Source organism: Brachypodium distachyon, chromosome 5 (assembly GCF_000005505.3).
Source record: "Brachypodium distachyon strain Bd21 chromosome 5, Brachypodium_distachyon_v3.0, whole genome shotgun sequence".
NCBI lineage: Eukaryota > Viridiplantae > Streptophyta > Magnoliopsida > Poales > Poaceae > Brachypodium > Brachypodium distachyon.
The window spans coordinates 26,894,503-27,157,891 of record NC_016135.3 but is presented as its reverse complement, the minus strand read 5'-3'; the positions used below and the strand labels follow the sequence as shown (position 1 = coordinate 27,157,891).

Genomic DNA, 263,389 nt, shown 5'->3' with positions numbered 1-263,389 from the left:
GGTTCTGCACAATGAGGCGTCCTGGCTGGTAGTGGTAAGCACGATGTTTGTCTGCTCTTTTCTTCAGTTGTTTTTAAGTTCTTCGTACCAAAATTTGTGTAGAAAGCAGTAGATTTTTGTTTGCAATCGGTGATTTTTTCCGGGTAGTTTGTATGTTCAGGCTGCAATGTCATTGTAGTTTTGGTAATCCGTTGCGGATTAATGCCTTCAACGATACTTATCTACTTGTTTTGGATAGCATCATATGTCGATGAAACTGAACTCAAAGAACCATGTTCTAGATGCCATGCAGAATTTACGGTAAACTTAACTGAATCATTGTCTAACTGATATTCTGTTCCATCATCTTTTAGTACACCATGCAGAATTTACGGTAAACTTAACTGAATCATTGTTTAATTGATATTCTGTTCCATCATCTTTTAGTACACTTTCTGTTAAATTCAAACTCCATAGTCAAAATATATTGTTTTGAATCATGCAATATTTACTCGGTTTATCAATATCTATAGTTTTATGATAATACTGCATCAAAGAAACCATTTCGGCCATAAACCAAGGCTGAAGCTAATCCTGAAATTTCTGTGGATGCAAGTCTCACTCTAGCTTGTCGTTAAAGAGTTGCAGAAGATTAATTCCTTCAAATCACCACGCGATAAGCTTCTATGTATTATCAGCTGTTTCCAAATCATCAATAACTTGTTGCTGAATGTGTCAATGTCAAATGATCGATCGCCATGTGAGGCTTACGAGTTCCTTCCTGTTCTCATTTATTTACTATCAAGGCGAACTTCTCTTTTTAATTGTTTATTAGCTGTTCTCGTGGGGATTAATTACCCATTTTTATTTCTTAGCTCTTTCATGTTCTAGATGGTTCCATATTTTGTTATCATGTAATCTCAAGATTTTTTATGAGGCTCTATCTGAAAGTGATGCATACTCTGGCTTATGAGATGATGATGGACCAGAAAGAAAGCATACCGGTAAGCAAATACTCGAGTACTCCCTCATGGTATGTCAGTCTACATTGTCTTCTACTTGCATTTGGTATTTTTTATTCCAGAAAGTAGTTGGTCTGAATATTGTTGTTTGCTACAATTCCATGTCTCGAGTCTGCTCTCTGAGGACAATTACTTATGATGCAACATCTATCTAGCTATGAATCTGTACGTCTTACTACAATGTAACTGTTTTCCTTGAAGAGAAAAAAGAAACCTCTAATTGAGTCATGAGCTTTATTGAACGTGACTGATAGAAGAATCGGAGGTTTGTTCAGCTGGCCAGAGCAGCAAAACATAATTCCCTGTTCAATGCATTGCTCAGTCTTTTCCTCTGTACTTCAAGCCTCTAAATACTTTTCCATTTAATCAGATTTATCCTATCCTTGGTTACATAAGCAGCTTCCTTATTTTGGAAGAACTGAATCCGCTTGTGTTAGCATAGTGGGATCTTACATGGTTCGATCTAGGGGAGCTGGTAGTGTTTACTCACTGCTTGATGCTCATTTCAGTTGTCCTTGTGTGATGTCTCAATCAAATTAGTAGTCTGAAACAGCAATGCGTATGAGGTATACGTGTGCATTAGCCTCCTAATCATTTATTTTATTTGTTCATTGCGTAAAGCAGAGTTTTGTTTTATGTAGTCATACAACTGCAGCTTTGTTGTATTTTTGTATGAATCAGCCTTGCTTATCGGGTATTGTTTTTCATGAGGAAAGGTTTCAAGTTTTCTCTTGTATTTCATTTTTCTGTAGCGAAGCCTGTAGTATTGGCGAAAGGAGACAGGGCGAGTCAAGATAAAGGGAGAAAGGAGGATGTTATTATGAAGTAGAATGATAATGACACGAATTGACGCGGGAGAAAGAGAGGGAATAGAGTGCTATTGTGAACCAAACTGTAGGGATGTCGTGAGTCTTCCTGTTACTGTAACATGGCTTCTCAATGTATGTTATTTTTCTCCATCGATATGGTACCTACCCGTGTCATTCACAAGAACTGCCGTTAAGTTGATTGTTTTGGTAGCACTGCAAATTAAGCATGTATTTTGCTTCATATTTAAGCGAAGTTTGGCTATATTGAATTAACTTATGTACCTTGAATAGGAGAGTAGCTCCAAATTTCATTTGTACCTCTTTTGAAAGATTGTACTGTTTTGATATTTGATCATGGTATGGATTATGGAAGCCATCTTTACCATATAAAAGAAACAATATATAGAGTGAAAATATTTTTCTGTGGTGTAACTAGAAGTCCTTTCTGCAAGACTTATTTTTGGGATCATTTTGAGTTTCAAAAGTTACAACCCGCAAAACAACTTTTCATGCTTAGATATGTTTTTTTTCGTGTGTTGTTTTTCATGTGTTCATACTAACATATTGTTTTTTACTCGTATTTTTTTTTAGCAACAACTCATACAACCAAACGAGAAATTGTGCTGACCCACTCACTTCCACTAAGGCAACCAAACGCGAAACCGGATTCGCCCCACCCAGACAACCAAGTTGAATGGGGCGGCCAGCACCAAAGGGGAACGAGTTGAGGGCTGTGAGGGGGAGAGAGAGAGCGTGAGGTAAGATTGGGAGAGTGGGTGAGATAGGGAGACGATTGATCAAATGGTAGGTGGGGTGAGTTGTCTTTTTATTTTCAAGGACGAGATGAGTGGTCTGCATTTTCATTTCATGTGCTTATTGTCCAAGTAAATGTGTCGATAGTCATGCAGGGTTATGCATTGAGTAACAAATTCATTTTTGATCTACTTTTGGTACAAGACAACAAATGTAAATGCAACATCCCTGAAAATGTACCATGTTTGATCTACTTTTGGTACAAGACAACAAATGTAAATGCAACATCCCTGAAAATGTACCGGCATTACTAGAACGCATCAGAAAAAAAATTACATGTGTTTACTTAATGTTATTATCACATGGCTCAAGATCACTTCATTTCATCTGATTTTACGCTAATTATAGATTTTTGCTTGTTATTATGTTTGCTCGGGGTGAGTTGTACACAGTGAAGAATCGCACATGAGTTTGACAATCCGTAGCAACGCACGGAGATCTTACTAGTAAAATAAAATTGAATAGCACGTGTTCAATTAAATGCAAAAATAAAGATGAACTATGCAAAAATAAAGTTGAGTTCATCAGGAGTACACATGCCTTCATGGAGCAGTTGCCTGAAATTTCTCTGTGCATGATAGAGTACATCAGGAGTACACATGTCTCCATGGAACAGTTGCCATGATTAGATTTTTAGACTCTAGGCCATGAGTGAGAGGCCACCACCCACACAGCACTTGATGCACTCGGACAACACTTGAGACGAGATGTTTCCTAATACATTATTTCATTGGTTTACTCCTAGCTTAGTAGCGACTAGAGAGCACTGTCAAAATGATGAGACCACACACTACACAAAAATGACTTGATTTTCCACTAACGACCAATCGACTAATCGAGGACGCGTGCATGCGTGAGCCATTAACCTCCACTAGGTTAGTTAGTACCACGATCGATTCGGTTTTACTTTCTGATCACAACACTAGAGACCCCAGCCCCATATAATTTACTACTGCTGCTATTAGTCTTGCCTGTTCAGATGACATTAACTAATGAATTACCTCCACTAGAAGTACCAGTAGTGGTGTCATCTCACCTCCTCCACCGTTGAAATTGGGCAGCCCTGGATTAAAAACAAAAGGTCTTGTGGTAGAAACAAATTTGCTTATTGCAGAAGCAAAAGATGAAGAAAAAAACAATATTTAATTCCACCGTATTTTCGTCCACTGAGGAAGGTCGTGGATGGGTAAATACGGGCGGCGGAGACCCAGGGCGCGATGCTGACAGAGCACCGGCACAGTGGAGCCAACCGCTTGATTTTATCGTCTTGGTCCATATTTTTGGAAAGTGTATTTACCTAGTTAATTAAAAAGATAATGTATAACGAAAACTCATTTTAGAGCTCAGGCTTCTTTGAGCTCGAAATTGTATTATTATTTTACAAAATTTCGTATTTGCAAGTTCCAACTCCAAAGCGCTGCACTTGTCGCAATGTCGTAGTCCCTACTCCACAGCAGTTAAAGTAGAATTGCATATTGCAAGTGGGGGAACAGAATCACATACTCCATGCATCTTCTTTCTATCAGCAGGAGACAAAAGATATATTTATATTCCAAGGTAGCGTAGCATTTAGTCAATGCATCAAGGAATGGTAGCGAAATAATTGTGGTACACCTTTCAGACGAATCAAATCATATATACTGTCTCTTCAAACTCCAGAGTCACATGTAAGAACAACAATTGGGAATAGAAAGGGGCCTTTAACTTGATTCCTTGGCGGTGCGGGGCCTAACTAAAATTCTGCTGGAAGAAATGGTAAATCAATTATTTGCAATATTCCCAATTTCTTTTAATTTCCTCCCTGCTCTAGAAAGTAGAACTTTTACAACTCTAAAACTATTTGATACGGCGAATGAGGGCAAGGACGGGCTACCGCAACCGAGCAATGGATGCTAATTCAACATGAAGAAATCCATTTTAAATCAAATATGCCAATGGTAGCGGTTTAGCCATAGTTTTATGTCATGGATGTATGATGTTTGTTCTTTATTTTTCACACTTATCTGTTTCATACTAAAGCACTCGACGACTTCAACAGCATGCATCTTAGGATGCAAAGTCCAAAGAGATGTTCTCCATATTTTCACCATGTTACTAGTAAGTAACTAAAAAATCTCAATGAAATACTCGTCTTTGCCGGTTTTAATTAAGGCGTCTTAATTACATGAGTAATCATACTTCTTCCCTTCTTAATTGTAAAAAGTCTTATATCTGTCCCGAGTCAAACTTCTTAAACTTCTGACCAAGTTCATTAAAAAAATCTACTAATTTCTACAGCTCTAAATCAGTCTTATTAAATCAACTGTGATATATATTTTTTCACAATACATTTATTTGATATTCTAGACCTTGATAAAAAAAATATATGTTTGTCAAAAAAAATTAAAGTTTGGCGTAGAACAAACCTAAAACTTCATCCATTTAGAAATAGAGACAATACTTTACAAATGTTAGAACTTATCTATATGTGCTGACACGGTAATCAAACTGAAATGGATGACCTTTCCGATCGATCGATGGAGCTAGCTAGCATTAGCAGTCGAGACTGTGCGAGCCACAGAACATGGGCCATCGACCAAACCCAAGCATGCATGCATGCGTCCACGTGCTACTCTTTCTCAGTCTCTCTGCATGTGGCTGACCGCTGACTCGATCCATCTCTTTCGGATGTGACGTCATCACATCGGAGACAAAAGAAATATGTGCATCTGTACACTGTTTCATATAATTCTTCTGTCCCAAATTTGATAAAAATAGATGTATGTATTTTTAAAAGATATTTAGATGCATGTAACGAAGGGAATAGAACGATCACTCGCCCTCTCTCAATTTCCTCTTCTAGATGTGCACGACAATTCCACTACAAGCAAGCCATCTCACTCCACACACGCATGTGGTGTGGTGGACTTGTACCTGCCAAATTAACCAAACAATGCTCGACCGATATCTGTAATTTTAATGGCCGGCCAACCGGGTTAGGGTTAGGATCTTAGATACCCACAAATTAAACATAACAAACCAACTAATCCCTCTGACTTGTTAATTAATTCTAACGTGCCGTACGTACTGCATGCCGATCGACTGACCTTTGCTTCCTTCTCCCCGACTCCAAGCTGGCCGGCCTTCATTTGGCACATGGCATCATACACACTTGCCACATGCTGACATGCATATCTTAACTTTGGGCGTCCGTAGTTGCGACGAAAAGAAGAAGCAGACAGAGTACGTTTAAAGTTTCGCAAGTCCAAGAGAGAACGAGATTAACTAATTATTCCTGCACATGCACAGACTAAGTGTGTGTGAACGTTGACTTTATCAGTGTGGGTGGGCCCAAGAAGTAGTGCAACGTGAGTTGGTGATCTGAGATAACGTAGTAATAACTAAACCAAGTTCATTTTTAATTAATTAAGCTCGATCGATCCCAGTTGCATGCATCGGCTAGCTAGCTATAGGGTCGTTGCCTCGATATCCTTTTCAGAGCCGTTAGCTTTTCCGTGATCCCACGCAACGCAACGCCACCCGATCTTGATCGTTCGAGCCCGTGCTCCGACGTTGACACGGCGTTCGAGATGGGTCGAGACTCGTATATGTTTGACTTTGACTGATCGAGCGGCCACGTCGTTCGTCAACGAACTACGTAGAGGCCCATGCATGCATGTGTACACACTGGCTGGCTAGGCTAGCTAGATTTTTGTTTTCTTTCTAGATTGCTACTCGATCGTCTCTGCGTACTGACATGTGAATAAAATTTCCGTGTAAAGTCGTTGGAGGTCGATCGGGCAATAAACATGCTTCTCATGGACGCAAGGCTTGGTACGTACGTTAAGCAGGCAGCTAGTAAGTTAATATCATTGTGTCCAAAGTACGTACTCCATTCATTTCATTTCATAAGTACAGTAATATTTTTCATTCTCTCTAAAACACTTATACTTACGAAAGCACTAGTACTTGCACAATTAATAATAAGCTGCGTGTATATACATGTGTGTCTGCCGATGGATGGAACCTGCGGCTGGTACGTACACTGCTCCTGTGCACTGGTTTTAGATGGGTAATTAGTTACTGGTAGTTAAGAGTCAACCAGAAAGAGTAGCTTCCATACGTATGTTGGTGGACTTTCTTTCTGTACTACGGCCTGTTTGTTTGGAATTCTGTTTCAGTTTTTGGTGCTTCTAACAATCTCAAAAGCATTTTTTCCGTTTAGAAGAACCAAAAACACGTGCAGAGATGCTTCTCAGCTTCATATGTAAACAGGAAAAGTGTTTTTAAGATTGCTACAAACACCAAAAGCTGAAACAGAAGACCAAACAAACAAGGCATAGGATTAGTACGAGCTATAGTAGTAGGTGTTCTCCGGCTCGACGTACATATATACGTCCTTTTGGAAAGTGTGAATGCTGCTTGCCAACCCTTCCGTGGTCGATGCACCACTTGCACGTGTGTACTTATATTCTTGACTTGTAATCCCCGTCGATCGATCACGCATTACGAACGAACGAACGTGCGCTCGCTAGCTGCTCCAGATCCATCGTCGTTAACTAGGAATAATTAATTTTCCGTTGCTTAGTACTCCCTCCGTGTTATTACTGCTACTAACTGTACAAATTAAGTTCATTACACGCAGTGTTCAGACAGCAGAGACATAGACATCGCTGAATATAGGCTAGCTAGCTATATATAGCTCGCACTTTTTTTTCTCAAACAAATTCAACACCAACAAGCACGAGCTCAAGCTGGTCAGTGGAGTTGAACAGCCGGCCGGCTGCTGCGGGGTCGTGGACTCACAGAGTAATCCTGCAACTTTGCGTGCGAGTTGGAGCCAAGAATATGGAAAAGCCTAGCTAGCTAATTAAAACAGGCCGTACGCGGCGCGGAAAGATGAACCAGAGAATAGCTGCAGGGGCTTTTCTTCCCAGCCAGCCCGGCGTTCAAAATCGTGCAATTACAAATACCTGTTCGTGGATTTGTATATCAGATGATTTTTATTGGACGGATACAAATATCGATTGAGTGCTACTCCTTTCGTTCCTGAAATTATTACTATATATAGGATGTTTTTGTTTTACTTTTCCCACGGAAGAGATCCTTTTAGCTCACAGTATAGTAGTCAAATATTTCAAATAACAGGATCTTATATTAGTCAAATATTTCATTTCGACCCATCCATTACATCTGTCGCCGTACGTGCGCCCCCTTTTGACTCTGACCTCTCACTGTCTATCGATCTAAATCTAATTCAACAAAATTAGTCCAACCCGTCCACTCCACCCTGAGTGACCGACTCATCTAATTCACACATCCTTCCATCCCTCCATTTCTCACTTCTGCCACACCAATCAATTAGCCAAGAAAATCAGCTCCCTCGCCGCCGTCACGGAGAGAAGAAGAAGAAGAAGAAGAAGAAGAAGAAGACACGAGAAAATAAATTTAGAGTGGCGAGAAAGCGACAGGAGTACAGTGGTAAACAAAGGAGCGAATCCAGGCCGCACTGACTGACGGGTGTGACGAGCTGGGATGAGCTGAGAACGCATCCGAGTCAAAACCGATGCAGGCTGGGGGCAGTCCCTTTCCTCCCCCTTCTGACTTTGCCACCCACTTGGGTGCTCATCATCTTCTTCCTCCATCGCTCCCTCCCCTGTCTCCTCGTCCTCTCCTTTTCGCAAGATCTCGCCACCGATTTCATTTCATCTCGGAGCGGAAAAAAATCGAGGAATTTTTCTGAGTTGCGTGCTTCAATCTTGCCGCCGCAATTGCCGAGCACTGCTAGGAGTAGTAGTATAATCTTGAGGAAGGCGTTCTTGAATCTTGAGGATTTTGATTCCTCCGGCTAGCGGTAGCGGGCGGTGGTGCGGGAAGTGTCTTCTTCCCCGTGAGCTCGAGAAATTTCATGCCCTTAGTCAGGGAAGGAGCCGCCTTTCTCACTCCCGCCGCCGCCGCCGCCGCGTCTCGCCGGGGATGGGCGGCTTCTTCCGCCTCCTGCTCGCCGTCTCCGTCCTGCTCCACGTCCTCGTCCATGGCGGCGGCCAGTTGTTGTTGTCCCTGAACCAGACCTGCGACGCCGCCGACCTCGCGGCGCTCCGGGCCTTCTCCAACGGCCTGGACGGCTCCCCCGGCGCCGGGCAGCTAGCCGGCTGGGATGCCCCCGTCTCCGGCTCCGGCTCGTGCTGCGCGTGGACGGGGGTCACCTGCGACGGCCTCGGGCGCGTCATCGGGCTGGATCTCTCCAACCGCAGCCTCCATGGCGTCGTCTCCCCCTCGCTCGCCTCGCTCCGCAGCCTCGCCGAGCTCAACCTCTCCCGCAACGCGCTCCGCGGCGAGCTCCCCACGGCGGCGCTCGCGCTGCTCCCAGCGCTCCGGGTGCTCGACCTCAGCGCCAACTCCCTCTCCGGCGACTTCGTCCCCTCCAGCTCCGGCGGCGCCCCCAACGAGTCCTCCTTCTTCCCGGCAATCGAGGTGCTCAACGTCTCCTACAACGGGTTCACCGGCCGGCACCCTTCGTTCCCGGCCGCGGCGAACCTCACCGTGCTCGACGCCTCCGGCAATGGCTTCTCCGGCGCCATCGACGCCGCCGCCCTCTGCTCCGGCTCCGGCGCGCTCAGGGTCCTGCGGCTCTCGGCGAACGCCTTCTCCGAGCTCAGAATCCCCGCAGGGCTCGGCCGGTGCCAGGCGCTCGCTGAGCTCGCCCTCGACGGCAATGGCCTGGCGGGGGCCATCCCCGCCGACCTCTACACATTGCCGGAACTGAGGAAGATCAGCCTGCAGGAGAACTCCCTCACAGGCAATCTCGACGAAAGACTTGGTAACCTCTCGCAGCTCGTGCAGCTCGACTTGTCATACAACATGTTCTCCGGCGGCATCCCTGATTTGTTTGGGAAGCTGAACAAGCTCGAGTCCCTCAACTTGGCCTCCAATGGATTCAACGGCACGATACCCGGCTCTCTGTCGAGCTGCCAAATGCTGAAGGTGGTCAGCCTGAGGAACAATTCGCTCTCCGGGGTGATCGATATCGACTTCGGTTCGCTGCCAAGGCTGAACACTTTGGATGTTGGGACTAACAAGCTTAGTGGCGCCATACCTCCGGGCCTCGCGCTGTGCGCCGAGCTGAGGGTGCTCAACCTTGCCAGGAACAAGCTTGAGGGAGAGGTGCCGGAGAACTTCAAGGATCTGAAGTCGCTGTCGTACCTGTCGCTGACCGGGAACGGGTTTACGAACCTGTCGTCGGCGTTGCGGGTGTTGCAGAATCTGCCTAAGCTGACCAGCTTGGTGCTCACCAAGAACTTCCATGGGGGTGAGACCATGCCGGTGGATGGCATCAATGGGTTCAAGAGCATGCAGGTGCTTGTCCTGGCGAACTGCGCGCTCTCCGGCATGATTCCGCCTTGGCTGCAGACCTTGGAGAGCCTCAATGTGCTGGATATTTCGTGGAACAAGTTGAATGGGAGGATCCCCCCAAGGTTGGGCAATCTGAACAATCTCTTCTACATTGACCTGTCAAACAATTCATTCAGTGGGGAACTTCCTGAGAGCTTTACACAGATGAGAAGTTTGATTTCGAGTAATGGCTCGAGTGAGCGGGCATCAACGGAAGACCTCCCATTATTTATCAAGAAGAATTCAACCGGCAAAGGTTTGCAGTACAACCAGGTAAGGAGCTTCCCGCCATCGCTGATCCTATCCAACAACTTGCTTGCAGGGCCAGTCTTGCCAGGCTTTGGCCGTCTTGTGAAGCTTCATGTGCTGGACTTGAGCTGCAACAACTTCTCAGGGCACATTCCTGATGAGTTGTCAAACATGTCGAGCTTGGAAGTGTTAAATTTGGCCCACAATGATCTCAATGGGAGCATACCATCATCTCTTACGAAGCTGAATTTCCTCTCCGAGTTTGATGTGTCATACAACAATTTGGTTGGAGATGTCCCAACTGGGGGCCAATTTTCAACATTTGCAACTGAAGATTTTGTGGGAAATTCTGCACTCTGCCTTCTTCGTAATGCCTCCTGCTCTCAGAAGGCTCCAGTTGTGGGAACAGCACAACACAAAAAGAACAGAGCCAGCCTTGTTGCACTTGGAGTAGGAACTGCAGCGGCTGTTATTTTGGTCTTGTGGAGTGCCTATGTGATCTTGTCAAGGATTGTCCGTTCAAGAATGCATGAGCGCAACCCGAAGGCGGTTGCTAATGCTGAAGATTCCTCAGGATCTGCTAACTCAAGCTTGGTGCTGCTTTTCCAGAACAACAAAGATCTCAGTATCGAGGACATCTTGAAGTCCACAAACCACTTTGATCAATCATATATAGTTGGATGTGGCGGTTTTGGCCTTGTCTACAAATCAACGCTACCGGACGGCCGGAGAGTTGCAATCAAGCGGCTTTCGGGTGACTACTCTCAGATTGAGAGGGAGTTCCAAGCCGAGGTGGAGACACTTTCGCGGGCTCAGCACAAGAACCTTGTGTTGCTGCAAGGGTATTGCAAGATCGGCAATGATAGGCTATTGATCTACTCATATATGGAGAATGGCAGTTTGGATTACTGGCTTCATGAGAGGGCCGACGATGGTGCACTGCTGGATTGGCCGAAGAGGCTACGGATAGCACGAGGTTCAGCAAGGGGGCTGGCATACTTGCACCTGTCATGTGAGCCGCACATATTGCACCGAGACATCAAGTCGAGCAATATCCTCCTGGATGAGAACTTTGAAGCTCACCTGGCAGATTTCGGGTTGGCGAGGCTCATCTGCGCATATGAGACGCATGTCACCACAGATGTAGTGGGAACCTTGGGTTACATTCCTCCAGAATACGCGCAGTCGCCTGTAGCAACTTACAAGGGCGATATCTACAGCTTCGGCATCGTCCTGCTGGAGTTGCTCACCGGCCGGAGGCCTGTGGACATGTGCAGGCCGAAAGGAAGCAGGGACGTTGTGTCCTGGGTTCTCCAGATGAAGAAAGAAGACAGGGAGACCGAGGTTTTTCATCCAAATGTACATGACAAGGCAAATGAAGGTGAGCTCATCAGGGTGCTTGAGATGGCATGCCTCTGCGTGACCGCTGCTCCGAAGTCAAGACCGACCTCGCAGCAGCTAGTCGCGTGGCTCGACGACATTGCGGAAAATCGGAGTTTAGCCCAGTGATGAAGCTTCCAGTAGTTTCGGTCTGCTCGAACAGAGGTTCAGCCTGGTAGATTAGTTGTACATAATATTTTTACATAGCGTGAAAGCCGACAGTTCTCTTGCATTTGAAATGGTCCTGAGTAATGGCCTGAGCATCCTCTCTTCTTCATAAAGGTGGTTGCAAGACTACCAGAATGTAAAGAAAAAAGAAGCTTCGTAGGTAACAATTTAGTGATTACATTGCCAGCTATTTGACGGATTTCGGTTACTGGTATGGTATGAAAAAAAATGTGTTGCTAATTTGTTTAGGTAAATCGCTGTGACTTAATTTCTGCTGTTTGATGTTTGCAAGCCAGCCAGAGCTGAAGACTGATTGCTCACTAAATTAATCAAAGGATAAAAACAATCCAATGAGGTTGTTGTCTGCAGGCCCTTATCATTGATTTTCAGGACATGTCTCAGTATTCTGTATGTGACTTCACTTGTGATTAGCAAGCCCAATTTTTTTCATTCCAGAGCTCCACCATTTCCAGCCTCCGTTATCGTTTGAACTGGTGCTACTCTGACGGAAGATCGTTCAGTGATTGTAGCTACTCTGACAAAAGGATAAACGAGGATAAATTAAAGAGCGAAGGTCTATTTTAAACCTTAACTTCACGTAAATTTGCTAAAATGGATGATGGTTAGCTGGAAGTTCAGTTCAATTAGTGATTTCTTCACATACGGATTGCCAAGTGCTTCTGGGGTGTACTTTATATATTTGGAATTACTTCTCTTAATCTCATCGACTGATGGCATATGTGTGTGAATTAATCAATGTGGATCTGACATGATTCAGACTCTAGAAAATCACGGCAAATTCAGTATCAGTAAACGGACAATCTCTTTTAAAATCTAACAAAGATTACACATAATGGTTCAAGGACAAATGATAAACATACAACTAAACTTTGATTGCCTGCATAGAGAGGAGGTGAGATAGGGATGACATCAACCCCAAGATGATTCAGGTAAACCCAGTAGCTTCTCCACATCAGGATGCATACGTGGAAGAACTTCGTACGGATCAACGCATCCGTTCATCAAAACGAGCATCTCATCTTCAACCAGAAGGGACCAAGCAACAGTGAACTCCACACTAGAATCACCAACCACACATCTGTGATGACTTGTATTGCAAGTTTTAGGAGTGATGAAGACAACCCCACATGCAGCAATACCACCAGATGGTGTGTAAGTCTGGATATGAACTCTCAGCAATCCTTTTAGTTCCACTGAAACAACCTGCCTTGATAAATTGAGGTAACCATTATCCATTGGCATCTCCCCGTACTTGGAATCAAACAACACAACTTCTAATTCAGACCCAACAACTTCTTTAGGATCTTGAGATAGCGAGGAACACACGAGTCTAACTCCAAAATCGAAAGGAGATGATTCAGCAAGACGCACACCAAAAAGAGTAGCCTGAATTGATTCCTTCAATTGTTGGTAGGACAACTCAATTGTGCAAATCCTATTATTGACTAAGCTGGAACGCAAATGATGCAAGTATTCACCTTTGAATGTGAAAACATGACTCATCAATGGTCTATCTACAGACCTTTTTGCACCCTTTACCCTTAGCTGGATTTCTATGTCAACAGGTTCATGAGACACAATTGCACGGCACGGTCCAGTCAAATGAAGAAAAGAATCCTGCAAGCATCAAGTCGGACTATATTTAACACTAACTAATTAAAATGATCGATTGAAACAACGAAAAAACATGAATACAAAAAATAAACTAACAGCATGCGGTACCTTGCAAGTGGAAATAGTTCTACTCCCTCCGGCTGGAATTACTTGTCGAAATATTAGATGTATGTAGACGCTTTTTACACATAGATACATCCGTATTTGGGCAAATTTGAGACAAGTAATACCGGTCGGAGGGAGTAACATGTTGTGTTATAATAAGGAAATAGTTCTAACATGTTATGCTTAATTTTGTAACACTATACGGAAAAGATCTGTTATTTTAATTTATTTTTTGGGTGGGAGAAATGGTACAGAAAGATTCAGACTTTTTTAAGAGGTCGCTTATACAAAACCCTATCTAACTGAAGTAAAACATGGCCGTCTGAATAAAGAACACTTAAATGGAGGTTGAAAATTTCCAATGGTCTTACAGCATGATGCACTGCTAGCACGTGCAAGCCTGCCAATTGGCAAGATGGGAAATGATTATTGATCAGACATTTAGTATTGTATAACATTATGATAAATTTTCTGCAGACATGGTTCAAAAGAAAAGAACATGAGCTTTGAACAAGGCAGCTGTGGCGAAGTAAATTCACAAGGCAATGTATCTACTTTGCAGTGGGGATATACTTGCAATGTTGCTCTAATTATGTAATACTTAGCTGCTCAACCTGGTGAGCTATCAACCTGCAATCATTGCACAGTTGCATTTTGTATAGGCTTCTCCTTATTCCTGGATGCCGTTAATCCCAGTTACTTATAGATTGTTAGCATCAAAGCTGTTGGTGTTGCCATAAAGTTTAGTAGTTTACACTGGATGCAATGAATCAACTTACTTAATAACACACATGGCTTTTTATTATGGTTGCGGTTATCTGTGGCCTGTGGGGTTTCCTAGCTAAATTACCTCAATAAGCTAAAGGTATCTACTCCCGTGAATATGTTTTGCTTACATGCAGCTACACTATCTTGTATTTCACAGGTTTTAAGACTTACAATTTGCAAAGATTATTTTTACTTATTTGATTACTTGTATTAAGAAAACACGACATGTTATTTTACTTATGTGTCTTCAGTTTATGATGATTGTGCATTTCTCAGTTTTCACCCTTACAACAGTGGTGAGTGGAATTAATAAAATCCTTTTCGGAACAATTTTGTTGCATGTAGCAAAGGAGAAAGAATCTGCATTCTGCAGCTATGTTCTTGTGGTTCAACTTATCCTGTTCTGCTACACCACCATCACCTTTATTTTTTCCTCCAAATAAATGATTACTCAGGAACTTTCCTAGCTATAGGTATCAATATTTCTTAAGATATAAAAACAATATATGCTATCAGAATGTTGCTAAACTGATGTGAGTCCTAACTCCCATGTCCTCCCAAATATAAGAGGAACTTGTTTTAGTCTTTTCTGCTCCAATGCTCATCTGACCTGAATTTGTTCTTCTAAACCAACTAAAAGTAGTGTATTTTCGTATTCCGTATCAATGACATATTTGGGAACACATCTAAACCAATTCTGTTGTTTCCAACATCGTCTTGGCTATTGGACATAAGAATATCTTGGTATATCAGCTTAGGTAGCGACAATCTATTGAGGAAGGTCGAAGACGACTACTTTGCAGCTCTGCAGAATTCTCCTGCCCTAGCTTGACGTGCGTTGCAACGGAGTCTTAGCAGTGCCAGCATTCTGGCAGTTTTGCAGCCATTTTTTCGATGTACATAGGTACTTGTAGATTTCAAGAAGCATTTGACACTAGGAATCAGATAGGCCTTGCTATAAAATTCCAATCAGTAAGTTGTCTAGTGGTGACCAGTAGGGGTCCTAGCGACCAGTGAGCAGGTTGAATCTGTGTGCTTGCATGTTGTGCATCATGTAAAATTTCCTCCGAATTATTCTCTAGAGCAAGGGAAACATTGATGTCTGATTTCATTATGAATGTTTGCATGACAATATTCTGAATGTGAAAACCAGCACATGTGTCTTGCTATGGGTTGTGGGCTTGTGGACTCAGTAGGTGTGCCATTTTTGAAACACCAATGTATGATTTCATTATGAATGTTTGCATGACAATATTCTGAATAGAAAACCAGCACATGTGTCTCACTATCAATTGTGGACTCAGTAGGGGCCATTTTTGTGGTTATATATGTACACAAATGTTGTACACGGTGTTCCTTAAGAAAGAGAGCTGCAATTGAATACTTTTTAATTGAGCAGCATATAAATTTTTTTAGCAGCAAAATACATTGTTCGGAAGCATCAAAAATACTTGCAGTGAACCAAACGAATTTTGTTAACAAATATTTGTAACTTGTCCGAAGGTAGTATTATATAAAATGATATAAGAAGATAAAATCTGTACCTCTTTATACAGAATCTGGCAGTCCTCCCTTGACCGCAAAAATAGAGGATTGCGGTGCCTATCAACCTCATCCCGTGCCGCGACGACACCGTATACCTTCAGCGGCCACTTGAAGCCTTTCGTTTCCGTGATTCTAACAGAGTAGACTTGGAAAGTTCTCCCGACAACAGCATCTATGGGGATGCATCCAGGTGTGCAGTGCGTAAAAAGCATTGAACTTAGCAATGCTGCAAACAACACCAAATTAAACACGAAAGAAAATTCGTTAGAATGCCTAAAGGACATGGTAATCTACCATACATGTACGTTTCCTTACTCAGATTCTCGAAGCTATGGCCATGGCCATTGCCCCATGTTATTTCCCAGCCCTCGCGGTAGCCAGCAAATGATTCTTCATCAATCTCGGTAACCAAGTGGTCGCCTGGCCCTTCTTCCTCAATCACCACCGCTCCTTCCACTTCCGCTTTACAGTTCCGGTGCCTCTCCAAGAACTCCTTCTCCGCTGTCTGCAGTCTAGCTTTGCGGCTCCTCTCCAAGCAATCCTCCGCTCTTGGCACTCCCACCTTGAATCCCCTGATGAATTCCGGTACTTCTGCCTCTTGCATCTCCCCGCCTTCATCCTCCTCCTTCCCAATCTTCTCCATGCGTAGCCCCGAGAGATCGGACACGAACTCTTGGATCTTGGCCTCCACGAACTGCTTCTGCTCACCCTCATCCATCTCTGGGAGTAACAAGGACGTTTTGAGAGCAACCGCAAACTCCTCGATGTGATCCTTCAGTCTTCTTCTTCCCTGGCCAACAACAGGGATGATAGAGTCCCTCTCCGTCTGCTTCAACCCTATCTCCTTCTCGATGGTCCGGCCAATTTTGCTCTCCAGGGCCTGTTTCAGGCGGAGAGACTTGTACATGATGCTCCCGGTATTCCTCGTCCTGCTCGATCCCCGCTTCGCGCCATCAGAGTCGAGCTTATCCCGCTTGCGCGACCCGGATTCGACACTCCCTCCCTTAGCCTCCCCTTCCATCTCACAGGCAGCCTTCTCCCCTTCGATCTCTCTCGTCTTTCTTCCCCGTCTCCGCCTGCCGCCGCCGATCTGTTCTAGAGAGGAAGGCGGGGTTAGTTTTTTCTACGATACGAGCAAGGCTGCGGCGCGTTCATATGGCTCTGCTGGCTTGTTGGGCCATGGAGGCCCATTTCTAACCGGACCATTTGTTCGTTTTTTGACCACATTCTAACCGGATTGTTCTTTTTTTTCTAGGGCACCGGATTGTTTTGTTGGAAAAGTATATTGCCCGGGTAGTAGCCATTTTGTTCGCCCATTACCATGTCTCGACGGTTAGCGTCACGGCCCAGAAATCCTTGAACTTCTTCTGGTTTCTAGTTGGGCCACCAAGGGAGTACAAAGTTGTTTCATGGGAAGAAAATAACAGTCTGATTAGGCCCATCTCCTCTCAAAAAAAAATAAGGATTAGGCCCATCTGAGCCAGAGGAATATCTATCCATATGCTCATACACTCGCGCTTCTGTATGGTATATAGAAATTTCAGGCCCTTCTTGTGCCAACACGTGTTTGTGCATGGAAACGCCATATACATACGTGCTCACAAGTCATGATCTGACAACGATCCATCCTACGTGGCATGTGCATCAGGCAACGAAAGGTTTTAGATCTGGACGCGGCGGCACATTGGACCCTCATCTTAATATCTCCTGTTGCAAGAAAACTGGCCTCCGTTCTTTTTACTACCACCACCCATCGATCCCTCCACGTAGGTAGGAACCACGACCACCGCAGGCCACAGATCAGAAACAGAGCGATGGAAAGAGGTAGACCAATATGTCAGCCAGCCTTTTCTAATCTCGCAGAGAGAGATTCACAATCTCTTTGCCATTGAGTAAAAAGAGTGCAAAAAAAAAATTGTTTCCTGAGAACGCCAGCATGCACTGTACCAAATGAAAATTACCTGTAAGCAGCTGGCTAATTGAGACCGAGCTACTGGTCAATTGATTTTTTTTGGTTTCTTTTTCACCTCAATTGAGTTTGAGTATGGGGAAGATCAAATGATTCCATGTACCAGTCCAGAAGGCAACACAACAAGGAAGCACACTAGAGCAGCAGCAGGCTGCAGGGGAGGGCGTGGGGGCAGCAGTACTTGGCCTGTGGCATTGCATTGTCATCTCATCTCTCACGCTCTCTTCAGGCTCACCTCTTCTCATCTCCAGTCACAGACCATTATGACCGACCGGGCGGGCCGGGCGGGGCTCGCAAAGGGCAAAAGAAAAGGGAAAAGATCACCGCTGCTGCCACTGACCAATGTGGTGCCCTGCGGAAGGAGTACCACTGGCGGGTGTGTGCGTGGGGGTCCCTCTGGCAGGCTCGCGCACTGCAGAGACTGCGCGCACGATCCCAGTGATCTGAAGAGATCGATCGCTAGCTCCGGCGGTACAGGCGGCTGCAACGAGGGCCCTTGCACGCAGTAATGAAATGATCTGATCCGTCGGGCCTACACGGTGCGGCGCACACTCGGGGTAGTTGCACTTCACTTGCATTTGCATGCACTCACTGGTGCCTCTGTCCCTGCTAGCTGTGCCCCCGAGCGCACCACCCGAGTTAAATCCCAACCCTCTTGGAATCCAAGGCTGCTGCGCCACCCGTGCCACGCTCACTGGGGGAAAGGATCGAGGCCCCCATGGCCCCATGCCGGGTTTTTTTTCTTTTTTTTGTAAAAGCCATGCCGGTTGCCCTGTTGGTTGCACTTGCACACTGCAACGCACCTTTGGACCCTGCCCGAGACCAAACAGTTTCCCGCCAGGCGCCAGGCCAAGCTGAGCCGGCGGCCAGATCTCTGCTCTGCTCCCGCGCGCGTGCATGCATGCATGCACCGCACGTCCAGTCCCGTCCGGCCGATGACCGAACACCGGCAAGCTCGCAAAAGGCGGAACAGAGGCGCCTTCTCGCGTTTTCCCCTTGTTTTTTCTCGCCCCGGACGACGACGGGCCCCATGCATGGGTCGAAAAGACCACACTCCAACATAACGCCGCGCGCGCACGCAATGATCGGTTAAACAGAGTAGTACGTGTACGCAGAGTAAAGCGGCGATCGAGACGACGACGAAACAGTGGCGGTTCTGGATGGGTTTGCGTACGGGATATGGGATAGCGAGCTCCACCGACCGATCGATCGCTCCCGTTTCTCCCGGGGATGAAGTGAAGAGGGCCTTTCTGACCTCGCGCGTCGTGTTGGCTCCTACCAAGTACTCATGCAGCTAGCAATAAACGAACGATATGATCTGTACGTAGATAGCTTGTATAGATCAACGGATCGGGGGCGGGCCGGGAGAAAGGGAAGGAGATCGATCGATCATGCGGCTTAAATGGCATCAATAAGCTCCAAAAAGGAGAAAGAGCCTTTAACCAATACCACTAGTGTAGGATGATGGCTACGTTACTCTCTCGCAGCACAAAGACACGCCCGGGTTCGGACAGACTGGCAAGAAAAAGGCTGCCCATGCTGTTGTACGCACACGCCGACGACGATTACGTTCACATGCACGCATGCATGGCAAGTTGCCAACTCGACCGACTCGAAACATATACTACCTCCGTGGTCCACATGAAGTGACTTAATTTTATTTAAATATAAATGTAACTATACTTAAAAAGCATCTACACACATACATGTAATAAAAAGCAAGTGAATATGAGACGGAGGGAGTAGCTTTTCTCGATCGTACGTGACGTAACGGTTCGCGATCCACAGAGGATTCAGTTCAGGATTCCAGGGAAACCTCGATTTTTTTTTATAAAAAAAATACTCCTAGGAAGAAGAAAGCTATGGGACCGGCCGGCCGGGAGGGCAGGTTCTGGCCGCTTTGTATGCAAATAGGAGAATCTTGCATGACTCGATCGATCGTCTGCATGCAACGCAAGCACGCAACGCTAGCTATATCCCGACCCGGCCGGCGCGGCGCTTTTGCTGCCACTCCTAGATCGACAGGGCTGATCAGAAGAAGAGGAAGCCATGGGGAATTTGGGAAGCCGATCGATAGGGATGCTTTGAGATGCATTATGGAGGAATGATTCGGAGGAGGCGGCAAAAGCTGGGGAGAGACGGAGCCTCGATGCGGCCGGGGTTGATCCATCGGCCATCGGGGACCTTGCATGTACATCAAAGCTTTTTCTTTCAAGATTTGTGGGTGTTCGCGCGCGCGACTGCGACCTGGGGCCGGGCCGGGCCTCCCGTGCCGCCACTGCCAGTGGCCATCTTTTTCTTTTTTGACATGGAATTTCGATCTTCTCTGTCTCATGATAGTGTAGGTTCTTTTGGTACCGTACGTCCGGATCGCACTTAGCATCCTCCTCTTAATCTCTTCCAATTCTCTTTGAGTCTCCCGTGTAACCAAACCAAGCCTAATTCGCCCCATATTCTAGGTCTTAAGTTTGAACCGTTTTGTACTAAATTATCGCCACTTATTATGGATCCAAGGAGTACATATACATGTAGGATGTAGTATATCGTCCTTGGGTACTCTCAAAACATATGTGCCTTTTTTAGACTCTCAAAGCTTAAATAACTTTTTCAACCGTGTGAGGTCAGTAAAACTGAAGGAAAATGTCGGACAATAACGAGGTGCACTCCTGTCTGTCATGCAAATTGTATATATGCACAAATGTTTGAAAAAACGGATGGAGTATTTATGCATTACAACTTTTACGATGGTTGGCGAATTTAGAAACCGTCCAACCTAGTTGATCCAGCGATGGAGCAATAAAAGTATTGGAAAGTACTTGAAAGTACCAAAATTAGCGATTTATTTTACAACTAAAAAGAATTAAAAAATCGTCCGATTTATTTTGTGCGCGAGCACTCCGTGCCGTTCGCGGTGCACACATCCAACTAGCTCCGGTCCCCTTCCTCTCCCAGTCTCTCACGCCAGTCTCCACCCTCGTCTCCCATGGCCGCTGCCGCTCCGCCCACCCCCAGCCTCCCCCTTCCCGCCGGCGCCCCCCAACTCCGCCCCAACCCCCGGCCCGTCCCGCCACCGCTTGCTTGCCCCACCATCGCCCCCACCCTAGGCCTCCCCCGTCCCGGCGGCGCGCCCTGCCTACGGGCCCAACCCCGGCCTCCCCCGTCCCGCGCCGCGCCCCCGCTCCTCCGTCCACCGCACCCTCCGCTCATCCTTCCGGCGGCGCCCCAAGATTGCAAGCCGCGCGTCCTAGTTCGTCCGCGTCGGCAAGCTGGTGTCCGCCCGCAAGCCAACAGCTCCTCTTCTCCTCCCTCTCCCCGCGCGCCGTCGCCGCCGACCGGGCCAGTTGACCAGATCCGCGCCGTCACAGCAACGGGCGGTCGTGCTCGCCAATCGATTGATGGGACGAAGGGCACACGCACGGACATGGATCATCGCCACGGACGGAGCAACCTGCATCGAACTCTCATAACAAGGCATTGACTTTTAGCAGTGGCGACGAGGACATGGACGCAGAATGCGCGCCGCATTGACAGGGCTATGTAGCACGATCTGTGTTTTGGACTACTGCAATACCTCGGGCCTCTGTCCTTAGTGACATTTACTTCAGCTTTTGTTTTTCAAAAATGTGTAGCGTTATCATAGTAAGATCGGAAGTAATTGCTTCACTTCATGTGCTTGCTTTTATGGGCTATTTTTGAGTGAACTCTAGAGAAACAGATAATAAAGCTTCTTTAGCAATTTGAGTAGTACATGATTCCTCTGCTGTTATATACATCAGTACAAAAATGGAAACGTTCACAGCAAAAGTTGCCATCCATATTACAGGAAGCTTTATCTACCACTGACACAAACTACAGCAAACATCTGTTTAATGAAGCACCTGAAAGGGCATTGCTCCGCTGATGATATCTATAGCCAGGTAACGCAGACATGAAATGCCTACAAGAGAACTCAGAAGAATACACTGGTTTACATGGATAAACGGAAGGAACAAACAGCAAAAATTATTCTGCATATCAGCAGTGCGATGGATGCAGCAAATTTACAAAATTCTTACCACACGCCATGTGCTAAAGACAATTCAGAAATATCTTAAGGGTGTACAAAACTGCATACAACTATTAATAGCAGTAACTGTTACATCACCATCTCCATCGAAATGAGCTCCACACAAATCGAAATGAGCTCCACACAAACTGCACAGATCCGTCCGGGGGAAGGCACGCGACGACGCGGGCGGAGCGCGTGGCGGCGGCGCGAGGGGAGTAGGTGGATGGCGGCGCGAGGGGACCACGCGGAGGCGGCTGCAAGGGCGGAGGCGGCGCGAGGGGAGCCGTAGGCGGTGGCGGCGCGAGGAGAGCAGGGGGGTGGCGCCCGACGGGAGGAGGCGGCGGCGGCGTGAGGTGGGAGGCCGCGCGCGGGCGACGCAGAGAGGGAGAGGGTCGAGCGGGTTGGGTCGGGGAAGGAGACAGGTTGAGATTTTGGAATCGATCACGTAGGTAACCGGTAACCAGATAATCAACGGCTCAAATTAATTCCAGCGGGAGTACTGAGAAGTACCGAAAAGTGCTCGCCAATTACCGTAAAAGAGCTCTTTATGCATATGTACATGAACAGGGTTTCGTCAGATATCAATGAGATCGATCAATTCCTACAAAGCATCCGTCTCTTATGGATTTTTCTTGCACGACTAGAACTTGAGGGACATATATATGTCTGTTCTCACCAACTGAAAAGTCTCGGCAATTCCATCAGCATTGTCACACAAGTGGGTCTTAGATGAAAACGAACGGCAAGGCGCTCCGCGAAACAGCGAAAGTGTCTATTCCTTTTGTGCGAGACAAGGTGATGTTGACAAAAGAATCAAAGAAAATTACACAGGTAAAGTTCGGCTGCTTTATGCACTTTAATTTTTTTACAGAAAAAAAAGAGTTTGGTAACTTGAAATTTCACTGGTTTCAAGCGATGATTTGAATTCACTACCCCCATCGCGAGAGACTAGCTGCTGAGCGTATTTATATTCAGTTCGTGTATCATGAGATACAGATCCACCACGTGTGAAGTGAAAGATCATGGTCTCACTAAACTGTAGGGGACGAGCAACAGTTATATAGAGGCGCTGTACGTGCAGAGACAAGCATGGGCTAAGCTAGCTTGTGCAGTATCTGTTCACCGGAGTAGTACTTATTTAAAGTTTAGTCTTCCGAAAATCACCAATCATTCTGGTAACAAGTAGTACTTATATGGTACAACTAGCTCCTGCATTTGCTGAGGTTATGCTTATGCATGTCCGAAGCGATCGAAACCACTCTACTTGATCGAGTTAATTCCCATACTCCCTCCGGTCCAAAGACGGATGTCTCACCTTGGATCAAATTTAAATACATCTAGACACTAAGTTATGTATAGATACATTTAAATTTTGACAAACTTGAAACTTTTTTGTTGGACAGGAAAGCACTTAATTTCCGTAGCAGTAGCAAAATCAGCACGGGTTTGGGCTATGTGTATCTGGAGAGTGGAGACGGAGGCCCGAGTGGGACGTACTGTGCCCCCCGGCCGCACACGAGCACGTACACACGCTCGCATAGCCGCATGCAGCGCATGCCCCAGCCATCTATAGGGCGGAGATCGATCGAGCTACGGGGTAGATCTTAATTAGCACGCCCCAGCCAGAACCGGAGCCAGGTCCCCGCCTCCACTCCAGCTGGAGACCAGGCCCCAGCACGCGCGTACCAACGCGTAGGGGCAGAGGCAATGCACGTCGTAGTACGTACGTGGTACAGGAGCAACCAGTGACACGACACGACCCTGCCTGCCTGCCCCTGCTCGGCGTCCTCTACAGCTAGCACTCCCCGGCCCGTTCCTAAAAAGCTCGTACGCCCTCCTTTGTGGCTTTGTTGACCCGAAACTGTTTGCCGCGCGCGCGAGCTAGCTGTAGCTCCTAGTCTCTCCTACACGCAAGACCCCAACAGGGCCGGCCTCACGTACGTACGACGCAAAACGTACGCAGGTTGCCGGCCGTGCGCACAAATGCACGGGCGGCATGCACGCACGAACTACTAGTACGGCCGCGCTGCAGCGCGATATGTTACGTCCCGGGCTACCCGGTACGAGTACTGGCACGCTCTGGGCGGCGGGCCCGGCCGCACGGCGGTCGTCGGCAGGCCAGAGCCTGATCGAGCGGCCGAGCGAGCCCCGCAAGCAGCCTTTTGGTGGAAAAGCCAAAGCTGGTGCTGTTCATGCGTTTGCAGCCCCTGCCCTGCCTTTGTGCCAGTGCCAGTGGTGGCCGGCCGGCCGCCTGAGCCTCGATGATCCCCGATCGATGAATCAGTCTCACACCATGCCTGATGGAGCGACCCGATTCATCGATCAATCCATGGAAAGCTGGACCGGCCAGATTGGCCCTTTCAAGTCCTCGTAGTGGTAGTACTACCACCTGCAATGGATCTCGTGCGCATACGCTGCGTATACTCCTGGTTTGCACGAAATAAAAAGGAAAAGAATCGGTGTATACAGCACCCTGGTAGTAAAATCTTTACTATTATTACTTAATTCACGGTTTCGTACGTCCGTCGTGCCTCCCGCTCCACGCGAACCGCACGCACGGTCAAAAAACAGCAAAACCAGCCCCTTCCGACGCACGCACGGAAATAAAACTGCGAACCAGAAAAAAACGGACCCCATTGGCCGCGCCATGTCCCTCCCCTTCCTCCCGATCTGATCCCGCACGACCTGCCTTGCTCCCTCCCGAGTCCCCTCCTCCTGATCTGGATCAGAAGCACATGCCGCCGCCGCCGCAACTCTCCTCCGCACCACCCCCGTGTCCTCCTCTAACGCGCCTTGAGCCGTCCGCGGCCACGCCACAAGCCATCCGCCGCCCTGCAGATCCCCTCGCCGCCGCCACCGACGTATCGGTCATTGCTGCCATGGCCGTACCTTGTCCTCGACCAACAGGCCTGTGCGACGGCGTCAGTGGTTCTGTCCAGACGTGGCGCGTGTCCAACAGCTGTTCTGGGAACTCGGGGCGGGGCGCGTGCATCGGTGGTTTCGGCGACTCGCAATTCGTGGGTAGTTCATCGATCCGCTCGTGTGGTCACCTACATGGATTGCAACCACCCCAATTCGGGGGGTTATCTCCTTCCGCATCTTGAGAAAGTTCAGGTACGAGCTCTACGGCTCCGTCTCATCTCCTATGTGCTCTTATCGCTTTACACTGTTTGTACTTGGGAATTTTTACAGTTTCTTCTCTGTTCTTGATTCTTTCTGTGCTTCTCAACTATAGAACTCATATGTTGTTTCTTGTTCGTTTGTAGAACTCGGGTCACGAAGAAACGAAGCGGACCTGGAGGAGCTATGGCGAGTAATAGGTTAGGTCTCTTCCACTTTTCTTCCCTCCTGCCCGATTGCAACTGTGATAAATCAGTTCCTTTTATGATTGCTTCAAAACACGTATTAGGATAATTTGTTGTCTTTCCCTTGGTCCCTCTTGAGAGCCAGCCAAGTTATTATCTAGCATCTTTCATAACCCATCACAACGATTTCTCTCTCAATCATTTTGTCTGTCCATTGCAGGACGAGAGGAGAAATCAAACCCATGCGGAAAGCTCTCATATAGAGATAATATAATTAATTCAATGGCTAAGTTGTGTTTACCATGCTTTTATCTGCACATCAGTGTGAGTGTGTACAGAAACTGTCGTTTCCTCTTTCTACCGTCAGAATCATTACACAAATATGCTTCTATATTGTGTCTATTTTGAACATCTATGGTAAAGCGACGGAAAGGACACAACATTGTTCTGATTGGGAAATACATATCGGCAATCAATTCAGTATGTACTAGAATATACAAATGAACACCACTCTTACCATAGAATGACATGGACTTAATGATCAAAATTCTACCAATTTGTTACCAAGTGAGCAGCTCCTAATTTTCTTATGTATACTTTGGTCAATTCCATCTAAGTTTCAAACTATCTAGCTGTGTGTGTTAGGATTTATAAACAAAGGAGTGTGTAAATTAATACAAGTTTGCTGCACTTATTCTTTGTATATTCTGCACGAAGTCTTGATCCCTGAAATTATGCCAGCCTTTGTGTGTAGAAACCTTTCCCGATTAACTGTTTTGTCCTTTCAGTTTTTGTAAAAAATGTTTTGTGCTTCTTACACACAGTAAAGACTTGTGTCTCTGCAAAACTACTCTTGAAGCATTTGTCTTTGTCGGTCTAAAAATTGTATACCAAGATTTTGGTGCCACTCATTTAGATTTTCAGGGAGGATTATAATGGTGAGAGTATTGGCAATCTGACATGTATACCTCTAGCCCTCAATCACTTTTTCTCCATTTATTTAGGTATCCAATGGATGTCTTATTAATCCATGTATGTTTATTCATTACTCATAATGTAACACAAAATCCTTTTTCTCCATATACTCAGTAACACGACCTACCTATTTGTTGATGTGCACAACACACCTGGTAAATCACATTCCTTTGAGTTTCAGATAAATAATTTCTTTTTAAAACCTCGTATGTCAATTGTCATTGAGTAATTACCATTCATAGTTTCAGATAAACTTCATGTTGCTTACTCTGAGGATGCCTTGCTTATACTTTTTAGGTGGTAATGTCTTATCCATTGCAATTGGATCCTACTGCATATGTGGTTGAGCATTGAAATTTCAATCTGCATTTTGTCTAGCTTGCAATCTGAATTTTGTCTGGTTTGCAATATTACGGTGAGATCTCCACCACAATTTCAGAAAATTTGGTACGGTTTATTTTTATCTTGCTTCTACCAAAATTTTGGTACTGTCTACACATATCCCATCTTTCATCTATTTTTATCTTACTTGTAGAAAAATTGAAATGGATACGGTGCCAGACTATGAACTGGTTAGGAGGGACAGAATGGCCAGAAACAAGCAAGAAATAGCATAACTTTCTTGATTTACCTGATATAGAAAAGCAAGCTCCAAGCCTTTATCACGACAATCCTCAAGAATAAAACAAGGACAAACACCATGATGACTCTGATTCTAATTATGATTTCGATCCAAATACCCAAGATGAGACAGTCAATGCAAAGGATGAGCCAAGTGGTGCTAAGTGCAAAGCTAAGGTGCTCCATAACAACATCACTGAGACTGAAAAATTGTAATATGCTTGACACTGTTCTAGCCTGAGACATCCTTTGTTTTTGCATCTATTTCGATTGCAAAACAAACTATCAAAGAGTAAAAGAAAACTGTGGTTAAAGTTTAACTTAAGTGTGGGGATCCTACGTAGCGGAACATTAGTCCGTGTGGTGTTATATAGTTTTCATAAGGAAGGTATTATTGTTTTCTGGAATAGCAGAATCTAGAGAGAAAATCTTCGAAAAAAACCTTTTTCAAAATGATGTTTGTTGCTTGTAAAAAAAAAAGAAAGTTTTGATGCTGGTATTCGAATGTATCATTTTATTTTGTTACTCCGTTGTAACGCACGGACAATTCAGATAGTACTCGCAACATGCATGAGGTGCGCGCGCACGTTTTTTTGCGGCCGTACGTGCGTGCGTGATGCGTCGGTGAACAGACACCCCGACGACAGGCTAATTTTTGACACGGAGATTAGCAAAGATGTACTGTACGTACGCACGCATCTCTATCGTTCCATCAGGCCAGTACATTTTTTTCCTTCGCGAGAATGTAATTGTAACATTTTTCTGGTCCTAACATACAATCCTTGGGGACACCTAGCTGGGCAGCAGCACATCCAGGCCTCGCAGTAGGAACAAATCGTGACATGCTGCTGGCTTTGTTTTGGGTATCAGTTATCTAGCTAGCTTAGATAAGGCAGAGACTAGACTAATTAATATCAAAACTTTCTCGAGCCCAGCCGATGGACGTAATAATCGATCTTTCGCCGGGTCTACGCGACAGCAATCGTCCATATGGACGCGCCGGCCGAGTGAAGCTACGGAACAGGCCAACACGTATGCTACTAGCTAGCTAGCTAATGCTGCCAAGCTACCTGGATTCCCCTAGCTAGGTCGTGACGAAGCCATGCCGTTGCCATATGCCAACTACAATTCCGTGCTGATCCGTGTCTTAGGAATGTCTGTCGTCCTACGTAAAATACTTGTAAGCGAGTAAGTACTCTTTTACTTCAGACAACCTGCACTACTAGCTGCCGCTTAGTCTAGGCTAACAATCTACTCTTTCTTTTTTAGAATATGCTACTGTAACAATTTACTGTCTCGCTTAATCTGTCGTCAAGTCACAAGCAGTAAAGTGCGACCAGGAGAGTAATAACGACCTGGTATCTTAATTTGACCGTTTTGGCACCAGCACGCACCCCTGCGTGACAGGAGCAGTACGTAGTACTCTCAATCTGAAAACTAAAGTGTGTTAAAAGTTAGTGGTAACTTACCACTGCCGGACCATTCACTGTGCCTTCGCACTTTCCAGGACAAGTCAAGTACACGAGCTAGCTGCCTTAATTAATTTAGTATAGTACTAAAGCAAGGAAAATATGGGGAAAGTGTCGTGCTCCCGTTGACCAATACGGAGCGTGTGTGTCGTCGTAGTACTCCGACCAGGTAGTCGTGGGGAGTGCTAGTACGTACAAGGACGAACTCCAGTGTACGTACAGTCCTTAAGTAAGCTGCCCACAGCTCATTAATTTGATGCTCCTCTCCTACACATGCACGGTCAAAAAAGCCCTGCCGCTGCATGTGTACGGATGGCACGGCCACCTCTCATCCGGAGACTCATCATCATGGTCCTTCCCCCGTCTCTCTCTCTCATTGGTGACCACTGGAGTTAACTAAGACTGATGTGGATCTAGCTTTACTTTACCCCATCTGAAGCTTGTTTGTGAACCTTGAGCCCCACTTGTCATGAAGCTTTTTAAGGCACCATATGTCTATATGGAGTAGTACGCTTTTACAGAGTTGAAGTTAACAACTGCTAGGTGCTAGCTCAAGGTTTAGTCTCATGACAATCAGGCTAGATTTTTCTCCCGGATGCGGGAGGTTGCAACTAAAAATATCCACGGAAAGCATTTTTCACCATGGCTCTTTGTAACTTTTGTCATGACAATGATGGGCCTACTATCCTAGCTTTTCCACTTAAAACAGGGGATTACTATTGTTGAGAGTCGGCCCAAGTCTTACAATTAACTAGGGTACATACGACAACGACTTGCTTGCTTTTGCTTGGATGCACGACACGAGTAACCTTTTTTTTTTACCAGAGTAGTAGGGGCGAACTAGCATCTACCGGTAGTTTTTGAAGCGGGTGTAAAAAGGTGAAAGACGTGGAGAATATTACTGGGCAACGTCGAGTCACGCAGCGTACTAGTACGAGCTAGTCCAAACGTGTTTTCGATGTCACCTTTTTTATTTTCCTTCTCGTCGTTCATTATCAGTCGACAAAACCAGGAGAGAGGACAGCTATAACAGCGTGCGTGCTGGCGCAGTAGTACTAGCAGTCTACGGCAAGAGAGTGAGTGAGATACTATTTCTTTATCGTTTTCTTCTCTGCCGGAGCGGGCCTTTTGCATGGGTCGCGTCACGGTACGACCGGCATGTCGCGGCCGCAAGCGCGAGCGCACTGGGCGAGTAGACGTGACAAAGATCTCGGGTCCGGATCCGTACGAAAGACCCATACCACTCTTTTCTTTATAAATTTAGTGCGCCATGCTGTCACGTAAACTAAAGTAGCTAGAGATGTAGCCAGTGTTATTACAGAATGTGTGAGTGTTACGGCCCGGATTAAGGGAAGTGTTGGATGTTTGGGATAACGGGACAGAGTTGAGGGGTTTGTGGTTTAATTGTGGCCAATTATAAGTGTGGTTGCGGCAGGTGACGCGAGTTAAGGAGGGATCGGCCGGGCGTCGCAGTCTGGCAGCTAAATTAAGGAATCTCGTCCCAGAAAAAGGGGGGTGACTTAAAGATTGTATACTCGCGCCCATGTTCGGAAGATGCCGTCAGTTTGTCTAGGAGGTAAAGAGAGACCGGGGTTCAAATAATATTGCCATCAAGGAATTTGACGCGATGAGCTAAGCTTATATAAGCCACTTTGCCGCTTTGTGTCTGAGCCGTACATCTCTTCTTGTTATTAGGCGGACCGGAGGCACTCCTGTATAATTTTCTCTCCGATTCGTAAAAAACATCGCACCTTTTGTACAAGTGGACGTCGGAGGAAGTTGGGGAGGCAAATTAAAGGGATTTATCATCGCATCGCATGATACGACGATATGATCCCTACCTCATCTCTCGCTCTCCACCACGGACCAGGCGTCACGTACACGAGGAATCCTCCCTAGCTCTCATCTCGATGGAATCTTATTCCAAACAGTTCTCGGTCTCACTCTCCCAGACGGCGCGATCATGCATGCAGGCTCACCGTAAAAACACTCACCGGCAGCAGTGGCAGCACTGCAGCAGAGGCAGCTGCTCTGCTCTGGTTTGTTTGTTTCCCTGCGAGACGAGAGAAATTTTCAAATTTTTGGGGGTCTCGCAGAATCTGGAGGGCCGGCAAAACTGGACAAACACGTCCGAGCTAGTAATATACGCTTAAGCTTAGCTGTGGTCTGTGACCGAACGAGTGAGTAACACTGATCTGACGGGGGACGTGGGCCCCACGTCGCAGAGGCACTGATGGGTGTGGCCCCACGGCGCAGAGAGACTTACCATTACCCCATGCCGGTGTCAGCTTATCTCTGTTTCTCCATTACGGCCGCGGTTACGGCCGCCCGACAGCGGCTTACATGAGCCCATAAAATACGGCTTTTTCGAAAACCCGCTTTCCAACTTTCCCCTCTCTCTCTCATCACGGCTTCTCTCTCTTCTCCTTCGCTTTATTCAAAACTCGACGCAGCAGCAACGCTCTAGTTCTCTCTCTCGCTGCCACTGTTGGCGAACTCCCCTCACGCTACTGCGCCCCAGCGCACACGCGCACCCTCTTCCTCTCGCTCTCTTTGCTTAAATGCCCCAGACCTAATCATTCCCATCCCCCCTCTCCTCTCTCTCTCTCTCTCCCCTTCCCCCAGAGCCCCAACCCCACCCGGCCGGCCACCATGGCGATCTCCGAGCTCGGGTGAGCGGATGAGGTACGCGGCTAGGCGGGGGTATCCCTTTTGTTGGTGCTTTTTCTTCCGCTGCCTTTTATTTTATTATCCATGGCGTTTGATGCGGGGGGCTGACTGGTTTTGGTGCAGAATGCGGCGGATTTGAGGCGGCCCCGGGTGGCGGATGGGGTTACGACTTGGCGGATTCGTGAGGGTCGATAGGTTTTGCTAGGATTTGGTGCTTCTTGGGGTGGGAGATCGATGAGCTCCTCGTCGGGGGCCAGCGTCGGGCAGCAGCAGCCGCCGCCGCCGCTGCCCGCGCCGCCGCCGGAGGAAGGTGCGTGCTGGCTAGGTTTGTTTTTCCTTCGTTTTGCTTCCTTGCTTGCTGCTGCTGTTCACGCGCGCTGCGGCTGGCTGGCTGGCTTCTTCCTTGTTTTTTTGTTTAAGTTCGTTTGATTTGTTGTTGTTGTTTACTGGGGTTTGGTGGGTGTTGTGTGTTTTGGGCGTGCGCAGAGAAGAAGAACCTCAACTCGGAGCTGTGGCACGCGTGCGCCGGCCCGCTCGTGTGCCTCCCCACCGTCGGCACGCGCGTCGTCTACTTCCCGCAAGGCCACAGCGAGCAGGTGAGCTCCACCTCTCTCTCTGTCTCTTAGGTTTTAACCCCGACACCTGCGTGCAAGGTGTTCGGCTATATTGCTCTGCGTGGGTTTGCTTGTGTTTCTAATGCGTTGTCTGGGCTGCCTGCGTGAAGGTGGCAGCGTCGACGAACAAGGAGGTGGAGGGTCACATCCCCAACTACCCCAACCTGCCGCCGCAGCTGATCTGCCAGCTCCACGATGTCACAATGCATGTACGTGATTTCCTGCACTGCTTCAGCTTTCTCATCAGATGCGGCGATAGGTCATGTCTATTTCGATGCTGAGTTGCGGTGTCATTTTTTTTGCAGGCTGATGTGGAGACTGACGAAGTGTACGCGCAGATGACGCTGCAGCCGCTGAACCCAGTAAGGCAACGGGGGGAATGGTGGAGCTTTTAATGGTTAGATGGTGTGCGATTTTTTATGGAGTTTTGATGGGTTCCGGCTGTGTGTTGATTTTATGCAGCAAGAGCAGAACGATGCCTACCTGCCTGCGGAGATGGGGATTATGAGCAAGCAGCCGACAAATTACTTCTGCAAGACGCTGACGGCGAGCGACACCAGCACGCACGGAGGGTTCTCTGTGCCCCGCCGTGCCGCTGAGCGGGTCTTCCCTCCTCTGGTGTGATGAGTGTGGAGTTCTGTGCATTGTTCCTGTTCTTTTGCATCATGGGTTTTGGGTTTGCTGTTGCCAATAACAGGTGGTATAGTGTGGTTTGTAGGATTTCACACAGCAGCCTCCTGCCCAGGAGCTAATTGCACGGGATATTCATGATGTCGAGTGGAAGTTCAGACACATCTTCCGAGGCAAGTTTCCAATATCACTAGGGCTCTGTCTGGGTTTAGTGATCACAGTGAGCTTTACTGGTCTTAAATAAGGTTTTTAATCATTTGGTGTCCTTGCTCTGGGAAGCAGTTCAGTTTTGTTTTTGGCTTATATCAAATCCTGTGCTTTCAAACATTTCCAAGTGTGCTGTCTGCCTGTACCCGCAGAATTATCACCTGCACAATGCAATTTATTCAGCTTTTTTTACTACTAGTATCTTGTAAGCATTAAGTTGCATAGCAGTGCACTGAAACCTTTTGAATTTTAATACTTGAAGAGGGGCGGTACTGGATTAAATATAAATTGCAATTAACCGACATATTTGGTCAGATGTTTCTCAGACATTCATGGTAGTCGGGTACCATCAGAATTGCAAATGGGTCACTCTCTGTACTGAGGTGTGCAGCTGTGCACTCTTTCTAGTCAGTACAGCTGGACGATTTAGGTTTTTTTCTTATGTCTTGATGGCTAATTGTCCCCACGGAGCATAACCTATTTCTTGTGGATTCGTCAGTGCAGAATATGTGTCATCTTCCTCCTTTTTGTACTAGAGTATACTTCATCATCTATGACCACAAGAAAGATTGCCCTAACACTAATGTTAATAGTCAACCACTAAAGTTTCCTATCAAAATTGTTTATTAACATTTCATATTGCCAAGCTTTGTACTAATATTCTTGTTTCTCACAGGCCAACCTAAACGACACCTGTTAACAACAGGCTGGAGCGTGTTTGTCAGTGCTAAGAGACTTGTTGCTGGAGATTCTGTGCTTTTCATATGGTCAGCTTCACTATTTGTTGATGTTTATTTTACTGCGGCTAACATCTTGAACTTACAGTTCACGCTATGATTGATGTAGGAATGAGAAAAACCAGCTTTGGCTGGGAATCAGGCGTGCCAGCCGGACACAGACTGTGATGCCTTCCTCTGTTCTATCGAGTGACAGCATGCACATAGGGCTCCTTGCAGCTGCCGCTCATGCTGCTTCCACGAATAGTCGCTTCACAATTTTCTACAATCCAAGGTAATTTGGACTGTTTTGTTAATATATGGCAATGCTATATTTCCTCTTTGCGTTCAAATTTTACAAAAGTAATGTTTGTAGGGCATGTCCATCAGAGTTTGTCATACCACTTTCAAAGTACATCAAGGCTGTTTTTCACACCCGGATATCGGTTGGGATGCGATTCAGGATGCTCTTTGAGACCGAGGAATCTAGTGTCCGCAGGTGAAGTAGCAAAATCCCATAATTCAATCTTTGTTTTAGAATAAAATATCTGTTTATAAAAAGATCATCTGTGATGGATCGGGTATGCTTTCTTGGTACTTCTTGCTTGGTTAGCACCATAAAAGCTTGTACATGTTTGCAGGATGTATGGCTGTAGTTGAGGTTGCCGTTCTCTTTTGTGTATTCTTTTATACTTTATGGAGTCACTGTATTCTTTTAGACTTTATGGGTCACTTATGCTAATTATATAGTTGCATTTTCTGAATGAAATTTATGATATATTAAATGCAATGCAGGTACATGGGAACAATTACAGAAGTAAGTGATGCAGATCCAGTGCGTTGGGCTAGTTCCTACTGGAGATCGGTGAAGGTATTTTTTTTTCTCTTACCGATTTTGCTCTGAAAGTCTGTCTTGGTTGATTCCGCCAACTGTCTGATTAGTGTTGTAGCGAGCCACGGTTTATGTTTGCCTTTTTTTCTTCCCTTGATTTGCGCCTTCGCTGATATTTCTGCTGCTCTTTTTATTCTTTTCTTCTTATCATACTATATTCTGTTTTATCACCCCAATAATTGTCCATCCGTTTTATCTAATGATGTTATGGTAGTTATGATTTGTTTTGGTCAAGGACAAAAATAGTTTTTTGCAGATCATTGTTTTTCATTTCATAATAATTGATGTAAAGAGTTCTTCCCTCTATCATTTCTCTGTTTCTCCAGGGTAACTGGAAGCTCAAAAATTTCAAGGTCTCCCTAACCAGTGGCTTTGATGCTATAACTGCAGGTTGGTTGGGATGAATCAACCGCGGGTGAAAGGCCACCGAGGGTTTCTTTATGGGAAATTGAACCATTGACAACCTTCCCCATGTACCCGTCTCTGTTTCCGCTGAGGGTCAAGCATCCCTGGTATTCTGGAGTTGCTGGACTTCATGGTACAATTTAGTCATTGTTCTTACTACTGAGTCTGGCATGTCTTATTTTGATGCTACATCAGTCTGTTTGCTGTGAGTCTGCCATCTAACTACTCCACCTGATAGCAAAGCAAGATAATTTATAGCTGGGAGCATGTTAAGTTCTCTACTGGAACAAAGCATTATAATTGATTAAATCCCACAATTGTTGTATATATCTTGACATATGCACAACTGAAATAATTATTCCCATATGTTGTATTAGCTGTATGGGCTAAGTGAAATCTGGATTAGTACTCTTTTAAGTGCCAAGTTGGAACAATGTTGCCATGCATTTTAGTCTTTTTGTGTATGCTCTTATCACAGCAATGCTGTTATTCACATTGATGTTCATTTATTAATTGTTGTATTGCACTTAAGATGACAGCAATGCTTTGATGTGGCTGAGAGGAGTTGCTGGTGATGGAGGTTATCAGTCTTTGAACTTTCAGTCGCCTGGTATTGGCCCCTGGGGGCAACAGAGGCTCCATCCATCCTTGATGAGTACTGACCATGATCAGTACCAAGCTGTAGTTGCTGCCGCTGCTGCCTCCCAGTCGGGTGGTTATATGAAACAGCAATTCCTAAACCTTCAGCAGCCTATGCAGTCCCCCCAAGAACACTGCAACCTCAACCCGCTGTTGCAGCAACAAATCCTGCAGCAAGCAAGCCAGCAGCAAACAGTTAGTGCTGAGAACCAAAATATTCAGACAATGCTTAACTCAAGTGCTATCCAGCACCAACTGCAACAGATCCAGCAAATGCAGCAGGCTCACATTGATCAAAAACAGAAGATTCAACCAGACCAAACATATCAAGTTCCTACTAGTTCTGCTCTTCCCAGTCCAACATCACTACCAAGTCATCTGCGTGAAAAGTTCGGCTTCTCTGATCCTCATGTGAATTCTCCAACCTTCACCACTTCTAGCAGCAGCGACAACATGCTCGAATCAAGCTTCCTTCAGGGAAGTTCAAAAGCGGTGGACTTGTCTAGATTTAATCAGCCTGCACTTAATGAGCAGCAACAACAACATCAACAGCAACAGCAACAGCAACAACAACAGCAACAACAGGCGTGGAAGCAGAAGTTTATGGGTTCATCATCACTGTCTTTTGGGGGCTCGGTTTTGCTTAACTCACCCACAGGTAAGGATGGTTCTCTGGAAAACAAAATTGGTCCTGATGGGCAGAACCAGTCCCTTTTTAGTCCTCAGGTTGATTCTTCCTCCCTACTGTACAACATGGTGCCTAACATGACATCAAATGTTGTGGATAATAACATGTCGACGATTCCTTCTGGATCAACTTATCTGCAAAATCCGATGTATGGCTGCTTGGACGACTCTTCTGGTATATTTCAAAATACAGGAGAGAATGACCCAACAAGCAGAACTTTTGTGAAGGTAGGTGTGATACATTTCGTCTTTACTAGATCAAGTGCAAGTCCATTCTAATGGAATCATTAAATAATGTGCAGGTTTACAAGTCAGGATCAGTGGGGAGGTCCTTGGACATCACCCGGTTCTCTAATTATGCCGAACTTCGAGAAGAACTGGGTCAGATGTTCGGCATTAGGGGTCAGTTGGATGACCCCGATAGATCAGGCTGGCAGCTTGTATTCGTCGACAGGGAGAATGATGTGCTTCTCCTTGGAGACGACCCTTGGGAGTAAGAAACCATCTCTAGAATTCTGATTTCTTTGAGTTTCCTTTAGTGTTACCTATATTTACATTATAAATCCAGGTTCTATTCTAACCTTTTTATGTATTGTAGATTTTTTTTGAAAGGGATGTATTATAGATTTTGACACCACATAGTTTAGGAGATGATATATCCTTCGGTTGAAAAAAATGGACTTAAAAATTTACTAGATCTGTTTATTACTCCCTCCATCCTGACATATTGGGCATATTTTTATTGGTTATGACAAGGCTTTGAACAAGAAATACTCCATTAGTATATATCAGAAGGTTATTCTTTTACTAGATCTCCTTCTAAGTACACATTATATTTTGCAAAGCTGTGTCAGTTATTGTAACCTTGTTATTTAATCTATCTGTTTTTTCAAATAATAGAGGTGTCTAACATGTACTCCCTCCGTTCCTAAATACTTGTCGCTGTTTTAGTGCAAAACTTGCACTAAAACAGCGACAAGTATTTAGGAACGGAGGGAGTAGCAAGTATGGCATACTGCAATCATAGGTCATCAGCATGCAAAGAGCCAACATAGTTTGTTTAGATACATCTAGGGTAAATGGATAGTGCCAACCTGGTAACCACAGTTCATAACTTACTGATTCACATACTAGGGAAAATGGATACACCTTTTGCATTTACTAGCAAACAAGAATGTGCAGACTGCTCAGTGCCCAATGGATATGCTTTACATGACGTGTTATTTTTAGACTGCTAAGTGTAGGATTCGATTCGCTGTACATACTATTCTGAACCACATCTTCTCAGGTCTTTAAACGTCAAATATTTAGAGTACACTTCTCTTTACTTTTGATATGTTTCTTGATGTAAGATATGATGGTCTAAGTTTATCCGTGTGTCAATTGGTGCAGGTCATTCGTGAATAGTGTATGGTACATCAAAATACTTTCACCTGAGGATGTCCATAAGTTGGGCAAACAAGGAAATGATCCGCGGTACCTTTCCTAAGTGAAAGACCATGGTGCTGCTTCTGGTAACTACATTGATCTGTTATTGTACTTCCGTACATATAAATTGTGAAATTTTATCCTTAGATCTGTTAATGCTTGCTATTTTACTTCTGGTTCAATTCTGCCAACACATCAATGCTTTTTTCAAATTTTAGTTCGTAAGACTGGCATAACCATCTTATCTAACATTCTGGTCTGGAAACCCCCATTCTGTGTGGCAAATAGAACATGGAAACTACAATTAGAATTAATTGTGGAACCCATGATGATCTATCCTGGGGACTCCTTGCCATTGCTCAATGGCGGCTTCCCCATTAGTGTAGACAGTGAGGATAAGAGTTTGCTCAGACTTATAAAACTACCTGATAGAACTATTAGAAAACTGAAGAAGGCATCATGGAGTGTAGTATCTAGATTATTGTTAGGTTTTCCCAAATGTGTTAAGACTGGTTTTGGTTGCTATACAAATCATAAAGCATAATGTCCAGGAATAGTTGGTGGCAGAAACAGTTAACTAAATCTCATCATACAAAATGCTCCGAGGCTAAAATTATGACATCATGTACACATGCTTCCAGAAGGGAACTGCAGAAGTGGATATACTATCAATTTTCTGAGCAATCCACTATCGTCTAGAAAATTCAGGTTGCTGACATCGATGTACATACTATGGCTCTGGATAATAAGATCACATGGATGTTTAGACCCAAGTAAAATTGAGAGAATCTTTTCATGCATTTGACTATTCAATTCTGTACTAACTGTTGGTTCACTCAGCACAACAACTCAGTGGCTCCTATAAGAACATCCGAATTCTTGTCTCACCAACTACAATATTTGAACTAGAGACCATTTCACTTGAATCAATTGTTTGAACTTCATCTCTGTCCACTAACATCTAGACCTGGGCTACATTCGCAGGCTCCTGCGAGGATTCGACAGCACATGGTTTCACTCTTGCTCTTGACGGCACACTTCACCAGGACCCCAATCATCCCATCTTCGTACCTGTCTCTTGCATGTACACCGTACACGTCTCGAGAAAACTCCCCATTACCTACATTCGTTCGGTGCAGGCCACCGATGTCGTGAACTGGTATTTATGTAGGTTCCACTTAGGAATCAGTATCGGTTTAACTCTATCCTAGATGGTTTGTAACTCAGCGTAGCAGTCCGTTCGCACGCAGCGTTCAAATCTTCTGAGACTATGCTTAGTTGGAACTCTTTATCGTAATCTATCTATGTACTATTTGAGACTCCCAGGCACGCTTTCCACGTAAGAACTGCAATAATTCGAATTCAGGACGATTGTTTCGACTCATATTAATTCTTGTCCATTTGCTGGTGGTATCCTGGATTTGACTACTGTTAGGTCTAGTTGAGATCATCAGAAAGCAGATTCAGTGGGAGCTCTTCTTATGCCTTTTCTTCTCTGGATGGTTTCCAACTTGTCAATTATGCTGCCTTCCTCTTGTTGGCTAGTAGTGCCTGCTACGAGGATCGCACGATGATGACGGTGTTGCTGATTTGCAGATGAGGGATCTGCCCGCATTCTACACTTCGCTTTTCCAGGGTGGAATTACGGGTGTGAAGAAATCTGTGCAGGGTAACAAGCAGCTGCCTGGAAAAGATATGTGCAGCAGGAGAACCTGGGAGCTTGAAGAGGAGGGGAACTGCCGTTCCAGGAAAACCGAGCTGCGAGCTGCGTTGGCCGTTCTTCCCGGCGGCGCTCGCCGGATCTGGAATGTCACTGGGTCACACGCGGATGTGGCGGCTGGGCTAAGGCGCAGGGAAAAGGTTGGGACTTTGAAAGAATCAGCCGCAGGTGGCTGCTGGCCGTGCACCAATCCTTCTAGGTTTTCAGGGGCTTGTTGGATTAACGTTGGCAGGGAGATCTTTCGAATTTGAATCCCTGTTCGTTCGGGAACAGCTAGTATGAAAACTGTTCTTTAAGTGCAGCAATCTGGCTATATGGATGCTTAATAAAAGGTTCAAAAATTACACGGAAAAAAGGCGCAACATAGGATATTTGTCCATTATGTACAAAGTTAACCTAAAAAGGGTTTGCGCATTGGAGAAACAAATTCAGCTTACAAATAGTAGTACGGACTAGTACTAAATTACAGTATTCGCCTACAATTCATAGCAGACACAAATGTGTTTGGATTTCATTTTTTGTGACAAGATCGATGGGTTTGATTTTAGAGTCGGAGTAATTTTGGTTTGGCATGTACGTGTGGTTCAACAACATGAGTAAACACGTGCAAGTGCGTGTTAAAGGAGGATCGAGGAAGGACTAGGAGCCACTCGAGAGATCAACACTGGACGCACGCTCAGAGCTGCAGGAAATCGACGAGTAATTGCTGCTGCAGTGCTGCTTGCTGGTAGACGCACCTTCGGAGCTGCGGTCAACAGACGGAATTCCCAACAGACGTAGTAATGGAGCAATTGCTGCTGCATGGTGGTAGACGCATCTGCGTGGCCGTGGAGTAATTCCTCCTTATGCTGTTGCTGGTAGACACACGTTTTGAGGTGCGGCCAACTTGTGAGCACCATCTGCTACGTGTTGTTAAATTTTTCTACTCCTCATCGATTGTTATACAAATCCAGGTCAATTATTTCGGCAAGGAGGGAGTATAATAAAAGATAAAACTCAGAACAATTAAAAATAATAAAACTATATTTATTTTTAGGTAGGAATACATTACTCGAATATTTTGTCTCTCCGCTCAAAGTCACAGGAGTTCACAAGGAGAGAGGGAAAAAAAAGTCTGAAGAGAAAGAAAATCCACCCAAAAAAAAATTTGAAAGGAAAATTCACAAGACGGCGTCCGTTCCGCTGTCCCCTTCTCCGCCTGACCGCCTTCCTCCCCCCCTTACAATTTCTCTCCCTTTTTTACCCCGCAGCCTCCAAACGGAGTCCACAAGCCAAGGGCGCAACGACGCGAGCCCATCATCGGTCTCCCCCTTCCCTCCCTCCCTTCCCCAACCCTAATCTACATACACGTAGATCCATACCCCCGCCGCCGCCGCCGTGCCCTAGCTCCCCGCCGCCCTAGGCGCGATCGGCGGCGTCCTCCTGCTGGGCAGAGAAGGGGCGGCGGAGGAGGGATCCCGCGGCCAGGGCCAACCTCGCGACGGGGGCCGTCATCATGGAGGAGGACGGCGCCTCCGCGGCGGAGGCGGCGGTACCGGCTGCCACGAAGCCGCTCACGCCCGAGGAGGAGGCGCTCCGGCGCAACACCGACTGCGTCTACTTCCTCGCCTCGCCCCTCACCTGCAAGAAGGTATTGCCACCGGCTCAATTGCTCTGTTCCTTGCCCCCCCACCGGGAGCTAGTTTTCTTTGCGCGGGCGGTGGTTCGTATGCGCTTCGAGCTTGTGATTTCTTGTTTTTGTTATGGGAGTTTAGTTTGAGAATCCGGTCGGGCGTAAGGTATCTCGTATCTCAGTTTAAGGTGCCTGAGAAATTTCGAGCCGCAGGATTGGCTCCTCCAGGTGTTCGTCCCCGCATCCATGATTTCTCTAGTCGTTAGTACGGCCTGGCCAAGATTTGACCCTGTTGCTTAAAGAAAATTGTGATGCTAGGGCTATATTGAACTGAAGCAGCTCTTTTTACTGAAAGATTTGTCCCCAGCAATTCATTCCTGTGTTGATTATGCGCCTGTTTGATATTATCCATCCCGTGAAAACAACAATTTTACTGAAAGATTCATTGTTGACATGATTATGTACCTTCTTGATATCGGCGGCATGAAATCAACCATTTTACTGAAAGATTCATTGTTGAGTTGATTATATGCGTTCTCGATATCGGCAGCATGAAAACAGCAATTTCACTGAAAGATATGCCCCCCACAATTCATTGCTGAGTTGATTATTCTCTCTGTGGGGAGGGTGGCAACATGAATTATACGTTCCTCGTTCTTATGGAAGTTTGCTTGGTAATAATATGTTACGACTCACTGGGTCTGCTTTCCTGCTAAAAATTTCATTTGGTCTTGTTTTCTTTGTGGACATATTCTACTCAATGCCATATGTCTAGATTATGTCAAGAACAGCTGTCATAAACTATATTTACATCATTACGTGTAAAGCAGTAAATACCTTCTCTGTAACAATCTGCAGCGACCATGTACGAGTGTTTATCGTTTTTAGGTGTGGTAGTATCTCTTTATAATTTAATCTTGGTGCCACTTCAAGTGTTGTACCTTTTCCAATCTGTAAGGCTATAACTTGGTCATGCCTTGTCGACTAGTTTCTTCCTTCTGATTTAATACCCCCACCATCCAGAACTATAAGGCTCATGTCCTTTCCAATATTTATCTCTTTGCAAGAATTTGTTCATCAAAATGGGGATCATCTGATACCAAATTGATATCACTGGATCCGTATTAAAGAGTACTTTACAATGGTATCGATTTTTTTTTCAGATAATTTTCATAAATTTCAATAGCTGGTCAAAGTAAAACCTTGGAAAACACGTGCACATTATATTTTTGAACAAAGGGAGTGCTCCTGTATATTTGGATTCTCTTCTGCTTTTATTTTGTGCTTGTACAGTCTTGCCATATGATCTTAATATATCATGTACGTTGACCTAGTTTTTTTTCTCTGAATACTTTGGTTTCTTCTCACCAGTTAATAATTATCTATGGGTTGCTTAAGATTATACCTTATGTGTTTCACTCCTACTTTACTACTGTAGTATATATTTCTTAATATAATTGGTAAACACTATCCCATCCATGCTACAGTTTTCATCATAACCATGGTTTCTTATGCACCATTAATATTTGTACATCAGAAACTCATAGTTTGATTATTAAGTTCCAGTCACAATTTTTTTCACTGACCTTTATTCCTTATTTCAGGGAAATGAATGTGATTTTCGTCACAGTGAGATTGCCCGGATGAACCCCAGAGACTGTTGGTACTGGTTAAATGGCAATTGCTTGAATCCAAAGTGTTCATTTCGCCATCCGGTATGCTTCTTTTTCCTTCATTTTATGGCCTATGTACCATAAAGAAGATCTCTGCCAGTGACCAGCACTAATAAATATTACATTTACTGCTATGCTAGTCTTAGAATTGGTTTGTCATTTTATCAGTTGCAGTTGTTATCTGAAGTTTAATTGTGTCTCCTCTACTTTTGCCCAGCCAATTGATGGTATGTTTGGTGCTCCAAGTCCTGGAATACCTGCAGTTTCTTCACACTATGCTGCTTATAACTTGGGCAAGCAGATGGTCCCTTGCTATTACTTTCAGAAAGGGAATTGCGTGAAAGGTGATAAATGCCCCTTTTACCATGGACCACAGTCGACTGGTAATAATCCACCAGAACAGGTGGCGAAGGTTTCTTCATTTCCTTTGGAGCAGCCTCAGACCCAAAAGAACGATTTGTTGGGTATAAAGGAGTCTGCACGGACAAATAATTTAATTCAGCGAGGTGGTCCAATAATTGATGACAGGTCCAAAATGGCCGTTGATAGGCCTACAGCAAATTCTGCCAAGACACCTGCAGATGCAATACCTGCTAAACTTGCTTCCAGCGCATTGAAATCTTTGCCCAAGTCAGAGAAGCTACAAAGCAGTATGCCAGCAGCAAAGAGAAGTTTCAGAACCTCTTCAGGTGAGGATCATCCTGAGTGCTATCACAACAATCTTATCGAAAGTGATCCTGTGCAAGATTGGAATGAAGATTACCGACCACCTGCTGATGATGACTTGCCCCAGAACAGTAGAGAGGCTGATGAATTGCCAGGTGAGTCTTCACCTGGTTTTGATGTTCTTGTGGACAATGATGGAGATGCTGCTGCTTATTTGCATGACGAGGAAGATTTTGGAAGGGATATGTATCCAGTGGAGGATTATGAATATGCTCCGGCTGATTTTGAAATTCCGCCACATCATGAAAGAGAGCTGTTCAATCGAATGGGCGAGCAAGGCCCAGTCGGACAAATTTATGATGGCTATGAAAGGAAGCGCCGTAGAACATCATCTGAGAGGAACATGGACAGACCTTCCCATTCAGAAAGAAGGTCCCGTCACAGAGATATTGGTCATGTTGAGATAGATGGATCAGATTTACGTCACCGTCTCCGCAGAAGAAAAATAAATGGTTCTTCAGGCACTAGCCCGGAACGCAGTGGAGAGCACCGCCGGAGGGATGAACGCTATAGGGAAAGGGCGTACGATGGACACCATACACACAGAGATCGCCATCGGAGCCCTCGAGGAAGCACTTTAAGCTCTCGCCTGCAAGGCAGAATAAAGCTTCCTGGAAGATCACCTGATAGAGTGGTTACTAGCTCTGAGAAAGAGCAAGATAGAAGACCACTCCGGGAAAGGCTGTCTCCAGTTAAGCATATGGATGTTCAGGGTGTGAGGCATCGGGAGGCAGGGCAACATCAAGAGAGGACTCTGCGGAGATCAAGCGAACTTCCCTCCAGTGCTAGGAATGCAGATGGACAGCATTTGAGGAGGAACGTAACAGAATCACTCAACTTTGGCAGGAAGGCCAATGGAAGGGTTGAATCTGAAGCATCTCTTGATTTTGAAGGTCCGAAGCCTCTCAGCATCATCTTGCAGAAGAAAAGACAGGCTACATGTGGCAATGGCTCATCTGCCCACAATGGCAAACAAGATAAATCTGCCAAGGTCTCACATAGGCAACCTGAGTCTATTGTTGAAACTGAGAAGGAAGGCTATGACAACATTGTCAGTTCTGAAGAATACAAGAGTAGATCAGGTGATGAATACAAAGAGGAAAGCCGTATCCCTGCGGAGGGCCATGGCCAATCTTCATCTCATGGTGACAAACCTGAGACAGAAGACATTATTGAAGTGGATCCCGTGGTAAATCAAGAGGCTGATAACTATGAGCAGGGGGAGGGGGAGTCCGACTACGATGCAGCTGAAGGCCAAGAATACAAATCTGAAGATGAGAATGCATATCAAAACGATGAAGACGAGTTTGAAGATGACGATGATTTTGCCCGGAAAGTAGGGGTTGTCTTCTCTTAAGCTCTGGTTCGTTTCTTGGTTATGTTGCTTCAGGCCAAGCGGGAATGCTTGAATTCCTTGGCGATTCCCTTGGATAAATTCTTCTGGCGCTCCATGTTTCTTTTTCAAGTTCATGGTGCCAAAGCCTCTTTTCTGAGGCTGATAAGTGATAACTGCTAAGTATAGGTCAGGCGTGAAGTGAGGTAGATTTTTATAAACGAGAAAGCGATTACGTGTAAAGACAGCTGTTCTTTGTTCAGCTTATTTGATGCATCCTCAAACTTGTATTGTATTAGTTCCCTTACTAACGTCGAGATGATTCATTGATTTTCACGCCTGAGATGGATAATATAGCCCTCCTCTTGGAGGGCACCTTTTCTCCTACAAAGGGGGAACTTATGTTTGGTTCGTTCTCTGTGTGGTTCTTCCAGCATTTTTGTTTGTCTGGCATAGTCCTTTCCATCAGATGCATCATTTCATTGTGAAATCAGAGGTGAGTTTTGTTTCGTAAGTGGATTTGACTTGTCAGTCTAGGAGTAGCTGTTCGTTTCTTCAAAACTAGCTCTGCTGTAGCTTGTGATATCTGAAGATCAAGGTCAACTGTGTGTGATTCTGAACTCCACAAATTTGATACAATTTGCAATGCCAACGATTCTGCTGTACCCAAACTATGAGACAATATCGCTGACAGTAGTACAAAGAAATCAGCTATTTTTACACTGATGATGATGGTGAGCAAATCGGCAGCTTTGGGGATATCACAGCGTAGCAAATTCATGCGCACGAACCACGAGACTGTTAGTATATTACTATCAATCTCAGAAGCTCACATGGTTCTGCCCTGGCAGATTACCTTCTTGATTATGCGCTTGCACGTTTAAGAATGTAGTACTACATGATTTAGATGTGAATCGAGATTCCTTGACTCCCGGTTCCTTAACGGCAAACATTACCTCTCCTTTTTTTGCAAGTAAACCGTTGCATTTTGTCTGTTTACCTCAAACACATTAGACGAGGTGCAAACAATCTTCATGGAATTCAAAAAGTTGGATGAGCAAGTGCATTTGCTACAGGAATTCAGTGAGAAACCCATCTTTCGAAATGGCCCTAATATTCGACTGGCCGACAAGTTTTTCCTTTCAAAAATAAACATCACAAGCCTCTGTATCAATTGGTGCGCGCAGTCTCATGTATTGAGCGAAACATAAATACAGTACTTTCTCTGACCCATATTACTTGTCTCAGATTTAGTATTAAGTCGTACAAAATTAGCGACAAGTAATTCCGGACGAAAAATCAAAGGGCGAGCTCAAAATGAGCTATTGACTTAATCATAAGCGACTCATTTGATTCTACTCTTCTAAAAAATAGAGAGAATAAATCTCACGGGAAACATGAAAATGAATCAAACGTGGGGAAGAAACAAGCCAAGTTTTTTTTTCTCTTCTTAAAAATCGAAAAAAAAATCGAGAGCCATGTGTTTCTCCTCCGGATGACTCTCTCGTCTCGTGGCATATAAAAACAAACGAGGAGGCTTCCAGACTCCCCGATCGAGCTCTTGGACGCAAATCCCAACTCCCCCAATCGTGCGACGACGTCGGCCATGGCTGCCAAGCGAGTGCTCCTGCTCTGCGGAGACTACATGGAGGACTACGAGGTCGTTCCTGGTCCCCCCCTCCCCCATCACTGGCCGCTCCCCCGGTCAATTGATTCCGTTTCTGCTTCAGTTCCTGCTGTTTGTTTGACTGTATTTGGGTGTAGGAACTGTCTTCGATTCTGTGTGATCTGATTCCAGTTGGTTCTTGTTCTTGGGTCAGGCCATGGTCCCGTTCCAGGCGCTGCAGGCGTACGGGGTGGCCGTGGATGCGGCCTGCCCCGGCAAGAAGGCCGGCGACTCCTGCCGCACCGCCGTCCACCAGCCGATTGGCCACCAGGTACTTGGATGGATTCGTTCCCCCATCTTTGCTTCGAAGTTGATACTGTAGTTCTGTTCCAATAATCTGATAGGGTTTGGCTAGGTTGTAGTGAGACGATGAACCGGGTGAATTAGAGTGGTCAGGATTCAGGAATGCCTTGCACAAGTTAAGATTCGCCGCTGTGTTATTAAGATTGAATTGGAAATGCGTGGGAGGGGTGGCTGTTCTCTGATTTTTACTGTACTGCCTACGCTTGTTGTTTGAAAGTTAACACTCAGAGAGCACCTTTTGACTTGGAAGAGTCGTGGCGGCAAAAGCACTTTGTGGAGGTCATTTGTAGGATGATTTGGTTTGAGATAAGCACCCTAATGTCGAGGAATCAAGGATCTGTTAAATTTATCTGAATTTATTAACCTACCTGTGAATGGGTACATAGACATTTCCACTCTGCTCATAAAACGGTGCAACTCTGCATTATTGATTGTGAAAACATTTCCAACATGCTTTAGTATACTAGGGCAGATTCTCTGCATTTTTTAGATAAACACACTGTTATTGCGGGTTCAATGAATGGTAGCAGTTATTATGATTTGATGACTTCCTGCAACATTTTACTTTATCTGGTTGGCTTTTCTGAACATACCAATATGCTTGATTTATGTATAAACAGCAAACCTATCAAATGAGTTTGGTTCAATCTCATTGTTTCTCTTAATTAAGATTTCTGTTTGCTTAAACCACAATTGACCGACAGATATTTTCTGTTTGGGTGAAGTTTAAATGTATATGGTAGACATCGCAGGACAAACTACATAGATCCTTTCACACTTCACCTTCCATCCTCACATCATGAACAGTATTAATTCATCTTGAACAGTGCTACAAACTACAGTGCAATGGGAACTTCGTATCCAGCTACCTGATATTTCTGTTTTCCACATTGTTGTTTTATTAGTCCTTGTTTTTCGCCTGCAGTGTTGCTTCTGTATTAAATAATTGGCTGTACGGGTCGCTGTATTATAATGTCATTCTGCTTCGCATATAGACTTACTCTTGAATATACACTGAATCTTTTTTTTTTCTGAAATGCTCAGATGCAAGTAGTTTGAGTGTATCTTTAGTTAATTTTGCTCTGACAGTCTTGCATTCTTAATTTGTCTTGTGGATACACCATGCAGACATATGCAGAGTCGAGAGGTCATAACTTTTCACTTAATGCTTCATTCGATGAGATCAATGTCGCTGAATATGATGGGCTGGTAATTCCTGGAGGCCGTGCACCAGAATACCTTGCAATGGATGAGAAAGTACTCGACCTAGTCAGGAAGTTCTCCGATGCTAAGAAGCCTATTGCATCAGTTTGCCATGGCCAGTTGATTCTAGCAGCAGCAGGAGTAGTCCAGGGCCGTTCATGCACAGCATATCCTGCAGTTAAACCAGTTCTTATTGCTGCTGGTGCTAACTGGGTGGAAGCTGATACCATGGCAAAGTGCGCCGTTGATGGTAATCTTGTCACTGCAGCGGCTTATGATGGTCATCCTGAATTCATCAGCCTATTTGTGAAAGCACTTGGAGGCTCCGTGGCGGGCTCAAACAAAAGAATATTGTTCCTTTGCGGCGTATGATTTGATGCTCCATTCATATATTGCTTCTCATCCGTCACAAGTGATAACTACTATACTGATCATTTTTGCATCATCACATGCTTAATAGGACTACATGGAGGACTACGAGGTTATGGTTCCATTCCAGTCTCTTCAGGCCCTAGGTTGCCATGTCGACGCAGTTTGCCCTGACAAGGGTGCTGGGGAGAAGTGCCCGACCGCCATCCATGACTTCGAAGGTGACCAGACCTACAGCGAGAAGCCCGGTCATGATTTCCCTCTGAACGCGTCGTTCGACAGCGTTGACGCTTCGAGCTACGACGCCCTCGTGATCCCCGGTGGGCGTGCTCCCGAGTACCTCGCGCTGAACAATAAAGTCCTCGCCCTGGCAAAAGGGTTCATGGAGAGTGGGAAGCCGGTCGCGTCGATCTGCCATGGCCAGCAGATCTTGTCTGCTGCCGGAGTTCTTAAGGTACACCGCGGCCGGGTGATGGGTATCAGATTATTCTTTGATCAAGCCCTATCTGATGATATTCAGAAGTCACTGAAAACATGAACTGATATGTTATATTGCAGGGGAGAAAATGCACGGCGTACCCGGCGGTGAAGCTTAATGTGGTGCTGGCGGGGGCGACGTGGCTGGAGCCGGACCCGATCCACCGCTGCTACACCGACGGCAACCTGGTGACGGGCGCGGCATGGCCAGGCCACCCGGAGTTCGTCTCCCAGCTTATGTCTCTGCTCGGCATCAAGGTCTCCTTCGCATGAGAGCGTTTCATATCATACACAGATACCCGTTTGTAACACTGTCACACACACACACACACGTTTCGAGATTGTTCGTCTGTCTGCCTGTCTTCCCATCTGTAGCTGTACTGTACACTGCACCTTGCCGCCGTCTTGTGCTGCCGTGTTTGCGGCTGAACAATAAAAAGGATTCCCATGATATGCTCCCATCATATAAGCAGGCCCGTATATCATCAATTCAAATTGAGGATGGGCCACAGAGCAGACATCCAACAGCATTGTTAACAGGCCTAAGTATTCAAGGAGGGAACTAACGGCCCATGAAACACACGCCCAGGAAACACATTGTACCTGTAATGTGATGGTTCTTGTGTTTGAATAAAGTTACGCATAATTCTAAAAACCTTATGCATGATCAGGCCGCGCCCAATCTAATCGCCTCTTCCTTTCCCTAATCGCATACAAGAGATCCTTGCTAACGAACCATGATAAAAAAGGATCTTGCAGATGAGCTCGATTTCTTCATTGGCCTGCACGATTAACCTGAAGGAGAGGTTAGCAGCTTTTGTCCGATTCGACCAAACGCCAGCCCTCGCAGATAAAGAAACAGCTGGGCCTCGTCGATCGCCATATCAATTCCTTGCCCAAACGTGTGGGGATAACTCCCAGAATCGCCCAGCGCAACCCATGGCCATCCCCTTGCCAGAGGTTGGGTATTGCACCCCCTTGCAGAGTTCGGACGCTCGTTAACAGTGAAAAAAGAGTAGTTCATAATAAGTTACTAAATATGACAAAATTACTGCAACTCTGCAAGTAATACCATAATAAGTTAATAACCATAAATCATGACAATACGCAGACACGTAATGCGTCTAGCATACATGTTACTACCTCCGTTCCGGTATAAGGGGCTCCAACGCATTATTCGGTTGAAGATCTAACTAATGTAACATGGTTCTTATATCACAAAAATTATACAATTAGAAAATAGAACATTTAAAGTTGCTAATCATATAATTTTTGTGAGACAAAACTAATGTTAGATTAGTTAGATCTTCAACCTAGGGATGCGTGGGGGCCCGATATACCGGAACGGAGGGAGTACAACAGTATAGCAACAGTAATAACCATTACATGAATACTTCTAAATTTCCAATTCCTCAAATAGAAGCAGTGAATGAAAGGTTCGACAAGGCAACACCACAATTAGCATGTATATGCTGACAAAGTGACGCATCATACGCAGCCATGCACTCAAGTTCAAATAGCAGCCAGCAGCTTGAAGCACTCAATATCCACAAACCACAAGGCTTATATTCAGAGTGGTGATAAAATCATTTCCCCGTCTAAACTACTGCTTCTTGTTAGGCCCCAGAATTCATCTAGGTGTAGATCGGAACTATATAGAGATAGCTCTGCTGTGAATATTCTGGTTCGGGATTGAGAGAGAGACGGGGATGGATACCTTCCCCTTGGCTGCTGCTCGAAGATGCCGGCGTGGACGACATGACGGAGAGGGAGTGTGACGGCAACGGGGCGACGGCGCGGACGGAGCTTCCCATCGCTCTCTGCGCAACCCTAGATCGGTGGGGAATGTCGGTGGGGTCGGTGGCAAAGGCAGCGGACCTCGTAGTGCGTGCCCCGGCCCCCCATCTCTTTATATATGCGCAGCGCGACAGGCGCCTGCCAACCATATTGGGTTGGGCGCCCCTGATCAGGGCGAGTCAGATCTAGACCCGATGGGCCGTTGGGCCCACATGGCTGGGAGATCAACTCTAACGCTTCTTCCTTGTCTTGAATGGTTGCTCATGAAGTTTAGATGTTTAATTGCTAGAGATTTGTAGCAGATGTGTTTCAGTAAGATCAGTGGTTAGGAATTTGCAGGTTGGAATATTTTACTTGTTTGCAGTAGACAAAAAACATAGCTTACTGTTCACCATCATAGATGTTTAATTGCTAGAGATTTGTTGCAGATGTGTTTTAGTAAGAATTTACAGGTTGGAACATTTTGGCTTGTTTGCAGTAGACCAAAAACATAGCTTACTGTTCACCATCATAAATCTGATTTTTTGTGAATTTTGGAGGATTTCCATTGTGAACTTAGGAAACAATGTCTTTCTTGAACATTCATAATATGTTTTTTATGGAACACATCCTCTATGTATGAACAACTTAAAAGTCTTGCGATATCATTTATTTCCTCATCGTTCTTCAATATTTTGTTATCCTACATATTCGTTTACCTTATCTCTACGATAATATGTATTCTCTTACCACGCACGGACACTTTGCTATTATTAATTGTTGGTCGTTTGTTTGATTATCAGGTGGCGTTGTATGTGTGGGGAAAGATCAAGAATGCGGGCGATGACTGGATGTATCCAAAGCTACTAAAGTATCCATAATAATTCCATAGCGATGATTGATGAGCAGTGAAACCGACAGAAATACTTTCAGTTAGTTATCTGTTGTAACAAGCCGACTGAAAAGCTGGCGGCAACTAAACGAGGTTACCAAATAAACTAGCCAGTGCGGCGGCTCCACGAGTATGATGATGATTCGATGGTGATGATATCAACCACCACTAGGCAACTGGCACTTGGTTTTGCTTCCCCGAAAAGAAAATTGCTCCCACGGCACCTTCGTTCTCTAAATATCACTGAAAATGTGACACTTTTCTAGCGTGGCCAGTGGCCACCAGGCTGCTTAATTTGCGTTGGGCTTTGGCAACCGCCGGTTCTTATCTACCTAATCCCAATCAACACTGAAAACCTTTATTTACACGGTGACTAACTGACTACTGCATGGAGAAAACTGGGATCCATGTGGATCTCCATATGCTCATCAGCAGCAGCAGCAGCAGTCGAGAACCTAACGGCCGGTTGGACATTCATGATGCCATGAGATGCATAGTGTCCGGAATCCATGTGGATCTCCATATGCTCTCATCAATCAGCCTTCTTTTTCCTCTTCTCTTTTGGCCCCCATCAATCAGAGCATTCTTTTTCTGTCATGAACCTGTCATTGCATTATGAGTTGCATTATTAATGAACTTGTGGTAGCTATCATCTACTACTGTAGCAGTACCTGATTAGTGACAGGAGGCATGCAGGTCGGATGCCGCCCTGTTTATAGGGCTGATCTACTTCAGGCTAAAAAAAATGGAGGGATATCTCTCTGTTTTGTCTGTTGAAAAATAGTATTGCCAAAAGTTTTACTGTGTCCGGATTATAAGGCCCATATTTAATTTGCGCCGAACTTTGGCAAAGTTCACCGTTAGAAAGATTTTTCCAATAAGAATCTAGTGATATATCTTTTCTGACACAATAACTTCGTATTACCAATGTTCTTTTCTTGTCAAAATTCGGCATAAAATTTCGTGTGGGCCTTATAAACCTGAACGGAGATAATACAGTTGATAGCACTAATTTAGAATACAAAGTAAAAAAACTTTATATATACAAGGAAACGTTTTCTCTCTCGTGCTACATATGGTTTTTTATCTGCGAACATGCATCTCCTAAAGGGACCGTGCATTACACTTTGCAAAAGCAAGCAAGAAATGACAATAAAGTTGATCGATGGCGGCTTGTCATGATTTTGCTCTGGATCATCGTCATCGCATCAACAGATTGTGTGCCCTTTAAAGTGAAAGCTTAAACTAAACTAAACAAAGCCCGACAACCTACCCTATTTTTTTTATTTTGTTTGGAAAAGACAACCTACCCTATTGAATGGGATGTAATTCGGTAACCGGTAGTACATTCTTATTCTTATGTTTTCTATGAACATCCGCCAGAAATCAACTACTCAAATTTGCCCAAATATGAATGTACATATGTTTAAAAGACGTCTAGATAAATGTAATATTTTAACAAATAATATGCATTGGAGGGAGTAATTCTTTTGTCGGAACACCTTATAAGTTCCCCTTTGGAATTCAAGGCTACTGCTGTTCTTTTTCTTACCTCCCTTTTCCTTCTGTTTCCATGTTACAATATGTATGTGCGAGCCTCATAAACCGGACATGCATGATGTATGTACAATATCGACTGTCTTAAAGCATCTTCAATGAGCTACTCCAAAACCATCCCAAATGTCTGTTTTGTCCGAAACGAGACATACCGACTGGAAAAACATCTCTCAACGTGCTGCAAGCCTGCAACGACTCCTCGAGAGATCCCACCTGCAGAGATATTTTGCTTGACGATCGAGGAGGACGGGAATCCAATCAATCCAAGGTCATTCATTCATTTTGGGGACACCACATGCATGCTCAGAGCAAACAGACAAAAGCGTTCCAGCTTCCATTGTCTCTTCCACATGCTAGTTGCTAGCTTAGGTAAACGGCATCGATCGGCAGGTTGATCAGGCGACGTGTACATCGGTTAATTAGCTTTGAAATTTTACTCTTGTTATTGCTAAGTGCCTAGCTAAGTGCAAAGGTTGTTTAATTACGGCATGTTGTTCCTGCGATCCACATGATCTCGAGCAACGAGCTGCTGCATCGCGGGGGGGGGGACCATAGATACAAGATGTGTCCCGACGGGTATACGAGCCAACACGTCACTTGGTTACTGGTTGGTAGGTACTCGTAGTTCAGATTAGACTTTGCAGGCCTTTCGTTTCTTCATCTCTCAATCTCCTCGAGCTATAGGTCTTTTGGACCCGCTAGCTAGCCAATATAGACTTTGCATGCCGGGAAAAATCAAAGGCTCATGCAGGAGAATATACTCCCTACGGACCACTACCGGTAGCACTATACATGTTGCTGATGCTTGATTGATTGATCCATGTGTAGGAACGGTGGTCCATGTCCATGTGCGCTTCTCGACTCGATCGGTGCTAAGATATTACCAAATACTTCTTCCGTCTCATAATTTTTGTCTTAAGAGCGAGACAAGAATAACTGAGGCAGTAATAATGAGACGGAATAGTACATACTTGGCAAGATCTGCCTAGCGAGGAGCTATGTTGAAATTAGGCCCGGAGCTTTTCGAGATCCGACGGTATTTAGAGGATGCGTTTCACCCAATTGTAACCGTATGAAGGCATTTTGTTCGGCTCATTTGTATGCGTATGCCATGGTAAGATCTAGATATATTGCACTGCCAGTGCTTCCAAATCCGACATTCTCTTCAATCAAAAGATTCCCAGCTGTCCCTCCCTTGCCGGCGCCTCACATGGAACAAAATGGCTGCTGTCGCCGTATCATGGCGGTCCAGGTAAGTTCCAAGAAACAGGAGATTGTGGGATGTCAAAGTTTTGTCAACCGGAGATTAATTAAGAGCCGATTTCATATCTGGAATGGATCGATCAGTGCGTGTGTGTCAGTGTGTGGCTGGCGGTTAATTTGAGCAGTTCTTGCATTTCCGGGAAAAAATAAAAGAATTTGACAGTGTGCAATGGGAGGCGTGCGTGTGCGAGTCGGAATATAATTTGTTTGACTCCCTCCTTTGGATGATTGCACACTGAATGACACAAATATGTAGTATTTGGTGTAGAAAGACCTTTTTGTTAAGCTGCACAAATTTTCTAGATGTGGCCATTTAGAGTGTCGATTAAGGAGGCCAGATAGCTTCAACCTTATCATCGAGTGCGCTCTTCGTTATCTTTGCACATACCTTTGTTGAGCATACCTTTTGCCGCGTAGACAATACTCCATTCCATATATAGCACCGATACATGCATTGAGCCATCCTGAAAACAACCTAATGGCTTAGTTACCAAAACGCAGATAAATACATCAGGTCTATACAAAACACAATGTGTCGCACTATCCATCTGTTCCTCGCACGGCACGTTGTAATCCAGCAAATCAAACCAAAACCACGTCATATACACCTAATTTGACGAGGAAACGAAAAGGGTCTTTGTCGAGCATACCTTTTGTCGTGTAGAAAACATGCCATTCCATAGCACCAACACGTGCATTGAGCCATCCCGACAATAACCTAATGACTGAGGTACCAAAACACAAATAAATAGATCAGGTCTATAAGAAACACGTTGTGCCACACCGTCCATCTGTTCCTCGCACGGCACATTGTATCCCAGCAAATCAAACCAAAACCACGTCATAGACACCTAACTCAACGAGCACAAGAAAGGGGTATTTGCCAAGCATACCTTTTTGTCATGTAGAAAACACGTCATTCCATAGCACCAACACGTGCATTTGAGCTATATATCCCGCCACCCCAATGCTTGTGGCACGGAAAAAAAAGATCAGGTCTATAAGAAACACGATATGCCGTGCCGCCCTCTGTTCCTCGCATGGCATGTTGTATCCCAGCAAATGAAACCAAAACCACGTCATAGCTGCCTAACACAACGAGCAAAAAAAAAAGGGGGGGTTGAGAGTGCATCTCTTTTTGGCAGTCCATCGGTACAACCCTCTTTGGGACGATTAACGTATCGGTAAAACTCTTACTGATCTTGGTTACCGAAAAGTTTGGTAGGAGAGAACCCGCAGCGTTTTTCGAGAAATGTAACATGATCTCCATTTGCTTAAAATGAGTGTTATGTGTGTATAGGAGGCTAACTTTTAAGAGAATAAGAGTTATCTTGTAATCTTATGCGTGAGTCTTTTCTTGACATGCTATGATTGTGTTTGTGTATACTTTGTATATATCATAAACTATAACCATTGCATAATTATCACTCCATTCACTTTGCTTATAATGAAATCGGAGAGGCAGTTTCCCGTACAAGACAAGAATACCCTGTATGCACGCATCGAGCTCTCCCGGTAATAACCGAGGAACCCAGTCACCAAACCGCGAAAAGGCCAGGCCTATAAGAACAGCACCTCGCACCCGCTCCAATGGAACCCAACCCGAACTCGCCACGAAGCAGCTGCATTCCTTCCTGTTCCTGAATCCTGAATCCTGATCCCCGTCTCTCTCTGTGTGTCTCTGTCGTCGTCTCTCACGCTCTCCTCCCTTCCCCCGAATCAATCCGCGGCCCCGTTCCGGCGGTCGGGCGGCGTGGCTCCGCGGAAAGGAACAGACGGTGCGGCGGCGGCGAGGGGACTCGCCGGCGGCGACGAGCTGGGTCGTTGGGTATGAGAGGGCGGGTGTCTCGCCCCCTTGCGGCTTCAGCCAGCACCACAGCCGACCCCTGCTGCCGCCGCGGCTCTATGGACGGCGGCCTCCTCGTCTTCGTCTTCTACCTCTCGCTTCCTATACGTGGCGGCCGCGACCACTCCTTAACCTCCTCCTCGTCTAATTGCTAATCCACCCCGCCCGGATCGGTCGATCTCGCTCTGCACTGCACTCACTCCCCGCCCGATCTGTGTGTTTCGATTCCATTCCCATTCGATTCCGTTCGGTTCGGTTCTCCCCGCCGCGGTTAGGACCATTTGACCGCGTCAGTCAGGATGGACCAGCCGCCTAATGGCTTCGCCGCCGGAGGTGCGTGCCTGATCACAACACTTGTCCTTTTTCTTTCCTTCCTGAAAAAGATATTACCGTTTCATGTACTGTATGTATGTACAATTTGGTGTGTTGATTGTTAGTGTAGTACTAGTAGTACTACATTAGGTTTAGAAAAAAATAATCCAACTTTGTACACTGCATTAAATCGACTGCGTGAGTGAGGGGGTAATTACTGATATTAGCACTAAGTTGATTGCTGGGAGTGTTGCTGTCATGGACCGACGTCTCAATCATGATTGACTGTGTGACAGCTCAGTGGCTTCTACAGTGCTAAAAGGGCAAACATTATTAGGCCAGAATCTTTGTTTGCATTCGTTTGATGTTGATATGGGACCATCGCTCGTGTCTGGGGTCATTGTACAAAAATCATACTCCTTACACAAATCCACATTACTTATTTTGGGACGGAGGGAATATGTACAAATTGAAGGTGTTAATATGATCCATCAACTGAATTATTTTGGTGACCTCGGCTGAATAGGTAGGCATTGTAGTAGATACTTGAAAAGGAATGTCGGTCAACGAGAATCAGAAACTTGGAATATTGCGGGCGAAGCAAGGAAGTGTGGTAGAAACAGAGAAATGTTACAAGCAAAGCGAGAGGGCCTATGATAGCGATAAGAAAGTGAAAGTGTGAAAGGGATGTAGAACAAGGTTCCAAAAAGGCAGAAATCTGAGGCCACTAAAAACAGTGGAGGAAAGTGCTTCTGGGAACATCAGAGGTCTATTTTGCTTCCTTATTCCTGTTTGCACTTTTACAGAATATGCTGCCGCATCTGTTCATCCAGATTGCTGTGTATCGAATAATTCTAGGAATTGTTCAGGTTGATCTAATTCCAATATTGCGCTGTCTTGTCACTGATCAACTGGACAGAATAAATTGCACGCATCATATTCCTGAATGTGTTCTGTCCTTCGGAGATTTTCCTATTCATGTGTCTTTTCATATGCTAGAGCAGTCAAGTGTCTAGTACTCTAGTTGGAGATTTAACAAATAACTGGTCAGTATATTTACACACATAGTGATACTGGCACCACACAGGATTTTTTTTTTATGTGCTAATTCAGGAAGATGGTTGTGAAAGTACACCAGGGTGTATTTTGATGCTTTATTCTCTTTAAATGTTGCATCTTAAATATGTAAACAGTATTTATACTTCTAACACCTTGTATGTTTGATCTCAGGTCTTTTTGTTCAGCACATTGATGGGAAAAACGCTTCTGCCCCTTCTGTCATTGTGATTGGTGGAGGGATTTCAGGCATTGCATCTGCCCGTGCATTATCGAATGCTTCATTTAAGGTAAATTGTCACTGGGAGATGAAAAGATGAGGCCTTTTTTTCCAGATTCTGTTTACTTTAATGTTCAAAAGCAGTTAATAAAAACTAGTGTCATGGGACCTTTGACCTATAATTACATGCCTACAGGTCACCTTATTAGAGTCGCGGGACCGACTTGGTGGCCGTGTGCATACTGACTATTCGTTTGGCTGCCCAATTGACTTGGGAGCATCTTGGTTAGTTCCACCGCAGAACTAGTACTTAGTTGTGTTGTTCCACCACGAATCAAGTTGGATACAGAGTGGTCTCATGGTGATGGTTTTACCTTGTCATCCAGGTTGCATGGCGTATGCAATGAGAATTCCTTGGCACCATTGATTAGGCTGCTTGGGCTTAGATTATACCGCACCAGTGGTGATAACTCTGTGCTGTATGACCATGATTTGGAGAGGTAACTCATAGCTATGTGCCTATGTGTATGATGCTTCCTTCGCTTGATTGGCTTTGTTGTTCTTACAGTTTCTGTTTTTGTTTCTTTAGCTACGCTCTCTTTGATAAGGATGGTCGCCAAGTTCCCCAGGAGATAGTAACCAAAGTTGGGGAAACATTTGAGCAAATTCTTAAGGAGGTTAGCAAACTTCTGCATTTAAATTTTATCTGTGACATGTTTCCATGTGATAGCTATAAGCTTACGTATTGTTAATGCTGCAGACGGTGAAAGTTAGAGATGAATATACAAATGACATGCCTCTTGTTCAAGCCATCTCAATTGTTCTTGACAGGAATCCACATCTAAAGTAAGCTAAGTGCATTTTGCTAGTTCCTGAATGATGACGTCTTAATGCCGGTGCGAAATGTTTAATGATGTGCTCTTCCTTTACAGGCTTGAGGGTTTGCAATATGAAGTATTGCAGTGGTGCATTTGTAGATTGGAGGCGTGGTTTGCCACAGATGTGGATAATATATCTTTGAAAAATTGGGATCAGGTACACAATAGGGAACTATTTGAAATATACAGATGTGCTTGTGATTCAGGAATGTTCTGAACTTTACAAATTTGCAGGAACATGTTCTTACTGGTGGACATGGCCTTATGGTAAATGGCTATGACCCTGTTATCAAAGCTCTCGCTCGAGATCTTGATATCCATCTTAACCACAGGTATGCGTCAGGCAACATATCCCCATGGTCCCATAACTCACATGCATATACATTGATTGGCCATTTTGTGAGATACTATAATCCCAAATAGATGGATTCTTATTTCTTCCTTTTGGCGATCAGGGTTACCAAAATCATCCAGCGGTATAATAAAGTCATCGTATGCGTGGAAGATGGGACAAGCTTTGTTGCAGATGCTGCTATAATAACTGTCCCTCTCGGTGTGCTCAAGGCAAACATTATCAAGTTTGAACCTGAGCTCCCAGACTGGAAACTATCAGCGATCTCTGATCTCGGTGTTGGCCTCGAGAACAAGATAGCACTCCGGTTCGACACCATATTCTGGCCCAATGTAGAAGTGATAGGCAGGGTTGCACAAACATCGAATTCCTGCGGTTACTTTCTTAATCTTCACAAAGCCACAGGACATCCAGTGCTGGTATGCATGGTGGCAGGCAGATTGGCATACGAGATGGAGAAGCTGTCAGACGAAGAATCCGTGGAATTTGTCATGTCACAGCTTAAGAGGATGCTACCAGGGGCCACCGAACCGGTAAAGCCTCTGGTGCCTTACTTTTCGTATTCTCTACAGTGACTGAACAACTACTGCCAATTCTTCAAATTTGAGATTTTGCACAGTAACTCACAGATTCTAAACCACTTCTGATAACTGCACATTTTCCAGGTTCAGTATTTGGTTTCGCGGTGGGGAACTGACCCGAACTCACTCGGTTCCTACTCTTGTGACCTGGTCGGGAAACCAGCTGACCTGTACGAAAGGTTCTGCGCCCCGGTGGGCAACCTGTTCTTCGCCGGGGAGGCGGCCTGCATTGACCACTCGGGATCCGTCCACGGAGCGTACTCGTCAGGCATTGGTGCCGCGGAGGACTGCCGAAGGCGCCTCTCGACGCAGCTAGGCATCTCCGACCTGTTCCAGGTCGGGAAGATTGTCATGAGGGAGGAGATGGCTGACGCCATGGTTCCCCTCCAGATATCCAGGCTGTGAGAGAAAGAACACAGCTGTGTAGTAGCAACCGTGTTGTCGTGTTAAACATTGTAGCTGTACTATTTCGAAGCTTGATCGATCTTTGTTGTAATCTCTGAATAACAAAATGCAGAACTTCTCTCTCTCCGATTTCATGGACATTGATTATATTTATATTATATTTATATATCAGTTATCTGTACTTTTGAGTTTTGATTCGGCTTCTTAAAAAATTTATGTCGTGCATAACTAAGCCAAACAAAGAGACGAAGAAACACGCACGAGTTAGATCCCTAATCTAGGTCTCTTAGAGTTAGGGTTTGGTCTCTTGGCTAGCTACAGTGGATATGGCGACGCTGTGGTGTAAGAATAGGATTTCTCTGACTCATGATCCACCTCGTCAGCGGCGTCTGGTCGCTATTTTTCTGGAGTAGTGAATTTGGTTCCATCTCCGTTTGTTTTGCAGATGGATTTCATACTTGCTGCTTCTTCTCCGCTATATATCCTGGTCAGTCTCGGTTTCGTCTCGCTCTCCTAAAGGTGCAACATGGTGACTCTTAAGATTCTCTTTGACCCTCCTTAGTTCAATCAAATAAACTAAAGTTTTAAAATGTCACAACTTTTTAAAAAACTAGTTCATTTGTTTGAACTAAGAAGAGTCAAAAAGTACCTTGAGGATCACAAAGTTGCAGCTCTACGCTCTCCTCCGATTTGTCTAGATAGATCTAGGATGATCATTCGGATCTCTTTGTTACTTCTACTTTTTTCTCCGAGACGGCCACCTATTTCTCTGCGTCCTATCGGCATGCAACTTCCTGTTTGTTGTGTCAACCAAAATATTAGTACAGCTCACTATCTGTTGTCTGGACACATCGATTTCAATCACAATTTTTGGGGGCAAACAACTTGCTACGAGGAGATATTTTCTCTTCACTTTTCTGCATATCCGAGGAGAAAAATAACAAACGCGTATAATGCCAAGGAAGGACAGCGAGACTAGGAAAAAAACACACGCCACCCAAATTCCCAAGGTGGCCCACTTGGCACACGCCGAATATTCTCCAGAAAATATCCCCCGGGCCGGCCCACCTGTCAGACGAAAGGCCCAACAGCCTTCCTTCTCCGTGTCGCGGCCGACTTCCTCTTCTCCTCCTTCTCCGCCTCCCTATATATTCCCCCCTCCCGCCCCGCAACAGCCTTCCAGAATCCCGCACGCCAAACCCGATCCCCAAATCTGCCGCCGGAGAGGAAAAAAGAAGCGAAATCCCCTCTCGCATCTGCTCCTCCTCGTCGCGTGGCGGTGAGGAAGGAAGGAAGGGATCGGAGAGGACCCCTACGGCGTTGCCGGTTTGGAGCCCGGACAGGGTTATGAGCTGCCTCAAGCACCGCCGCTGCTCCGACGCCAGCCGCCTCCAGGACGGCCTCCTCGTCTTCGTCTTCTTCATATCGATTCCCATACGTAGTGCCAGTAATCGTTTTCTCAGTAATTCCAGTAGTAATTTTAGTATTATTAGTAGTACGAGCGATCTCTTGTAAACGGCGTTCGTGCTCGCGGCTGCTGCGTGCGCGCTGACGGAGGGGTTCTCCTCTGTTGTTGCTTCTCCGTCTGCGTCTTCTTCTCCTTGTTCGGCTTCGGCAGCGGCGTCAGGGGCCGCTATGGATCCCAATAGCTTCATGACCGGAGGTATGATGATAAATTGATATCTCTGTTCTGAATTTTAGTGTTTCCTGTTCGATCTTAATAGAAGGGAGGATTTTTACGTGTACGGGAGGTCTTTAGGACATGATTTCAGAATCTAATCTCTCAATTGGTACATATTTATGACATGATTTCTGAATCTAATCGCTCAATTGGTATGCATTTGCAGCTGATAATTGAGTAAAAATTAGTAATTTAGTTGCCCCTTTTCGATTCCCTTACATACATGGGCGCTGATTGGGAACAATTTTGATGTATTTTAGGCCTTTTGCTTCCGACCATTGAGAGGCGATGCGCTTCGCCTCCATCCGTCATCGTGATCGGCGGGGGAATCTCTGGGATTGCTGCAGCTCGTGTCCTCTCCAATTCTTCTTTTGAGGTACCGATGAATTCTGGTTGACTTTGATGTGCGATTTGATGATCTGTTGTAGTATTGTAGTGTGCTAGTGTTAACTGATGCTGATGCTGTATGAGCAGGTGACCGTTCTGGAGTCGAGAGATCGGATTGGAGGTCGTGTTCATACCGACTACTCCTTTGGATGCCCCATTGATATGGGGGCCTCATGGTTAGTCACGATTAAATTGATGAATGCGAGCAACACTTCATATTATAATACTATTTTACTAATTTTGTGCTGGTATTGATAAAAATTCAGGCTGCACGGTGTCAGTAATGAAAATTCGTTGGCACCATTGATCGGCCATCTTGGACTGAGATTATACCAAACTAGTGGTGACAACTCTGTTCTCTATGATCATGATTTAGAAAGGTTATCTTTTGAGCCCTTGAATTTACCTATATCTTTGGCCAATCCACATACTTAAATCTCATTGTGTTGATTGATTCTTTTACAGTTGTTCGCTCTTTGATAAGAATGGGGTTCAAGTCCCAAGGGAAACAGCTGCTAAAGTTGGAAAAGTATTTGAGAGAATTCTTGAGGAGGTAGACATAGCTATTAACTCCCATTTGTTGTACTCCGGTCTTATTTGAGACCATTTCGAGCTAAGTGTAATCATCGATAATTTATGATGTACTGCAGACAGTGAAACTGCGTGACGAGCAGGAACATGACATGCCCCTTCAACAGGCAATTTCAATTGTGCTTGAGAGGCACCCCCATCTGAAGTATGCACTATTGCGTCGTATTATTTATATAGATTAAAAAACTCCTCTGGTCACCTTATAGGACTTGACTGATATATATACTTATAACTTTTCAGGCTGCAAGGGCTTGATGATCGAGTCTTGCAATGGTGTGTTTGCCGGCTGGAGGCATGGTTTGCTGCAGATGCAGATGAAATATCTCTGAAAAACTGGGATCAGGTTAGTGCGGATTACTTGTGCGAAAGCTAGTATTACCATGGCCTTCTTTGGTAATTAAAGTTCTTTTTCCAGCAGGGAAAACCTACCAGTTGTTTCATAACTTATCATTGAATCCTTTTTTATCTGCAGGAGCATGTTCTTACTGGTGGTCATGGTCTGATGGTGGATGGATACTATCCTGTAGTTCAGGCTCTTGCTCGAGGTCTTGACATACGCCTCAACCAAAGGTGTTTTTTTTTGACATGAGGACTCTTAGAATAATTATTTCAGTATGTTGATTTGTTGTTCTTTTAATTGCATTTCTTGCTTACTCCTCTGCTGCTAAATTTCAGAGTTACCAAAGTTTCCCGCCAGCACAACAGAGTGACGGTCACCATCGAGGATGGCACACAACACTGTGCAGACGCTTGCATAATTACAGTGCCACTCGGTGTGCTCAAAGCGAACATAATCAAGTTTGAGCCTGAGCTGCCCCTGTGGAAGAGCTCTGCCATTGCGGACCTCGGTGTGGGCATAGAAAACAAGGTCGCCATGCACTTCGACCGGGCCTTCTGGCCGAACGTCCAGGTGCTGGGAATGGTTGGCCCGACGCCGAAAACATGCGGCTACTTCCTGAACCTCCACAAGGCCACTGGCAACCCTGTCCTCGTCTACATGGCTGCGGGGAGATTCGCCCAAGAGGTGGAGAAACTCTCGGACAAGGAGGCCTTGGATATCGTCATGTCCCACCTGAAGAAAATGATACCAGCCGCACCTGAACCTGTAAGTCATCCCTGTCCACGACTGCAACATTCCTTTCGAAAGCTGAAACATTTTCTGCCAAAGGATGAAACATATGGCTAACTTATCTGACATGATCCCTCTGTCTTGCAGACGCAGTATCTGGTATCTCGCTGGGGCTCCGACCCAAATTCCCTGGGGTCCTACTCGTGCGACCTGGTCGGGAAGCCGGCCGACGTGTGCGAAAGGTTCTCAGCCCCCGTGGAGAACCTCTACTTTGCCGGAGAGGCAGCCAGCGCAGAGCACTCTGGAGCTGTGCACGGCGCCTACTCCTCAGGCCTTGCCGCTGCCGAGGATTGCCGCAAGCGGCTCATGTTGCAGAAGGGCGTCCCGGACCTCGTCCAGGTCGCGGCGTGTGAGGAGGTTGCCTCCGCCGCCGCTGAGGTTGTCGCCCCTTTCCAGATCTGTGGCACCTAAATTCCATTCCAAAGGAGTTGTCTGTTCTGCCATGGCCGATTGGCTCCATGCTCGATTGCTCAGGAGATTAATTCAGATTCTATATCTTCCCGATTTCTTTCTCTTGTGTTTGTTAGTACAATTAAAATTAAATGTTGAGATCGATGCGTGGGTCGCTGTACTCAGGTCACTGGATTGTCCTATTTATCTATCATTTCCTAATAATGTAACAGAAAACAGATATTTGGGGAGTGAATGAGTTGTTCGTTGATCATCGTTTTTGTTTGACTGTCATTGCAACTTGCAAAAGGGTGGAGGAGAAGTGCACGGCAGCGTTTGTCTGCCTCCTTTTTTGAATGAAGGGGGCATAGTTTGGGTAGGTGGCAACTGTGTCCAAGCCTCCAAGGTCGATGATGGCGACACAAGGGAGGGCATGTACAGGTACAGCTGTGTTGCGGGATTTCCATGAGGCAGGAGCTAGTTTCTTCAGTAGCATCTCCGGGTACCGGAGATTGTTGGTATCGGGCTGCTTGAGTGCACTCCTCCAAACAGGGCATGGCTTAGAGTGGCGTTGTTGTTGTTTTTTTACCGCTGCTGCACTTCAGGCAAGGTGTTCTCTGTGTGTTAGCCAGAAGACTAAGTGTCCTTTCCGATGCATACACGTTCTCCATTACCCATGTCTTGCGGTTGTAATCCTTGCCATATATATGCTTGTAACCTGTACTCGCAAACTCAATCAATCACAATCTACTCACCCAAAACTGTCAAACTATCACTGTGCTCCATGGAGCATTGGATGGGGGAGAGGGGACTCAGAGGAGGGATTGGGGGTGCATGTGATCCCGATTTTAGTGTGTTATTAATTCAAGTTGTACATTTGTCCCTAAATATAAGAAGTTCTAGTTTTATTTCAAGTTGAACTTTTTAAGTTCGGCCAAATTTACAAACAAATGTGTTACTCCCTCAGTTCCTAAATATTTGTCGTTGTTTTAGTACAAACTTGAACTAAAACAGCGACAAGTATTTAGAAACGGAGGGAGTACCATATAATATCAAATAAGTATACTACGGAGTATGAAGATATATATTTTGATTGATTTAATGAAACAAATATAAAGTCGCATATGTCGGTACATCTTTCCTATAAACTTGGTCAAACTTTAAAAAGTTTTTGATTTAACAAAAAATTAGGACTTCTTGCATTTCAGGAATGGAGTGAGTATATTGGATATGGTCTTGTTCGGTGATCGTTCGAGCCTAGTGTGGCATGGGCACTCTCGATCTTTTTGCGTGGTTGTGGGGCCTATCGTGGCGTGTGCGCGCTTTCTATGTTCTGCATGTGGTTAAGGCTTAGCGTGGCGTAAGCGCTTTAGGTCTTATGCGGTGATGGGGTGTACCGTGGTGTGAGCGCTTTCGACATTTTGCTTGTGGTGCAGGGCTGGCATGGCGTGGGCACTTCTGACGGTTTTTCTGTGGACTGTGGTCCTTTGTCGATGTTATACATATCACGTGTGCTTCTTTTGGCAAGCGGTGCCCTTTTGTCCTCTCTACGGCTGTGGGTTAATGCATAATCTGACTCTTTCAACAGGATATACCCTACATCGATCGTTGGGTGTGTGGAGTTCGTCGAGCCTACCTTGCCGTCCCGCTTGATGTATATCGAGCATGAGACTTTGCAGTGTCTGTGACCCTGCTGAGATACGCATCAACGATGTGTCTATTTGCGGCGTTGTTGTGACCTATGGTGCCACGAATTTTTGTTATTAGCTACATAATGTACTCCCTCCGTCTCATATTAAATGCCGAAATATTACATACAAGTAGATACTTTTTAGGTATAAATGCATTCATATTTGGATAATTTTGAGTCATATCATAACATGACACGGAAGGAGTAGATGTTTGTTTTATAAACTTTATCAAACTTCTGATTTTTTTTTGAAGGCAGTAATTTCTCTGCCCATTTTTTCTAATCGCGCACGTGATCCCACCGGTTGCCCAGCCAGAGCCCCCTGAGGACGGGTCCCACCACGTGTCTGTCCTTAAAAGTCGTCTTGTTGTCGTCTTCAAAGCTAGCCGTCCATCTCGAACTCGAACACGAAGCCAGGAAGGAGGCACGCAGAAGAAAAAAAGAAAAAAAAGCGCAACCAGAAATATCTCTCTCCGCCCCTGTTCCTTCGTTCGTTCCTCGGCGAGATGTCGGCGATCTCTCGCGCGATCCGAGCCTGCGCGTCGCGGCGGAACCTGTCGGTGCAGGCGCCCGCGGCTGCGGCGGCGGGGGCGGGGTTGGCGGGGCGCAGGGCCGCAGCCGGGCGTGACGGCCGGGACCGTCGCGGCGGGGAGGAGAAGAAGGACGGGAGGCGCGTGCAGTGGGTGTTCCTGGGCTGCCCCGGGGTGGGCAAGGGCACCTACGCCAGCCGCCTCTCGCAGCTCCTCGACGTGCCCCACATCGCCACCGGCGACCTCGTCCGCCTCGCGCTCGCCTCCCCCGGCCCCCTCGCCGACCAGGTGCTACGGTTTCCAACCAAAACCACCGCGCTCAATTGCTCGTCCTGGTCTGTACTCTGTAGTTGGTAATAAGGTGTTCAGATGTTCAAAACTAATCTCATAGCTGTTCCCAAGGCTTAAGGGTAAATTTTACTTGGGAAGTCTTCCACGCATCTGGCACCGAATTAGCACCAGGAGCCGAAACAAGCATGATGCCTGCGGTGCAGATAGAGGGATTAATTTTGAGTGGGAGGAGTAATGACTCAGTAAGTAGACCGTGTTACTGATTAACGCGAAGCCATTTCTTGTATCATCCTCGCAGGCTAGCTTGTCGCCACTGTATGGCAACGTAGACACAGCACATCCAGTTTGAACAACACTGGCCCAGGTTTGTTCACATGCAAACACCCTTGAGGCGCAGCACATCCAAATGCACAACCAGGAAGTACCTCAGATGCACAAACTGTCGATCACATGCCCAGCAGTCAGCACAAGAGAAGCTTACTGGGACTGACAGTTTTTCGTGCTGGTTGTTCATTGGGCTTATAGCAAATTAGTTAGCTTATAGAATTAAGTTATGGAAATGATACGTCGGTAAACTCTGCATATGAACCTTTACAAGCCCGTGAAGCCTATGGTACACTCCCTTAGAGGCGGTTATAAGGCGTAAGTGCAAGAATGTGCTAATTACCTGCGTCTATGTTTGTAGCTTAGGCCATAAGCCCATTGGCCAAATAGACCAATTGTACCCTTTTATGATCATTTAGTTTTGCACGACCTCTTTACTTTGACTCTGTTCTATCACTTGGTTTTCCTAACTATTTTTATGTCTGCTTTGTTTCCAGCTTACTGAGATCGTGAATAATGGAAAACTGGTGTCTGATGAGATCATCATAAATCTGCTGTCAAAGCGCCTTGAGGAGGGAGAAGAAAAGGGTGAATTGGGGTTCATCCTTGATGGTTTTCCTAGAACCATAAGACAAGCGGTGAGCTAGCTAGTTGGCCGGACTGTAAGTATGCAAGACATATACTTGCATCTTCTCAGTATGACTTTATCATTGGGGTATGGAATAATGAAAATACTGTACAGTTTCACAGCAATAGTGTGGAACTTAATTCTAAGTTGTCTTATTTGTATGGTAGTTCGGTTTCAACACACTGGTACCGTTTAAACAGATCAATATGGCAATCTCAGACTTATTTGACAGTGCATATGTTATACAGACAACTGACGCAAGTACACTTTTTAACCATGCATAAGTTGAGGATAAAGTTGATGTCATGGTTGATACCAGCAAACATGACCGAGCATTCCGACTTATCTTCTGCTATTATATGTCTATGCCCAAAATAATTATATCTTGGTATTTTTTTAGGAAATACTGGAGGGAGTCACAGATCTCGATTTGGTGATCAATCTCAAACTTCGAGAAGAAGCTCTGCTTGCAAAATGCATTGGTAGAAGGACATGCAGCCAGTGTGGAGGAAACTTCAATGTGGCTTCCATTGATATTGAGGGTGAGAATGGCGGTCCTCGAATGTATATGCCTCCACTACTACCTCCTCCGGAGTGTGAATCAAAGCTAATTTCCAGAGCAGATGATACCGAAGAGGTGGTAAAGGAGCGGTTGCGTGTTTACCATGATTTGGTATCGTCCTTGACCTGAGATCGCCTTTTAAGTTTTATCTTGTTTGTTGTTTCTATTTTATCGGATCTGAGCAACGATTTGTGTAGGGTGCATGATATGTTTGTACTGGTAGGAGTTCAATTATCAAATTTGTTTGTACTAGTGAAGTGGATGCTTAGAGTTGCATAATTGCATAGATACATTGAACTTTGTCATGATGTTGTTTGTTTACATGATAAACATCATCTACCATTCAGTCAATTGCCCTTTACCTTTAGAAATTATGTATATTCTCCAAAGTCGGCAAGCAGCAAATTTCATCTGCAAAACTTTGAACTATAGTATTATAGAACTCACACACACAGCAAACTTACCTCTTTGTATTATTGTAGGTTTGGAGTATGTTCTTATGTTTTCTGCTGTCCTTTTCAAGTAACTTGGTGTTTTTGCAGAGTGAACCAGTGGAGGAATTCTACAGAGCACGGGGGAAACTCTTGGAGTTCAATTTACCAGGAGGAATACCCGAGTCATGGCCGAAGCTATTGCAAGCGTTGAATATAGAAGACCCCGACAACAAGAGATCTGCAGCAGCATGATTTTTTTGCGTTACAAACTCCTGTCATACATTTGTAGCCTGTGAGCTGTATGTAGTTAATCGATAGAAAGTAGTTCATTCAGGGTCTCGATTTATTTGATCTGGAACTCAATTGTATAGTTGATTGATCGGTCATTCATCATAAGAGTTCGAGGGCCGTGCTGGTTGTAGTCTTGATTGTATAGCCTCTTATATGTTTTGAGGAAGGTGATAAATAATCTGACATTTTGGAGACATACTTTTGTAGTCTGCAGATAAGCTTCTCGAGAGAACGCAGCAAGCATTCTTATTAAATCAATCACTATGCTATGTAAGCAACTGATTCTTGCGTATGGCTGAGGTTGAGAATGTTTATGTACTTGCTGAGGTTTTGTCACTTGAGTTCTCCCCGACACGAATGTGTACCCTGTACACGAAATGACGAAGCGTTGGGTGTAGTCTATCACCTTCCATCGCAGAAAAGAAAACTCATCATCCCCTTCGATTATTAAAAGGCGTTTGCAATAGTTTCTAAAAAAAAAGGCGTTTGCAATAGACTACGATGGGAATACCGATGTCAGCGATAAATTTACTAGCAAATGTCACGTCACTAACATACTCTCCGCACCAGTATAAAATCCACTAGTATGTGATATTGGTTTCTCGATCTAATTTATTTAGCCAGTAATTACATCTTGCCGAGTACATTCAATCGCATATGATATTTCGAAGAAATAGTACTCACCAACGCTAGATGTAATTTTTTTTATAAAACATGCCGAATGCCAATACAGGAAAACAACCCAGGTTAGAAGCTCATAAAGAGTGATTAAAGATAAAGTCGGACAGCTAATCGCCCCGGGGGTGTAGCTCATATGGTAGAGCGCTCGCTTCGCATGCGAGAGGCACGGGGTTCGATTCCCCGCACCTCCATTTTTCCTCTTTTTCTAACAACGAAAAACAGGATCGCAAATGGTTCATTTTTTATTCTTTTGAGCGAGGACGTCCTTTTTTTTAGAACATCCGAGTGATGGGCCCTGATCACTGTTCTCATGGGCTTTTTGCCCCCTCTCCAAGGCCCACGCCCAAGGCCCATCCACCTGGGGGTTCCAGCTCACTCCACTCGTCTTCCTCCTCCTCTTCCTCATCAGCCCGCACGTTCCCACTTCCCTTCGATCCCACTCCTCCTCTCCTCCCTTGCCTCGCCGTCTCACCAAACCCTACCGACCCCCAACCACGCGCCGACAGCAGCAGCACGGGCCCGTGCCCCGCCGCGAAGACTCCGCCATGGCCGGCGCTGCCCCGACGGCCGCGGAGAAGGACGCCCTCGTCTCCTCCTTCCTCGAGATCGCCGCCGGCCAGACGCCGCACACCGCCACCCAGTTTCTCCAGGTCCTTCCTCTCCTCCCTCCTCCTCTCTTACTCCCGCCCCTGGCTTCCGATCGGATCCACCTCTAGGGTTCAACCGAACCGGCGTGACGCGACGGGTGGTTCCCCGTTTCCCTTTCCCTTTCCCCCTGCAGATGACGAGCTGGCATCTGGAGGAGGCGGTGCAGCTGTTCTACATCGACGGGGAGGCCGCGCTGGCAGCGCACTCGGCGGCCGCCCCGGCTTCCTCCGCCGCGGCCTTGGAGGCGGCGGCTCTCGCGGCGGCCGAGGCCGAGGAGGGGTACAGGTAGGTCCGCCGGAGCGACATTTCTAGGGTTTGGGTCTGGTCGTGGCTGCATCATTGTACGTGGTGTCTGGATACTTATCATGTGCTGTGATGCCTAGATTGGCTCCGCCTCCCGCGGCCGCGCTGGAAGATGGGATGCTGCAGAGACAGGGGGACGATGAGGAGGTCCGCGCGCCTTTGCCCGTGAGGCGGGAAACTCTCTACGGTGATGTCCCGATGGTCGTGTAAGTAATGGTGCTTCCCTAGATGGAAACTTATGAATGCTAGCATGGGGTATACTTGAGTTAATTTGTCGGCCAAGTGAAGTTTGCAATGAAATACATTTGCTATGTCATGCTCTACATGCTGTATTGCTCCATGAAAATGGAGTGTATTCATGGCACAAATTTGACTTCAACGCCACACAATGGAGCGTTATCACATCTAGAAGTTGATGGTAGAGTACAAGATAAATTGCTTAGATCAAATAGGCCATTTTTTATATGCGTCCGTGTTGATTTGAAACCCCTTCTTTTTCCATTTAGGGGAGCTTGAATTTCTAGTGGCTCTAAATTAATCCGTCTTTTCCCCCCAAAGAAGTTGTTTTTCACACACTAAAATTTACTATGCGTAGTCGATGACCATTTTCTGTCTCTCCCTAAGGGAAGACATGCCTTTTAGGACCCTGTTTGGTTCACGGGATTTTCAAAGGAAAATCATAGGAAACAGTGTTGCACAGGAATACACATTTTCATGCCGCTTGGAATATTGTTCACACCCTGTGCTTTTAGAGGATTTTTGCAGGAAACCAGACATCTACCGCCACCTGATGGAAATTTTCCTGTGAGCGAACGAGAAAACAGTCGATGCACAAACATAGAAACAAAGCTTTAGGGGATCTTTGACGCGGGAGGTTGTGGAGGGTATTAAATGAAGCACGAAAATGGAAACCACTTGACGAGTGGAAAACATTGGCGATAATGTGCCAGCAGCGGTGTCCGGATGGTTGCTGAGATCAGTTCATGTCACCAATTCGAGCCGCTGACCACCAAATCAAGCCGCCGTCCATGGCTGAAATGAACTGGGGCTTGACCTACTGCCTTATTGAAAACTGCTCGCCCTACTGCCTTGCTGAGAACTGATTTTATCCATGGGAGGTGATTTTGATCCTGCCGTGTGCTCCCTTCATACAGTGGATTTGAACGATAGGATGCAAGAGGATAAGAGAGATAAGCACAGAAGAGAACGCCCGGGAAACAGGACACAGTTATGGTTATTTAACTTGATATTTTGGAACGACAACCATGGGGCCAGGCTCTCATGGAGTAAAACCTATTGATTACAAACACCTACCAATTTTGTCGGCTGCGAAACAGGATTGAATTTAAGTATCCTATTATTGTAATGACAATTCATTTTTAGGTTAATAAGATGAAACTCAGGTCCCTCCGTATAAATCTATGTGCTGATATACTGGAAATTCTTATGGATGTGTTTGGGGTTGCTCCCACTACCCATCCTTCTGTAGTTGCTCAGCGAACGGGCATCATTATTAAATCCGGGTTAAATAACTTAAATCTAACATTTGGAACTGTTCATTTGCCACCTTGTTATTTTTTCTGCATTTGAGTGCTGTCATACTCTTGGAGACAACAGTAGTTGCATCCAGTGGAACTTTTCCAACGGGCTACAAGCCTTCAAGACTACAACATCTGATAGGCTTGCACCCACATTCTCCATTATACCAACACATCTCAGAGACTGATCAAGTCCCCCTAGTTTGTATGCCAGTACAAATTAAATAGAGATACATACAAAGATTCTTGAAGCTTTGTGACAAGTATTTATTTTAAATGTTGGTACTTTTAGTAATGTCAATTTAGTCATTTATGTTGTAGCTGCGACGATGACTGTTACCCTGCCCCTGAGAGTATTGGTACTGCATTTATTATTCTGCTCTTGTTAGCTATAATGCTGCAATGAATTGCCACTTGTAGGTGTGTCATGCTAGGATGCAAGTTCTATCATACTTCTGTTTTGGATTAAGATGTTGAAGTAATTATCTGTTGGTTTAACTATCAAATATAAGTTGCTGTTTCCAGACTCTTGCGAGATTGTAGGTTCTTTGGTGTTTGGACCTCTGATGTCAGAACTGCTGCTTTCCTATGATTATTTTATAATGTTTTGTCACTTCTTTTCAGCGCTCGGCCTAATTCGACAGTTGCGTTTCGTAACTTTGAAGAGGAGGCAAGACAGTCTGCTGTTTGGGATTCTGAGCAGAATGCAACATCTAGTTCTCGTGATAATCTGGCTTCTTTATATCGCCCACCTTTTGATTTGATGTTCAATGGACCATTTGACAAGGTCAGCTGCTAATCCTTTAAAGTTAGCTATCACACATTTATTTATCACACTGAATGAATCCCATCAATGTAGGCAAAGCTGGAGGCTTCTCTTCTGGACAAGTGGCTATTGATCAATTTGCAGTCAACAGAGGAGTTCAGCTCTCACATGGTAGGGCTGTCTTATTTGTAAACATCCATGCAGCCTTATTTTGGCCCTTCATTTTATACCTGGCCATTTTTTGACTCTTGAGTTTCTGTTGAAGCTTAATCGAGACACTTGGGCAAATGAAGCTGTGGCTCAGACAATTCGGTCAAACTTTATTTTCTGGCAGGTTGGTCCTCCTTACACTCTTCCATTTCCGCGCTGTGGATTGGAACCTCTAAATTTAGATTTCATCTAACATGTGTTAGAATTAAACTTCCGCCTTCCCTAAATAAATATCATTTTGGACATCATACTATCCAATACAAACCTTTGTCTGTTGTTTCTTTTAATTATATGGTAGAATATTTATTAAAATATAATGTTGTGGGAGTGCTTTGATGATGAATCCAATATCATTCCCATGTGAAAAATCCAAATATGAAGTGTTGATAGGTGCTTCAACACTCCATCCACTAGGGATTGCACAAATATTTAAGCACAAGCCATTGGTGGGGTCCAGTAGTCCACTAACTTACCCCTTAAGGGCTTTAGATTTGTGCAACTCTTGTTGAAGGGGTCGAGCATAGTTTTTTTGTGTGTTACTGGGCAAAATATTAGAACTTCGACTGTTACATCCCAAAGTGGCATTTGCTTATGAATGGAGTGAAATGATTGAGAACAATTATTTAGTTGTTCGGTTCACTTTTCTCCCTGATGGAACCGTGTCTGCACTTTCTCTGTTTTCTGTTGATATGTTTAATTGTATTAAATATAGGTTTATCAAGATACCAGTGAGGGGAGAAAGGTATGCACCTACTACAATTTGGTGTCTGTTCCTGCTATTCTCCTAATTGACCCTATCACTGGACAAAAAATGTGTGCTTGGACTGGAATGGTTTACCCGGACCGTTTGCTGGAGGTACCTTTGTAACCCTTTCTTACATCTCACATATCTCCACAGTGGTAGCCTCAAAGGGCAATATGAATGCTCAAATTCTAGCTGTGGTATGACATAGATGTTCCTTGCTGTTTTCTGCATGTGTACTGTATGCAGGATTTGATGCCTTACCTGGATAAAGGTCCAAAGGAGCATCATGCTGCTCAACCTCAAAAACGGCCAAGAAAAATTGATCAGGAAACTTCTATGGGCAGACAAGGTATTATTTTTGTTCATTTAATCAGATCGATGCCAGAATTGCTGAGTTCTCTTGTTTAAAACATATAAACTAGAACGACGTTTCTGCTGAGCAATGTGATGAATAAATAATCAAATTCTTGATGCTGCCAGCTTCCATTGTGATCTCCTGGTACATTTCTGGGTCCATCTTATAACTTCCTTTTGTCAATTTTCTGTAAAAGTGAAAGCAAAATATGTGGTTGATTCTTGGCTTTCAAACAATTATAAATTAAAATCCTTTGGATAGATGCCTAGTTCTTTAAAAACTAGCAGAGAAGGTGGGGCCCATAGGGACTCAAGGTGCACTTCTGTGTTTTTGTAATCATTTGATGCTTCATCTAGCGATAGTGTATTCCTTGCCTTTGTGTCATCCTGCCTCCCATAGGGTGCTGTTAGATTTTTGTTATGTCCGTTTTTGGTAATACCTTGCATGGCCCTTTCTCAGAGGGGGAAATGAAACTGTGTTGATTTCTATTTTCCAACAAAACTCTTGACGAAAGGTAAAGCATAATATAAACCAACACAAGTTTCTAAATTGAAAACCATTAGTAGTTTGATGGTGCATTAGTACATTACCGAGTCTTGGATTCTCACCTAATATTGTAAGAGAAGATTTTTTAGTAGTCAAGAAGGATTAATATGTTGGTGCAGATAGACAGTTCAAAGTAAAGAGGTATGTCTTGTCTTTTGGTCACAGTTGAGACTGCAGATAGACAGTTGGAAATAAGGGAGTGCCTATTTCTCAGTCGACTTCAAAATATTTATTTCTCGGTAGACAATCGTAGCGATCCTCGCAACCTTTGTACTTGCATGAATCTCAGTGATTGGATGAGATGGTTGTTAGCATCGACTTAGAAATAGTAATTTCCGGGTTGCCTAAGAAATAACTATTTGGAGGTCAAAGTTGAGTTTCCTGTGTCATTGCTACTATATTACAGGTAGGATGTATTTTGTTTGTGACCGCAGTTAGGGCTATATCAAATTTGACTTTCTGGTCAGCAATGGAGATACTACTATTACAGCAAACAAATCATTGGTAGTCATTTTGAGTTGGATGTTTTATGTTTGCGACGTTTCTCTTGGCAGGTAGAACAACTGTAGAGGATGAAGATGAAGAATTAGCACGGGCAGTGGCAGCTTCCTTGGAGGAGAATAAAGGATTCGAGCAATCAGATGCTACTAATGACAAGACTAATCCTGAGGAAGAGAACGAACCAAGCTTGAGTGTTAAGCTCGAGTATCCTCCTCTCCCTGAAGAACCCAAAGTTAGTAGGGATCTTCTCTGCAGGGTTGCAATTCGATTACCTGACGGTCGGAGGATCCAGAGGAATTTTCTGCACACAGATCCTATTAAGGTCATATCACTGAAATCAGTTTCCTTACCTTTTAATCTCATTTTCCTTTTCTTTTTCACATACCTGTCAACCTAATGCTTTTTCTGCCTGCAGCTCCTGTGGTCATTCTGCTCTCCTCAACTGGAGGACGGTGATAAGAGGGCTTTCCACTTTGTAAAGCCCATTCCCGGAGCGTCCAATAACCTGGGGTACGAAAGCGACCAAACTTTCAAAGAGGCCGGGCTGGCCAACTCGATGATCAACCTTTTGTGGGACTGACTGAGCCCATATTATGCCATCCTATGCTTGCAAGTAGTGTCATCCTATCCTATCTATTCCTTTATGGCCGTCAAGATGGTTTTAGTTCGTTTTCCCTAAGGATTAATTTTATGACCCTTGTTTTGCTCCCCCGGTGGTCTGATCCCGGCAAGGACAGATCTATCTATGCCCCCCGAGCTTAAGCGTGGAAAATGCTCTATCGCACATGTCGGTCCCTGCTTTGTTTGTTTATTCCTTCCCCCCATGTTAGTAGGACGCAGTCTTATTTAATGCACATATTGTCATAGTCCTGTACCGGTGCTGGTTGTAAGGAATGCTAGTGATACTGATTCATCTTGGTGCTTTCCTTTTCGTCTTGTCAAGATGCTTAAACGGAGGGTTTGACACAAACTTCAAGTACTTCACCCCATGTGCTCATCTCCGTAACATACTGCTCTTCCATAATTCTTGTCTCAAATTTGCTTAAAAATGGATGTATCTATTCTTAAAACGTGCCTAAGTACATGTAATATTTCAATAAGAATTATGGAACGAAGGGAGTATCTAATAGTATCCAGGTGCAAGAATTATGGAACGAAGAGAGTATCTTCTGATAGTATCCCGGTGCGTTTGTCACCAACCGGGTGGGGATCTCCTCCAAAATTTCGTTTCATAAGCCAAGTCAGAACCACGGACGAAGACGAAGCCCTGCATGTTTCCATTGCAATTTCAGTATTTCACCACCTGGGTGAGCATCAATTTTGTCTGATGAGATTGGCAGACATGGTCGCTGACTTCTCCGGCAATTATCTCACCACGTTTCCTTAATGCCAAGGTCCAAAGGAACGCATGACAGGAAAAACACAGGATTTGTCATGACATGCATCTGAAATCCTACGGGAATTGCAAACATAGGATTGGAATAGAAAAATCATTTGGAATGCAGGAACCAAAATAGCAGTAATTGGCAACATCCTATAAAGTAAACAAGACTAATACTCCCAACGTCACATATTAAGTGCTGAAATATTACATGTATGTCAACGTATTTTAGTATATAAATATGTTCATATTTGGATAAATTTGAATCACTTAATATGATAAGTATGAAATATACAAATATAATCAGTGACATAGATATTATCTCATTGATTAGTACGTAGCCGTGAGCACAACCATCCATGCCATCCCTCCGCTGGCCACATCCACAATTTTGTTTCCCCAAACTAAATCCATCAATTTCATAGGGAGTTGAGCTCGTGTGCTAGAGCAGCAGATAAGCAGAGAGCTCGTGCGTGCAAAAAATGAGATCCGGATGGATGATCACATGGGGAACGGTACGGTGGAGTTTTGACCGGCCACGCTTTGACTGGTAGAGTGCCAGCGTGGTGGGAGAGTGCAATGCAATGCATGCATATATGTAGGGTCTGGGGGGCTTATGATTTGCCTGCTGCTCTGCGCGCCTCCTGTTGCATTGGCCGGTGTCACCCTGTCACTCACTTGCATCTCTCTCTGCCACGGCAACTGGCCGCGCATTATTGCGGCCATGGCTTGAGCGAGTGCTTCACTCCGTTCTCCCTCTCTCTGTGTTTTGAGTTTGGGCCGGGCCGGGCGCATTTATTTGTACTCATAGAAACGGGGAGCCGATCTACGACCGACGCAGCTCTACCCTCTACGCGGCGCTGCCTGATTTCCCCGGAATAGATATTACTAACACATCATTAGCACTGTCTTAGGGCATGTACGAAAGATACTTGGTGAGCTTCTCATGACAAGCTTACTCCGATCCATAATAAGTGTAGCTGATTTTAGTACAATTTATTGTGCCAGAGGAAATACATTTAGGACTTGTTTGGTACTATAGTTTTTTTTTGATTTGTAGGGTATCATCCACTCTAGATTTAAAAACATCAAACACCCTGAATGGTTGTTTTGGTAGGTAGTGTTGAGAGGGGACTATGAATATTTTAACGAAATTAAAACACTGTTAAAAAACACTAGGGCTCTGGGGTTTTTGAGAAATTTGCGTGAACATCCAGACCTAAAAAACCAAAACACTAATAACTAAAAAAATACGCTAATGTCAAACAAGACCTAAGAATTCGGTAGCACGATGTGTATAATCAGATCGGAGTACCTTCTGGCTTCCCATGCGTCCAAGGGAACGGAACGGCTACCTGCAACGTGACTGCAGGATGGTGGCGGTGCGTGGAGAATCGTGCGCCTTTCCGATCCCGCCTTGCATGCGCCGGCCGGGATCCACTGCATGCCTTTTTCCTCCGTAGACAGAGAGAGCCGCTGGAGTGGAGCTCAGCTAGCATCCGATGCTGACTGTGTTCACCAGCAGCAAAAGCTAGCACGCACGTGTAGGTCCTACATATATCTAGCCTCTAGCTGGCTGGCTGGCCAGACTAGCTCTAGCACCAGATAGACGTAGTACGGTGTAGAAACAACCCGTGGACATCGTCCATGCACGGCTAGCTAGCGGTGGGTCGTTCGGTTACCAAAACGTAGAATCCGTGGTTACCAAACTGCACAAGTACAGATGTACTACGTGTTCTTGTACTAACCAACATCCTCATCAACACACAGTCAGTGGCGATCGAGCTCACTCCATCTTCTTGGGATTGGAGTGTGAGAGCTGGCGTGAGAGAGATCACTCGAGTGAGAGTTAACAAGAGAGTTGGAGATGGAACGGAGGAAATCGAGCTAGGGGCATTTCGGGGAGGAGGAAGGGGAATCAAATCTCTTGTCCTGATGGATGGCATCTCTGGCCATGGCTCCCAGGCCAGTCAAGGGGCTTTGACTATACGGCCCTGAACGGCTGCTGCTGCTGCCGTGACAGCTGCCTGCCTGTGTGACTCTCAGGGGCCCGCCTTTTCTTCTGACACGTAAAGGAGGCCGGAGCCCATGCCCTCCCTCCCTCACTCACTCACAGCTACTGCAACCCAGCGTCCGTCCAACCTCCCCCCAAGATCGATCGTACTACTGTTGACACTGCTGCTGTTTGCTGTTCTCTTTGAGATTACTGCCAAGATTATTAGCTCGAGCAGCATTGATTTGGGACGTACTGACGATGTTCCTGGAGGAGGAGCTAGTAAAGCATCGATCGGTCGACAGTGGCAATGATTGATATCGGCGGTTTTGCTGTGCTGTGCTGATCGAATCTGCCAAGCTAATCATGCGTGCTTCTTCCACAACAGTCCCGCATGTAGCACACTTTGATCTTAACGAACTTGCATGTGTGTGTAATTGGTGTGGCCCGGCCATGCATGCCCTTTTGTCCTCGACCGTGAGGAATCCAATCCAAGATTACTGTCAATTGGGCCATCAGTTCTCCTTCCTTATTAGTCCTTACGGATTGATCCATCCATCTCCCGTTCATTCGAGAACAGTCGACCACACGACCGACCGAATGTTGCTTTGCTAATCATGCATATTAAACCTACACTGCTACCAGTAGTAACTACATAGTAGAGTCCTAGCAGTGATCTGCAATTTTTCGCGGGCAAGTTTAGCATGCATTTTCCATATCCAGCATGCGAACATGCACGGTTACCCCGCACGTCCAAATTAAAGTATCTGTGCCCTTGATCAAAATAAATGAACGGTTCTAGTTAATTTCAGGATGCTGTAGAAGAGCTTAAGATGACCAAACTGCCCCCCGCTCGTGCCACTGCCTGTTGTCGCGTGTGATATTCGGCCGAGGCGACGGGCTGGCGGAAACCGACAATGGAGCGGTCCGCCAACCAACCAAGCCATTCACCAGACCGGCCCGTCGTCAGTCCGTCACTTGCATTCATGCATATATAATACTCCTACTTGTACTACTTGCAGGATACGTACACCAGAAGATCGACGGCCCTACATGGAGGCAGAGACGTGATGTACAGATCGCGAGTAATTCCGCCCATTCGCGAGGGCATTATCGTCAAGGCCGCGAGCGACCAAGTCGTTTGCACGTACGGTGTCACGCATATCATGTCGATTGATCGATCGCTCGCCCTGTGGCCGCCCCGTACGTACGTACGTACCGCGTCTCGTCGATTGCTGGCTTTTGACTGCGGCCAGGTCGTGTACGTATGAAATAAGAGTGTAACTATTTTATTTCTCAGTCGTATCAGAGAGCCGTTGGATTGGCTCATTTTCACTTTCTCGTCTTTCGTGTGATATCGTTACAATGTTAAACAGCTACTCCTGCTTACCTACTGCTAGCTCGTCATAGCTTTCGCGGTACTGTTCCCTCTGGACGTACGTAGTACCACACATCTCTGATTCTTCTCTGTACACATCCGCAGAATCATTGGTTAGTTAGTTAGTGCATCATTAAACGTGCTGCTTTGTTCGTACTGTGCCTCGGGACCTTTTGTCCTAAATCTCGGCAGGGCTAGGAGTGTAGGCAAGCCAAACGACCTGCCTGCATCGCATGCATGCACGCGCTTAATTAAGACATGTCGATCTCGTATTAGCAGTACGGTACGGTGCATGCCAAAAGGAAGAGATCGTATGAAAGAACAATCCAGCCGGGAATGAACGTACTCGTACTGCCTGGTAAATAAATAGGCGATCCTCAGACAAGCAGGGTGCGTGGCCAACATACGTACCCACGTACGGTACGAACGGTGCGAAAAAGTATACATCGCAAGTTAAGATATACGGAGCACGACCGAGTCAACAGTCAAGTCGACCTAGCTAGCCATTCCATCCGAGCTGTTAGTGCTATAGGCAGGTGTGACTGCATCGAGTACACTCGGTCCACAATCATGCTTGCATGCAAGATCCCCACCGGCATATATACGTGACATGCATGACACGATCATAAAGGCCGTGGAGTACTTCGGTCCAGAGAGAGAGAGGAGAGTAGCACGTACACGTAGAGCTACGTCGTTCATGTTCATGCCACAATATATAATCATCAACGGCCACGACAAACCCAGAACCCGAGAAACAGCTAAGCCAGCCAGGAAGCAGCAGCTACAGCTGGATCCATCATGGAGCTAGGAGTGCCAACACAACAGGGCGACACACGGACCCCAATAAGAAGAAGAAAAGAAGAAGAGAAAATTCTAAAGCTAAGCTACCTTACTCACAGTTAACCATGCATCAATCCAGCCCAACATGCATGCAAATCGCCCTTAATTACTTACAGTACATCCCGGGTCCCCTGACCCCTTAACCTGTTCCCCCCGTTGACTGGTCTTCCAAAATAATGCAAGAACCGCCCCACGATTAATCAGTTCCTTCCGGGGACTGGTCTTCCAAAAAGTCGCATGCACAACCAACCAGCGTCGTCGCCGCTGACGGTTGACCGGGCTAGCTCCATCTGTGGATATATATATAGATCACCTGGAGGAGTCGCCGCTGCGGGCGTGGTCGGAGACGAGGGCGTGGATGGCGCCGGAGAGGGAGTGGACGGCGGAGATGAGGCCCGCGAAGCCCTGGCGCCGGGCCTCGGCGCGCTCCGCCTCCAGCCGCAGCCGCCGCTCCTCCAGCTCCAGCCGCTCCCGGTGCCGCCGCTCCCGCTTCTCCTCGCACGCCACCAGCGTGCGAGCCAGCACCGTCGCGCCCCGCACAACGCTCGATCCCACCCGTCCCCTGTCGCTCACCCGCCCTCGTTGCCGCCGCTGCCGCTTCGCCTCCGGCTCGTCCCCGCCGCCGCCAGCTCGCCCCGACGAGGAGCCGGAGTCCGACGACGACCCCGTCATCTCATCCTCTGTTATAACATCCACATAGAGATCAAACAGTTCATCACTCAGCTTGTTAATAATACGGCTAATTGAGTGGAGTAACTGGCGTCAATGTATACTTGCGTGGTTAAGCCATTAAAACACTGCAGGCAGATTGAATTTAGACACAAACACAAAACGCCAAAACGGCAATGGCAATGGCAATGCCTATACATTGCAAACCAAATAAAACAAACGGAAGAAGCACATGGAAACGAGGAAATTAGCCGAAGCAACGAAAGGTGCTCTCGTTCTCGCATGCATGCTTCCATTGCGCCCCACGGTTTCAGGCTTTTGCTACATAACAATGGAGGGGCATTTTTGACGCAGGCTTTAAAAAGTGGTTGCAAGTGCATACTTTTGGGAGATCCTTCGCGAAACGCATCGACGATGGTTGGCAGGACAGCATTGCTAGTTTGATTTTTTTTAACTGCGTCAGTTTATGGTTTTGAACTAATAAGGGCGCCGTAAACAAATACTAGCTGGGCAGGATTCCCGGTCAAGCCTTTTCAGCAATGCATGGACTGTCATCGCATGCATGCAACCAAAGCTCGCAGCTTTCTTCTTCCGCGACAATTATTACCCGGCCGGGCGGGAGGAGGGAGGAATAACCCCACAGTAAAAAGGTCACGGAGAAGCGAACAACATGACATAGGGGTAAATAATTACGGCAACTCAACGCCAAAGATTATTCTAACACACACTGTCAGCTCAATCATAACGCTCGGGGCCCGCGTCTCAGTTAACCAACATCACTAAACGCGTGTTTGCACGAACCGTAAGTAACGTCAGCTAGGATCACTAAGTAGTGGAGTACGGAGTATTAGAAACGGAGAGCGGACCATTACCGGAAACGGACGTCGTCGTCGGCGGCGGCGCCACCGCAACGGGCGGCGGCGGGAGCTGCAGCAGCGGGGGGTGGTGAGGAGGAATCCGCTGCTGCTGCTGCGAGAGGAGCGGCTTCGGCGGCGGATGAAGCGGTGGCGCCGGGAGCGCGAGCGGCGGGGGCGGCGAGGGCGCGACGGGGGCGCCGCCCCTGCGGGCGGCGCGGCGGGAGAGCACGTCGCAGAGCGCGTCGTAGACCTCGGCCGCCAGGTTGGTCGGCAGGTTACGCTCCTTCCTCTCGTGCCTCTCCATGGCCCAGTACGAGGTCGGCAATGGCGCCGCCGCAGCCGGAGCGGCGCCGGAGCCGGAAGGGGCGGTGGAGTTGGAAGCGAGGCGGTTGTGGAAGTCGCGGACCTTCTTGTAGTCCCTGAGCAGGTTGTCCCACTTGTCGTTGCACTGGTTCTGGCTGCGCAGGCACCCCTGGGACCAGCAGTAGTTCTCCACCCACTTCCACCGCTGCTCCGCCGACCTCGGCAGCGCACTCGGCCCGGCCGGAGACGAAGACGAGGACCCGGCGACGCCGCCACCGGCGCGGCGGTCGTCGTCGAGGCGCTTGGCGGTGATGAGCACGAGCGTCTCGTGGAGCGTCCAGTTGCCCTTCCGGTAGTCTCGAGGGGTCGACGCAGGGGAAGGGGGTGGGGCGGAGTACGGGGCCAGAGCTTGCTGGTGCGGCGGCGTCACGGCGAGCGGGCCCGGCGCCGCCGGCGGGTGGGGCTGCGGCGGAGGAGGAGTTGAGAGGTGGAGGTTGTGGTGGTGTGGGTAGGGGTGAGTGCGGAGGTGGCCCGCCGGCGTGGAGGAAGACGGCGACGGGTCCGGCGACGCCGACATTGCCTTGAGAGCCAGGAGCCAAAGGAGCAAAGAATAAGCTAAGCCAGGGAGGGTGGCGTCGTCGTTGGTGTGTTGGGACGGACCCGGGGTCGAATGCGGTATTTACATTGGGCACGGCGTTCGTTTCGCCCGCGGTACGGTACGGGATCCCGGGCTTTCGTTTTCGCCCGTTTCCCCTGAGATTACGACGAGACGGGGACGGGCGTTTGCGTTCCCCCCCTGCAGTTTTCCCGGTGGCGCACTGGCGTTAGCTAGTAAACGAGGGGGAACGCGTGTCGTTGAGTACTTTGGCTTAGCATTAGAGGGTTTCGTTGAGTGCAGTGGATGCGGAGAGAGTGGCATGTGAAGATGTGAGTGTGGCTTCTGGCTGAGCTGAGCGGCTTCTTAATTCGCCTCATGACAGCCGCCATCTACTTGATGCTTTCTTTTCTTTCTCTCCACCTCTTCTCCCCGTCCTCTTTCTTTTCAGCCCCTCTTCTTAACGACGAGAGTTTAGTTCTCGATTAAGCCGGTACGTACCAGTAATATGCCATGTATGTGCTGAATCTGCTCATCCCTCGGCACGTCGTCTGTCGGTCGGACCATTCATTGCCGTGGAGCTAGCTAGCTAGAGCAACGTGCGTCCGGTCGGTACGTAAGCTGCTGGCTCGTTTCTCCCGCCGGGGCCATCCTGGTCCCACCGACGCGAGCAGCGCCCGCGGACTTTGACCATAGCTGCTTTGCCTTGACGTAGGTACCCCGTTTTCTGCGTCCGGACCAGCTTCAAATTTCAATCGGGACTTGCCATATAGTGGCCGTAATGCCATTAGCGATCGACTCATGTGCTCAAACGCACTCCTTATGATGGTGGCGTCCCAAGACTCACAACTCACAAGTAGCTCTAGGCCATATAGTATTCTAGTGCCCAAACCGAATGCTAGCTCTCAAGTCCCAACACAAGGTTAGGTGCTGCTATCATGTGCAGAAACGGCAGAAATGAGGATATCCAACGTACAGTGCGTACGTGCCGCATGATTTACCCAACTATACGTCGACCGTTTTTTCGGGACCTTTTTCTCAAATCTGATGCATTGTGCTTTCGATCCTGAAGATGTCTGTACTGTACTGCGCTGCATGATACATGGCCGTTTCTCTGGAGCTCTTTTATGGTACCTGGATTTCATATGAACCATTTATTGGTCCTGATCTAATGGCTGGTATTATTTGATACTCTATTGTTAATACTATGGAGTAACTATTCGAAAACCACTGGAGTATCTCAATTTGGAGGGTAAAATCCTCGTGATTTAGACACAAAATTGGATCTTGTTTTGCAAATACCGGCTTGCAGTTTCGTACGATTAGACGGTCGGATGAACACGTCCACGACCATGTCCAGCGCCGCCGCCATGCGCTGAAACGGGATCCTCGCGGGAGCCGGCCGCGTTGGCTTCTTCCAACTGACACGAGCGATGAATCGATTGAGATAATCAACCCGCAAGAGAGCCAGATCAGGAGAAGGACGTGTCTAGCCTGACATCATGGAACAGGATGTGTACGCGTCCGACCTTACCGCGATGGAGGTCCTCAGGTCCAAGTCCAGGACGAGACCGCCGTTGCGGGAGGCCACCACACGGGAGGAGTCCGGCTCCATCACCTGTCATCGACCACAATTCAGAACCACGAGTGTGCTTAGCGCGAGGCCCAACTGCATGGGCACGAAGCGCGGCGGCAGATGTAGCGGTCGGAGCGCGGTGGCTCGCGGCAGATGCAGGTGAAATTGGCGGGGACAAGGCGGAGCCACCGCCTGCAGCTGACGGCGCAACGGGCAAGGTTCTTGGTGCTGCTCGAGAGGCCCGAGAAGACGACGAGGAGGGCTTCGTCGATGAGAGGCAGACCGCAGTCGCCATGTTTACTTTGATCTTGCCACTTGAACTTGCCACGCTGGACGGAAAGCCGGATAACCTTCTTGGGGTACCAGTTTATGTTTTAGTTGTTTTCTGAGGCGAAGAGTAAATTACATAAAACCACCACATTAAAGGTTAGGATTTTATATAGATACCAGTTTACGTTTTAATTGTTAAAAATCACCGGATTTACTTAACTTCTCGCTTGCTAGCGAATAACCTTGAAACTGAGGGAACGGGTCGACCGGTCATGCCAACGTGGCATGCCAGCGTGGCAATTTACTGGTCCAAACTGGCGTGGATCTTCCCCACAGCGACCTCTTCTTCTTCCCATACCCAACTACTGCCGCGGCAGCTCTCCAGATCCAGTTCGGGCCTCTCCGGCGAGCTCCCCACGCGCATCCTTCCTCCTCGCCACCGACGTAATGTGCCGCACGCGCTGGCCCTCTGCCTTGGAGCTCTCCCGCCCTGAGCCTCTCTTCCACGACGCCCCCGAGTTTTAATTCGATCTACCCACGCGGTGGCTGCTGCTGCCCTTCCTCCGCAGCGTTGGAGCCCCACGACAAGGAAGAGCTCTGGGAAGCGCGTGCTGGAGACCCAGGCCAAGTGCCTGTTTATTGTGCCCAGGTTGTTCGTCGACTCCAAGATCGCTGATGAGACCCGCATGTCTTGATTCTCCATCATCACCAAGTTCCGTTCAATGTGTGTGCGTGTGCGCCCAGATTCCTCCGAATTTCTTCTGGTGTGTGCGGCCGGCAGCAACTTCTGTTTGCTTCTTAGATGGGCTCTTTTTCAATCAATTAGCAGCATGTGTGTGTGTGTAATAATACTGAGAAGGCCCTCAGCTCCGGCTTGGGGAGGCTCTGCTGCTGGTCCGCCACCGGCGTGGGCTTGTCGGCGAGGAGCGTGCGGGAGAATGGCTGGAGCTGGTCGGAGAGAGAGGGCGGCGAAGAGAAAGAGGAACAGAGGACAGCTGCCACCCTGGCATGCCACGTTGGCCCGACAGTGGGTCATTCCTGTCAGTTTCGAGCTTAGACACTGACAACCGAACGCTTAGTCTAATCTGGTGTTTTTAGCAACTAAAACATAAATCGGTAACTATGTGAAACCCTAACTTCCTTTTTTTAATTTACTCCAATCAAAATGTAAAAAATGTTCGTGAACCAACAAAACAATCCTGCTCCTCCGGTCTGCGAGAGGGTGAGCATAACGGAACCTGTCAAAGGTATCGATAGGTTTCGACTTTCGAGCAGCTGTTCTTGAAAATAAGACCACTGCTCGTACATTTGAAATGTCCCCTTTAGCTGGTTGAGAATAGCAAGCCGTACGCATGATTTCGTTGGTGAGAAAATACTCCCTCCCTGTGTCAAATGATTTTTTATTACATGTACTTCCTCCGTCCAACTTTGATCAAATTTGGATACATCTATATACTAAATCATGTCTATATACATTTTGACAAACTTGAGACATCTACTTATCTAAATACATTTTAGACATAGATACATTCATGTTTTAGTAAATTTGAGTCACTCTGATTAGAGTAAGACATCTAGGAGCATTGAGTACAGGATAGTACTAGTATATTCAGTGCCAGATTTTCCTTGAATCGAGATCATTTTAGGCGCACAATCAGAGACTGCACGTACGAACTGTCCGGCCGGCGGCGGCTCCTCCTCCTGGGCTTCACCAACGCTCGCAGCGGCCGTTCCATGGTGACCGTGAACTCAGGCCTCTCAGCAAGGTTGACGCCACCGCCTTCACCCGCCGCCGGCGCCCACTCGAACCCCCAAACCATGTTGGCCACGAAGAACTCGAGGTGGAGCAGCGCGAGCGCCATGCCGGGGCAGATCCTCCTGCCGGCCCCGAACGGCATCATCCTCATCACCTCCGGCCGGCTCCCCCCCGTCAGGTCCACCCCGTCCCCTTCCCCGCCGGCCATGAACCTCTCCGGCCTGAACTCCTCCGGCCGGCTCCAGATCTCCTCGTCCATCCCCACGTTCGCCACCGAGAAGTTCACCGATGTAGCCGCCGGGATCCGATACCCGTAGAGGCACGCCGCTTCGGCGTCTTCTTCTTCCTCGGAGACGGCGTGCGATAGCAGGAAGTGCGCCGGCGGGTGCCGCCGCAGCCCCTCCAGCACCACCGCCTTCAAGTACGGTAGATTTTCCAGGTCCTCCTCGCACACCACGGCATGATCATCGTGATCTTTGTTGGAGATCGTCATGGCTGCGGCGATCTCGTGGTGGAGCTTGGATTGGATCTCCGGGTAAAGGACGAGGTTGGCCATGACCCACTGGAGCGCGGCCACCGTGGTGTCGACGCTCGCCGTGAGGAACTCCGTGCACAGGCTCACCATCTCGCCCTCCGTCAGCCCCCGCGGCTCGCCGCCTTCTTCTTCCTCCTTGGGCAGCCGGTGCGCCAGCAGCGTGTCCGCGTAGCAATACACGGCCACGTCACCATCGTCCGCAGCTTCGCCATTGCTGCTGCTGCGTCGGTCTCTTCTTGCTCGGATCAGGGGCAGGAAGAGCTGCTCCTGCCTGCGGCGGATGTCGAGCACCTTCCGCCACCGGCGCCGGAAGAGGACACGCGTGGTGAGCGCCGGGCAGAAGGCGAAGACCTGGAAGCCGATGTAGTTCGCGAAGAGCTCCCTCTGCACGGCCTGGATTCCTCTCACGGCGTCGTCGTCCAGCCGCCGCCCGAAGCACATGGACGACAGCAGCGCGAACATGGCCCGCTGCAGCGGCTCCACCACGGTGACCACCGCCTTGCCCTCGCCGCCGTTATCGAGGCCGGAGAAGAGGAGCGCGAGGGCCCAGCGGCGGGCGGGGGAGTAGAGGGCGTGGCGTGACCGGAGGAGGACGCCGGCGGCGAGGTTGCGGCGGAGGGAGCGCCAGAGCGGGCCGTAGGGGGCGGAGCTGACGGTGCGCTGGGCCGAGGTGAGCACGGGGAAGGGCGCGATGGCGGGGGGCCGGCTGGCGAATGTTGGGCCGAGCTGGACGAGGGCCCGGTGGGTGGCGGCCCGGCCGGAGACGAAGATGGCGGGCCACGGGGAGAGGAAGAAAAGCGTCAGTATCGGCCCGTGGTGGCGGTGGACGGCCCGGATCACGGGCTCCAGGCCGGAACGTGCGCGCCAGAGCCAGAGGAGCGGGCCGAGGATCGGGTTGGACGGCGGGGATGGCGGCAGCGGGAGGAGGCTGCGGCCGCCAGTCTTGCCTTGGATGGCTTCACGGCGGGGAGCAGCAGGAGGAGGAAGAGGATCAGCGCGGCACAGGTGGCGAGCGGGACAAGGAGGAAGAACGCGACGGCGGCTTCCATTTTCTCGCCCATGTACGGCTATTTATATGTTCCGAGCTGAGCTGATCTCTGCGTGAGTTGGCGCGAATGCAGTCGAGCCATACACGGTGGTGGCGAGTGATGAGCGTGCCGCGATCTCTCTCAGAGTCTCAGTCTCAGGCGGCAAGGTGGTGCATGCATAGAAAGACAAGGGTACCTGTTTGCTGTGTTTGCAGCGGTGAAGGAGGCGAGGCAAGCCGGCCAGGTGGCGGCGCTGGGTGAAGCGGCCCGGTACAGATGGCTCGGCCATGGTGCCGCTGCCCACGGAGCTGGTCTGGACTGGACAGCGTCAGCACGTGCACGTTCCCTCGTATACAAAAGATCAGCTGGCTATGTTCATCCAAAAGACTTTGGATATAACAGAATTGAGACCTACACGTGTATTTAACGTTTTCCGTTCCAAAATAAATGTCGCATTTTGTGTATGCATGCGTATCTAGATGAACTTTGAGATAAAATTAGGAGCTTAAATGCAAAAAAAAGAACTACGCATATCTTAAAGTAACGGTATTGTGGTGGGTGGGTCAGGAGAGCTATTTTCGTTTTCTTTTTATCAAACAAGAGTATGGTTTAACTGCAAGCCACCGGAACTAGTAGTACAAGGGGACGACAGTGCTCCAGTTCAGTATAGACCACTCTCTACCACGTTCTCCAGCTTCACCTCATTCCAGTTGGCATGGAGATGCTTTTCTTGACCATCATCAGGCTTCAGTGTTTTTATGGCTAATCTTGCCACAATTTTGTGTAGCGCGCCCTTCAATACAGCTGCTGGTCATCTGATACCAGATGCTTGTACTTCTGATTCACATTTGAAACCCTTGCCGCCTCCGTCAAACCCTTGGTGACCACCATCTTCAGGATGTCGACACCCTCTTTTATGCCCGAGTCAATCTGTGTGTCCAAAGCAGAAGAAGCAAGAAGCATAAGCCTCTGGTTGTTTGCATACAGGTTCAAGATACGAAATCATACAGTATTTATCGTGCTTCTATCGTGCTTCAAGATACAAGTGGTCCTTCAAATATCTTCAGATTGTGCAATGACCTTCCAGTCAGTCAGTGCCAGGCTATTTTTCAGTTCGACCCACAATATCTTTATGTCTATCTAGATTGATGCGACGAAAACAATGTAACTTAACTGAGTTGCCTCGGTGAATACTCCGTAACAATTTCACGACACTATATATACACTTGTGACAAAATTTTGGTTCTGGAGACCATCCAAATGCCAAAATGCTTCCTAGTTTTTTACTAGAGGGGCTACTAAAATATTAGCAGTACAGTCATAAATGTGCTCGATTAAAACTGCTAGTACTGAAAAGCCGTTTGCCATTTGCAGGAAGCATCGTAGAATTTCGCCAAACTTTAACTGAAATAGTTTTTTATGGAGCTTTCTTATATAAAGAATATAATCAAGTGTGTTGCAATCAACACAGTTTACCCATACCTGTCCTAACGATCGAACCGAATCATCCAACAATAGAAGAAATAATGGGTTTTAAAAATAAATCATTAAGAACACAATCATAGTAAAAGCAATGGAGATTTTTACCCGTTCACGAGCAGTCTTATTAAACTTCTGAAGCACGAAAGCTTTGGGATCCATCTGACCAGGAGGACGTCCAATTCCTACAGAAGCCAGACTATGAGTCTTGGTTGAGAAAAGAAAACTATATTTTGAATCCTGAAGTTGCTGAACCTACCAATCCTTAATCGACCAAATTCCCGGTTCTTGCGGAAATGGTAGATCACACTCTTCAACCTGATAAACTAACAAGGTAAATGTTTCCTGTCAAGATCAAATAAAGCCTCTATCTACAGACATGGGATAGATCTATGAGACATTCTACTGCACTGATTAAAGAGTTTGCTCATGTTCAGAAGATTATTTTCGAGGACTGACTAGCCATCAAAGGCAATGTAAACTGCAAGTGCAAACACGTAAAAGGACCCTCAAAGGATCATGATGAAATGCAAAACAAAAAATATGATGCATGCAGGAATGCAACAATATACAAGAAATGTAATTAATCTCTCTCCTCTACTTTTTTTTTTGAAGAAAGGACGGTCGTTTCCGTCATTCGATTAAAGAGGAGAACTGTACAGGGTGGGGATCAGAGAGTGATCCCCAACAGAGAAAAAACAGAAAAAAGAAGGAAAAAGGCCGGAAGAGCTAATCTCCCGGGGCTGAACACGCCCTGATCCTCTCGGGGCAATCTTCCCAAACAAGATGGGCAGCCAGGAGTGACGCTGGGGTGTTACAGATTGGAATCTCTCTCCTCTATAAAAGGCAAGTAGCATGTATTTACTAAAAGTCACTGAGTCAGGTACGGAGGTACCTCCTGCGGGTATACTAAGTTACGAACGGACTATATTAGGACAAAACAACGTCTGACATTTTAAACTGATGAATTACAGTGCTATTGCTTCTTTTTACGTGTTTAAAGACAAGACAGGAATAAAACACGTTCACAAAGCAAATAAAAAGTAAGGTTTACCTACCCATTGTGACGTCCAGATCCTCCTTTAGGTTGTAAACGGAGAACTCCACACGGAAGGTCTGTGTCATCGTATGCCTGAAATTCGTACATCAGCGAAGTCAGATCGCCTATACAGTGGCACAAAGATTTTAAAACAAACACTTACCACTAGGACACGGTGAAGTGGCAATTTATAATAGGCAGCAAGTGCAGCAGCCTGTAATAAGGAAAGAAGGGAGGCACATCAGCTTCATATTCATAAGCATTAACAAGTTTTTGTATTTCACAGTCAAATCAGTTAAAACTAATCACATGACAAGAAAGAATTATAGCAAGAAAGAAGTATAGCAAGGTAGATATCAGATATTAAAGTTGAAAATCTTCCAAAAGTGTCGCTTACAGATTCACCGCTGAGATTTATATATGTTTGAGGCTTGGCAAGCAAAACAGGGACACCATCAACCATCCCTGCATCAATGGAAGGACAATAACTTCAACTGAATTCAATCCTTTGTACTTTGAAAACAGGGTATCCATTACTCACAAGTAAAGAAGAAAATTCTTTCTGGGGGAATATCTAAGGAGCCAAACCTTCACCAAATAGTGCTTTGAAGTGATGTGTGGTCAGGGGTATGCCCTGAGACTGTGCAAACGCGTCTATCATATCAAACCCAACCTGTAAGGCAAAACATTATGAGATAATTCTGATAATAAAGCTGAGCCACCCAATTTCAAACACAAGATGAGAAACAGATCTTACATTGTGTCTGGTGGATTGGTACTTCTCGCCGGGATTACCCAGACCAACAAAGAGCCATGGTTGTATTGAAGAGTACGATGTGGATGGAGATAATGAGGAGGTTGTCCCACAGGTAGAGACATAGCGTTTAGAAAGGAAGGGAGAACATCTCATCCAAAGCTTTCCCCGCATGATTTACTCAATTATAGGCATCCAAATATTCACAAGTACAGACCAGATTGTCTGCAAACAAAAGCAATTTGCTCTTTGAATGATCACTAGCAATGCTGAACAAACAAGAGGGTAAAACATACAGAACATGATAGTAAATCGTAGTGGACATAAGCCCCACGCATCCAACACTGTCGTGCACATCATTAAATGACTTCCACTGTTGCTGTAAAAAAAACTGATTCCACAATTTGTATTGCAAGCTTATGGCAAAAAGAAAATCGTAATCGGCAAAGATTACCATATTGATATTGGGGCGCACGATAAACATCAGTGCTCCAAATGCACTTTCCAATCAGATGCAGCAAACAGAAACTGAACATCACAAAATTTTTGGCACTGAAGTGATGCACATTGGTCACAATACAACCTAGCTAGCCGTTTCACCAGCAGGTAAGTGCAAGTACCCCAGGAAAAAACAACTACAACAATCATGGAAAAAATGCGTTCGTAGTCTAGCTTAAGCATTTCATCAGATAGCTCTACTGCACATGATGCAGCAACACGTAACTTGCCTAATCCTTATGCCTGCAATCCGAAAACCATCATCAACTCTAGACCATTAGTACCGTATTCATCCACACACTGTCTCTTTCATTAGTACACGAGTTCGAAAAACTAATTTCTAGAATGCCGAGTCTCCGCTGCATTTCAGGATTCAAGTTTTAGAGAACGCTTACAAGTGGACTATCGAAGCTCCGGTCGCGTAATCCCGAAGGCGCTTGCGGCGGTGGCGGCACGTACAGGAAGAGAACCACTCACGGGCGCAGTGTGCGTGGTTTGGGACCGGAGCTGCTCGGTGGTCGTCGGCGAGGACGGAAACGGCGTCGATAAACTCTGCGCTGAAGACCGTGGCACCGGCCGCTACGGCGCGCGGGGCAGCAGCAGAGCCTGAGCAGCCCGTTCCCACTCAGCGCGCCGTGGGGTTTGGAGAGCGGCCACTGCTTCCGTCCAGCGCCGTCGCGTCCCTCGCCTGAGCGGGTGCCACTGCCAGCCCTGCTCCTCCGACTACAGACTACAGTATATCTCGGGAAGGCCAGCGAGCAAACCGTGAATGAATAGCCAGCTTGGGCCGTGTCCCGGGCTTGAATAACGATCGCAATGCTTTACAGGCCAAACGGGCCGTATTGGGCCGCTGCAACCGCACGATCTTAAACCAGAATCGAATTCAAACTCCTCTGATGAAAAAAAAATTCGAATTCAAACAGCAGCGCGTCTCTCGAACCGAACTTCACCCTCCTTCAATTCCCGTGTCGGTCTCGCACACAACAATCAGAACCCGACCACAACTCCACGTATGCGTACACGGCCAGTACATCCGCATGGAGCGCAACGCGTGGGAGAAGTCCGGGAAGTGCGGCATCGCCATGGCCGCGTCGTACCCGGTGAAGACGACGCCCAACCCCCCGAAGCCCGCGCCGGCGCGGGAGCCGGAGACGATGACAAAGTGTGACAGGCACAGCACGTGCCCGGCGGCTGCCGCACTGGCCCTGGTTCTTCACGGGCGCCAACGCGCCCTTTGTCCTCCAGTCCACGTGCCCCGCCAGCGGCGCAACCTCGAGCCCGCCGGTGCTAGTGTTGTACCGGTATCTCGCCCACGACGGTGCCATTGGAAGTGGGGATGGAGGTGTTGAGGAAAGCGGCGCGGTACTCGGCGTTGGTGAGGTCGGCGAAGCGGTTCATGCCGAGCCGGAACGACGGTGGTTCTCCTTCTTCTCCGGCGCCAGCTGCGTCGGCATTTGCGTTGTGGGCGCGGACGAAGTCGAGGTTGTCGCAGAAGACGCGGAAGCGGCGCTCGTAATCGCCGAGAGCGTTGTAGACGCGGCTGTGCCGCGCCAGCCACTGGTCGTAGATCTGCCGCGCCTTCATGATGCCGCCGGAGCTGGACACGTCGCCGCCTGCTGTTTCGGGCTGCTGCCGAGGTGGAGGAGGCGGTGGCGCCGAAGATGACGATCATCAACAGCGCCACGACGGTCGGCGCCATGGATCCCATCGCGCTGCTGTTTAGATCGAGTTTCTTGGCTTCGCTTTGTGCTTCTTTTTTCCGTGCTTGGAAGGCTGCTGCTCACTGGCTGAGGAATTTATATACTGGCCGTGTACGCATACGTGGAGTTGTGGTCGGGTTCTGATTGTTGTGTGCGAGACCGACACGGGAATTGAAGGAGGGTGAAGTTCGGTTCGAGAGACGCGCTGCTGTTTGAATTCGAATTTTTTTTTCATCAGAGGAGTTTGAATTCGATTCTGGTTTAAGATCGTGCGGTTGCAGCGGCCCAATACGGCCCGTTTGGCCTGTAAAGCATTGCGATCGTTATTCAAGCCCGGGACACGGCCCAAGCTGGCTATTCATTCACGGTTTGCTCGCTGGCCTTCCCGAGATATACTGTAGTCTGTAGTCGGAGGAGCAGGGCTGGCAGTGGCACCCGCTCAGGCGAGGGACGCGACGGCGCTGGACGGAAGCAGTGGCCGCTCTCCAAACCCCACGGCGCGCTGAGTGGGAACGGGCTGCTCAGGCTCTGCTGCTGCCCCGCGCGCCGTAGCGGCCGGTGCCACGGTCTTCAGCGCAGAGTTTATCGACGCCGTTTCCGTCCTCGCCGACGACCACCGAGCAGCTCCGGTCCCAAACCACGCACACTGCGCCCGTGAGTGGTTCTCTTCCTGTACGTGCCGCCACCGCCGCAAGCGCCTTCGGGATTACGCGACCGGAGCTTCGATAGTCCACTTGTAAGCGTTCTCTAAAACTTGAATCCTGAAATGCAGCGGAGACTCGGCATTCTAGAAATTAGTTTTTCGAACTCGTGTACTAATGAAAGAGACAGTGTGTGGATGAATACGGTACTAATGGTCTAGAGTTGATGATGGTTTTCGGATTGCAGGCATAAGGATTAGGCAAGTTACGTGTTGCTGCATCATGTGCAGTAGAGCTATCTGATGAAATGCTTAAGCTAGACTACGAACGCATTTTTTCCATGATTGTTGTAGTTGTTTTTTCCTGGGGTACTTGCACTTACCTGCTGGTGAAACGGCTAGCTAGGTTGTATTGTGACCAATGTGCATCACTTCAGTGCCAAAAATTTTGTGATGTTCAGTTTCTGTTTGCTGCATCTGATTGGAAAGTGCATTTGGAGCACTGATGTTTATCGTGCGCCCCAATATCAATATGGTAATCTTTGCCGATTACGATTTTCTTTTTGCCATAAGCTTGCAATACAAATTGTGGAATCAGTTTTTTTTACAGCAACAGTGGAAGTCATTTAATGATGTGCACGACAGTGTTGGATGCGTGGGGCTTATGTCCACTACGATTTACTATCATGTTCTGTATGTTTTACCCTCTTGTTTGTTCAGCATTGCTAGTGATCATTCAAAGAGCAAATTGCTTTTGTTTGCAGACAATCTGGTCTGTACTTGTGAATATTTGGATGCCTATAATTGAGTAAATCATGCGGGGAAAGCTTTGGATGAGATGTTCTCCCTTCCTTTCTAAACGCTATGTCTCTACCTGTGGGACAACCTCCTCATTATCTCCATCCACATCGTACTCTTCAATACAACCATGGCTCTTTGTTGGTCTGGGTAATCCCGGCGAGAAGTACCAATCCACCAGACACAATGTAAGATCTGTTTCTCATCTTGTGTTTGAAATTGGGTGGCTCAGCTTTATTATCAGAATTATCTCATAATGTTTTGCCTTACAGGTTGGGTTTGATATGATAGACGCGTTTGCACAGTCTCAGGGCATACCCCTGACCACACATCACTTCAAAGCACTATTTGGTGAAGGTTTGGCTCCTTAGATATTCCCCCAGAAAGAATTTTCTTCTTTACTTGTGAGTAATGGATACCCTGTTTTCAAAGTACAAAGGATTGAATTCAGTTGAAGTTATTGTCCTTCCATTGATGCAGGGATGGTTGATGGTGTCCCTGTTTTGCTTGCCAAGCCTCAAACATATATAAATCTCAGCGGTGAATCTGTAAGCGACACTTTTGGAAGATTTTCAACTTTAATATCTGATATCTACCTTGCTATACTTCTTTCTTGCTATAATTCTTTCTTGTCATGTGATTAGTTTTAACTGATTTGACTGTGAAATACAAAAACTTGTTAATGCTTATGAATGGTCGCATCATGTGCCATTCTCCCGCTCTATAGCATCTGCTAAAATGGTCGCATCATGTGATGTCCCCTCCAAACCCGCCATTCTCCCGCTCTATAGCATATGCTAAAGTGGTCGCATCATGTGCTGTCCCCTCCCAACCCGCCAAAACATATGTGAACTGAAGGTCGTAATCTACTGCTGCCATGACATTTTGAGTAGGAAAAGACTTCCGACCACGAAAGGAAGGTTCCATATCTTTACTAACTGATGCTCGAACATGTGTACCATCAATTGCTCCAATGCAATCCTATATATTTTAAAGGGTTATAAGCCATAAAATTTCACACCTAAATATGGAAGGACAAGTTTCTCAAAATACCTTAAAATATGGGTCAAACCGTGGGTTCCCTGCAATATTGGCTGGAGTTTCCAAGTTAGGTGGCCTGATATATTCAGCTCATAGCTCACCTATCGCGTGAAGGACTAGTCTAAAATAGCGGCTTACCGTCTCATTTGACCTGTCAAAATTAGCCCCAATAACCCTATTTCTAAGGTTATGGCCAATAGTATTCAAGAACATTGCTACTTGCTCCTCCACGGATACATGTATACTGTCTCTCAGCAACAAATGTTCCCTCAAAATTTCACACAATAAAAAAAGGGGTGCTCTTTCAACCCTTAACATATTTCTGCATCTCACATCACACTTGAAAATTTTATTGTTCAGATAATTGATTCTTTGTTGGTCTCTTTCCCAAATAGGTCCATAGGTAACCCGGGGTCTCCTCTTCTTTATTCTATCCTGAATGACCAATGCAACCAATGCGAAAACCACAAACGTTGCAGCTCCCCTAATCAGGAAATTCCGCCTCCTATCCATCCTCTTTACCATCTACAAGTCATACATGGCTATCAAAAAATGACAATGCATACACGCAACATACTCAAAAAAAAATTCTCCCTCAAAGATTCAAGCATGGACCAAAAAAGGTTTAGATCGACGGTGCATAGAGAAATCTCCCTCAAAGATTCAAGCATGGACCAAAAAGTACTGCTATTTACCTTGAGTCCAAGTCGGAAACCGCAAGTTTCTTCAGATCGAGGAACTCCAAATCGCAAGTTTCTTCAGCTGCCCCCTCCTCTGCCTTCCCCTTCGCCGGCTCCGCTGTGTTCCCCGCCGCCGGCCTGCCTCGCCCCTCGCCCGTCCGCCGTCCGCCTCCGGCCTCGCCCGTCCGCCGCCGGCCTCGCCCTGGATCTGGCCGAGATGGGGTTCACGCGGTGGGGCAACGCGCGGATCTGGAGGTGGACGCCATGGCTTCGTGGGAAGGAGTTTCGGGAGAGGCGGTGAGGTGAGGAGGGGGTCAGAAAATTCTGTGGGAACGGGCCGCACGTCCTCTCCCGTGATGCCCCTCCTAGGATGCTGAAGTCAGCTCAAGTCACCAATCTTAACGCGTCTCCGAATCCTCAAATACTATTTCATATTTTTTGCTTGTTTGACACAAAACGTATCTGTATCGTATTGATCAAATACCAGAAAGAAAAACCCATCAACCCTAATCGGCCAGATCCAGCTGCATCTCGCGGAAGCGCTGGAGCCGGCAAGCGTTCGACTCGCCGCCGCCGATTCCTGCTCGCGGTCAGCCCCAGCCGCCGGTTCCTGCTTGCGGTCAGCCCCAGCACGGCGCTTCTGCATCTCGCGGAAACGTAAGTGCCGGCGAGCCCCCAATTCCCCACCGCCGCCTTTTGCTCGTGATCCGCCTCCACACGGCTCCGATGCTTGTCGCAGATACGCTCGCGCCGGCGCTTCAACCGACGGTGGAAACAAAGCTCCAAGCAATGCGATTCCACGGTTTTCTTTCCCTCTTGTATTTTCTACGAAATACTATAATTTTTTTACTGAACTATGTTATTGTCTTATGCAGGCAGTCAAAATCTTGTTCAGACATTTCTGAATTCCTCACATTCAGCTAGCAGAGCTTCGTTCTCTACAAAGCTTTGTTTCCATTAGAATGCTAAATTGCCAGGATGTTTCCTTCGGTTGTACACCGTCTGCTAGAGTGCTAGTGCTATGCCTGTAGACTCAGAGTCACAATTATTCTGTGAACTGCAGGTCTATATGAGGTGAAGCAGGAGTCTTTTGGTACTATGCTTAGTGTTGAGAAATTAGAACATGGTACCAGTAGACTTTGTGTATTGTGAAATTGTAAAAATACCAGTGTGTATATATCAGATTGATGAATGAATGAACATGTGGTTTGCTGCCCTCAAATTTGAGATTGTTTGAAATATTTTTCTGGTAATCCTAGTATTCTTGACGTGAGCTAAATAATCGATGGGCTAGAGCTGAAGCTTTAATGCACTTGGAGAAAGCAAGCACTTCAGGTCCAGAGCATCATTTGGGGCGAAATTTACTAATCAAAGTTCCAACAATTTAAGCAAGCACAAAAGAATTAAAGAGAAGCACTGTACAATGGTAAAAGCAAATTAACAGACATATTGTCAATGGAATGGCGATGATGAGGGACGATATTGGTAAAACATACTCTTTGTAATGATCCAGTGCAGCATTACAGATATTTTAGTTCTAAAACTAGCATTTCTATATCGGTCTATGACCACAAGAAGGAAAACAAATTACTGCTATGCCTACTCCTTCCATCCTCCAGGATTTACATCAAAATCCAATCTTCTCGAAGTATGCAGCAACTCTGAAGCTTGATCATTTTGAAGTAGAAGGTCTGTAAATCCTCCTTGGATGAATGAACCAAACATGGTCGAAGAATCCCCATGAAAAGTATTATTTGTGAAGTGTGGTATTGTTGTGGTACCAAAACTTGTGCTGTCCTCAAAAGAACCCTGTGTCATGAAAAGTTAGGCGGTGCTCAGAATTAATGTGGTACAATTATATTACACGGGAAGTATAAAATAGCTTGAGACATGTCTCACGGTAAATTGTTGAGGACCTTCTCGATGAAACATATTATTTGCGAACTGTGTCATTCCGGTATTAGTCAGTGATCTTGCCTCCAAAGAACCCTATGTCATAATAAGTCTGAAAATATTTATGGTTGTTTTTGGGATAGTTAAATTACATGAAATTGTTTGTCAATAAACAAGGCCGAGTAATCTATCTCACAGAAAATTGTTGAAGACCTTCTCCATGAAACATATAATTTGTGAACTGTGGAATTGGAGTATTAGTTATTGTGCTTGCCCCAAAAGATGCCTGTGTCATAATAGGTATAGAAACATTTAGAATTTTTGTGGTACAGTATTACATGAAAATATTGAAGAAAGTAGAGCAATCTGTCTTACGGCAAATTGTTGAGGACCTTCTCCCACAAAAGTATTTGCATTTACTGTGTTCCCGGCACCTACTATTGATGAACCATGTAACAAGACAAACTCTACTATCTATGTAATTGAGAGTGACCAATATAAGAACAAGTGGGGTTGCATTGGTAGTTTCTTGATTATTCAAAAAATATCCTCTTTTTGCATACTTTGTCCGTCTGTGCAGTATATATTGCAATGGTAAAGTGAAAACCTCGTTGATATTGAACACTCGGAGAGCATGTTTGCACAACAGACCTATGACATCATAAAACACGGAGTAAGACAACATTTTATAAACGAACAAATGTTAAAAGATGATTACGTACCTTTGGATTCGTATCTTCTACAAAAACATGATACAAACAGATTCTCATGATTAAAGATGACTAGTGCCTCATCCTCAAATGCCACTGGCATCACCTTATAAGTTTTCATAGTTCCCACCGTCGAAATCATCTCGCACGTGACTGAAAATTGATGTTTGAACTGCTCCTCGAAATCAAAATAGAGCCTCCTTGTATATGACTCGGCTGCAGTTTTCAACATAGGTAAATTCCTTATATAAGTAACAGGTTTAGTCTTTCGTGACTTAAAATCTGCATCTAGTTCATTTTCACGAAGACTAGTAGCACACTTCTCATACTGTACTAAGAGCTCTGAAAGGCAGAGCTTCTTGCGAAATTGTTTCTTGAACACATTGTTCATACATTCACTCCTTTGAGTTGAGGTCATGTCGGCATGAAATGAATCATTGCGGTACACAACAGCCCACTTCTCACGCAAACCAAATAGCGTTTGTATCCATGAGTTCTCCACAAGGTCATATTCAATCAACAACTGTTGCCACTTCTGCTCAAAGTATGGCACTGAATTTTCTAGATATACAACTTTCTTAAAATCAGCAAGAAACCGAGGATGCTTGAAATTACATGGCTAAGATGTTTAGCGGCATTTTGATAAATGTGCCAAATGTAGAGGAAGTGTTTTGTGCTTGGGAAAACAATGCTAATTGCTTTGGCCATAGCTGCACATTGATCTGTAAAAATTGTAACAGGTCGTTTCCCAGACATTGCTGTTAAAAATGTGTTGAAGAGCCATATAAACGAGTCAGTGGTTTCATCACATAATAGTGCAGCTCCGAAAAGAATGGTTTGCTTATGATGGTTTGTTCCAAGGAGTGGTGCAAAAGGCATTTCAAACTTGTTTGTCTGAAAAGTGGTGTCAAATGACAAAGCATCACCAAAACAAGCATAATCCATGATAGCTTGACCATCTGCCCAAAAGAAATTAGCTATCCGGCAATCCTTCTCATCTAATTGTATGGCATAAAAAAAAGAAGGATCTTTTAATTGCTTGTTTTTTAAGAACTCCAACAATGTTTGAGCGTCATTGACTTCCAAATACTTTTTGCGCTCGCGGCCAATATGGTTATTGCTATCCACCCGCAGAAAAGGTACATGCTGAGGTCCTCCATACCACTGTTTGAAAATTTTGTATACATCTGCGGGCTTTAATCCCGCTTCCCTCATATGACCTATCACAACTTTATCTGACTCTATCAAACGGCGCTGTGACCGCAACATGTGTCTTTTATCCGGACTTGCGAGATAATGATTGTGCTCCAATACAACCTTCTGCACCCTCCAAACGCCATCCCGAGCAATACTAAACTGAATACGGGCATCACAACCGGACCTTGTTATAGCATTTTGTTTCACAGTTTCATGTTTTGAATGAGCCTCTCGTTCCCCTTCACTACTACAAACTATATGTTTCTTAAATACGGTTTTATCTGGTCTCAACTTTGAGTGGCTCTTTCTAATGCTAAAACCAATCTTACCGGCATAATTATTGTAAAACTCGTATGCTTCCTCTTCTGACTTGAATGCCATCCCAACTTTAGGAACAATTAATGATTCACAATTGGTATCATACACCTGCTTTCAAATATATATTAACTGAATTATACTAACAAACCATGCTTTTGTTTGCACAAACTAACACATGGATATGTACCTTAGTGGGGGATGATGTTCTAGCTGAACCTGTTAACGTGGTACCAATCAAGATCGATCCATAATTCCCCATCATGAAAGTAGAGCCAGCTGACGCTTGCATCGTTTTGTCACCAGCCACATGCAGAGTGCTAGCGGCAACTTGATCGCCGGACGAGTCGAGTGAAAAAGAAGGAACCAGTTGTGCGACCGCCATCATCTGATCACCGGTATGCAGTACGTTGCTGCCATCGGCATTGGCTGTGTGCTCGGCGTCCGGGATCTTCACACCGGTGGACGTAGGCGCTACGGCGACAGCGGCTGCGTATTGGTCCGCGGAGGTCATTGCATGTGGAGATTCGCCCGACCACGCCATGGCTCTCTCGTCTCAACACGAGGACCCAGAGTTGGTTCCAATTAGCTGATCGTGTGCCTGGATTTTAGGCCTCGACGGAAACTGTTTAGAGGCGCGTATACGTGATGTGTACGGACCTAGACAGATACGTATCAAATACTTGGGATTCAGAGACGCGTTAAGATTGGTGCCGTGAGTAGAGTTGTCAGCATCTAGGAGGGGCCTCAGCGGAGAGGACGTGCGGCCCGTTCCTAGAGAATTTTCTACCGAGGAGGGGAGACGAGAAGGAGAGTCACGGGAGACGAGGAACGGATTGATACCTCATTTTTTGAGTTTGAGTCACCGGACGGTTCCGCATATAAGGGGAATATTCTTTTTTGTGGAACCAGTTGGTTCCGTCCCATTCTTCTTAGTTCCTTCGACCAAACACAAGAACGGCCTCCAAAAGTAGCACGGTTCCATTACATTCCACCTGATTCCAGTAACCAAAATGAGCGTAATTGTTGTTGAGTACTAGTTGTTTCGATCAATTTATCTTCTTGACTGCATAAGATATGTTGCCTTCAACCACTGTTGTTTACAAGCGACGGATCCATAAGATATATGTTGCCTTCACTGAGTGTTGTTCAATTCATACTGTTTGGATCTGGTGGAAAATGCTGATGCCCTGAAAATCGCTAAGCCAGGGAGACAGTGACCCACAGCCCGGCAGGTGGGGCCACGACAATCACCGCTAGATACGCAAGAGGGTCCACACACGCACACACGCGGGAGTCTACACCGTACTACAGTACTTCGTACACCGCATCCAGCCTTACGAAAACTACGCTACCATAACTGTCCAACGATCCAATCCACACGACCCGAGCGCGCGCCCGGACAAATTTGCTACAGCAAAGGTTGCCACCCAAATTCGCCCGCTCGCTCGCTCTCCGGCGGCGCGCGCACGCAGCCAGGAAGGACCGGCGGACCACATGGCGGCGGCGCGGCCCGGCGGCGCGCTCGCGTTCCCCTCCTCCCCGGCTTCCCTGCTCATATCGCGCTCCCGCTCCTCCACCTCCGACCTTCTTCCCGCGTCCCCTGCGCCGCGGCGGCCGCGGCGGTGGATCGTCGCCGGTGTCCCGGCCGTGGCGGCGGGGGCGGCGCTCGCGGCATCGGCGTCGGCGCCGGTTTCGGCGCTGCTGCTGCGGGACGGCGGCGCCACGCTGCTCGTCACCGCGGGGGCGTACTCCCTCGTGCGCGCCTTCGACGCGCTCACCGAGCGGCGTCTCGTCGAACAGGTCTCGTGCGCTTCTTCGGTTTAATCCCCCACCCTCGCATTTTGCTTGTTTCATGTGATGATGATTGGGCTATTGGTGCGACTGAACCGAACGGGGATTCGATGTGTTTACTGAACTTAGTTAGCTGCAATTATTGCTAGGAAGATCTTATGGGTTTACTGAACTTATTGGTTTTAGTTTCAGATCCAGATCGAGCTTTCTTGCTGCAAACTCACTGGCCACTGCTAAAAAATAATTACTTCCTCCGATCAAACTGGAGGGAGTAGAGACTAATTTCAGCCAGTATAGAATATACTTCCTCCGTCCAACAAAAGATGTTTCAAGTTAGTCAAAATTTGGATATATTTAGACATGACTTAGTGTAGTGTATAGATGCATCCAAATTTAGTCAAAGTTGAGACATCCTTTGTTGGACGGAGAAATAGATTAAAAAGGGTCAAATTATTTGGTTGATCAAACAACCAAACAAACATTCCTTGAGTGTTTGCTTTCTTCAGAACAATCGAAAGCTTAGCACGCCGTTGCGTTCAGAACAGGGCAAACACTCAAACACAACCATTGGTAGTTTAACAATACCATGCCTAAACCTCTGTTCTGATTCTTGCTTGCTAACTTCTGGTGTTTTGTCACTGTTGAAGGCAGAGCTTGAGCAGAAAGATCGTGCATGTGCTATCGGGGGTTATGTTCATGTCTTCATGGCCACTCTTCAGGTCCTCCCTCCAACTATCTCCAGGATCAATATGCTTTAACATCTTCATGCTAGACTAGAGACCTTAAGAAAGACTCAGTCTGTTTGCAGTAATTCGAACGAAGCACGGTTCTTCGCGGCAGTAGTTCCATTCTTGAACGGCATAAGGCTTCTGACCTATGGACTCGGTTTCTACTCTGACGAAGCTCTTGTAAAATCAGTGACCCGTGAAGGAAAACGAGAGTAATCCCGTTCTTCTGGCAGTTCTTCTTCTTTCTTCTTGAAGACAGACATCTCCTTGACACAATCTCTGGTTGCTGACAGGGAATTGCTGAGAGGTCCTCTTTACTATGTCATAGTGCTACTGCTCATTGTTCTAGCCTTCTGGCGTGACTCGCCAATTGGAATTGTCTCCTTGTCCATGATGAGCGGTGGTGACGGTAAGATGGAAATCACTGCCACTGAGCACGGTTACAGGTTCAGTAACACCCTATTTACACTTATGACCTGATCATTTCGCTAAATCTTCGGCTATTTGCATCTTGACTTCACAGGCTTTGCTGACATTGTCGGGAGAAGGTACGGCTCACTGAAGCTGCCATTCAACAAGAAGAAGAGCTGGGCTGGGAGTGTGGCCATGTTCATTTCTGGGTTCCTGCTATCCGCTTTGTAGGGTTCTTGTGATGCCCGTCTACTGTCTCAAGACAGATTTTTACACACGATGAATGACTTGCTTGATTCGTTTCATTGTTGCAGGATGCTGTCCTACTTCTCGTGGCTTGGTTACATCCATGTCAACTGGGAGGAAACGTTTGGTAAACTGGTTCTTGTTGCGTTGGCAGCTACTGTGGTGGAGTGTATTCCTGTAACTGATGTTGTAGATGACAATATCTCTGTTCCATTGGCCACCATGTTTGTAGCCTTTATGTTGTTTGGCAACACTGCAAATCGAATCTAGGAACTGGATGTTTTGAACTCCTCCTGCACTGGCTTCAAATGTTTACTTGTCTCCTTAGCCATTTTAAGTACGAAATAAGTATTAGGATACCATTATCTAGCTAAACTTTTTTCTTAATTATTTAGAATCACTATGCATCAAATCCTGTTCATCCTCCTCTCTTCTGGATAATGTAGGGGATTCCATTCAATGGACGATTCTTAAGTGAACAAACCAACCCCCTCAACAACACGTTGGCCTACTGTTACATGCTCCTATTTGCAACTACAAACCGAAAAACAAAAAACATGCATTGAGATAAGCCTTTAGTGGGATGGAGGGATCAACGAATCGGCGACGTGGTCATGTACAATGGCACCGAAGTGGGATTGATGCTCCTTCAGGCTTCCGCTTCTCCCGGATGATTGCTTCTTGGATCATCGGCAACTTCTGATGAATCTTTTTCCATATATGGTTGACAGCACCATCTTCTGGGGCAGAGCCCGTGCTACCATGGTGACTGTTCTCGTACTCAAAGATATGCTGGACTTTAGCCAGGTTTCTTCGGAATTCATCCTTCTGCTGCTTGGAGATGGTCTTTAAGTAGCTTGCTAGCCATTTTGGTCTCATCGCGTTACCGACTGACACAAAAATGGAGAATTCTGTGTAGTCTATCATGCCTTCAAAAGGAAGCTCGATGTCATCGCTAACAATGACCGGTATGCAAAGACTAGCAACAGCATCAAACAGGCGACATGAACTTGGGGTGTCGCCAGCTGGGTGCAAGCAAAACTCTGATGTCCGCATCCCTTTTATTGATTGTTCACGCCCCGTGGCATTAGGAAAGCCTTCTTCCATGACAACACCAGGCTCATTAATCATCACGTCCCATAGTTTTTCACGCACCAAACCACCCTGAAAAACAAATAAATGGATTAGTCAGATGAATGGTTTTATTTAGTACTCCCTCCGATCCATATTAGTTGTCGAAATATTAAATGTATCTAGACGTCTTTTAGGCATAGAGACATCCATATTTGGGCAAATTTGAGTCAATTAATATGGATCGGAGGGAGTATCTTGCAAGCAGTATAAGCCTCCCTTTGCTATACCAAAGTCAGCTACTTCACTCATACTGAAACCATAGCGACAATCTAGCCTACTGCTCAATCACTTGTTTTCTGTTGTCACTACCAATCTTAAGAAAGCAAATAAAGGCATAAAAACTATACCCTAGAGTTCTACTAATGTACACTGCATAAGTGACGAATTCCTGTTGAAAGCACAATGCTTAAAAGTAAAAAAGAGGCAAACATTTGATTATTTGAAAAAGCAAAGCGAGCCTCACATATAAGAGCGATCTGGGAGGTTTTTATTAGAATAAATTTTAGGTTTATTCTTTTTACTTCAAGTGTTAGTTTCAGGTACTACATAGGCAATTAAAAATTAAAAGAATGCAACCCAGGCTTAAGAAGTAAAATATAACACATTTCTATGAAACTGGTGATGAAATGCAAGTGAAAAGTAAGGTACAAAATGGTTTCCAGATTGCATATAAACCTGTCCAAATATAGTGCATATATCAGGTGCTTTGATTTTATGATAAATAGTACACACCCGATGCCTGTGCTTGGCTCCCTTGAAGTACAGAAGAGTGGGGCGATCCATGTTTTCTGACAATTGCAAGGTCGGTAGCAAATGTGTGTAAGGTATGATGACATCTTTCAGCAATGACACTTGAGTATGCTGTATCATATGAGAAGAGTTGCTGCCTGCAGATTTTGAATCGAGTTTGTACCACCCGCCAAAATCAACCACCAGTAAAATTGCTGGAGCAATCTCCGCCCGGACATGCCACATTGCCATAGGGTCTGTCAAATAATGCCTCAGTATTTAACATGACCTGAGCATCCAAAAGAAAAATAAGCTGCTAGGCAAATCAATCTTCACCAAGACATAAACAACACGCCAAACGCTACTGCGTCACTTGCATAAATATCACAGTATTTGGCTATTTGCTCTGCAACAGTGAAGTGTGGTACTATGGATACAGTTGCATAATCCTTAGTTTCTTAATTGGTGACATTTCAAGGTAAGCCACTTCTTAATCACACACCTAGGCAGTAACTACCAACAGTGACAACGATCATTTGGAGCTCTCATACACTCAGAGTTGCAGAGTTAACGTTAACCCTTCAAATATCTCTTTCGGAAAGTGCATATGCAGAATTGTCTCCTTCAGCACTTAAATATCAACATGAATAGATCGTGCAAATTCTCATGGTCTGATTTAGAACAAACCCATCATGTTGAAAGAGAAAATAGCATGACTTCATTAGAACTGGTATTGACTGTTGAGCACAGTAAACAATATCGACAACAGCAGAACTTAACTAGACTGACCAAATAAATATGCACAGTTGACAGCAATGGATGATTGTTCTAGAACAAGGTGCATTCCCATTAACCCACACTTGGATCGACTCAAACTCGCTTGCCGGCCCGGAAATCCAGCAGCTGGCCAGCCGAATTACCTGTGAGGACGAAGACGTGGTCGCGGCCGCCGGACCGGCGCCACGCCGGGTGCGCGGTGACGCGGTCGACGACCTCCCGCTGGCGGCGGTAGTCGGCGTTCCCCTCCTTCCTGCGGAACGCGCCCTTGGTGGCGCCCCACCCGAGCTCCAGCTCCGCGGAGAGCGTCGCGAAGAAGGGCACGAAGACGACGTCGGCCTCCGTCCAGTCCGCGACGACGCTCACGGCGGAGGACGATGCGGGGCCGGGGCGGAGGAGGGAGGCGAGGAGCCAGTACTCGGCGCTGTACTGCCTGATGAGGGGGCTGGCGGGGTAGGGCGGGTGCGCGCGCGGCGGCGGGTGGTCCGGGTCGGAGGAGGCCGGGATGCGGGCGTCGGCGGTGGGGAGAGACCAGTAGAGGTCGAGCAGGCCGTGGTTGAGCGCGCGGGGCAGGTCGGTGACGTAGACGCTGAGGCGGCGGCGGTCGGTGCCGGAGGTCTGTGCGGAGAGGAGGAAGGGCGGGGAGGTGGGCCTGAGGAGGAAGAGGAGGAAGGAGAGGGAGAGGAGGAGGAGGACGGCGAGGAGGGCGGGGGGCTTCATGGCCGGCCTCCAGATCTTGCTCGAGACGGGAGGCGGCGGCATGACATGGGAGGGATCGATCTACCACTCCACCCCAATTGCAATTTGCACGACTGCACCTGAATTGGGAATTCAGTTCGGTTCAGGAGTATCTGTGATTCCCCAAGATCTTGAACAAAAGAACACTTTACCCCACCCCATATGACCCCCATGTCACAAGACTCGTGCCATTGTAAGGTTGCACTTTGGCCAGACACATTTTGATGAAAATATATTTTCTTCAAAACAATCTGTATACACTGGTACAAAGCATATACGGAGTATTTCATGACCGAGGAAATATTGCATCGATACCATATTGGGTAGTAATGAATATCAAACACTTATTATTTGGAACTTTTGAGTCACTAGCTCACTGCAACAAGTTACCAAATGGCTTAAAAAGGCCCATGTTGATCATCGGGCTAATGACAATTAGAAGTGAGAACTGTTAAGGTCAACAAACATTTCTGCTTGAAGGAAGCAACAATACCGGGCAGACAGCATCACAACGAGATGGTCTCTTGCCACTGTTTCAACAGACGAGTCCTGAGTTGACACCCCCCATACAGGTTGTTTCCAAGGCTTTCCATAAAAGTACGCCCAACTAAATATATCAAGAAGCACGTTACATGACCAGAAATAGATACGCATCACATTGCAGCACCATATATAGGCATAGGCCAAAACGTACAATATAAAGTTACATATGAAAGGAACCCGGACCGCATAAGATTTAACTAGGTATGCAGGCTTCCAAGATACCCAATAGTAAGGGCATCATTTTCTTCCCTCGGATCCAAAGGAACCCGACGAGGAAGAAGAGCTCCTCCGCTTTGAGCTCCGGGGAGAGGGAGGGAGGTTTTTCTTTTTTTTTTTTAGAAAATGGGAGAGTGAGGGTTTCTGCCGGCAGTGCGAGAACAGCTCCAAGGCCCATGGAAATGTGATCTGGTTAAATACGAATGGGCTCAGCCCGTCCCGGCCTATCTGGCCCCTTCGTAAAAGTCCATTAGGAGGCCTAGAATATTTTTTTTTCCTGCTCCTTTTCCTCCGATCTCTCTCTTTCTCCGGCGGAGTTCGATAGCTCTCTGCTCCCTCCCCCCTCCCGCCGCCGTCGACATCTCGAGACTCCACGGAAGCACAGCGCCATGGTCCAGAAAAAGAAGAAGGCAGCTCCGGCGTCCAAGGCCCGAAAGCCGAAGCGTGATGCAGTAAGAAACAAACCATGTTTCGATCGATGGGGCTACTTCCAGTATCGGATCGATTTCCTGGCGGCTGGGCGGGGAATTTAGCTTATTGTTTTCCCCTTTTGGTGGATGATTCCTCCGCAGGAGAAAAAGTTCGGGAAGAAGACCAACATGTCGGAGTTCAGGGCGCAGCTGGACTCCATTGGGGTTAAGATAGTCGAGGTCACAGCCGACGGCAACTGCTTCTTCAGGTAGGCTTAGGGTTCGTCTTCTTGTTCTTGGAGTCTTATCCAGATTCTTGTTGAAACGAGGGGAGGTTAAGTGGTGTCGCTGCTGTGGTTATGAATTGCGTCTTTTGAGTTATATGACTACTCATGGTAGCCTGCAGGGCAATGGGCGACCAGCTTGAGGGCGATGAGGAACAGCACATGAAGTACCGGGAGATGGTTGTGCAGTACATCGTGGTATGCAGTGAAACAACTTCTTGTGTAGAAAGTTACCTGTAAATTGTAATGTCGGTTAGGATTTTGTCGAAATCGTATCTTGGTGGGATTTTTTTTCTCGAACACGCCAAGCAGCGTGTCATTTTCATTGAGAAGAAAGCGCAAGAAGCGCAAATACACCGAGGCAACAAAAACGGGACCCAACGGAGCCCAAAACAAGAAAAAGGAAAGAGGAGAAAAAAGGGCCAAAGGCCGCTATACAGGAGGTCTCAGACAATTACACTTTTTAATCCTTCTCATGTGCAACTTGTAGAAACACCGTGAGGAGTTCGAGCCATTCATTGAGGATGAGGTACCGTTTGATGAATACTGTGACTCTATGATGAAGGATGGGACTTGGGCTGGCAATATGGAGTTGCAAGCGGCTTCTCTTGTCACGAGAAGAAACATTTGCATTCACATGGTAATTTTCAATGCAAGCTTTCCTTTCCGATTCCTTTGGTGTATGGATGATATAAATTATGCAGCGGAACCTTTTAATTTAAAACCATGGCTGTTTTGTAAATTAACACCTTGTATTCCCTTGGATGCTCTTTCTTTTTTGTTAGAATTATTCATTTGTTGTGACGTTTTGTTGACAGTTGCATCGTTACTGTTTGATTTACAGCTTAACTCGCCCCGATGGTACATAAATAACTTTTCTGGTCGTGAAGCCACCAATATGGTTCATTTGTAAGTTAATGTATTATTTTATAGAAACTACTAGTACTATGTCAGTATTGATGGTTGTAGATGTATTTCTCAGGTTTCTTCTAACTTGATGCCAATGCAGATCTTATCATCACGGTGAGCACTACAATAGTGTCAGGTTGACTGAAGATACATGCCAAGGTCCTGCAATTCCAGTTGTCATCAAGGTTTTTCACTGTGAAAACTGTAGACAGTTCAATTATGTTGTGTACTGGAAGGACAATTTCTTTGCGTATCATTGACTATGATCAGTGATGTTGCTCACCGTGTTTGATTTTTTTAATTTTGTTATCAAATTACAGACGGATGCCAATGTAGCCAGCGCAAGCATTAATTCTCAAACTAAAGTAAAAGACGTGGAGAAATCCTCACAAAGATCAACCTATGATCATACATCGGTTAAATTGGTCATGGCTGGAACTGGATGTTCTAATGTTGCTGTAGTTGAGCATGTATGGATTATATGGTTAATTACCTTCTTGCATTGCAGTTGTGCATTTGCTTTAGGTTGATTGTTAGTGGCATTATTGTGCAGGTTTTGGAAGAAATGGATGGTGATGTTGCAACTGCTATTGAGTACATGATAGCTGAGCGGCTTTCACTGGGTTCTGATGACGCAGATGGAGATATTTATATGAACTATGCATGCAACGGTAAGCCTGGAACTACCCTGAAGCGACTAAATGTGCTCATGGGTCATTGCAGTTGTTTTCTTTACCGTGCTCTTCAAATTACATGACCTACCCCATTTGTGATCGTTTGTAGAACACCATATTCGAATTTGGCGTGACATAGTGATCGTCATCCTTAATTCTTTGTCATTGTTGAAAATTTTACCGTATGAGAACTGATAATGATTATGGTGAAGTTTGCACTATTTTGGGGACGACGTAGTTCAGTTTTTTCTCCTTTTGTTCGAGTGTTCTTGGCTTCTTGCCAACATATGAGCCGTACCGCTTTGTGTTGTAAGCATCTGTTCATTCACACTCCGGAAATGTCCAAAGGTTTTAATATTGCAGTTGACTAGTAGGTACTTCTTCCTATCCATAAAAAGTGTCGCCCTTTTTCTACTAAGTTAGTACAAGTTTTGTGGATCCTTTTTGTACTAAGTGGGCGACACTTTTTATGGATCGGAAGGAGTACTAGGTAGTAGGTATTAAAGATATATTGTGTGATGTCCCAATGTTCTTGTTCTGAGTGTGTGCCTCAATAACAGATTAGTAGATTACCATCTGCTGGTTTTTGTGAAAACGATTCTCATTTTCTAGAATCTTTGTGAAGACAATACTGAGAAGGATGAGCATATATTTGGGATAGCTGAAGCATTCCTGAGCTCCTGGCTTCTGGACGAAATATAGGCTACTTTGCTGTTCTGGATGCATTTCTCATTTGGTTGGCCTGGAAATGCTAGAGGTGATTGATAATTCGATATGATAGTTGGCATCCATATAATTGGTACTCCCTCCGTTCCATAATTCTTGTCTCAAATTTTCCCCAAAATGGATGTATCTATTCCTAAAAAACGTCTAGATACATGTAATATTTCAACAAGAATTATGGAACGGAGGTAGTAGATCTGTACCAAGAGATGCATGTGATAACAAGAGAGGTTGTACTTTAGACTGTGTTTTGGGTTTTGGGGGTACCAGTTGCTGGTTATTGTGAAGACAAATTCTGGGAAACAAGAATAGATGTCTAGGCGATATCTAGAAAGGTTGTACAATTTGAAATATAGGAGTAATATATTTAGGATAGTGAAGCATCAAATTGTTTTAGTTTCTGTGTAATTTATGATCCTTGTTCAACTAAAATTTAGTCCAAATTGTTGATGGGCATTTTGTTTTTAACAGGATATTATTATGCGTGGGTAAATAGTAAGATGGATGGAAGTTCAGTATAATACATTAGCCCTAAGCCCCTCCAAATGCTCCATGTAGGAGTTCTGGGGTTCAACTATTTTATAAACAAATTCAAGAGTAGTTGGATGCCGACCCAATCATTTTTATTTTTATTTGCTAGATGACCAAAGTTTGTATATATTTCATAGGAGATGAGCTTAGTACATCCCAGAATGAGGAACAACTGGTTGAGCCCAAGGAAGAAGAAAGTTGTTCAGGCAAAGACGAAACAGTACAAAGATCTAAAAGTTCACATGTGAAGAAGGTAACTATTATGTGGACAACTCTTGACTCAGATTCCCAAGTTAAGTTGTTTACCGTTGTTCCACTGCGTTGAAAGAATGAGATTTATCCTTGTTCCTTTGTGCAGGATAAGTCCAAATCTAACGAGTGTTCTTGTGGATCTGCAAGGAAGCACAAGGCTTCTTGTAGTTCAGCCACGGCTGTACCATCAAAAGAACCTCCAAGGTGTGACTTTTGAATATTTCCATCCTCTCTTATTCTTTAAGCATACTATATGCTACCTCTGGGTTTCTTTCCTGTTGCTCCCGTTGCAAACTTTCTTTCAAAAAAATTTATTCATTGGAAAAAGCAATATCACCGATGTCCTTGCACGTCTTGTTGCTGCTGCCTTCATCTCGGATTACGAATTCCTAACAATGTTTTTCTTTTTTGCACAATGCCGGTTAAGTCTTACCTCATGTACAAGTAGTGCAAATATATTTTTTGTCAACCAAATTTTAGAGAAAAATTGGGTGGTTGACATCAGTTACACATTTACCATGAATAAACAAAACCTTCTTTTCTTGCTGCATGGTTGAAGTGCAAACTGATAATACCTGGCTATATGTGGTGGACACCTTCAGGACCAAGGGCGGCCAAGGGAAGGGCCAGAAAGGGAAGAAGCAGAAGAAGAGAGAACAAGCTGAAGCAGCACCTGCCCAAGCCCACAAGTCTACAATAGCTGTACCTGATCTAGGTGCTCTCTGCATATGAACACTGATGAGTTGTGTGCACACTCCAATGTAACAACAGAGATGCCTGCCACAGCCAGGTTGTGATGTATCTCTCTCGCACCAAATCTCAGACAGTTCGCTCTGTTGCCGACTGGCAGTTAGCTCCTATATATCCTTGCTGCAGGATATGGGGTGACGATGATGTCGGCAAACTAGTGGATTTCCATAGCTAGAGAAACTCAGATCAACCATCATTGATATATACAACAGCACTGCTTTTCTCTACTGAAAAACTGAGTTTGTGACCAATGCTGCGAAAACGATCATCTGCTCGCCAAGCATCTGAATTTCATAAATGGTTCGTTGGTCCATCTGTGTTCTATCAAATGGATTTGGTTGCAAAAAAAATCTTAGAATCTGCACCAGATCATACGATTGACGTAAAATTAACATCTTGCGTGTTCGTTTAATATGTCAAACTTTATTTAGCATTGTGAAGTAGTCTTGGTCATTCCTTGCTCAGTAAGGAGGGAGAAAGCATCTTTCGATTAGGGAAAGGAGCACAGCGTGAGCTCCACTAACTCACAAGTCAAAGGCTTCTTTTCTAGCCTTAATGTGAGCGCTCCTGAAAGCAATGCCATGGCCAAATAAGGCCCAAAGCAAGATCAAGAAAGTCGTCCCTGTGATGAGTGTTCGAAGATCAAAAAACTTGACCAACTCTGTCAGGGCTGGCTTTGCGAGGATTGTACATCGCGTAGGGCAACAAGTTATTCGATCTACTCGTCTGAAATAATTCTCAGGAGAACAACAGTGTCAAGCAACGTATGTATATATTTTCTGAATATTTTTTGGGTGAATAGGAACAATGAATGATTGGTAAACTCCTCCTCTAAAATATCTCTTCAGATGCTCTAAACAACTGTGGTCGTCACTTGGAAGAGATAAAAGTGATGTTATCCTATCCTCGTAGTGTTCATCCGACGGCACAAAAAAGAAGGGCCAGTACGTGCCAACCTTTGTGTGTGTGTTTTTACTTTTAGACGGCGTTCACCTAAAAAATGCTGGCATGTTGGTGCCTGAACATTGCCCATACTACAATACGCATTTGTAGGAAGCTGTGGGCCTGTGGTAGGATAGCCACATGGTATAAGCTATAGCTATGGAGATATGGGCGCCGATCGATATACGCACGGCAGCAGGCAATGACCCCTCGAGCGAAGCAAACGGCTCGTGGGGAGTAGAGTAGGAAGCGAAGTCAGACAGAGGAAGAATGCTCGTGGAATCCGGACGGTGCGCGATATGCCGTGTGCCCAAATGCACGGGCGATCGATCCATTTTGCCTGTTTCTGTATTGGTAGTAATTTTCTTGCTACTGTACCACGTGAGGAGCGCATATATGTGTAATTTACTCCACGTGGATGTAAACTCAAACTGCCGAGCTACAGGGAGGTGCACGTTCCCGATCCACGGCCGGCCGGCCTTGGCTGGATTACTTAGCTCCGGTTCCCCCGTCCGGGTCAGCGGTGGCTCCGACCAGCCGCCCGCACCGCACCGCACATCGACTGACCGAGTTTTAGTTATCTTCTTCCTTTCCGTCTAAGTAATGGAAGCATGTGTCCAGGCCAGGCGCTCCCCAAACGTTGACACGTATATACGTACTACTCCTACGCATAGCAGCCATGTAGTAGCTCCCCAAACGGTTTGAGTCCAACGGAGAAACCGCTGGGTCTGTGTTGGTGAAAAGGGGTCAGCTTTACTCTGGCCTTTAGAGACCCGGCCCGTAACCGTAGACCGCTGCCATCGGTGCCCGGATCATGAGACACGCATGCTGCACGCATCCTTATGCACCACACATGCACGCGTAGTACACGTCACCCACGAGGATGGATGGATGGGCCAGGGGGGTCGAAGCTCTGCACCTTTGCTTTGCCTGATTGGAAATCTTGGAATCTCCTCCGGCTTTGCTCCCATTCACGGTCGCATTATTATGATCGCGAAATCCTCCTTTTTCACATATAGGCATCCACGAATTGAGAGTAGGTTCTAGTTGATTTTTATTTCAAAGTAATTGGTCTTGGGGACCTAACTTCGGTATGAAAATCATTCGTATTAATTACTTCAAAATAAACGTGATGGATGTTTTCATCTCGTGCTTCCTTTCTTTCTCAAAGGAAAAATAGACGGCAAATCTCATGTGCCTAGCCACTATCTAAACGGCCACGAGTAGCCACAATTAAGACTCCGTGCCACAATGCCATCGTTCGTTGGAGTTCTTATCCGATCCGACCAATCTCAGATTACTCAGAATCAGCTTAAACAAAGCAGTACAAATCAGAATAGATACATGTATCTAGACACTTTTTAAAAATAGATACATCTATATTGGACTAAATTTGAATCAAGAATTTAGTATCAGATCAGAATTTAGAATCATCAAACGAAAACGGCCTCCTCTACTGTACGACGAACCTTCCTTGTACCGGACTCGAACCCATCCTGAACCCGGTTTCCAACTCCCAAACCGACCCAGCCCAAAGGTCTCCCGATCCCCTATATAAAACCACCCGACCCAGAAATCCCAAAGCCCAAACCCACCTTCCAAATCGAAAACAACAAAAGAAGAAAAACTCGAAAAAGGTTTTCGGTAGACAGAGAGCGACGCCCGTCTCCACGTCGCACACGCCGGGCGCAACCATGGCGAGCGCCGCGGGGCTCCTGCTGCTGCTGATCCTCGCCGTGTCTGGCTTCGGCGCGTGCGCGGCGGGTCCCGACATGTCGATCATCTCCTACAACGCGGAGCACGGGGCGCGCGGGCTGGAGCGGACGGAGGCGGAGGCCAGGGCCATCTACGGCCTCTGGCGCGCCGAGCACGGGTCCGGGAACTCCAACTCGCTCGGGGAGGAGGAGCGCCGGTTCAGGGCGTTCTGGGACAACCTCCGCTTCGTCGACGCCCACAACGCGCGCGCCGCCGCCGGGGAGGAAGGGTTCCGCCTGGGGATGAACCGGTTCGCGGATCTCACCAACGACGAGTTCCGCGCCGCCTACCTCGGGGTCAAGGGCGCCGGCCAGAGGAGGTCGGCCCGTGCTGGTGTTGGGGAGAGGTACAGGCATGATGGGGTCGAGGAGCTGCCGGAGGCCGTCGACTGGAGGGAGAAGGGGGCCGTCGCCCCCGTCAAGAACCAGGGCCAATGCGGTGAGAAATTTCTTCCCCTCTTTTGTGCCTTTTTCTTTAGCGATTTTACCCCCCTGTTTGATTGGTTAACGGCAATATCCGATCTAAGTGCGTTGCTGTTACCGTAGTTCTTCTGGATCCTAGATCGATGGTTAAAAATTAATTAATTTCGGAGTATATCACGATTATGATCTTGGGAAATCATGCCGCCGGTATGCTAAAGAAGTTTCACATAAGAGTTTGGTTGGATGGAATATTTTTCACACAGGGCTGCAAAAGGTGCTTGTTTTGTTCATTCTTTTCTTACGAAGGAAGTAATGGTCCTGAATGCCCGTTTGGACTTGAACGGAATTAATGGCTGGCGATTCGTTGGAGTTGCCTTGTACCGGGTGGTTTCCTTGTCAGAATTGTTATTCTGATTTTGTGGCCTGTCTTTTTGCGATAGTTTTTTGTTGGTTCCCTTGAATCCAAACTGTGCTGCATATTCGGTGCACCTATCAGTCAAGTACTTGAGTACTGTTTGACCAGTTGATCGTCGTGCCTTGAACTATCAACCAACTATTTGAGGCAATAACCAGATCTGGCAATGTTGTATCATAAGTATTTCAAGCTTTACAGTACCACTAGCATATAACACGCAGTACAACTTGTTGTGCATGGTGATTACAGTATTAGTAGTATGCAGGGATGTGGGAGGTTGCTGCTCTACCTTACCTAGTCCTATTGAAATTGGATCATGGGGAGAAAACAGTAGAGTCGAACGAATATTTTGACGGGAAATTAATAATACCTTTGCCTGTTTACCTCTGGCGTATATATATCTGAGATGAGTGAATATGACTCAGGGCTGCGGTCCTATGGAGAGCTAAGTTGGTGTGATTGCGATTGTGGTACTGTATGTAGCTTCTATCGGTATTAACTTATGCATCCTTTGTTTCTTGAATGATGTTGTGCAGGAAGTTGCTGGGCTTTTTCTGCAGTCAGCGCAGTAGAAAGCATTAACCAACTTGTTACTGGTGAGCTGGTCACATTGTCTGAGCAGGAGCTTGTGGAGTGTGACATCAATGGGCAGAGCAATGGATGCAACGGGGGACTTATGGATGATGCCTTTGATTTCATCATAAACAACGGCGGCATTGATACTGAAGATGACTATCCTTACAAAGCCTTGGATGGCAAATGCGATATCAACAGGGTACTTATTATACTTACATCATATAGCCCCCACTTCCAGATGATTCTTGTTGCTGATGCTCTAGCTGGTATGTTTTATCTGACCATTGCAGAGAAATGCGAAGGTGGTGAGCATTGATGGCTTCGAAGATGTTCCTGAAAATGATGAGAAATCGCTGCAGAAGGCCGTTGCTCACCAGCCCGTTAGTGTTGCTATTGAAGCTGGTGGCCGAGAGTTTCAGCTCTACCATTCGGTAAACAAACTTGCTGCATCAAGTAGCCTATTGACTATTGTTATAGAACATTTTGGTCATTCTGGAAATAACATACTCTTTGATTTATATTACAGGGTGTCTTCACTGGAAGGTGTGGTACAGAACTCGACCATGGTGTGGTAGCCGTTGGCTATGGCACTGAGAACGGCAAGGACTACTGGATTGTCCGCAACTCATGGGGTCCGAAGTGGGGTGAGGCTGGGTACCTCCGCATGGAGCGCAACATTAACGCCACCACTGGGAAGTGCGGTATAGCCATGATGTCATCGTACCCCACCAAGAAGGGCGCTAACCCACCCAAGCCATCTCCGACGCCCCCCACGCCACCGACCCCCCCTCCACCAGTCGCCCCTGACCACGTCTGTGATGAGAATGTCTCTTGTGCAGCAGGCAGCACCTGTTGCTGTGCTTTTGGCTTCAGGAACATGTGCCTGGTATGGGGCTGCTGCCCAGTCGAAGGCGCCACCTGCTGCAAGGATCACGCCAGCTGCTGCCCACCGGACTACCCTGTGTGCAACATCAAGGCTGGAACTTGCTCCGCGGTAATGACTTCTGCCCTCTTGTTTATTCTTGTTTGCAGCATTATGATATCTACATCCATCTTCTAGATCATCTCTTAAAAGTGTTCAGCTCATGCAAGGTAGACAGTTTCGAAAAGGCATGCCATATGCATGAAGAAACTGACTGAAACCTGTCAGCACACTTTCACTTTTCTAGAAATAATAACATCATTATTGGTTTTGCTTCTGCACGAGATTGAGCAGAAACCCAAAGATTCAACCTGACTCTGTTTTGTTTGCATTGAACAGAGCAAGAACAGGACACTGACTGTCAAGGCCTTGAAGCGCACCCTTGCTAAGCCAAACGTCGCATGAAGTCACTTCGGCGAAGCAAAGTTGAAATTCAAAATTTGGACCTGGCTCCTTTTGTATTAGTACTGCTTACGTTCTAGTAGTAAATTTGCTTTTATCTCATTGTACATAGATCGCTACCGTCTGTACTCTCTTTGGTGCTGTCCTCAAGAATATTCTTTAACTGATCGTGTCTCTTACGCCACGGAGTCTCTCTTGCATGCTGTTTATGAATCTGTGGATGCATTGGTGCGATTAGCAAGTTCTATGGATCCAGAGTTATGGACATAGTGATAGCAAATGCATGTAAGCAAAGATCAGTTCCCTGGCTTCTTTTGAGTTGTGAACAGCCAAGAACATGGGAAATTTCTCATCTTGCTTCCTGGAGGACGGAGAGGACCTCTGTTTTTGTAGTATTCTACAGCCTGAGCTAAGAGATGTTCGTTACTCCACCTAGGTCCACTCAGTTCAACCAAATTGGTTCAACTAAATTAGTGTCCATGGATTCACCAGAACAGGAAATCAGGGCGAAGCATTATTTTGCTATCAGGCAGCATCAGCCAACGCAACGCTTTGCTTGGTTGCAGAAATCTTGCAATTTGATTATCCAGGCAGGAGAGTAAACCCACCATAGTTCAATTCGAAGGCAATGTGAAGAGTTTGTCCACAATCACTGTCATACAGACGCTAATTGGTAAGGCAGGCAGTTATTTGACTCCGATCAGTCTACTGTCACACAACACCTTATTCGGCAATTCATAACAGCGAAATCACTGACAAAATTGAAACCACCAAACGAGAGTCCATTTGCCGCTTCCTATTCCTGTGCACTTCACGTGACAATGCACACGCATATATCCCCACCACGCCAGAAATCGTCAGTTAATTCCCACCGCCGCCGCCATGGCCCGTCGTCTTAGTCGCCGGCAACGCCTTTGACGGCGGCGCAAAAGCCGGCGGCCTGAACCCGGGAAGGTCACACGGGATATGCGGGATAAACGGGCAGTGCTTGCTCGGATCGGCATAAAACGCGGCGCACTCCATGGCCGGCCGCTGCCGGGGGAACCCAAGGATACAGTTCTTCTTCACATCCAGCACCCGGCTCCTCACCAGCTCCATGCACAGACGCCCAACAGAATGAAAGTAATTGTCGCTCAAAGACAAGTTCCCCAGCTTGCCCGTCTTAGCCAACGCGCAGAGCACGTCTGGGACGTGCCCGTAGAGCTGGTTCCCGGCAAGGTTAAGCTGCTCCACATCACTCAAACACCCGAAAGACAACGGTATCGGGCCCTTGATCTCGTTACCCCCGGCGTCGAACACCGTCAGCCCTTCCACGAGCCCGATCTCGTAAGGGAGACACCCGGAGAACCTGTTATTGAGGAAAAGCACTTCGGAGAGCGTCCCGGAGACGTTGAAGATGGAGCGCGGGATCGGGCCGGTGAACTGGTTGTTGGCCACGACGAGGTACTCTGCCGTGGTTGACCCGAATGCCGAGTCCGGGATGTCTCCGGAAAACCCATTGTTGTTGAGGAAGAGCGCTTCTACGGAGAGCGCGAAGACGGGTGCCGGCACGGAGCCGGAGAAGCCGTTGAAGCGGAGGTCGAGGAAGAGGAGGTTGCCGAGTGGCACCACGGTGTCCGGGAAGGATCCCGAGAAGGCGTTGTTGGAGAGGTCGAGCTCGTAGAAGTATGGTAAACCCGTGAGGTCCGGGACGTTGCCGGAGAAGGAGTTGGAGTTTGCGTGGAACAAGGCGAGGTCCGGGAAGGCGTCGATGAAGCCGGCGAGTGTGGGTGCCCGGAGGTGGAAGCCGTTGAAGTCGATGGAGGCCACGGTGCGCGTGCCGGGGGGGCTGTCGGGAGGGTGGTCGCAGAAGAAGCCCTTGTAGGCCGTGCCGTTGTCGGCGCTGTCGCAGATCTTGGTGCCCACCCAGGTTGAGGTGACCCCGAGAGGGTCGCTTGTGATTGTTCGCTTGAAGGTTTGGATCACGCTGTAGAGCGCTGTGAGCTTCTGGTTCTCGAAGTCCCATGGCGGCGGCGTTGGCCCGCACCCGCAGCCATCCGATGATGATGATCCTGTCGTCGTCTCAGTCTCCGGCACCGGCGCTGGTGCAGAAACCAAGTGGCTGTGGCTGTGGGTGGAGCTGGAGGCAGAGACCGCGAAGGCTAGCAGGAGCAGGAGCGCACGAGCTGGAGCTGCTGGAGCTTGAAGCGCCATTGCTGGTTCCACGTTGGCAAGGCACTTGGGTTAACTACGCCATGGCACGAAGGCGAAGTCTTCTGCTCCAGTTCATGGACAATGGCCGCCCCGGTAGGACAATGGATGCCGATTGGGTCAAGTATAAGAAGAGAATGGTCCATGAAGAAGGATGTAGAGGGGAGAAACAACAGCAAAGGGGCAAACGAAGTGGAGCACGAGAAGGGAATTTAGCTTTAGGGAAACGGAAAAGAGGTGGGAATCGGAGAAGCTTGAGTTGAAGTGGCGAGGCTGCACGCAGCACACATGGAAGTAGTGGGGTTGGCGGTTAATTGGTCATACATCGGCGGTAGGGCAGAGGGCGCAGCAGCATGGAGGGCAGAGTAGAGTAGTGCCTCATGATCATCAGCTTTCATCTCCGTCCGATGAGGATATATCCACTGTGTGGTCAATTTGGGGCTCAATGGCTCACTAATGGTCCTTAATTCCTAGGTGTCGATTTGGTCAAATTATTTGGGTAGCCTTGATGAGTTGCTTGGTCAGTGGGGAAGGCAATGGGGTCTGGCACAAAGGTTGGATCAGACGGCGCTGTGTCGTCTTGCCTCGACAGAAGGGCAGCTACATGATTTTGTGTTGTCAGTGCCTAGTTCTTGTTAAGCATGATTGGAGCCACTGGCAGAAGAGTACTCTTCACAGGATTATAATGTGGGGTATCAATGCTTGTTCCATGAAAACCTTTCGGGAAAAGAAAGAAGAAAGATGCCTCCTCGCAGCGAAAGTGAAAGGAGTGCACAATGCGAAACTTTAGCTAAACAAATAAGCAGCTCCTTCTGATCAAACTGACCCACATATTAGATATAGTGGCGTCTGAGATACTCGTTCTTTATTGTCAAATGCCGAGACATGCTGTCTAATTGGCCACTTGTGAGTCGTGACCCTACAATTTGGGACACCCACAGATGACACAAGTGGCATCACCTGTACTGGCGAGGGCGTAGATGGCATTCCACGTCATGTAATTGTAATTGCTGCGTGTGCTTCCTTCATAAATACAGTCCAAATGGTTACAGAGAACTCGCAGCATCCTGCAAAAGATCAACTGGAAAGTGTACTTGTTTGTATGGAGATAAGCAAAAGCAGCACATTAAGGGCCAGTGAACAATGATAAATTCGACCAATTAAAGACCATTGAGCTGAAACTTTGGAATAAACATAACTAGTCTTGATTGGTTGTTAAAAAGTGTTAAGCAGTTCATGCCACGAGGGAAAGGGAGACACGAGTTGCAAATTTATAGTTACAGTATCAGAGATCCACAACCACTCATCAGTGCCTTTACAACGCAGAGTTCCCCATATTAGTTCCAGAAACCAGTTGGGAGATAAAGTGTCTATGTAGTAATGTAATTTTGAGATTGGATTATGCCTAAGAGCAGTTTGATACCAAATGAACCCTCAGAATTCCTCGAAAGCAGTTCACGGAGTACGAAACAGAATTGCAGACGCGAGCAGCCAGCACATTTGTATAAGCTGATATGCATGCTACCATATTCCATATAGATGATGTCGGGACAAGATGAACCTATGGTAAACCACAGCATGTTTCATGTTCATGGAAAAAATATACAGAACACTCCATTTCTCAGATTGAAGAGCGTGCATCTAAATCACATATCAGCAGTCAACATTATATCCTGGAGAAATATTTTCAGCAGTGGTTCATGGGTATTGAGACTGGAGGATGAAAAAACCATGGCCAACTGCCGAGCTACCTGACAAGGAAAAGATGACCATGATTAATGAACACAGTAATTTTCAGCAAAAAAGTAATTTCAGAACACATGTAAATTCCAGATGAATAAAGACTTGCCATTTCAACAGTAACTTTTTTTAAAAAATGCAGTTCTTCCAGTGAGAAGAATTGTTTGTATTAACAATGCTGACATGCTGTTCCTGAGTTGATGTTTGCGTGTAGGTCTACACTATCTGAAATTGTACTTTTGCTTGTTTTATTGAAATAAAATTGAACCACCCGTATGTTGCACGCAAATTGAGCTGCACTGCTGTCACCAAAAAACTATGCACTTCCACAAATAACCAAAAAACAACATGAGGCTGCACTATTCCTCTAAACAGATGATAATTTAGTTTGAAATGGAGTAGAAACTTCAAAGAACAAATGGATATGCTGAGGATCAAAAAGAATTGGTTCATCAGTCTTGGCTGACTTGCATTTTGTTTACAGCAAACTGGTGGTGTCAGTTTGTTGAAATTTGTTCCTCTAACAATATCTAGCTACTCACGTAAGCTACTGTAGTAAGAGAACCACAACAGATTAAAGTTCCGGGCCAGTGATGAGCACACAACACACCAATCTTGACAAACTGAAAGTGATAACAATATGATTCTTAACATATTTAAATCCAAAAGACCGTTCTAATAAATTTAAGAACAGGCCCTCATTGGAGCTTTTCTTTCAACCTAATTATGCCCCGAAAATTATGTTCAAATAAGATTGTCATCCTAGGATCCTAGCAGCTTCAACCAATTACATATTAGCCTCTAGGCCCTCCACGTTTTTTATATAGTTGATGATTGTAACAGAAACTTTTGAAGCTTTAGACTTGTAACTGCATTGCCTTTTATAGCCCCTTCTTAAAAAAAATAACCATAGCATAAACTTGAGATTCCAAGAGACACTTGACAAAAGTACAGGTCATAATGTGATAACTAAATGCATAATATGCTGAAGATATATATCACAGAAGCTAGATTGGATATTTGATTTAAGGTAATAGTATGTAGCATAAACATGTGTAAAATTTAAGTCATGTTAGGAACTCACCAAAATGCACCAATATTTCTTTTACTCGGCCTTCTTTTGTTTGCTTGGTTGTCCAGTCTTGCTAATGATGGTAGCGAAGTGCTTTGACAGTACACCGTGTACTAAACCAACCTTTTCATCAACAAGATCCTGGTGTTTCTCATAGAACGGCGGAACCAACAGAGAAAACATTACACCTAGAAGAAAGCCACAAATGCATAAGCTTAGTATACACAAGAGCTCTCATAAAAGAACACTGGATCCAAACACAATACTCCCTCCATCCCATATTAAGTGACTCAAATTTGCCTAAATATGGATGTATCTATATCCAAAAAGCGTCTAGATACATGTAACATTTCATCACTTAATATGGGACGGAGGGAGTAGAAGTCAACAAGACCACCAAGAAGCAAATTCACTAGAACTCACCAATATAAATGAGTGTAAAGAAGTTGAAGACCATTCCAATACATGAAACCACCCACAGGACCAATATAACCTTTTGCAGCAAGCAGAACAGGAGAAAAAAAAGAGAGCATACATGAGGTTCAATAAAGAGAGTATACAAAACGTTCTGGGTGTGTTATGTGTGTAAGAGGTACCTGTATAAAAACTGTCCTGTCTCTCTTGATGGCAATATCATGGCCAACACCCAACACTCTATTTACCCAGACAAGAGCGTGATCTGCAGCTTTCTCAACAACCACATCAGAGACCTCGAGATTAGGAAGTGGTGGGAGAGGCCTGCAAGCATCATTAGTTGTCACTGCCATATTGCATAAATGAAGTAAAATTCAATCCTACACAACACAATGATCAGGTAGGATGGCCTGACTGAAAAATTCATAACATTATCACAACTTAGCTGTAAAGCAAAGCAACACCTTTGGTCTTTAGAGAAGTAAACATGTTTGTGCATGATAACTAATATACCCAGTAAACAAGGGAAGATTAGAAGATCCCATGCATACGAACGGACAGATCAAGCCTTAAACACTCTCTAAGATCTTCTAATGATAAACTCCAAACTGTAGGCAAACTTCAAAATGCTGCAGGCCCAACTTTCACAGAACTTTTCTTAACTACGGAAATCCCCTCATTGCAGCAAACCTACTGGACAACTTTAGTTCGACCAATTCACCAACCAGTTGATCAGTAAAAATGTAAGATACCCTAGTGGAAGTGCATCATATACCAACATATCTGTGTGAACAGAAGCACCCCGATTCTGGTCATAATCCGCATCTAACACGTATCAGTGACCACAGCGCATACGACTAGAGCAAAGCAGGGCACAATTTTCTAGTAGATCAGATCTCAAACAAGTGCGCACTGCAGCAGCAGCAGCAGCAGCAGCAGCCGCAGAAACTAGGCCAGTCGCCAGAGCGATCGAGTAGCTGACCTGTTGAGCAGCGAGGCGGACTTGGCCCAGAAGAAGAGAATGACGACGAGGAGGAGGAGGGCGTTGGAGAGGACCGACGGGAGGCTGTACCCCGCGCGCTCGAAGAGGAACCACACCGTCGTGGCGCCCGCCACGGCCGCCGCCGAGACGTTCCTCCGCCTCCACAGGAGCACGTCAGCGACTGCGGCATGGAAGCGTCAGTCTCGTCAGAGATCCATGGAGCCGGGAGGAAGAAGCGGCATTGGGATCGGGGAGGAAGGGAGAGCGAGCGTGATTGCGTGCGTACCTGTGCCGCCGCCGAGGAGGGCGTGGAGGGTCCGGTGGTGGGTGGCCATGGGGATCGGCGAGCTTAGGGTTTGGTGCGCGGCGGAGAGGTCGAGGAGAAGGGTGGTGGCACGGGGAATCTATGCTACGGTTTTTTGTTTTGTTTTCGAAATGGGAATGTGGTGGGGCGCACGAGACGACCAATGGTCACTGACATGTGGACCAGGAGCGTTAATTTTTTTTTCTCTACACGACATGAACTTCGGTTATTTGACTTTGAATTCGAATGTCCAGGAGGGAGTTGGTGTTGTTTCACTCCAATTTATTTTGATTGTCCACTACGCTGCATTTGGAGAAACTATATTCACATTCTTTTTAAATTAGGGTATTGCGACTGTCATTCTTATTTGGTTTGATAAATGTCATCTTGTTTTGCGTTGTTGCTAACGAGTTTTTAACTCTTTTATCCTACTTCAGTTGTGTTTATTATGCTCTTCTTTTTAAACTATAAGGCATATGATTTCGCACCAAAACAGATTTCTATAGTTTGGTTAGGACAATATTTTTAGGTCATGTATTTTGAATACGAGAGAGTATATTTGTTAAACAAAAACTTGCATCCGAAATTTTACGTCGTTCTTTTAGCGTGCCAGCACTCACACCGTGTTGGAGGATGAGTGAGAGGTGCTTAGTGTTTTACCTTTGATGTGGATGATGGTGGTAACGACCATTGTCGTTGGATGGTGACAATGGGCTGCATCCAATCTTAAACGAAGGGTTGATCGTGGACGACTGGTTGATGACATAACATGAATAAGATCGCTTGGGGGTCATCCAAGAGCACATAGACTTCTTTACCCAATAAATCACAAGCCAACACGGTTCACGTTGCACGAACTAAGATGGTGCCCAATATGAACTTTGGACCGGTTCCAAAAAAAAATACTTCCTCCGTTCAATAATTTTTGTCGAAAGATTACATGTATCTAGACACTTTTTATGAACAGATACATCCATTTTTTTATCAAATTTAAGACAAGAATTATGAAATGGAGGGAGTAATTCTTAACTCCTCTGTAGCTCCCTCTTAGTGTTACGGTTCGACGCCAAATGGCAACGAAGGATCGAGAAGGAGGCTGGGTGGACGGTGTCGACAGGAGTGAGAAAGAAAGATACAGGACTATGGGAAAAAAAGAAGGCAAAGATCGGATGAATATTAGGACAATGGCACGAATCATTCGCTGGTTTATGTTCAGATCAAAACCGTACCAAAACTATACTCCTTCCGTTTTATAAAAACTGGCGGCTTCAAAGGAAGTACCTTTTTCAAGGTGAGGCACTGTAGCAGCAATGAACGGCATCGTGCCTGAATCATGCGCTCCAGCCTAATTAACGGCACATCTCTCCTAATCCAAGCTCGTTTCATGCCGTTTTCTCTGAAGAATGCATCCAAGCGAGCCACCGTTTTCCATGCCGATAAGGCGATAAGGGCGTTTATATACAGGAGGAGTTTGCCGAGAAGAACGACACGAAGATTGATTTGTTCGACTACACGTGCCACCGTACCGTTGGTGTTCAAGCTTTTTACTAGTCAGAGATTCCTAACCCTCCATTGGTGACCGGGACAGGACGGCCGAAAGCCGTAAACTAGTCCAGGTTCATACTACAAGGCACTGTTTAACAGGGGAAATCCCCACCGCTTCTCTGCTTTGCTCGCACTTGCACACACGCCGCGGCAGGCTTAAACCCCGGCGATTCCCCACTCAATTTCCCGGGAGCCCTTCCGCCGGATCCGACCGTCCGCACACGCCAGTCAGGCAGCCATGGCCGCCGCCGCCACGGCGGAGGAGGGGGGGTTCCGCCCGCTCGACGAGGCCTCCCTGGTGGCCTACATCCGGGCCACCCCGGCCCTCGCCGCCAGTCTCGGCGGCCGCGTCGACGCGCTCACCGTCAAGGAGGTCGGCGACGGCAACCTCAACTTCGTCTACATCGTCCTCTCCGACGCCGGATCCGTCGTCGTCAAGCAGGTCTCCTCTCCCCCCCTCCTCCCCCCCCCCCCCCGTCAGCCCCCTTGTATTCTAACCCCTGACGCCCTGAGGCCCCTGACTGACTGACTGGCTGCCCGGCGACTGACCACGCGTCCAGGCGCTGCCGTACATCCGCTGCGTGGGGGACTCGTGGCCGATGACGAGGGAGCGGGCCTACTTCGAGGCCTCGACGCTGCAGGAGCACGGCCGCCTCTGCCCGGACCACGTCCCGGAGGTCTACCACTTCGACAGGGCCATGTCGCTCATCGGGATGCGCTACATCAAGCCGCCACACATCATCCTCCGCAAGGGGCTCGTCGCCGGCGTCCAGTACCCGCTTCTCGCCGAGCACATGGCGGAGTACATGGCCAGGACTCTCTTCTTCACCTCCCTCCTCTACAACTCCACCACGGATCACAAGGCGAAAGGTGGGCGGTTGGTTGCTTTTGCTTGCTCGTACGAATCGAGTGGCTGTGTGCTTGTGAATCGGAGGGGAAATGATGGTGAACTTGATGCCCGTGTCTTCGTGCTGTGTGAATTGCAGTTGCTCAGTACTGTGGGAACATCGAGATGTGCAGGCTCACGGAGCAAGTCGTGTTCTCCGACCCGTACATGGTCGCCAAATACAATCGCTGGACCTCGCCTTTTCTCGATGAAGATGCCGAAGCTGTTCGAGGGGATGACGAGCTGAAGTTGGAAATTGCTGAATTGAAGTCAATGTAATTTGCACGGAACTTATACAAATCAATTGTGCATATATGATGTGTTTCTGATGTGATTTTTGCCACTGCAGATTTATCGAGAGAGCACAGGCTCTGATTCATGGAGATCTCCATACTAGTTCCATCATGCTGACCACAGATTCCACTCAAGTGATTGATCCGGAGTTTGGTTTCTATGGGCCAATGGGTTACGACGTTGGGGCCTTCTTGGGGAACCTGATTCTGGCATACTTTGCGCAGGATGGGCATGCTGATCAAACAAATGACCGTAAAGTATGCATGGCAGTATTATTTGCTGAGCTTGTCTTTCTGGCATCCATTTTTACTAACAGTAGCGACATGCTCACTTTGCAATATCCTCTTATGTTTGTTAACAAGTATGTTTATTTTCTGTGTTTATTTATGTGATTACCTGTTCCACAAACGTTTTGTTTGAGTATCTGATGCCCCAACATTTTTCTCTGCTCTTGATACTTTTTATTCAGAAATTTTGTAGGATTATTATTTGGAATATAATGCTTTTTTTCTTGTTAAGAAAGAAGGCACACAGACACCAAGCTTAAATGTGATGCTTATCTCTTGTAGAAGAATGAAGAATTGGCATCTTCAGCAGTACTTAATGCCAGTTGCAGAAGTTTTAGTTCATGATATAGTGGCCTTTAAAAAAAAGTTCATATATATAGATGCTTTTCATGTTGTCCCAGGCTCCCAGCATAAACTAAGTGCTGCGGCTGGGTATCTTACTATCTTTTGCAGGCTTACAAGGAATGGATATTGAAGACCATCGAAGAGTCATGGAATTTGTTCCATAAGAAGTTTGTCGGACTGTGGAATAAACACAAAGATGGGAATGGGGAGGCATACCTGCCTGCCATATACAACAACCCGGAGCTTTTGAGCCTTGCACAGAAGAAGTACATGACAGATCTATTTCATGACAGTCTTGGGTTTGGTTCAGCCAAAATGATCAGGTAATTACTCACTAAATTTCTGAATAATGTTTGGTTTTTTGTTTAACTTTATTTACTGCTAGACTACAATGATATATCAAAGCCTCTCTTTAAACTGAAATGACTCAAATGTGCATTATGATATTCCAATGCAGAAGTTTCAGATTTCGGTTCTGATTTATGGTAGTCTCTTTTTCATAATGGTCAGTCATAAAGCAAATGTGCAAGTAGACTAGCTTAAATGGTTGCAGCACAAAAAATCGATGCAAGGTGCTTCAGGGATGTTATGTATTAAAAAATAAGCATTAAAAACTTACAAAATGTACACTCATATAGATCACATTTACGCATCCATTTCAGATTGCACATATTCTTGTGCCTTTAAGTTATTATATGCATGACACCCACTTGTTTTTTGTTGCCTATAACTTGATCTTCCATGTGTGCAGGAGAATAGTTGGGATCGCTCACGTCGAGGATTTCGAGTCAATTGAGGATGCCAGCATGAGAGCAACATGTGAGCGCCGTGCGCTTGATTGCGCGAAGGCAATCCTGAAAGGAAGACGCCAATTCGAGGGCATCGAGCAAGTGATTGCGCATGTCCAGTCAATCACCCATGACTGAGAAGACCAGCCATCTGTTTGGTGTTTCCGGTTGAGGACACTCTTTTGTCAGTTATCACGGTTAGCAACACCTTTGCCCAGCTATCGGCGAACTGAAGCAGCATTGGGCGGCTATTTATCTTTTCTGTACCGGGATGGTGAGGAAACCTCCTTCAGATCGATAGCCCTCGAGACCAGCCTGCGTGTAATTCTAGTGTGGAACCTTCCAGCATAGGTGCTAGCTGAATAATGGCGATGTATGACATATATCATACGTTTATACATCCATACATGCAGTTGTGGGCTGCAACCAATAAAACCCTGTTTGGATTAGGTTTTCGCCAAGCAGTTTGTCTGTATAACACCCTGTTGGTTTCTCGTGTGGATTGCATTTCCTTTCGGGGGGGAGCTTTGAGCATATTAAGCAGATGAGATTCCCGTGTGGTTCTGTAACAGTTTCTCCCCCACCATGTTGACACATGGACCTGCAGTCTGCAGTGGATACTCATCACTATGGCATCTTCAGAAATTACGTAGGCGAGGATATGCTAACAAGCTGAGTGAATTCCCGGCGCGAAAAATCGTTTCGATTTCAGCTGTTCCCGGATGCAATCTGCGTGGAATTCATCGGAGGTTTATTTCCCATTAAACTCTCGAGGAGGACGTGCTGAGGGCGGTGGAGACCGTGCACGCGATGATCGACCGGGAGGTCTCCGGCGGCACCAGCCCGGCAGACGTGTTCGTCTTCGGGCTCAGCCAGGGAGGTGGGTCTTCTACTACACGTTCTTTTTCATCTACTTAGAATTGCAGCACAACTCGGGTAACAGGCTGAAGAACAGTCGTTACAACAGTGCAACAACGAGTATTTGGCAGGCGCGTTGAGTATCGCGAGCGTGCTGCTGTACCCCAAGGCTTCCACGCAGTGAGCTGGCGCCCTACGAGCTGGAGTACTGCGAGCGATGGGTTTCTTCCGGCGAGCGTGGGAGGGGAGGCCGTGGTGGGGTTGTTGTTGCTCCGAGGAGGAGAAAGTGTTGCTGCGGCTTCAGATTTTTCTAGAGATGATATATGCTCGATGATCCACGCAGTAATGGATGTTGCTATGTGACCGTCATCTTAGCAGAGAAGATGTTTAATTCGCGGTGTTGGAAAATTTATGGAAATAGAAAAAAAAATCCAGGATTGAAATGTTATTTTTTTACAACAGGATTGAATGTTATATTTTTTGTGCTCCTTTGCTTTAGATTTGATGAGTTAATATGCATAAATGCTAATAATTCACGTGAAAGTTTTAAAGGTGTACCCATGGAAACATTGGTCCTCCGTGCTGACTTGTGTCCTACGTGGTCTGCAACCATTTTTCATTGGAATAATCATGAGAAAGGACAAATTCTACGAACATTATTACTCGGATGGATCCACTAATTTAGTATTTTATGAGGGCAACGAACCACTTCGCTTGATTCTATGTAACTTCTGAAAACACTTAGTATACGGTTAGTTCACATGTCATGTTGTCATTAACACCAAAACTTATTAACGATCGAAATGTCCTTTCAATACTTGGAATGGAAGGCTGAGAAATGAAGACGATTTACCGTGTTAAATGGTAAAGAGATGAAAACAATGAACGTCAGATAGTGACATAGTGTCAGTGTACATACATGACATGCTTGACATCTTCAATCATTTACGGATGGCTTTATAAATGTGGCATATGAAAGTCTGCAAGACTTAGAGTTCAAAGTACCGTGAAGTTTGTTTACATATTTCTCTAAAATTAATTTGGGACTTCCATGTACTCCGTTGTTCTTTGCCATTGTGTGGGTGTGGCACCCACATTAACTGAGTAGGACCCTGTGACTTCTGTCTGTAGCAAAGATGGAGTGTACATCTTGTTTTCACACTTAGTTTTAGAGATTTTGATTAATGTAAGAATCCCCCAATACATGTTTATGCTTCAGACCGTCTTTATTTGTATATTATTGTTCATGAACTGATACATATTTGCCAATGTTTTCAGGTCTGACTAGGAAAAAATATCCTTCAATTGGCACTTCCTTAAGCCTGAAGTGGTGAAAAGATCCTACATACTCCAGAAAACTAGCTTCATTCCTATCCCATTTTACGTGAAGTGTGCACGTTTATGTTCATTTTGTCTTTAGCTCATTTGGATGGAGATGGCGATGTAAAAGTTACTGCTGCTACTCCCTAGAAATATTTATGAATTGTTTAGCACTTATCCGCAATTCTTTGCCCCCTGAAAATATTTATGAATTGTTTTAGCACATCCCTTTGTTACAAAAAATTAGTAAGATTGCATCATGCGAGGATGGCAATTGAGGCCTTGGCTGGAGCCACACGGCAATTGCTCATTTGGTAGTATTTTTAAGAGTCTTGTTTTTTTAGTGATATTTTGGCGTCATAACTTTTGCATAGTACATAGCGGTGTTATGTCGATTTTCTCGAGAAACGGAGGCGCAGCAGGTGTTGCGTGCGCTGCTCAGGAAACGGTTCCAGAGCGACACACGCCGACGGAGTGATCGCCGCGGCCGGCCCTTCGCCGGTAGTTAATTCCACGTGTCCGGCCGGATGGCGCCTCCCTCGGCCTCGTCTTCGTCCCCGGCGGCGCCAGCGGGAGGGCTCGTGCTGTGGCTGCACGGCTCTGCCCAGACGGGCGAGGAAAGCCGCGCGCAGGTCGAGCCCTACTTCTCCGCCGCCCCGGAGCTCGCATCCGCCCTCCGCCTCTCCTTCCCTACCGCCCCAAATGCCCCCATCGCCTGCTACGGTACGCGCTTGCCGGTGCCCCAACTCCCAAGTGTCTCTGCTCTTAACGATTCAGGGGGGATAAAACATCTTCGATCCTCTCCAAGACTCATACCGTTGCTCGATCTGATTGCTATATTGTTGTTGTTGCAGGTGGTGAGATGATCACTGCTTGGTTTGGCATCTCGGAGGTTCCCATAACCGCTGTAATTCCCTGCCCAATTACCCCAGCTATAATCATTTTGCTTCATTGTTAAGTTTATTGTATAGGCAGCAAAGCAGCCTGCATTATTACTAGACAAATTGGCTAGTCTATTTACAGAGGCTTCAGTTTGCGGAGTATGCATGTTGCAGAAATCAAGCTATCTTCAAGGCTTCGTTTCTCACAGTGCTTCTTTCAGTAAATAATCAGTAAATTAAAACTGGCTGCCTGGGAGGTTGCCTGAGAGGTAGAGCCGTGTAGTAGCTGTTGCCTGTGAATGTGGCGCAGACCTGTGGTGTTTTTCCCCCTCGCCTGTATACCCCTGTAACTTCTCTTCTTCCTTCTAATAAATTTTCGGCCTCTGGCCCTTCGAAATTAAAACTGGTTGTGCTATTTGCACCTGAACTTAAAGGGCTATCACAAAGTAAATATCCTTTTTGAGAATAACAGATAAAACACTTTAAGGTGTGGTATCTGTTGCACCGTTAGTCTGTTACTTTAGAACAACATGCCATCATTTCCTCAAGCATTTTAAACTGCATATTAAGTCTTTGAGCACGTGGTCATATTGCAACCAATTGTGCCAGATTAAGCCTATGTTTTCCTTGGAATCTTTATGACCATTCAAGGGCATCAACTGAATAGAGTGGAGTGTTGTTCTAATGTTCTACTTCTGGTGTTCGACCACACACTCGGCTGAAGAACAGATAGATTAATCTCTTTTGCTACTATAGCATTATCCACTTTGATTCATCCACTTTGTTTCTCAGAGCACTGTCAGAGATGAAAAAGAAGTCCTTCAGGCCGTCGAGCATGTGCACGAAATGCTAAACAAAGAAGTGGCTGCTGGGACGAGTCCTACGAACATATTCGTTTCTGGATTAAGCCAAGGAGGTGAAGCACTGAAACTGTATTTCTTTGTTTCAGACAGTACTGTCAGAATTGTGATTTCCATTTCCCTTTCCCTTTCGCAGGTGCTTTGGCCATAGCAAGTGTTCTGCTCTACCCAAAAACTTTAGGTGGGTGTGCTGTTTTCAGTGGTTCAGTTCCTCTAAGGAAATCCTTCGCTGAAAGGGTATCCCCTGAAGCCAGAAAGGTAACCACAACCTAGCGAATACAGTTAAACTCTCGTACTACTATTTTCGCAACTGCATACTCTTTCAATTGCGTTGAGTAAACCCTGTTTTCTTGAAAACACTGTAGACACCAGTGTTATGGTTCCACGGGATGGCAGACGGGTTGGTGTTGTTCGAAGCCGGGCACGCTGGGTGTGCATTTCTCCAAGAGCTTGGCATGACCTGCGAGTTCAAGGTGGTGGAAAAACATACTTGAGAAATCGTCACCAATGTACTCTCCCTTTTTTCTCAACGTTCTCTGACTATATTTCTCTTCCTCCCTTTTTTCCATGAACATGTTACCAGACTTATCCTACTCTTGGACACTCACTGGTGGATGAAGAGCTCCAGTATTTCCGACAATGGGTATTGGATCGTCTAGGGATCTCCCAAGGAGCTGAAGTCGCCTGTCCGTCATTGTCGTCTCACCAAGAGGATCTCCACTAACTGATTGCCATTACTGATGATGTTCCTTGATTTCTGATTAAAAAACAGTACCACTGTAGGTGCCACATCACTGTCTGAAAATTGCAGTTTATCTGGCCTTGAATGTGTGATCCAATGAAAAGTTTATGATACTAGTAGTTGACTGCTATCTCAATTCATGTGCCCTGACAACTTGTTCTCATCCTCACTGATGCTTTGATCAACTATCATGTGAGGCTGACGAGTGGGCCCTGGGACCTGGCTGGTAGTGGTGGCTCATCTACTCCCTCCGTAGCATGTTAAGTCACTCAAATTTGTCCAAATATGAATGTATCTATATTTAAAAAACGTCTAGATACATGTACTTAATAGACAGTCACTTAACATGGGACGGAGGGAGTATATTGTTTCCAGCTCAAGTTATCTTTGTCATCGTACGGAGCAATTTGGCCCTAATTTATGGCTAAAATTTCTCCCTTATTATTATGGTTTACAAGATCAAGACGTGAAAACTCAAAACTGGAAGAAAACGCAGCAAACCAGCGCTCCACTGAGAGCAGTACAACTTCGGCCCGGCCCGGCTCGGCCCATGACCCATGAGTAGCCTGGTCCGCGTCCTCTTCTCCCTCGCCGCCGCCATCGCCGCGGCCTCCCTGCTCGCCGCCACCCTCCGCCGCCGCGCGCAGCAGCCAGGCCTCCCCGACCAGCTCGTTCCGGGTCCCATGGCGGCCCGCAACCGGAGCTTCGTGCTGTGGCTGCACGGCCTCGGCGACTCCGGCCCCGCCAACGAGCCCATCCGCACCTTCTTCTCCGCGCCGGAGTTCCGCCTCACCAAGTGGGCGTTCCCCTCCGCGCCCAACTCCCCCGTTTCCTGCAACCGTACGCACGCCCTCCTCGTCCCTCCCGCCATTACAGCCTCACCAAATCAACGTCACCTAATTTGGGGTTTTCCATCTTTGCAGAAGGCGCCGTGATGCCGTCATGGTTCGATATTCATGAGCTACCCATGAGCCCTGTGAGTTCACTCTTCCACACTTGTATAAGCAAGACGAGGCAAATAGCTGTAATTGTAAGTGTAGAGACTGATCTGGCTCAAATCTGTAACGAGTAGGGTTCGCCGCAAGACGAGAGTGGTGTTCTTAAGGCTGTGGAAAATGTGCACGCCATGATCGACAGGGAGGTAGCCGGCGGGATCCATCCTGACAACATATTTGTTTGTGGGTTCAGTCAAGGAGGTAGGACTGATGCACTGGATCAAACGTATTCCGAAGCGGGTAAATTTTTTTGGCGTGCACTAATTAGTATTTTGATTGTCTGTTGTTGATCGGCAGGTGCACTGACATTAGCTAGCGTTTTGCTCTATCCGAAGACGCTAGGTGGTGGCGCCGTGTTCAGTGGCTGGGTGCCTTTCGGTTCGTCAGTCATTGAGAGGATTTCTCCCGAAGCGAGGAAGGTATGTGACACTGTCATCCCTTTATGTCTTCTTTATGGTTTAACACATAGTCACAAGGTGTGAGTGATGGATAGGTTGGTAAAAATTGAATGGCAAGTCAGCAGAAGACGTGGCTGGTGATGTTTATGTCCTAAGTACCTTATCTTTGAGTTAGAAAGTAACTGTTCTGATGCGCTCTAACACTCCTGAAACTCCCTAAGCTGGTATGGCCATACCCAGGATCCACCATTTAAAGATTTTTTCAATTTGGGTCAGGTTACTGATACACCTGAAACCAAACCATGTAATTATTGCAATAGTTTCTGATCAACATGAGCACCCATTTTTTTGACGAAAACATGAGCGTACTCAACAACTGAATTGTGGTGCTAGTGTTTTGGCAGTTAATACGTTGGATTGAACTAGTTCCTATGGTAGCAGCTGAAAAAAACTCTTGCTGACCTGAATATTGTCAAAAGTAATTCACTCAATCTGAGCTTCAGGGTTTCCTAGGTACTTGAAACTTAATATTCAGTTTTGCCTCATAAGTACATAATATTCAAGTATTCCTATCATGTCCAACCTTACATAAAAATTTAGCTGCCAGTATATTTAAATCGATGAAGAAGACCTTTGGACTTAGGAGATACTAGGATTGGTCAAGTGGGTTATGTTATGTTATCACCAGATTAGACAGGAAACTGTTTAATGATAATTATATTGCATATCTACTTTCGTACTTTAATCAGTCAACTAGGATGTTATTTTACACAGCAATGATGATAACATCATAACGTAGCCTTGAAGAATGCCATCAGCAATTTGAGATGTTCCCTTAAACCTTCACAATGATATGATGTCTGACTTAAACTATTACATTGAGCAGTGCTAATAGTCTTGGGACTGATATCATATAGCATTGACTTTTCTATACTGAAATATATGGATGGAAAACCCTGCAAAATTGCTTAATAAAAGCATTGAAAGAAAGCACTTACCTCAATAAATTAGTGAAGTTTGAAAAATGGTAGATGAACCCTTTGCTATATGGATAGAAGTTGGAATGTAAATTCGAACTCTTTATAAGAGCATTTGTTTCATTCAACTGAAGTTTATTCTTGGAACTTTTCAGACACCTATCATGTGGTCACATGGAATGGCTGACAGAGTGGTATTATTTGAAGCTGGTCAAGCTGGCCCGCCATTTTTGCAAAGTGCAGGGGTTAGTTGTGAATTTAAGGTATTTCCATCATTTTCTTTTATCTCCCGTCTCCAGACAAAACTTCATTCCATGCTTTTTATGAACCTTCAATTTCTTCGAAACTCTAAACTGATCAGATTGTCATGTACATTTTTGTCAGGCATATCCAGATCTTGGTCACTCGATTGCGAAGGAAGAGCTAAGCGCTCTCGAGTCTTGGATCAAGGGTCATCTAAACGCCTCCCAGGATAAGGAAAGTTAACATTCTTTCTTTTGGGCCACGATTACCTCCCCACTACTGTCAAAATGCAGTCATAACACACAAACAAGTTGTATTCGGTACTGATGAATTTAAGATAATCGAAGTGTTGATCAATGTGCCTACTTATTTATTGTATGTTTCTAGGTGATCCGTTGCACCTAAATAGCATCGAGGAACCGAAATAGTTGTCCTCTCCAATAGATTCTGCCCAAGTACCTATCGATACAGTCCATCGCGGGCTTTCCATATCTAGCTCCGTTCCATATAGTATATTCTTTCAAACCAAATATCAGCGTCATGCGTTGTAACCACGTTACAGAAGTATACAGAACATGTGGTGGTACTATTTTAGTTTAGCAAAGATACTGGGATTCTTTGCCGACATTGGATACACCGAGCGTCATGTCCTTTCTGGATATTGCTTTCTAATAATAATAATAAAAAGATGTCTTTTCTGGACACCAAAAAAAGAAGAAGATGAGAGGACTCCATCTCCATGTTCCTTTGCATCTTTGGACGCGTCTTTGTTTGACAAAATCTTTGAAAGGGCTCCGGTGAGCGATGACCCAAAGGTTGTGCTTTTGCTACGTGCAGCAGCCTCTCAGGCATTTCGCTTTCCATACGAAAATCCAACATCGAGTCCTTCCGAAAGCTACACGGAGACCGGTCCACAGGTTTATCGCACCAAAAGGAGTCGCAGTTTCTGATCGGTTCGTCCTGCTGACCACTGACCGTTTCAAGGCTAACGAGGTACTCAGCTCAGCTCCTCTCGGTAACTCTAGAGCGAAAATTCTTTTACAGGGGTTTCCGGAAGAATTGTACTAGTGGTAACATCAGTGCCCTCAGTTTGTACTCTTGGGTACGTGCCAAGTTGGCGTGTTGTCACGTTGATTCTCTCTTGTCGCGTTAGGCCACCGGTTCCAGCAGCCGGCGACATTTGTGCCCCTAAAAGACCTTATCAAAGATTAATAAAGCCAATAAAAGGAGGCCAACGCTTGCACGGAAACAAACCAGAGAGGAGGAGGACTGGGGACTGACCAGCGAATGGTACCACTGGCAGTAGAGTTTTTTTTTTTTTGAACTCACTGGCAGTAGAGTTACCAGTACTAGCAGTAGAAAACGGCTGTCAGGAAAATAGAGCAGCGGTAGAAACGCATCTGTGTTTTCCCGTTCGGGGATACTCGTATCGAAGAGAACAAAGGCAAAAGTCCTCATTCCCGCGCCTCGTGCTCGCCGCCGTCAGTCCCGGTGGCCCTGTCGATCTGCACCGTCCCCCAAGGCCTGTGTTCGAATGCTACTCGTTCTTTTTGGCTTCTCTGGTGGTCCTGCCCAAGAGACAAAACCTATAAACCTGTATGTTTTACGATGTGTAAAAATGAAGAACGAATCCTAGGCAAGAACAGGAATCAATCTTTCTTGTCCAAGACACATCTTACGATTTTGGAGAGGCTCGCTTCGCTCGACATACTACGGAGTACTTCTGTTCCTAAGTTTCTTCTCTACAACTCCTTTGGCTAGCAGACATGATGTAAATCTGTTCTTCTAAAAAGCATTTTTGGGCATCTGTCACGGCTCATTTTTACACTTCCATGGGCATTTCACGGCGCACAACACACAGCACAGCGTACACTGTCGCTGTCGCTGCTGACTAGCACACTGACCTCAAACAGCGCATAGCTCGAGAGCGACGGATCACGAAAAAAGAAAAGGAAAAATTAACCTGCCCCATGCTATCGTACCACGGCACCCAGTACCGGAGCCAGAGCGATTGCGATGTTCAGTAGTACGAGAGCTTTGCTCTTCAAATCTCCTCGGAATCAATAATAAAGAGATTATATATACTCTGTATGAAATCGCAAAATCGTCGAAAGAAACGGATGGGTAAAAGAAATGGAGCTGCAATAATATGGAGGCACAGACGTACAAGAGTGCCGTACTGATTGCCCTGGCGACGTTCGAAGGCGTCCTCATAATAAAGCCCCCTCATTCCTCTTCGCCTTTTGCAGCTTCCGAGCTTTCTTCCTAAAAAGAAACGAACTCAAAAAACAAAGCTGGTGCTCTACTACTCAAAGCTTTTATTGCCTTTCTCCTTTCTGAAACTTATTACTCCTCCATTAATCCCCATTTCTGATGCTCTCTTCATTGTCATTGTTGCTGCTGCCTTCTGTGGCCACCCGTAGTACAAGTACGTACTCCTGCTGCAGCACTCTCCGTACCTTGGATTGGAGCACCGAGCAGAGAGTGAAGTGAAACCACGCAAGGCAAAGGGCAAAGGCAGCGGGATGCAAATGCAGTGCACTAGTGCAGGCAGCAGCAAGGGCACTGTAAATAAATGTGACCATAAATTCCGTGTCTGGCAGGCAGGCAACTGCTCCATCGTCGTCCTGGAGCAAACCATCAAGCCATTGATTCTTACCGGCTACAGTGACCTTTGCTTGCAAAGCGAGACAGAGGCCGTAGTTTCTGGCCCTTGGCTTGGCTTGGCCAATGGGAAATTAAAGTGCAGTAAACTTTGCATCTAGTTGTACTACACTTGTACTGAACCAAGGAGCTAATCTTGTGGAGTACACGTCGTCGCCGAGTCGAGAGTGAAAGTGAAACGAACTTCATTTGCTAACGGCTTAACTTTAACTTTGTTTCGCTTTGCAATTCCAACCCAGTAGCATTTCTCCTTTCTCCTCGGATTATTTTTCGGTAGGAGTACAAGTGCAGTGCCGGTGCAAAAAGGAAGGAAGGAAGTATCTATTGATCATTTCGCCGCGTCCAATGGCACGCACAACTGGAAACCAAACAAAACAAAGGGGCTCGAGGAAAAGGCACATTTCGAAAAGAGGTCGTGAAGATTAGACAGAAGCGGCACGGGAACTTGCCCTTTTCGGGTCAAATTTGTACCGGCAATCCTTTTCCCACGTTCTAGTAGTTGATGATGATTATATGCTTAATTCTTGTTTATTCTGAAACTTTATAGGTGTCCAGAACTCAGTACTAAATCAATCGACACATGCTTGATGGTTCCATATTTCCATTGTTCAGGGAGGATGAACAAAGCGCACTAGTACAGCCATGCAGGGGACAAGCTTATTAACGAGATGTTAGAGAAATGCTTTGCACGGATGCTTTTCCTTAACAGAGAAGCAATGAACGTACTAACTCGATGCCACCTCCAATTGCAAACATTTCTTGCGCTTTAAACCTGAGTTAAACCTTGATCCTCCTAGTAGTAAGTAGCAGCAATCAATCGACAGTCCACAGTTGCATAGCTAGGAGCAAAAAAGAAACTGATAATATCGGTCTCAGGAAGAAACGGGAACAATCTTGTTCACTTGAAAGGAGTTTCTTGTTGAACCAAAGGAGCAAAAATATGGTACATGAGAGGGTGAAAGGAAGGGTTTTTTGATTGGATTACAACATCTTAACCCCTCCTCCAAACCTCAGATTGCTCATCAGAGTGCAAGAGAAATCAAAAGAAGCATTAGAGCAGAGATGCTCTTTGATCATCAAAACAACTAGCAGTACCTTGACCTGACCTTCTTGGTGGTCTCCTTCCTCCCCATCCCCTAATCTACAAGAACAAGCGAGCAGCAGCAGCTGAAGATGCTGAGCTTAGCTCAGGTCCAGGCGCCCCACACCTTCTCGCCGATGAAGCGCACCAGCTTCCCCACCGTGCTCTTCTCGGCGTTCCCGGCGGCGGGAGAGCCGGCGCAGTCGCTGTCGTCGGTCCCCTCGCCCTCGTCGCCATAGACGCTGTCCGCCTCGTCGTCCTCGTCCCCTTCGTAGTCGCCGCCGTCAGAGGCGCAGCCATGGTGGCGGGCCACGCTGACGTCAGCCTCCGCGGGGCCGTCTTCCTCGCCAGCGGCAGCGCCTCGCCCGCGGCCACGGCGGCGGCGGCGGTGGTTGCGGCGCGCGGGCCCAGAAGCACCAGCTCCTCCTCCTCCGTTGGCGGCGCTGGACCCTTCTTCGACGGCGTCGATGATGCGGTGGATGAGGTGGCGGTTGGGGGACGCGTCCCAGCGGGCCCAGAAGCTCTTGTAGCAGCCGAAGCAGCCGCAGCCCATCTCCGGCGGGTGCGGGCCGTGCTGCCTTCTGCTGCTGCGCCGCGCGCCGCCGATACAGCTCCCGGACAGCAGGTACGCCAGCACCTCCTGCTCCTCCGCCGTGAGCGCCGCCGCCAGCGCCATCACGGCCGCGGGCAGCAGCGCCGCCAGCGCCACATCCCCAGCCGGCACGGGCGCCGGGTGCACCCTCCGGCCCTTCCCCGGCTGGTACAGCTTCTTCATCCTCCCTCCAGTCCCGCCGCCGGCCGGCCTCACTCACTCAAACAAAAACTCACTTGTACTTGCCCGCTCGCTGGCTGGGTTAGGTGCCCACCTACTGCTCGACCAAAAGGCCCGCTCACCTCAGCTCCCAGGGAAGGAAGGAGGGTTCGGTTGGTGGGGGGTAGGTGGTGTCGTCGTCGTCGTCGGCTGAGACGTTGCTGTTCGTCCCCAACCTCAGCAGGATGATAGCTTCCCCGCAGCTCTCTCCGGCCTCTCGCTTCTTGCTCCCCTTCTTGGCTTCTTGGAGGCTCGACTCAAGCCAAGGATGGGGAAGGAATGAAGGGTTTGGTGTGAGGACCCCCTGGGGAGCGAAGGCGAAGGCCACCCTATTATTGCTCAGAAATTCTGATGAGAGGAGAGAAGGACGAGAAACGGGGAATCAATCTCATTGGGCTACCGTAGACGTAGCATCTCACCTCACAGTCTCCTCGTTTCCTAGTCCAATCCGGGTTTGGTTTTGTGTACTACTAGTACTTCAGGGTTGTTGTGTCGTATGGTCACGGACGGAATGCGAAAACGCGACTCGCGACAGCCGGCAACACCGAAAAAGTCTCCTGTTCTGACCAAGTAAAACGTAAGACGTTCCACGGTGCAAAGGCAGTCGTGTACGCAGACCAAACGGTCAGGTCTCCACCTACTACTTCTTACATCTCACTCACTACCTGAAGCTCTATGTATCACTCCTGTAATAAGTCATCCCAGGGCAAAAATTCAGAATCCTGGAGTAGTAGAAACGAAACGCAGGAATTTTTCTCGGAGAATCATCAACCTCAGTCGTAGGGGTTCCTGAACTGCTTGAGGAGATCGGGGATGTCGTAGGCGAGCATGTCGTCGACGGCCTGGAGCATCTTGGGCCGGAGCCTCTCGAAACGGTCGAAGTTGCACGCGCTCAACGTGTCCCGGTACTCCTCGACGCTGGGAAAATCCCCCGCCGGCAGCCGCATCTCCTTCTGCACCTTGTCGAACTGCTCCTCCAGCGTCTCCAGCAGCCGCTGCTGCGCCTTGCCTTTCCCCATCAGCGCCGGCATCTCCTTCTTCAGGTGCCCGATTATGTACGCATGCACCTTCGCCGACCGAGCCCGCTTCACAAACTCATTGATCTAGAGATACGAGTTTCGTCAAATTTTAGGAAGTTTGACTTTACGACGAACAAGTTAGAATGATCTTTCTGTATGTTATTACCCGGCGGTCGCATGCCTTCTTTGGGATGTCGTTGAGGTCCGACATCAGGTCCTCCTGCTCTCGCTCGAACAGCTCCATGCCCAGTGGCCCGGCCGCCGTCTCCCTGATCGGCTTGTCGTTGAACGACCTGCAAAGATAAGATAACATACTCCGGTTTAATCAAGTGTTGTTATTGTCATCGTCGTCGTCGCTGACAATGCTGCATTGTTAAGTTAGCGAGTCGGATTGATCGATGATGCGTTGACGCTGTACCCTATGTAGACGCGCATGACTTCAGGTGTGTTGAGGACTTTCCCAAGCGACCATAACAGTGCTCCGTAGACTCTCATCAGCTGCAAAAATAAACATTCAACCCAAAACTAGCCATTGTTATGATCTAGTGTTGCTTTCGATCAGCATAAGCTATATATATATATTCCATTTGCTACCACTTGAGATACGGGAGGAAAAAGAGAGCAGATGTGCGTATAAGATGTGTGCATAATTAATTGGGTTCGGTTGAGATTTCGGTTGCTTTCAATCAATCAACTTAGATATTTCATGTATGCTCCCACTTGAGATATGAAAACTTCAGACAAATATAGTTGGTTCGGGAATAAAGGATGGAAATGGAATATGTTGCACCTTGAGAAAAAAAAGGAATATGCTCACACATCAAGGGCTCACTCAAGAAAAGGAATGGCACATTCACCTGTTGTGCGTCAACTTGGTCTGCCTTGTTGAGAACTATGCGTATTTTGTCATCGTTCCCTTTTAGCGACCCAATCACCCGCTTGAACTCGTCGCTGATGTCGAGCTTATGTGGATCAAACAGGAGAAGGATCAGGTCACACTTGGCTGCGAACCATGACGTGACTCCAGTGAAATCGTAGCTGCGCTGCGTTCTCTGCTTCTCCCCTGATAGAACTCCAGGAGTGTCCACAAAGGTTATGTGCTCCAGTAACTTGACAGACAAAAGCGAGCCGAGTCTTAGTTACTTTCCCCAAAATACGAAAAAAAGTGGTATAAAATACTCATTGCAGGAGAGAATATACTTGGTGAGGCATCTGAGAACACTCAAACTTCGATAAAAACGCGGTTCCAAACGCTGATAGCCCACTGTATGGCATGTCAGCTTGAACCGCAATTGTGTTCCCAGGAATGCATCTCTCATCTGGTCCAGACTGTGGTGGTGGGAAAATTGTATCATCAAACTGGGAGTGCAAAGATATGTACTGAATCTGAACTAGCACTAGCAAAAGTTAGGCAAGGGAACATCTTCATGGAGAACTTACAGTTATGACAACAAATCTGTCGGTTGTGGGCTCTGGTCCAATATGAGCTCCTACAGGAATAATATCACTATTAAACAATAGTCAAGAAAGGACGAGATGCAAAAGAAAGATTCTCAAATACTAGCTAACAAATAGGGGAAAGGGAAGGAACAACAACCCATCTTTGCTTACCTGGATAACTTGTCTTTAGTAAATGTTTTACGAATGTGGTTTTTCCCGTGGAATATTGACCCAATAGCATGATCATTGGCTTCGCATCGAAATCGCTGCTAGTCTACAGATAAGATAGCTTGGGAAAATATGACACGGAAACTATTATGGTAAAGTCAAGCATGTAAAATTCGGAGTAACATGATAGACATCATTTGTAATTTAGCTATGCTAGTTTCACAATAAAGTGTAGAAATGAACAATTCAAGCAACATTTTTTGAAATCACTGCTTCTTTTAATAGCACAAGAGTAATTATCTGAGAGGAACCATCCTTTGACATCTGCACAAAGCGAATGAGTTTTGCTTATTTATTATCTGGCACCATCTGTTGGCACTCTTCTGTTAGTTTAACATAAATTTTTTACCCATGTCCTCATTTTGGGAGCTTATTTGGGGAGAAATGCTTGCTTTGGTTATAGAGTTCTGAAGAGCATAGAACAGTACATTAAACCAAACGTAGCTCAGCAGAGAACCAGTACCAGCGCGAAGAAGAATACGCGAAGACTTACCAGCAAAGGTGAAACAAAGTCATTATACTGATAAGTTTTTTCTAAAGGCCTCAACTTCTCTATGTATGATTTCTTTAGTCCATCAATAATTGAAGTAACTGATTTCAAAGTAATCTGCAAAATGCAAATCATTTGTTACTCCTATGCAAGACTTCAAGACATAACAAATATGCAAACAATCTGAACAACAACTGGCTGATGTACCTTCTTTCCCGACTTAGAGTTAAACCAGCTAGATGACAAAGGTGACTCGGTTGGATGGTATGCTGCATGATCAAGAAGAATTGCAATCAGAAATAGCCAACAGACAATGGAAAAAATGCTCGGGGTCTCCCCTTACGTAGTGTACCAGAGTAGAACCTCATCTCATACCAGTAATGTCGGAGCTGCTCCTGTTTGCAGACTTCTTTTTCTACCAGAATTGAAAAGAGAAGGAAAAAAAACATGAAGAAGTGAAATAATTAAGGCTCTGTTATCTTACAGCAGCATTTTCTGATGCAAATGGAACTGAAAGATCAATGCAGACATACTAGTTTTTTATCCAGACCTTCCATTGTCGGAGGCTGTAGGTTATCCAAATCTGAAGTTAGTTAAAGGAAACAGTACGTCAGCCAGTAGTTTCCTTTCCTCAGAGAAAATTCCATTAAAATTGACTAGTAAATCTGTATGAAAACTACCTGCGTGTGCAATGGTGTCTTTACTGATCTCCTGCCCTGCTTGTGCCAGAGAAACCAGCTGCGAATTCCCGTCAGGTTTCAACGTACGATGAGTCGCAACAGCAGATCCACATATGCAGAAATCAAATAGAAGCACACTAGTGGTGTCATATTGTCATGGACAAACCTGCATGGCAGCCATGAATTCCGCGAATCCAAGGTAGCCCTGACGTTTGGAATCAGCGATTGCCCAAACCTTGAATCCAGAGAAGATAAAATTAAGTGTGGGGGTAAAAGATGTACGGAGTATATACAGATTTCGTCTCCGCGAAGATGAGAACTCGGCGGAAGGACGTGCACGAATGTTACTGCATGCGCGAGAGGCCTCGTAGAGATCCTCAAAATGAATGTAACCCGTTTCCTCGGATGGAATATATTGGATGCGGAATGGCGGATCATTCGGTAGTGCAGTGGCGATTTGTAATTTGCATCAAGAATAATGGAGCCGGGAGAGGCGGCGATCGAGACTGACTGACCTGCTTGAGCTCGTCCCTGGCGAGGTTGGACATGGCGAAGAACTTGAGCGCGTCTTTCCCCGTCACGCGCCCGTCCCCGTCTTCGGATCGATCGAGCCCACGCCAAAACAACAGCAGCACCAAAACTCAGCGACATTGGTCGATCGATCGAGTGGTGAGAGAAATCGAATGTGGGGGAGGGAAGGAAGCCCACCGTCGTCGGCGATGTAGAACCAGCGGAGGTAGACGCTGCGCTGCTCCTTGAGGCCCCACCTGACGGGCGACGAGTTCGCCGACGCCGACGCCGACGACGCCATTGATTGATTCCCGGGATCCCGAACAATCCTTCCCTCCCCCCGGCCCCGGTCAGGGTCACCTTCCTTCTCCCCTCGGCCCGGTTGGGGAGAGAGGCCGAGCGAACGAACGGCTGGAGAGAAGAGACGAGGAGGAAGGAGGAAGACGCCCCCGCGCGCGCGCATGGGGAACGGGTTCACTTCAAGGGCCCGATCGACCGCGGCAAATGCGGCGGTGCCCCAGCGACCGGGGCGGCGATCGGCGACCCGGCCATCGTTCTCTTCCCGGGCCTTTGGGCTTGCCCGGACCTGCCTAGCAGGCCGGAGCGAGAAAGTAAACAGCTCTGCGTCTCTTTTTTTTTTTCCTCTGCAGCGCCGGCCGGCCCAGAAGCCCGTGGAAGGCCCAAAGGCACGCGTGCGCCCGGGGTGGGCGCGGTCGGTCAAAGGCGGCGGGGAACCCGACGACGGGCTGCGCACTCCGATGCATCTGTCTCCGTCGCGTCAAAAAGCGCGTGAAGAAGAAGGGTGGTGGGCGCTCTCTCTCTCGGCCTCTCGGGCGGCGCGACTGCGTGCCGACTGCCGACGCGTCGCCGTTTCCCTTCTATCTTCGGGTGGCAGTGCGCGCAGGCTAGTTGCAGCCGCTGACTAGTGAGCGGATTCCCGTGGGATGTGACAGTTTCACGGTTCGCAGCCGTTTTCTTGTTTCCGAGACGGCTGGTCAAGTGTCGTCGACAAAAACGAACTCCTTCGGCCCCAGCCTGAATGGCACCATCGATGGGTTCGGCGGAGGATAATCGAACGGTCAGATCAACGTCACATGTCTGCATCATCAAATTTCATCCAAATCTAATCATTTGGATTAAAATGAAAAAAATTGTCAAGTTTAGTGAGTCATTTGAAAAGTTTTCAAGTTAATTGATGAAACTGAACATCGCTGCCGAGTTTATGGACCACAGTGTAATATCCTCGATGTTAACCTATACAACGGGCAACGTTGAGCAAATGGGCTAGATTTGGTTAAAGATGTACCATATAAGACCGAGCTTTCAAAAGGAGATCATTTTTATCGATTTACATGCGTTCCTACCTCATTGTCAAATATGTAGAAGATGTATTTCCTTGCTTTTAGCTTACAAGGTCAATCCCCAAATTCCTGAAATAGCACTCCTCGAATATTTTTTTCCTGAAATTTCAATATCTAAGGCCACTCTCTCCTCCTAGCAACTCTCGCCTTGAACCAACCAATACATCTTTTTCCTAAAATATTAGCAGTCAGATTAAAAAGGGTCCATGGTAACATGTGGTTTGTTAAAGAAGTATAGTACACAATCTGTTGACATCTAAACTTTCAATTTGTTGATATCGTGGTAACAAAGTATTACAGTACCTGCACCGAATTACTGAGCCGAAGTTATCTCGCTACCGTATATAGCAGTCCTTCGCTGCGTAGCATCAGAGTCCACTGTCCAAATCTCCGGACCAATCTCCTCCTTTGGATCGCGCCTCGCCACTAGCTAGTGCGGCAGGAGCTCGTTCCACGTCACCGTCTCCCCAGCAGACCCGTCGTCCTACTGTCCTAGTCGCCGCACAAGCGAAACGTGTTTATCGCTTTCCCCGTAGTACCACGCACCTCGACGCGGGAACAAATCGAGTAAACTCGGCCGAGACCGGACGAGAAAGAAGAAGCGTCGGGGGAAGGTGGGAAGAAGGAAGCGGCCGCCCAAAGCTATCCATCTCTCGTTCTCTCCGCGTCGCCTCCTCCAGCCCTCCTTCTTCTACCCCCTCCCCGTAGCTCAGTCCACCCGCACGCCAGGAATCCCCTCGCGCTCGTCTCAGCTCAGATTAAAGCACCGGCGGCAACTCTCTCTATATCTCTCTCGATCTCGACGAAGCTTTTGGAGCTGATGAGGAATGATACGAGTGATGCCGCGATGTGCGACGCGGCGGCGGCGATGGCGGGGCTGGAACCGAGGTACAGAGGGGTGAGGAAGCGGCCGTGGGGGAGGTTCGCGGCGGAGATCCGGGACCCGGCCAAGCGGGCGCGGGTGTGGCTCGGCACCTTCGCCTCCGCGGAGGCCGCCGCGCGCGCATACGACGCCGCCGCGCGCGCGCTCCGCGGCCCGCTCGCCATGACCAACTTCCCCCCCGCCTCCCTCCATCTCCATGGCGGCGCCGAGTACGTACGAGCGGCGGCGGCGGGGGCTGGGCCCGCGTGCAGCAGCAGCTCCACGGTCGAGTCCTTCAGCGGCCCTCGAGCGGCGGGGAAATCGAGGCGGGTGGTGGTGCCGGTGCCGCGTGCGCCGGAGCCGGCCGGGTGCCAGAGCGACTGCGCGTCGTCGGCCTCCGTCGTGGACGACGGCGGCGAGGACGAGGCCGCGTCCGGCGGCGGCGTCCGGCCCCGCGCGCTGCTCGACCTCAACCTCCCGCCGCTGCCGGACCACGATTTCTGCACGGAGCTCAGGCTCTGACGCGATCCGCCGGGCTTTCTCTCTTCTGATTAGATACTGCACTAGCAGTAATGCTTGTGTTGTTCAAGAGCGATTGTACTGCACTATTCTTTTAGTACGCAACAAGAATGGCAATTGAGGGCTAGGATTTGCGCCAAATTGTGCAGTTTTCAAGAGCTCGTTTTTGCTCTTTGCACGCCCTCTTGGATATACATCTTCCTGCCCCCATTCAAGTTTATGAACCACGAGCGAGAAATACGAAAGATATGGCTTAAATTTTTCTTGGTGATTTCTTGGTGATGGTTCGAGATGCCTGGCATTTGGCACTGTGATTACTGCATCTTCCTTTCTTTCGTATTCATTCAAACCGAATTCAGCAGTGCCGACGTCAACACTCTCTTCTCTTTTGCTGCCACCAAGTACAGCTACTAGTTCAAGATAAACATTGCAAGCTCTCAAAATTCAAAATCAAACCATCTTGTACGTACGTACTACTGTATATATTCTCCATCCGTAGCTCGATACTCGTAGACAGTAATTTCCATCGGTTGGAGAGAATCAGAAAAAAAATAGACAATGAGTATACAACTAAAGTCTAAAGAAGCACACGCTACTCCTGTACTGGCGCGGCGGCGGCTGCGCCTGAGCGACCTGGTGACCACCCCGATGTCCGCGGAGCGTGCACCGGACATCGAAACTGCGGCCATCGCCATCCATCACGCATCCGGACTTCTCGAGATCCCTCCTCTGGACGAACTGGACGAAGCCTTTGCTGCGGCCATGGTCGGCCAACGTCTGCCCCAACTCCAGTGGGCCGCGGAACACGGCCCGCTTCCCGGCCACGTCCAGGATGACCAGCTCCAGGCCCTGGTGCGAAACACAAGACGTGGCCATAAAACTGGTGCAAAATGCAAGACGTGGTCCTAAAATTGATATGAAACGTAAGATGTTGCATAACCAATGTATATTTTTTCATCATACATTATTTCTTACCGTACTTGAGAATAATCGAAATTGCATCAGGGATGAGAGGAGTATCTGCACATAAGGGCCTCTGATAAGTGATAACTGATTGGATGGGAACTCACGATACGCAGTGCTTTTATTTCCTATAACACTTGCTATACCACTACAACATGTTAGCTGAGGCCACAACATCCGTGGAGATTTATGTTCTTTCTGTCATTGCAATGTCAAAAATGATGGGCGCGGCAACGCAGGCCATCATGATCTAGATAGAATAAGAACTAGAGCAATGTACGTTGTAACAATGCGTCTCTAAACGGCTGTCAGATTGGTATCTGATGTTTGTACTTTGTACATAGCGATGTGCGCCAGGGGAGCGATCCCCGCGACCGTGCCGGAGCCCAATCTGCCCGGGAGCGACGCACCTTCGACGAAGTTGCCCGCGGCGATGCCAGCGATGTGCATGCCGTGGCCTATTGGGTCGCCGTCTACGCCGAAATCAGCTTCAACAAAGGACTTGAAGCCAAAAAGCTTGCGAGTGCACTGGGTGTCTCCTGTCCGAGACCAGGGACGGAGACAAGGGGGGTGTAGGGGGGCGTGCACCCCCCCCCCCCCAACAATTTTTATTTTAATGCAAAAGTAGTGATATATTTAGAAAAAAATAGAAAAATACTATTCCCTCCTATCAGTATTACTTGTCTCAGATTTGCCCCAATACAAATATATCTACATGTAAAAAACGTCTAAATACATGTAATATTTCGACAGGTAATTCCGGCCGGAGGGAGTAGCATTCATGCCCCCTCCAATCTTAAACTTATTCCATTTGTCCCTTCCAATCTTAAATTCTGGCTCCGTCCTTGTTCGGGACACCATCCTTGCCGAAGGAGACGTGCGTCGCCGAGATCCCCGGGTCCAAGATGCCAATGATGACTCCACCGCCGAACTTTGCCCGATCTTGAGATTTCAGAGGCCGTGTACTCGGGGCCCTTATTAATATATATGTATGATAATAAAATTAATTTATGTATATATAAACTTTCACCAATGGTGAATGAAAATTTATATATCAAAAACTATATATATATATATATATATATATATATATATATATATATATATTACCTTCAAAATTTCTTCTACAGTTCTACTCCCTCCGTCCCATATTAAGTGACGAAATATTACATGTATCTAGACGCTTCTTGGGTAGACAAATTTGAGTCACCTACCGAGGGAGTAATATTTCTCGATGCAAAGTCCTTGATGATGCTATGAGTATCAATTTCATCTATCAATTTCTTTTCAATGCAAAAAGTTGCCAAATTGTTTTTGATGACGATGGATTCATAGTTGTGAAATTTAACGAGACTACGTAAATTCACAAACTGAAAACTAGCATAAGTAATTAAAAATCAAAGATGGCTGAGTAAGAACACACCTTGTGCCGTACTCCCATCGTCCAGCGGCGGCGATGCAGTTGCAATTTACAGCCTGCTTACAGGCCCGACGATTAGGCGATACAGCTGGACTGAGGACAGCAGAGGCCCTAGGTGTTGGGGGCCCATTCGATTTTGTGGCCCGGTGCGGCTGCACCGCCTGCACCCCCCCAGGGCCGGGCCGGCGTCGCTCCAGAACTCGTGCTCATCCCTGACGAGCCCGAGGAACGACGGCGTGCGCGTGGTGAGGAGCTACCGCTTGCCGTCAGGGAGCGCGCGCACGAAGCCCGGCAGCTTCGCCACCGCCGCGAGCTCGGCTTCGGTGAGACGGGCGGCGAACCCGTGGAAAACCGCCGAGTAGGAGCACACCAGGCGCGTCTCGCCGGACTCCGTCAATGCACCGGCCGCGCTGATGATACAGTATCTGATTCATTTGGGGCTTATTTATTTAGCTGGAGGCACCGGCCCCACTGATCTGGAGGCATCTTTGTTTCTTGTACTCCTTTTCTTTGTCTTGCCATTATTTTTACTCTTGGTATCATATTATACAAATAAAATCAATTGAATTACGAGGAAAAACTAGTGTCACAAAAACAAGTCCATCATAACATACTGCTGGAACAGAATTTTTCTCAAAAAAAAATTTTCTATTACAGAAGTTCTGAAGAAATCATATGTCGTCATCAATCAGCATTTTTTTTCATGTTAAAGCTCCATTGTACAGAGTTTATCTTTCCGGGATCATAGCAACGATTAATTCTGTGCAGCCGAGGCATCTCGACGGGAGTCGAACCACTGGACCGTGCGACCAAGTTTGTCAACGTCCACCGCATTATCCTTTTGTCGCCTGGGCTGGCTCGGTGCAACATAGGCTTGTAGGCTGGAAGATGGCATGGCTTGGGTGGCTCGGTGTATTTGGAGTAATCATCAAGACCCCAGCGTGTAAAAGTGATATGTTGTCATATACTCCCTTCGTTTCTTAAAGAATGGCATATTAGCTATCATTAAAACAAATCTTTGACCACAAATTACTATGTTGAAGTGTGGTTTATATGACATGAAACCATAAGTACCATGAAGTACTTTTGAAAACGAATCTAACAATACTAATTTCATGTCATATAAATCATACATTGACATAGTAATTTGTGATCAAAGTCTTGTCTTAATGAAAACTAATATGCCAATCTTTAAGAAATGGAGGAGTAGGAGTACATGATTGGTTCCTTTTATCTATAGCTATATGTGTTTTTTATTTTCATTTTACAGTGTGTATTTTCTCAATTGTCTAGAGTTATTATCATTGCCAGGAATTAATTTTAGCTCTGCATTTTTTTGACTGAAAACTACAGGAGAGGAGAGGCTCCAACAATATATACCACGATAACAATTACAAGGGGGAAAAGGGGGTGAGGGAGCAAAGAAAGAAAGAAAAAAAAGGCAAAAACAACCGAAGATTTTTTTTTTACCAAACAGAAACAACCGAAGTTGCTTCAAGGTAAAAAGGAGACCTACACCAGCCAGTGTAAGATGTCAATTCTCAATCAATGTTAGCTAACTATATCTTCTTTATTCTGGAACTGACTTTCAAGGACATCATTTACATTGTTGTGTGGGCACCGGTCAGCATGGTTCCTAGCTTTCATCTGGCAGAAGCACTCTGGCCATGGGTTTGTGTAGAAAGACTCTGGATGGATGCGCTTGTGGGGGGCGCCAAAATGGGTGTTGAACATGACCTGCCTGATCCTCTCCTCATATCCAGATGCACGCCCTTCCTCCATGTCCATAAATATCGGAGCAAGGGCTTTCCTGTTTGGTGTGATTGTGGTTCGGAAACCAGAGTATAGGCGATGACCCATGAGATTGTTTGCGAAGTTGCTCGGGCCATCATATGTGGGCATAAAAACGTCCGACAGGAGACAGACCATGTAGTCAACTGCTGACCCCGCTAGCCCTCGGGTATTTTCTTCCAGCTCTCCACTTCCAACCATACTATGGTTTTCTAGACGTGGGAACATAGCCTTGAATGGCTTCAAGAAGCGTTTCCCACCAAACAGCTTGCCGGAAGCAAGGTAAATCCGTGTTGTGTTATCGAATCCCATAGCACGTATAATAAGACCGACCTGCAAAGCAATATAAATAAACCATTTTTAAGTTATTTATGGAAATAATTATTCAACCGAAAAGTCAGTTATGATGGCCATGATATTTATTTTTTCATATACTGTCGTCCCACATTTTTGTGCTTTAAATAAATAATATTTGAAGGAACAAGGTCTATTGTGGACCTCAAACTAAACATTGCCATGTCTGGGTAAAAAAATGTATGGCTTAGTCCGAGGGCCAAAGTTCTCTGGTGCTCTGGTTTTGTGGTTCAACAGGACTCTCATATTTAATATTTTTTCTGTAGGTTTCATTAATATTTTGCAAGTTTGGAAGCACCATTACAAAAGCATACTTCGAAGCTTAAACAAATTTAAGTTTGGCACATCCATACTTATACTGTGATATATATCCATGTCAAGTTCAAAAGCAATCTGAATTTATGTATACAAAAATGACAAATTCAGCTAATCCAAATTGAGTTTGAACTTGAAACTTGGCATGCATATAATACTCCCTCCGTCTCATATTAAGTGACTCAAATTTGTCCAAGTATGGATGTATCTATGCCTAAAAAGCGTCTAGATACATGTAATAGAAAGTCATATAACATGAAGTATGGTTGTGAAGATATTTTAAAAATATATTCTAACCATACCACCACCCAAGTGCACTTTTCATTAATATCATCAACATATATCAAAGAGACCAAGTCAACAAGGGCGAAAATAAGTTGTGGCGCACACACGCCTCAGTCAGCGATAAGCGAAAAGGAGGCCGATCACGAAGGGAGTGCCAATCCCACGACTTTTATTATAGTAGGTATTTTGCAACCCATTGTTGGTCACTTATAAATTGAAAATGCAATATAAATACAAAAACGTACCCATGAAGCTACGCGGCAAAAAAATGCACTAGCATGCGCTTACCTGACTAGATAGGTACTGAGCCTAAATTTTTACACCCATCCAGAGTAATTAACTTTTACTTTCGGCACACAATTAGATTATATGAGAAGAATCAGTACCTCTTCTGGAGTTAAAGGGCACTTTCCAATGAGCCTTCTTTCCCTGTAGACAAGGGGCTTTTTTGGAAAATGTTCTTCCCGATACTTCAACAGGATTTTCTGTTCTTTAGGTGTGAATATGTCGATGCACCTGCAGTTTTCATTTCGGAAGTAAGGTATGTTCATGTCTAGCAACACAAATACAAAATTACATGGCAAGACATGCAAGTAATAACCACTGTATATAACAGATTTTCATGTATAAGTTATCAACAATAGTCAAAATTAATGAATTAAACAAGAGGATATCCTAAAATTTCAGTATCAAGGACTGAAATGGCCATTGTGATTTTATCTTAATAATTTGATATCTATGAATGAATAAATGTTAGAGTTCCACGTAAGGGCCAAGACTTCCGTAAGTCTACAACAACAGCAAGCCTTTTAGTCTCAGACGAGTTGGGGTAGGCACTTTCCTAAGCATACTACAGAGAAAAATAATCCAGGGATAGGCTTCTCCATCAATGGACACACTCCAGAATTAAGCAATCATTCACTGTGGTTTGATCGAAATCCTACCCAGCATATGCAATCATATCCAGCTCAAACCGAAGATGAACTGACATGAAATGGCCTTCTGAACGGAGCTTATTCACTATAGCACTGCTTGTTTTCCTGATATTTGACTTAAATTGTAGCGCGTGATAATTAACCCTGCATCTCAATCTCTGGAGCTCTGGATCATCAATTTCTTCGGCCAATCGGTGTGAAAATGGAGTTAAATATATCGCACCATATTTCCTTATCATCTCCAGAGCAGTTGTTCTGTACCAAGTAACTGGTGCATCTCTAGGTGGATCAATCTGTAAGGACAAAAGGAATTCCATAAGTATAGAATATCTAGAAAAATTTGACTTTGCAAAGATAGAGAAAGAGACTTTATTATAGCTAAATTTAGAGTGCTACTGTGCTCTAAGTATGTTCACCTTATATGCTCTGAGCTTCTTGGTCTTTCCCGGTGCAGTAATTTTTGGAACGCTCGTAACAATTCGAACGTCATATTTCAATGTCTGGATGAAGTGCGGAACATCATATATATTTACAAAACCACTGGTCCCATAAATACATCATCAACAACAAAGCCTTTTAGTCCCACCAAGTTGGGGTAGGATAGAGATGAAACTCACAAGAACCAACAAAGAAGACAAACGAAAATAAATAAAAAACAGAAAAAGAGGAAAACAAAGTGAAAATACTGCTCAGACAGAAGCAATCATAAAGAACACATGGTTGTTGGTAACTTTGCATGCAATGATCTTCCTGCATGATAGGCATTGCAGAATTACGTACCTCTCATCATGCCAGAATGAATTTGTGTCTAACTCTGGCAGCACTAGTGTAGCATTCATGATTCGTGCCACAACAACAGCATTACATATCTACAAAATCAACACAGCACTAGTCTTAAATCTCTCAGGTACGTTGCCATGAATACATAAAACTTGCATGATGAACTATGCTACTTCAGAGACAAAGTTTCTTACTCCCTCTGATCCATATTAATTGTCTCAAATTTGCCAAAATATGGATGTATCTATGTCTAAAAAGCGTCTAGATACATGTAATATTTCGACAACTAATATGGATTGGAGTATATTAATCATACTGCGCTGCATTGTTGGGTCAAGCCACCATTGTACCGGACACGCAAGTACCCACTGCTCTCAGATTCAGTTGGTGGGGCTGCAAGTAGAGAGATCGATTTCAGGATTTCATTTGGCCATCACACAGAATGGCATAAGACTGGACCAGTAACTTCTGGTTTTGGGAGGATACAGAGAGAAACTTACGAGGCCAATAGGTGCGTGGTGCAGAAGATGCTCTCCAGCCATTTGAATCTGCAGTCCTCCACAGCTCATTTACAACAAAATCCTTGACTAGTAGCACTGATGTCAGTATAAGATACAATTTGGTAAAAATTCAAATAAGCATTGTATATACAGTTCAATTCCATACATTTAGCACAACTCAATCTGTAGGTCAAATGAATTGAAATTGAAAATATAAGCGATGCACCAAAAAGTTATCTAAGAAAATTGTGGCATTTCTATTTAAGATTATTCCTTGTCCATTAAATAGAGAAAATTACAAGAAAAAAACACCACAATTCGGAGCATCGTTGCAAAAAAGTCACCGACTTTCAATTTTATCCGCAAAAAAACACTGGGATAGCATAATTATTTGAGTAAATTATAAAAAGATCAACCACATTAGTGGTTAGGGTTTCACTTAACGACCGCTATTGTGGTGGCGGTTCACTAATAGCACTGATAGCTCGGTTTTTTTTTGCGGGTAGCTCGGTTTAGACGGTTTGACAACAAAACCGATAAGGATGGCCCATGGCGGCGGCGGTGCACGGTCGACGTCGGGAGCAGCTCAGCCACACGCCGGCCTTCAAGAGCAGCGCGCTACAGCTTCAGATACACCTCGGGACGAATATAGAGCAGGAGGAGCGGACCAGGACGGAGCATAGGAGGAGATCGACACCGTGCCGGCTCGGCGCCGGAGGCGACGACTGCGCCGGCGATTGGGGGAGACCTGGCTCGATTCCTTTCACTTGGGAATCCAGCACGATGTGCCGGAACTATCTATTCGGCAAGGTGGGACACGGAGCATGCCGGTGGCGGCGTGAACTGGACGCCGATTGCGTTTCTCGACGCTCAGAGGGGCAGAGATGTCGAGAGTCTCGTGACATTGTTATTGGCCTTCCCTAAAAAGCCAAGCAGAACGAAATCGCGAAGCAGGACAAACAGCACAACGAAATCGCTGTAGAAACAGGCGTGGGAGAGGTGGACGGACACACCTGGATCCTGTAGGTGCCGCCGAAGAGGACGACAGAGGAGGAGGACCAGAGCCAGATGGTGCCAGTAACCAGCGCCGCTACGGCTAGCAACAGCCGGCGCAGTAACATCTCGCTCCTGATGACTCCTGAGGCCCCTGCGAGCACAAAGTAGACCACGATGAAAAATACGGAGTATAAACACGAAAAGGAATTAGAATGGGGGCGGAAAGGAATTACCGCCGCTGGAAAATAGGGTTGCGTATCGGTGGGACTTGTGGGCCTGAACAAATCGTGAGGAGTGGGCCTTATGTGCCGGATGGACGCGGGGAGGCCCGCATCAAGGTGTACCCCAACGGGCCCTGCATGCGAGGCCAGCAAAGGCCACGTGTCCGTCTTCCTCGGCCACGCGCGGTAGGTCCGACAAGCCGGCCACCGCGGCGGAGTTCTGCTTGGATGTCGTCGACGGCGGCGTGAAGCAGGGAAGAAGATCAGCAGCAGTTCATGAATGCACGTTCGATGATGGTAACCCTGAGGCCTGAGCACGGGTTCCCGTATCTGGTAGAGAGTGGGCCGAGCTGATGGTGACCCGCCATATTGTGTATATTTTGTTTTGATTTGGCTTACCTCGGCAAGAAAATCATACTCCAAAGTGTTTTTAATTTAGTGCAAAGTTATAAGACAATTTTCAGAGGGAGTACTAGATTTGCAACGGAAACGAGTCAAAAATATTTGTTCTTGTAGAAACGAAGATAAGTTTTTGGTCATGACTGGTTTTGTAAGAAATGCCGCTTGTTATTCTTTTTCTTCATGATTTAGCCAGTTTTGATAAAAATAAATAAATCAAACTACATTTTACAAACCATTATATTGACTACCATCTAAACAAAAATAAAGTCCGTGGTCATGACTAATTTTTTTGACAATATGTATGTTGGTAATAATCCAAACATGATCTGGTTATAGCTATTCAGCAACAAATCAACAACCATAGTAAATTATTTATTCGATTTCAATCATAAATTTTGAACCCCTCCTATGGGCCACTTGGGCGACGGAAAATCTAGTCACCAACGAATATGAGTTATATGCCATAAAATATATACTAATGGAAATTTTGTGTACCATAGTTCGTATGAGATACTTCATGTGGCACACACAAGTTATAGTATTTTGTTTGCAAAAATACGCGTGTGTGCCTTATAAACTAAAAAGGAAGAAGTAGTACCACCTTACACATCCATTTCGACGTTGAAATTTAACCATAAACTAGATCAATAAGATAGTATAGATTATGTGGCACCCAAATTATACCGTTGATTATGTCTCCAAACAAAAGTTATCGACTGCACAATGTCATGGTAAACAATTCTAAAATTAGCTATTTAATTAATTATCAAAGTTGAATCTTGAGACTCAAGTACGTCCTATGGTATGGAAAGGAGAGAGTATCAACTAAATCAGGTTCAAGATTAAGGAGGCACATGATTAAATTTCTACAAATTTTTTTTAAAATTGTCCTCGTTGATACGTCCTAATTTTGAAAAACTGTTTCGAACAAATATGATCAAACCATGAGGTGTAGTCAGAAATCCCTGAAAATAAATAAATCATTTTGCTATCCACCGAGAAATTTCTAAAATTTCACATGGGCTTCACATAAAAATTACAAGGCTGTGTGCTGAAGATATTTTACAATGAGTTAAATGCACGGCAGGTCCTAAAAGTATTGGCGTGGTGTCATCTAGGTCCTAATAGTATGAAAATGCAGTTTTGTGTCCTAAAAGTACTTTAAGTGTGTCACCGACGGTCCTAAACACGTCGGAGCATGTCAGACCTGCCCACGTGTCCCGTTGACTTGTTCTAACCGGCCACACGTAGGATTAAGAAAGGATACACAAATTTGCAATTTGCTCCTGGAAATCCCCCGACGCCAAATCGTGGCCCATCTCTCCTCGAGTCCGGCCCCCGCGCCCGGCAGCGGGGGCCAAAGCCGCCAACCACTCCGTCCCCAGTTGCGGGCTAGGAACCTCCACCGACCGCACCCGCACCTCCGTCGTCACCGGGCTCCGCAAGAAGCTCCGCGACTTCATGGAGTCCTTCTCGGCGCTCTGCGCCCACGTCAGCGACAGCATGGTGTCCTTCTCAGCGACACTGGACGTGCTGGCAGAGACCGGGGAAGGGGAGCGGTTCCTGCAGCGCGCCACCGCAGAGCAGCAAAGGCGCGGGGAGTTCATGGGTGGGGTGGCCGAGATCCAGGAGCGGCACTGTGCCGGGGTCGATCGGGAGCGCAGCCTGCTCGAGCTCCACTAGGTGTTCAACGACATGGCCGTGCAGGGGAGCTGGCTGGGCAGCCCAGGAGATGCCCCTACGAGACAAAGCAGCCAAGAAAGAGGAGAGATGGGCCGCGATTTGGGGTAGGGGGATTTCCAGTGGCAAATTGCAATTTTTGGTATCCTATCTTAATCCTACATGGCCGGTCAATCCCGATCAACGGGACACATGAGCGGGTCAGACCTGCTTCGGCGTGTTTAGAACCGCCGATGACACACTTAAATTACTTTTAGGACCCAAAACTGCATTTTCATACTATTAGTACCTAGATGACACCAGGCCAATACTTTTAGGACCTGACGTGAATTTAACTCTTTTACAATCTGCTAGAAATAATTGTGAACATAACATCTATATTATTATACATAAGGTTTTAAATAACGATATACACGAACAAATACCACAGGATTCCTGTTTTCGGTATCCGCTGCCGGCTCAGGCGTGCTACTCCGACGGGGCGCTCCCCCCGAAGCCGCTAGCTATTTCTGCACTCATCGCCGGCGCCCGTTCGTTTCTTTCTTATCGCGCAAGTTGATTCGGACTCGCACTCGTCGCCGGATCAAGGAACCGAACCGCTTTCTCCCCAAATCCCCGCTCCCCCGAAAAAAATCTTCGGAAAAGGAAACACCGAGATCGGGCGAAGATGGCGGCGAGGCGGCTGGGCGGCGCGGGCCGCGCGCTGCTGTCGCTGCCCAACGTCCGGAGGCGGGCGTCCAACTCCTGGTCCGCCGTCCGCGACACCTTCTTCTCCACCAAGGTTAGCCTGCTGTCCCCAAACCGAACGAGCCCCATCGATGCGTTATGATTCTCGCGATTTGGTATGTGGCCGCGGGCGTGTGTTTGTGTGACGTGGTCTCTCTCCCGATGCGCGCAGGAAGTGTTCGAGAGCCACCGCGTCGTGTTCACCGTCGGCACCTCCATCGCCTCCGTCCTCACCGCATGGGCCGGTACGCCTCCCGTTCTCTGCCCCCGCGCGTATGCTGTTTTCTGGTTCAGAGTAGTCCAGCTGATTTAATTCTTCTAGTCGATGCATCGGATGGAGCGAATGCTGCGGTTGTGCATTTGTTATGCTGCTAAACGTTTTATTATTTCATTTAGGTTATGTAAGACTGTAGGACACACCTCGATTGTAATCAGAGCTGCAGTGCTGCACTAGAGCAATTATGTTTCAGGGTGTGTCATTGGTGGGTGATGCCTGAATGCAAGTGCACCAAGTTGTAGTCTAACTGATTAGTTTTGTTTCGATTGCTCTATCAGAGGAGCAATGTTGTTGTGTAACTGCTATGCTGCTGAACCTTTATTAATTTGTTACAAACTTACAATCTGCTAAACCGTTATCATTTTGTTAGCACATGTAACTGTAGTACTAGAACACACCTCATTTGGAACTAGAGCTGCAGTAGAGCAATAGTTTTTTTTGTAACGTGCTTGCAATTGGTAGATTTATGGTAACTGACAAACAATTTGGTGTTGGATTCTTTGGTGGTCCTCAGTTTAGTTGGCATGAAACAGTTATTTCAAGTTGATATGTAAAACTGGTTTTGCTTCTTAATTGAATGTCAAGGAATTCCAACACTGCGTGCTGTTTCAAGTTATTTGGAAATTCTCTGTCTGGGTGATTTACAATTTCTGACAGATTTCTAACAGATACTGCTAATTTCTTGTCATAGGTTATTCTTTTCGTCATATGCAGCAAGCAAAGATTGACCAGAGGCTTCATTCAATTGAGCAATCTGTAAGCAATTTAGGAGATAGTGTGCTCGTGGCATATTTACTTATTTTGTGAACTGTATTGCATACATTTCCCTTTTTATGTGCATTCCTTAGTGTGTGACTTGCCTTAGATATGCAAATAGGCAGTTAGGCAGTCAACAAAAGTTAACGATTACTCCAGGGTAACCTTTACAATCTGGGGGGCATTAGACATGAGAACTACATATTTGTGGATGACGAGATTAGGATGCATTTTGTTGTTGTATCTTTTATCTATTTGGGGTGATGGTTTTTCTTTTTTGGTTTCTGAGAAAATTCTCACGGCAGACAACCTTGCCATCCGACAGTTGACGCATAACCCGATCTGCCAGCTATGCCGCATTCACCCCGAGACGACCCTTCACAACTGCCACGATTGCTCCTTCTTCCGGGAGGTGTGGGACCTCATCCAATCGTGGAGCGGGACTACACTGACCCCCACCCGGTCAGGGCCCCCAGCCTCTATTACCACTTTCTGGGACGACCTCATTCGGGGCCTCCCTAAGCGCGACAAGAGGGAGCTCAGCGGACGGCTCATGTATACTTGGTGGGGGGTCTGGAAGGAGCGAAACAGGCGGATCTTTAGGTCGACGGCCACGAGGGCCCTGCAGGTGGCCCTCTTAGTTTGGGAGGAATATCAGGGGAGGATTTGGGCGTGCGCTCCGGACCCGGGAGATTAGCCTCCTTGCTCCCCCCCCCCCCCCTTCCGCTGGGATCAGCCTTTGATCCCCTCTATGTGCAGTTCTTCCTCTTAATCGAATGACGGATATCGACCGTCCTTTCCCTAAAAAAAAAGAGTTTAAACCATTTTCAGAGAGTTCAAACCATTTTCTTTCATTCCCCTCTTCATTCTTTATTGCTGATTAATCAATGATACGTTCAGTGTTGTAGTGGTTCTTGTTTATTCTGACTGATATGTACTTTCAGATAATCTCTGATACCATTTTCTGATTTATTTTTTGAACAGTTGCGGGATACTCACAAAGTTGAACATGACGAGATAAAAAAGATTGTCACTTCCAATAATATTAGCACCCCAGCTTGTATAGCCACTGCATTGACAACTTCGGTTGTTGGGTATGTTCGTGCTGTTATTAATATATAATTTCCTGTTCTAGGATTTCACTGTTACCATGTTGATTATACGGTCTTTCAATACTGTAATTTCTTGTATCATCTGGCATGTTACTTAATTTCAACATACATAAGGCTGCAATACCCTGGTCAAGCTTATTATATTCTATACCATCACGTTAATGCAGATCAAGCTGTCTTAACTCTCAATATTCATATGTAGTGATAGTGACATACTGAGTTAGGATGTGAAGTTGTTGGACTGAGAGACCTATTAACTTTTGGACTATTTTTTTACAATTCTAGGTTTAGTTTTCATTCTCTGAAACAGAGACTGTTAAGTATCACAGTTTGGACTAAATTTTTTGGTGTTTTTAGGTTTAGTTTTCATTCTCTGAAACCAAGACTGTTAAGTATCACAGCTGGCTTTGTATACCCTACTCCAATTTAGCACCACTTGGATATGCACAAAGGCCATAGCGTAGCTGTGATGTTGCCATGTATTAGTCTAATACCCTGCAGAACTACCATAGCATCACTGGGACATGCAGAGAGGACATAGTTTTGCTGTGATTTTTAACTCAAAAGTTGCAAAATCATGTTAAACTTTCTGTGATGCTTCAGGTCCTTTAAATCACGAGTTAGAAACCGTTCCGACAGGAACACTTAATATCTATGTTACCATCTTAACAAACCTGGATGATAAAACCTGCCAATCTTTTGTGATCACCAGGTACGCCCTAGGGTGGCGGGGCGGAGCTTGGTACACCCGAAGGGTCTTCCGGAGAGAGCAGCAGAAGCTGATGGGCCAAATAAAGTCGCAAACCCGATGGCAGTGGCGGCCTTTCAGCAAGCTGAGGACCAGGCTCAGGAGCAGCCGGCATGCCTCCAAGAGCTCCGACGCCCCTCGACCGTCAACCCATGGTGCCTCTGAGACCCCCGCAGCTGCGAGTAGCGTGGCCTCTGCGAACGCCACCAGGAACTCCCAGGCAGCAGCTGGCTGCAGTTGACTACCTCGATAACACGAAGTTTTGAACAAAACAGTCCATGTGGTTGCAAAATGAAGCAGGTTCATATGGCTGGAACTAGTCTGTCCAAATCCGATGGTGGATAATTTGTAGCCTTACAACGACGTAGCTGACTTATCAACGATGAAGTATCGTTTACCAGTCCTCCGCTGACGTACTGTATCGTTTACTAATCCCTGGCTCCCGGCAAAACCATACTGTATACAGTATGTCTTGCTCTTGTTATTACCATGCTGTTTGTACAAGTGTTAAGTGTGGCTGGTTGCCTCGTCGAGGCTCTTCTATCTATGGGTTCTAAAGTTTTGCAACAACCTGTAAAGACAGGGGTAGTGGTGGTACTTATAGGATCTCAGGTGATTGCCAGTTGGCTAGGGGCAATTCCGTGGGCCAACAACCATCGCGCATTTGCCCATGCCGCTCGTGCTCCGCGGCGGCATCCGCAGCCGCAGGTTCACCGAACCTCGCACGGCTCTCAGGTCACAGTCACACACAAGCATACTGTTCGAGTCCAGCAAAGTTAAAGTTCAGGTTCAGTTGCTAGACTGCCCTTTTGCAAAAAACATTTGGCTTCTAATGAAGCAAATGAGCAAAAGAGCCTATGAGATTGCTAGGGACGCCACTTTCATAAAGTGTCGGTGGAACAAAAGTATAAAAATTGGGAAACAAAAGGAGAAGCACAAAGACATAATAGTGGCCGTCTACATGATTTGGAACACATGGAAAGAGAGGAATCGACGAATTTTTCAAAATGAGACCATTTCGGAAAGAGTAGCCACCCTGATCAATAATGAGTTAAGCCTCCAAACGAAGGGAAGGCGAGAGTAGTCAGCTTTACTGGAGGCATCTTTCTGACTTTTTTTTTTTTTACCTTTGTACAGTGGTTCCTTTCTAATTGAATCCTGCTTGCCCGTAAAAAAAAGTCAGGTTCAGGTAACCTTCGCTCTATATGCTGACCACGTCGTGCCATGCCACCACCACACGGAACGGGCCTCCGGCACCAAAACTCACACACTACACTTGCTTCCTTGGCCTTGGCGGCTCGGCCTCCTCCGCCAGGCACTCCGGCTCGTGGACACGGGACACCTGCCGTGCCGGGACTCGCCGCCCGCCCCGCCCCGCCGGCCCACTTCACCGTCGTTTCCGTTCCCGTCGCCCTCCCGTTCCCCAACGACAAAACACGCGGAGTACCGTGTGCCCGCGCGAATATACCCAACCCCGTTCATTCTCTTCTCCCTCGGAGTCTCGGACCCTCGCTGCCGCGCTAGGTGCTCCTCTCTCCCTCCCCAAACCCCCACCATGGCGGTCGCCTCCGTCTCCGCCTCCGCGTCCCATCTCCCCGCGGCGCTCTCCTCCAACCCGTCTCCGCGTTCTCCGCCCTCCTTCCTCCCCACCCCTCTCCGCGCCGGCCGCCTCAGCGCCGCCACCGGCGGCCTCGGCCTCAGCCCCGCCGTCCTCCTCCTCACTAGGTAAACCCGCTCGACTCGATCGATCGATCCCCACTCCTAGCCACCATACATATCTCGTGTCAGTCCCTGCCCGCTGCAGCTCCGGCTTGTCTCGTGCTTGCGCAGGAAGAACGGTAGGAGGTTCCCCTTGGGGGCGACGGCGAGGACGCAGCGGGAGAAGGCGGAGCTGGAGACCGATGTGGCGGCCGTCGAGGAGTCGTTCCCCGTCAGGGAGACGGGCGCTCCGGAAGGCGCCGCCGACAACGACGATGACGGCGCGCTGCCCCCCGCGGAGGACGTTGGCTGGGTCGTCAGGCTCGAGCAGTCCTTCAACATTTTCCTCACGGTGATACCGCTAACCTACCTCCAGATTCCCGGTAGATTTGATTCGAGCTCAGGTTTTTTACTGGAGAGGCATTGTGACCATCGCCCAGTTGTTTGTTTCAGTCTAACACCATTGGCGCTGCTGCCTTTCAGTCAAAAGTGTAGCACAATTGGTTGTTTGTTTTTACTGAAATCTCGCTCTATCCGCAGGATTCCATCATCACGATACTCGATGGATTGTACGGCGACCGCAACTATGCCAGGTTCTTCGTGCTGGAGACCATCGCTAGGGTGCCGTATTTCGGTGAGGGTCTCGTCTTACATGCTTTGCAGTAAGACGTAGGTCACTGAATTTTGTGGTTCTCATGGAGTACCATTTTAGTGCCTGTTTTGTTGACTGCTTGGTTATTGTGCAGCGTTTATATCGGTGCTTCATATGTACGAGACCTTTGGCTGGTGGAGAAGAGCTGATTATATCAAAGTGCACTTTGCTGAAAGCATGAATGAGTTCCATCACCTCTTAATCATGGAAGTATGTTGTTTATTTATATGTCAGTCCATTCATTGTTCTGTCAAAATGGGTTCTGTTAACTGTTAGCATGTCCTGTTCTCTTGATTTAAGTATAAGGTCTAATTAATCAAACCTACTGCTTACTGAGCCCTTAAGCTGCGCCCTGGATAACCTTTTTGTTAGATTATGTAGTATATTTCTCACTTTCTTCCTCCTCTCGGTTTGTATCAGGAACTGGGTGGCAACTCTGAATTGGTTGATCGCTTCCTTGCGCGGTTTAGTGCCTTCTTTTACTACTTCATGACTGTTGCTATGTACATGCTGAGCCCAAGGATGGCATGTGAGTACACATATTACTTTCAAATATTAATTAAATGTTTCATCGCCATGCTTTTTTGTGATGATAATGCTTGAACTTGGTTATTTTGTATGCAGATCACTTTTCTGAATGTGTTGAGAGGCATGCGTACTCAACTTATGACAAGTTTCTGAAGCTCAATGGAGGTAAGACAACCTTAATGGACTAACTATTCTTCATGGTGTGCCAAGTTTTGTAAAGAATTATTAGTTTATTACAATAGCTAACCAGCAGCTTCTCTGCTCTGCGGCATGTGTTCAATTGTATATCTTGGATTTTATGGAACAACAGTACCCCAACTATTGAATATTAGCTTACATAATCAAGTTGGTTACCCTTTGTTTCCCATATTTGAACTAAATTCTGTTCAGAATTTATTGAACTGAGGAACTGAGGGCCAATCTATTTTATTTTATTTTATTTTTTGAATCTGTTATTGCACTTGATTCCCATTGTTGAATCATCCTTTAAATTATATTGGTGCCCACCTACTTGGGCACTGGACACGCTGCTAACTAGATGTGCAACATGGTGACCCTCAGGGTACCCTTTGAACTAGCATTTGGTTGAACCAATGAGGGTCAAAGGGTACCCTGAGGGTCACAAAGTTACCTGCTAACTCAGTTGATCTGTTTTCCCGATTTCACAGATATTCACTTGTAATGACACTTCCAATTCCGTAATGTAAGCTACTTGTTTTCTTCTTTAACAGAGGAGTTGAAAAAACTACCAGCTCCAGAGGCGGCTATAAACTATTACATGAATGAGGATCTTTACTTATTTGGTATGCATTTACATTTGCTTGTTTAATTGCATGAATGAGGATGTTTACTTATTTGGTAGGCATTTGTACTGGCTTGTTTTCTTTTAATGCTTTATATTAACCCTTAGTATTGATGCTTATTGATTGCATGGCTTGTTTCCTCAGATGAGTTTCAAACATCAAGAGTCCCATGTTCTAGGAGGCCTAAAGTTGGTATGGTTCTCCATCTTTACAGCTTTACGGAATTAATTATTTTAGAAGGACTGGACTTATGTGGAAATTAGTTTTACTGATTCTTCTGTTCAAGTCACGAGTTCATTGGAGAAATCAGTTAGTTACCATCTTTGTTGGAACATATATAAATCAAGATCCATCAAATCACATCTTCACAGTTACTATTTGTTTCTGTAGATTGTTTACCCGATCTGCTAGTTCCTGATCCCAGTATTCAGGTTTTAACCGTCTGTACTGATTTTAGACGCCTGTAAACTAGAAGTTGGTGTAAAAAAGAAACGGCCAGTTGAACTGTCCCCTTCATTGCTTTGCTTATCATGAGTATGAAGTGCTCACTGTTGCTTGTATCCTATTGCAGATAACCTGTATGATGTATTTGTCAACATACGAGACGATGAGGCGGAGCATTGCAAGACGATGAAGGCCTGTCAAACACATGGAAATCTTCGCTCTCCTCACTCCATGGAGAGACGCGTAGACGAAACCGATGCAGAATGTGTAGTACCGGAAAATGATTGTGAAGGCATCATGGATTGTGTCAAAAAGTCCCTGACAAGTGAAGATTGACCGGTGCTAGCACCATAGAATAGAGTACAAAATTTTGTCGATGTTCTGTTCCATTTTCATTTTATTTTCCCTTCTCTTTGTATGTAGACATTATCAATCCTTTTGTACTTATATATCTTACAAAGCAGAAATAGGTATAGAAATGCTTCACAAAGTCAAATGTGTAATTTGCCTTGGAATGTGCCCACATCTCTCCTTAACTCATAGCATTACAGTATTCAAATTTCAAATAGGCTTGAACTATCGTTCGCTCTAGGGGCCTAAAAATTGCACAGTATGTATTCACAATGCTTATTTCGTCTGGTCTAGATTATATAGTTGTGCATAACAATCTGATATGCACAGAAACTCTTTCAATTGTATAAGAAATGCAAATGGATTGCCGCTTACAAAATTTACAGTTACATATACTAGCATGCACAGCTATTTTGTGATGAATTTTTTCCATCATGTAATCCTCCGGTGCTGGGCTACCTTTACGCTTGAGTGACCTTGGCATCTTCAAGCTGAAACCTTTCTTCAGTGGATGAAAATAAACGTGAATAGAATCTTGCACAATCAGAGAGTTGTATAAACGTGACAATTATTTATGTATGAAACTGACGCAGAAGCAGAATGATGAAGTTTTTGACATGGAATCACGAAATCGAATCAAAACACACAGGCAGAAACCAAACTCAAAACACAACTTCACGTCAAAAGGAAAATCCAAATGTACAAACAATGAATCCAGCTTATTGTACATGTCTGGTTGGTGACTCTTTAATTTCTACGCCTGGAGCAGTTTATTCATGATTCATCCTTCAAAAAGCTGTCCCAACTTCTCCTCCAAAGCTTCGGGACTGCTGCTTCCGCCGCTAACGTGTTTTTCTAGCTCCGGGCGCTCCTTCAGATAGCTGCGGTAACCTGAAATAACTAGTTCAGTGATAAGTTTCCGCAGCAAGTATCGGAGCCAAGGCTCTGGAACCTTCCAGAACTTCTGCACATGGTAAGTTTCATGGAACGCTGCCCCAAATTTAGTCAGTGAAAAGGTCTTCTTCCAACGTTGGAGCGGTCCATGAAAAACCGTTTTCGGTATGCAGGACAGCAAATGCCCCCGAGAAACATCAAGAGAGCTATCCATGAAAACAGTTTCAGGTAAGCAGGGCAACACATGTCCCCAAGAAACAGCGAGATAGCCTTGCAAGTACTTCTCACATTCAGGCGTAAGTACGTTACGCTCTCCAGGTCGTGTTTCAACTTCAAACAGCTGTGCTATAAAATTGGAATTGTTTAGCAGGAACATGTACCTCAGGCTTGGCTCCGAGCATAGCTCCGATTTTCTCAAGAGCAGATCCTTCAGATAACGGACGGAATCATCTATCAGGTGACCAATATTTCTTCCGTTGTCGTAGCTCCCTGCGTACTTCCGTGACAAAGCCTGTACTTCAACCATGGCCATGATGCAATTCACCATCAGCCGGGTGTTCCTGTGAAGCTCGCCTCCGCCTCGCTGAATCCCGATAGCCCACGAGTCATCGTTCTCCATGAGCGTCCTCACCTCCTCAGCCGTACTGAATATGGCCTCGTTTAACCTGTTCCGTGCTCCCTCCAGTGACGCGCCTATCTCATAAAAAATGCTCTGAGCTTCCGGAGAGCTCACGACAGGCGTAAACAAGTGTGATGCGCTGCAAACGCACACAAACATGTCTAGCACGGGCCCTAGCTTCTCCGTATCCATAACAGAGACGACAGTGTCGACGAACACGAGCATCGCCGAGATACTCGCTTTGGCAAACCGTGCAGTCGGCAGCGTCTTTTGGACGCCGATGACCAACTCTGTGACACTGACAAATATTACAGTAAGAGCTGGGACCCACCTCTGGGCCAAGCCTTGGAGCCGTGACGCCGACTTGCTGCCATCGAGCTGGCGCTGCCGCTGTAACTGCAAGCCATGCTCGTTGCGGGTTTGGAGAACCCAGTCGACCTCGAGGTCGCAGAACCAATCCTTGAGGACACGGTCCGGGTCATCGCCGTATTCGAATTCTAGGACCATGCGCTTGGTGTAACCGTCGCTGGCCATTTGGCGAGCGACCTTCGTCAGCTCTTGGACGCCGAAGCCTGCCGCTGCTGCGGCGGACAGCGAACTGGAGGAGACGCCAGAGTTGTTTGACGGGTAAGAAGAACAATTCGAAGTAGCACCCGATCCGCTGCTGCTGCAGTAGCTGGATCCACTTTGGCCGGGCAGGGAGAAGATGGACGGTCTGATGTGCCATCGGGACCGGATCAAGTCGCGGTAGAGGTTGGTGGGCTCGGGCGGCCGCGGGCAGGAGGGCGCGAAGCAGCAGCTCAAGGCCGTGCTCGACTCCGGCACGGCAGCAAGCCGCCCCGCCATGCTACTCTACTATTACTACTACTTTGTGGATGGACAGCGCAAGCTCGATGACTTTGTTGAGAAAAAGTGAATGCAGTGCCATTGCAGGGGTACCCACCGGCCACCGGAATCAGCACTTACTTTTCCGGGACGAACCGCGTGACGACGAGTCGTCGACGACTGCGCGTGATGCAGCGAAGCGATGGCTCTCCGCTCGAGGAGGGGCAGAGTAGCTCCTCAGCGTATCGACCTCTTTGCTGGCGCCGGCCGCCGATGACGTCGATCGACAAGTGCAGGACCCGGGTGTCCACCGGGGCTCCGGGTCAACAGTCAATACCAATCCCGGAACCGCGTGATGACGGCGATGTAGCAAAGCAGTGGCTCCGCCGCACCCACGCGGTGCCCTAGCCGCCGCCGATGACGCCTAATGAGCATGGCTCAGACGGTCGCCAAAGCCAATCGCGTGGCGAGCTCCTGTGCGACCAGATCGAGGTCCGCGGCAGGCCAGTCAACCTCCCGCGGAGCCCAGATCGAGCTCCGCGGGGGCCGTCGCTTTCCAGCCAGGCGGGGATCCCTCGCGGGCGTGGCTTCCATTGCTGGCGAGAGAGCTCCCCTTGGCCGGATTTGAGGAGGGAGGGTGGAAGCTCCATGCCGGATTTGGGGCGATTTGCAGAGTCGTTCTCGCGTGAAAGAAGGGAGGGGAAAGTCAGGGGTAAAAACAAGGCGAAAAAAAAGGAGTAAACTTACGATCTTTGAAGGAATGAACTTAACCACATTAGGTGGGCTCAAATTCAATGTTTGAATTTGAATATGTCACAAATGCCATTGCACCAAGAGATAACACGGTGAAAAAGACAACTGACAGATGAGAACACTTGCAAGTTTTATTCTAAGCAGGAGACAATTATCCAACTTTTTTCCTCATGTGGTGTGGCTATATAGAGTACTCTATCCGTTTCTAAATTCTTGTCGTTGTTTCAGTTGAAATTCGTACAAAAACAACAAGAATTTATGAGTGTGTAATACAGACAGGAGTATGTAATATGTTTGGAGCAGAGTGAGTATCCTCTATGGTGCCAAACTGCCAATACAAGACTTGACGTTTTTCTTGGCTTGTTTTGGTGGTTAGCTCAAAAAGTTTCGATACCTAATTACCTATGAATGTCCAAATAGAAGGTTTGGAAAGTAGTGAGGAAATAATCAGTGTACAAGTTATTACATTATTTAATCTGCACACATCATCGTATCATCAATCTCCAAATCATTTTGAACGCAAGACTAATGCCTATCTAGTGTAGAAGTGAAAAATGTGCAGAGCACAGAAGACTGGCGCTTTGCTCTTCACATCTTGCATGCTTTATCATCTTTACAAACCCCCAGCTGAAAGGAAAACACGGTCAGACGCATCACAAATTCGCAATGACAGAACGTGAGCAAACCTATCCAGCTAACCCATTACTCTATTATGTTCAAAGCTATAAATAGACAGATCTGCATTCTGCTGTATCCACGATGCTTATTTCAGCTGGTCTAGATTATGATGGTGCATAAATAGTCAGATGTACATCGAAGTACTTACAACTTGTAGCATAAGAAATGCCAATAAATTAACATTCATAAGTATTACAGTTACAGATAAAGTGTAACTAGTTTCGTGATGGAATTTCCCCATCCTATAATTTCTGGTGTGCACTTTACACGTTTTTGTGACCTTTCATCTGCAAACTTAAGTTTTACTGAACCAGATGAAAGGGCGTACAGAATCTTTGCATAACCAGACCTAAACATGGCAAATGTCTATGCATGACATTGACATAGAACCAGGATATGAAATCAAATTAGAACACACCCCCAGACTATGGCCACTGGATGAAGTATCTTGGGCTTTAGCATGAAACCAAATTCGAAATTCAACTTCACTTCAAAAGGACAAAAATTCCAAATGTATAACGACGAAACATGAACTCTGGCCTCTTATTTATCTGGCGACTCTGCTTGATGCCCGGCCATGTCGCTGATGCAGTTCTCACCCTTCAAATAGCTCTCCCAACATCTCCTCCAAGACGTCGGGACTGCTGCTTCCGCCGCTCACATGTTTCTCTAGCTCCGGATGCTCCTCCAAGTAGTTGCGGTAACCTGTGATAACTCTCTCTATGATAGCTTTCCGCAGCGTATCTCTGAGCTGAGGGTTTGGAACCTTCCAAAACTTCTGGGACCGGTATGTTTTGTGAAACGCAGACTTGAATTTAGCCAGTGGAGAGGTATTCTTCCAACGTTGGAGCGGGCCATCGAAAACCTTCTTGGGTATGCAAAACAACATCTGTCCTCGACCCCGAGAATCATCAAGATTGCCATCGAGATGTCCATCAATGAAAGCCGTTTTCGGCATGTGGGGTATGCGGGACTGCACAGGTCCCCAAGAAACATCGAGATAGCTATTCATGTACTTTTCACATTCAGGAGTAGGTCCCAACTCGCATCTAGACCATGGCTCAACCAGCAGTGCTACAAAATAGGAATTGTTGAGCAGGAACATGTACCTCAGGCTTGGCTCTGAGCATAGCTCCGATTTTCTCAAGAGCAGATCCTTCAGATAATGGACGGAATCATCTATCAGGTCACTAATGCTTTTGATGTCGTGGCTCCATGCGGACTTCTGTGCCGAACCTTGTGCTTTAACCATGGATATGATGCAATTCACCATCAAACAAGTGTTCCTGTGAACCTCGCCTTTTCCCTGGGGGATCCCAATGGCCCACAAGTAATCGTCCTCCTCCATCGTGCTGAATATGGCCTCTTTTAACCTGTTTCCTTCTCCCTCCAATGAGACACCAATCTCGTTGAAAGTGCTTTCGGCTTCTTCTGTAGAAATCACAACCGGCGTAAACAAGTGTGATAAACCGGAGACACATACAAACATGTCTAGCACGACCCCCAGCTTCTCTACCTTGATATCTGAGACAACGGCGTCGACGAATACGAGCATTGCCGAGATGCTAGCTTTGCAAAGCCGTGTAACCGCAGATGTCTCGTGGACAGTGACAACCACCTCTTTCATACTGGCAGCAATTATGGTGAGGGCTCGGATCCACATCTCGGCAGAATATACTTGAAATGGTGCCGGCATGTCTTTGAACCATGAGCCACGGGCCCTGGCGATTCGGAGAACCCAGTCCACGTCGAGCTCGAAGAACCAACTCTCCAGCACATGGTCCAGGCCACCACTGTATGCTCTGACCATGCTCTGGGTGTACCCGTCGCTGACCATCCGGTGAGCGATCTCCGTAAGCTCCTGGGCGCCCAAGTCCGCTGTCAGGATCTCTCTGTTCTTAACATCCGCTGCCATGGCGGAGGAGCAGCCGGAGTAGTTGGATCCAGGTTGACTGGAGTAGCTGGATCCGTTATGGCTGGAGCTGCTGGATCCATTGTGACTCGAGTGGGAGAAGAGAGTCGATCTGAAGTGCCCTCCGGACGCGACAACTCCCTGGATCAACTTGCGGTAGACGTTGCGCGGCGTGTGGGGAGCCGTGAAGCCGTTGGTGCTCTCCTCCGGCACTGCAGCAAGGTGCCCGGCCATGATCGCGGATGGATGGACGACACTCGATGAGACTGACGCTGGGAGAAAACCGTGGGAAGTGCAGTGCCGAGAGACACCGGAATATTTGCCGGAACCGCGTGACGACGACGACTGACAAGTGCAGGACCCTGGTGCCGGGTCAACACACCAATTCCCGGATCCGCGTGACGACATTGACGGAGATGTCACACTTCTCAGTTTTGGGAAGGACTTCATGCAGTGAAAGAGTGGTTTAGATGGGGAGCAGCTTATACTTTGGGTGATGGTACAGTGGCCCGGTTCTGGTCTGACACTTGGGTTGGGGCAGCCCCGCTGGATGTGATGTTTCATAGGCTTTATGCTTGTAGTAATCAACAGGAGGCCTCTGTGGCAGAAGTGCTGCGGGAGGGGAGTGGTTGGCTTTGCTAGAGTTGCTGCAGCCAGTTTCCCTCTCGCGGATAAGAGATGTGGGGCGGTGGGAACTCACCAAGAACAAAAAATACTCGACTAAATCACTCTATGAGGCGATGTTACACAGTGGGGTTGTGGATTTGCGCCTCTGTGATCTGTGGAAAGCTAAAATTCCACTAAAACAAAAGATTTTTGTTTGGCTTAGCATAAGAGGTCGAATTCAGGTTACTGATGAACTTGCTAAAAAGGGTTGGCTGGGGGAGCTTGGCTGTCAGCTTTGTGGCGCTGCGGAAACGGCGGATCATCTTGTCTTCTCTTGTCCCATTGCCTTTTGGGTTTGGTGTGTGATTAGAGATTGTTTTGGTTGGCCCAGGACGCCGGGGTCCGTGGAGGATTTTTTTTTTTTACTTTTGTATGCCTAGGAGAGGGAGGAAATCTAACTATAATTGGTGGTCGTTACTGGCAGCAGTTGCTTGGGCATAGACGGAGATGTCGCGAAGCAGTGGCTCCAGTATGTATGTTTTTTCAGTCTGAAAGCAATATGGAAAAGTCACGTTGGACTAAGTTTAGTCCGAGATGGTTTTCACAACTCCGGATGGTTTATGGAGCGTTCAATCGAGTTGTTTTTCCGTCTTCACCATGCACTCCACTTGAAAGTCGGTGCAGTTCAACAATTGGCCCCATTTTCTCATCTATCATGCAAATGCATCCAACATTGGCATCCAGCAAAATAGTTCCTATTTCCACAAACTTGCTCATCTATCACATACAAATGCATCCAGCATCTATCATCCAAATGCACCCAACAAAATCACATGAATCATCACAAATTGAAAACACACAAAAAAGAAAAGAACCCTCGCAAGGTCATTAGTTCATTGGAGAAATCAGTTAGTTACCATCTTTGCTGGAACATTTGAAAATTAAGATCCATCAAGTCACTGCTTCACAGTTACGGTTTCAAAAGGGCTTGAACGAACGTTCTCTCTAGGAGGACCAAAGTTCCAAAGTATGTATCCAGAATCCTTATTTAGGATGGTTCAGATTATATAATGGTACGCACCAACCTGTATTCAAACTCTTACAATTGCACAAAAACCACAAATGGATTCCCACCTACAAGTTCTACAGTTAGATAATAGCAAACATAGCAGTTCTCATCCTTCAAATATCTCTCTCAACATCTCTGCCAAAACGTCGGGACTATTGCTTCCACCGCTAACCTGTTTCTCTGAGTCAGTATGCTCCTTCAGATAGTTGCGGTAACCAGAAATAACTCTTTCAGTGATAGTTTTTCGCAGCCAGTCTCTGAGCCGAGGGTCTGGAACCTTCCAGAACTTCTGAGCCCGTTATGTCTTACGAAACACCGAATCGAATCTAGCCAGTGGAGGGGTGTTCGACCAAAGACGGAGCAGTCCAGGACAATTCGATTTCGGAATGCAGGACAGCACATGCCCCCATGAAGCATCAAGATAGCTATCCATGTACTTCTCACATTCAGGTGTAAGAACGAGCTCCCAGTGGTTTGATGGCTCACAAACCTGCGCCATGAAATGGAAATTGTTGAGCAGGAACAGGTACTTGAGGCTTGGATCCGAGCACAGCTCCGATTTTCTTGAGAGCAGATCCTTCAGATAGCTGATCGTGTTGCTTAACAGGAGACCAAGGGTTACGGGCTGTTTGTCGATCGGTGCATAGTTTTCAATGGAAGACCGCGCATTCTTCATGGAGACGATGCAATCCACCATCAACCGGGTGTGCCTGTGAACTTCGCCTCCTCCTCGCTTGATTTGTTTAGCCCACCAGTCGTCATTGTCGTGCTCCATGAGCGTCCTCATCTCCTCCATCTTGCTGGATATCGCCTCGTTTAGCCTGTTCACTTGGCTCCACAACAAGTCGCTTGTCTCCCTGAATATCCATTCGGCTTCCGAAGGGGCGGGGAACCGTAACAGCTTAAACATGTAGGATGAACGGGAGATGCAGATAAACATGTCTAGCATGGCCTGTAGATTCTCTGCCCTGAGAGCAGCGAGGAAGACGTCGACGAAGACGAGCATCTTGGCGATGATTGCTTTGCCAAACCGTGCGACCGCTATCATCTCATAGGTGGCAAAGACCACCTCTGTCATGCTGAAGACAATTATGCTGAGAGCCCTGACCCACCCCTCGATCAAGTCTTGAAGCCACAACGCCGACTTGTCTTGGAGGTGGAGCTGGAAGCCATGCACGCTGTGGAACTGGACAATCCAGTCCACGTCAAGCTCGAAGAACCAATTCTCCAGAGCACGGTCCGGGCCGCCACGGTATCCGGATGCTGGCACAGGAGATGCTTTGTCGAATGCTTGGACAATGCGCTGGGTGTAACCATCGATGGCCATTTGGTGAGCGATCTTCCTGAGCTCGTAGGCATCGAAGAAGTCCGCCGCGCTGGCCGACGCTGAACTGGAGAAGCAGCCGGAGTTGTTGGGCGGGCAAGAATCCAAAGCACCAGAGTCGCTGGAGTAGCTGGATCCGGTATGAGCAGACTGCGACGACGACGAAAGAGTCTGTCTATTGCGCCGTCCGGACACGACGACGCTCCGGATCAAATCACGGTAGACGTGTCGCGGCGGGCAGGGAGCCGTGAAGCCGGCGATGCTCAACTCCGGCACGGTAGCAAGCCGCCCCTCCATGCTGCTACTTTGTGGATGCACGGGCGCTCTTTGGTCAAGCTCCGCGAGTCTCAAAGGGGACAAAAGCATGAAAAGTGACTGCAGGGCCGGGACATCCAAATCAACACTGATTTGATAGCCGGACCCGCGTGACGCCGACGACGACTGGCAAGTGCAGGACTTGGCGTTCCGGGTCAACACCAACTCCCGGAACCGCGTGATAACGCGACACGACACAAGCAGCTGCTAGGCGCGAGCGATGTCCCCGCCAGGCGCATATCCTTCAGATCCTCCTCTGCCCGCGGGCGTCGTCTACACAGCGCCGCCGACGAACTCAGATGGCTCAATCGGTGGTCAAACCCCATGGCGCGGCGAGCTCTTGTGTGGCCAGATCGAGCTCGTTGGCAGCCAAGCCGACATCCCGCAGAGTCCAGATCGAGCTCCGTGGGCGGCCGTCGCTTCCCAGCCAGGCGGAACTCCTTCGCGGGCATCGTCGGATGCGAGGGAGGGGCACTCCGGATTTGGGGCGAGTTGTGGAGTTTTTTTTTTTTTTAGGTAGAGTTGTGGAGTTGTCGCCATGGTGGGTGTGGTGAACGAGAGGATAATGGCACGAGGTTAACGAAGTGGCATTGGACGCGAGACTGTTGCGGCGGAGTGGGGACGGCCTCACCGCTCTTGGGCTTTGGGCCCTTTGTGAAAGCACGACAAAATTCTTCGTTCGCCTGTTGCTTCCACTGCCCATCCCGAAAGATTTTGCATAATTTGGGAAAGTTTGGGTTGGAGCCTGGGATTAAGGTCTCATAATCCATCTTGATCTCCACCGGTATGGGTTGCGGGCCATAAACAGTTGTAACGTTGTATGAATAGTATCTACCAACATAAATACTGTACTCCCTCCGGAATTATAGAAAAATAATAATATCAAACTGCACAGCACAAGTGAACGCAGCTGGTCATACACGGAGGAGGTCGCCGGGAAGGCTAGGAAACAAAGCAACCGGCGACCTCCCTGCAGAACTGAAGACAGCGTCCCTAGATGACCACCTGCCACAGCTCATCAGCTTTTCTTTCCCACAGAACCAGTGTACAGATTTTGGAATTATTTGCTCTCCAACACGGGAAACGTTGTGATAGTGGATCTTGTTATCATTTGAATGCGAGACTTGCTACCTATGTATATGTGACTATTTAAAGGTATGTAGCAGAGTAGCAGTGAAAGAGCCGGGAAAACCAGCGCCTTTGCTGCTCACATCTTGCATGCTTTATCATCTTTACATTCGCCCTGCTTAAGGAAAATGCAGTCAGAAAGCTCAAGTTATTATTCGTATGTTCATTCATATAAGCAATCACCATAGTAACTATAGGAAGTTTCAGGACAAGCAGATCAAAGCCAGATCACTAACCGCTTGTCTTCGTGCTGCAAAAATTTCCTCCAGTGGAGGTCGACCTGTAACTTCCATACGGTATTTGGCCCATACACCATATACTGCATTTGCTATGGTAGACACCTGCAGGACATCAAAGTAAGATTGATGAAGGAAATAAGAGTAACATAAGAATATGATATTTAAGTCGATCTCGTCAGGAGAACAAATTGATCCACCCCTTCTCCCCACACACACTGACACACCACAATTATTCAGTGTGTTGCAGCAAATAAAAAGGATGCAGCTGAATAGTAACTCTGAAATGAACGAAGCACACTTAATTTACTCTCCAGAAATGTGCACTTACAGGTTCATACTTGGTAACAGCATACACCCATCCAAGTCCCACTTCCTCGTAAAGCCTTCTAAATGCCTGCAATTATAGCATTAATTACTACCATTTGAAAACATAAAATACCCATCGCATGGACTAAATGTAACTGAATTCTGCATGGGTTTCTAAGAACATCTTATTTCTCTTGGTATTACACTCTCTTTGTAAGTTTTTTTTAATGATATGGCTCCCTATCGCGTGGTTTAACACTAATGTGCAAAAGTGATGACAATAAACTCTGCATGCAATACTGTTACTTGCAGGTTATCAAGAAATATAGTAATACTTGAGATCGTTACTGTTTGTGCTCCCTCCCTCTCTCCTTTAGCTTCTCCTTGGGCCTACCGGCCTGGGACATGCTCTTATGGTAGTAAAACATTATATAGTATCATCTATGAGTTCCATGTCTAAATCATGCCTTTCATGAGCCCCGAAATATGCTCAAACTACTCTGTTTTAATAACCATGTGTTTACCGGTCAGTAACAGCATTTTGAGAAGGAAAATACAAAGAAAAATTGGTAGTAGCATGTGAATGATTTAATGTCACAGTCATACCTCAACATCTGTGACGATAGTTCCATCTGCAAGAATGGCATGTATCCTCCCCATGGCCTGAAAACATATTATACATTTATTTACAAAAATGACAAAAGTGCATACTGTTCTAAAGGACCCAGCAATAAATTAGTTGTATAGGATTTTGAATACTATAGCATTTTGAATATTATATGTTTAGCGAAGTGGGCAGAAAACATAATGTTAAAATGAGTTCGTTTGCAGGAAAAAAATCACTAATTAGGTACCAGCAATAAATTACAAGCAGAAGTAGCTGCCTAGCTGGAGCAACAGAAAATGTTAAATAATAAAACGGCAGCCTTGGAAGGTTCAAAATCAACTTCTTAGGGGGGATAAACGATAATTCATTTTGGGCTGTAGCGGTAGAGATACCCATCATTTGGTGCTTCCCCAAGATTTGCTACAAGATGGTCTACATGTGCACCATTACCATTGTAAAGTATCTTTTGTACCAGTAGCAGCCTTTAAGAAATTAAACAGGTGATGGGGAATTTGGACACACTGAGGTAGTAGATCTTCATACATGACCAATTTCATTCCTTGCAGATAACAGAGTGGAAAAGTAACCAAAATGAGAATCTGTATAGAAAAGTAATACGTACAGTTTCATAATCAAGACCTTGATTGTCCTTGGGAGTATAATCTTTTGAGCTGATGTCAACAAAATTTATAGCTCCATAGGATTTGTTTCTTTCCCTCAGCATGTTTACCTGTAAATATATAGGAGTCAGTATAATCAAATTTTAGCTGCTGCAAAACACTACAGTCAGCCTCTGTTTTTTGCTCCCATGAATATAACTCAAGTTTAAATTATTTTTTCAGAAAGGTCAAATTTAAATGATTGCAAATCAAAGAACCATTATCATTAGATGGTGAATTGGTGATGTATATATAGATTTTCTGAGTTCGTAGCATAGGCAACCGTGTGAGGGTCCTAAAGTATGTTCCGGTTCATGGCGGAGAATTCTGGAGTTCAAACTGAGTTTCTTGAACACTAAGTTTTTTGCGCTGGTCAAAAATTCCGAGGAAAAAAATTAACCATGGTGGAAAAACACACATGTTTCTTTAGACACAAACTTCAAACCAACAAGAGCTTATCCATACCACGCGGCAAACGTGGTCAGCTATCTTCAAATTTTGATTATAAAAAAAAGAGCTTATCCACTTGGATGGTTCAGAAAATCCAGGTAATGACACTCTCCACTTGTCAGAGCCAACCATTCTTAGAAGTTGATTGAGCATCAACTAATCTACCAGGAAAAGAGTTCAATACAATGTCAACAAAATGTATCACTGCATTTAGACAATTGAGCGGTAGGATGCAAAAAAATTAGTTTCTGAAAACAGCTTGTAAATGCAGAATCAGTTACTAGAATTGTACTACTCCCTCCGATCCATAATAAGTGTCTTGGATCTAGTACAAAATTATAGGAGTAGAATATAAGCACATCATGATACATCCACATGTCCTATCATACAATCAGTAATGTCATCACTCAGTTACGGCACTAGTTGAAACATGCTCAAGTAAATGTCAGAAAACAAACAGTCGTGTCTATATTAAGCTGTATGATCTAGTGCCACAATTTATGCAATTCCGGAATATAAAAAGTCCAAAAAGAAACCATGGATTATGCAACGCACCTCACGCATACAGAGCGGGCAATCACCATCATAGAGCATCTTAATCCTCCAACTTTGGGACGAATTTCCCCCATCCTTCACCTCCGACGTAGGTGGGGACACCTTCACGTTCGAGTGAACTTGGCATTTGCAAGCTGGAACCCAATCCGCAGTGAACATTAGAAGCTACATACCAAAAACTCACAAACCTAACAGCGAGAAACCTCTCTGCGCTTCTGGCGTTCGAGGAATTAACAGGCGCACAGCGCATCAAATGAGCAAAAACATGTTCCGATCTAGCAACCGCGAGTCGATTTGCTACCACCGAGCGCCATGAGGTTGCTAGGTAGGCCGCACTGCTCACCGTACAGCGAAGCCGGGCGGGAGGCGGCAGCCGCGGGGTCCCACCGCCCTCCCTGTGGCAGCAGAATCCGCCGCGACGCCGCGGCGAGCGGGCGAGCGCGGGGTTGCAGCGCCGCTCCCAGGCGGGCCAGCGAGCTCGCCATCGTCGATCTCTCTCCCGTCTCCCTCGTGTGCTGGCCTGGCGTGGTGTGCGAGCGAGGAGGAGAGGCTTCGCGGCGCAGCGGTGGCCTCCGGTTCAAATGGGTTTGTTTACTGGTCGGCTTTTGCTCCACCGCGACAGCTTTCTCTTCCTTTTCCCTTCCTCTCTCCACACCGCTTGTTTCCCCGCATTTTATATTTGTTTTTTTTCTTTTAAACGCAGCAAATTAGGGGGTTGAAAAATTGAAAATCGCACGAAAATGGCCGAAAATGGATACACAATCGTATTTTGTTTATGTATTATTTAACGAAAGCAAAAATAAATTCATAAATCACATGAACAAACAAGTTTAACCAGGTTTAGATTAAAAAAATGTCAACGTCTACGGAACAGATCAAACATTAAATTATATCGGTTCTCAACATACCAATACATGGAGTATATGCATAAGAAAACAGAAACATATCTTTTGTAAACGAAAATTCTATTTGTGCAGGAGTATCCACCAGAAATTGACTTTTCCTTTTGCTTGAAAGTTCGATTTCCATTTCATAACCATTATGTTCTCTCTCGAACACCATGTTCATGTTTTTATAAACGACGGGGACATTATGTTCTGTTTTGTTTTTGAGAAACGACGACTCCATTGTATAGATTCTACATAGTCCTTGTATATATCTTTTGTTGTTTCTGAGTACGTCATTTAGTAGTTTTTTGTAAGTTCTTTCTGTTTCTTCTTGTTTGTTTTGTCGGTTGTTTTGGTAGCACTTGTCACTATACGTCTCCTTCTTCGCGTTTCTTCTAATAAAAATGGCAGGAGTTTAATACGCGTTTGAGAAAAAAATTAAAGGAGACTGATAGTGTTTAAACAAAAACATAATTACTGTTTAAGCATCATATTTTTGTTTTATTTCTGCTTCTATTACTTTTTCCGTGATATAGATATATCGTCCTTGCATATATGTTTAGCATGTATTTGGCGCGCTGCATTGTTAATTTTAGTACGATCCTAGGCATTTGCGTCGATGAGGGAAGGAACATGAACAGCAACACTTCAACGAGAAATAGGGGTTCACAAGTCACAACTATATATAGTTGCCACTGATGCAAACTGTGGATCTTTTAGGACACTAACACAGTCTTTCTGGATGGCACTTAAGACATTAATCGTAATTTTATTCATTATATACTCCATAAATATAGCAGTATTCCGTACCTACCAATTTCAGACCACAGTTTGGCAGGAAATCAAATCCTTCACTCGCAAGCTAGCTTGAACAGCATAAAGAGGAAACTAATATGACTAATATAAGCTGGAGCAGTGGTGTTTGGATAATTGCAGTTGCGTGCGTCCTAAGAAATTCATATCCACGAGTCAAGTTACCATAGAGATATGCGAAGAACGTGATGCCAGCAGATGAATAGAGATAGTAGTTGGTACCCCCTACGAGACACATCATCCGGGGAATTTTTTTTCTTTTTCTTCTCTTTATTATTAAGGAGTTCATAAAAACAGATAAAACAGCCGACGTTTTGACGTCTCGGAAACAGGAACGGCCCACAGCAAACTTAGCCGGAAGCGGGGCCCAGCAGCAGGACCACCATGGCCAGGCACGTCATCCGGCTGCGACCAACCGGTCTTATCCAGACCCGCCGTCGTTTCGTCCTGCCATGTCCATGTTCTGTCCTCCTCGCGAATTTTCAACGGCCGGCGATCTACATCGGACGGCGGAATACGGCTCCTTCCAGACGTTTCCGCGCGGTGGAAACCGTGAGCCCGGGGTTCATCGGGGCCGTCCACGTGGCGGGAGCGGATTGCGCTCTTCCCCGTCCGATGTCGCGGCACACGGAGAGAGGCGCAGGGGGCGCGACTCATCACTTCCGTACACATCTGTCTTTGCGTGTAGAACCTTTTAAGTTTCACGTGTTCGCATCCTCTTCCTCCCCAGTGAACGCCTCCGGCTCAGCGTGACATCTGGATCCCACGGATGTAAATAATGTATAAGTTAGGGTGCTATGCGAGAAAATGTAATTCTTGTCGCTTTTTCTCGGATCAGGTAGAAGAACCGAGCCGAAACCCAGCAGCGGGATTCCCTGGACAAGCCGGTTGAGACTCGAGAGGTTGGTGGATGGACGACGGCATGACGAATCCGGATCTGCTCCGCCGCTAGCCTGCTTCCTGCCACCGGCGCTGCCCCGGCCGGCGCCCATCGCCGGCCGATCTCTTTCTACTATTCTACCCGCGCCTCGCTCTTCGACCCCTTCATGGTGAGAGCTACTAGCTGAGAATTTCCGGTCTGCATCTGGCTATTTATCGAGTTGTTGCACTGCTCGGGCTAATCGAGTTCGTTTGATGCTGGTCTCGTAGTTCGTGGCAAGGTTGTTTTATGTGTGATTCTCAGATTCTGGGGTGATTGGTTGGGGAGATTGGAGTGAAGATTTTGTTGGTTTTGTCTGTTGGCTTTGCAGGCGTGATCCGATGATAGCAACAAGAGCGCGACTTCCCCTCTCCCTGACGGCGTCGGCGGCCTCCCTGTGTGGCGCGCGCACGAAGAGGAGGAGGAGGAGGAAAGGAGGAAGGCGGAGCCGCCGCCATGTCCCCCAACCTGGAGAGCACGCTCAAGAGCCAGGTGCCGGCGCTGCTCCTCAGGCGCCTCTTCAGCGCGGGGGGTGGGGCTCGGCGGGATGAGGCGGCGGCGGCGGCCAAGCAGCAGAAGCGGCAGATGCCGGCGGGGAGGCGGCGGGTGTTCGTGCAGACGGAGTCCGGGTGCGTGCTGGGCATGGACCTGGACCGCGGGGACAACGCCCACACCGTGAAGCGCCGGCTGCAGCTGGCCCTCAACGTGCCCACCGGCGGCACCTCGCTCACCTTCGGCGACCGCGTACTGGAGAACGACTTGTCCTCTGTCCGCTCCGACTCGCCGCTGCTGCTCACCAGGAACAGCATCCACCGGAGCTGCTCCACCCCCTGCCTCTGCCCGGTCTCAGAGGACTTTGAGCAGAAGGACTGCAGCGGTTTGGTTGAGATACTTGGATCTTCCACCGTCAGTGTGAAGTGCCTCGTCGATGATGTGGCCACCGCCATAAGGAGTGGGCTGGATCCGGTACCCATTGACAGTGGCCTTGGCGGCTCCTACTACTTCAGGAATGTTGGTGGCGACAGGGTTGCCATTGTGAAGCCCACAGATGAGGAGCCGTTTGCGCCGAATAACCCCAAGGGGTTCACCGGGAGAGCGCTTGGCCAGCCAGGGCTGAAGAAGTCCGTTCGGGTAGGGGAGACAGGGTTCAGGGAGGTCGCGGCGTACCTGTTAGACCATGACAATTTTGCAAATGTTCCTGCAACAGCACTGGTGAAGATAACACATTCCATATTTAATATCAATTGTCCGATGAATGGCGGCACTCCAGCTCATGACCAGAAGCATCAAATTACCAGTAAGATTGCTTCATTCCAGCAGTTCATCGCGCATGACTTTGACGCCAGTGACCATGGCACTTCAAGCTTCCCAGTTGCTGCTGTTCACAGGATCGGCATATTAGACATCAGAATTTTCAACACTGACAGGCATGGTGGTAATGTGCTGGTGAGGAAACTTGATGGTGGCACCGGCCGCTTTGGTTGCCAGACGGAGTTATTCCCCATTGATCATGGTCTGTGCTTGCCGGAGAACTTAGAGGACCCTTATTTTGAGTGGATACATTGGGCACAAGCGTCAATCCCGTTTTCCGAAGAAGAGCTCGAGTACATTAGAAAACTTGATCCGATGAGGGATGTTGAACTGCTGCGGAGAGAACTGCCCATGATACGCGAGGCCTGCCTCCGTGTCCTGGTCTTGTGCACAATCTTCCTCAAAGAGGCCGCTACTTTTGGGCTTTGCTTGGCAGAAATAGGCGAGATGATGACCAGGGAGTTCAGGGGGATGGAGGAGGAACCCAGCAAACTGGAGGTTGTCTGCATGGAAGCTAGGAAGAGGGTAACAGAATGGGAACCATTCTCCCCTGGGGTTGAACAAGGGGAGGACATGGATTTTCAGTTCTCGATGGATGTATTAGGAGGGTACAATGATATGATTCGATCACCAAGGTTCAATTGCTCAGGCATGAAAGCGTCCAACTTCAGAAATCCTCTGACGAAACTTGTCGAGAGCATGAACGAGGACAATGATGATGATGAAGATCGAAAAGAGACCTTCATGCATTCATCTAGCCGTATCCCATCTGCTCTGTTCAATCCTCCCAGTGTTCACAGAACTACTAGTTTGAATGGCAGTGCACACACCCTGAACAGGAGTGCGGACGAACAGCTTCCATCGAGTATGTGCTTTGTCAGGTTTGCGGACATGAGTACAGAAGAGTGGCACGTCTTCATTGAGAAGTTCCAGGAGCTGCTAAAAGAAGCGTTGGATGAATGCAAGGCGGCTGCAGGGCAGCGGATGAAGCTACGGATGGGCACTTCCTGCAAATTTTGACTAGGATGATAGGGCAGCAGAGAAGAAATTCTACTGTCACCTGTGTTGCTTATGGGGCAAGTACTGCAAGATATATGATCATATGGGAAACACCTGCAACTTTGGACTGTAACTATATTTAGTTATGTTCATCAGGTAGACGATATCGAAGGTCAGTGGTGGGGGTGGAGAACAGCTACTCATGTATCCTAGTTATGTTAAAACAAGTACTGTCTAATAAATGCTTGCCAGCTTGTATATATTGCATTAGAGGCTAAACACTAGAGTGCTATTTCTTGGCTGTTGCTGAACATTCTTTGTGTTGTGCCGTGAACAGTGTAAATATGCACCTCTGATGTAAATGCTTACCTGGTGTTGAACATCTTGGATGACAACTTGTGTTGCGATGGTTCTGACATCCAAATTTCTTGACATTCCAGATTTGACAGGATTAATAAATGCTGTCCTCGGAGTTTCTCAATTAACTGGCAATTCAACAAAGATCAATAGATGTTTGCAAGAAACTAATGAATGAGCTCTTTTATCACCTGCAGTTACCTTATATAATTGCATATACATGATCACAGGGAACAGTTTTTCTTCATCATAGTTACATTACGCCTTCCATTATCCCTTGGCAACATAGAAGCACCCAAGCTAATTTCAGCTACCAAGCCTGGACTGAAGTACAACACTCCGTGTTTTGAAGAATACACGGCAGTTGACCTGCTGGGTTCAATCAAGTCATCCTTGTCCGCCCAGGGGGCAGGAAACTTTTGATGACTTCTGTTATGACCAGGAAAACAGCAAGGATTCCTTCTATTGTGACAAGAAAAGTAGTCAGATTCCTTCTGATGTGGAAGAAAAAACAGCAAGGATTCATTATGTTCTGTAACATGAAATATAGTCAGATTCCTTCTGCTGTGACAAGAAAAATAGTCAGATCTCTTACGCTGTAACAAGCAAAAATGAGAGGACAGATAACCTCCAGCATTTAGTGTGGATGTCAATTATGTCATGATAGGTTCATACTATATGCACTATGATTAATTTTAGTATTTGGCGCAAACAGTTATGAAGCTAGCTACTGGTTAACAACAAAATATTGTTAGGCAACAAGGATATTTCAGCCTGTAAACTCAAGCACGTGATTACCTGGTATATGAATGGCTGTTGATCATCGATAGTTCATTACCACTCATCTTCGTTAGCAACATACAAAGTAAATAAGGAACTCAGAAATTAGATTTCAGAAATCGAATTGCTTCAGTTGGATGGTTCATCAGTTAAAGCTATAGCTGTACAATTTACCAACTTCATTTGCCATTCAACACCTTGGTTACGTCAAGAACTTAGTCCGGACAGAGAGTATGCTTTGCCATTTACCAAACCATTCTTTAAAATCTTCACCGCATATAGTGTTGCTAACAAGACTATGATCTTTCCCACAATAATGAAGATGATATCAAAATCTGGTATGGGTGTGCTCCAAAATAACGTGATCTGCACACTGGCACTAGTCAAGATCTTACTTGAGAGCTACTAGAGTGAGAAGGTATTTCATAATTTCGAAGCAAACTGACAGCTATAGTTTACATATTTTTTAGCAAATGAAGTGGACAAGCAAATCTGGACTTATATAGCGGTTGTCCGTCTTTCCATACACAATTATTTACTACAGGATAAGTTTCTCTCTATTTTAGTATCAGAAAGCAGCAAGACAGCAGCCGAATGCATCAACATCTCACAAAGTGAAACCCATATGGTCCAGCAATAAAACAAAGGATAGAACCAAAATAATTCTGGCTCCTGGAGCACATAATCTCCATTTTTGTGGCCATCTCACTACAACAACAAATACCATTTCAAGAGACTAAACATATTACTAGGTGTTAAATACTTAACTAGTAGTCTAGTACAATATTTATGAATTCAAGAGCAGGTATTGATTTCCATTTTCCTTCCAGGTATTTGGAAATTGGAATGCCATTACATTATTCTGCGCTAGCAAACCGCAGAAGCAACTTTGGTTAGTGCTACACAATAACACAAATGAGAAACTATCTTTGGAGTTGGAACTAGATGATCTTCCTAGTTAACCTGAAAGTTGCAACTTCTATATGTCAGCAGAATATGCACTTACAAGGGTTGATTTGCTGCTCAAATGACATGCGCTTGCACTGAATAGTGCAGGGAACTTGTGAACCATTGTGGTTGCACAGAATAATGCAGGAGGTTTTGAAGTCCTTGGTATATTATTTGGTAAAATGCATAGCTAATTAATGGCATCGTATATAATTCCCTCCCCACTGGCAAACTAAAAACCATCCCCACAATCCAACTACCAATAAAACAACCACCCATTCATACAGAAAAGCCCCCTTACGCTGCCAAACCATTTGGGTATTATGAGAAGACATGCAGTGGTCTATATGGAGAACTACCATAAAAGTTTCAGTTGAGTTCCAGTTTTAAGTTCAAGCAACGAAAACCAAACCATTTAGCCAGAACTGCATGGATAAGAAGAACATACCCTGTCCCCCGTTATAGCACAAGATCCTTTCATTTCAGATATGGAAATCACATTTACAAGTTGATGTTTGCTAAAAAAAATGGGAATTGGAAAGGAGGACCTCCATCTGTGACGATACTTCTAACTGCTGACGGATCTACAAGGCATGACTTGAGAAGATTGGAAGCTTAAGTCAAGTACCAGAAATGTTTTAAGTTATAGGCTCAAAAAAGAGCTATTCACCCAGCAACATCACAAAGGCAGCCATCTGAGCTCAAATCTTGACAATTCAGGTCACATTGACACCATCAATAGATCGAAGCGTCGAATCTTGGCTCATAAAAGCAGAACTGGCTATTGCACAACTGAGTTGCACAGCCAGCAATCCACGACCAAGCCTTCTTGTCCACATCGTATAGAAGACCTTTGCCCTGGTTCCAGGACGTGAAACAGATCAAGTTGTCCTGCCCAAAGCACTCGAATCTCTCGGCAGACAGCCTCAGCAGTGCCCTAAAGTACTTGGGTGGCATTCTGCTTATTTCCACCCAGACAGTCCTACCATGATCCAACTCCCAGATTCTCATACTCTGCAGTGTGCTGTATAGCCCGATCCTCCCCACTAAGAACAACCTTTTGCGAGCTCCAGCAACTAGATACCCATCCAGCAGTGACCGCGGGAACTTGGCCGGTATATGTTCCCAGCGGCCTGCGTCCACTCTATACATCATCAGCCCGAGCGGCGAGAGCGTCTCCAAGTACAGCCGGGAGTCGCAGAATGCCATCTTGGACGAGCACAGGTTCGCCGCGGGCATCATCTGGTGCACGGACCATCTATCCTCCTTGGAGTCATAGACCTCGGTGGGGAGCGTCTTGTCCCCATACACATCGCTGGCGGCGATCACCTTGAAGGAGCGGCGCTTCCTGTCGACGGCGAGCACGAGCTGCCTCTGCTGGTTGTAGTGCATGTCCGGGAGCACCCGCCAGTCCTGCGTGAGCGGGTTGCAGACGAGGGTGCGGAAGGCGGGGCCGTCGAAGCCGGAGAAGCAGAGGAGGCCGTGCGAGGAGCCGACGAGCCAGAGGTCCCAGGCGGGGAGGAACCCCGTGGGGAGCTTGTAGCGGGCGCGGAGGGGCACGCTGAGCACGCTGCACTGCGGCGGGGCGCCGCCCCTCCAGAAGGTGAGGAGGCATGGGCCGTGGGAGGAAGGCGCCGCGGCGCAGGCGGCGAGGAAGGCCGGGTCGCGGAGCACGGAGCCCCAGCGGCGGGAGACGGAGCGGAGGCGGAAGAGCAGGAAGGGCGGGACCCGGGCGAGAACCTCGACGAGGAGGTCGTCCGGGAGCGCGCCCCAGACGCGGGCGTCCATCCGGACGTCGGCGGCGTGGAGGAGCGCGGCCGAGGGGCGGCCCCCCGCCTTGCTGTTGGGCGACGCGGCGCGGGTCTCCTCTTCCAGCCCCCGCGGCTTCGTGCGCGGCCGGGACGGGCTCGTGCCGCGCGCGCTCTGGGGCGCCGCCGCGGAGTCCATCGCCGCCGATTGGGATCGGGAATGGTGGGGGGGGGATTCGAGGAGGGGGGAAATCTCGAATGGAGTCGCTGCTCTCTTTTTGTTTTTTGATTTTTATTTTTTGACTCCTCTTTTTGGACGGAGTCGGCGGGCTTGGCTCCACTCGCTGGAGCGGCAGCGCTTGCGAAATTGAGGGGCGTGGGGGTCCACGACGACGGGGAGAACGGAACGGGGGAGCGAGTTCCGTTACTTTTGGGGCGTTTGGAACGGAGCTGGGTAACGGAAACGGAACGGGTGCGGTCGGTCGCCGTCGGGCGCGCCAACCGGTTGATCAGGATGAAGTACCCGTTGGCCCGTTGGCATTTTCACTTTGCCGGCCAGGAGAAACGAAAAACCCCAGAGCGGTGTATACGTCTGAAATTCGAGCTATTTATATCGTGTGGGTTCACTAACAAATTTTCTTTTGAAACAAAATGGTCTTAAATAAGTTCACTCGAGCCCACAAGTTACGACCTCATATGATCTTTTATGTAAGTGGCTAGCTTTAAATCAAGATCCTGCGAAACATTGAGTTACTCATAGAAAAAAGTTATTGCTCCCATTCTACAATGACACTCTCGAGAAATTTCACTCCTCCTATAGCGTTGGCAAGAAATCTCAAACTCCATTGAACCAAGAAACAATACTTTACACTAACTACGGATCATCGTGGGTTCTTGTGGCCAAGAAGTAGAACGGCCTTGTTTTCTCACACGATAGTTTGGTTTCCATGCTGCATATGTTACGTTGTACTCCCTGTGTCCTGTTTTAGGGGGCGTGTTGGTTTATCCGTCTGAATTAAGTGACGTGAATTTGTATAAGTATTTCGGGATGGAGGGAGTATGAGCCATCGCTGTCTTGACGAAGAAGTCTGAGAAAAGTCAAAATACAGCATTCGAAATTTAAAATGATTTTCCATTTGCTTTTCCGATTTGGCTATTGCTAGGGAAGAAGTGCCGAAGCAGTAAAACGTACTAGCTCGAAACAGTGGGCGCCCGGCACAAGAAAAAAAAAATCGTTATCGTTTCCCCGGAAGGCCGAAACCACCCCCCACCAAACCTTCGCCGTCCTGCCAGTGCCGGGCTTGCCGCGGCGGCGCCGCCGCTCCGCCGGATACACCGAAGCGCCAGCCGCGCGGGGTGATAAGACGCTCCTGCGCCCAACCCAATGGCGTGGGGCGTGCCCACGCGGCCGTCGTCGTCGCGGGTGCAGGCGCTGTACGAGCTCTGCAAACGCACCTTCCCGTCCCCTCCCTCCGCCGCCTCGTCCTCCCCACCTCCGGCCAACGCCGTCCGCAGCATATCCTCCCTCATGGGTAACCTCCCCCCGCTCCCCTCGGCATGCAATATCTGGCTGTTCCCTTCGTGCTACTGCGTTAAGAATGCCTGAATGTGGATGCGCGCTGTAATGTTCAGATACCATCACCCCCGCGGACGTTGGGCTCAGGGACGATAATGACCTCGAGGATGAGGGCGGGCATGGCTTCTTCGAATCGAGCTTCATGAAGGGTTCGGCCAGGGCCGCGAGATGGGCGCAGCCTATCACGTATCTGCACATCTACGAGTGCGACGCCTTCACTGTAAGCTCACTTGGTTGTTTATCTTGCTACTGCAACCACTCCGTTTAGACAACCATTGCCTTGAGATTGATGGCCTAACTTTGTTGCACAATTTCTCTGGACTCTCTTATGCTACTAACAAGTCAACAACCACTCTGATTCCCGGCGAGTAAAGCGATCATTACGGACTCGTTGCTGCTGCTTTGTGAACTATATATTTCAAGGATGTCAAGCTTATTTTAGTGGAGTGATGTAGCCTGTATAGATGTGCAATTCCAAGTGTTTTTCCCCACTCTCTGGTTCGAATCGTCAAAGTACATATCCAATCGGGTGCTCTTCTGTTCGAATCGTCAAAGTGATATTTAGTTGTTGAGGTTTCTACCAGCCATTGACTTCTGTAGTAACTAGCCATGTTTAGCATTCTGACTCCGTGTTTCAGCTTTGACAAGTTATCCCAACAAACTTATAGCTTGTATTGCTATTGTTTCTACATTTTTTATTCTTGTTTGATTACAACTCTTCTATCAAAACTACAGCGTACCTGATAGTTATAGCCTTATAGGTAGTAGACGTTTAACACCTGTTCTGATGTATCCTATATGTTTTTCCAGATTGGAATATTCTGCTTACCAACTTCAGCCGTCATTCCTCTTCATGATCATCCAGGAATGACTGTATTCAGCAAAATCCTGTATGGTTCCATGCACATTAAATCGTATGATTGGATAGAGCCTACTGTACTAGCAAGTGATCAGTCAGGTTATTTTCCTGCTCTATTTCAAATATATATTTTTCTAATTTATTTATTCAGTATGAGTTACAAAACTGCCGTGCAGAGTTCTGTGTTCTATCCTTATTTCTGAGAATGTTATGGTTGTTGGATTGCAGTAGTCCAATACTACTGCATTTAGATTTAGTTACCTGACCTCTGTTACCACTCAACAGTGTTGAAATCATTTTGAATTGGTTGTTTCCATCTTTTCATTAGAGTTGTAAGTCTGATCTTCTACAAAAGGGTTTTCTGATATCCTAAAATGTTTCCATTTTATTTTTTCTCATACACAGTGAGACTGGCCAAGTTACATAAGGATGATGTTCTTACTTCCCCGTGTCCAACCACTGTTTTGTATCCCCAAAGTGGCGGAAACCTGCACTGCTTCACTTCAGTAACTTCTTGTGCTGTCCTTGATGTACTTGCCCCACCATACTCTGAAGATGCTGGTCGAAGTTGCACTTACTTTCATGATTATCCGTTTTCTAGCTTCTGTAAGTGAAACTCCTCCGCTGTCACTATAACACATGTTTTATTATGAGAAGTTTTGTGATTAAACTAGCTATGCACCAATCATCTTAGATGTTTGTTTTCTGAGGCATATATTACTTGTTATTGTGCCTTTTAATCTGCTGACCTTACAAATAGCAATTACCTTCTGAATCTCGTATATAGATAAGTGGGAACCATGATCCAGGAAAACACTCCAGCTGCTTGTTCTGTTGTTTCCCAGTTGATCTGTATAAATCAATTGAAGATTGATTTTCTGTGGTTTGGTCGCACTCTTGCCCATGAGACTATGAGAGTATTGGTGTATGTGTAAGATTACATGTGGATTTCAAATCAGAAGCTAGAGGCAGCAAAATTCAGTATGGTGGATTATCTGCACCCACTCACTAATGGAACTGTAATAATTTTGGACCATTTAAATGATGCTGGACGCAGAACACGGTCAAACATAGCCTTTGCCTCCTGCTCAAGAACTAGATGTCTTAATAAATTCAACAGCCTATCATTTTTGGAAGTGCCCTTCAGTAGCGTACACATGACACTTTGAAGGGGCAGATAGATCTGCAGGACCATCCCTCTAGTGTGAGCAAGATTTCCACAATTGGTGGCATGTCGCCTCTCGTGCCTTTTGCCGTCTGGGGTATACCAATTATAATTTCCAGACATGCTATTTAGTGTCACAAATCTGGTAACTGACGTACTTCAACCAAACACTATATTTGTTTGATCAATCCTATTTTGGAAGACCCTTATTCATGGAGATGCTCTAGTAGTGTTCTAACATGCTAGAATTGTTGATGGTTTTTTCACCTTCTCTATAGCTTAATTTCTAGTCTGCTCTATGCATGTTTGATTTTCTCATGCTTGCGTGATGCCCCAACTGCAGCAGCTGGACGCACAAAAGTGGTTGATGACGCAGATAATTATGCCTGGATTGAGGCCATAAAGACACCTGTAAACATTTACATGCGTCCTGGCATGTATACTGGCCCAACTGTACAGGTATTGCCTAATGTTACATGGTATATTGCTGTCACCTGCTGTAGTAATTGCCAAAGAAGATACCTCGATGGAATTCCTGATGTGTTTGCCCTTTCTAGGATCGTCTGTCATAGCCGATGAACTGGGGAGCATCAACAGTGTGTCCAGGCACCCCCTCACCAATGCACCTTTTCGAATGTAGCGTTGTAAATGCACTGTTTCTATGTTTATATTTTACTTCTCTATTTAGTCTTTATCTCAGAAGAGCTGGTTGACTATGGTGAATATATGATTAGAAATTTCTCCATGTTTATTTAGTGGAGAAATTCCCATTCTGTGGCCTGAGCTTGTTCCATGTTCAGTTTTTGCATCGATATTGCAAGCTTGGTAGTAGATTGTGCTGTTTATGGTGCACACTCTGTTCTGAGTAAACTGCAAGAAGAACACATTCTGCGCCAAGGATCTTAAAAGAAAAAGGGAAATGCCTAGGGGGTCATGATATATGCGAAAATTCAACTGAAAAAAGAATGCACGGCAGGAGAAAACATGATGCAGGAATATAACAAGTGTCATAAAAAACGCCTAAAATATGCATTTTGCAATGACAGTCTGTGTTATCTTAGTTATATTCCATCTTGATGCTATTCATCATGTGCGAGGCGATTCCACATGCAGCAGGTTTTCCCAACTAATCTCCAATTAGGATGTTAAAGCAACCATCATCTTGCCAGCTCGCTGTGTTGCCTCACTGTCTTGACATCAGGCTGCTACAACTTACAACAAAAACAACATACAGCAGAAAATTCAGGTCATGGAGGATGCTGTGCCTCCAGCTTCCTGACAATGGTGTTGGTCACACCCCAGCTGAATCCTCTGTACTGAAGCCACCTCACTATGCGGGCGCGACGGTTCTCCAGAGGCAAGCTCTTCCCTCGCTGCCACTGTTTGGACGCTTGCACAAAGAGATGATCCATGGAAGCTTCTGAGATTCCACGCGCCGTCTGGTTTTCATCATCCTGGTCATCCTGGAACACCTTCCTCGTCGCTTGGTCCGCTTCTGCATCTGGCACCCCTTTTTGACGAAGTGCCTGGTTTGGAACACACGGGGAGAATGCTCTTCATATTCATGATATGATTGGTACAGAAAATAAACATGATACTAAATGAATAATTCATATTAGTTACAGCATTTCCGTGGAAGAAACTACAAAGCTGATGTCAACAGGAATCTGTGCTTGACTAACAGCTGCACAACACACAGAAACAGACAATGCATATTTATTCTTGGAAGACTTTCAGTAACTTTCTTTCATTTCACTGAAATGTTAGGTATGGAGATTATTCTTGCGACAGGGCATAGGATTCCACAAGCGTCGTACCAAAAAGAAAGGATAATACAAGGGCAAGCCAACATAATGCAAGACACAGTTGAGATTTAACAGATGATGAAGAACAGATGTTACGCAGAGATGTTAGCTCACAACAAAGGACTGTAAGTAAAAAATTCAAGGATGCATTCTCAAATGTTTACTCTGAGAGAAAATTTGGAAAATAAAATATACTGACCTGTTTTATACGCCTTGGACCCCAAGTTGATGACTGCCACCGGGACCGTGAAAATGATTCCGCGTAATAACCATCGTTCAACAAACCCCTTCAGGAACAAAGTTACAAGATGTTGTGACAAAAAAACAGCACGAACAATAATGCCTTACTGTGGCGGCTACACATGCTACTTCAAACTAGCAACATGATTGGCTCTACAATTTTCTTTGTAAACTCCACATGCACAATCAGATCATGGAATGAGGTCCAGTTTTAGGGCTTCTCATATGCAAGTTCTAACAATAGATAATCACCACCATGGGTGAGCAAGAAGAGTCCCATGCATCTACAGTTTGATGCCAGGATATTCAACGGGAAATGGTCTCACCTTGACTTGAAATCAGCAATGACAGAATCGACTGTGTCAGCTGGATACTTCTTACCACATAGTTTCTTCCTAAGCTCAGAAACCGTGAATGCTCTGCCAAGATTAAAAAAAAAAAGACACTTCAAGCAACACATTGTTTCCAACTTTTAAGCAACCTTTTGGTGAGATTCCTCTGATATTGCATTATTGCTAGTGGGTGGATATTCAGTAGAAATCATCTACCAATTATAACCTGGCAGCAAGCAATTCGACCGCGCTCTTCCGCACATCCTGAACTGTGGTTTCGCACACCATGTCATGACCCTCCTCCTCTTCCAAGGAAAGCTGCAGAAACTCATCGGAGAAGTTCTTCTTCTCCGTGGGCTCCAGGGCGCTGTCATCCTTTCCCAGATTCAGCTGTTCATCCGGGCTCGGCATAGCATTGTTCTTCCCTATATACCAGGCAAAGAACCAATAAGACATACTCCGTACTACACATCTACACACAACCTGACGAGCAAGAATCCAACTCTTCTGCAGCTCTCACCGGCAAACGTATTCCCCTCGCCGCAGGGGCCTTGACGGAAGCTCACGAGCCTCCGGCGCGGAGGCGCGTGCCCGGAACGGCCCGGCCCGTTCGCCCTGGGAACAACCATTTTGGGGAACGGGGATGGTGTGAGTTTGGGCGTTGGGAAATCGAGAGGGGGGTTGCGGTGTCCTGGAGGGGAGGAGACGTTACCGGCAGGAGTAGAGGGTAAGGACACGGGAGCGCAAGCACAGCTCCAGCTCCGGCCGGAGATGGAGGAGGCGGCGACTCGCGGCCAGCGCCGCCATCTTCGCCGGTTGTGTGTGAGAGAAGGCTCACAAATCCAAAGGACATTTTTTGCTTGCCTGCAACTTTTCATTTTTATGTTATTTTTTCAACTGCAAAGAGATCATGGCTCATTTTGCGGTCGCTAAAATATACTGTCGCATGCAGAACATAGAACATAATCTCCCGTGGACATACACAGAAAAACAAAAATAAGTTGAGTATCCAAGTAATAAAGGAAATAAGCAAATTGGAGGATTGGGATGTCTTGAACGCCTTAATCCTTACCAATTTTTCATGAGGTCTTACCTAATGTTAACATGTTTTTTAAATCAGGCTAATCTAAGCACAATCCTTTGAAATCTACCATCTCTATTCTTGTGAAACATGAAAAACATTCACAAGGTTTGAAATCATGTAAAGAAATCCTCTAGGAATTGTACAAACCGAACGAGCCCTACGAGAATCCACGATAATGTCAAAACAAAGTCTAAAGTGAATTCTTAATTGAATGAATTGGCATGTCTGTAACAAAATTTAAACCTACTAGGTGGTTGAAGTCATACAACATAGCTTAATGGCTTATGTGGTCCAATTAAATGAATGTTATGCGGGTATTTGAATTCATATCATATTCTAAGCATTTTTCTATTCTCAGTACTCTTACACAAGTTATATCTGAATTCGAAAAGTCTATACACCATACAAAAACATTCATGGTGTATCAAATTTACATTGTATCAGGTACTCATTTTTATATTTTAACAAAAATTTAACCATAAGTATTTTGTATAGAATATTTGTTACATAAACTTTTTATAGAATGAGAAACACATAAGAAAAGAAAAAATTATACAGAACACCATCGTACTACATGTCCCAAAGCAATCTCTAAAGAGAGGAGCAAAATCAGGCCTCGATCAAAATACCGCTGAGTAACTGACATGTGGGACCGGGCCCACTCGTCATTGTCCAATCTAGTGGCAGAATTTCTTTTGGAAACTTTCCCAAAGAAAAAAAAAACATGCCGTTTTTTCTCTCACCACCCGGAAAGCACCAAAAGACGAATCTGTGCGCGTCCAGCGTAAGCATCACGCGAGTCGTGGGGCGCCGCCGATCTTCGATCGGACGGCCCAAAATCCCCCGTCGGTCCCTATAAAGTGCGCCCCCAGCTTCCCCCACCCAAATCCTCCGACTCCTCCTCTCGCTTCTTTCCTCTTGTCCCGTGGCCCGAACCGCCGTCGCCGCAGAGCTTCCCCGAGAAGAAGCGGGGGAGCCGGCCGCCGCCGTCGCCGCAGCACCGTCCCGCCACCGAGACCCGGCCGATCGGTACGCGCGTAGCCCCCCCTCTCGATTCGATCCGTTGTTCCGCTTCGTTTTCAGCCTCTGATCTGTGGCGGATTTTGGGGGGATTTTAGGGTTTGATCCATGGCGTCCAAGAGGATCCTCAAGGAGCTGAAGGACCTGCAGAAGGACCCTCCCACGTCATGCAGCGCAGGTGATTCGATCTAAACCGCGGTTGATTCCATCTAGATCTCGCCGAATTGTGTCGCGTTTTATGTTAGGATGAGCGCGTTGTTGTGTGGTCTGATTGCCACCTCTTAGTTATGGATATTTGTGCTGCACAAGCTGTAGGTGTGTCATGGGTTGCTGAATTGATTGGTAGAGGACTTATGAACTGATACGTATATGGCCTATGACACGATGGCTGCTAGTTAGTGTGTTTTCTGAGACGATTAAGAAAACTTTGTCTTAATTCTTCAAGATTGGATAGAAGTCATGGTAATCTGTTTACAATTTATGTTAAATGGCTCTCTAGCCACATGGATCGGAATATGTACGAGCCAATTGCGGTATGTGCTCTCTGCTCTGTAACAACTAATGTTTTTCAAAGCCATTAAAACCGAAGGTAGCTAGAGTTTTTAACGGACAGTAAGGTATGATCTATGACCATTTAACTGGTGCTTTTTGTTTTAAGTGACATGTCTGGTTCCAGCGGATATACTCAATTGTTTTGATGTTCTATGTACATCAATTTCAATTATGAGCGCATTACTAATGTTGTGCAGTCCTGGTGCTCTGTGTTCAAGTGACATATGTGGCCCCAGCGGTTGTACTCGTTGTTTTGATGATATATGTACGTCAATTTCAATTATGAGCTCCACTATTACGTTTGAATTGAAGATCACTCAACTTTAAATGATTCAAATCATTATATTAGATCACTATTTGACAAACAGCAATGTATAATGTTCAATACTGAACTGATTGCCTCCTTATTAAAAATTGCAACCACATGAGCTCACAGCAAATGAGTTATGACCTGTTTCCTTTTCTACCCATCCTTCGCTACCTTGCTACAATCATGTTTGTCTAATTGTCATATAGTTCTCATACTCAGTTAATTTTTTCAGGTCCTGTGGGTGAGGACATGTTCCATTGGCAGGCTACTATCATGGGCCCCTCGGACAGCCCATTCACTGGTGGTTTATTTTTAGTGAACATTCATTTTCCACCAGATTACCCATTCAAGCCACCGAAGGTAAAATCCTTGCATGCCTGAATTTCTTTACTGAAGCTAACCTATGTAGTTGGAGTTTATCTGTCTACTATGTGCTTAGGCAGCTAACCAAATGTCTAGGCACCTAAAGGAACATGCCATTTGCTACTTATTCTCTCTTTTCTACTGAATGAATATTTAAATGCTCAAACATTTGTTCAGGTATCTTTCCGCACCAAGGTTTTCCACCCGAACATCAACAGCAACGGCAGCATTTGCCTTGACATTCTTAAGGAGCAGTGGAGCCCGGCTCTGACCATATCAAAGGTAACCATCCACATTCACTGCTTGGTTGAAGATCATGGCATTTTTGTCTCCGTTCCTTTTGCCCTAGGAGCTCATTTTCTCAGATTTCAGCAGTTTATCTCACAGGTACTTGTACAATTATCCTCGCATGTATGATTTGTAATAAACTTGCCTGTATGTCGACAGGTCCTCCTGTCTATCTGTTCGCTGCTGACGGACCCAAATCCTGATGACCCGCTGGTGCCTGAGATCGCTCACATGTACAAGACTGATAGGGCCAAGTATGAGTCCACGGCGCGCTCCTGGACCCAGAAGTATGCCATGGGCTAGAGCCTCGGAAGGGCAACTGGTGACCATCGGCTGAACTGAAAACGTTATCACCTAAATAACCAGCCAAGTCTCTCCCCCGCAACGAAGTGAATGGACTTTTAGGGGCCATTGTGCCTTGTCGAACTCGTATGAATGTACCTGGTGAAGTCCGTTTGAGTCTGGTAGTCTGTTCTACCTGACAGTTTCGTTATCGTATTAAATTGCTCCCTGAATCGTATGTATGATGTGTGCTGATCTCTTGCCGTGCCTTGATTATGAGTTTGATTACTGGAGAAATTGTGGTCGTTATATAACGACTGAGCACTTTGTCAGTCATTCTAGTGTTGCTCCAGCCAAGGAATGATCGAGCTCAGAGCGCATGCTCTTGGCACCAGACTCGTAGTAAGCTCTAGCGCTAATTCCATGCTAAACAAGTATTATTGGGCATGATGTCGGTAGGGGCATGTTGAATTCTGTACATGTATGAATAACCCAAGTCAGAATGTTGGGTATTGAAGATAGGAGTTTGGAATTGGAATTGAAATCTGAGAATTCAAATCAGTATTGGAATTGAAATCTAAGAATTCAAATCAGAATTGGAATTGAAATCTGAGAGTTCAAACTAGAATTGAAAGTTGAGTTGGACCCTTAATTTCTTATACTCCCTCTGATCAATAATAAGTGTTGGGTTTTAGTACTGTACAAGATTAATATAACTTCGAAATTTTAATGAAATAGCTCCCTGTCACAACCTTGCACCTCTGAGTTTGGAGGAATTGGCTAGCTTCGACGGGTGGTGGACTGGTGGCAGCAAACTAGGGTGATTTCAATTCTATGGACAGCACTTTCCCTGGGTTTTCCTGTAGAATTAGTACTGTTTTTAACTGCACTTTCCCTCGGTTTTTCGTTCTGGTTGAAATCCAAAGCCCATTTAATTTTTGAACTTAGCGCCCCAGTTGAATACATTTTTCGAGCATTTTTCATATTTTGTGTCAGATATTTCAAAGCAGTTCAAATCAAACAGGGTTATCCCGACGATAGATAAATGTGCACCCAATGTGATTGCCATAGCGCAAACAGCCACAAGAGCGGCACCATTATAATTTAAATCAATTTTCTCAATTCAATGGCCATGTTAGCACTCAGTCCCCTTCGTTTGTCTCTGCAATTCGGCTGTGACAAGGGTAAATGGACAGTTCTCTCTTTCCCTTAAGGCCCCGTTCGTTTACAGCAATACATATTGGAGTGGATTGCGGGGAAACCGAACTGAAATTTGGTGGTTCCCCATCGATACCCGCCAGGAAGGGAAGGAACGAACGGCCCTAAGGGAAACTACAGCACAACAGGAATGCGTGGTCAAGGGAGATTATCTCATCTGCAAAAAGACTTGAACTATTCATACTGTGCCAGTAGCCCAGTACACACCAAATAATGTATGCATGAAAATTTCAGACCAAGATATAAACAACAAACAATTACGCATCAAAACTTCAGCCCATGAAAAAAAATCTCTGATGTGATATATAGCGCGATGCGTTCCCTTCTGTGGTATTCTATAATAAGTTAATAACAAAACCTATCTTACTATTTACCCATAATCTACGACTATCATGCATATTTATTATTTACCCATATCTGTTGTATAGACCAGGGACTGGCACTATATATTTGTATCTGTTGTATAGACCAGGGGCAGGCGCTGTATGTATATCTGGTGTAGGCGTGTAGCCCTTATCTTGGATACAAAGAGTAGCCGTGAACAACCTCACGGTTATTTCCCTTGTTTCCGGATCATAGCTGTAGCTGGTACATTCTATACCCATGCGTTCGCTAACGATGGACCACCGGTGCGACGTGCCTTCTGGCGGAACTGCTTCTTGTTTACGCACCATGCCTCAGCAAAAGTGCTCACCTGAAATTAGAGCAGCCATCTGTGAAGCTAAAACAGTGACAAATTGATCACAAGAATCAATGGCGTCCTTCACCACACAAAAAACAGAATCAATGCTGTCCTTACATTGCCGATCATCTTTGCACCAAACCAGGCGGAATCAGTGCCAAATGGAGGAGGAAGAACTCGAATTCCTTCAGAAATGTATGCAGGAAGAAGTTTGCGGAGCTCTTTCTCCAGCCTCTCTGTTCACAACAAAAATGTACGCGTCATGCTGGTAATAAGCGATATCCAATCAGCGGTTTGGTGTTAAAATGCATTACGCAAGCATACCTGGCAAACCAGGTAAGCATGACGATCCACCAGCTAAGACGACCGTCTTAAACCAGCTGTGATCACCGAGCACCTCTGCATTGTAGCAGTGATCCATACATAGAGCTACTGCTTTATGCAAGCCCATAGCTTGACTGCAAGGGCAACATTGAGCAAGAATGAGTGAACCACATTTAAAGTAATAAAATCAGGCTATGCTGCAGAGAAGATAACATACGTTCCTCCTATCTGGGGTTGGAATAGGATTTCTGCCATCTTGAATCTTTCCTCTGATAAAGTGAACCACCCTTCACCATCCACCTCACAGGAAGCTTGTGTGTCTTTAGATAGTTCAGCTTCGTAATCAGATGCCACGTAGCAAATTTTCTTTTCATATAAAAGACAGAGAGGTACCGTAATATATCAGCTATCATTTTGTTCTGTGTGCACAAAACTAAAATAGTTCGCCAGCTAATGGCTCCAGTCCAGGCATAATTAGTTGGTTAGCTATTATGTCGCCCCAACTAATAGGTTTCCAGCACAATTTGTTGATGTGTATTCCCCGCACAACTAATAGATTACAATCACAGCTAGGTAAGATTTATGTGAAGAATGTTAGCTACACCAAACAACATAGCTATCTTGGGATAATAAACAAAATCTTACCTCTTTGATGGTCCGAACAGTGTATAGTGACTCAAAAGGTATATTTCTTTGCTGCATTAGCTCCTTCAGAAATCCAGTAAGTTTGAGGGCACCTTGCCCCACAGTTTCAATACCTATCTCATGCATCACCCTACCTTGAAAGACTGTTGCAAGCAAAATATGTCAGATGATAACAAATGTGTATTCTATTTAACAGTATGGTAGTACTATTAGCTCTAGACACACTTCCATAGTTCCAGGTGTTCTAAACATTTAAAACATAACCCAACCATGAAACTTATGTCAGTCCATAGTCCACACTTTTCTGGCAAGTCTCCCATGGTCCCAAGTCCCAACCTATGTCTCGGTCTATGATGAGCATTCCTACACGGCCATTTATTTCAGTGACCTATGTCTCTGCCTGTGATGAGCATTCCTACACGGCCATTTATTTCAGTGAAGGACACATTTATGAATAGATTTACCCAAGCAGATTTAATTGATATATAGTGCAATAAAAAATTTATCGCACACTATAGAAACTGTCAGTTTGCACTTCACACTAATTCCATAAGTAAATACCACATGTACTGCAACTGTTCTACTTGCCTACATTGTCATGTGCGGTTTATTTTTTGTGAAAGATCATTTGCATCTTCCACCAAAAATAATAATTTCTGAAGATAATTTGAAACATGTCAATGAAGGCCTGTTCAGTTCATGGCTAACTTTGATACAACTAAGCTTAGGCTCCACAAAAGTGAGTTCAAACAAATTGGTGTCACAAACGTGGCAAAATTTGGCAAGAAGCTGAGTCTTACCACACAGGTCATATGGATATTAAAGTGTGGCAGGAAAAACTATGGCGACAAACCAAACACATAGCTAAGAAATTGTGGTCACCTAAATTTAGGAGAGGCAAACTTGGCTGGGAGCCTTTCTATGTTTACCAATCTTAAGAGAAAATACAGCACACACTGAAGAAAACAATATGTATGGTCAAATGTGTCCATACACCACCAGAACAAATGAACTAAACACATTACTTACTGGGAACAACAGATGTTGTATTGAATCCAATGTTGACAACAATACCAGAGGTCCGTTTAGCAGCATACAAAGCTACAAGTGCCTGGAAAGGTATATGTCAGCAAGCTCACAAAATATATCCCCTTCAAGAGAGGTAAAATTAATGAATCACACATGTCATGAAAGTACTTCTAAAAACTACATCAAGACCCTGTTTAATTTTCGGTTGAGCAGTTCCAGCTTGAACCACAACTCATGATTTTGGTGTGATATCATTATGTGAATCTTCTAGCTTTACAAAAGTTAAATCCAAAAGTAAACATTGTCCTAAATTTTATTCTCGCAACAAGATTAATTAAAAGAACAGTGGTACAGAAGCATATGGTGAAATATGAAGTATATCAAGACTCAAGAGGTGAAAATGCAAGCATTTGACTGAACAGAATCACCAAGGAGAACATAAGAATGCATACTTGATCAACAGCACAAACAGCAGGAACATTCATGTCAAACAAAACTGTGTACAATGTCTCCTTGTATTGTTTTCTTGAGGCCCTAGCAGACTCGGTATCTGCACCAAATTGAGTTAGAAACATATACAGACAAAAAGGAGAAATAGTTCATCAACCATAGTAATATTAACATGGAATTATTTCGGGGGTGCATTATAGAAATGTTGATGGATGTACATAAAGTGGATGAAATTCAGAACCGTAAAGTAGAAAGTGGTATCACCTAAAAATACTAACCGTCAGAGTGGCAGAGGGGAAGGACAACAATAATTGGACGAGCGGAAGACTTTACATGCATCCTGTAAAAAGTGAAGAATAAAAATATTTTATGACAGGAATAGGGAACTAAACATGATATTAGATGATTATTTAAAAAAATTCAAAAGACTTATAGATCCTGATTACAGGTTAAATCAGCATGCCAGAGATGAAACTAAAGTACAATATCCATACTTACATTGCTTGCGTGAAACATAGTACAATAGATGGCATGAAAATCAGAATACAGAGTGGACCAGTAATTTAAGTTGAACACATAATCAATATAGCGTAATACAGTAGTAAAAGATCTTGGATACTGCACAGCATGGCCTAATTGTGTAATATTTATTAAAATGAAATATAAGGTATGCAAATGTTGTGGTAAAGTTATTTATTAAATATAAAGGTATGCAAATGTTGTGTGCACACCATGGTTACTCAGCACAACAAGTCATGAGCGCAGTTGTGCAAGCAGCAAACAAGGAGCACATGCACCTAGAATTCTTGGGCATGTATGTTGATTCCTCATGTTCGAGCAAGAGATGCTGTAAACACTTTGATAGTAGGCAACCTAGATGGAAAATCCATCTCTGGACAAATTTTCTGTACGTATGTTTTTGTTGTGCGAAAAAAGTAAGGCTGGTAAATTAGTACAGTGAGCTAAAAGATTTTAAGAACCTGGTATAGATTGTAGAGAAGAAGTGACGAAGCCTTGCATACATAGGGGACTCTATGTTACCAAACTCCTGCATGATGATCCCACAGAATTAGTCACATAAATGATAACCCTTCATCATTTCAATTATCTTACTCTTATCTTGAAATTGTTAAACCAACATTAATCACAATGTTCTGACATTGGTCATGATGAATAATTGGTGTGCATCAGCATCATATTGATCACCACAGCTTACCAAAAATGTTGCACAACGCCCAGATGGAGCAGCATACTTGCTCCAACCATACTTGCAATAACCGGATCCACCTATAGTTTATCAAAACAAACAACCAGGGATGCACCATTTTACCGGAGACCATATAATTATAAAATCTATTATAATAACCAATGTCAATTCCTCTAAAAAAACGGCCATTACGTCGCACAAAGCAAGAGCGATATATATTCAGTCTATGGTGACAATCTAATGCCATTTGTCTAGTTACTGAACATAAGAGATGCCCAAATATATAGTTACTGAACATAAGAGATGCCCAAATATTGTCAATTGCCTAGTTACTGAAGATAAGACTGGTGCCCATATAGAGCCATTTGTTGATTGTAGAACCCCCAAACGGAGCAATCAATGCACGTATCTAAACCATTTAAATGTTCCCCTTGATTAAGCAATCGCTGGCTATCTAGAACAACGAGAGGGAGACGCTAAGCTCTTACCATCGACAATGATAGAGCCCGGAACCACCACTCGCTGTCCGTAGATACGCTTGAAGGAGAGTTGCGGCGAGACGCGGACTGAGCGGCAGTGCACGCTGGATACGCACCACCACCACGGGAAGTGTCTGTTAGGGTAGGCAGGCGAAACAAAACACACACACACACCAAACGCACGGGAGGAGGAAGCAGGAAGGGGATTATGATGATGATGACGACCTGGGGGGCGAGGAGGCGGGGCCGGCGGCGAGGTGCGTCTCGGCGAAGACGACGAGGTCCCAGGGGTCCGGGCCGAGGCTGAGGAAGAAGGCCCAGAGGCCGTTCTCGGAGGCGACGAGGCGCCAGGTGCGGCACACGGCGCTGGAGCGCGCCGCGTCGGCGGGGCCCAGCAGCCGCAGGATCTGCGCCAGCACGTCGATCGGCACGGCGTCCAGCGCCCCCAGCGACGCGTAGTGGTGCTCCGCCGCCCGGGGCGCGCGGCGGCGCGACGAGGAGGACGAGTTCGAGCCCGACGACGGTTCCGGGTCCCCCCGCGGCGACGGCGCCCCCGCGCGGGCCAGCACGGAGCCCCACACCTTGCGGAGCAGCAGCTGCGCCATGGCGCCGACAGAGAGTGTGTCTCGGTGGGGACGACGATCGAGCAGATACATGCCAAGCCGCGAGCCCCCGCAACGCGACGAGCAGCGGACAAGGACAAGCAAGGAGGAGCGCGGGGATGGGATCGAGGATTCCAGGCAGAGGCCGAGGCCGAGGCCACCGGAAGAAGTTTCGGGAAGGGGCAGTGGTGGACCGGGTCGGGGAGCTACGGGGGATTTGGATTGGCTTTTTTTTTTAGAGGGATTTGGATTGGCTTTGGCTTGTCTTCGGTTCTCTTCGTCGTGTGACGGAGAGTGGGCCGCGCGCGCGGCTCCCGCGCGGCCGCGCCCCACTGTTCTCGGTGACACCACGCGGCAGGTAGGTGTACACTCGCTTTCCCCGGGTTTTCCCTTCCCCCCTGCATATTTGTGTCATCTTGTGTGTATCAAGAAGATCAACGACTCTCCAAGCAGACACGTCTCGTTTTTATATGATTGAATGAAAGAAAAAACAAAGAAACTACTCGTTACATCTTTATTTATATATAAAACGACGTTTCGAGCCGAATTGACTTGCATAAGCGTCTTATGAATAGGAACAGAGAGAGCAGTATCGAAGAGATGTGAGATTGATAACGGGTATATAGACCCACACATGTCATTTTATATTATTAAGCGAAACCGAATATGCGAGATCAAGATCTGAGCCTATGACGATGATATGCTTCTTTTTTACCAAAAAAAAAACAAAATATCGAGAAGATGAGCGATTAGTAGGGGCGTCCGTGATGACGGTTGAACCTAGTCATGAACATATTGGCATATGAGTAAGAACCCTACTAACCAAAAATGTCATCCATCCTCCGCCAACAAAGTGGATAGGTTTGCCTTGATCGATGACGCAATTGTAAACTTGTATCGAGAATGCGATCCGCCTCTTTGGAGCGAGCCCCTAAGCTTCAACACCGTTTGTGGTGGAGAGCAACTGTCTTCGACTATTTCAACCATGTGATGTGGCGACCGATGGTGGGCCCAACAGTTGGTTTTGTTGTCAAAGGCTCTAGATTTCACGATTAATTTGGGTTATCCGTTTGTAATTACTCAGATAGTTTCAGTTGCGTGAAAAACAATTATGGCTATGTGATATCAAATGCCTTATTGTTATGGTTCCATGACATTCGCTCTACTGTTTTTAGATAAACTGCAAAACGTTTCACATTGAATTTTACAAGCACGACTTGAACTATATGTGTTTTCCGAAAAAAGAATCTTTCATGCTTCCTCCGTTCAAAAACTAAGTGACCTGAGAGTAGTTTTTTTCTGCCCGAGAGCATGCACTCTTGGGTGCACCCTTCAATTACTCGGGAGGAAAATCAACATAAACAATAAAGCAGCCTAACGAACAATCTGGAAGAGCCGGACCTTTAAGCCTAGCCGAGACAGTGACTGCGAGGGCGAGGCAAGAAAGGGCTTGCGTCGGTATCTCTTTTCTTTCCAACGATAGAAAACCCACACACGCTCCTACATCGTGCGCCCTTCGGAAACGACAGCGATCGGTGGTAAAAAACAGAATTTGACAGTAATAATGGGCCATCGAGTTCCTGTGAGATAAGCACGAACGCTAGCCCAGCTTGAACTCAGTTACTCGTTGTCATTGTGGTCTTAAACGAGGCAGTACTACTGTCCTAGAAGAGCTGCACACTTATTCAGATGAAAATAAACAATGAAGCAGCCTAACGAACAATCTGGAAGAGCGTCCAAGACAGAGACTGTGAGGCAAGAAGAAAGGCTCGCTTCAGTGCGACGATTGAATGAAAACCCACACAAGCTCCTACATTGTGCGCCGTAAGCACACCTTTAGAATCGACAAGAGACAGGTGATAAAACAGAGTTAGATACTGAGTTTTTTTTTACAGCAATAATGCGCGATGGTTTTAACGAGGTAGTAGTCCAGCTTGAACTCAGTTACATAATCTTAGGAAAAAAATACATGACAAATTCGATCCTCGTGGTTTTAACGAGGTAGCTAAAGTGTTGTACACTTGCAAAACATCGAGCTCACTGACTGGAAAAACAGCCCAGGTTGAGCGGCAGTAGGAGAGTTTCAAACCTTCAGTTGATAATTCTGAAGATGCGCCAGAGACGAAGTGCTTCAGTTCAGACTCTCAGTTGGTATATTCTGAAGATGCACGACAGACCAATTTAACAACCTGAATTCTGCGTCTGTCAGGTGGCTGGCTCATCCAAATCTCTCCTTGCATCTCCAGTACTTATCACAGTACTTAGTACCAAACAAAATTAAACTAAAAATCTGGTCAAACCTCATCATCATTACTTTCATAGTACGAAATTTGTTCAAAACAGGACCTTTCGGTCAGGCCCAAAATAGTATTCGTGTGCTAGAAATCTCAAAAGAGTGCTCAATCTCAAACCCTGCTTACACGGCCAATATACAAGGCAGGCCGTTACTGTACCAGATTATACCGGTGTGTTTGAAGTATATCAACCACCAACTACCTTAGCACTATCAGCAGCAGCGGGGAAGGTCCCGGTCGGTGATCACCGGCGAGCTACTAGTACTACAAGCAAGCAAGCTAAGAAAAACAAAATGTACAATCAAGCACCAGTAGTTGGAGCTATATATCGTCCTGATGGACGGACGATCAGATCAGCAGATGACGCAGGAGTTGGGGTCGTCCTCGGCGCTGCGGACGAAGTACTGCGGGTGGTGCTGCGGCTGCGGGTACGAGTAGGGCGGGTACATGTAGGGATTGTAGTAGAGCGGCGCCGGCGGCTTCTTGTCGCCGTCCTTCTTGTCGCCGTCTTTCTTGTCCCCGTCCTTCTTGTCCCCGTCCTTCTTGTCGCCGTCCTTCTTCTCCGGCCACTCGCCGACGGAGAACATGTTGGCGGCCGGGAAGAGCTTGCGCAGCTTGGTCACCACGTCGACGGGGTCCGCGGTGCCGATCACCGTCATCTTGTTGTCCTTCATGTTCACGTCCATGTGGTCGATCCCTGAGAAGAAGAAGGAAAAAAGGTTAATTGGTTGGTTTCTTGTGTCGAGATCAGTTTATTTGCGTCAGAATCGAAATCCGGATCTTGCGGATATACTGCATCCGCATGATTGGTGGCCGGCGGATTCCTGGGAGAATTACCGTCAAGGGTCAACTACAAAAGTGGAGATCAATAAAGACACAGCACCTGTGCTGAACCGGCGCTGAAGGGCGACGAAACAGAGGATTTTTTATGACCAATTCAGCAGTGGAGTTTCTTCAGTGCTCATGGAAGCATGAAGCTATCAGCTATCGTGGTTCTTTCTTGCCATTCACCCCCTCCCGAGTCCCCATGACCAGAAAATTGCGGTTCCCCAGGGCCAGGAGCCAAGAAAGCAAGACGAGAACAGAGTTTGCTCCGAAAAATGGAACATGAGCAGGAGAGGGAACGGAAGGCGAGGAAGCAGTACCTTGGAGGCTGGAAACAGACTTGAGAGCCTTCTGCTTCTGCTTATCGTCATGCAAATCGAGCTTCATCACCACCTTCTGCAACCATCATCATCGCAGCACAAACAAACACAACACAAAATCCCCATCAGCAACAACTCAATTCCAGCAAACCACAACGAATCAAACCACCCAAAATTCAACCAATCGACAGCAACGCTAACTAACCTTCATGGCTGGCAGAGAAGTCGATCAAACCAAGAAGCGGCAGCGAGGGGGGTGTTGATCAGCCAGCAACGGCGAAAGGTGGACGGACGATGATCGGGGAAGAGAAGCGCGTTGCAAGTTTGAGCGATGAGCTCGAAGCCTTGCCTTGAGCGCAAGGGACAAAAGCGAATGCTTGCTGGGGGCGGGCGGCAAGGGACACTGAAGTGCTCAACCACGGAGCCTCGCGCTCAATTTATAGGCGGCCGGGCGGAGGGAGGGGATGGATGGATTAACGCCACTTGGCCAGGCAGATGGATCGCGCCGGGACGTCACGGCGTGGACTCGTCCCCACTGTCCCACCGGCGCAAAAGGCTCGTGGCTGTTTCCTTCCCTTCTTGTTTGCTTCTTCTTTCTGTTCTTTTTTTCAGACAGTGGAGAGGCGGTGGTTTCTGCCTTTCTGGGCAGGTCCCGGTTGCATATGTTGGGCTCGAATCGCCCGGGGGGGGGGGGGGGGGGGGGGCTGGGTGGTTGGCATGTCAGGGCCTCGAATTCTCAATCACAAATGCCGCGCGCGCCACGAGCCCGGCGACCGGCCATGTACAGCCAGAGGGTCGAGTCGTCGTCTGGCTTGGGAGGAAGGCGCGACCTAGCTAGCTAGCTCCGGAGGGTGGTGGACCATGCATGCATCTTGACTTGACTTGTTGACTTGGCTCGATCGGGATAGTGCCACTGTGTCCAGTGGATTGGTACTGAAGGAACACACAGCGGAAGTGATCCGGGACTCGACCGGGCCTGTGATGGCGATTTTATTTTACTGCTACAGCGACAGGGGAAGTGGTTAATGGCTGACTCTAGTTAATTATAGATTAGTCAGGCGTTGTAGCCGCCAACCATGGCCGTGTGGGGGAGAGAAAGCGGGCCGGCGAGTTTTAAGCGCGTGACCACGACGTGGTTGTCCTTGTTGTGAACGCTCCTGCGATTAAACGTGTGGCCACAGAACTTTTCTTCGCCCGGGAAATGTTACGTTCGAACTGTCCAGTGGATGACCGAACTCTCCAGTAGCTGAAACGAAATGTACGTTCCACTGCTTACACTGTTTCTAGTACTACTACGCTGCAGTAAGCCATTACTAACACGACCTAGACATTTTCGTGCGATCCCTCAAAAAAAAAAAGACATTTTCGTGCGCTGAAAATCAATGCGCGTCTCGTCTGATTTGGCAGCGTGCGACCGCGTCCGTCCGGACCGACCGTCTCGAGCCCGCTGCAGGGACCAGCTTTTACGTGACCTTCCTCGGTCGATCGGGCACCCGTGTCTTGGAAATTTTCGCCTCGCAGAGGAAAAAACAGAAGAAGAAGAAGAAGAAGAAGAAGAATTCAGAAGGCACGCCGATTCGTTTAGTGACGGTCGATTCGTCCGTCCAAAGGCACGCCGGCCGCACCGGACCCATGGCAAAAAAGTCGGTTGGTGGGGTTTCTTTGGCAGCAATTTAGAAGGAAAGAAAAGCTTAGGATGCTACGTCGAACGAACACACGCACGCGCAGAGACATAGTACAATAATTTTAAGGTTAAGGAAATTTATTTGGTACTCCTAAATACTAGGTCCGTTATATTAAATCTTTTTGGGCAAATTTGATACAAAAAATTTATGGAAAGAGGAAGTATGTTCCTTCAGATTAGAATACTTCATTTTTCCTGAAACAAAATCCTAAGTCTTAACGTGGATCGCATCTCAAGAACCATGTGCATCGCATCTCGGCTGACTTCAGAATGATGCCCCGTACTGAACCGGAACGGCCTCCTCTTTAGGAAACCAACATCTTTACGACGGGTACATATATGTAACCTTCCTACCTCGGTGGTAGTACACCGTGTTGGCAATTTCTCCGCAGAGGAAAAAACAGGTCCAAAAGCTTGCCAACGTTTTCCATCTCCAAGGGACGATGCTCCGCAACGTGCGCCATCGGGAAAAGGTTACTACTACAACATGCATTTCCCAAATGTGCGTGATCAGCATCGACGACCACCGGAAGAAGAACCGGAGAATCGATCTGTCTCCTTCAGTGACGATCGATTCGTCCTGGCCGGGCACCCGATAAATAAAACCCTTGCAAAGGAAGGGTCGCGGTCAAAAAGGTGGCTGCTGATCGAGAACGGTTCAACCTTCAGCTTGCTTAATTCCTTTCTCTCCGTTGTTTCACTAATTTATAATCGATCCATGGTGCACTGGTCAGCTCTCGGCTACGTTCCTCCGTTGATTAAGAAATTTATGGAGACGATGGATGGAATTTGTGTTGTACAATAATTAATCGACCGAGTGGGTCAGTGGTGACCGATGCAAACAACGGTCCGTGCAAGGACAGAGCAGGAGTCCACACTGATAGCTACTCCTTGGGTCGGGGCAGGGGTCTGCTGGCCTGGCCGCAGTACATGAGTTAATTAGCCCGTGTATTGTCCAGTTTTTAGCTCTAGATTGTCATGCGCCGGGGATCATCTCACGACGTAGAGAACAGATGCAGGGCGGCGGTCGCCAGACGAGATATCGATCGGCTAGCTGTTCCTTACGAAAAAAAAGTTAGGAGCATGATGAAATCTCCTTTGCGTCGTTACGTGTGCAATGACACAGCCTTAGCAATAATAATGGAGGTCGGGATCAATCAGCCCTTCAGAGATTTGCAGCCGGACTCCACTGCTACTGCTACTAGTACCGAAAGGTTTATACACCCATTATTGCTGAAAAGGATGTGTCCATGGAACCAGAGACGGATGGATCTAGACTAGACGGATTAATTAACAACATGTTTCCTAACCAGAAAAAGAGGTAACCCACGAGATGGATCGGTAGCTAGGTCTTAATCTTTGGTTAGGACTCGTGTGCACGCACGAACGAACTACGTACCTGCGACTGCAACTGCAAGTGCCTTTTGTTTATTGACAGCGTATGCAGGTTGCTAGCTGCTACCTAGCTAGCCGCCGCCGGTGAGTGCAGCATGACGCCGAAGACGTCGCCGCCTCGCCGGTGCAACGCATTTGCAGCTAGGTATATGAATTGTATATGTGCACTACATAGTGGCCTCCTCGAGCTGCAAGAAGTCAGGACAAGTTTTTAATTTCTCAACCCGGGCGGGCAGACCCCGGTCGCTTTTAAAGATTAGATACATCTATATTTGGACAAATTTGAATCAAGAAATTAGATCAGAGGGAGTAGCTTATAATAGCGGGTAGATACATCTATATTTGGACAAATTTGAGTTAAGAATTTAGATCGGAGGGAGTAGCTTATAGCTTATAATAGCAGGTAGATTAGCCGGAATATCTGAAAACGAAAACACATACTCCCTCCGTATCAAGTGACTTTCTATTACATGTATGTAGAACATAAATACATTCATATTTAAACAAATTTGAGCCACTTAATATGAGACGGAGGGAGTAGCAACCTGCAATAGCAAACCGCTCTCGCGCCTGACGTGGCTACAGAACCCGAGGTCATGCGGTGTGCGTGACTTTTCTCATTTTAACCAAAATCTCCCGAGAGAAAATAACCATTGCCATCATACATAATGGAAAATATATGTTCCATGTCTATGTATCCTTGTCCCGTACCCACGGGCTAGCAACCTGACAAAACAAAAAACAAGGCTTGGAGCTCCATGCACAGGACATGAGGCTAGCTGGTGCGTGACAGAATGCACAGCAACAGCGACAGGAAAAGAAGAAGAATTCAATCGATGTTAACAACTCCTAGTTTAATCAGCAACAAGTGGCTCTCTGAAGATATCTACCAATCGCAACTCGCCGTCGTGCTTAATTTGGCCGTGGAAACACTACGTCACAGTGGATATTCAAAGGCAGTTTGATAATGGCAATATTTTAAATTGCCTCAATTATTTATTATATAAGGCAAAAAAAAATTATTGCCTCAAAATATAAGTCAATGAGGGCTATTTTGTAAAGATGCCTCAAAAACTTTTAACTCCAAAGGCTTTTTAGAAAAAATGCCTCTGAATTTTATAATATCAAAAGCATTATAAAAAAATTGCCTCCAAAACTTTTTAACATCAAAGGCATAATAAAAAGAAGGCCTCAAAAGCTTCAACCATCAAAGGCAAAAAAGAAAAAGGCAGGGATCTAATTATTTTGGGGCAATTTATAAAATTACCACTGTGATTTAAAAAGGCAATTTCATAAAAACTGCCTTAAAAAAACTGTACTTTATGCAAAAAGCACCTCCGTTTTGAATTTTCTTAAAAACCTATCCTTCCACCGGCCGGTTTAACCCAGTTAAGTGTCCCTCGTGAGAAAAGAAAAGAAAAATCCTTGGTCAACTAGAACTGCATGCATTACTAGCATCTGGGATTAGTATTTCGTCCTAATGATAATCAGAAATGGTTTACACGGTGAAATGAGTTTTAACTCTTTCATTTGCTCGGTAATGGGCTCAGGTAGCTTCTCTCATGTTGGCAACAATGGAAGTGTCAGTCCTATAGTATTGCAGGCTGATATCCTTCTACAGATCGATAAGTGAAAATGGCATAGGTACGTATAGTTAAATGAGTCTATGTCACCAGATGTTGATTATTTATTTCATGCTTGTACGCTGCTAATGAATTTTTTGATTCCATTAGTTTTTAAAACGCTTGTGTGTGATCATAGTGCCTAACTTTGTGTTGGATTCGCGTGACTATCTCAAGTTTCTTCTTAGGCCTTTCATATAGTTAATTCTTGGTGTGTTACCTTTTGCAGCAAGAGCCTTGGGAGCTCGTGGTGGAAAAAGCATTGAGCTCATGAAGTTCAGAAAAGAGCTCGTTTGCACCAGGTAAACCAGGTTGCCAGGCTTGATTTTATATCTCAATTCTCTGTTAACCTTCAACTATAGCTGCCTTGCACAATATATCGTTTGTCCTTCTATTGATGATCTGGCATGTTTTCATCCTCACGTTGGCAAGTAAATTTGCTTCATATTTGAAGGTCTACATGTCTGATATTTTGTGTATGTACTGGATCCACATAACTTCATATTTACTTTTATAGATTACATATAGCCTAACATAATCTGTTATTTTGCTTTAGAAAAAAAAGTAAGGCAGATAAAACTGAAGCATTTATAATTTGAAGGCCTACATGTCTGTTACACATGAACATATAAAAAAAAATCAAAAGGATTGTTCAACACTCGGAAGGACTGATTACAACAAAATTTGAAATAACAGTACAGTAGCTCATTGGCCTGTGTAATCTGGGACACATGGCCTATATATCTCATTAACTATGGCTTCTGAAACTTGTTGTTTTATTCTAACTCAATTTTTTCCTTGCCATCCAATTTCTGTTATAGCTTCATAACCTCATCTGGACACATCTATCATCTTATAGCGAACTAAACCAACAATGTTGCACCGTCACAGGAATTCGCTAATTACCGAGAGAAGGTGGCTACAGACATTGGAAACTCAGAATCTGGATGGCTACCGATGGCTCAGTCACAAACTACTCTTGAGAAGATAAGAAAGAAGAAGAACAGAGTTCCAATGCTACCATGAGTGAAGCCATAGTGTTGTTTTGAAGGGAATGTTGTCCTGACCTGAATGTGAATACTTGTCTTGATAAAGTGTAGAATCAACTAGTCGCATTACAACAGTTGTATTGAATAGAATGCTTTTCGTCAATTGAATTCTATGAAGTTGATACTACTGAAAATAGTGTATTCTGATCGTAGTGCTAACAACCTCATTGTCGCGTCATGGACGGATGCATCCAAAAGAAAAAGGAAACCGGTGGATAACCGCACGGTGGCAAACGTGATCTTGGTTGGTTCAAGATTTTGCTCTGGCGGCTGGTTAGGTTTGGTCGCGCTTGGCCTTGGATTGGACTCGCGCCGGTGGGCGTTGGTAGGTGGCCACCGCTTTTCTGGGCCAGATGAGATCTGGGCGCACTATCGTGTTCGGTGTGCGCGTGGAGAATTGCACTGCAGAGTCAGTGAGTCGTCGTCCTTGTCCGTCCGGGATGGGGTGCATGGCCAACTTGCCAGGTTGAGATCGAGCATCTTGACTTGACTTCCCCAATCGGGGACTAATTAGCTACAGCGATCTAGATCTCAGCTGGGAGCTGGCTAAGCAAACTCGGGATCGGGTTAAGAAGATCTAGACGAAGAGATCGGTAGGAAGGGACGGGATGTGATTTGTACTCTTTGTAATGCAGTGGCCACGAGCGACGTGTCGGACGGCTCACTCAAAGGCACAGGCACGGCACGGCACATGTCGTGTCAGAAACAGGGACTCTGCTACTCCGGTATTAGTTGGAGTGGTGTCAGTGGTGTGTCTCGCCTGCTAGACCGCGGAAGCGATGCAATCCCCGGCGGCTAACCACGCACCATAATTAATTACCACCGTGCACGCACGCACGCATGGATGGCCATAGAAAAAAGAAAGAAAGAAAGAAAGAAAGAAAGAAAGAAAGAAAGAAAGAAAGAGGATGGAGACGAGTTCTAGTGCGTGACAGGCCGGCTGGTCCAGTAGTTTGTCGAGTACACTTTTACAGTGTTAATAGTACACTCACTTATTGGCGACCGGGTCTAAAACGGGATTAGTCAGAAAAGATGCGAGCTGCTCTTGTACACTGTTCCCCGGTGCGAACGCAGGGGACACGTTTCCTTGGGGCTTAATTGAGGGTAGTACGTACTACTTACGTAAAATGCCAAGTTTAGGCCTGTCACTGGGTTTCGTTGGTACTCGGATGATATCGGTCTCATCCGCATGAAAGGAACTCGATCCATCGGATGCATCTCGGCTTGACTTCAGCGGGTGATCGTAATGGAACCGCATCAGCATCGAAAATAACGTTTTGCCGGTCCAGTAGTTTAAATAAGTACACTCCACTACTTGTTACTACTAGCACTCTTCAGTAATTAAATCCACTAACACGAGCAAGAATTCTTTTTCTTCGTTTTAATTCGCCTTGTTCGCCTAGCACCTAGCGACCATACGCAGGTGCACTGAAACCAACGGAATGCAGATGAAATCGGGAGCACTGCTCCTTCTGAAAAAAAAAACAGAACAGAGACGAGCTGGGGCTACCGTTTCTGTCCTGCTTCAAATCGGGAGCATTGCTCCGTGCGTTCCTCCCCACGTACGGATTCAAAGCTCAGTTTAGCGCCCGGCCGGCCAGGGAAATAAACAACGGGACACGCATCTTCTCTTCTGACTTCAGCATATAATGGATCGCTTCGCATGCATATGCCCATCGACGGAAAACATTGGCGCATCTCGTCTGATTTCATCGACTCCGTACGGACCGTCTCCCGCCCGCTTTGTGGAAAATTCGACCACAGAGGAAAAGCGGTTCATTCTGAAAGCTCCACAGCCTTTTCGCGTCCCCGGATCACGACCGACGCGGCAAACGTGCGTGGACCGGAAAAGGGGTTTTGTACTTATTAGTACATCACTCCAAGTCCAAAGTGCGTGCGTAACCGGCATCGACAGCCACTGCAAGAAGAAGAGAGGAAGAATCTCCCTCGGCCGTTCAGTGACGATCGATTCGTTCAAGGCACGGCGCGCAAAACCGCAAATGCGCGATTCCTTGGCAACGAAGGATCGCCCGCCAAAAGGCAGGTGGGGCTTATTTGGCACGAATTTGAGAAGAGAAAACGTGATCGAGCTTGGATGGCACGTCGAAAACTATATGAATCAAAAGCTGTTTAAAACAGTTGTTTTTAGATGCTAGACAGAGAACACAAAGAAAATAAATCGAATTTTAAGATTACGGCCACTTCATTGGACAATGGGAGTAAGAGAGGAGATGCATCGAAATTTAATTTCAAAGGGGGGACACTCATAACGTCAGACCTTCATCCTGCGCTGGGCAGCTGCAATGAAGAGCAGGTCATCAGAACAACAGACACGCATGGATTCGTAGCATCATCGCATCTCAGGATCGAAACAACGTGCATTATTCGCATCTCGGCTGGCTTCCAAATGATGCCCCGAACCGGAAACGGCCTCCGCTTGAGGAACCAAAATTCTTTGTGACGTGTATGTTGCCAACATTCCTAGCACCTCGGTGGCAGGACACCGACACACTGTGTTTGAAATTTCTCCACAGAGGAAAAAATAGGTAGGTCCAAAAGCTAGACAACCTTTTCCATTTCGAAGAGACGATGGCCGGCAACGTTTTTTTTTTTTTGCTTTTGCTTTTGGGCAGATCAGAACCGATCGTGAAAGATGCGGCAACGTGGTCGAGCCGGTAAAGAAAAAGGCTTGTATATTCCCAAGAGCGCGCGTGTGTCATCAGCATGGACGACCACCGGGAGAAGAAGAAAGAAGTTAAGGGAGAATATGTCTTCTTCAGTGACGATCAATTCGTCCTGGCCGATACGGCGATACCGGACCACAGTTCCACACCGATAGCTACCGGATCGGAATACTCCGATAGCTACTCCTTGTGGGTAGGGGGCGTGGCCTGGCCCAAGTACAGTTAACTAGTCCTTAAAAAGCCTGGCCCCAGCACAATTAACTAGTCCTTAAAAAATGGAAATTAGCTCATATATTGACCAGATCTGTTGAGTGTTGATCAGCTCTGGCTCTAGATTGTCATGCGCCAGTCTCCCCTCACCACAGAAAACGGATGCAGGGGTGCCCGTCCGTCGCACGCATGGAGATATCGACTGGCTGGCTGTTGTTCCTTGTGTTAAAATCTCCTCTGCCTCGTTCCGTCTGCAATGACACAAACCTTAATAACAATGTGATAATGGCTGTCGGGATCAATCAAGCCCTGCAGAGATCCGCAGCCTCTGATGGTAGTACCGAAAGTTGTCCATTATTGCTGAAAGGAACTTCGATCTCCATGCGCGCGATCGGAGATGGATCTAGACGTGCGATTAATTAACAACATGTTTCCTAACGAAAAAGAAAGTTAACTCACGAGCACCCACCACGTACGCTGGAACTTCAGAATTAGGTCTCGTAACCTTTGGTTAGGACTCGTGCACGAACTATCTGCAAGTGTTTTTTTTTATATTTAAAAGCGTATGCAGGTTGCTAGCCGCCGCCCGGTGAGTGCAACATGCATGACACGCTGGACGGACGGCTGGAGACGATCGACGCCTCGCCGGTGCGAAGACCTTTACAGATTGCAGGTATATGAATATGCATATGTGCACCCTATCGATGGATCGAGCTGTAAGAAGTCAGATCGAACAAGTTTTAATTTCTCATCCGGGACCAGATATATGATTGATCTAGCTAGCGGGTAGCTAGATTAGCCGCAATATCTGAAAACGTTCGAAAACACATTGGCAACTCGCTCTCGCCTGACGTACGTCGTTGGAGAACACGACGCCGTGCACGCTGACATTTCTAATTCTTAACTCTTAACCAAAACCACCCGTCTCCCGAGAGAAAAAGCGGCACGTATACGTCCCATGGTATCTATCCTTGTCCCGTACGTACCCGCGGGTTAACTACCTGACAAGACAAAAAATAAGGCTTGGAGCTCCGTAGGAGGCTGGTGCATGACAGCATGCACGGCAACAGCGACAGAAAAGAAAAAAGGAAATTCGACATTAACTAACTGCTTAATCAGCAAGTTGGCTCTGAAGACATCGACAAATCGCAACTCGCCGTCGTCGTGCGTTGCATGCTTTGGCTGAACCATATGGCGATGCGACACGTGTCTCAACTTCCGAAACTCTACCAACCTGAAACCAATATGCATATCATGATATCAGGGTATGGCAATGTCATGGAGCTTTCGAATATGTCGCGGCCGGTCCGGGGCCGGTGGAGAATGACACACGCATACACGCACGATCAGGCTCGATGGCTGGCCTAGATCAGTGCCATTCTATCACGTTTTATTGATGATTTTATTGCTTCAGGCAACTAGGCAGATTCATGAGCAGCTTTTCTCAACCAAAATAAAAAACGATTCATGGGCAGATGGGCCGCCAAGTTATTTGGGCTGGTCCGCAAGGCCCGTCAGATTCACGGGAAGCTGGACCGAGCGTGCGGGTAGTTATTTGGGCCAGCTCATCACCCATGGGCCGATTCTCTTCCGCATCCGGCAACAGCGCCGGCAGGCGGGAGCAACAGCAACAGCAGCAACCGCCTGCCCGCAACTCCCCTTCACCTCCGGCGAAGAAATCCCCCCATGGCAGCGCAGCAGCCCTCCTCCGCCTCGACCCACCACTCCGGCGACCGGTGGCCGCCGCTGGAGTCCAGCCCCGAGGTCTTCAACCAGGTTCTGCTCTGCTCCTCCAACCACCCGCTACTGCATCCCAAACGCCAATTCTGACCGAACGCACGCCTCGCCGCCATGTACGTGCGGGCCGCAGTTCATGTGGTCGCTGGGTGTGCCGCAGGGCGAGGCGGAGTTCCACGACGTCTACGGGTTGGACCCCGAGGCGCTGGCGATGGTGCCCCAGCCTGCGCTCGCCGTCCTCTTCTGCTTCCCCGATCCGCCCGAGGTGCATATGACATGCTTCAGATTTTATTATTATTAGTCTACTTCACTCAGATTTTGGAGATTTAGGCGTCCAATTCAGAAGCAGATTCACTTTATTTGCCCGAACGAATGCTTAGCGCTTTGTTGATTTTTCTTTGCTTGGGTCCATGACGATTAACGCGAACCGACTTGGTCGATCGTCTCCCCAATGTGTCCAATTTGAACTATATGCAACTCCTGCAATCGTCAAGGTAGAGCTTAGATCTTTCAAACCTAATAAGGTGTATAGTCCACTAGCTAGCTGTGCATCACAGTTTGGACCTGTTCGCTGATTGCTGGGCTAACTTCTATGCTAGTTACTACAACTTACTAGTATCTCTTGTGGAGTTATACTGCATCGGCATCCATACCCAAATGTTGCCTGTTTATGTGGAATATGTGTAAAAAATTAAAAATTCCTTTACTATTTTCTGTTTCCTTGCTTAGCACTATTACGGAATTCAGTATTTTCTTGAATCACACACTTATAACTTGTTCCTTTGCTCTGATGCAGGACCCAAGTAATCCCCAAGAGCAAGTCTTAGCTAAAGAAGAGAAGGTGAGAAAATGTGACCATGTGTGTGTCTACATATACTGTATGAGTTTCAGTTGATCTCTCCATTATAGCAAAGCACATGACTGTTTTACATGGAGCAACACAGTTGCGTTTAACCATGCGTGTTTCTTACATATACATTTTGCAACAGACAACCTCAGATGAGGTGTATTTCATAAAACAGATCGATTCATTAGGAAATGCTTGTGGAACTATCGCTTTACTTCATGCTGTTGGAAATGCTTGTTCAGAAATAAGTTTATGTAAGTCTTCTCTGTACAGCCCCTTTGTACTTCAATTCTTTCTGTCGCTCAAGTGATTAGGACGGGCAGTGATTCCATGTTGGTTATTAGCATCTTGTATGGAAAAAGCTTATGTGCTTTGCAAAGTCGTTTACAATTAATCCATTTCTGCACTGTTGCTTCCATGTTTTTGTTGAAGGAACTTATCTTGTCTTTTCTAGTGGAGAATTCATGCTTGGACTTGTTCTTCAAATCAACAGCCAGCATGGACCCATACGAGGTTCTCATTTTTTTTATTAAATTCAGTCCTCCTTACCTAGATCACTCTCACAGGTTTTTAGTTGTCTTGATATCTTATGTCATACGTGTAGCGTGCAAGAGTTCTTGATAAGGATGATGACATGGAAACAGCTCACTCATTGGCTGCCAGTGCTGGTGACACAGAGGTATTGGTCTTTTGGTTTATGTGAACTGGAATTCCATCTCAGTGACCAAAAATCAAAATAATCATCACAACAGCAGCATATTGATGTGTGGGTTAAAATTATAATCTTATTGTTATGCATACAATAAGTGGTCCACCATTGTTTCTTTCAGTCAAATTCAAAGGCATAACTTCATTACAGTATGTACCCAGTATTGTTTAGTGGGTTTCAAACAGACCAACAGAGGATTATCTTTCAGTTTGATTTATCCATCTCTTACATTTATCGACTTTTATGGAGTGAAAATACAGAAGAATATATACTCCCTCCGTCCAACAAAAGATGTCTCAAGTTTGTCAAAATTTGAATGTATCTAGACATGACTTAGTGTATAGATGCATTCAAATTTAGTCAAAGTTGAAACATCCTTTATTGGACGGAGGGAGTATGAGAATTGGGAAATTCTGTCAAACTGTCTTTTCCTCTTTTCTGTGAGAATGCTTAACTTCTGTACTTGGCTTTGTTTTGCCAGCTCCGTGACATTGTGGAAGAGCATTATATTTGTTTCATGGTTCTCAATGGTAAGTCTTTTTTCTTTGTCTCATGGTATTAGTCATTTTTAATTGTTTTTGTGGGATAGTAAGAAGTGGTGTTTGCTTGTAGGAACGCTTTATGAGCTTGATGGAATGAAGGGTGGACCAATAAAACATGGTTCCTCGTCTCCTGAAAGTTTACTGCAGGTATTGCAAAAAACATATGAATTATGGTTTTTTCACGTCCCATTGTGCCTTCCATGCTCAATCTCTCCACATATTAGCCAAAACTTTACTTGGTGTTAGAGGTGCACAACTGCTACCACCTTGATGTTTTCTGATAGGGATTTTTTTTAGACTCAAGTGAATATCTATCTATTTCTTCACTATGTGATAACTGCTCATGGCCTGTGAATAACTGATGCTAGCAGATCTCTAGTGAAAATTTAATTTAATCAGGACCCTGTGTATTTGCATTATGCAATTTCTTACTGTTCATTTTCATTTGCAATTATACCTCCTGCCTGCAATGATCGTGCTTTATATTTAATCAGGATGCTGTGCATATCATTAAGGCCATAATGCATAAGATCCCCAATTCGATGAACTTCAATGTCATGGTGCTATCAAGAAAACCAAAATAAAGTGGTGGTATTTTTGTTTCAAGTTGATTATTGATGAGATATGGTAAAAGGGCTGAAAGTCATCTGTTTTGAGCAAACAGCACCAACTTGTTACTCTTGCACAAGAGCTCGTGCCTGGTACTCATATGGTATTTTTTACTCTTTGAAGGGTTAGATTATTTTGTGTATCTACTTCTATTGTGTGTGTACCCTTTTAATTACCATTTAGATAAAATTCAGTCATTTTTTCAGTACTTTCAGTGCAAATTGCTGTCATTATTTTCCTTTTGAGCTTTCTTCCTTTCTTTTTTTGGATGCTGTTGGTGCTATTGTAATCTTTCATTATTTTCTTGTTGAGCTTTCGTTTCTTTTGTTTGGAACTTCTGGAAACTCGTCGCTAGTGTGTGCGTTAGGATAGTGCAGTGGAACCTCTTGCGAGCTCAAGGAGGCCAAGCTAACTCTCAAGTTTAGTTTGCAGTCCGGAGAGAGTTCCTCTGTGTTTATATGCTTTGCCTGAGAGTACCTGTAGTGGCAGTCTTGCATGCCAGACGCTGGCCCAACTGGAACTAGCAATCCTTGCGAGCTTCAACTGGAACGCGATCTACTGGAACTCGTGCCAAGTTTTAGGTAGATTCACCAATAGGCCATAGCTAGACTCTCGGCAACTTTCTGTATTAATGCTGTTGCGTAATGTGTTGGACGAGCCGATCGGATCGACGACAAGAGGATGGGCTCTCACGTTGGTCACGGAAGGCTAAACATTTTGCTAGTGGCAAGATGCGATTATTCAGCCGTATGGCACTGCTCTCACCACTTGAAACACTTGCGATACTTCCTGTTGATCTTCTTCTATCCATCCATCCATGGCACAAAACCTTCCAAACCAGAAAACGCAGAAGAAAAAGGCCTAGCTAGCTCTAGCTAGTGGTTCAGGCTCACACAATTCCCAAGGATATCAGTAAAGAAAACTTGTGGCTCACAGCAATGACACTGGCGCAGATTACATATATTCGTTGCGTGCCGTTGCAGGCAGGCCGGAAAAAGGAGAATTTTGGCGCGTAGGAGCAGCACCCAAGCTGACAAGCTGGGGCGCATGAGCCCCTCCTGCGCACAATACACAAGCTAATTGTTGTTCCACGTACTATATGATGTATATCCACGGCACAAAGCCTTCCAAATCAGTACGTAGAGCCCGTCAAGTTTGACAAATTCAGAGGAAAAAAAACAAACTAGTGGCTCAAAACAACTGACACTCGCACACTCTAGTCCTGAAAGTCCACGAACCAGAGGGGATATCGATCGATCATGGCCTGAAAAGGAGAATTTTGGCGCGTACCGGGCGGCATGGAGAGCACACAGTACAAAGAATCACCAGGGTCCAGGGGAGGCAAGTGAGCCTCTCCTGCCCACCGTCCGTCCAGCTAGCTTCTTCTTCTCCTGCAAGCTGCAGCAGCAGATAACGATTCATCCAACCGGTCGATAGATCCGTCCCAAAACCCCGGGGAATAGATAAGCAAGCAAGCAAAGGGGATGGACGGAAGGATGGATGGATGCATCCCAATAACATATTTCACCTGCTGGCTGGCCTCTCTGTTGCTTTTCCTAGGCAGAAAGGAATGGGGGTCATGGGTGGAGTAGTCACGAGTGGAGATGTTGACATACTACATTCTTGCACACCGTAGTACAGGTACAACCAGTACTGCTCCTGACTCCAGCTAGGCAGCTAGTGTAGTACACCTTCCGTTCCGTAACATGAGCCACGCAAGCATTTTTAGATTGTCAATTTAGCTAAATAAATATAGATTAAATAATTAAAAAATATATCATTAGAAAATTCTTTCGATAACAAATCTAATAGCATACTTCTTATTAATAAACATGCATATTTAATTAATCAAATTGAGAATCTAAGGATGCGTGCGTGTATTATGGGACAGAGGAAGTATCAATCGAAGATGAAAAAAAAAAGATAACTCCAGCTAAATAAACATCAGCGCCAGCCAGCACAGCTGCACGGGCGGCTCGTAGCTACAGACGTGGCCCTTTCTTTCCAGTCGGAAACTGGTGGCATCCATCGATAACTGGCCGAACTCTAGCTCGACAAATCCATCATCAGAACCTATGCACCTGAAGAACGGAAAGGATACACTAGGTACAACTTCTGAACACTTTCTGTTGACGCCAAACTCCGGAGCCTGAGCACTTTTCTTTCCCCGGATAACAATGCAACCAACAATAACACATGATAAATACCAGTTGAGAGAAGAAGCAGCAGAAAGGGGGTCGGACACGCTGTTCGCGTATCAGAAAGGCAGCCGCTTGCCATCCCCCCGGAAAGAAAATATCTGCTTTGTCAGGGAGCCAAAACCGGGAACCTCTCTCACAGCAGGGGATTTGATCTCGCAGGTACACAGCTGGTGACCACTGAAAAGGAGACGAGCCGAACTGAACCGGCCGGGCGGTCATCTCATCTGGACCTGGACGCGGGGATGATAGATACTACAACATGGCCAAGTGAGGATGGATGGCCTGCTCCTGGACTAAAACAAGATCTAAAATCGATGCCCGGCTGTCAAAGCTAGAGTCTACTTGCAGCTAGCGGATTTGTTTCTGTTTCTGCTCCCATCCCTGTCTGCTACTACTACTAGCTGCTGATGCTGAATGAGATTCTCAGCTTATAAATCCCGTCCCCTGGAATCCAAATGGAGAGATATCATATCACCCGAAGCAGCAGCATCTTCTGATCTTCTCCGTTGGAAGGAGAAGAAGAAGTAAAAGCATGCCTGCTGCTGCTGATGTCTCCGGGTGCCTCTTGCCGAGGAGCATGGCCAGCCAGCTGCAGCTGCTGCAGGCATTGCCGGTGATCAACATTGGCCGGCTCGGCGACAAGGACCCCGCCGCAAGGGCGCTCGTCGTCCAGGACATTGCCCGGGCGTGCCTCGACCGCGGCTGCTTCCAGGTTCGCGCCACATTCCCTAGCTAACTGCTTCTACTCTGCCTTGTTATACTTGTTATACTCTGCCTTGACAGTTTTTCAGTTCAACCGAACACTGAAACTGAACGTCCACCCTGCATGGTCAGTTAAAAAGTGAAAGTGGACTCGTCACTTACACGTACAACCCAAGCAGGTTGCCAATGCTGATGATACCATTGTCCCTTTACCTGCTAACCTGCTGTGCTCTGCAGGTGGTAAACCACGGCGTGAGCGAGTCGGCCATGGACGGCGCAATGGCGGCGGCGGCGGAGTTCTTTGAGATGTCGAACGAGAGCAAGGAGGAGTTCGCCTCTACCGACATTCGGCACCCCGTCAGGTACGATACCAGCTCCAGGGACGGGATCAGCAAGGCCAGGTCCTTCTTCAAGCACTACGCCAATCCCCTCCCGGACTGGGTCAGCTTCTGGCCACTCCAACCCCCATCATACAGGTAATCAATCAACAGAGTAGTATACTACTCACTCCGTTCCTAAATACTTGTCGCTATTTTAGTGCAAACTTGCACTAAAAGTGAAAATATACCATGAACCAATGATCCTAACTCTCTGAACAACGATCGACAGGGAGAAGATGGGGGAGTACGCCATGGCAATCCAGGACCTGTCAGTGCAGCTCATGGGAGCCATTGTGCAAGGGCTAGGACTAGAACCAAAGTACCTGCAACAAGAACTCACGGAAGGATTACAGTTCATGGCGCTCAACAATTACCCACAGGGATCATCATCTCTAGCACCAACCGAGTCGATCGGCCTCGCGCCGCACTCCGACTACGGCTTCCTGACGATCCTGCTCCAAAGCTCACCGGGGCTGGAGGTGCTGCACCACGACGACGCGGCATGGACGCCGGTGCCGGCCATCCGGGGCGCGCTCCACGTGCACCTCGGCGACCACCTGGAGGTGCTCAGCAATGGCCGGCTCAGGTCGCTCGTGCACAGGGCCGTGCTGAACAATAATGAGTCCAGGATCTCCATTGCCAGCATCCATGGCGTCGCCATGGGCGAGAAGGTTGAGTGCGCTGAGGGGCTCGTTGATGAGGGACACCCGAGGCTGTATAAGGCTAGTAGCTTCCATGACTTCCTTGAATTCCTGCCCACTAATGTCAAGGCGTGCCGGAGGTTCGTCGAGACCCTCAAGATCGATACAGCTTGATTGATGCAGCTAGATTAACACCTTGGTATCTAATTTGATTCTGCTGCAATATGTTAGTGCTCCCTCCGATTCATATTAATTGTCGAAATATTACATGTATCTAGACGTCTTTTAGACATAAATACATCCATTGAGCAAGTTTGAGTCAATATGGATCGAAGGGAGTACTACATTTGGGTATGCATGCCTTGGTCGATATTACCAAGTGTCCTGTTACTCCTGTGTGTATCAGGTGCGAATAATAAGGGAGTGAGTATACACATCGTATCATTAGAGCACGTGTGATTAGTTTGCCCCTTTTCTTTCTTTGGGGAAATGCAGCATGGAAAAGTTTTATGTCTCTTCCATCAAAAGGAGGATCAGAGGAGCATTGCAAGTGTTCTTTCCGGTTGTTATTTGGTCCCGCGCCATGTGTTTGTCACTGTAATCTGTAATCGGTTAATCCATTTCCTCGCAATGTACTAATCTTACAAGAGATGTATTGTGCTCGCATGCCAAACTTGTCAGTTTTTACTAATGCGTTGGGCACAAGTAAAAATGCGAAGGATTTGCTGGCAACTGCGAGGAGAGGTACTAGTGCAAGGTAGGCATACATACAAAAAGCCAAAAAAGGTCATTTTCATGGAAGCTCGGACTGCACCTGCAAAAGAACAGAAAAGAAACTGAAGAACAGTGCAGTGCAGTATGCCGATAACACACGTGTGCGGCGCCGGCGGGGCAACGTGGGCCGTACTACCAGTACGGCTGCTGGCCACCACTGTCGGGGCGCGGCAGAGAACTGATTTTGCTTGCGAAATAACGGGAAAATCGTTGGGGGGAACCGGGGAGAGCTGACCTGAAGAAGCCCAGGATTAGCAGGGCGATTCGCGATGGTGTCACTTAAACCGAGCAGAGAAATTAAGGTCCGGATCGATCAAGAAGAAGGTGAGAAGAGAATAGGAGGAAGAAGAAGCGTCAAGGTTGCAGGAAGAAGATGTGGGTGCGGGACTGACCTTGTTTCCTTAGCCAATGCATGCTGGCCGATCTTGATCATCTCTTATGCTGGTCTCGTGCTTCCTTTCCCCCTCTTTTTATAGGCGCGCTTGAATACGGTTGGGTCTTGTGATCTGATGATCTCGACGGACGGTTGCATTCGGGAGGGTAATTAAAAGCTGGAATCTGGGCGCAACAACGCCACGGACGGGAACGGGAAGGTCATGCCAAGAGATCGGAAAGCGTGCCGTGGATGTGTGTGTCAGGCTGCTGGTACGTACGTGTTGCCCATAGAAGCCGGGATCGCGGGTCGCCGCCGCGTCCACCGACCCGGGGTCGGTCGACCCAATTCGGGATCGACAGGGTCGATTCCCCAAGGTAGATCCTCCTCAAATTTCCCCAAAGGCGCCGACCCACATCCCGCGATCCTGTTCCTCGACCCGAAGGAACCGGGTTCTTGCCAACTATGGCGTTGCCACGGTCCAGCTGGTGCTTTCTGGCCTTTGGTCTCCGAGACAACGGGGGTGGTGCTAAAAAAACTCTCTCAATTGTTAAATTCTTGTTTGACCACGACCACGACAAAAATTTAATAATGGAGAGAGTTTTTCTCATTCTAAAAAGGGAAAGACTCTCTGTTCTGGGCAACGGGGAACAACTAATAAGATATACATTACGCACAGTCGGGCATGACCATGTGCTCTACGGAGTAGTACTCTATCCGGCTAGATTCCAGATGCATCTCATCCATCAGGATGCGCTCCTCCACCAGGATCCCTCGAGCAAAACCGAACCTTCGACGCCAGGTATGTCGTTTCAACAGAAGCATCTTACGCACCATTACACAAAACTTTCTGACAAAGAGGCCGTAAAAAAACCGCTATCAAAGATAGGAAACGTCATCTCCCTTCTTCTTCTCTCAGCACAAGTAGATGGCACACGGTCGCTAACTTAAGTTGTTGTCTATGGATGAAAAGTCATCAAGAAAACATAGTCGTCACGAGGACATCATGAAGCCCTTGATCAATGCAAGATATGACACTCCAAGGAACAATGCCCGCCGACCACATCCTACTCTGCTTGTATACGATCACCTCGCTGCCATCCTTCTTACCACACATGAAATGTTAATTTACTTGCTATTGCCTGAGGTTTGATCTTATTTGATGAGTATTATTTGTGCTTGGCAAGATGACATAAAATTCAGTCATATGCATGATTTGATGGCTATATATCGTTTTTCTCGTGGATTTGGGTATTTATTTTGATATTTGTTAAACTGAACAAAACTCGACCGAAATCCCTGACGACAAGAATGGTTAGCCAACCATGTATCCGCCTCCTCTTGAGCGTGAGATCAATCTTGCACCTCGGATTAACCTTTTCTTATGACTCATCTCGGAGATGATTGCCATGTGTGAGTTTATGCAACATTGCAGTTTAGGAATTTTCACCGCATTTTGAGATGGAGAACTTTTATACTTTCTCCGTCACATATTAAATGACTCAAAAATTTGTCCAAATATGATTGTATCTATGTATAAAAAACGTCTAATTACGTAAAATAAAAAATCAGTTAATATGGAACGGAGCGAGGGAGCAAGAGGTTTCGTCGATTCTCAGCACGATTCGGTGTTGCACACAGACCTACTCTTCTTCTTCGAGCCATACGAATATACGATTGGAGCTGGAGTACCAAAGATCGGAAGAAGACCGGAAACGAGGCCTTTTCCGCCTCTTTGACTTTGACTTTGACACGTCACGCTTCCTCTAAGAAAGAACTTCCACGTGTCGCGATCCTCCAGAGGCGAGACCGAAGTTGAATGGATGGCCGCGACCCGGACCTGGTTTGAGAGGCCCATCGCCGCGGCGGCGCGGCCGGTGACCTCGCGCTGCTTACCGTCCGCGCCCTAGTCGTCCCCAGCCAGCACCACCACCACTTCTTCGGCGGCAGCACCGCGCATCTCCGCCCGCCGCCACCTTCTAATCTCTTCGCCGCAGGCCGGCCGGCCACGCTGCGCTCACATCATATCCTCGCCGTAGCAGGGAGCTCGTGTTCGCCAGGCGAGATGGGCTGGAAGCGCGACCACCGTGCCTGCCGGAGGGAGCTCTTGTTCCGCTTCGAGACCTAGCAGCCCACGGCAAGGTCCTCCGGAGAGACCGTCCGCCGCCGCCGACTCCCCAGGCTGCAGCCGCCGCTTCCAGACCTACGAGATCGACGGCGATCTCGGCGACGGGCACACCCTTGAAGGGCGTTCAGTGGTTCGCGCGTTTGGTATAGGTAGGTTCATCTCCCTCTCACATTTCGATTTCGTTTCCTAACCATACGGGAACTACAGTTCAACCTTGTCTTCGTGCCAATTAAGTTCTGCATCATGCGTCCATCCTTACCCGAGAAACCCTTCCAGCAACCTGTTAATTTATCGATGCAAATTTAGCAACGCGGGTGATCTGGTGGGTTACCACCCTCCTTTCGAACTGAATTTTGCCTGCCTCTGGGACTTAGCTGACGTCAGATTTTCGATTTGGTTCCGCTCCGGAAATGACCCTAAACTAGAGGTGTCACGAAGTGGAGACCTAGGAATTGACTGTCAGGAGTGGTACAATATACATTTTACAGTAGCATGACCTGACCTGTAATGCCGATCTCAAGAAGGGGCATATATGCAATTCTAGAGATAACAGATTGAAAGAAGTGGGGAAGAATTTTGACTTTACAATATACACTTTGCTGAATGTGTTTTACATGGTAGAATTCTTATGCCCTGTTACAGTTACAGACCCATCATAATGTAGAGTGATGAAAGGGGAAAACAACATGACAACAGATAAGAACTTCAGTACCCTGAGATCAAAGCAACTAATGCAGAACATCGAACTATTAAAGATAAGTAGTCTGAAACAGATGTGCATGGACTGTTGTAGACATAGAGCTTATTGTAGTACCTGCATGTGGACTTTGAGTAAAGCGTATACCCTAATTATTCTCCTCAAATCCTAAGGCTCTCAAGAAAGTTCATGTGCTTCTTGTCCATGTTCCTTGTGAGATGATCTAGGAAATCATTAAAGCTGCTCTCTTTGTACTTTTTGGGGTTCTGCTCATTCACTAGCTCTTTGGCGCTTGAGACCTTCTCATGCAGTGCACAACCATTAATGCTAGCGATGGAGATCCTTTCTTCTTCAGGATTCAGAAGAGCGCGGTGCACAACAGTCTTGATTCGACCATTGCTCAGTACTTCCATGTGGTCTCCTACGTGGACATGCAATGCATGTGGGAGTTGCTGGACCACTTTCCAGCTATTGCTGTTGCGGTCAACGACCTCCAGGCCCCGACAACTAGTGAGCAAAATGGTAAGGAATCCGTAATCAGAATGCGGTGCTAGCCCTATTGCTGTATCGCTTTCTGATTCTTTAGGGTAGCAATTCACTGACAGTAGCTGCAACCCTTCCTCGAATTTCTCATGCTGGTAATCCTTACCCAATCCTAGGCCTTCAAGTATTGCTTTCATTAGTTGCAATGCCACCCTCATTATTTCAACAGCAAATTTTCCCATGTGTTCCCTGTTTTCAGTGAACAAAAAGGAGTTGTGTTAGCTCTTACAAACATTCACAATTATATAGTTCAAGATTGTAAGATGTTTATTTAGGAAGTTGTTTTACCTGTAGATTGCTGGGTCTTCTGGCCAATACTGCACCCAATCGCTGAGGGGATGGGCATAATGCTTTAGGAATGCGCGAGACATACTAATGCCATCCTTTGAGCTGGTGTCATATCTAACAGGCTGCCGGAGGTCATCTGATGCAAACTCTTCCTTTACCTCACTTGGTAGTTTGAAGAAGTCTGAAGCTGCTTCAACAGCACCATCCATGATAGATTGACTGATCCCATGGTTTATAACCTGCAAAATGGAGGAACCATCAGATGAGAGATCTGGTTGGGAAAGTAAGCTTTCTGTGTCCTCTTACACATGCTAGTTAGTAGAGTTATCCAACAAGGGTTCTTGAAAATCCAGTAGCCTAAGTTCTCCTCTCATGCAGTTATTTAATCAGAAATATAAAAAATTCTGAGGAATCCTTTTGTTTTCTCGAATTAATGTTCTAGCCTTTAGTCCTTGAGAACCTTTTTTCTTCTCAGAGATGTCATTGTGTACTAAAGGAGACGAAATAACATGGAAGTACATCAAAGTTTGATCAAACCACTAAAACCAAAGCCAAAAAAACAGCAACTGTAAAGATCAAATGAAAAACGAAAAGCTAGCTGTAAAAAAACTAGCAGAAGCCCTTGACAACCTTGGCATTGCTTATATTTGGAAGTTGAAGGTTGCACCATTTTATTTGCAAGGAAGACATCTTTTGTATAAACGAGCTGTCATTTCCCTTGTCAGAACTGCGTTGCTATGCCTATGCACCCATAGTGTATAGGACAATAATGCCATAGTTAAAACCATCCGTTTATATCCAGTAGCTTCTTGGCCCAGTTACAGGTTTTCAACTTTGACCAACTGTTGACAATAATGAAGAAAATAGATGCTTGTTCATATGCAATATTGAATAGGTACTTTAGATTATCTTTTCTAAATTTAAGGAAGATAAATTTCCAGATCAAAGTTCTTTGCATAAAGGGAAATGCACATGCTGAAAATGTGCAGAGCATGGAAAAAAAGAATGCGATATGTGATATGAATGATCCACGTGAGTAGTAAAATGATCTTCAACATAGTATGCTAGTAGTTTTATCGTTGTGATGAAAACTGAAGGGCGAAATGGGGACTGAACTTCTCAGCTTCATGTTATTTGTCAGTTTGCATGCAACCAAGTGACATGATGGAGCCGTCTTCTCTGTATCGTCTAGCTTTAACCAATAGCCATTGCCTCATATAACAATGTGGTGTGGTCTAGTATACTCTATACACACTTAATCTTACACTGCTCAAACTCTTTATTTTGGGAACCAAAATGAGAATGGAGCTCATCGAACCATCTAGTTTAGTATAAACAGATTGCTCCTGTCATAATCCTCTGCGTGTACTAATAATACGGTGCTGTCACAGCTAGCTGCAGGATTTCAAAGATGGTCCTCATAGTTCCTAACTTACAAGTAGTTGCTATTTTGGAGTGTTTCTGCAACTACAAATTTAGTTTGGTTTCCTCGGTTTTTGGCCTGTACAGGTCACCTTGCTTGGTCGACATTCTAGCACTGGGTACACAAATGGCAATGTTAACTATCAGCGTTTGGACCAGGATAGAAAATGCCAAGGCAAAGGAAAAAGAAAAGAAAAAGGACAAGAAGATGTGGCAGACTATGTTCTCAAGAAGCATACCTGGAAGTACCCTAGATCACGGCATGCTTTGGCAATATCTTCGACCACACAAGACCGTGTTGTGGGTTCAAGGAGGTGACCCAGGTTGATCACCGGCATTGGCGGGGGGTGGAGGTCCTCCGACGGGAGCTGCTCCGGAGGGACAGTCCTCGATGAGTTAGACATGTTGACGGAACACTGTACAGGCACCAGACTCCACTCAATTATCCACAATCAGAACAGGATGAATTGTTCCCCTGTAGGCCGGTATCTACTCCACTTTATAGGCAGTCTTCATTCCAGGTAATGCAGGAAAACCACTTTTGCATCCCTCTGCCGGCAATAGCAATACCGTATGTACATCTGATCCTTCTCACCTGGACAGTGCTCACTCCAAATGAGGGGTCAAGGCATCCATGCCCATCCATGCATGCACTTGGCAATATTATTTATTTCCTGGGTCCAGGGGAAGCCCCTGTGCGTGACCTATGTTGGGATTTGGGAACAGCTGCACGGCATGAATGTATGTATGTCGCCCGTGGTGCCGCCGCCGCATAAGGAAATTGGGTATCTTATAATCTTAATACCACTACTACACTCCAGGCCATTCAGCCGCTTTTTCCGCTTATAGATATACTTATCTTGCTATGCAACTGGTTTTTCTTTACGATACAATAATAATGACCATATGTTATGGATACAACTTGCCAATTGATTCTGCTGCTGTACAGGGTGTGCGTGCTCATGGGAGGCTGGATTCCTGGATAGATGCTAAATTTAAACTTAATCCGTGCAGCTGCTGCAGCAGGATCCCAAAAAAGCCTGATTTTGGCAGTGTCCCTCCCTCGCAGTCATCCAATTTCCTTACTGCCTACGCGTGCGGCGCAACTGGGATATTTTCTTAGTATACCACGATGCAACAGAACAACATCGTATGGGAATAACGGAGGCAACTTGTTTCTGCTGGCGTGTGTTTCTGATGCCTGTCTAGGAGGGGCTCATGGAGGCTGCTGGAAGCCTGCTGCTGATTGCCCTGACTTGAAAAGCCTCTGGCCACTTGAATGGCTGCAGTTTCGGGCACCGAAAAAGGCTATTCTTGGCGGTTCTCGTAGGCGAGTACTAAACTTTGTAGCGGCTGAAACCGTGGATGTGGCTGAACAGCGTCCGTGCTTATTTCTAGCAGATATATCCACCATGGAACCTTGTCTTCTTCTTTTTAATGGAACCTTCTGTCCTTTTTCTTTAATTTTGTGAAGTTTTTCAAGTTGCAGGGTTTTGCCATGGTGCAACGAAGTCACGTCCACTTGTCTTTGCACAGAATCTTAGGGCATTTTATATTTTTCTCTAAAAAAAGCAGACTGTTTTGTCCGGTGCTGAAGAAATTGCTTAACATTATCGTCTGCCCCATTATCATAGAAGAATGCGCATGCTTAACATTATCATCTGTCCCATAGTTTGCATCCCTTTAACTCAGATCACTAAAGGTCTGCCTAAATTGGAAGAAAAATGCTTCATTTTTTTTTTGCTTCATTAGAATACCCCCGGCCCGCTATCACCGCCATGCCCGGCCCATGCTGCAGAAGAAGGCTAGCAGGCCCCGGCTGCGAAGTCCAGAGTTCAGGCCCACCGGAGCCGAGTGTCCCTACACCTCAGAGCACAGAACACTCGAGGAAGAAAAGGAGGGTAAACGATGGTGGAGGCGGCGTCCGCCGACGCCGCGGCGGCTGCGGCTGCAACGCGGACGCTGCGATGGGCGGGACGCGCGGGGTACCTGCGAGGCGTGCCTCGCGCCGCGGTGATCGCCTCCGTCGGCTCCGTCGCCAAGGCGTACGTGTCGCTGCTCAACACCACCACCGTCCACAACGCCGACGCGCTACACCGCCTCGTCTCCTCGCGGCCCCACGGCACACCGCTCCTCACCGTCAGCAACCACATGTCCACGTATGGCTCCGGATCCCCCTACGACTCCCATGTGTTGCTCTTCCTCCTGCTGTTTGAGGCTTCCGGCTAGATTTAGGAGTAGTGGAGATCGGAGGCGACGTGTTTGACTTTGATCTGTACTTGTTCCGGGCACCATGCCGCAAAATCTGTGCAGATTGGTGGGTTTGTAACCTCCAAAATGGTGTCCTGTCCTCCAAAATAGAGTATCATTTACTCTAGGACTGATTATTCGGTAGCGTCTGTGCTCATTTTTGGTTTACAGATCAATGTACTCCCTCCGTCCAACAGAAAATGTCTCAAGTTTGTCAAATTTTGGAGGTATCTAGACATGACTTAGTATATAGATGCATTCAAATTTAGTCAAAGTTGAGACATCCTTTGTTGGACGGAGGGAGTAGTTGATATCTATATGTACTAATGTCATTAGCATACACGAATCTATGAATTACTGACAGTCTTCAAACTTTCAGAGAAGCTGTCCATGCTGTGTAGAGACATACAGTTTGGACACACCCCACGCTCGTGTTTATGTTGGGCTCTGCACTTTCAAATGCTAAATTTTACTAGATGCAATTTTAGCATGGCGCACCCGATAAGTGTGCATATTGCTCTTTCTCATCCATTCATGCCTCATCAACTTACTATAGATTATTATTCATCTTTGGGAAGTCTAATTTGCCGCTTGTCGTAAAGTGCACATGCAAAGCATGTTGTCGTATTGTGCACGTGTCTAGGTGCCAGTGATAGATAGTTACATATCCCTTAGGAACATAATTTTGTTGTTGCATATGATCTTTATTCGTCGGCATCTTTGGTACCATGAGGCTATCATGTACTTGTTTGTACAGGATAGATGACCCTTTCATGTGGGGATTCAAGGGTTTCCCTATTACAGATGCAAAGCTTGCAAGATGGGTGTTGACTGCAGAGGATATCTGCTTCAGGAATGTATTCATGTCTTACATGTTTCGACTTGGTGAGGCCCCTTGCACTTCTTTGTTATCGACGTACTTTTTTGCACTGATTTGTATGGTCGAATGTTACTCAGTATGGTTTATTGCAACATATCATCATGCAGGCATAATGACCTTCCTGGAACCTCACGTTCACTCTTTGTAACTTATGTTTTGGAGAATCCTGCGAAGTAGGTTATAATTTATTCCAAGATAGGAAATGTCGCTTGTGTGGAGCCATTTAATGGTGTCTCTTAGTCAAACATGTATTGACGCCATGAAGTCCAGTGGCATTTTCACTTTCATTAGTATGTTTGCATTTCAAATGCCAATAACCTCCATAGTTTTGAGTTGATATACTAACCCATTCCATGCCTAACGAGTTGGTAACATGCTTCATACCTAAGACTTTATAGTTTTATCACACTCTGTACGAAGACTATTTTAAGAGAATTAACTAAAACGTTGTCACGCTTTCCGAGTATTCTGTATGTTTGGTGGGCATAATTGTTCTGCGATGCACATTTGCCATATGGTAGACATTTACAATTAAATTGTATTTCTGTTTTCCAGTATCCTGTGTCAAGTTATATGATCTGATACTTGTAATGCTATGTGTTATGTCTAGTTCAACTCATACTTAGATGTCCGGTGGTTTTGGTTTTGTCATCTTTATTCTTGTGTTTTTCGTATCTTTGCGTTTTCACGGTCTCATTGCAAGGCAGCGCTGGTATAGTTTTGCATCACATAATTTGACGATCTTGTTATTGACAAATAATTGTATGCACAGGGAAATGCGTTCCAATCACAAGAGGAGCTGGAATATATCAAGACCATATGAATGAAGCCCTTGAAGTGCTTAGCACTGGAGGCTGGGTATGGATTTTTTTTCTTCAGTTTAGCATTAATTATTCAGTCATCAACAGATGTCGGGCTTATGTTTATGAATTCTGGCCTTTGTTTGATTATGAATTTCGTCGACATATTCAAACAGTTGCATTCATTTCCTGAAGGAAAAGTAGCCCAAGATCACCAACCAATCAGACGACTGAAGTGGGGAACTGCAAGTCTTATTGTTCGAGCACCTGTAACACCAATAGTTCTGCCTATTGTTCACACAGGTTTTGATAAGGTATATGCAAATCTTTGTATCTTTGAGATGCCATCATTTGTGTGTATGGATGCACAGTACAATAGGCAGTATGAGCACAATAATTCAGTGAACCAATTTTGCGCATACTCTTTTGAAATATGAATATATTGCAGTCTGTCAATCTTTTTTTTCAATTAACTGCATAGCTCCCAGCACTAATTCTTCTTATTCCCTTTAATTAAACATTTTGAAAATAATACTGCATGGTATTCTTAATATCTCCCGGCTGACTGCAGGTTATGCCAGAGAAATCATTCTTTGGGCGCCGTCCACCATTGCCTCTCTGCGGCAAGGAGATACACATGATCGTGGGAGAACCAGTAGATTTTGATCTGCCAAGGTTAAAGCGGGCAGCAGCATCAATGCCTCAAGATACATCCTTCGAAAGGAAAGGTTGGCCAACCATCACGGAAGACGATCTTGATGAGTCAGCGCAGAGATGGCTTTACCAGGAGATGTCGGATAAGATCCGGTCTGTGATGGAGGGGTTGAGGAAAACGCTTCTGAGCCTGAAGCAGCCCTGATCTTTTCTGTCCTTGACGATGGTACATTTTTTTCTCCCGGTACCTTACTGAATTTGTCAGAGAGTATAGCTCCATTACCCAGTCTCAGATTATCCAACACACAGTTATAACGATTGAAGCGGTGATGAGAATTAGAGTTCAGAACAGTGCTAATTTGTAAGAATTTCCAAGCAGCTAGCTAGTCTGTTGGTTGTTCGGGCTAGATCGCCATTTTTTCCACCGAGGCTTGTGAATGAGTCGTACTTTTTATCGCACGTCTTGTGATTACTACTGTTCCAAGGATCCAAGTTACCAGCTATATCTAGTGCATCCTTTTGTTCCTCCACGTCCGTTTTCTGGGTTCTGAACCTGGAGACAGTGGTTGATGGTGGATTTGTAGCTGCGAAGGGCCCTATCTGGGGGGTAAGACAGATTTATAGCCCCAGGCGGATCCAATGTCGGCTTTCTCGGGTCTGGGCAATCGAAAGCCATGAAACGGGGCGTAGGGGAACGGACAACGGACCCCCAGGAGGCAACAGCTAGCTACGTACGTCACAATGACAGAGCTGGGAAAGGAGGCTCGAGCGGAAGGAATCACATGCCCTAGGTAGCGACTGCGCGGCAACGGTGTGCTGTGCTGTCCTCTTTGCCGCGTAGAAAATGACCCGCGGTAACAGGGCAGGGCAGCCAGCGCGAGGAAACTGTTTGGCCCCGTCGTCCCTTGCAGGTGCCAGCGACGCCAAAAGACGTGACGGCCACTAATGCCCCCCTGCCCTGCCGTACGAGGCCCAGGCGAAGATGAGATCGCCCGGCTCGCTCGCATCATGCACTGCCCCCGACGACGATGCTACAGACGCACGCGGGAAAAACCATGTCTCTTGTTTAACTTTAACCAAGGTTCTGTTTGCATGCATGGCAGATGGCACGCGCCACGTCGTTCTCTGCGTTTCCCTTGGCGCCGTCTGCTTGCTTGCACTTGTACATGCCTACTGTCGGCCCGTCCGTCAGTCCCCATCCACGCCATATTCTGATATTCCGGTGCCAATGTGATATGCTAACCCTGCCATTTGGCCATTTGGGGAGCTACACGAGCAAATGGTAGTAAACGATACTCCTATACTCGATTCTTTTTTTTTTTAAGAGCAGCTGTCGAATTCTTAAGAATCTTAACGGTGCAAAAGCGACGCGTGATAGCAAAACTTGGATATACCCAAACTATGTAATCAGTGCGACCGGTCGCTGCCGCTGGCCAGCGGTTAGCTTGTCTGATTATCTCCAGCTAGCAAATATACATACATGCTACCCTACAGTTGCCTGAGTAGTAGTATAGACATTGCTCAACTCTTTTGGCAAAACGTGAAGTGAGCTCTGTCTCTCTTGACTCTTGCTTGCTGCCAATGCAAAGTACCTACGTGTACGTACGCAACGACCAACGACCCAGCAAAAGAAGCTGTGGATGGCGATGCCACATCGACTCCCAATTCCAATTCCAATTCTAATCTCAATTTCCAAGTCCGAACTACACACAACCATAGTTCAGTTGAGATGCTCTTGTCTAGCTTCCGGAGTAGCACTGTCATAAATCCGATTAATTTGATGAGGAGACTCTTATCATGATGATGCGCATATATACATCATCTGTTGCCCCATTGCTTTCGCTATCAATGCATCGGTCTTCTCGCCTGGCTTTCTCTCCTCACATGGCCAAATTCCAAAAGGGGCCCGGAACAAACCAACGGAATAAACAAAAGGTACCTGTGAACTGCGATCTTTCTTGGCAATGATACCGTTGCGTGTTGTGGCTAGATCTCGCTTCAGATTTCTTTATATCCATCCGAGCCGCTCGGTCACTCGTGTGCAGCGCGACAGAAGGCAGAGGCCAAAGCCTCCCCCAGCACAGCATGGAGTCCCCACTCGATCTTCACCAGCCTTTCCAATGAGAACTGGTACGTAGTACGTGTCAGCTCGTCGTACCAATTTACAAATGTCCATTTTAGCCAGGATCTTAATTCGAACATGACCGATATCAGATAAATTGACTTTTTTTTGTTTCATACGAAATTTCAGGGATCATCTAAAAAATACGAAATTTCAGGTAGGTAGGATCCAGACGGAGAGAATCGATCGACCGAACACATCTGGGAAATGGGACTATCCAAATCAACGGGGCTCTAGCTGGCTACGGTGATCTGGGACCATTTTACTTTGGCGCAGTTTCACGTGCAGGGTCCCCCGTTTCGGTACGTACGCGTACATGTACATAACAACGCGCCGCTGCTACGCTACATTGCTACTACGTGTACCTGTACATTGCATATACAGTATATATACATGGGATCCGAGCCTTTCGTCTCGCCAAGCAGGAAAAGAAGGCCCAGTACGGTCGATGCAGATGACAAATTTTCGTGCCGTGCCGCCCTGCCTGGCCTCGCTGCCCTGTTTTTCTTATTCCCCTCGTAGAGAAGCTGCTCAGTTCTTGCTTATTTTGTTGCTATTTGTGCTTAAAAAAACGAAGCTGCTAGCCTGCTATACGTACCGTATCTCAGTAGCTCCAATGCTTTACGTCGCAGCAACGCGTAGAAAGGAAAAAAAAATAACGTGTAGCTGTGGACGCTGGATTAACTAGCGTTATCTGATCTGATAGAAGGATTTGGAGTCGGAGACGAGACGACGTAGTCGTAGAGCCAAAACTAGCGTCCTCATGGTAACATCTTTCGGGGGACGATGCGACGTTCTGCCAAAAGGCGCGCTCACATCGCACCGCCTCTCGTTGATGATCGCCGTCACCTTCCGGTGAATCAACCCATCGCTGTCCCTAGCGTTTAGCGTCGAATCAATCAAACCTGAACCCCGTAGTAAGAAAAGAAGAAGAAGAAGACAGGGATGGATGGAATGTGTTTCTGGCACCACGACAAAGTAACACCTAAGACAGACAGACAGTCGATGATACGCGTTTGGGATCAGCTAGGGGTCCAGAACTGCCTGCGATGGCGGTCAATGCAAATCCATTCCAGGAACGAATGGCCAGTGATTCCGAAAGAGCATCATTAGTTGGTCAAATCCAATTGTCCGTAGAAACGAGATCAGACGTTGAGATGATAAACAGAATCAACCTAGTCGTTACTCCTGTCCGTAGAACGGCTTCTGCATTTCTTCCGTCCCGTTTCAACGTACGGTTCCAACGAAACATGGCTCCCAATTTCTCCCTCCTTTTTCTTCACAAATTTCACATTACTCTCTGCTGGTTTATTATTACCGCTCCCAAAAATTCAAATCTGTCAATTCCCCCCTATCTCGTAAATCATCATGAAAACCCGAAACGGAGCAGTAATAATTCCATTCCTCGCTCCCGCTCGCAGCTGCCAAAAGCCAAAGCCAGCCGCCCGTCGTCTCCCTCCCCTCCGCGTGATTTCTTTAATTAATCCGCCTCTTCCTCGCCACTACTACTACTCCTTCCCCGTCCACCCTCGTGAGCCCCTCTCCTCCTCGACTCCTCCTCTCTGGCTCTCTCCCCGGCCCCGCTTCCTTCCTCCTCGCCCGCTCCGGATCTCGCCCTGCCGGCCGGAGCCGGACGCGCGCACGCAAGCACGCGGCGGCGACCCGGTCCTCCTGCCGTTTCCCCCTGTTATTACTCCCGCCCGCCGCATTGCGGGGGATCTGCTCCATCTGTCGCGCTACTCCACGGCCCGCTGTCTGTTTGTTCTGTCTGTCTGTTTCGGCGGGGCTCGGGGGCTTGGAAGCTTGCGGTCGACGCTTCCGCTTGCCATTTCCCCGCGCCGCTGGATCTGGCTGGAGGCCTCTGCGTCTGCGGTGGTGGGGTTCCTGGCTTCTGTTGAGCTCGTGCACCGCGGCGGCGGCGGCGATTGGTGTGTTGTGTTGTGGATGGGAGCTGAGGTTTGAGAGGCGGCGTCTTCTGTCCCTGTTGCTGCTGCTGCTGCTGCTGCGGAGATGCCGGCCGGCGGCGGCTCCGTGAATGTCGGCAACGGGGCGGCCGGGTCCCCCGCCACGCCGCTGCACGGCTCCGGCTCCGCCTCCGCGGCCGCCAGCGTGAACGGCGACGGCTACGACAGCGACGGCTACAACTTCGCGCCGCCGTGAGTCGTCGTTGCCTCCTCCGCCATCTCGTGCTGCTACTTTTTTTTTAATAAGCAGGAACTACGCCAATAATTTTGTAGAGCTGTTTCGGTTCTGGCCTAGCGATCAGAGTAGATTTCGCGCGTTGCTGCTTACGCAATGGTATTTTTCTGGTACTAGTTTATTCGTCTGAGGTTTTGAATTTTCTAATGTTCGTTGATAACCGAAAAGTTCCCCTGCCTGGTGGAAAAAGCAGAGGAAAATGATGGGGCTCGTCGTACTCATGACCTACCACACTGCTTGTTAACTGCTTCAGGAGTTTAGGCACCAATTAAATGGTTATTTCGAATCGTGGACTGCGTTACCATTCCGTGTTCCATCTTTTGTGTCACATTGCGCTTTTCAACCTGATGGCATTATGGCATATCATGCGATCTGTATTTACACTCTGGGTGCCTTTTTTTTTTCAGTACTCCGTCGACTTTGTCCATGTCCATACCCCCGGAGCTTGCTGGAGCAATCCCGCTAATTGATAGGTTCCAGGTACTGGTCTCCTTGATTCTAGCATCCACAGTGACGTCATATATGCCATGTCAATTTCAAAATGTGCAGAGAAAACCTCGTTGATGTTCCCATGATGGTTGGTAGATATGTGGTGCCTCAGAGGGTTTGTAACTTGAACGTGAGCACCAACACATAACGTATCTTTCTATTGATGTATGGGATGGGTAGCATTTTGTTCTCCCTAGAAATGGAGGGGGTGAAGTTGAGCTGAAGGACAAGTAGCAGAATTTCCATGCCTGCATTCTGCTCTAAATCACCAGACAAACAGAGTTTACCTACTTTTATGCTTACTGTGGTGCTCTTCATTCAAATGGACGATGGTGGTTATGATTTTCTTATTGTTCTCTTTACATGTCTGCTATTTTTGTCACACTGCCACAGTATTTTTAATTACTTTAGAAATGTGATGAATGATTTAGTACTATAAAGTTTAATAACATGTAGTTATTCAGTATACAGTTAATAAGCATTAATATGGCCCCTATTGTCCTCTTATTCCAAGTTAAGATTATTTCTGAAATATAATAGGTGGAGGGCTTTCTCAAAGCAATGCAAAAGCAAATCCAATCATCTGGAAAGCGTGGATTTTTTATTAAAAAATCTGTGGGTCCGCAAGTTCGCGAGAAGTTCACTTTGGAAGATATGTTGTGCTTCCAAAAGGTAATGTTATTTAACCCCATTCCACGTATGAGATTATATTGTTGCATTCTGATTCCTGAACATGTTCTCTTACTGATTATCATGAAAGTTATTATGATGTCAGTTTGGTCTATTAATTCAGTGCTTCTTTGTTCTCTCTTTTGCAGGATCCTATTCCAACCTCGTTGTTAAAAGTAACTAACGACCTTGTAAGCCGCTCAATTAAATTATTCCATGTCATATTAAAGTACATGGGCATTGATTCGCCTGCAATAATAAGTTTGGATGAAAGAATTGAACTGGTTGCAAAGCTTTATAAGCATACTTTGAAGCGTTCTGAACTTCGAGATGAACTCTTTGCACAGATTTCAAAACAAACACGTAATAATCCGGATAGGTACGTAATGGTTACTAATTTATAACAAGTACTTGTTGATTTCAGACTTAATTTAGGAATAACAATTTATTATTTGCACTTGCAGGAGTTGGTTGATAAGAGCTTGGGAGCTAATGTATTTATGTGCATCTTCCATGCCACCAAGCAAAGATATTGGCGCATACTTGTCTGAGTATGTTCACTATATTGCTCATGGAGCCACAACTGATTCTGATGTTCGAGTTCTAGCATTGAACACTCTAAATGCATTAAAACGTTCAGTGAAGGCAGGCCCGCGGGTCACAATTCCTGCGCGGGAGGAGATAGAAGCACTTTTAACCAGCCGGAAGCTTACAACAATTGTATTTTTCTTGGACGAAACTTTTGAAGAGATCACCTATGACATGGCAACGACTGTTGCCGATGCTGTTGAGGTATCTGCTTTTCTCCTAAGCTTAAGTTCTGGACCTGATAAATACCGAATGGTTCTATAGAAGAACGTACCTAGTCAGATCTTGAAGATTACTTGGTGTGCATGCAACCTTTTTTGCTTGGTGTGTATGCAATTTTAGTTGTGACAAGTTGCCAATGTTGGTATAATAACAATGACATTAACCAAGTGATGGGCCTGGGCAGTCATAACTTACAAACTTATGTCTTTTACGTCCACGGGGTGGTTCATTTGATTGATTTCAGTTTTCTGACTTCTGTATGTCATGAATATTTTTGGATTCTCTCACAAATTATATCCATCGGTTGAAGGTACGTTCGGTCAGAACCACTCACAGAAAGGTGTTAATATGGTCCTGACTGTTTGCGTCTCTACTCAGCACTCGGGAAAGTTAGTACCAGTAGTCACAACTGACAGGCTCCTACTTCATCTCTCATAGTTCAAACGAGCAATGCATAGTCACTTTGTGCTCAGTGTGATACAGATGACCTAATGTACCTTAGTAGGAGTATTATGAAACTCTAGTACTAATAGACTGTTATTGATTGTATTGGTACTTTGACTTCATTTCTAGATCTCAGTATAATATAACAATATTCTCCGCGTGTTCCATTGTATTTTTTTTGGGTTAAGTTTTGGCTCCAAACTTGTGTGCAGTGCCTTCTTTATTTTCTTGAAGTTACGAGAGCACTTGAAGTTCTAAGTTCTAAGGAAACAAAATATTCTATTATGACAGGAACTTGCTGGCATTATCAAACTATCAGTATATTCTAGTTTCAGTCTTTTTGAATGTCGAAAGATCGTTAACGGATCGAAGTCTTCAGAAGTTGGCAACGGTATTTCTTTTCCCTGCAAAGTCGTATACCTTTTTCCTGTTCAGTTCAACTTTGTGCATGTAACTTTGATAATGTGGGTTTGAAGGAAATATATGATTTGATGGAAGTTTCTCACACAGCACATTCATTTTTTTTTGTGGCATATAGAGGAATACATTGGATTAGACGATAACAAATACATTGGTGACTTGCTATCTGAATTCAAGTCAGCTAAAGATCGCAACAAAGGAGAAATTTTACACTGTAAACTTGTATTTAAAAAACGCCTCTTTCGTGAGTCTGATGAGGCCGTGACTGATCCCATGTTCGTGCAGCTATCATATGTCCAGGTACTGGTTTGCGTAGACTATTAAAATGCTTCAAATACTTAGGCCATGCAAGTAATCTTGTTTCCAACATATCACTGAGTGATATCCTTGTTTCACAGTTACAACATGACTATATTTTGGGGAACTACCCAGTAGGCAGGGATGATGCTGCACAACTCACAGCTCTACAAATATTGGTTGAGATTGGATTTGTTGAGAATCCTGAGACCTGTGTGTAAGTAGTTCATTAGGCTCTACCTGATCTATTATTTCTCCTTTCCATCTAGTCTTTGTTATAATAATAAAATTCATCTTATCCCTTTCCTGAGATGTCAATTTTTCTTTTTGCTAGTGAATGGATATCTCTTCTAGAAAGGTTTCTACCTAGACAAGTTGCAATTACTAGAGCAAAGCGAGACTGGGAGCTCGACATCATCTCACGCTATCAGTTAATGGTATTTATCGAGCTGCACAACTTTATGTTTATTACGTAGGAACTTGTAGATGTATCACGCCATACTATTCTTTTTCCGCGTACTTAATTTGCAACATACTGTTCTTATTCAACTCCATGTCTTGCACTAATCATAATATGGAGTGTATTTGTAGAGGCATCACACATCATATGACATGTAAGAAAGATAAATTGTTTTAATTTGTAATTACTAATTAATTTGCGATTCTCAAGGAATTTTTGGCGCATCTACATTAGTAAGCAGGTGTGGTACCACTCAATTACTGAATCACTTTACTGTTACATTCAGGAACACTTATCAAAAGATGATGCAAGGAACCAGTTTCTCAGAATCTTAAGGACTCTTCCATACGGCAATTCAGTTTTCTTCAGCGTTAGGAAAATTGATGATCCAATTGGACTTTTACCTGGAAGAATCATTTTGGGAATCAACAAACGAGGGGTCAGATGCCTTATCATATGATGAAAATAGTAATATTCTTTTTATTAATTAAAGCTGACATTGTATTTCTGTTTTGATGCAGGTTCACTTTTTTCGCCCGGTTCCAAAGGAATATCTACATTCTGCAGAGCTGAGAGACATAATGCAATTTGGTAGCAGCAATACTGCTGTGTTCTTTAAGATGCGAGTTGCGGGTGTTCTTCATATCTTTCAGTTTGAAACTAAGCAGGTTATTTTAAAGCCTCACAAGAAATAGTACATATATCTTTTATTCCGTCATGTTACCATATAAAGCTGTCAAATAACCAACTTGTTCATCTTGTTAGGGTGAAGAAATATGTGTCGCACTTCAAACACATATAAATGATGTGATGCTCCGCAGATATTCAAAAGCACGCTCCGGCTCTGTTACTAGCACGGTTTCTCAAAATGACGTTTCTCAAGTAGATAAGCAACCACATGTTGAAACTTATGAGAAACGTGTCCAAGAACTGTCAAAAGAAGTCGACGAATCTCAAAAGAAAGCAGATCAGGTGAGTGATTTTGTCAATAAAGAAACAATAATGATTCTGCATGGTGCTTAAATTTCAGAATTTGTGAGAAATGTCTCATCACCTGGTAATTTCTACTATTCTAGAACTTTCAATGTTATATGGCTCTAAAACGAGTGCAATTTGATTGGAAAAGATAATAAAGAAGACTAGTAGGTCAAAAGGTTTCTAATATCATATTCATGAAACTGATAAATATTTGATATTTTTTTGGTCAAGTTATCATAAATAGGTTTTGGGCATAATTTTGTAGTGTCCTCAAGTGTATTTTCCATTGCCAGTTTACATGACTTCTTTCATAATAGGCGTGTGATGTTTTTATGAACAAATTCCTGTGTTACAACATATTGGAGAAAATAGTATTGCATATTTTCCATAATTAGGTATCTAATTACTGACAGTCCTTTCTTCTTTTTAGTTGCGGGATGAATTAGAAAGGAAGACAAAACTAGAAAGGGAGATGCAAGAAGAACTGGAAGGGCTAAGAGATACCTTACAATCCGAACGACATGTCATTAAAGAAGTAACATCTCAGCGGGATAAGCTAAAATCTCTATGTGATGAAAAGGATTCTTCTTTGCAGGTATGGCAATACACTTTTGCTGTAATTAAATTATTTGATAATCTAACCTTCAATTTAATTAGGTAGCATTGGTGGAGAAAAGTAGACTTGAGACCAGATTAACAAGCCAGGGCCAAGAGATCAATAAGAAAATAGAAGTAAGAGATACTTTGACAACTGCAGGCAGTCTCAACAGTGACATTGAGGTATTTCAAAACAACCATGTACATTTAAGATTATTTTTGCATTGTATAGCTTGTTTCTAACATCTGTGGTCAAACTTATTTTAGCAAAGAATTCATGGTAAATTCATTTATCTTGTGTTTGAAAGATGGTAACTAAGCTCGAGGAGGGGTTGAAATCATGTCAAAAGGAGCTTGATGCATCAAAAGAAATATCAAAGAAGTTAATAACGGAAAGGAATCTGCTCGAACAGCAGGTTCAAAGGCTTGAAAGAGCAAAGTCTGAAGAGGTCTTTGTTTAATCATCAAACATTTCTTCTTTCCTGTTTTGGTTTCACAGTGAATGCTTAACTAATTTCATATTTCTGAAATATGTTTACATAAACTATGCAGAAAAGTAAGATGGAAAGAGTTTATGAGGACGAATGTCGTAAGCTAAAAGCTCGTGCAGCTGAACTGGAGCAAAGATTGGAAAGTACAAGTCGGTCCTTAAATGTTGCTGAATCAACTCTTGCCTTGAGAAATGTTGAGGTGGATAAGTTACAAAATACTCTGAAGGAGCTTGACGAGTTAAGAGAGTTCAAAGCGGTATGTATAAGACATATAATTGCTACATTTGGTGTCTTTTAGGTTCTGTAGAAACTTACATGGTTCCACTTTGCATTATGTTAGGATGTTGACAGAAAGAACCAACAGACTGTTGAGATTCTTAAAAGGCAAGGAGCACAGTTGGTTGAACTTGAAAGTCTTTATAAGCAAGAGCAGGTTTTGCGAAAACGTTACTATAACACAATTGAAGGTATGGTAAAATCAAGTATTTGCGTACCGTAGTATTATGATATTCTGCAAGTGACTTCGTTATGAAATGAGTTACAACTTTTCACAGATATGAAAGGAAAAATAAGGGTTTTTTGTCGCTTGCGTCCTCTAACCGAAAAGGAGATTGCCGTAAGGGATAAGAATATTGTTTGCAGTCCAGATGAATTTACAATTGCTCATCCATGGAAAGATGACAAGTCGAAGCAACATATATATGATCGTGTTTTTGATGCATACACTACTCAAGAAGATGTATTCGAGGACACTAAGGTAACATATTTTAAAATTTAAGTTTTATGTTTACTGTCATAATATGAATTGTGTTCTGAGACTATCCACTTTCTTATCTTTTGCTGAATTGTGGTGCAGTATCTAGTACAATCAGCTGTTGATGGATATAATGTCTGCATATTTGCTTATGGTCAAACTGGTTCTGGGAAGACTTTTACTATATATGGGGCAGAAAACAATCCTGGTCTTACTCCAAGAGCTACATCTGAACTTTTTAGGGTGATAAAGCGTGATGGTAACAAATATTCGTTTGACTTGAAGGTAAGATATTTTTTTTGGCTTCATTTAAAATGCTTTCATATAGTTTGATATACAACAAATATTCGTTTTCCTTTTTGTTTATCCTTCATTAACTATATCTCATACAAAATCCAGGCATATATGGTGGAACTATATCAAGATAATCTTGTGGATCTGTTGTTGCCCAAAAATGCAACACGACAAAAGTTAGAAATAAAAAAGGACTCTAAGGTATAAGATGTGCTCCGTTCTTATATGCATTACTTCACATATTTTACAACTTACTACAGGAATGTTACAAGTTTGTCATTTGATTTTCTACAGTTTATTTGCATGTGTTTTTTTTTGCATGCGTTTTCCCTTGTATAATACTTAATGCTGAAAATAATATATTCTATAATCCTTCTGTAGTTGGTTGTTTTTTTGCCCTTATACAAGTTCTTTACTAAGGCATGTCACAAGCATGCGAGGTCAGAAGCTTACCATTTAATTTTTCTTCTAGGCTTTTGAGCAGCACCTTCAGTAGCTGTTAATGGATACTTGGTTTACCTTTATAGTTGAAGTATGAGCAGCCGATTCTGTCTTTTTAGATAATATACTGCTCATGGGTAATTCCCTCTGTTCCTAAATATAAGATGTTCTAGCTTTGTCCTTAGTAAAACTTCTTAAAGTTTGACCAAGTTTATAGAAAAGTCTACTAACATCTACAACTCTAAATTAGGTTTATTTGATATCGTTATGTTAGTATATTTTTCTATAAACTTGGTCAAGCTTTAAGAAGTTTGACTTATGACAAAGCTAAAACATCTTATATCGAGGATTGGAGGTAGTAATATTTATATGATGATACTATTTTGGTATCCCCCTGTAATAAATGTGCATAATTTTAACTATGGTTGGAAGTGTTGAGTTGAGTGTAAACGCACTTCCCGTGTTAACAATTCTTTCATGAACAGTAGATTATTTTATATTTATATGGAGCTAGTTAAGTAGTTAATATATGCTCTTCTTTCTAGGGTGTTGTTACTGTTGAAAACGTGACTCTTGTGAACATATCAAGTTATGAAGAATTGAGAGCTATAATTGCAAGAGGTTCTGAGAGAAGACACACTGCTGGAACAAACATGAATGATGAGAGCTCAAGGTCTCATTTAATTCTTTCAATCATTATTGAAAGTACCAATCTCCAATCGCAATCTTATGCAAGAGGAAAGGTATGACAGGATGGAGTTAAAAAGTTCACGCCGATTTTGGTTGAATCTAGTGACAACTAGTTTTTTTGTTTGTTATATTGTTTCAGAATAGATTTGAATGTTCTCATCGTCTACCTTCAATTGTGTTAAATAGTTATACCTTTTGCTTAATGCAGATTAGGTAACCACTTAGGGATGCATCTAAAAACTACTCTACAAAGATGTACTAAATCAAAGACACTTAATATGGATCGGAGGGAGTACTATAATAACATATTTCAACTGCCATAAGATTATCTCATCTGCCATAACTGGTTACCTCGAGTTGTTTGGCTTGAAGTTCTGACATGTATGACATTTGTTTCCCAGAAAAACAAACTTCTGCCTGGCTCTAGAGTTTTTTGGACCATTTAGTATTTACTACGGGTTGCTTGTTTGAATATGTGTAGAATAAAGGACCTTTTTCCTTCTGAAAATGCAGTCTCTCAGCGTACTTGCGTACTGATCTAGCTCATAATCAAACCATGTTTTGTAAGGTTAATCTTTCTGTGTTATTCGTTTTGGTATGACTTGTTAAATCAGGAAAGATGGTGTGATAAGGTGCTGAGTTATTATTTTTCTTAATAAAATGCTGGGTTTTTCTCTGCTTGAAGAAAAACACTGACAGTGTTCTTTTGTACGAACAGCTAAGTTTCGTGGACCTTGCTGGTTCCGAGAGGGTGAAAAAGTCAGGTTCAGCAGGAAAACAGTTAAAAGAAGCACAAAGCATCAATAAATCTCTTTCTGCATTGGCTGATGTTATCAGTGCTTTATCTTCTGATGGTCAGCATATACCTTACCGGAACCATAAGTTGACAATGCTTATGAGTGATTCGCTTGGTGGCAATGCAAAGACCTTAATGTTTGTGAATGTTTCACCAGCAGAGTCAAACCTTGAGGAGACTTACAACTCACTCATGTATGGATTTCCTTATTTACTCCTTCCTCTTTTTTCTTCTTACAGTTCTATCGCTGTCTGCATCTCTTTGATTTTTTTATATGAAATTTTGTAGTGTTTATTTTCTTGCATCATATGCCCACTTATGATAATGTAAATCTTGCACATATGCACACCTTTTGTGATAGTTTAAGTCTGTGATAGCTTGTTCTTTTTTTGTTCTTTCCATGGTTTTTGGAACTTAAGTTTTCAAATTTGATTCCTGTTTAGTCACAGCATTTCATTGACATTGTTTATCCTGTCATAGGTATGCTTCACGAGTTCGTTGCATTGTTAATGACACGAGCAAGCATGTTGCCCCAAAAGAGATCATGCGGTTAAAGAAGTTGATTTCATATTGGAAGGAGCAAGCAGGTAAGCGGAGCGAGGGCGATGAACTGGAGGAAATACAGGAAGAGCGGATCTCAAAAGAGAAAACAGACACTCGCTTGACCGCATGAGAGAGAGATATTGTCATTGATTGCCTTTGTCTGGAATGCAACCTGGTTATGCATTCTTACCTCATACGCAGAGTTGACTGGAGCTTTCAAGCATCTGCTATGGCAAAAGAATTCTGCAATCGCCTTCTACCGAAATGTTCTGATGTCATCTGACAAGGTTGTACACTAATTGTATAGTTACGGATTATATATTATGGCAGCGGCGCCTGTTTGTACAAAGAGACTGTAGTACACACTCATAGGAGGAGGAAGAGTTCTTAGGAGTAAGTCCCTTTTTTTTTGTCATCTTAGCAATGATTGTGGCTTCTACGTATGCACAGCGGCGTCGGGGTGTCAGATTACAGTTCACCAATGTTAGCATCAACGCTGAAATGGCTGCGAGGTGTTCAACTGACTAGCTGCCTATGACAACTTTTCTATCAGTAGGAACAGTAGCTGCATGCCGATAAACAATCTTGCTGTTACGTTTCTGCACTTCCCTTTACCGTGTCCTCCAGTAAAGTTGTCTGACTAGCTTATGCTAGGATAGAAGAGAAAATAGGGCCAGGCATGATGAAAACAAGTTTGCGTCCTGTTGCCCAGGCGAGGATATCCAAACACGCAGCACAAGCAGATTTGCAACCTAAATGCATAGATCTGGAAATTGCCAAATAACACCAGGAGCTACATTAGAATAATTTTAACGGTATGAAGAAGATACATTGATTTATAAAGATCACAATAATTTAAAAGAACATGAAGCATCCATGTCACAGCTCACTAGGCTGAGTGCCTGTTCAGGCGGGCACCTATTGAAGAGCAAGTCTGAGCTGATAATTTAGACTCTTCCATCCTTCCTTGATCTTCCATGCCTTTCTGCCGTACATCATTCTTTTGTAGAAGACAGAAACAGTCCTTTCCATGTGGCACCAGCCTCCAGGGCACAGGAATCATTTAGGACTAGCAAAACGAGCACAACGAGAAAAGCAGATGTTAAATCAGTAGCTACCAACTAATCGATATCGATAAGAAATAGAGCAGAAATACACGACCAAAGATCTAAACATATAATTGATGAGCTACTGAATCTACAAACAGAAATGTCTACAAATGCACATCCTTGATCGAAATGCAACACAAAAAATATTTTGACCAGACTAATTGCTCTACCGTTACTAGTTAGTTACTGCAAGATCTGAAGCACCATAAACTGCAACACCTCACTCCCCAATAATTAAAAAACCTATGTGCCGCGTTGGCGAAATCACTTGCATGTTCTCTTTGCTAACAAAAATTAACAACATACCGAGTATCCCAACATAATACTCCCTCCATCCCGAAAAGTGACGTTATTTCGGGACGGAGGGAGTACTTGAACTGATCAAGTTGCGATCACTGTCGGAAAGAGCATTGTTGTAGACATAAACATTTGTCTAAACTTGAACCACCGCATGCTAATAGTAAATAGAGCAAGGAGAAACTTCTACATGGGGCTGTGTGATGCTTGGAGAGATGGCTGAAAGGGTGGTGAATGCTTCAACAATGACTTGTTAACATCCGCAATGATGCATCAGGGAAAACAAAATTTCCAGCGGCCCTTTTTCTTTCAGGGTCTCAGGCGTGCTGCATTGCTGCCTGGTACATTAGGATTTACGAAGCAGTGAAGCAGCAAGTTATTCAAGAACAAGAACCCTCCCAGGAGTTCCTGACTTGAGTGTTTAAAAGCAGATCTCGGACTTCTAATTCGTTAAGCTAAGACGACAAAAAATCTCTATTTCAGTTTTTAGTCAGTTCAAATATTTACCCCAGTTATGACAATACAACACAGCAGAGCCCACCCTACTGTTTTCTAGCATATGTTTCCAATGGCTTTTGTTGTAGCTAATATCTACAAATCATTTATCAAGAAATAGCCAATTGTGTAGGTGCCCTCTTTGCGGATTGGTGGCACGCGACGGTCAACACCGCTCCTTCTTCGGCTCGGAAGGGCACTGCTTCAATCATCATGCTCACGGCCTGGTGGATTTGGAAGCATCACAACTCGGTGGTCTTCGACAACGTGACTCCTAGCATCGCCTCACTGACCGGATCCATCAAGGCGGACGCTAGGCTGTGGGCTCGGGCTGGGGCGACTGGGCTTGGAGCGCTACTCCCGTCGGTCACTGGTTCCTAGAGGTCTTGCGTTGTATTTTTTGTGGGTGTTGCCCTCTTGGGCTTGTAAATTACTCTTTCTCTCTTAATATATGCATCGAGACACAAAGCTTTTGCGTTTTCTCAAAAAAATAAATAGCCAATTGACACTAATTGAAAATATAACAAAAAATGTACTAGCACCTTGGTAAGACTTGCACATCCCCATCCAGACAGGTTTGTGCATCTCAAATGGTACATCTTACATGTCAAATCTAATGAAAGGTCAACAACAAAGTTGCCCTACTGATATGATATTAATTGTAACCAGCGTCACTTTTCTACCAGCGAATTAATTAGTTAGTAGCTATATGAAGGCACCGTCAGCAAGACTACGAAGATCAGAAAGATATTCCAGGTCATACTCACCCCCGTTCGCCACTTTCTCTTTACCTTCCAAGGAGGTTGCAGCAAACCCTGAAAAAGAAGTGCCCCTTTGTTCCTACAAGGGTAGGAGTACAAACAATTAGCTCACCAAGTAGCCCAAAGGCTCCAATTGAGTAACAACAAGGGAGACAACTTTCTCACCAAGTAGCACGATGGCAGCAGGTGAAGATATGGTAAATGAAGCTACAAGGACTGGGTACACCGTTATTGCCTCTGATACATCCATCTGCTGTTGGCAACCACGTCCCACTAGCGAGGTGGTAGTGCCCAAGATAAAATTCCTCGGGATGGAGAATCACAACGGAGTCAGGCACAATTGTAGGGTGCACTCTACTGCTGACGCTCAGAAGCCGTTCTTCAACAAAGATAGCATTGCCCCCGATGTTCGTCACCGGCGCAATCGTGCCTCGGATAATGTCAGCTAGTCTGTAAACCACAATGTGCGGCGAGAGCATGCCGTTGTGGCCGACCACCAGGATCTCAGAGTCGCATTCCACGAGGCGGTAAGGCATCTGAAGCTTGCCTGCTGGACACGTGGCGATCAACTTTGGCTCCGGTGGCGAGCAGAAATGACCGGCGTCCGCGACATCCTCTGGCCGGGGCGGGTCAATCTCGAGAATCTGCAGGTCGCTTTGGAAATTGTGGCATTCCAACAGGTACATCTTGCCTTGGAATGCCATTGGCCTCCACATACGTTTGAAGGTCCATGCCGAGAACCTCCATCGCTGGTCCATGGTGGTGGCACACGCTACCCGCCCCATCTCATAGAGCCCAAGCATGACGGTGACGACTCCATTGGCGGCCACACTGAAGATGGTGGCGCCGACGGTCCTGTAAAACTGCCAAGGAACTGTCTCCTCCGCTATCCCTGTCCTGAGCGTCTTCAAAGGTGGGAGGTCCACGATGTCGCCGGTGAAGGGGTGGAGGAGCCGGATGGCGGAGTCCTGGTCCCGCTGCAGGAGGAGGAGCCCGTCGGCGGAGTCGAGGACGCAGTGGTCGCTGAATAGCGGGAGCTTTCGGCGCACGATGGCGCCTGTGGAGAGGTTGAAGAAGCGGATGTAGCCGCGCAGCTTGTAGTGGCCCGGGTGGAGGCCGTGGCCTTCCGGGAGCATCATCCAGCGGCGCGGGTGGAAGCGCGCGTCGAGGACGCCGCGGCCGCGAGGGGAGGGCGTGGCGGATCTCCATTGCCGGCAGACGGCGCGCAGGCGGACGTAGTCCAGCAGGTCGCCGGTCTCCAGCACCCGCCAGCCGATGAGGGGGATCAGGTCTTCGTGGAGAGAAGCCCAGGGAGATGCGTCGGAGGAGGATTCCGCGGCGGCGGACGACACGCGCGCGCAACGGCGGCGCGCGAGTGACATGCCGATCGACGATCCAAGGACGCGTGTTGAGCAAGGGAGTAATGAGCGGGGTGCTGCGAGAGGTATGAGTATGGCGTTTTGGGGGAATTTTGGATTTGCATCTGGTATTCTATTCTGGTTTGGAGGAAAAGAGACAGAATCGAAGCGAGATAGGGAAAGTAGGTTTTTTTTTTCTTTTTTTCTCTGTATTGTCACGGCAGATCCTACGATCAACCCTGACGAACCTGAAGCAGAGAATAACACTTCGAGTTCTGTTTCAGAAGATACTGAGGAAGATGATGGGCCCGAGCCTGGCCGACCCAAGCGAGAACCAAAACCCAACAAGCAATACGATCCACAGACTTGGGAGCTCGGAGGCATCGGCAGAAAGCCAGCTACTTAAGCATCGTGTTCTGTTTGCTTTTGTCTTGTCGAATAAGTTGAACCTGAACTTGTCGTCCAAACTCTCTCCCTGCCCCGGCTCTCTTCTGCCCCAAATTGCTTGGTGCTACTTGTATCGAATTCTAATCCAGTCAATCGAATTGAGCCGGTGACAATTGGTATCAAGAGACTCGTCGATCTATGGAGCCCGCGGATCTTGCGAAGGCGCTCGCCAGCATCCAAGCAGCGGTGAGCGGCTTGCCGGCGATGCAAGAAACATTGCCCGAGATCCCCGTGATTCGCGCCGGCATAGTGGAGCTCCGCCCCATGATTCACGATCTCTCGTCCTGAAAACCGGTGACCGAGTCCGCCATCAGCGATCTGCGTCACGAGATGGGCGATTTGCGGAAGCAGTTCATCACTCTCTCCCGCAACCCGGTGTTGCATATCCGCCCATCTGATTTACCGAGCATCCTTGGTGGTGGAGCCGAGACGTCCACCGGGCCAAATGGCCGCCGCGACGCCTTTCAGCCTCGGGGTCGGTGTTTTGGGGGCAACCCCTCACCCTCCCCGGCCAAGGGTACGTACTACCTCTCTGATCATCCTCATAACACCTCGGGTTCCCCAGAGATCGCTTGTTGTTCCCCTCATCCTGCTCATGCCCCACGGCCGAAGATGGATTTTCCATCCTTCGGTGGCGAGCGGCCGCGATCCTGGCAACAAACTTGTGAATCATACTTTCGTGTGTTTGCTATTGTTCCTGAATTTTGGATAGACACAGCTACAATTCACTTCACAGGTCATGCTATGCGCTGGCTCGAGAATAGCACTTTTAATCTTGATCGTATGAGCTGGGAAGAGTTATGTGCCTTCGTTTGTGCCAAGTTTGAGAGGGATGATTTTCAGCAATTACTCCGTCAGCTATTTCACATCCACCAAGTAGGCACTATAGCTGAATATGAGAGTCAATTCTCTGATGTCATGCATTACCTTATTGCACATAGTCCTCACTGGGATCCCATGCTTTTCATGTCTAGATTCATAGATGGTTTGCGCACAGATATCCGTGCTGTCATTTTGGTGCATAAACCACAAGATTTGGATGCTGCTGTCGAGTTGGCATTTTTGTAGGAAGAGGCCCTGGGCCTGACGGATGCGCGTCTAGTTCCACACCTGTGTTCAGCACTCCAGTGCAGCAGACGGGCAAGGCAGTTCTCATGACTCCGTCGCCGCCGGGTCGACCACCTCCGGCATCAAGTGAACGCAGAGGTGCCGACAAGGGTCGCCAATCATCTACTGATGATCGTGTGGCAACACTGCGCGCCTTTAGGCGAGCCAAAGGACTGTGTTATGTCTGTGGCGAGAAATGGTCTCGGGAGCACAAGTGTGCCACTGCAGTTCAATTGCATGTGGTGCAGGAACTGTTTGAGCTCTTTGCTAGTGACGAAGATCCTGAAGAACCCACTGATGTGTCTGATGGACCAGCACTTATGACTATTTCTCGCGAAGTTGTTGATGGTCGACTGACGCCACGCATAGTTCGCTTAGCGGCCCAAATACAAACCAGTCATGTCCTAATGCTTCTGGATTCGGGCAGCTCTAATAGTTTCATCAGTGACAGACTTGCAGCTCAAGTTCAGGGGATTCAAACAGCATTAGCACCTATGCGTGTTCGCATTGCAGACGGAGGTACGATGTTGTGCACTAGCGAGATCCCAGACTGCAAATGGTGGATTTAGGGATGTCACGTTCAATACAACTCTCAAGATTTTGCCTGTCGGCTGCTATGACGCAATCCTTGGTATGGATTGGCTCGAGACGCACAGTCCCATGGATGTACATTGGCTTGAGAAGCACCTCTCGTTTCAATACAAGGGCCAGCGTGTCCACTTACAAGGTGCGCGCTCAACGATAGCTCCTTGCAAGGCTCTTTCGGCACCTCAACTTCAGCGCCTGGTGTCAACTGACGCGGTGCAGCACATTGTTCATATTTGTGCTCTTGAGGAGGAGCCGTCTACAGAACAAGAGACACCAATTCCATCAGCAATCACAGAGGTATTAGCTCAGTTCAGTACCCTGTTCCAAGAGGCATCAGGATTGCCGCCGTCCCGGCCATTTGATCATACGATTCCGTTGATTCCGGGGGCGCAACCTGTGAATTTGCGTCCTTATCGCTATACCCCGGCGCAGAAGGATGAAATTGATCATCAAATCAAGGAAATGTTGCAACATGGGGTCATCCGGCAGAGCATCAGCCCGTTTGCGTCTCCTGTTTTGCTGGTGCAGAAGAAAGACGGCACATGACGCTTTTGTGTCGATTACCGCCACTTGAATGCCATCACAGTGAAGAATCGCTACCCAATGCCCATCATCGATGAATTGCTGGATGAACTTGCTGGCTCTACTTGGTTCACTAGCTTAGATCTCCGTGCCGGGTACCATCAAATCAGGATGAAGCCTGAGGACGAAGCGAAAACGGCGTTCAAAACTCATCAAGGTCATTATGAATGGCGTGTCATGGCCTATGGCTTAACTAGCGCCCCCGCCACGTTTCAAAATACTATGAATACAATTCTGGCGCCTTTGCTTCGTCGGGGCGTCTTAGTGTTCATCGATGATATCCTTGTGTACAGCAAGACACTCGAAGCTCATCAACAACTTTTGCACCAAGTGCTTGAGATCCTCAAGCAGCACCACCTGAAAGTAAAGTTGTCCAAGTGCAGGTTTGCGCAGCGCTCGCTCATGTACCTGGGTCATGTGATCAGTGCAGCCGGGGTCTCCACTGACGAGAAGAATATTTCAGCTATGCGCAAGTGGCCTCGTCCATCTAATATTAAGGAGGTACGTGGTTTTCTTGGTCTGGCGGGGTATTACCGAAAATTTGTCCATGGTTTCGGTCTTATCAGCAAGCCCTTAACAATGCTGCTGAAGAAACACACAGTTTTTGTTTGGACTGAGGATACCGAGGCGGCATTTCAACATCTGAAAGAAGCTTTGATTTCTGCACCTGTGTTGGCCTTACCGGATTTTTCTCAGCCTTTTGTGGTCAAAACAGATGCCTTTGGCGTGGGCATTGGCGCCGTCCTTATGCAAGGAGAGCATCCAATTGCATTTCTTAGCAAAGCACTTGGCCCCAAAAATCAAGGATTATCAGCATATGAAAATGAATTTCTCGCCATCTTGCTTGCTGTTGATCATTGGCGCCCATACCTGCAGAATGGAGAGTTTCAGATTAGGACGGACCATCGCGGTCTAACACATTTGGATGAGCAGCGGCTGACCACACCATGGCAGGATAAAGCACTGACAAAGCTTCTTGGCCTCCATTACAGACTCGTGTACAAGAAGGGCACTGAAAATGGAGCCGCGGACGCTCTGTCTCGCCAAGTGGAAAATACAGTTCCTGAACTCTGTGCTTTGTCTATCTGTAAGCCGTCCTGGTTACACGACATTATCTCCGGCTGCGCGACTGACGAAGCAGCTCAAGCTATTCTTCTAAAGAACCGCACTGCCCCAGATCGCGATGCCCCTCCTATCAAGTTCAGGACGATCTCATCCGCTACCGTGGCAAGATATGGCCCAGCTCCTCACTGGCCATTCACCAGGTGCTGGTTGAAGCCATGCATACAAGTGCCGTGGGTGGACATTCCGGCGCCGAAGCCATGTACCAGCGTATGCGCCGCCTATTCTCTTGGCCGGGCATGAAGCAAGCGATCCGTGATTACGTGGCCTTGTGCACCGTCCGCAAGGAGGCTAAACCTGAGCATGTGCCTTACCCGGGCTTACTTCAACCATTGCCGGTTCCTGAACAAGCTTGGCAAGTCGTCTCTTTGGACTTTGTTGAAGGATTGCCGCAGTCCATAAGATTTAACTGCATACTCGTCGTTGTCGACAAATTTACGAGGTATGCCCACTTCATACCTCTGTCCCATCCCTTCACTGCATACCAAGTTGCCCAAGCTTATAATGCAAATGTATACAAATTGCAAGGGCTGCCGGCGGCGTTCATATCGGACCGAGATCGCATTTTCACCAGTGCGTTCTGGCAAGATCTCTTCCGTTTGGCGGGCACTCAGCTGCGCATGTCCTCAGCTTACCACCCACAAACGGAGCGGGTGAATCAATGCCTTGAAGCTTATATCCGTTGTTTCGTCCACACCTGCCCCAAGAAATGGAGTCACTGGTTGGCATTGGCGGAACTATGGTACAATTCCTTGCATCATTCTACTCTAGGAATGTCTCCATTTGAGGCCCTGTATGGACACACGCCTCGTCACTTTGGCATTGTAGACTCTGACTGTGCCGTGCCTGAGCTTGATACCTGGATGCAAGAACAGGCAGTTGTGGCTGACTCACTACACTATCACATCCATCGAGCCTGTCAGCGCATGAAAGCACAGGCCGACAAGCATCGCTTCGAGCGACAATTTGCAGTCAACGATTGGGTGTTCATGAAGCTGCAGCCTTATATTCAGCGTTCTGATGTGACGCGGGCGAATCAGAAGCTGGCTTTTAAGTACTACAGCCCCTACCAAATACTTCAACGAATTGGCGAGGTATCGTACAAGCTTGCTCTGCCACCAACTAGCTCAATTCACCCTGTTCTCCATGTCTCTTAGCTCCATCAGACACCACCTCCTGCAACTCCCGTAATGGAGGAACGCGGTGCCTGATGATACCCCGGCTACTGAACCAGTACCAGACGCAGTCCTGGATCGTGCCTCTATCGCCGTGGCACTACTGCCACTGCCCAGGTCCTAATCCAGTGGAGCAACCAACCCCCGTCAACTGCTACATGGGAGAACCTCAACAAGCTCCGTCATCGCTACCCAGATGCCCCGGCTTGGGGTCAAGCCAGTTCTCAAGGTGGGGGAAATGTCACGGCAGATCCTACAATCAACCCTGACGAACCTGAAGCAGAGGATAACAGTTCGAGTTCTGCTTCAAAAGATACTGAGGAAGATGATGGGCCCGAGCTTGGCCGACCCAAGCGAGAGCCAAAGCCCAACAAGCGATACAATCCACAGACTTGGAAGTTCGAAGGCATCGGCAGGAAGCCAGCTACTTAAGCATCGTGTTGTACTTGCTTTTGTCTTGTCGAATAAGTTGAACCTGAACTTGTCGTCCAAACTCTCTTCCTGCCCCGGCTCTCTTCTCCCCCAAATTGCTTGGGGCTACTTGTATCGAATCCTAATCCGGTCAATCGAATTGACCCGGTAGCATGTATCCTTGCCGAAAATAAAATATGCTAGGTATTGCATTGACTCTACGTGTCATTTAGATCCTTGCCGAAAATAAAATATGCTCAATATATGTTACGTACCAATCAGGTCTCAGAAGGATTGGCCTGGCTCGATCGACCATCTGAAAGGTTAAAATCTTCAAATATTCTGATTTCTGGATGAACTTGCGGTAAACACAAAGCTTTGACCCTTCCTGCACCATAACTCCTGAAATCACGGATCACCATCGCAATAACGCATGAAGCTCTTTATATATGGAAGATCAGCATAGCAGAACGAAAATAGAAGACAACGGATAGAAAATGTAACTGATGAACTCAGAGAAGCACCAAAGAAACTCAATGTCTTGATTCCTGATAGTAAGCTATGGTTGGATGAATATATGCACAGGCATAATAAATCCCCATTGCACACCACTTGAAACGTAGCCAGATTTTACAATTTTAGGACCTACACCTGCTCATATAAATCCACAAGGGACATGCATGCATTCGATTAGCAACAGCCTATATGGCCATATGTGAGAAGTAGAACAAAAGGCATCATTAATCCAGGTGCTGCAGTATGTCATGTCAGGTTTATGGCTGGATATCTAAAACATAATAGTACTACGGAGTACATGCGAAGAGAAGTTCAAATGTCAAATAGTACGCATTCTAGAAAAAAAATGTCAAATAGTAAAAGTTGATGAAGGGCGAGCTCTAGTTTCAGCACTGAAGGGCACTAAAGCATGAAGACAGGACAGTTCAAATGGTAGATTGCTCTGTGTTTGAGAAGAAACAAAAACAGAACATGAGCCATAATGTCAAAACAGAGCAATCCCACAGAAATATAAAGGAGTAGTAATGATATGCACAAAAGAGAATAGACATGTATAAAAGGTATTGCAGCAAAATCTTACCACGAAATTCCCATCGACAGATAAAATATATACGCAATTAACAAAGATAAAACTTGAGCACACAAAAAATGAATGATAATCTAGCTGGGCGTACGGGAGAAGAGAGAGGGGAAGAAGGGAAAGGGGCATGGGGGAGAAGGGAGCACCCGCAGCCCGCGGCAGGGGCTGTATGCGCATTTCTCCGAACACCTGACCTACGTACGTACGTGCCGCTCTTGAATACCTGATCGAGGTGGTAAGCAAAGCATGCGGCGAGCGCGATTTCGATGGAATTGCTGGAGTCTGCAGCTGCATCCATTAGGCCGGGAGCCACACTCTGCTGCCCCGCGCACGCCCAAGCAGAGGCAGCAGCCGGCGGTGGTGGCGACACCCGCGTTCGATCGGGATGCGCCTCGTTGTTGCCGCGAGCTCTGTTCCTTCGCTTGGCATCGCGGTCGCGGCCGCGGCACCGGCGCACCTCCTCTGCCCGAGGGGATGGATGCTGCTGGTGCTGTACACACCATTTAGAAAAAACAGAGCTGATGAGATGAATTTCTGCAATTTTGTTTTTCCACATCGATCGCATCATTTGGTACTACTAAAAGTCTAAAACCCGAAAAACCTAACAGTAGTTCTGCTAATTATATACAGATTGTTCCATTTCTGCCATAGATAATACATTTTTCTGACAGATTAAAAAACCCTGCAATTAGTACGGAATGAATGGAATTACTCGATTCATTCGTACCTTGCGCGCTTCCTCGAGGTCGCTTCGTCCTCGCGAGCAGCAACATCCTCTTCATCCTCTTCCTCCGCGCCAGCACCGGCCGCCAGCCCGACGCAACCGTCGTCCTCCACCAAGAGATGGCCGAAGAAGTACTTGTGCTCGTCGGCAGCAATCTCCCCTTCCGTGGTCGTCATCGCCCGTCCGCCGGCCTGATCCTCGTCATCGTCCTCCATGAGGAACCTCTCGAGCTCGCTCACGTACGCCGACATCGAGTCCCCGCCGTCGAGGTCGAGGTCGCCCGGCCCCGTCGACGACAGCGGCACCTCCCCGTAGTCGTCCGTCACCACGGAGTCCGGCGACCCTTCCCTCGTACCGCCGTCACTGCCATCATCATCAGATTCATCATCATCAGAATCCGACAAACACAAACCCAATCCCCCCTTCTTATCATCACCATCAGCAGCAGCACCCACCGCGTCGCCATGGCAGAACTCGGCGAGGTCGTCGAACGAGCCCAGGTCGAAATCCAGCCCGTCCAGGAAGCCCAAGTCGATGTCGTCGACGACGAGGTCGGGCATCGCGGCGGCGGCCATGGCGTTCGTTGAAACCGTCGAAGCCTTCAAAACTTCAATCAATTGATCAACTGCCCCGTTGAAGTTTTCAAAATCCGGAGGCTGACGCTGACGATCGACCGAGGGAGGGTTTTTATATAGGAGTGGGAGAGAAAATAGGATCGGAGAGAAGAGGAGAGGAGAGGTGTTCGAATTCTATGTCGGTTCGTGGGGACGCGCGCGTTCTTCGTAGTGCGTGGTTTCTTGTCGAGCAAGGCTAATTGGGTTCGATTTCGGGGATCCTTCTCCGGGAAGTTTCCGGCAGTTGCGGGAAGAAAATAAAGCGCGCACGTCCCTATCGGGAAGTTTGAAATTTGAGGCGGTTCGGTGTAGTCGGGATCTGATACAGAGACGTGTAAACTAGGTGGCCGGCCGTGTGTATACGTCCGATGCGGATCGTGTGGCCCGGGTGGACGGTGGCTCGTTGGGATTTTCTTCTGCAAGGGTCTCGAGGAACTGGACGCCACGTGTGTTATGTTGAAGTCGGTTGAGCCTGTGTACTTGCGGAGACCGAGATCGTGTCATCGTCCAAAACAAAAGAGGACAGCGTGTCGCCATGTGCAAGAAATGGGCCGTGAGTACGTTCGTGCTGGACTTTTTTTTCTCCGGTGCAACCCCGGCCCACACTTGGCCACTTGGGCACCCAGCCCGCGACCGTGAGTACCGCCGTAGAGGAGAAAACGCCTTGAAACTTTATGCTTTCAGATTTGGCATCCGTCATCTTCCTCGTGGCTTGATATCTATCTAGACCTGCCTTGTAAGAATTCAGGAAAAATGTGAAATGTTCTTGCGCACGGAAGAGAGTTAGGCGGACGAAACCCTAGCTTTCAATCTCTATCGGTTCCCCTCGCCTCTGATTGCCAATTTGCCATCAGGAGGTGAGGAGAACCACGGATAACATCTGTCACAGTGTTTTAGTATCTTTCTAAAAGGCTTGGTGTATCCTTGACGACGGCGTCCTGACGGTGTGGGGGTGGCGACGCACGGGCTGAAGGTCTCCCGGCTCCGTTCCCGTTCTGAATTGACTACTATGGTCTACTCCATGGAACTTGCAGATCTCATGGCTCGTATTTTCATGATTTTGGTCATCTTCCTCGTCGGTTCAGCGATGATTCAATGGTTTGACAACCTGATTTGCGAGGGGTGTGTCCCCGGCTGCCGGACGTTCAATGATCTTAAGTTCTCACCCGATGGGGTGGGCGGCTCATGCCGCTCTATAAAACCTACAAGGTTAGTCGAGCTCATGCAGGTTTTGTCTTCTACTGTTTCGTCGACTAGAGAAGTTGGCTTCAAAAGTTTTTGGTGTAACTTTTGGTTTATTCGAAATCTTGGTTGTCGTTTTAGTTTTTCTCGATCAGTTGTACTTGATTCATCAAATTAATAAAGCCGGGTCGTTGTTTTCAAAAAGAAATAGGAAAATGTGAAATTGGATAAAACGTGACACAATGTAACAAATAGGGGTAAAATATGCGGACACACGGTCACGTATTTACAAATAGGGGATCAAAGAAAAGTGGAACTCACTCAAAAAAAGTTAGTCATAAATGCTCTATTCAATTAATTCGTACATTTTGTCAGACTGGTAACAAAACAAAAATAATGATTCATCGTGCCCATTTGATATGCAGCAGTGTGAATTTGCAATATCGTAGTAGCAGTAGTTGTTGCTTTCTCCATGTGTTTTTTAGGTGAAGTTCTTTTCTGTCTGACAACGATGTAATCTCCTCCGGCCGGTTATTACAACGTCGGCAGCTGAGCCCGGCCCGAAGATTCACTTGCTCCGATCATCCCACGCATTGGAGGTGGTTGGAATGGAATGAATGGACTCACTATGCAACTGGCCTGATGAGTACAGATCCCAACAACCAGATACTCCCTCTGTTCCGACCATGGATGCATGTCAGTATGTCACTATGCAACACTGGCCTGATGAGTACCGATCCCAACAACCAGATACTCCCTCTGTTAATATGTCAATTTTTTGAAATCAACGCTTCAATTGTAGACGTGTACTGCATATTGATTTCGTAAATTAATATGTCAATTTTTGCAAAATAACCGGCATCAATTAATTAGAAATGAAGGTAGTACCTTTTTCCGGCGACCCTACGTGCACGCCGGACGCATGAGCAAAGTGCGGCCACACAGGTGCATGCATGCATGCATTCAGAGGTGATGCCAAAATCACCTCGATCGATCGATCAGGACGACCCAGGTTGGGATTGGATGATGGAGAGCCAGCCAGGCTGGATGATGGAACCGACAA

The 263,389-nt window shown here is 46.1% G+C and overlaps 45 protein-coding genes, 2 long non-coding RNA genes, 1 other non-coding gene and 1 pseudogene across 72 annotated transcripts; 27 read left to right on the top strand and 22 right to left on the bottom strand.

Annotated features, from left to right (window-relative positions):
- Positions 1–8,076: 8,076 nt before the first annotated feature.
- On the top strand, positions 8,077–12,159 carry LOC100833639 (phytosulfokine receptor 1). Its single transcript, XM_003579414.4, has one exon. The coding sequence runs from the start codon at positions 8,579–8,581 to the stop codon at positions 11,750–11,752; it is 3,174 nt and encodes a 1,057-aa protein (XP_003579462.1). The 5' UTR covers positions 8,077–8,578; the 3' UTR covers positions 11,753–12,159.
- Positions 12,160–12,590: 431 nt separating this feature from the next.
- On the bottom strand, positions 12,591–16,978 carry LOC100833333. Its single transcript, XM_024455958.1, has 3 exons — positions 16,160–16,978; positions 15,844–16,070; positions 12,591–13,429 (listed from the first exon to the last, which is right to left on the bottom strand). The coding sequence occupies exons 1-3, from the start codon at positions 16,863–16,865 to the stop codon at positions 12,722–12,724; spliced, it is 1,641 nt and encodes a 546-aa protein (XP_024311726.1). The 5' UTR covers positions 16,866–16,978; the 3' UTR covers positions 12,591–12,721.
- Positions 16,979–30,712: 13,734 nt separating this feature from the next.
- LOC100842100 (auxin response factor 12) lies at positions 30,713–38,503 on the top strand. Of its 2 annotated transcripts, none has more exons than XM_014895998.2 (16): positions 30,713–30,916; positions 31,025–31,226; positions 31,388–31,497; positions 31,626–31,724; positions 31,821–31,877; positions 31,978–32,133; positions 32,234–32,318; positions 33,029–33,119; positions 33,199–33,363; positions 33,445–33,567; positions 33,864–33,939; positions 34,351–34,498; positions 34,898–35,919; positions 35,994–36,184; positions 37,084–37,205; positions 38,104–38,503. In XM_014895998.2, the coding sequence occupies exons 2-15, from the start codon at positions 31,136–31,138 to the stop codon at positions 37,178–37,180; spliced, it is 2,511 nt and encodes an 836-aa protein (XP_014751484.1). In that variant the 5' UTR covers positions 30,713–30,916; positions 31,025–31,135; the 3' UTR covers positions 37,181–37,205; positions 38,104–38,503. The 2 variants fall into 2 exon arrangements, with proteins under 2 accessions (XP_014751484.1, XP_003580798.1); XM_003580750.4 differs by having other exon boundaries at positions 30,714–30,916; positions 31,025–31,211.
- A 1,601-nt stretch (positions 38,504–40,104) lies between these two features.
- On the top strand, positions 40,105–44,589 carry LOC100841804 (zinc finger CCCH domain-containing protein 32). Its single transcript, XM_003580749.4, has 3 exons — positions 40,105–40,469; positions 42,056–42,166; positions 42,342–44,589. Exons 1-3 carry the CDS (start codon positions 40,335–40,337, stop codon positions 44,205–44,207), a joined length of 2,112 nt encoding a protein of 703 aa, XP_003580797.1. The 5' UTR covers positions 40,105–40,334; the 3' UTR covers positions 44,208–44,589.
- A 1,092-nt stretch (positions 44,590–45,681) lies between these two features.
- On the top strand, positions 45,682–48,665 carry LOC100841497 (protein DJ-1 homolog D). Its single transcript, XM_003580748.4, has 5 exons — positions 45,682–45,843; positions 46,004–46,120; positions 47,281–47,721; positions 47,816–48,178; positions 48,283–48,665. Exons 1-5 carry the CDS (start codon positions 45,790–45,792, stop codon positions 48,472–48,474), a joined length of 1,167 nt encoding a protein of 388 aa, XP_003580796.1. The 5' UTR covers positions 45,682–45,789; the 3' UTR covers positions 48,475–48,665.
- Positions 48,666–55,271: 6,606 nt separating this feature from the next.
- Positions 55,272–59,453, top strand: LOC100841193 (probable polyamine oxidase 4). The gene is made up of 10 exons (XM_003580747.4): positions 55,272–55,868; positions 57,078–57,193; positions 57,320–57,408; positions 57,510–57,623; positions 57,713–57,800; positions 57,884–57,969; positions 58,056–58,158; positions 58,236–58,333; positions 58,457–58,886; positions 59,019–59,453. The coding sequence occupies exons 1-10, from the start codon at positions 55,835–55,837 to the stop codon at positions 59,337–59,339; spliced, it is 1,479 nt and encodes a 492-aa protein (XP_003580795.1). The 5' UTR covers positions 55,272–55,834; the 3' UTR covers positions 59,340–59,453.
- A 1,046-nt stretch (positions 59,454–60,499) lies between these two features.
- On the top strand, positions 60,500–63,793 carry LOC100840588 (probable polyamine oxidase 4). Its single transcript, XM_003580746.4, has 10 exons — positions 60,500–61,002; positions 61,281–61,396; positions 61,495–61,583; positions 61,674–61,787; positions 61,873–61,960; positions 62,058–62,143; positions 62,239–62,341; positions 62,471–62,568; positions 62,674–63,103; positions 63,215–63,793. Exons 1-10 carry the CDS (start codon positions 60,975–60,977, stop codon positions 63,536–63,538), a joined length of 1,476 nt encoding a protein of 491 aa, XP_003580794.1. The 5' UTR covers positions 60,500–60,974; the 3' UTR covers positions 63,539–63,793.
- A 1,800-nt stretch (positions 63,794–65,593) lies between these two features.
- Positions 65,594–68,549, top strand: LOC100840281 (probable adenylate kinase 6, chloroplastic). Its single transcript, XM_003580745.4, has 4 exons — positions 65,594–66,025; positions 66,850–66,990; positions 67,381–67,653; positions 68,085–68,549. Exons 1-4 carry the CDS (start codon positions 65,714–65,716, stop codon positions 68,226–68,228), a joined length of 870 nt encoding a protein of 289 aa, XP_003580793.1. The 5' UTR covers positions 65,594–65,713; the 3' UTR covers positions 68,229–68,549.
- Positions 68,550–69,066: 517 nt separating this feature from the next.
- On the top strand, positions 69,067–69,139 carry TRNAA-CGC. Its single transcript has one exon. It is a non-coding gene; the product is annotated as a tRNA-Ala (tRNA).
- A 218-nt stretch (positions 69,140–69,357) lies between these two features.
- On the top strand, positions 69,358–75,542 carry LOC100839367 (plant UBX domain-containing protein 7). The gene is made up of 10 exons (XM_003580742.4): positions 69,358–69,598; positions 69,730–69,881; positions 69,980–70,105; positions 72,062–72,224; positions 72,297–72,374; positions 72,469–72,537; positions 73,126–73,269; positions 73,405–73,507; positions 74,614–74,882; positions 74,976–75,542. Exons 1-10 carry the CDS (start codon positions 69,494–69,496, stop codon positions 75,138–75,140), a joined length of 1,374 nt encoding a protein of 457 aa, XP_003580790.1. The 5' UTR covers positions 69,358–69,493; the 3' UTR covers positions 75,141–75,542.
- A 4,438-nt stretch (positions 75,543–79,980) lies between these two features.
- On the bottom strand, positions 79,981–82,896 carry LOC104581460 (trihelix transcription factor ASR3). The gene is made up of 2 exons (XM_014895761.2): positions 81,694–82,896; positions 79,981–80,832 (listed from the first exon to the last, which is right to left on the bottom strand). Exons 1-2 carry the CDS (start codon positions 82,556–82,558, stop codon positions 80,462–80,464), a joined length of 1,236 nt encoding a protein of 411 aa, XP_014751247.1. The 5' UTR covers positions 82,559–82,896; the 3' UTR covers positions 79,981–80,461.
- A 3,041-nt stretch (positions 82,897–85,937) lies between these two features.
- On the bottom strand, positions 85,938–88,103 carry LOC100839666 (annotated as a pseudogene).
- Positions 88,104–88,246: 143 nt separating this feature from the next.
- On the bottom strand, positions 88,247–96,737 carry LOC100839972 (CRS2-like protein, chloroplastic). The gene is made up of 9 exons (XM_014896013.2): positions 96,386–96,737; positions 91,017–91,238; positions 90,848–90,932; positions 90,657–90,724; positions 90,423–90,473; positions 90,279–90,352; positions 89,480–89,538; positions 89,329–89,405; positions 88,247–88,671 (listed from the first exon to the last, which is right to left on the bottom strand). Exons 2-9 carry the CDS (start codon positions 91,185–91,187, stop codon positions 88,537–88,539), a joined length of 720 nt encoding a protein of 239 aa, XP_014751499.1. The 5' UTR covers positions 91,188–91,238; positions 96,386–96,737; the 3' UTR covers positions 88,247–88,536.
- LOC106865620 (CRS2-like protein, chloroplastic) lies at positions 94,266–95,787 on the top strand. The gene is made up of 3 exons (XM_014896014.2): positions 94,266–94,837; positions 94,922–95,006; positions 95,130–95,787. The coding sequence occupies exons 1-3, from the start codon at positions 94,667–94,669 to the stop codon at positions 95,291–95,293; spliced, it is 420 nt and encodes a 139-aa protein (XP_014751500.1). The 5' UTR covers positions 94,266–94,666; the 3' UTR covers positions 95,294–95,787.
- Positions 96,738–101,857: 5,120 nt separating the features above from the next.
- Positions 101,858–104,001, top strand: LOC100839061 (probable phytol kinase, chloroplastic). Its single transcript, XM_003580741.4, has 6 exons — positions 101,858–102,288; positions 102,931–102,998; positions 103,088–103,219; positions 103,301–103,416; positions 103,531–103,645; positions 103,733–104,001. Exons 1-6 carry the CDS (start codon positions 101,983–101,985, stop codon positions 103,932–103,934), a joined length of 939 nt encoding a protein of 312 aa, XP_003580789.1. The 5' UTR covers positions 101,858–101,982; the 3' UTR covers positions 103,935–104,001.
- Positions 104,002–104,054: 53 nt separating this feature from the next.
- Positions 104,055–107,226, bottom strand: LOC100832093 (probable arabinosyltransferase ARAD1). 2 transcript variants are annotated; one of them, XM_024456104.1, is made up of 3 exons: positions 106,448–107,226; positions 105,474–105,784; positions 104,055–104,828 (listed from the first exon to the last, which is right to left on the bottom strand). In XM_024456104.1, exons 1-3 carry the CDS (start codon positions 107,064–107,066, stop codon positions 104,277–104,279), a joined length of 1,482 nt encoding a protein of 493 aa, XP_024311872.1. In that variant the 5' UTR covers positions 107,067–107,226; the 3' UTR covers positions 104,055–104,276. The 2 variants fall into 2 exon arrangements, with proteins under 2 accessions (XP_024311872.1, XP_003579459.1); XM_003579411.4 differs by having other exon boundaries at positions 104,080–104,828; positions 105,531–105,784; positions 106,448–107,223.
- An 845-nt stretch (positions 107,227–108,071) lies between these two features.
- LOC100838441 (OTU domain-containing protein 3) lies at positions 108,072–112,585 on the top strand. 3 transcript variants are annotated; one of them, XM_010242287.3, is made up of 11 exons: positions 108,072–108,253; positions 108,374–108,480; positions 108,618–108,693; positions 108,986–109,135; positions 109,340–109,404; positions 109,505–109,589; positions 109,725–109,874; positions 109,958–110,075; positions 111,470–111,585; positions 111,691–111,788; positions 112,187–112,585. In XM_010242287.3, the coding sequence occupies exons 1-11, from the start codon at positions 108,191–108,193 to the stop codon at positions 112,314–112,316; spliced, it is 1,158 nt and encodes a 385-aa protein (XP_010240589.1). In that variant the 5' UTR covers positions 108,072–108,190; the 3' UTR covers positions 112,317–112,585. The 3 variants fall into 3 exon arrangements, with proteins under 3 accessions (XP_010240589.1, XP_010240591.1, XP_010240592.1); XM_010242289.3 differs by having other exon boundaries at positions 108,236–108,253; positions 108,611–108,693; XM_010242290.3 differs by lacking the exon at positions 108,072–108,253 and having other exon boundaries at positions 108,634–108,693.
- A 2,272-nt stretch (positions 112,586–114,857) lies between these two features.
- LOC100831793 (oryzain beta chain) lies at positions 114,858–117,952 on the top strand. Its single transcript, XM_003579410.4, has 5 exons — positions 114,858–115,469; positions 116,405–116,643; positions 116,735–116,875; positions 116,971–117,438; positions 117,706–117,952. The coding sequence occupies exons 1-5, from the start codon at positions 114,971–114,973 to the stop codon at positions 117,769–117,771; spliced, it is 1,413 nt and encodes a 470-aa protein (XP_003579458.1). The 5' UTR covers positions 114,858–114,970; the 3' UTR covers positions 117,772–117,952.
- A 372-nt stretch (positions 117,953–118,324) lies between these two features.
- On the bottom strand, positions 118,325–120,195 carry LOC100838147 (uncharacterized protein At4g06744). Its single transcript, XM_003580738.4, has one exon. The coding sequence runs from the start codon at positions 119,959–119,961 to the stop codon at positions 118,630–118,632; it is 1,332 nt and encodes a 443-aa protein (XP_003580786.1). The 5' UTR covers positions 119,962–120,195; the 3' UTR covers positions 118,325–118,629.
- A 952-nt stretch (positions 120,196–121,147) lies between these two features.
- Positions 121,148–124,590, bottom strand: LOC100837843 (reticulon-like protein B11). Of its 2 annotated transcripts, none has more exons than XM_003580737.4 (6): positions 124,453–124,590; positions 124,167–124,347; positions 123,367–123,508; positions 123,194–123,263; positions 122,783–122,958; positions 121,148–121,709 (listed from the first exon to the last, which is right to left on the bottom strand). In XM_003580737.4, the coding sequence occupies exons 1-5, from the start codon at positions 124,499–124,501 to the stop codon at positions 122,804–122,806; spliced, it is 597 nt and encodes a 198-aa protein (XP_003580785.1). In that variant the 5' UTR covers positions 124,502–124,590; the 3' UTR covers positions 121,148–121,709; positions 122,783–122,803. The 2 variants fall into 2 exon arrangements, with proteins under 2 accessions (XP_003580785.1, XP_010240588.1); XM_010242286.3 differs by having other exon boundaries at positions 121,148–121,705.
- A 1,433-nt stretch (positions 124,591–126,023) lies between these two features.
- Positions 126,024–129,184, top strand: LOC100837535 (methylthioribose kinase 2). Its single transcript, XM_003580736.4, has 6 exons — positions 126,024–126,457; positions 126,576–126,885; positions 127,002–127,176; positions 127,251–127,452; positions 127,936–128,150; positions 128,579–129,184. The coding sequence occupies exons 1-6, from the start codon at positions 126,254–126,256 to the stop codon at positions 128,751–128,753; spliced, it is 1,281 nt and encodes a 426-aa protein (XP_003580784.1). The 5' UTR covers positions 126,024–126,253; the 3' UTR covers positions 128,754–129,184.
- A 1,994-nt stretch (positions 129,185–131,178) lies between these two features.
- Positions 131,179–133,437, top strand: LOC100831492 (probable carboxylesterase Os04g0669600). The gene is made up of 6 exons (XM_003579409.4): positions 131,179–131,516; positions 131,648–131,700; positions 132,467–132,590; positions 132,671–132,792; positions 132,900–133,007; positions 133,118–133,437. Exons 1-6 carry the CDS (start codon positions 131,321–131,323, stop codon positions 133,256–133,258), a joined length of 744 nt encoding a protein of 247 aa, XP_003579457.1. The 5' UTR covers positions 131,179–131,320; the 3' UTR covers positions 133,259–133,437.
- A 304-nt stretch (positions 133,438–133,741) lies between these two features.
- Positions 133,742–136,262, top strand: LOC100836922 (probable carboxylesterase Os04g0669500). The gene is made up of 6 exons (XM_003580734.4): positions 133,742–134,116; positions 134,200–134,252; positions 134,349–134,472; positions 134,569–134,690; positions 135,802–135,909; positions 136,031–136,262. The coding sequence occupies exons 1-6, from the start codon at positions 133,834–133,836 to the stop codon at positions 136,130–136,132; spliced, it is 792 nt and encodes a 263-aa protein (XP_003580782.1). The 5' UTR covers positions 133,742–133,833; the 3' UTR covers positions 136,133–136,262.
- A 3,182-nt stretch (positions 136,263–139,444) lies between these two features.
- Positions 139,445–140,865, bottom strand: LOC100837226. Its single transcript, XM_003580735.4, has one exon. The coding sequence runs from the start codon at positions 140,407–140,409 to the stop codon at positions 139,741–139,743; it is 669 nt and encodes a 222-aa protein (XP_003580783.1). The 5' UTR covers positions 140,410–140,865; the 3' UTR covers positions 139,445–139,740.
- Positions 140,866–141,008: 143 nt separating this feature from the next.
- On the bottom strand, positions 141,009–145,372 carry LOC100831192 (EH domain-containing protein 1). The gene is made up of 15 exons (XM_024456362.1): positions 145,011–145,372; positions 144,818–144,897; positions 144,469–144,537; positions 144,303–144,360; positions 144,156–144,205; positions 143,998–144,037; positions 143,830–143,891; positions 143,626–143,739; positions 143,076–143,178; positions 142,905–142,954; positions 142,665–142,793; positions 142,322–142,573; positions 141,883–141,962; positions 141,631–141,757; positions 141,009–141,548 (listed from the first exon to the last, which is right to left on the bottom strand). Exons 1-15 carry the CDS (start codon positions 145,273–145,275, stop codon positions 141,219–141,221), a joined length of 1,809 nt encoding a protein of 602 aa, XP_024312130.1. The 5' UTR covers positions 145,276–145,372; the 3' UTR covers positions 141,009–141,218.
- Positions 145,373–146,714: 1,342 nt separating this feature from the next.
- Positions 146,715–147,825, top strand: LOC100836608 (ethylene-responsive transcription factor 7). The gene has a single exon (XM_003580733.4). The coding sequence runs from the start codon at positions 146,994–146,996 to the stop codon at positions 147,555–147,557; it is 564 nt and encodes a 187-aa protein (XP_003580781.1). The 5' UTR covers positions 146,715–146,993; the 3' UTR covers positions 147,558–147,825.
- Positions 147,826–147,997: 172 nt separating this feature from the next.
- LOC112269228 lies at positions 147,998–150,783 on the bottom strand. 3 transcript variants are annotated; one of them, XM_024455458.1, is made up of 3 exons: positions 149,941–150,764; positions 148,530–148,574; positions 147,998–148,403 (listed from the first exon to the last, which is right to left on the bottom strand). In XM_024455458.1, the coding sequence occupies exons 1-3, from the start codon at positions 149,956–149,958 to the stop codon at positions 148,125–148,127; spliced, it is 342 nt and encodes a 113-aa protein (XP_024311226.1). In that variant the 5' UTR covers positions 149,959–150,764; the 3' UTR covers positions 147,998–148,124. The 3 variants fall into 3 exon arrangements, 1 of the variants encoding a protein (XP_024311226.1); XR_002960740.1 differs by having other exon boundaries at positions 147,998–149,491; positions 149,941–150,783; XR_002960741.1 differs by lacking the exon at positions 148,530–148,574 and having other exon boundaries at positions 149,941–150,781.
- A 502-nt stretch (positions 150,784–151,285) lies between these two features.
- LOC100830883 (O-fucosyltransferase 1) lies at positions 151,286–156,127 on the bottom strand. 3 transcript variants are annotated; one of them, XM_024456141.1, is made up of 8 exons: positions 155,911–156,127; positions 154,898–154,979; positions 154,714–154,790; positions 154,398–154,486; positions 154,034–154,157; positions 153,627–153,910; positions 153,069–153,198; positions 151,286–152,061 (listed from the first exon to the last, which is right to left on the bottom strand). In XM_024456141.1, exons 1-8 carry the CDS (start codon positions 156,016–156,018, stop codon positions 151,489–151,491), a joined length of 1,467 nt encoding a protein of 488 aa, XP_024311909.1. In that variant the 5' UTR covers positions 156,019–156,127; the 3' UTR covers positions 151,286–151,488. The 3 variants fall into 3 exon arrangements, with proteins under 3 accessions (XP_024311909.1, XP_024311910.1, XP_014751113.1); XM_024456142.1 differs by having other exon boundaries at positions 154,898–154,993; positions 155,911–156,100; XM_014895627.2 differs by having other exon boundaries at positions 154,898–154,984; positions 155,911–156,100.
- A 2,478-nt stretch (positions 156,128–158,605) lies between these two features.
- Positions 158,606–162,360, top strand: LOC100830575. The gene is made up of 5 exons (XM_003579406.4): positions 158,606–158,977; positions 159,095–159,167; positions 159,891–159,955; positions 160,940–161,049; positions 161,780–162,360. The coding sequence occupies exons 1-5, from the start codon at positions 158,864–158,866 to the stop codon at positions 162,054–162,056; spliced, it is 639 nt and encodes a 212-aa protein (XP_003579454.1). The 5' UTR covers positions 158,606–158,863; the 3' UTR covers positions 162,057–162,360.
- Positions 162,361–163,055: 695 nt separating this feature from the next.
- On the top strand, positions 163,056–166,506 carry LOC100836303 (ubiquinol oxidase 4, chloroplastic/chromoplastic). The gene is made up of 9 exons (XM_003580732.4): positions 163,056–163,540; positions 163,646–163,865; positions 164,054–164,147; positions 164,260–164,375; positions 164,586–164,694; positions 164,790–164,858; positions 165,425–165,496; positions 165,641–165,688; positions 166,068–166,506. The coding sequence occupies exons 1-9, from the start codon at positions 163,371–163,373 to the stop codon at positions 166,274–166,276; spliced, it is 1,107 nt and encodes a 368-aa protein (XP_003580780.1). The 5' UTR covers positions 163,056–163,370; the 3' UTR covers positions 166,277–166,506.
- Positions 166,507–166,842: 336 nt separating this feature from the next.
- Positions 166,843–169,635, bottom strand: LOC100830267. Its single transcript, XM_010242282.3, has 2 exons — positions 167,566–169,635; positions 166,843–167,182 (listed from the first exon to the last, which is right to left on the bottom strand). The coding sequence occupies exons 1-2, from the start codon at positions 168,648–168,650 to the stop codon at positions 167,134–167,136; spliced, it is 1,134 nt and encodes a 377-aa protein (XP_010240584.1). The 5' UTR covers positions 168,651–169,635; the 3' UTR covers positions 166,843–167,133.
- A 532-nt stretch (positions 169,636–170,167) lies between these two features.
- Positions 170,168–173,336, bottom strand: LOC104585461 (exocyst complex component EXO70A1). 2 transcript variants are annotated; one of them, XM_014895999.2, is made up of 2 exons: positions 171,577–173,336; positions 171,205–171,491 (listed from the first exon to the last, which is right to left on the bottom strand). In XM_014895999.2, exons 1-2 carry the CDS (start codon positions 172,534–172,536, stop codon positions 171,429–171,431), a joined length of 1,023 nt encoding a protein of 340 aa, XP_014751485.1. In that variant the 5' UTR covers positions 172,537–173,336; the 3' UTR covers positions 171,205–171,428. The 2 variants fall into 2 exon arrangements, with proteins under 2 accessions (XP_010240583.2, XP_014751485.1); XM_010242281.3 differs by having other exon boundaries at positions 170,168–173,336.
- Positions 173,337–173,589: 253 nt separating this feature from the next.
- LOC100835689 (exocyst complex component EXO70B1-like) lies at positions 173,590–175,980 on the bottom strand. The gene has a single exon (XM_024456140.1). It carries the CDS (start codon positions 175,335–175,337, stop codon positions 173,946–173,948), a length of 1,392 nt encoding a protein of 463 aa, XP_024311908.1. The 5' UTR covers positions 175,338–175,980; the 3' UTR covers positions 173,590–173,945.
- Positions 175,981–176,185: 205 nt separating this feature from the next.
- Positions 176,186–179,874, bottom strand: LOC100835378 (uncharacterized protein At5g50100, chloroplastic). The gene is made up of 7 exons (XM_003580730.4): positions 179,574–179,874; positions 179,231–179,364; positions 178,189–178,296; positions 177,566–177,622; positions 176,982–177,047; positions 176,651–176,755; positions 176,186–176,529 (listed from the first exon to the last, which is right to left on the bottom strand). The coding sequence occupies exons 1-7, from the start codon at positions 179,713–179,715 to the stop codon at positions 176,494–176,496; spliced, it is 648 nt and encodes a 215-aa protein (XP_003580778.1). The 5' UTR covers positions 179,716–179,874; the 3' UTR covers positions 176,186–176,493.
- A 1,899-nt stretch (positions 179,875–181,773) lies between these two features.
- LOC100835073 (phosphatidylinositol 4-kinase gamma 6) lies at positions 181,774–184,577 on the top strand. Its single transcript, XM_003580729.4, has 2 exons — positions 181,774–181,979; positions 182,181–184,577. Exon 2 carries the CDS (start codon positions 182,306–182,308, stop codon positions 184,178–184,180), a length of 1,875 nt encoding a protein of 624 aa, XP_003580777.1. The 5' UTR covers positions 181,774–181,979; positions 182,181–182,305; the 3' UTR covers positions 184,181–184,577.
- A 2,081-nt stretch (positions 184,578–186,658) lies between these two features.
- LOC100834765 (F-box/kelch-repeat protein At5g15710) lies at positions 186,659–188,280 on the bottom strand. The gene has a single exon (XM_014895894.2). The coding sequence runs from the start codon at positions 188,189–188,191 to the stop codon at positions 186,980–186,982; it is 1,212 nt and encodes a 403-aa protein (XP_014751380.1). The 5' UTR covers positions 188,192–188,280; the 3' UTR covers positions 186,659–186,979.
- Positions 188,281–189,209: 929 nt separating this feature from the next.
- Positions 189,210–192,385, top strand: LOC100834160 (plant cysteine oxidase 3). The gene is made up of 6 exons (XM_003580726.4): positions 189,210–189,524; positions 189,625–189,788; positions 190,379–190,526; positions 190,833–191,033; positions 191,936–192,051; positions 192,150–192,385. The coding sequence occupies exons 1-6, from the start codon at positions 189,377–189,379 to the stop codon at positions 192,162–192,164; spliced, it is 792 nt and encodes a 263-aa protein (XP_003580774.1). The 5' UTR covers positions 189,210–189,376; the 3' UTR covers positions 192,165–192,385.
- A 205-nt stretch (positions 192,386–192,590) lies between these two features.
- On the bottom strand, positions 192,591–194,843 carry LOC100829966 (regulatory protein RecX). The gene is made up of 6 exons (XM_003579404.4): positions 194,682–194,843; positions 194,490–194,584; positions 194,196–194,394; positions 193,964–194,056; positions 193,597–193,684; positions 192,591–193,118 (listed from the first exon to the last, which is right to left on the bottom strand). The coding sequence occupies exons 1-6, from the start codon at positions 194,774–194,776 to the stop codon at positions 192,840–192,842; spliced, it is 849 nt and encodes a 282-aa protein (XP_003579452.1). The 5' UTR covers positions 194,777–194,843; the 3' UTR covers positions 192,591–192,839.
- A 1,078-nt stretch (positions 194,844–195,921) lies between these two features.
- LOC100833541 (ubiquitin-conjugating enzyme E2 28) lies at positions 195,922–198,165 on the top strand. Its single transcript, XM_010242277.2, has 5 exons — positions 195,922–196,082; positions 196,172–196,251; positions 197,168–197,295; positions 197,476–197,580; positions 197,746–198,165. The coding sequence occupies exons 2-5, from the start codon at positions 196,182–196,184 to the stop codon at positions 197,887–197,889; spliced, it is 447 nt and encodes a 148-aa protein (XP_010240579.1). The 5' UTR covers positions 195,922–196,082; positions 196,172–196,181; the 3' UTR covers positions 197,890–198,165.
- A 1,164-nt stretch (positions 198,166–199,329) lies between these two features.
- LOC100833232 (actin-related protein 8) lies at positions 199,330–204,742 on the bottom strand. Of its 2 annotated transcripts, XM_010242276.3 has the most exons (12): positions 204,128–204,742; positions 203,912–204,006; positions 203,433–203,503; positions 203,197–203,264; positions 202,495–202,556; positions 202,219–202,316; positions 201,767–201,848; positions 200,738–200,880; positions 200,310–200,458; positions 200,093–200,226; positions 199,886–200,004; positions 199,330–199,780 (listed from the first exon to the last, which is right to left on the bottom strand). In XM_010242276.3, exons 1-12 carry the CDS (start codon positions 204,556–204,558, stop codon positions 199,682–199,684), a joined length of 1,551 nt encoding a protein of 516 aa, XP_010240578.1. In that variant the 5' UTR covers positions 204,559–204,742; the 3' UTR covers positions 199,330–199,681. The 2 variants fall into 2 exon arrangements, with proteins under 2 accessions (XP_010240578.1, XP_024311906.1); XM_024456138.1 differs by lacking the exons at positions 203,433–203,503; positions 204,128–204,742 and having other exon boundaries at positions 203,912–203,916.
- Positions 204,743–206,795: 2,053 nt separating this feature from the next.
- Positions 206,796–208,368, bottom strand: LOC100833849 (heavy metal-associated isoprenylated plant protein 39). The gene is made up of 3 exons (XM_003580725.4): positions 208,149–208,368; positions 207,944–208,019; positions 206,796–207,495 (listed from the first exon to the last, which is right to left on the bottom strand). Exons 1-3 carry the CDS (start codon positions 208,152–208,154, stop codon positions 207,152–207,154), a joined length of 426 nt encoding a protein of 141 aa, XP_003580773.1. The 5' UTR covers positions 208,155–208,368; the 3' UTR covers positions 206,796–207,151.
- Positions 208,369–218,176: 9,808 nt separating this feature from the next.
- LOC100829656 (ubiquitin carboxyl-terminal hydrolase 3) lies at positions 218,177–221,245 on the top strand. Of its 2 annotated transcripts, none has more exons than XM_010242275.3 (9): positions 218,177–218,363; positions 218,458–218,589; positions 219,121–219,165; positions 219,347–219,425; positions 219,626–219,684; positions 219,776–219,850; positions 220,362–220,410; positions 220,493–220,569; positions 220,917–221,245. In XM_010242275.3, the coding sequence occupies exons 1-9, from the start codon at positions 218,274–218,276 to the stop codon at positions 221,004–221,006; spliced, it is 696 nt and encodes a 231-aa protein (XP_010240577.1). In that variant the 5' UTR covers positions 218,177–218,273; the 3' UTR covers positions 221,007–221,245. The 2 variants fall into 2 exon arrangements, with proteins under 2 accessions (XP_010240577.1, XP_010240576.1); XM_010242274.3 differs by having other exon boundaries at positions 218,178–218,363; positions 219,314–219,425.
- Positions 221,246–221,954: 709 nt separating this feature from the next.
- Positions 221,955–222,688, bottom strand: LOC112269421. The gene is made up of 2 exons (XR_002961270.1): positions 222,560–222,688; positions 221,955–222,429 (listed from the first exon to the last, which is right to left on the bottom strand). It is a non-coding gene; the product is annotated as an uncharacterized LOC112269421 (long non-coding RNA).
- Positions 222,689–222,905: 217 nt separating this feature from the next.
- On the top strand, positions 222,906–225,604 carry LOC100829349 (flavanone 3-dioxygenase 3). Its single transcript, XM_010242273.3, has 3 exons — positions 222,906–223,944; positions 224,172–224,410; positions 224,544–225,604. Exons 1-3 carry the CDS (start codon positions 223,765–223,767, stop codon positions 225,127–225,129), a joined length of 1,005 nt encoding a protein of 334 aa, XP_010240575.2. The 5' UTR covers positions 222,906–223,764; the 3' UTR covers positions 225,130–225,604.
- A 3,190-nt stretch (positions 225,605–228,794) lies between these two features.
- LOC100832920 (flavanone 3-dioxygenase 3) lies at positions 228,795–231,940 on the bottom strand. Its single transcript, XM_003580722.4, has 3 exons — positions 231,420–231,940; positions 229,759–229,997; positions 228,795–229,659 (listed from the first exon to the last, which is right to left on the bottom strand). Exons 1-3 carry the CDS (start codon positions 231,582–231,584, stop codon positions 229,089–229,091), a joined length of 975 nt encoding a protein of 324 aa, XP_003580770.1. The 5' UTR covers positions 231,585–231,940; the 3' UTR covers positions 228,795–229,088.
- On the top strand, positions 229,307–231,367 carry LOC112269415. Its single transcript, XR_002961263.1, has 3 exons — positions 229,307–229,449; positions 229,765–230,041; positions 231,268–231,367. It is a non-coding gene; the product is annotated as an uncharacterized LOC112269415 (long non-coding RNA).
- Positions 231,941–233,059: 1,119 nt separating the features above from the next.
- Positions 233,060–236,267, top strand: LOC100829051 (N-acylphosphatidylethanolamine synthase). The gene is made up of 5 exons (XM_003579401.4): positions 233,060–233,339; positions 234,188–234,315; positions 235,083–235,168; positions 235,287–235,424; positions 235,682–236,267. The coding sequence occupies exons 1-5, from the start codon at positions 233,089–233,091 to the stop codon at positions 235,967–235,969; spliced, it is 891 nt and encodes a 296-aa protein (XP_003579449.1). The 5' UTR covers positions 233,060–233,088; the 3' UTR covers positions 235,970–236,267.
- A 3,110-nt stretch (positions 236,268–239,377) lies between these two features.
- LOC100828747 (kinesin-like protein KIN-14I) lies at positions 239,378–249,785 on the top strand. The gene is made up of 23 exons (XM_010242272.3): positions 239,378–240,042; positions 240,493–240,565; positions 241,115–241,246; positions 241,393–241,622; positions 241,708–242,035; positions 242,789–242,888; positions 243,036–243,217; positions 243,316–243,431; positions 243,549–243,651; positions 243,961–244,113; positions 244,196–244,342; positions 244,440–244,646; positions 245,083–245,247; positions 245,310–245,432; positions 245,558–245,698; positions 245,802–245,996; positions 246,081–246,207; positions 246,295–246,497; positions 246,597–246,779; positions 246,894–246,989; positions 247,775–247,972; positions 248,638–248,909; positions 249,196–249,785. Exons 1-23 carry the CDS (start codon positions 239,897–239,899, stop codon positions 249,386–249,388), a joined length of 3,813 nt encoding a protein of 1,270 aa, XP_010240574.1. The 5' UTR covers positions 239,378–239,896; the 3' UTR covers positions 249,389–249,785.
- A 217-nt stretch (positions 249,786–250,002) lies between these two features.
- On the bottom strand, positions 250,003–261,273 carry LOC100832609. Of its 13 annotated transcripts, XR_002960967.1 has the most exons (4): positions 260,534–261,272; positions 258,986–259,112; positions 251,927–251,999; positions 250,003–250,327 (listed from the first exon to the last, which is right to left on the bottom strand). XR_002960967.1 is itself a non-coding variant. In XM_024455778.1 (3 exons), the coding sequence occupies exons 1-2, from the start codon at positions 261,103–261,105 to the stop codon at positions 258,989–258,991; spliced, it is 696 nt and encodes a 231-aa protein (XP_024311546.1). In that variant the 5' UTR covers positions 261,106–261,272; the 3' UTR covers positions 250,003–250,327; positions 258,986–258,988. The 13 variants fall into 13 exon arrangements, 8 of the variants coding, with proteins under 8 accessions (XP_024311546.1, XP_010240573.2, XP_024311545.1 ...); XR_002960965.1 differs by lacking the exon at positions 251,927–251,999 and having other exon boundaries at positions 258,986–260,296; positions 260,534–261,273; XM_024455778.1 differs by lacking the exon at positions 251,927–251,999.
- Positions 261,274–263,389: the final 2,116 nt, after the last annotated feature.

Bases quoted from the DNA above. Each gene is read 5' to 3' on its own strand.
- LOC100829051 (XM_003579401.4), top strand. From the start codon at position 233,089: ATGGTGGAGGCGGCGTCCGCCGACGCCGCGGCGGCTGCGGCTGCAACG. The intron at 233,340-234,187 runs GTATGGCTCCGG...TTGTTTGTACAG, and splicing joins GTCAGCAACCACATGTCCAC to GATAGATGACCCTTTCATGT. The intron at 235,425-235,681 runs GTATATGCAAAT...GGCTGACTGCAG, and splicing joins TTCACACAGGTTTTGATAAG to GTTATGCCAGAGAAATCATT.
- LOC104581460 (XM_014895761.2), bottom strand. From the start codon at position 82,558: ATGTCGGCGTCGCCGGACCCGTCGCCGTCTTCCTCCACGCCGGCGGGC. The intron at 80,833-81,693 runs GTAATGGTCCGC...ATGTTATAACAG, and splicing joins GACGACGACGTCCGTTTCCG to AGGATGAGATGACGGGGTCG.
- LOC100839367 (XM_003580742.4), top strand. From the start codon at position 69,494: ATGGCCGGCGCTGCCCCGACGGCCGCGGAGAAGGACGCCCTCGTCTCC. The intron at 69,599-69,729 runs GTCCTTCCTCTC...TTCCCCCTGCAG, and splicing joins CCGCCACCCAGTTTCTCCAG to ATGACGAGCTGGCATCTGGA. The intron at 69,882-69,979 runs GTAGGTCCGCCG...TGTGATGCCTAG, and splicing joins GAGGCCGAGGAGGGGTACAG to ATTGGCTCCGCCTCCCGCGG.
- LOC100832093 (XM_024456104.1), bottom strand. From the start codon at position 107,066: ATGCCGCCGCCTCCCGTCTCGAGCAAGATCTGGAGGCCGGCCATGAAG. The intron at 105,785-106,447 runs GTAATTCGGCTG...ATTATTTGACAG, and splicing joins CCACGTCTTCGTCCTCACAG to ACCCTATGGCAATGTGGCAT. The intron at 104,829-105,473 runs GTTTATATGCAA...TTTGTTTTTCAG, and splicing joins TATGCACTATATTTGGACAG to GGTGGTTTGGTGCGTGAAAA.
- LOC100835689 (XM_024456140.1), bottom strand. From the start codon at position 175,337: ATGCTTTTGTCCCCTTTGAGACTCGCGGAGCTTGACCAAAGAGCGCCC.
- LOC100835378 (XM_003580730.4), bottom strand. From the start codon at position 179,715: ATGGCGAGCTCGCTGGCCCGCCTGGGAGCGGCGCTGCAACCCCGCGCT. The intron at 177,048-177,565 runs GTATGACTGTGA...CTATAATTGCAG, and splicing joins CTATCGTCACAGATGTTGAG to GCATTTAGAAGGCTTTACGA. The intron at 176,756-176,981 runs GTAAGTGCACAT...GATGTCCTGCAG, and splicing joins CTGTTACCAAGTATGAACCT to GTGTCTACCATAGCAAATGC.
- LOC100833849 (XM_003580725.4), bottom strand. The intron at 207,496-207,943 runs GTACTGCTTCCT...TCTTCTTCTCAG, and splicing joins GTCTGTTTCCAGCCTCCAAG to GGATCGACCACATGGACGTG.
- LOC100842100 (XM_014895998.2), top strand. From the start codon at position 31,136: ATGAGCTCCTCGTCGGGGGCCAGCGTCGGGCAGCAGCAGCCGCCGCCG. The intron at 32,134-32,233 runs GTGTGATGAGTG...TGTGGTTTGTAG, and splicing joins AGCGGGTCTTCCCTCCTCTG to GATTTCACACAGCAGCCTCC. The intron at 33,568-33,863 runs GTGAAGTAGCAA...AATGCAATGCAG, and splicing joins GAGGAATCTAGTGTCCGCAG to GTACATGGGAACAATTACAG.
- LOC100838147 (XM_003580738.4), bottom strand. From the start codon at position 119,961: ATGGCGCTTCAAGCTCCAGCAGCTCCAGCTCGTGCGCTCCTGCTCCTG.
- LOC104585461 (XM_010242281.3), bottom strand. From the start codon at position 172,536: ATGAAACATCACATCCAGCGGGGCTGCCCCAACCCAAGTGTCAGACCA.
- LOC100833333 (XM_024455958.1), bottom strand. From the start codon at position 16,865: ATGGAAGGGGAGGCTAAGGGAGGGAGTGTCGAATCCGGGTCGCGCAAG. The intron at 16,071-16,159 runs GTAAGGAAACGT...TGTTGTTTGCAG, and splicing joins CCATAGCTTCGAGAATCTGA to CATTGCTAAGTTCAATGCTT. The intron at 13,430-15,843 runs GTACAGATTTTA...TGATGCTTGCAG, and splicing joins GCCAGATTCTGTATAAAGAG to GATTCTTTTCTTCATTTGAC.
- LOC100834160 (XM_003580726.4), top strand. From the start codon at position 189,377: ATGGCGTGGGGCGTGCCCACGCGGCCGTCGTCGTCGCGGGTGCAGGCG. The intron at 189,789-190,378 runs GTAAGCTCACTT...ATGTTTTTCCAG, and splicing joins ACGAGTGCGACGCCTTCACT to ATTGGAATATTCTGCTTACC. The intron at 190,527-190,832 runs GTTATTTTCCTG...TCTCATACACAG, and splicing joins ACTAGCAAGTGATCAGTCAG to TGAGACTGGCCAAGTTACAT.
- LOC100834765 (XM_014895894.2), bottom strand. From the start codon at position 188,191: ATGGACTCCGCGGCGGCGCCCCAGAGCGCGCGCGGCACGAGCCCGTCC.
- LOC100837843 (XM_003580737.4), bottom strand. From the start codon at position 124,501: ATGGCCACCCACCACCGGACCCTCCACGCCCTCCTCGGCGGCGGCACA. The intron at 124,348-124,452 runs GTACGCACGCAA...TCCATGCCGCAG, and splicing joins CCTCCTCGGCGGCGGCACAG to TCGCTGACGTGCTCCTGTGG. The intron at 122,959-123,193 runs GTGAGTTCTAGT...GCTTTCTTCTAG, and splicing joins CTTTACACTCATTTATATTG to GTGTAATGTTTTCTCTGTTG.
- LOC100836303 (XM_003580732.4), top strand. From the start codon at position 163,371: ATGGCGGTCGCCTCCGTCTCCGCCTCCGCGTCCCATCTCCCCGCGGCG. The intron at 164,376-164,585 runs GTATGTTGTTTA...GGTTTGTATCAG, and splicing joins ATCACCTCTTAATCATGGAA to GAACTGGGTGGCAACTCTGA. The intron at 165,689-166,067 runs GTATGGTTCTCC...ATCCTATTGCAG, and splicing joins TTCTAGGAGGCCTAAAGTTG to ATAACCTGTATGATGTATTT.
- LOC100841497 (XM_003580748.4), top strand. From the start codon at position 45,790: ATGGCTGCCAAGCGAGTGCTCCTGCTCTGCGGAGACTACATGGAGGAC. The intron at 47,722-47,815 runs GTATGATTTGAT...CATGCTTAATAG, and splicing joins GAATATTGTTCCTTTGCGGC to GACTACATGGAGGACTACGA. The intron at 48,179-48,282 runs GTACACCGCGGC...GTTATATTGCAG, and splicing joins CTGCTGCCGGAGTTCTTAAG to GGGAGAAAATGCACGGCGTA.
- LOC100828747 (XM_010242272.3), top strand. From the start codon at position 239,897: ATGCCGGCCGGCGGCGGCTCCGTGAATGTCGGCAACGGGGCGGCCGGG. The intron at 243,218-243,315 runs GTACTGGTTTGC...CTTGTTTCACAG, and splicing joins TGCAGCTATCATATGTCCAG to TTACAACATGACTATATTTT. The intron at 246,990-247,774 runs GTATAAGATGTG...TCTTCTTTCTAG, and splicing joins AAATAAAAAAGGACTCTAAG to GGTGTTGTTACTGTTGAAAA.
- LOC100830267 (XM_010242282.3), bottom strand. From the start codon at position 168,650: ATGGCGGGGCGGCTTGCTGCCGTGCCGGAGTCGAGCACGGCCTTGAGC. The intron at 167,183-167,565 runs GTACATGTTCCT...TAGTTATTTCAG, and splicing joins TGCTCGGAGCCAAGCCTGAG to GTTACCGCAGCTATCTGAAG.
- LOC100839972 (XM_014896013.2), bottom strand. From the start codon at position 91,187: ATGCGGGGAAAGCTTTGGATGAGATGTTCTCCCTTCCTTTCTAAACGC. The intron at 90,474-90,656 runs GTAAGCGACACT...TCCTTATTACAG, and splicing joins TAAATCTCAGCGGTGAATCT to GCTGCTGCACTTGCTGCCTA. The intron at 88,672-89,328 runs GTAAAAATCTCC...TTGGACACACAG, and splicing joins ATAAGACTGCTCGTGAACGG to ATTGACTCGGGCATAAAAGA.
- LOC100830883 (XM_024456141.1), bottom strand. From the start codon at position 156,018: ATGTTACTGCGCCGGCTGTTGCTAGCCGTAGCGGCGCTGGTTACTGGC. The intron at 154,158-154,397 runs GTACGTAATTCT...TTATGGGACCAG, and splicing joins TCATTCTGGCATGATGAGAG to TGGTTTTGTAAATATATATG. The intron at 153,911-154,033 runs GTGAACATACTT...TTGTCCTTACAG, and splicing joins AGAAGCTCAGAGCATATAAG to ATTGATCCACCTAGAGATGC.
- LOC100836922 (XM_003580734.4), top strand. From the start codon at position 133,834: ATGAGTAGCCTGGTCCGCGTCCTCTTCTCCCTCGCCGCCGCCATCGCC. The intron at 134,117-134,199 runs GTACGCACGCCC...CCATCTTTGCAG, and splicing joins CTCCCCCGTTTCCTGCAACC to AAGGCGCCGTGATGCCGTCA. The intron at 134,691-135,801 runs GTATGTGACACT...GGAACTTTTCAG, and splicing joins TTTCTCCCGAAGCGAGGAAG to ACACCTATCATGTGGTCACA.
- LOC100839061 (XM_003580741.4), top strand. From the start codon at position 101,983: ATGGCGGCGGCGCGGCCCGGCGGCGCGCTCGCGTTCCCCTCCTCCCCG. The intron at 102,999-103,087 runs GTCCTCCCTCCA...GTCTGTTTGCAG, and splicing joins TCTTCATGGCCACTCTTCAG to TAATTCGAACGAAGCACGGT. The intron at 103,417-103,530 runs GTAAGATGGAAA...TTGACTTCACAG, and splicing joins CATGATGAGCGGTGGTGACG to GCTTTGCTGACATTGTCGGG.
- LOC100833639 (XM_003579414.4), top strand. From the start codon at position 8,579: ATGGGCGGCTTCTTCCGCCTCCTGCTCGCCGTCTCCGTCCTGCTCCAC.
- LOC106865620 (XM_014896014.2), top strand. From the start codon at position 94,667: ATGCGGGGAAAGCTTTGGATGAGATGTTCTCCCTTCCTTTCTAAACGC. The intron at 94,838-94,921 runs GTAAGATCTGTT...TTTGCCTTACAG, and splicing joins ACCAATCCACCAGACACAAT to GTTGGGTTTGATATGATAGA. The intron at 95,007-95,129 runs GTTTGGCTCCTT...CCATTGATGCAG, and splicing joins CAAAGCACTATTTGGTGAAG to GGATGGTTGATGGTGTCCCT.
- LOC100840281 (XM_003580745.4), top strand. From the start codon at position 65,714: ATGTCGGCGATCTCTCGCGCGATCCGAGCCTGCGCGTCGCGGCGGAAC. The intron at 66,991-67,380 runs GTGAGCTAGCTA...GTATTTTTTTAG, and splicing joins CTAGAACCATAAGACAAGCG to GAAATACTGGAGGGAGTCAC. The intron at 67,654-68,084 runs GTATCGTCCTTG...GTGTTTTTGCAG, and splicing joins TGCGTGTTTACCATGATTTG to AGTGAACCAGTGGAGGAATT.
- LOC100841193 (XM_003580747.4), top strand. From the start codon at position 55,835: ATGGACCAGCCGCCTAATGGCTTCGCCGCCGGAG. The intron at 55,869-57,077 runs GTGCGTGCCTGA...GTTTGATCTCAG, and splicing joins TAATGGCTTCGCCGCCGGAG to GTCTTTTTGTTCAGCACATT. The intron at 57,801-57,883 runs GTTAGCAAACTT...TTAATGCTGCAG, and splicing joins TTGAGCAAATTCTTAAGGAG to ACGGTGAAAGTTAGAGATGA.
- LOC100833541 (XM_010242277.2), top strand. From the start codon at position 196,182: ATGGCGTCCAAGAGGATCCTCAAGGAGCTGAAGGACCTGCAGAAGGAC. The intron at 196,252-197,167 runs GTGATTCGATCT...TAATTTTTTCAG, and splicing joins TCCCACGTCATGCAGCGCAG to GTCCTGTGGGTGAGGACATG. The intron at 197,581-197,745 runs GTAACCATCCAC...GTATGTCGACAG, and splicing joins CGGCTCTGACCATATCAAAG to GTCCTCCTGTCTATCTGTTC.
- LOC100833232 (XM_010242276.3), bottom strand. From the start codon at position 204,558: ATGTATCTGCTCGATCGTCGTCCCCACCGAGACACACTCTCTGTCGGC. The intron at 202,557-203,196 runs GTTCTTAAAATC...CACTTTTTACAG, and splicing joins TTCTCTACAATCTATACCAG to GATGCATGTAAAGTCTTCCG. The intron at 200,459-200,737 runs GTAAGATTTTGT...TTATATGAAAAG, and splicing joins CTGTTCGGACCATCAAAGAG to AAAATTTGCTACGTGGCATC.
- LOC100841804 (XM_003580749.4), top strand. From the start codon at position 40,335: ATGGAGGAGGACGGCGCCTCCGCGGCGGAGGCGGCGGTACCGGCTGCC. The intron at 40,470-42,055 runs GTATTGCCACCG...TCCTTATTTCAG, and splicing joins CGCCCCTCACCTGCAAGAAG to GGAAATGAATGTGATTTTCG. The intron at 42,167-42,341 runs GTATGCTTCTTT...ACTTTTGCCCAG, and splicing joins AGTGTTCATTTCGCCATCCG to CCAATTGATGGTATGTTTGG.
- LOC112269228 (XM_024455458.1), bottom strand. The intron at 148,404-148,529 runs GTAAGAAATAAT...GTTTCGCACCAG, and splicing joins TTCGATTATTCTCAAGTACG to GGCCTGGAGCTGGTCATCCT.
- LOC100829966 (XM_003579404.4), bottom strand. From the start codon at position 194,776: ATGGCGGCGCTGGCCGCGAGTCGCCGCCTCCTCCATCTCCGGCCGGAG. The intron at 194,585-194,681 runs GTAACGTCTCCT...GGTTGTTCCCAG, and splicing joins CTTACCCTCTACTCCTGCCG to GGCGAACGGGCCGGGCCGTT. The intron at 193,685-193,963 runs GTGAGACCATTT...TTGTTCCTGAAG, and splicing joins ATTGCTGATTTCAAGTCAAG to GGGTTTGTTGAACGATGGTT.
- LOC100835073 (XM_003580729.4), top strand. From the start codon at position 182,306: ATGTCCCCCAACCTGGAGAGCACGCTCAAGAGCCAGGTGCCGGCGCTG.
- LOC100830575 (XM_003579406.4), top strand. From the start codon at position 158,864: ATGGCGGCGAGGCGGCTGGGCGGCGCGGGCCGCGCGCTGCTGTCGCTG. The intron at 158,978-159,094 runs GTTAGCCTGCTG...CGATGCGCGCAG, and splicing joins ACACCTTCTTCTCCACCAAG to GAAGTGTTCGAGAGCCACCG. The intron at 159,956-160,939 runs GTAAGCAATTTA...TTTTTTGAACAG, and splicing joins TTCATTCAATTGAGCAATCT to TTGCGGGATACTCACAAAGT.
- LOC100837226 (XM_003580735.4), bottom strand. From the start codon at position 140,409: ATGAAGAAGCTGTACCAGCCGGGGAAGGGCCGGAGGGTGCACCCGGCG.
- LOC100836608 (XM_003580733.4), top strand. From the start codon at position 146,994: ATGAGGAATGATACGAGTGATGCCGCGATGTGCGACGCGGCGGCGGCG.
- LOC100829349 (XM_010242273.3), top strand. From the start codon at position 223,765: ATGCCTGCTGCTGCTGATGTCTCCGGGTGCCTCTTGCCGAGGAGCATG. The intron at 223,945-224,171 runs GTTCGCGCCACA...TGTGCTCTGCAG, and splicing joins TCGACCGCGGCTGCTTCCAG to GTGGTAAACCACGGCGTGAG. The intron at 224,411-224,543 runs GTAATCAATCAA...AACGATCGACAG, and splicing joins CTCCAACCCCCATCATACAG to GGAGAAGATGGGGGAGTACG.
- LOC100829656 (XM_010242274.3), top strand. From the start codon at position 218,274: ATGGCAGCGCAGCAGCCCTCCTCCGCCTCGACCCACCACTCCGGCGAC. The intron at 219,426-219,625 runs GTAAGTCTTCTC...TGTCTTTTCTAG, and splicing joins TTGTTCAGAAATAAGTTTAT to TGGAGAATTCATGCTTGGAC. The intron at 220,411-220,492 runs GTAAGTCTTTTT...GTTTGCTTGTAG, and splicing joins TTGTTTCATGGTTCTCAATG to GAACGCTTTATGAGCTTGAT.
- LOC100840588 (XM_003580746.4), top strand. From the start codon at position 60,975: ATGGATCCCAATAGCTTCATGACCGGAG. The intron at 62,342-62,470 runs GTTAGTGCGGAT...TTTTATCTGCAG, and splicing joins CTCTGAAAAACTGGGATCAG to GAGCATGTTCTTACTGGTGG. The intron at 62,569-62,673 runs GTGTTTTTTTTT...GCTAAATTTCAG, and splicing joins GACATACGCCTCAACCAAAG to AGTTACCAAAGTTTCCCGCC.
- LOC100831793 (XM_003579410.4), top strand. From the start codon at position 114,971: ATGGCGAGCGCCGCGGGGCTCCTGCTGCTGCTGATCCTCGCCGTGTCT. The intron at 116,644-116,734 runs GTACTTATTATA...TGACCATTGCAG, and splicing joins GCAAATGCGATATCAACAGG to AGAAATGCGAAGGTGGTGAG. The intron at 116,876-116,970 runs GTAAACAAACTT...TTTATATTACAG, and splicing joins AGTTTCAGCTCTACCATTCG to GGTGTCTTCACTGGAAGGTG.
- LOC100838441 (XM_010242287.3), top strand. From the start codon at position 108,191: ATGGTCCAGAAAAAGAAGAAGGCAGCTCCGGCGTCCAAGGCCCGAAAG. The intron at 109,136-109,339 runs GTAATTTTCAAT...TTTGATTTACAG, and splicing joins GAAACATTTGCATTCACATG to CTTAACTCGCCCCGATGGTA. The intron at 111,789-112,186 runs GTGTGACTTTTG...GGACACCTTCAG, and splicing joins CCATCAAAAGAACCTCCAAG to GACCAAGGGCGGCCAAGGGA.
- LOC100832920 (XM_003580722.4), bottom strand. From the start codon at position 231,584: ATGTCTAACTCATCGAGGACTGTCCCTCCGGAGCAGCTCCCGTCGGAG. The intron at 229,998-231,419 runs GTATGCTTCTTG...TCCATTTTGCAG, and splicing joins GTGATCTAGGGTACTTCCAG to GTTATAAACCATGGGATCAG. The intron at 229,660-229,758 runs GTAAAACAACTT...CACTGAAAACAG, and splicing joins GAAGACCCAGCAATCTACAG to GGAACACATGGGAAAATTTG.
- LOC100832609 (XM_010242270.3), bottom strand. From the start codon at position 253,662: ATGCCTCCGAGCTCCCAAGTCTGTGGATCGTATTGCTTGTTGGGTTTT. The intron at 252,000-252,085 runs GTGAGAAAGTTG...CTACCCTTGTAG, and splicing joins TGCTGCCATCGTGCTACTTG to GAACAAAGGGGCACTTCTTT.
- LOC100837535 (XM_003580736.4), top strand. From the start codon at position 126,254: ATGGCCGCCGCCGCCACGGCGGAGGAGGGGGGGTTCCGCCCGCTCGAC. The intron at 127,453-127,935 runs GTATGCATGGCA...TATCTTTTGCAG, and splicing joins ATCAAACAAATGACCGTAAA to GCTTACAAGGAATGGATATT. The intron at 128,151-128,578 runs GTAATTACTCAC...CCATGTGTGCAG, and splicing joins GGTTCAGCCAAAATGATCAG to GAGAATAGTTGGGATCGCTC.
- LOC100831192 (XM_024456362.1), bottom strand. From the start codon at position 145,275: ATGCGCGCGCGCGGGGGCGTCTTCCTCCTTCCTCCTCGTCTCTTCTCT. The intron at 144,038-144,155 runs GTATGTCTGCAT...CAATTCTGGTAG, and splicing joins AAGGTCTGGATAAAAAACTA to AAAAAGAAGTCTGCAAACAG. The intron at 143,892-143,997 runs GTATGAGATGAG...TTGATCATGCAG, and splicing joins GAGCAGCTCCGACATTACTG to CATACCATCCAACCGAGTCA.
- LOC100831492 (XM_003579409.4), top strand. From the start codon at position 131,321: ATGGCGCCTCCCTCGGCCTCGTCTTCGTCCCCGGCGGCGCCAGCGGGA. The intron at 131,517-131,647 runs GTACGCGCTTGC...TTGTTGTTGCAG, and splicing joins TGCCCCCATCGCCTGCTACG to GTGGTGAGATGATCACTGCT. The intron at 133,008-133,117 runs GTGGTGGAAAAA...ACATGTTACCAG, and splicing joins GCATGACCTGCGAGTTCAAG to ACTTATCCTACTCTTGGACA.